The sequence below is a fragment of the Arvicola amphibius genome, chromosome 10 (assembly GCF_903992535.2).
Source record: "Arvicola amphibius chromosome 10, mArvAmp1.2, whole genome shotgun sequence".
Lineage (NCBI taxonomy): Eukaryota > Metazoa > Chordata > Mammalia > Rodentia > Cricetidae > Arvicola > Arvicola amphibius.
In genome coordinates, this window is record NC_052056.1 from 28643053 (window position 1) to 28931410 (window position 288358).

Below are 288358 nucleotides of genomic sequence, written 5' to 3' on the forward strand. Positions count from 1 at the left end.
TTTCACTGCATTTTATTATCTGATACCAAATTTGTATGTTGATTAAACCGTGGAGACTTCCCTTGAAAAGAGACATCTGTATGTAAGTGTGGAATTAGTTTGAGCAGTTCCACTCAAGAATGCTTAGAATTATTTACTAAGAGAATTAGATCTTCGGAAAGCACCACACACACACACACACACACACACACACACACACACACACACAGTGGGGCGAGAAAAGGGAATCTGAAATCATGCAAGTAACCAAGAAAGTGTTTTGTAGATACACTCATTCCTTCCACATAACTGCTAAGTAATTACTGTTTTATTTATATTTTACTTACATTTTATTTTTAAATATATATACATTTTAGGTGAAGAGAAAACAGGATACAAAGGCCAACAATGATTTAGAAAATATAATCTCTGGTTCACAAAGAAAATAAAGAAACATACAAACAGGCACCTGAGAAGCAAAGCAGACGCTCATCTCTTAAGGCTTAACCAAGAACATCACAGACAAATAGACTTGGTGGCAAATGGAAATGCATCCGTAATGGTCCTGTATTTATTATCAAGATTTATTATATTTTAACTATGTGTATGTGAATGGTTAGGTATAAGATTATGTGCATGATTGGTTCCCAGAGATTAGAGATATTGCATCTATCTGTAGCTGGAGTTAAGGTGTAAACCACATAATGTAGGTGCTGGAAATTGGACTCAAGTCTTCTGCAGGGCATTGCACAATCTTAATCTCTGAGCCATCTCTCCAGTCACTTTTATAATGGTCAAATAGGAGCAGTTTCAGTGAAGAAAACTATACTCTCAAACTATATACCAGTTATGAAACTGCTTTAGGTGGATATGGAGAAATTGTTTTCATTTTATAAGCTTTATTAAATAAAAATAATATAGGTATTTTCAATTTAATTCAAAAAGAGTTGAGAGAGTCATCTTCACGATGTTTCCATTTCTCTGTGCTCATATGTAAATTTTCTGTTTCCCATGGTGTATGTTTTAAAGTTGCAGGTTTATATACACCATGAAAATAGGTTTACTTTTTTTTTATTTGTGGGAATATCTAGGGAAAATTATTGGATGTCTTCATGAGCTTACAAAGGTATAGATAGATTTGTACCTAAAATCATTTAGATTCAAAAATTTTAGAGATAGATTTTTATACTGAAAGGGAAGATGAAGATTTCTTTCACTCTATTTGACCCCAAAAATTAAAAGTAGAGACTGTAAAAATGTTGATCATATTGATACTTAATGTATCTATATGAAAAGTATTAATGGCCCAGCTTGAGATTGTAAATAGCTGAGCTACTCTGAATTTCTTCTTTTACACTCTGTTTCAATATAATTTAAAACTTGAGTGATAAGCCACGTGGGGTGGGCTGAGGTATGTGTATATATATATATATATATATATATATATATATATATATATATATGAATGGTTTGGGTTACTGTTCTTCATTCTGCTTCAAAATTATATTTACAGGAAATTAATACAGCTATCATCTCACATATATTATGTCTTCTATGTATTCTGCATTAATACCATACATAATACTATGTATACTATGAACTATCTAGCATATATTACAGGCATAAATTCTTTCTTCCTTTGCAACATTGGTGACTAACATCATATGTAACACACCAAAGAGCAAGGAGAATAACAGGCAATGCTTCCAGTATTCAATGATCTAATTTTCTTCCACAATGGTCCACATTTTCACCAGGCCATGAAATTTCTTTTTCTAGGTCAATTTACTATGAGTCAATTTGCTATGAGAGTCAATTTAGCATGGACTTTTTATATTTTGTGTCCTGAAAATCTATAATTGTGTATTTTAAATGCTTAAACGTTTCACATACATTCAACATTTAAAAGGGGAAACGTAATTTTTTTTTTTAACCTATGTCACCTCTCAGGAAATCTGTGCAACAACACAAAAGGAAGGCTACATAATAGTCCTCGTGATTTGTTTTTAATATTTTTTACAATTAAATTTGTAATCAATTTTCTGTGTTCCCAGAAGAAACAAAAGCATAAACATTACAATCCCTATAACTTCTGATTCTTTCTGTGGAAATAGTTATGAACCACAGGTCAGTGTGGCTTCTCCTGTGATGGCTGTGTTAAGAGAACTATAATGTCCTTGTTACACCTGAGAGGAGAGAGCACTTGCATGTCATTATGAGACAATATACACGAACAGGGTCATTTATCCATCACAGGGGGAAATGAAGAACTTTGTTATAAAAAGACCTTAAAGTAGCTGAATGATTTACTTTTTAAGAATTGATTTCTACTTATGGTTTCTAAAATATTGTATTAAAATTTGGAGTAGTTTTGCCATGAAAAGAAAGAAAGCTTCACTATAAAAAGAGAAACTTCTAAGTAGTTTTCATATTTAAGATTTTTTGTATCTAGGAGCACATGGATAGATGTCACCTTTTAATTTGTGAAATTACGTCATTGTTTGATGACTCGTAAGAGGTCAGCTAAATTGTAAGTTGTTGCCACATTGATGATATATGTAGATAATAATAGCCTTACAAGCAAAATAACATATATATTTGAAGATATTTAATTGCATTATAGAGTTGTGGTGTGTTTCAAAAAACTATTCATGGTATTACAAATCTGTAACATTTTAGAAGAATTTCTCTAAAGTAGTGAAACAATCTCTGAACATTTGATAAATTTTAATTTTAAAAACATTTTATGTGTATAGTTATTTGCTCTGTATGCTTCTCTGTCCACTGTGTGTGTCTTTTAGCCACAGAGGCCAGAAATGTGTCACAGTTGTTAGCTGTTATGCATCATGTGGGTGCCGGAAATGGAATTCAGTTCCTCTGGAAGAGTAGTAAGTGCTCTCAACTGCTATGCCATCTCTGCAGCCCATGATTGATACTTTTAAAAGATAGTTGATTAATGGTTTCCATGAATACACTACTTTGAAAATAGATCGTATCTCTGTATGGACTTGAAAATAACATTATTTGCCAAATTTCCATTGCTTATGATTTTGGATATTTCTTATCTTAAAACTTAGTGAGTAGCGAAGATGTTGGTGCTAATGTGTTTCTTTGAATCATGAATCAAACTTTTAACATTTTCTTAAAACTAATTAAATTGGGCAAATTTATTCTATACTTTACAAAAAGTGATATTTTCCGGTTGTTTTAGGAAATGTATCTTTTAAATTCCTTAAAATAATATTATACCCTAAGTACCCTGAGACCCAGTGTCTTCCATATCACAGAATGGTGGAATTCTCCATGAAGTATCTGGCAAAATAATGCCAATGTTCAATGCTTCCCAGACTGATACAGAAAATATTCTGTGAAAATTTGTTTGTGTTCAGTAAGTGTTGTTTAACATCTGGTTTCTGCAGTTCTCAGTTTCCAGTATCACATATTAAACACCAGTGCTATAGGGACACCTACAATATAACACCTGTGTTGTACGTATACCTACCATATTATCACCCATGCTATAGGTATATCTGCCATATTAAATACCAATGCTATAGCTATAACTACCATATTAACACCCATGCTATAGGTATATCTGCCATATTAAACACCAATACTATAGCTATAACTACCATATTAACATCAGTGATATAGGTATACCTACCATATTAACACCCATGCTATAGGCATATCTGCCATATTAAATGCCAATACTATAGCTCTAACATCAGTGATTAAGGTATACCTACCATATTACCACCAATGCTGTAGCTATTACTACCATATTAGTGTCCATGCTATAGGTATATCTACAATATTAACACCAATGCTATAGCTATAACTACCATATTAAACACCTGTGCTATACCTTTTTCAGGAGAGAGCTCTTGCTCTTATGCTTTCCAACAAGAGTCAAAACATGAACTGTTTCTTATTATCAGTCACCAGTTCTGAATATTCCTGCTTACTTCTGGTGTTTCCTTGAATATAACAATTTTAATGGTTTTTCTTTCCCCCTCAGCTTATTGTAGCCTTAAAAATGATCAAAGTCCATGTCTTTGGACGTTTAAGGGAACAGAAGTTCACAGGGTAACATAGCCCGAAGCAGAGTGCAAACTGGAGCTCAAGAACCTTGACCTCGATAGCAAACCCTCTTTTTTGACATTCCCATTTATTATAGTCTTCCTGACACCAAACTGAAGCAAGGTTTGTGACGTTAGTACTTTACCTTTTGAAGCGCATAACGGTTTTAGTGATAGCACTATCCATGGGCTTGCTGACTTCCCTAAGAGCTAAAACTCATGATACGCAACTCCCTTCGACAACAATAAAATGATTCTCACATCCCTTTTCTTTCAGAACCTACCTGCAGTTTATTATGGACACCTTAGTCCTGAGCATCTGCGGAAAATGTTGTGCTGACATATAAATGGGTAATTAGCTGAAAGGCAAGGGTTGGCTAATGAAAGGCTGCGGAAAGGAAATAGTCTTGAGAAAGAGTGAAGGACATCCATATCGATTTCGTCTCTCATCTTTGCCTCTGTCCTTTTGGTTGCAAACTCCCGTTGTGTGGGATCTCAAACATTGCAGACCTACATACATTGTGACTGATCCAACACTGCCGAACTCCTCCATCATCTGCTAATTTGGTCCAATTAAAAACTAATCATCAGGTAAAAAACCTACGAATTAAGCTCACTTAACAAAAACTTGTGATTAATTAGTCTTGTTAACTCAAAGCTGGTCCTGTAAAGGCCGAACGCAGAGGTATTTGTTTGTACAAAAGTGGTTCTTCCTCACCCCTTTATTTTCTCATCCTGGAAGTAAATACATTTCCTCCTCTTTCTCTTTTTGTGGATATTGGTGGTATTTCAAAAGAAGTTTGTTAAGATTTCCTGTTATTTTCAATTGGAAAAACTCGTCTTCACAGTTAGACTTACAAAGCAGGGACACATTGTGTGACCCCACTTACATGTTTGCCTCTTCATCTTATCCTTATAACAGGAAGATGAACATTACTATTTTCTCGGGTTTGCAATTGAGAAGACTTGTGAAATAAACATTTATGTAAACCACCAGAAAGTGTCATGCAAGAAGTAACAGCTAATGGGATTTGAACCCTTAGTACTTACACAGTCGCTCACGGAGCAGTGCGGAGAAGTAGGTGTGGGATATGTAAAAAAAAATAAAGAAAGAAAAATAACAACAAAGTTATTTTCTTTCACTTACAAGTCCTCCACAAGACTCTTCCACGAGTTCTTGAAGGCAGGTAGGTGTTCGGCGCCCTATACTTAGCCTCTCCCACGCCCTCTGCAAGCTCTCCCTTTGAGACTGAGAGCCTTAGAGATTGCTACTGCAGCTGGTGAGTGGGCAGGTGCAGCCACCATCTGCTCAAGGAGTCCGAATGCGCAGAAGAACTTCGCACCCAGGACCAAGCTTAGGCACTACGGATTCCAGAACCTGTGGTGTGTGTGGGGTGTGTGTGTGTGTGTGTGTGTGTGTGTGTGTGTGTGTGTGTGTGTGTGTGTGTTGGGGCGAGGGGGGGGGGTAAGACAGCTAACCCCGCCCCCTCGCGGTGGCGATTGGCTGAACCCTTCTCCAAAGTTCAGCACCTATTTCGGGATAAAGCTGTCTTCCCAGCAAGTTAGCACGTGGACACTTCTAAGAAGGTGAGACCAGCCCCGAGTGCGTGAAAGGGGGCTTCAGAGCTTCCTGCCCGAAGGGTCCTTGAGAAGCCTGTTTGTTTTTCCCGGCGCTTGTCTCCACCCACCCCTCGCTGTCATTGGCCAAAACTGGTGGGTGGGTGTGTTTCCATTGGCCAGGGGGCGGGGCCTATCCCTGGCCAGGGTAGGGGCGGGGCCTCCGCCGAGCTGAGCTTGCCCTTGTGTCTGGTGCTTGCTAGAGCTGCTGCCGCCGCTGCCGCCGCCGCCGCCGCCGCCGCCGCCGCCGCCACTGCTGCTGCTGCAGCCGGAGCATCCGGGAGCCGCCGCCGCTGCTGCCAACGCTACCAAGCGCTGATACTACTGCTACCGCCTCTTCTAACAGGACTCTGACACCGGAGCGCGAGCGGCGGTGCTGCGAGCTTGCTGCCCCTGTCCCCCACCCCTCCCTCCCGTGACCTACCCACTCCTTGCAGCCCTCGCCTGCACCTTCCTCGACACCCAGGCGTCTCTGCATCACCTGCTTGGGCAGCCTCCGGGCGGGCTCTGGGACTTGCCGCGAGCTCCGAGAGCAAAGCAAGCTCCAAACCGGTGCCCAGCAGATCGGGTGTCGGGGCTGCACCACCAGCAAGAGAAGAAGAAACTATTTAGCCCACCGAAACCCTATTCTGCGGGTGCTCCGCCACTGCCGCTTCTGCTGCCGGCAACCAGCTTCCACGCGGGTTCGAACACCGCAGCGGCGGGATCGTGGGTCCGGCGGGAGCCGGGAGGACGACTACAGCTGAGCCTTTGCACTGTGTGCTTCGCTCAAGCAGCATCTCCTTGCCCCCTCGATCCTTCCCCAGCCCCTTAGAAAAGGGATCATGATTTGGAAACGCAGCGCGGTTCTCCGCTTCTACAGTGTCTGCGGACTCCTGTTACAAGGTAATCCCCGCCCCGCTGTAGGGAGCATCACTTCACGCCCATTCCCCATCCTCCCCATTCCACCCCGTATTTCTACTCTCCCCTGGCAATCCCCCAGTGCCCGGCGGTTTCCACTCCCTCCCCCTCCGCCCCGGTGCTGCAGGGGGCAGTGGCAGTTTGCACCAGCCGGTTGGTTCTCCAGCGCTGGCTCAGCCCAGCTCTGGCAGCAGGCAGCTCCTAACGCGGCACCTTTCGCCTTTTCATTCACCTGAGCTGCCTTCTTTCCACCCCACTCGATCCCCGCCAGCATCCGCCTCCCACTCCGGGTGGCTGGCAACTTGTGCCTGTCTCAACATTCCATTCTCCCACCCACCCTCACCAGCCACCTCCCACATCACGCTCTTAAGCTACCCTCTCCACCTCTTGTCATCTCTTTAACCTCCTCCCCTTTTAGGGTCGCCTTCCTCCTTTCCCCTTTTACCACCAGCATCTCATCCATGTGTCTAAAAAGTGTGTGAGAGCCTGGGAGCGAGCTACCGCGACGGCAAGAACAGCAGCAGCGGCAGCACCGTGTGCATTGCAATAACATCCTCCGGGGTGGGGGGTGGGGGGTTGTGAGACGTGTCATTCACCTAGGAAGAGAAGGGAGACTCTGTCTGGGCTAGAGAGAGGAGAGCGAGCGAAGAAAGGAGAGAGACACACAGAGAGAGACAGACAGAGAAAGAGAGAGAGAGAGAGAGAGAGAATGTATGAATGAAACAAGAATTTAAAAGAGGAGCAAAGGGACAGTTTAAAAGACATAAATCCACTTTATCAAAACATCGACTTTTTATTATACAGTCTGTGTGGTTTGCATTTTTTTAAGCCAAGAAATGTATGCTCCCTAGCAGTTACTTCACCGCTTTGGATTTTCGCTCAGAATTTCTACCTGTCTATATCCTCTGTCTGCCGCTTCTTTGCGTAATTAATATCATCCTTTCACGTGGAATGTAAAAACCCTGCGACTGCAGTGGAGGGAAACCATACAAAACAGTTATTATGCAAATAACTGGTCTGGATGCTTGGCGGCTAGAGAACGCGGGTTCATTTCGCCCCGGGTCCTATTCTTTTGGACGGCGGAGGGGTGTGATGTATGAAGGGAAGACGATGATAATTTTGAAATAAATGGCAATGCACGAGTTAGAGTGTATGGGAGAAGGCACTTTGGGGTGGTGGAGGAGGCAGAGGAGGCGTGCATGTGCAGGAACTGAAAGGCGGAAGATTGTTGCTTTAAGAGTAGTACAGGATGCGGCTTGAATGAGAGATATGGGAAGGATGGATGTGAGACTGTGGTCGATAGAATTCTTTTAAAGCTGGGTGACTCTTTCCTTGATAAATCTTTGTCCACTCTCAGCCTTTCTGGTATCCATTGGATATTTGTGAGAATTTGATCAATTTTTCCCCCTCTGGGTAAAAGGAATGTGAAAGTAAGGCACACATAGACACGCGGGTGTTCAAAACCCAAGCGGGCTTTTTCTTTTTGCATGATTTAAATGAGGTCAATGAACCATCTTTCAGCAAGTTCTTGGAGTGCAGCCTCTTTTCTGCGGTCTTCTGGGGGTACAGATTGGGACAGTATTTCATTTGTGCATATTTTCGGATGTGGATGAAGTGGATGCGGAATATTGCTAAGTAAATTAACTAACCATGTACAGATGTTTCCTGGAATATATGATGGGAATTTTATGTATTTTACAGGGGCTATAAATTTAAAATGTCATGTGCTAGAGTCCCCAAGAAAGCAGATAGTGATTTCTCCCCGCTCACACCTCCTGGTCCAATTTCCCAACGCTCACACCCCCACCATCTTGCAAGTAACCCAGGTGGCTGATGCGTTACTTGGATTTCTAATCTTGCCGAGAAAACATCCTCCTAGAGTCCCTAGTTCACCTCTCAGCAACTTGGATCTCTCAGCTGTTTTCTCCCTCCTCCCTCCTTCTGTGCGTGCCTGTGCGTGTGTGTCAGTCTGTCTCTGTGTCTGTGTGCACGCGCGCGCGCGCGCGCGCGCGCGCATCGCGCGGCACGCCAGCACCGGCATGCACCAGTTTGGGGAAGAGAGACCTGGGGAAAATCAGTTAATTTGGTGATTGTGATGGAAATCCGGCGCGGCTGAATGTGTTTTCTCTGCTAGTCTCAGTGCGGTGTCACTGACTGGTCATTGCACACGCGGCTGGGCTGGTGGGAAGAGATTATTTATTATAGAGCATGTGGGCCATGCACTACACTTGGGGGTCGCCTCCTCGCTTCTTCAACATTTCCCTGTGAATTGTCTATTCAGTGCACTGAAAATAACTGCCTGCTTGTGCTTAAGCTCTCTCTCTCTCTCTCTCTCTCTCTCTCTCTCTCTCTCTCTCACACACACACACACACACACACACACACACACACACAGAGCAAGCGAGAGAGAGAGAGAGAGAGAGAGAGAGAGAGGAGAGAGAGAGAGAGAGAGATGAGAGAGAGAGGAGAGAGGAGAGAGAGAGAGAGAGAGAGAGAGAGAGAAAGCGCTCCTGAGGGAGGATATACTCTTTCTTAACCTAGAAAGGAGAGATTCCATCACAGGCATGGTTCTTTTTTATTGAGTATGTAAACCAATGACTAAGACACAGCTGCCTTTCCCAACAGACTAGGGGAGACAGGGCGGGGAAGGGGTATGAGGAAGGCAGGGAAAATGCACTATTGCAGCTAGCAGCAGCACCAGCCTCAGGTCCAAGTAAATAAATAAATAAATAAGCATCCTCTACAGCAGCCAGAGAATGAGCACCAGTTCCATGCTTTCTGTGTACTTATGAACATCTCAGTCAATATTAAAGAGAATTGAAAAGAGGAGAAAGGGAGAGAGAGCACGAGCACCCTTGAATTCTCTTCTCTTGTTTATGGCTGCCTTGCATTTATCAAACACTGGCTCCTACAGACATACCATACTTTGGTGATGCTGTCAGTTCTTCCTCAAACAAATTGCTCACGCCTGCCTTTTCTTCCTCTTGGCTATAAACATTGCTTTCAAGCTCTGATTTATGTCTCTCCCACCAGCCTACTGTTTGATTAGGTCTTGGTTAGATTGGAGGATGGCAAGCTTTACTTCCTGAACACAGATTAAACGCTTCACGGGTCTTTCTATGTACAGGGGAGAAATGGTGTGTGGGCATCTAGTGAACTGCTGATTTTGGCTAGGGGCAGTCTGCCCTGTCTGCTAGTAGTTATGATTAGGCAAATGCTACCGTTGGTCAGTAGTTTCTAATTTGCTAGCTTTGGTAGTGGAGGCACTTATTGCCAATCGATTTATATATCCCTTAAATATAATCCCTTTTTATGTAATACATATCACATAAGAAAAAAAACTCTTTTTAAAGTATCTTCTCTGTGTTTCAGTGCTTTATCTTTCTTTAAACATTAATTAAACAACATTTTATATTGTCATTACCTTTTTTTTTTTTTTTTACAATTTTTGGAAACTTAAGTTTTCATTTCTCAATACAAGGAAGAATAAGCCCCTGGTCAGAACCAAACCAGTGTTAAAATTAAGCCAGGGTAGTTTCAGGGGTTAAAGTTCTTAAGTCTCTAAGTCTCTGTAATATCATTTAAACATTTGTAGCCAATGTGTCCTTACAAAACAAATAGATAGGAAATAAATATATTCTACCAAATATTTGGTTCCGACCAAAATATAACTTGAAAATTGCAAAAGTAAAAAGAGAAAGAGAGATTCAGCTTTAAGATAAAAGCCATGCTTTCTTATTATCCCATATCAAGGAAAGAGAAAAAATGAAGAGGATGGGAAACACAATATGTTATAGAATGAGAAGCACACAGGCTGAATATTTGCAATTAAGACCTCATTTGACCACAAAGTAGAAGCTGTTCAGTTCATTTCTTCTTAAAACCACATTGCTTCCCATGCCTGGGGGGATATTTCTGAGATGGATTAATTCCTGTTCACATAAAAAAAAAATGCCTAGAACTAAAAAAAGAAAGAAAGCAAAATGTAACAGAGAATAGATATGTGCAGAGACATCTGATTTTCCTGAATATTTTCTTTTTACCAGTGCTTTAATACTTTCTGCTATAAGATTAATTATTTATAATTATTAATCAATTATTCTAATTAACAGTTTGCTGTAGTTACCAATAGATGCCTTCAGATTAGTGCTCAGGTGAATATACACAGTTCCTTGCCGTTTTGTACATGAACTTCACCAGACATTTTATAGAAAATGCATTGTATGTTTAGTACATCCATCACACTAATGCTTCTCAAATCTCTTATTCTTTTACGTGACCTCAAATAACTTAAGTCCTTTCAAGATCATTTCTTCTGGTCAGTGATGTTGGAGCAGAGTGCATTCACTGCTCCCTTTGTTGATAACAGACATTTTGAAAGCAGTCTGTGTAGGTGTGGGCCCACATCTGACAGCTTCAAGAAGCTTATTCCCAAATAAGCTGTAATTAAGAAAAAAAAAAATTCTCACTGCAAAAGATTCTGAGGTTTTTTTTTTTTTTTTTTTTTTTTTTTTTTTTTTTTTTTTTTTTTTTTTTCGGGAGGGGGCTGTTTTTTGTCTCAAGATACTAAAGAACCCACCGTGGAAGGAGACAATCAACTTTGAAAAGTTGTCCTCATGCACGTGCCTGCATGCAGATACACAGGTGACACACAGGCATACATTAAAATTTAAAACGCCTCCAAAGTTCCATTTCTTTAAAAAAATTTATGTTGATCGTCTACATATCTATTTTTCATTATTATTGTTACATGTGTATATCCATAGAAATATATCAATACAGCTGGCCGAGTCAAAAAAAAAAAAAAAAGATACTGAAGATTGTTTCGTTGTCTTTTTCCTGTTTCTTCAACTTGAGAATGCAAATGTGTAACATAGCTAAGCAGCAATCAATATGACTGGCCACCCTGCCTTCCACCAGCAGGTTTAAAAGTATATATATATATATATATAACCAAAACTGTTTGTCCTTCATTGAAACAGTGAACTTGCATCATTTTTCTTAAAGAAAAAAATTACTTAAATCACTTAAGGGATAAAATGTAAGTGAGGAATTGTTGGATGACATCCTAACTGTGTATTTAAAAGTATCCTAGAATAAGCAATGCTTGGCATTACTTTCCCCTTTATAGGGAGTTGGTTGGATAAACTCTGATTGCAAAAAGCTGGATCTCCTATTTGAAGAACCTGGAGATAAAGAAATAGGATCACATGTATTGCTAATGTAATGTTGTGTTTTGCTTTAATTCTGATCTGTGTCCCAAAATATTTACTGAGAAAGCTCTCATGTCAATGCTTTCCATTCCATTAAACATCTTGACGACGGCAATGCTTCTATACTGGTGACCGAGGTGGTTGAAGAAACAGGGGAAAACAATCATTAGCCTAAGCAGCAAAATTTCCAAGCCGAAGTAGAAGACTTTTGCCAGATTGGTAGCTGCCTTTCTAACTCGCTCTGTTCGTGGCTCTAGCAACCAGTGGTAAAAATAAATATAATCTCCCTGAGGGTAAATACAATTTACACATCTGTGCCGTTTCCATCCTTAGTTTAGTAAAACTATAACAAATCAAATGACATTGAACAATGTGTGTTTCCCAGTCTTAACCTCACAATACAGCAGTGCTCATACTTTGCTATATATATGAGAAAATTTTGATATTCTCATAGGCCTATATTTGTTTCTCAGTTGTATCTCAAAAAAAAACTTAAATGTGTGGATAGATAACATGTTTGTACCTTTCTGTGCATTCAGTCTGACCAATCATTCTCAACTCCTTCCCTACCCATTTTTCGTTTTCATGGTTAGAGAATCCCAAATAATTTATGTCAGACTAGATCAAAAACTCATTCTATGAGGGGAAAAAGAAAGAAAGAAAGAAAGGCATAGCTTAAATGTACTGGTTTAACCTAAAATAGTTAAAAGGACAAGTACATTGGCAACATTTTCTTTGAAAATGTCAAGAATTTTAGAGTGTAGTTCTTGAAGAAGCAAAAAAAGGCATGTTCCCTAAATTCCTCAAGTAAAGGGGTAGTGTGAAGTAACCTGGAGTTGGAGGCACTGAAGCCCCCTGCTGTGTGATGATGCAAATGACATCTCAGGCTTTACATGTTCAGCAGCAGCAGGCAAACACAGGAAAGCAGTTATGGGGCAGCAGAAAGAAATGGGAAGTATTTTTCTGACTTATGGTCGTCAGAAACAATGCTTTAACCTGTTAAAATCTGAAATAATCCAAAGAGCACCATGCCATCTCAAGGCAAAGCATCAGAAAAAAAAAAAAAAAAAAAAAAAAAAAAAAACAGATTTTGTTCAGAGATTCCTAAATCACTCCTTGTAGGATTATGTACATTTTCATTAACTACTGGTGAACATTTGATTTTCTTGTAAACCATCAGGCTTGTGGGTTAATTTAATGACAATGAATAGCAGAGAATGCTTCATGTGCTAGGCCTGCTCACTGGTGTTTGGAGAACTGCTCTTAGTAAGGGATTGTTCACTAGTGTTCCTTACACTACAGAAAATAGATTTCCTTTTCCGTTTGTTTGTTGTTTTATTTTTGACTACAGGAATTAAATTTTAGTCTCTGTTCAGATAAATTGCTGACAATAAGTGGCATGCATTTTTATGAATCCATATCTTAAAATGTTGATTTTCTAACACAGGAATAGTCATCAGATGAGTCCATAAAAATAGTAAGATCTAAGTGTTTAATGTTATTTTCAGCATGCCATGAAAGCCCACTGGATAACAGCCACGAATAAAATTTTGATTGGATATCTTTTGCAAAAGAACAAAACACTTGATATATTGTGCATGTTGATTTTTATCTAAGAATTAAGCCCACAAGCTTCTCAAGATGTGTCTGGTGGGTTTCCTTAAAAAGAAAAATTGCTGTCCTCTTAGAAAAGGTATTCTGCTTAAAAATTATGCAAGCAAATATTCTCCTTAATTAGGCATGAGTTAAATAATGCCAAAATAAGTGAAATAATTATTGAGCAGGGAAATGTGTCTTGGTCATTTAGTCGTGTATACTCATGCATGTTCACACTTAAAATATATCATTACTTTTAAGACTAAAGGCCAACCTTGTTAGGTTTTTAAATAATGAAAATCTGTGGTAATAATGTGATAGATGAGGAAAAAATGAGTTTGTTTACTTTTTAGTCTCCCCCCCCCCCCGCCTTTCAGTGAATATGTTTTCTTCAGCAATAAAAAGAATGGATTCTTCTACTAGAAACAACCAAGATTAAAAAAAAATGGAAAATATCAATAGGGTTGAGAATTTATTCTGGATCTTTGTGCATTTGAGAGCAAATCTTCAAAACCTGCAGCTGTCTGAATAGGTGGAAGATGAAGTTATCAGGCCTTCCTTAGACAGAGTTAGATATTCATTATTCAGTGTAGACTTTAGAGGTTTGAAGTAAATATTAGGATGGTCGTTATTCAACATTGGGATAACTCAGAGTCAGTCAATAGATTTCACTTAAATATTTAAATTATCTGCCACCCATTTCAATGTTGCTAAGGAAGACCATATTTAGTTATAGGAAAGGATTAAAATAAATTTTTTTTTTTTTACTTCTAGGAACATAAAATCCTCAAGCTAAGTGTGATCAAGCAGTACCAATAAGTTCATGTTATAAGGAAATAAAAGGCCTAAGAGGTTGAATTGGGTCCCTAATAAAGTTATGAGTGTTATGATGATTATTCTATAGAACAGAGGTACTGCTTCTCCTTGGGAGCAGAATGGAGAAGCACTATTCCTGACAAAGATGTGAAGTCTGTGAAGTATGTAGGGCTTTATTGATTCTGTGTACTTTATAAAGCCAATTTATTTTTTGCAATGAAATATTTTTACCTTCTGGGATAAAATTATTTACACTTAAAAGTACAGGTGCCTTGATGGTGCTTATTTAAACATCAAAGCTTGGAATATTTAATGTGTAAATGATACTCGTACTTTCTTTATAATTTCATCTATTATTTTAGCTTGCCACTTATCCCCCCTCTTGTAGGAAATGACCATGATACCTCCACTTTATGCTCATTTTTATACTTCGTATGCCCTCTGGTTTTCAATCTGTACAAATAAGTTTAGGTTGAAATGAATAACTATGAATTACAAATTAGAATATATATATATTAAATAAATATATTTTATTAAAAGGTAAATAAAAGTGTGCACAAAATTTAACTGCCACTCTTTTGCTACTCTTTTCTATTTTATTTGTTGAAGTTTGAATAATAACTTGGCTTGCTTTTTCCTCTCCAGGAACATAATAGTCTCTTTTCATGACCATGCTACTGACCTGGAACAATACACATTAAAATAAACTAATGAAGGAGTGTGACTAGTTAAGGAAGAGGACTTTTGTAAAATGACAGTTTCTGAAGATGTGCAAGTCATGGAATTTCACAACCACTAAAGGACAGTCCTTAATGTTTTGTAGTAATTACTGTGTTTTTTGAGAGTTCCACCTCTTTCATCTAGTAATAAAAATGGCAAAAAAAGAGGAGGAAAGGAATGTGAGTCAGCCAGCCAAAAACACACAGCAATGCCTGGCAAAGCTGACTGAATTAGCATATGCTAGGCTGAGTATTTCCCTCTGTTGTTATATAATCCCTTTCTAATAGGAAATCAGTTCTCATACTTAACCCTTTTGGAAAGATGAGAATTCTCTCATTGTTATATTTTTGGCTTTGCTTAGTTTATTTTCTCGCAAATTTATTTTCTCGTAAATCATCTATTGAAGGGCTTTTATATCAAGCCCTTTTTCTCATCCAGTCTCCTGTATACAAATGTTCCATTTTGTGTTCAACTTCGGAATTCAAGGAGCAACTTTTCTATAGCCTTCTCTGAGAGGATCTAATTAGCATTTGAGTCTCCCTTTACTCATGTGCAGCTTTCTTTAGAAAATACATTAGTTCTGTGAGGTGTCCCTGAGGATTCATAATACTCTGGTTTGTTACATGTACTGTGATATTCAGTGTGCCTTAATTATGCACATGTCCTCATTTCAAAGCCTTTTCAGGGATCATATGGGATAGAACAGGGGTCTAGCTGTAAGTTCACTGTGTCTTATTAATGTGTAGGAGGTATTCAAAGAGGGTGTTTCTGGAGGCAATTATATATCTATGGCACCAATATAGCAATGAGTTACTCACTTCTGCGTTTACTCGTGCCTCTGCCAAGGCAGAATTAGATTTGCCATTGTGATACATAATGTAGTATCTGTTATTTCTAAATAGTTCTTTGCTCTAGGAATGAAATAAAGTAAGTTGAAAAGTGTACCCTTTACTCTGAATAAGAGACAGTTTTTTTGACTCATTCTACTGACAAGAAGATCGTCTCTGTGTCAATAACCTGCTCCCTACCTAGACACATTTTGCTGTAGTGGGGTCGTCCTTATGTTTTGCTGGTTTTCATGTGAGGCTATAGATTTTTAGATAGCATTAGTTGCTTGCAATATTTATGGACTGTAAAGTGTCAGTGAAAAACTAAAATTGAGACATGTTCTGGTTTTAATTTGTATGCAAGAGGAAGATTGTGAGCATTTACTGGGAAAGAGACAGTTTTAAAATGTTTTTAAAAATATTTTTAAAGTGACTTTCAAGATGAAACATTATGATTGGCTTGTTTAGTTCATGGTATCATTCATAAACATAGATTGCTAGGAGTACATGATATTCGAAGTGCTTTTGTATTAATTGTGTTCTTCCTATTCTTTATTTAAATTGTGTACTTTCACCTACACACATTGCCAATATCTACATAAGCCATAAGAAATATTGGTTTAATATGAAAATTAAATTTTTTTAAATTTTATGTTTCGACATCCAAAACCTTTTATTAACTATTTAATTGATAGTTTGTTTCATGGTTTTATACTGTATATTTTAATCCATTTACAGCTCCAACACTACTGGCAGTGCCTAGTACCTATAGATCTCTCTGATATGTTTGTTTTAATAGACAAAGAAATGCCATTTGACCTTTATTGATTATTATGAACATTTATGTCTTTCTAGTGCTTGAAGGAACTAAGTCTTATATTTTGTCCAGTCTATGATCTATATAACAATTTCATGTGTTTGGATTAGAGCATTTTGATGGTTATGTACTTAGGTCATCCCAAGAGTACAAGGTACACAACATAGTCTTCTTTTTAAGCTAAGTGCATCTTAGTTGGTCTGTATCTTTTAAAAATAATTTCACTCCATGAATGAATTAGTTGTCTTCCAATACAGTTAATAATGACCCAATTAATTGGAGCCAGGCATTTATGTATTTATGCTACATCTACCAACATGCTAAATAGTCTCCTAAACAGAATAAATATTTGCTGTAAATTTTTTATTTATATATAATATATATATAAGACAATCAAAAGAGATGCTAAGAACAGTAAAAAATTCTAAGCACTGATATACTTGATAAAACTGCAGATTCATATTGCTTTCAGGGGCGGCAGTCAGCTCAAATTTGCACTGAGAACAATTCTCTCAAGCTCTGAGTCTTTCTGATTTCTTCGGGGTAAACACATCTTTCTTAAGCTTTCTACAGAATTCAATTCCAGTTCCTAAAGTATTCATGATGATGAGTTTGTCTAAACACTAGCACTTCTCTTTATCCTTGTACTTCTAATAGCTGTCATTCCAGATGAACGTATCAACAAGAAGGAATTAAAAACTGACCTTGATCCAAGAGATTACGAATATGCTGACCTGCTTTTGTTATTGCCAAGCGACAGAGAGGCATTCTCTGGTTAGTCCCTAAAGTAGGAGAGATTTAGGATACTTCTCTGCTAGCTAGCAGAGCTGCTTTTCAGAATTGTGCAAAATATTGCTGTTATTTTTAAATGCTTAGTCATGCTTCTTCAGTTGAACACCCATGTTAGTTATGATGCATCTGGTTTGTTTCTCTTTTAAATTTGAAAAGCAGAGGAAGGTAGGATTGGAATATTAACTGCCTTTGGAAGAGAATTTTAAGTATAGTCACTGAGACCCCAAGACTGAGAGAAAAAGGCTCTAGGGTTTGCAGTGACTTCATTTCAATGTAAAATGTCCTAAGAACGCTTTTCCTAAAAGTCCCATTGATATGCAGCTTTTAAAAAGACATTTTCTTCTTTTGCATTTATGAATTCAGTTTCCCTGTTGTATTTTAGAGTCATGACTGTTTTATGACTCACTGTTTGAAAATAAGCTATTAACGAAGCTAACTTATTATTTACTCGGGGCCAGATGCTAAAACCATTCCACCACACTCTTGGAGAAATATACATTGGAAATGAACACTCACCATAGAGTCAAGTTGCTCACTTTATTAATGGTTTTAGTAGAATTGATATTAATGATTATATTTTCCCAGTGATTTTACTGATACTTTAGCCTCACTTTTATTAAAATGAACCACAAAGCAAGAAACCTCCATTTCTGCTTGGTGAGTGCTGATTCACCTTCCGGACACCCAGGAAAAAAGATTAAGTGGTTTTGGAAGCAAATTTTGTTTGGATAAATATTTTAATATATCACTGATTTATGTTTGTTATATTAATAGCATTCTAATAGATGTATAGTAAGATAGGACCATTTAATAGTTTAAACGTAACCACATAGTATCAGGACTATCACCTTTTTCAGACATTTTCATCATAATTGCTATAGCTCAGCTAATTTAAAGATGTAAGGCATTTTTTTTCTTGATAATTTAAAGACTAAAACATTTTAGGATAATGTGGTTGTGTAGACAATATCCATGATATTCAGATGACATTACTGTAGTATTGTTCTTAAAGAGAGATGTTGACAAAGTAAAACTCATACCAGATAATTTCTTATCTACGGGATTATGTTAAATTTTTATTCTACTACGGCTATATTCTAAATAGCCAACATTTTATTAATACTCAACCAAATTTGGTTATCTATAGATAGAACCTGGATAAGACAGAACACGTTGTCCTGAAGTATATGCTAGCACAAATGCACTTTTAGTAATAACAATGTTTAATCAGCATGGACAGAGCAAAGAGACTAATCTCTTCCAGTTTAGAAATGCCTTAATATCACATCAGACCTCCTCACCCAGTGGTCCTGCAACAGGGACCCAAGGTGCCCAAGGACTGAGGCCGTGATGTATAGGACTCATACTTGGGAACTGGGTTTGGTATGCCAAATGAAAAAAGATTTTTTTTTTTTTTTAGAAGAATGATAGTGGTACTGACACAGCTCAGCTGAGTCCATGCTGCTCTTGCAGAGGACATCTGTGTCCCACCACCCACTTGCCATATCACAGCCTTCATGTTCCGGTGGACTCCACATCCGCTTGTGGTTTCTGTGGATATCAAGTGTGCACATGGTACACATGCACTCGTCCACACAAATACTTGTGCACAGTTTTTTAAGTTAAGACCTCTTTGATCTCGTAATGATTTTTATGATTAGAAATGAACTAATTCCAATTTGTAATTTTGGGTTTAGAATTATTTTCTAGAGACTCGATGTTGGTGTAAAAATTAAAAACTTTTACTAACCTTTGCTTTTCTTTAGCATAATTTATCCATCAACTGTTTAAATCCTGGCCATATGGTTGAACAAGGTTGAAACACTCTGTCCTTATGGAACCTTTAGCTACAGGAAGACACATAATAAAATATCAAAGGATGTAACATGTTCTTTTCTTGAGAATTAAAAATAAATCCTCTTCCTATTGCGGCATCTTTTCAACAGTAACCTGACATGAACATATCAACCCGATGGTGACATCACAGATTTAACAACAATGCACTGGGCTTTTAACATTTCTTTATTTGAGGTTGGATTAAAGGGCTCTCATTTCTTCTAGCCCTTTATCCTGAAAACATTCTCACTATGATGCCAGTTTCCTTTCTGTCTTTTATTATTATTAACACAACTTCAAAGCAGCTGACAAGTGAACAAGAAATATTCAAGTGTGCTCCATTCTAACGGATTTGTACAAAAAGATGATTCATTTAATTTCATAAAAAACGCAGCAGGCCAGAACACTATTTGACCAGGTCAAAGGAGAAAAGTCTAGGGGGAAGGAGACTGAGAGGAGGATATGTGGAACAAGCAACAATATTTACTTTTTCAGAGCTGGAGTTCTGCTTGAGAAACTCTGACTTTACCAGCGACAGTCCTTTCAAGAGCTGCATTGCCTAGGGGAAACATTTTTAAAGTGCCCTATCTAGAAACAATGTTCCTTGTGCTGTCATAAATGTCAGATAATATATATGTCTGTGTGTATGCATATATATACACATATACATGTGTACATATATATGGGAGTGTGTGTGTGTGTGTGTGTGTGTGTGTGTGTATTCCTAAGCCTTGCTCATATAATGAATTCTTGAAACCTACTTTCCAGCATAGTCTGCTCTGAATTTAACTGAACTCTCAGCCACCTGGAGAACAAAGCTAAGAAAGACATGAGCATGCTCTTTAATAACTTCAAAAATGAAATTTCACTATAATTTAAAATATAGGGAAGAAAAAATATATAACCACAGGGGCAGCCCATAAATATTCTTTATATTTTATTATTTCTTTCAACACCAAATCTCAATAACTAGAATAGAGGAGTAACTTCATAGTTCTAATACAGTATTGTTATTTCTCAGTATTATTATTTTTACTGACTAGTGCGAAACTTAGAACAGACAATATACATGTAATAGATAAAGTCACACTGTTCTATTTTTCGTGCTCTATACTTGAGAAGTTGTAATGGTAGTGGCCTAGTGTATATTTAGGGACTTATTTATTTGGATTACATACAACAGTAAAATGCACAGTTAGAAAAACTTCGGCTTACCCATTATCTTTAATTTTACTTTCTTTTTTATTTCATAAGAAACTTTTAAATTAAAGCAATTTAAGTAAATGCTTGTTGTAGGTGATAATTTTCTGGAGTGTAGTTTCATAGCAAATGATTTATTTTGAATGTGTGCTCAGTTTTGCAGAGTAAGTGAGAGGGCATACTTGGAAACTTTCACAGAGGGAATTAGGTGGAGCTTTTCTGTCATCTTCATGACTTCCTGGCTGCCTTGGTCTATTCTTGGTTTGTTCAAAGCTTTCACCAGTAAGTTAAGACATACTTCGGTCTTCTCTTGATATTATAATCTTTACTAATTGACAAGTGCAAACTGCTTTTATATTTTTGTTTTCAGATGCATTTTGCAACATCAGGCCATTATTCTTAAACAGGAAGATTTATCGCACTTCTTTCATGTCTTCTAATATTTAAGATATAATTTTCACATCATCCAGATTTGTTTTTATTTCTTTTTTAAATTCTTATATTAGCCTTGTATTTGTCCAAACCCTTAGAATTATTCGAATTGGAATTTAAGATGCTGATATTTTATAATCTTAGAGTTTTTTATTTTAAAGTGTTAACAGCACATAAACTCTTTCTCCCTTCCTCTTTCTCCCACTATCTCTATATGTACATGTGTGTACACACATTTATACATATATACACATATATGTTGACATACAAATGCAAATGTGTATATACACATGCATATAACACTCACACACATATATATTCATATATGCAGAGAGATTGAGGGAGAGAGAGTTTATACCATTTATACACACACAGACACATATACACACACACTGGAATCTTTGTTGTCTATTTTCTTTTATGAATCATACCTATTTCAGATATCATGGCATTTCAAGAATTCAAATAAAGCTCAGTATAGTTTTTCCATTGAAATGTATCATGTTCTTCATAAGAAACTTTAAATACAAATTACAAAATACCAATGATTTGGTAATTTCATTAACGAAGAATTTATCATCGAATGTACTCAACAGTGAGACTCTGCTTGTTGGATAATGATGTTGTTGAGATCTCCCTGTATACTTCCATACAGGATCATTTCAATAATATATGACTATTTTAACTTTTTTCTGTTATAATTGTTCTAATTGTCTTTAAGAACACAAAACCATTGAGAATTACCTTAACAAAATAGTGAACATCAAGAAGAAGACTCTTGGTATTCCTGCTATCTTCTAAAGCTTTAATTGGTGAAACACAGAATCATTATGAATATTTCAAGTATACTCCATTTTATGGTATAAAAAAGTAATTTGTGAGATGAGCATCTTCTAGTATAACAACATTAAGGGACTATCTAGTAGACTTCTTGGCCTATGTCTGCTTCGTATTTCTAAATGAAATGAGATCTTAATATTTGAAGAATCTAAATTGTGAAAAACATTAGAAATGGAATGATTTATTCAAAAGCACCATCTTTTTCTAAAATATGAAAGTTGACATAGATAGTGTGAGGTATTACCTAGCAAAAGTTGCTGAAAGCATCAGTAAGCTAAATAATGTATTTTCAATAGAAAGTCAGAATTATGTTAGATAATGACTTTATTAAATTACTTTGTAGTTTTATAATTACAACAGCTAAATATTAAATCTTAAAATGGAAACTTTAAAGACAATGCTTATAAATTTTTCAGCTCAAAATAGTAATGAAATAAAGAGATCTGAGAGAGGTCTGTGAGAGTTAGAAGTGGGGGAAAGGAAAGGGTTAATGAAAATTTTATGTTATCATCCCCAGAAAGAAAAGAAATAATTTGAAAAGTAAATGTACAAATATATTTAATATCAGAATTTTGACTCATATTTTGGAAAATGACATTTTAAAAAAGGGATACCATTGTTTAAAGACAATTGTATAAGACATCATCCAACACTATAAATACTAGATTTACTTTGTAAATAAGATTAATGCAAAGGGAAGGGCATAAAAAGTACCTTATTTATAAATTTATAAAATTGGTGAAACTTTTCCAAGGGAATATATTGAAATTTACTTTTTTTCTTATAAGGAAGTGTTTTTTATTCATTTGCTTTCTTAAGTATTATAAAGCTTATAAATTATCTGATGCTTAATTACAAATGGAAGGTAAAATTAGATGTGGAAAAAGCTTGTACATTTCTCCTTGGCCCAAGGCTATAGCATACCATGGCAAATATCAGGAAACATGTAAACATTACAGAGAATACTTGGATACTTGGAAAGAGGAAGGGAGTCCATGAGAGTGGGAAGGAGATAAGTCATGACCATGAGCATGTGTTGAATATGATGAACATATATCATATACATGCATGAAAATGTTGAAATGAAATGTATAGTATGTAATGACTTTATACAGTTTTTAAGTGCTTGGTGCAGATTTTCTTATCATTTCTTATTATTAATTGGAGACCTTCCATTAGAATAAGAAGAGATATGTCACATAGTTATTTTTATGATGGTTAATCTTTGGCAACATGGTGTAACCACTGAGTACACATGATCAATGGTGGCAAGCAGATGGCCCTGGCATGTCAATTTCATTTTCCCAAGGTTTCTACAGAAAGTTCTGTAAAGGCTTCTTTTCATCTTTCTTTGTTTCATCAATGATAAAAGATTTATGTCTCATGGAACTAAAGGTGTTTTCTCTTTAAAAGGGAGACTAAAAAACAACAAAAGCCAAACCAACAATAAGTAGGGAATTCTGAATTTCTTTGAGATCAGAAACAGCGAAGCTGGCAATCCAGCTAGAGAAAAAAACTGATGGTAATTAAGAGGATAAAAGCAAGAGTATCATAGGACAGACATAGATATTTTGTATTTTTTATGTATACTTTATTAGTATGATACAAAACAGTCTCCTAGGAAGATCTGATCAATATTTATATCCCAAATCGACAAATCAGTGTCTGATGGACTCATTGTTCCCTGACACTGTAGCTCTGATGTTAATGATGAGAAAGATTTCATTAGAACTCAGTACACATTTCAGGTTCACTTTCATTTCCTATATTTGGTGCCCACTGGTAGCAGAAGATCACTGCTAACACAAAGCCTTATGACCGTCAACATGTCAGTGTAAGTGAACTTTACCTTGCACAACTAAAATGAAGCCATGCATAACTCTCACCGAAAACATCTTACCACAGAATTTACATACACTCTATGTGCCATGTTCACCAACGTGGACACCTTCTAATTGCATTTTCACTAATTGCTTTTGATTAGGTCGTGATCCAAATGGTCTCCAAAGGTTCATGGTAAGCAGGCCCTAGTTTTCTTTCCAAGGGAATCTCTAAAGCGACTTCACACTTTACAAGTGGTCAACTCCTCAATAAGTATAAACGTTAAGATGGGTAACTAGATGACCTACAGAAAGAGAGCTGTTCTTAAAAGCTGAGAAGTGGTTTCATTTCACTGAGTTGTTTCAGTAAGGTAGAGACAACAAAACAAGGAACACTTTACAAATACATTTACTTCCCCTTGTCACTTGCCAGGCATTTAAAGGGAACACTATCAGGTAGCAATTAAGAAATTCTTAAATTTGATAAGAACATGACATTTGGGGAAGAAACATTTCTTTTTTTTCTTTTTTTTCTGTTTTTGGTTTTTCGAGACAGGGTTTCTCTGCAGCTTTTTTAGAGCCTGTCCTGGAACTAGCTCTTGTAGACCAGGCTGGCCTCGAACTCACAGAGATTCGCCTGCCTCTGCCTCCCGAGTGCTGGGATTAAAGGCGTGCGCCGCCACCCCCGCCCGGCTGAAGAAACATTTCTTATCCAAAAATGTACGTAAAAGATTGTTGAAAGACAAGGCATTCAAGGAAAAAAAAAAGGATGAAGAAAAGAAAAAAAAAGAGAAGTTTTCTTTAATCATTTAATTCTGTGTAGTGTAAATGTGAGATGTGTAACAAATAATAAGAAATGGGGTGGGTTCCTACTGGAGAGGTGGCTCAGTGGTTAATAGCATTAACTGCTTTTCCAGTGGACTCAGGTTTTATTCTCAGTGCCACATGGTGTCTTACAGTCATCTCAAACTCCAGTTCCAAGGGATATGACATTTTCTTCTGCACGCACATGGAACACAGACATACATGTAGGCAAAACACCGATATGCATAAAATTATATAAAACAGAAATGAGAAGGGTATCTTTACTAATGTAGACATGAAGGAATGTGCTTCTTAAAATAGCCTTCTTCTTGTTATTGCATTGGAATCATTATCAAAAATTACAGATATACATTTGTTTCTCTTGATTACTTTGCAAATTGCCTGCTTTTACTTGAATTGTTATTAATCACCGTAAGTTCAGAGATTACCAATTGTATCTTCAAGTTTAAGAACATTGTCTGCAACAGTTTTTTTTCTTGAAAGCTTTGGTGGCTGAGTTGATTTTGCATATAGTGACTAGAAATCCACTTAATTGTATTTCAAAGACCCCAGCTTGCATTGCTTACTGTTGGTTCCACTATCAGACACTCTGTAGTGCCTGATATTTCATCAGATGGTTTTGGTCTTTTAGAATATTTGTCCTAGTAATCACTGTGTATGAATTAGAGTACAAATCATTTTACAAAAGGAAAAACCAGAGCTAAGAAGTTTATTTACTGAAATATCAGAACCCTTTTTCTTTTTTAGTTTGGTTTAGTATTGCATACGTGTGTGTGTGTGTGTGTGTGTGTGTGTGTGTGTGTACTCACAGATGCGTGCTTTGTAATAGAAATGAGACTGGAATAATGGAATTGCAACTGTATTAAGTGGGGAAAAATAAACCAAGACTCATAACAGGTTATGTGGGGAAGTCTATAAAAGAAATATGTTTTTACACAATCAGATGAAAGTTTAAAATGAACTCTTCAGCATATTGGATTTAAATGTGATCTCATTTCAACTCTATTTAAATCTTATTTGAGAGGCTTCACAGTATAAATGGAAAGTACATGTTCAAGGCATCAAGAATGAACGTGCCGATTATGACTTTGCCCGTGGCAGTCTCCATCACTAGGATGCTCTCTAGGGGTCAGCTGCTCCAAGGGTGTTAGGCTTGGATCCTCTCCAAACATCCTTTTCATCTAGAAGACTGATTCCATTTGAACATCTAAATCGAAATAAGTGGAAGTGCTTGGCAAAGGTTAGGGTGTGATAATGTCTTTGACATTAAGTGAAAAGTTTTAATTAGACAAAGGTGTTATGAGTTTATGACATATATAACATTTATTAGATTCTGATAACAAATATTTCTGTTTTAAAATACTTCATAGATATAAAACAAAATGAGTATTTGAAAATCTTATTAGTATGTAGGCATAGAAATTAATAAATATTGTATCCAATTCCTTGAATATAGCTTGTGTGTGAACATATATACTTTTTTCACATTTCTAAACTTTTTAGCCTATTCTTTGTAAGAAATGTAATACAGGCATATTGTTGAAAAATACTCATCTGGTAAAATATTTTTCTAAGAAACATCTAGGTAATTAGAAAATATAAGATGGCTCAGAGGTTAAGAGCACTGACTGCTCTCCCAGAGGTCCTGAGTTCAATTCCCAGCAACTACATGGTGGCACACAGTCATCTATAATGAGATCTAGTGCATGCAGGCATACATGGAGGGAATGTTGTGTACATAATAAATAAATAAATCTTAAAAAAAGAAAGAAAATATCAGATTTAAGATTTGGAAAGGGGCCGGGTGGTGGTGACATGTGCACTTAATCCCAACATGCAGGAGTCAGAGACAGGCGGATTTCTGTGAGTTCGAGAACACGAGACCAACCTGGTCTACAAAAGCTAGTTCCAGGACAGGCACCAAAGCCACAGAGAAACCCTGTCTCAAAAAAAAGTTTGGAAAAGGAAACTGGGTTATGCCAAAAAGAGACTTCAGTAGGGCAAGATTGAGTTACAACATACTCCATAAATGAATTTTAATTTATTAATACTCAAATCAAAAAATTCTTAAATTGTTCCAAGAGCACTTTAGATTATTATTAAAAATATTACTAAACTAGATTACTAAACATCTTAATGGAATGTGGTAAGATGTTTCTTGTTTCTAAATGAGGGGTTTGTGCTCTATTCAACAATTTAATACTTTATCCTCTTCAAGGTAAAATAATTTTAAAGTTATTTAGCTCCTTATGAAACTGCACAGTTTGTAACAAATCCAGAATTTCACTTAAACCAAGTGTATTATTTTCTTAAAAAGCCAATTTTAAGTATATAGTAAATAGAGGTTCTATTGGTTAATTTAGGAAGTATTTTATAATAACCCTAATCATAATTGTACAAAAAGTAAAACTCTGTTCATTGTGGAGCGAGGCGAGTATAGAGTGTTTGTGGGTGATGGAGGTCAGTCCTCAACTAAATTCACTGACAACCCCAGATGCCAGCCTGAGCTGCCAACACAGTGGCTTTCCACTCTGCCAGAAAGTCAGCTGCAGCTGCAGGGAACGCTCTTCCCTCCCTCCCTTTCCCTACCTCTCTGCTAAGCCTGTGGATTTTACAATTGCCACAGCGAGGACAGAGCTGGGAAGTGTAATTCTGGGTGATGATCACCTCCCTTACACTATCAGTGGGTTTCAGATCAACTGATTAGTCACAACAAAATATCAGCAGATAAGAGTGTATGTGCCCTTGTTAAATAATCTACTTAGTTGTTTCTGGGAGTAACATGGTGAAATTTTCTTTCAGGTTCACTTTCTATCTTCCTCATTAGGGGAGTTTCTGGTAAAATAGTGGTAATAGTAAATTATACAATGCCTCTGGTTCACATAGTACTGTTTTCTGTATTTGTAGAAAACCAGGGAGTGTGGGTACAGAGGTCACTGCTAGAATGTTGTCTTAGGGCCTAGCAGGCCTGGCCCTTGCTGATAGTTGTCTGTGTAGTATTGAGCCAGTGGTTTTCACTTTCTGATGTAAAGATATTTTACCTGATAAATCAAAACTATAGTATCTACCTCATGGGGTGTGTAGTTATCAAGGTAAATGATGGACCTTCAATAAATCATAGAAAATATAAAAAGAACTTTTAAAAAATAACAGATCCAAAATTTTGTGATAAATCCTCAGATATTTGGCTGCAGGTTATTCGCTGATGTTTTACACTTCATTTTTGACAGAATATTCTAGGAGTGAAAAGGAAAACTAGCCTGGTGAGAAAGATTTGACTACCCTAGAAATAAACACAGATACATCTTACAGGATATTAACACTATCCTCTTTCATTTCACAGTTTGTTTGGGGTGAAAGAAAGAAGTGCCACCACAGGATGAAGGGGAGGAAACCTAATTCAATATATTACTGTTTAAAAAATATTTAAATGAATACTGGCTGAAAAAGCGTAATCACTTGTATTTTGAGCACCCTACAGTGTCTCTACATTTCAGTCTAGAAAGCTTTGTCTTTCTTTTCTTTCTTCTTCCCCGACCCCCATTTTTTTTTTGCCTCCAGTATTATATTTTCTTCGCTGAAAGTCAGCCATAAGCTACTCCATCCATACTATTTCTTCGTTGAACATGTCAAGCTTATTTCTGGAATCATCTGACTTTGGTACAGATGAGTTTCAGAAATGATTAGATCAATCATCAACATGATAGTGAACAATAGTGCACAAGGACGAGATGCTGATAATGATTAAGAAACACCTGCAGGCCCATAGAGCTGGCATCATCAAAGCAGCCCTGCATTGGCAGCATCAAGGGCAATTATATCTTAGTGAAAAACACTATGTAAGCAGTGTGGAAATTTTTGCTTATGCTTCTTTACATTTTTGTTTGAAGTAAGGTATACACACACACACATCACTGTGTCATGTAAATAATATAGTTGATTTCTCACATGGCCAACATAGGATATACAGCTGATAAGCTTTCCAGATCTTAGAGATACCAAAATTGGTGGTGGTGGGCCGATATAGTGTGTGGATTTGTTTGTCCTTCTGATGTCACATGAGGTCAACTTTTCAGAGAAATAGTAGTACATTAGAGGATTTTTCATAGGGTGAAGGTCGTAGGATAGATACCTTGGCCAGGTTTTTATAAACAAACGAAATTTTTTGTGTTTCCAGACATATACACAAATTCACGTTTTTTATATTTTGAGTTTTAAAAAGATAAAAAAGAGTTTTATGTATGAATACAGCTTCTTTTTTATCTGTACCCACATGTTTGTATCAATGTAAACTAATTAATTGTTGACCACAAAAGTGAAACACATTCTGTCAAACATTTAAATTAATTTTCATTTTTGATTTTTATTATTCAATAATTTAAATGTTTTTAAAAACTGAATGAATGTTACAAAAAGAAAAATAAATGGATTTAGATACAAAAAAAGGTTTAAGAATTGAGATTATATATTTTAATTCTATGTTTGCTCTAGACCAATGATATTTTAATTTTTGTTATTTATAAGAATTAATCAGAATTTGATCTAGGCTTTAAGAATATCATTTTGAAATATAAAATTTGTTTAAGAGAAATACAAATTTCCTTTACTCTCTTATAATGACTAATTTGACTAATTTAGTACTTTACATATGTCAAATATGAAAATATAAAATAGCAGTTACTGAAATATTGATAATAATTTCAAAGCCTACACTGTTGAAATGCCCTGTAACTTATTTAATGAGGTTTTTTGAATCTTATTTCTTCTCAAATTAGATGGTGATATTCTCCTGTTTGAACATTAACACCTTGGAATTTTCTTTATATATATATATATATATATATATATATATATATATATATATATATATATAGTTTTGCCTTTAATTAAGGACAGCTTAAATTAGAAGTGAGTTGTCACTTATCAATTTCTTAAATTTTCAATTAATTATTAAATATTGTATCTTTTAATCTGGAGTGATAATTCCCAAAATAAAAACAAGAACCACAGCAATGAAAGTCATTTGTTTCTTCTATTTCAGGTTCTCTATAAGGGTCTCTCTCTCTCTCTCTCTCTCTCTCTCTCTCTCTCTCTCTCTCTCTCTCTCTTCAAAAAAGCCATGTATTTTTTAAAAATGAATGCTTTATTGTTCTTCTTAATTTAATTTTACTATTATATTTGAATTTTATAAATAGCAGTTTTATAAAAAAAATTAGTGAAAAATCAAATGATGTAACAGGATACTGATAAAGCAATTCCGGTACATTCCTGCTAAAGCTTTTATTTTTCCTGTGCAAAGTTCTTAGAGGTGTCACCAATCATTGTCTACCTCCCTGTCCTTTCTGCCTCGAGCCAGACAAGGAATTAGGAAATGTAGAGGAATGTTCTACATACACTGGCCTTCAGTGAATATTATTGGCGACTAGAAACCTGCTCGGATGTAAAGGCATTTAATCCATATTATTTTGGCTTTTAGCTTGCCAACTGAGACATGACAGCCAGAAGAGTATTCTGTCAAACGTTAGCCTTTGCATTGCATTATAATTTTTATTTTTCATTCTTGCACAACATGAGTGGGGTTTGGAATATCATAAATGATTTTTAGCTGTGTAAAGATGGACTTAGGAAAAGGACATTGCTTATTCAAACATCCAGAGAATTCATTATGGTTACCTGAAAATTATGGCTTCGGAAACTCTAGTTGATAGATAAAATACCTAATATTTTAAACAATTTTGACTGTCTATTTGCTTAATTATTTTTCTAGTTGTGGCTTATCCAAACCTGCTATCAATGTAACAATGATTTTGTATGTTTGTGTTTATTTTTGAAGAATATTTAAAGGGCATTAAAATACAAAATTCCCCCTCCCCTAAGGAGCATACTGAATTCATCCTTCCAGGAGCTGGAGGCAGTGAGTTCCTCTGCTACAGAAAAAGCAGTATCTCCTTAGCCTAGACTCTACTCTTTTCCACAAAAGACACTAATGTTATACCCTAAGAAGTCAGTATTCTCAAACATGTTAAAACAAACAAAAGCTGGTCAATGGTTGTACATGCCTTAAATTCCAGCACTTTGGTGGCAGATCTCTGCGAATTCAGGGTCAGCATGGTCTACAGAGTGAGTTCAAGGTCAGCAAAGGCTATAACCCCCCCCCCCAAAAGAGAACAAACAAACAGAAATCTTCATGTTTATTTCCAGATTTCCCATCTATGTTAGGAGCATAAACAATGCTTGAGTCAGTTTTTGACATGAGGACATCATATATCCTCTGTACTAAGGAAATGATTTTTGACATGTATAATAAATTCTATAAACAGCTAGAAAAGTCTTAACATTTTAACATTATTTTTCTATAAAGTTGTATGCTTTATTTCATGGAAAAGCTAAAAATATCTTCTCCGCATTTCAGCAATATATTATCTGGAACCTGCTATGCCCCACAAACTTCTGCAAAAATTTCAGAGCTCTGAGACATCACATATGTCTCTCACATAGTTGTTATACATGCACGTTCTCATTGTTTCTCTCACTTAGTTTTGCAATTAATGTTAAAAACACAGGATCAAAAGAGAAAAGTATGTTTATACATACTCACAGTGTGCATTTGTCCTTCATAAGGCATAAACAAGAGCGGAGAGGCCAGTACTAACTCGTCAGCATACTCATATAATACTGACCGTGTTATAATGTCTTATCTTTAAATCCTTTTTGAATATCTTTGAAATAAAGTAGATATCCATAAGCATAACATACACAGAAGCTGAATTTATTATCTATCTTAGCTATTTGCCATCTTTTCCCCTAGTGTTTCTAGATCTCTGAGATGTGTGTGGCATCCAACCTACCCAAATGTTCAAGATGAGGAAATACTTAAATTGCTTCCCTCAACTGTCTCAGATACCTTGGAATGAGCTTAGCCCACAGCTTCTACATGCTTCTTTCTTGACCACACTTGTGCCTTCACCTTGTCTGCTCCCTGCAGTGTTTCATCTTTTAGTGGTTCTATTTCCCTTCGAGGGTCTTTCCCCATTTTCTTTCAATTCCCCGTTTTTCTAGAATTTTATTCTTAAAAATAAAAGACCAGCTTGTTTTTGCTAAGCTCAATATAGGGCCAGCTTTTCAAACACCGATTAAAGCACAATGTATTTAGGTTTCTATAAAGGGCATTGTCATTGCTCCCTCAATGCCAGGCCCTGGTAGCTAAGTAAACCCATTCACAGAGAATCTACTTACAATGAAACTGCAGGACTTCCAAATCCACATATGACCTTGTGTTTGTACATATGCCAGACGCGTAGGAAAGAAAATAAGGTAATGTTGAAAATAAGCCATGGTTGATTCACAAAGCTTCATAATAAAGAATTCTTTATGAGAAAATGTAATTGTGAGAAAATGTAATTGTGAGAAAATGTAATTGTGAATCAATTTCCTTTTAAACACCAGAAGAAATAAACATAACAGACCCAGAAGAAATATTTGTATCTGTTTCCTACAAGTGTTCTCACCCTCAGCTGGGGAAGGGTGGTTCCAAATATGGTCAACTTGTGAGTTCTTATACGTGTGTGTATTCACATATCATTCTATCAGCTTAATATATCACCAGTAATATTATTTTATTACCTGATGAACTTTGCCACACACATTGAAATTACCTCAGTGTTCTGGCCACCAGGTATTTTAGTTCTTAATTAAAATTAAGAAATATGAATCAAAATGTTGATCAGAACAATTTTAAGAATTTCATTGATATTATTTCAAATATAACCAGATAGAATGTTTCATATACATTATTAAATAACAGCAAAAAATTAAACTATAACCAGGTATATTTAGGTACATTAATATTTAGATACTAAAAAGTTTTTAGAATACGGCTATGAGAAAGAGTACGAAAAGAAATAATTTGTTCTTTTCAGAGAGATTTGAATCACTCTAGAGATTAATTTTTAATCATGGCTCATTAATAATAATTAAGATGAGTAGAGAAAAATGCACATCCATCAATGTTTGCTTCTTTGATACTTAGTGATTATACATACTCCATTTAAGGTATTTTATATATTCTACAGATTTCTAGATGTATAGGAAATGAGCCATAATGTCACTAAAAGCAAAGTGTTTCATGCTATTTTTCACTCTAATGAAAGCAGTTATTTTAGTAGCATTGCTGACCTGATAATTGCTAGTGAGTCAAAATGGCTGTACTTCAGTTAATGCATCAGTAAGTGAAGTACCTTCAATGCAATTAAAAGCTTCTAATCTAACCAAAGAAATGGTCTTATCCATATTGACCACTTTAAATTCAGACTATGATTTCATATTTTTAAAGTGGTCCCTGGCTTAGCTGACCCCATTAGTGGGATACAGCTTTCCTTTGACAGAGCTAGCGTTTGCTGAGTAAGCATTTCTTTAAAAAGAAAGAAAGAAAGAAAGAAAGAAAGAAAGAAAGAAAGAAAGAAAGAAAGAAAGAAAGAAAGAAAGAAAGAAAGAAAGGAAGGAGGGAAGGAAGGAAGGAAGGAAGGAAGGAAGGGGAAGGGAGGAAGGAAGGGAGGGAGGGAGGGAGGGAGGGAGGGAGGAAGGAAGGAAGGAAAAGAAAACCGTCAGCGTGAACTTCATCAGACATCACTGCCTAATTTCAAAAAAGTCATCAGAGTTCATGAAAATCAAGATGATTAACTGTGAAGATTAAGAAATCACTAAAGGGAAGTGAGGAATGATAAATAATTGGTAGGGTGAAATAGTCACTGCATTTGAAAGAAACTTGATCATAACTTTTATGCAACAAGATATTTATTAGAAATTTATCAGATGTGTGACCTGACTTGATAAGGGATTAGATTTTTTTTCAGTTCTTTTCTTGTCATTAATTCTGTCATGGACAGTTTCATGTGTCTGACTGACAGAACTTAATGTGTATGCACCATATGTTCTTGTGTGCAATAGCAGTCTATCTAGGCTGTCCTCCACTTCTGCTGAAGGAAATCAAATTTTCAAATGAGCTAAAAAGAAGAATATTGATGGTGTTTCATTGGATGCACTTAAAGAGAAAAAGAAACCTTGTTATCTTTAAAATCTGAGAGTAGACACTGGAGATTGGATTTTTAAAAGATCTTACCCATGTTTAGAATACGAGAAAATGAAAAAAAAATAGCTGATGTAAAGTTTGAATAGTATCACAAGCTATGTTTTAAAATATAACCAGGTATATTTTTATATGAATATTCCCATGATAGTTTGAAAATTTGAACCATAACTAAGATATTTAATTATATCCATATTTAAATAATATAAGGATTTTAATTTAAAACTCTGAGTTAAAGCTGATAGGGACAAAGCAGACCATGTCACTAAACTTTTGTTCTTGGGTTTCATGTTGTTTTTATTATGAGCAGAGGAAGCGCTGAGGTTTGGGCTACAGCATACAAGTGGTGTCACCAGACTGAGTCACCTGGTGCCTTTCTTAACATGGCACTTCCCCTTCACATTCATAGAAAGTCAGAAAAGACTTAATGAGGAATTCTGCCAACCAAGTGTGCTCTCTGCTATGCCCTCATTCCCTCATTGTCTGCAAAGTTAATTTCCAATTCCCTATTAAAGACTTTTCCTCTCATACCCCGAATTCCTATCCTGTAGAACTCTTGAGTATACTACTAATTTGAACGTGTTGTCCACCCCATGGTAGACTTTATATAGGATAGTTTTCCCTAGAAACAATACAAAACTTTTTATTTATCTTCTATAATAATATATAAACTACAGAAATTTGTTAGCTCTGTCATTGCTGGTGTGAAAAGAGTATAATTAGTTAATCTCAAAACACCATAGATTTTAACAACCATTGTATTAACTCTGATTATTAATGTGTATTTACTAAAAGCTTTGGCGTATATAGAACTTCCTAAGCTGTCAGCAACTGTATTTGTTTATGCCTACCCCAGCTGTCTCCCAGACTCCCTAGACCATGCAGTGCCTTCCCATCTAATGTATCACAACTGTTCTGGGCTGCATCTGGTTTCCTAATTGGTGGAACTGATAAGGATAAATGAGCTCCGGTTCTCCCCCTGCAGGGTTGTGGGGGCTGTCACACATATACTGAACACAGCCCACACTTCGGGTTGAAAGAGGAGAATGACCACTAGGGAAGCTGGTAATTTGGAACTGCAGCCACAGACTTGGAAAAACAAAACACCAAAAGTAAAATGAGAATACTTGGGTTGCTTTAGTGACACTCTCCAACATCCCCACCCACTTCTGATCACCTTCCAGACAGAGCCAGGTTGGTGTAGACTTTGTGCTTTAATTTCATCCTGTTTTGGAGTGTCTGGGAGGAACAGAGGCACCATTTCCTTTCCTTAAAGACACTGCACTGCGTCCCAGGTATTGAATCTTTTTTGGTACACATCAGCCTCTGTAGTGTGTCTTTTACATATGACTTCTGTTCTCTGTTCCTTCACAACGCATCTTTAGTGATCTTGGGCTTGGGTGGAGTAGCACTAATGCTTCCCTGTTTTATTTCTGGAACATCCGCTTAGTAGCATGCTTTTCTGCTCACTCATTGATGATGATGAGATTTGCTATGTCTCATTCATTGCCCTATGTATGGCTTGAATCACATTCCATTTCTGCATTAAATATTTAGGAAATATCTTTTGTTGCCAACAAATTTAATGATCATGAAATATAGCTCTCTTTGTACTTTGCATACGTGTACCAATTACATACTATTATAATAATGTTTTCCTATTGTTTCTTTGATTTAAAACTCTCATTCAACATCTACTTTTCTTAAGCATTTCTTTTATTAATTTATCAACTCATTTCTGATCTTCAGGTTCTGATTACTTGATATTTTTGTGTGCTTTGGGTAGCTTGTATATAGTGCCTTCAGCTAACAGCACTTTCCTGTATTTAATCTAGTAAAATCCCGAAATACTACATCAATGACCTCCCATTTTGCTAAATTATTATGTACTTTAGGGAATACAAGACATCTGAAGCATGTTAAATAGTGTCCTTGCTTTTGAAGTACAAATGGAAAGGCAGGAGAGTAGCTCACTTGAGAAGTTTGTAGCTGATCTCAAGTTCCAGGTTTGCATAAAGAATATGTTATGAATTCAATTTGTCCACATGAAAATTAGTAGGTGTATTTTTCTCTTAGGGGTTTAAAATTCAATCATAGCTATGGTGAGGAGCAGATTTGTCCAAATCTTTTGTGATGAATAATTTGATACAAGATTGTCAACTTATTCAATGAAATAATCATCTTAATATTTTATTTTCCTTCTTGTCATTAGGGATTTTTTCCTAATAGTTGACCTTAAACCTTCAATATTTTAGATTACCCCCTATTTTTCTAGTTGGCATTTAATTATATATAGCTATTTAAATATATAAACTATTAATTGTAGTAATGAAAATTAATGTAATCTGCAAACAATTGAATGGCTGCTTTTGTGTTTATATTGGAGAAACCCTCCATTGGTATAAATGATTACATCACTGTAATTTTACTGTGCATTTCAATAAACTATGCATTTTATTTTATGATTTTAATGTTCATATTTTACAAAATATGCTTGCTTAGATTCCGTACAGTATAAAGATATGGTTTTCTTAGTTGCCAATTTGCAAATTTTAGTCTAAATTAAACCCTTAGGAACTTAACTCATCTGCCTACTAAGCTGTATATAATCTATAAATCCAATAGCTTTGTGTGTGCATCTTGGTTTCACAACTTTAAAGGTGTAAAAGTGAATTTAACAAAATTTGAAGTTTGTGGTGCTAATGACTAAAGTAAATGACTTTGTCACAAAATGACAAATTATGATTATTCTCTTCCTCAACACCTAAAATTACTCTATCTAAATATTATTAAGGAAAATATAAATAAAATAACTATAAAAGACAAAAGAATACTTGGTTATTTAAAATAGAAAAAATAAATGCAGAAAAATATACCAGTGTTATAGATTACTATGAAGACAACTGATGAATGCTTAACTGCCCTATTTAACTCGCTGAGTATTGTATATGCTGACAATATTCTACTGTAAGAGGCATTTAATATTTAATCACCTCATTACATTTAATTAAACATGAGAGTATGGATTTCAAGAATATATTTCTGCCCTCTAAAAATAACATTATATATAAATGAATTCCTTTATATTTTTTAAAAGACAAAATACTTTTACAATGTACTGAAAAATATTTCCAATTTTCCAAATGTTTATATTTACCAAAATATATTACTGAAGTAACATATGAATTGCTTTTATTTAATCAAGGCAACTTTATAGAACTTTGCTTTGCAGACAGTGTTTGATGCCATTCAAAGTAAGTAGAAAACCTGACACAATTCTATATTGTAGTATTTCAATGTTAAAGCATAAAGTATTGATATTAAAACTATTTTCTGTATTAAAAATCAATTATAATTTTAACTGATTTATTTTTAAAGTACTACTTAAATATATATGCCTTTGTTTTGTACATCCATGTAAAGTAACTCCACTGATTGATTTCTTTATTAAAATTATCTATTCCACTAGATGGATACTTGTCATAATTTTTTAAAACATATAAAATGAAAATGACTATCAGGGGATCTTACTTTATAGGAATCAAGAATATTTATAATTTACACTTAGTCTCATTTTCCTTGAGTAGTTTTAAATCTATTATGTATGTTAAAATAGAAAAACAAATGCCAGAAATAATTCATGCATCAGTTCAAACTAGCCTTTCTGACCCTCAGTCCCCCTCTCCTAGATATCAAATTGCAAATATGAGGGAAAACACATCTATGTAGTGTCATTCAGGATGAAATGAGTCATTTCACTATTTGATTTTTGTATCTGAAAATGATGAAAAATGACACATGTATGAATTTAATGAGTTTAAGCGATCTTAATTAGGTTTACCAAACCCACACTGAATTTTCCTAGTTTCAATCTTCGGATAAAATAAAACTATTTTATCCAAAGAGTGACTCCCATTTCCCCCTCAGTGAGCTTCATTTCCTCCCGTTATCCCCATTTCCCTGAAGAGCAAGGTTGGGATGCTGCACCCCATCTTTGATGGCTAGTCCTCTAGGACCGGACAAGCCCTTTGGAACCAGGTGGTGGAAGCTATGCCTCCCTTTTCCAGGGTTGGACTTCATGAGTCTCTTCCTTAAAGGAACATCAGCAAAAGCATAGTTGGTACCGAGACAGCACTGACTATTTGAATGGATTTTTAGTGGTAAAGTTTTAATACCAAAGGGATGAACACATCAAGTTGTTGGTGGTGTTTTTTGTTTTTTTTCCCCCCCCTCAGGAAATTTCTGATTCATCCAGGACATTTTAGTTCAGAAAATTCCCCTATCTCCTTCTTCCACTGGGTCTGTTTTGACGACAGGCACACACACACACACACACACACACAAACACACAGGGAGAGAGAGAGACAGAGACAGAGGAGACAAACATACAAACAGAGTAAGGCACACAGATACAGAGACAGAAAGAGAATAGCTGACTGACTTGAAGAGATTCTAAAGAGAAAATAGTATTACCGAGAGACAGAGAGAGAGAGAGACAGAGAGAGAGACAGAGAGAGAGAGAGAGACAGAGAGAGAGAGAGACAGAGAGAGAGAGAGAGAGAGAGAGAGAGAGAGAGAGAGAGAGAGAGAGAGAGAGAGAGAGAAAGAGAGAGAGAGAGAAAGTACGGTTCTGTTCTGTGGGCAACTACAGTGACTTTTTGGGACCTAGAGTGACACCTGTAGCGTTTTGATGCTCAGTTCTGTATTGGCTAGCAGACAGAGCTCAGCTGTTTGTAGTGATACTTGGGTACTGGGTTTTCAGGAAGGAAAAGGAAATTGCAAGAATGAAGAGAGAGCACAATGTGGAAGTGTAAGCTGTAGAAGCAGCTTATATGAAGCAACTACACACTCGTGGTGTGACTCTGAAGGGTCAGTGTAAAGGGCAGGACTAACAATACCACTGAATGGTCAGTGGAACCCCACTTGGGGAGTGTGCACCAAGAGTCATAATGTTACAGATTTTCCACAGAAAATACCATAATCTCACAATTCGAACATTAAAATCTGAAGGCCGTTAATGGAAGCACACTGGGTGATATGAGTCATTTTTCCCCCTAAGAAAAAAATGTAAAAGGAGCTTGAATTCTTTATTTAGCTCATTCCATGCTTGTTATCCTTAGGGACCAGAACAAAGAATGCCCTGTGACCCTTATTTCCTGTCATTATCTCTAAATGCATCTTCACCTGACACTAAATATTAATGTTGCAGTAGGGATTTTAACACGAAAGCAATAAAATTAAGGTTAAATTTCCCTTTCTTCTGATCAAATCATATTTCATTAATGATACACCCACCAAATAGTGCCTATTCTTTGAAATTGTTATACTTGTTCAAACGCTTGCAAATTAGCATAAACCTTGGACCTGCTGAACACCGTTTCAGCTGTAGGAGATTCCAGAAAATGTGAATAGGATGTTTCAGTTGTTAGGTAATTTTCCAGATGCCTTTTTGTGCTCAGATAATTCAAATGGCTTCCTTTCAACACTCCAGGCTTGTCATGTACACTGTATTCGAGTGTGTAACGTTTCAGAAGAAATTTGGCACAGATATTCCCTTTCCACTTCTAACTCTCTAAGTTTGATGAGTGCCTGCCAAGAGCAGTAAAAATACATCCTAATAAATATATTTTTATGAGATTTCAAGGTCCCCATATTTTAAGTGTCAATATTCTATGTGTTATGATAGTCATTTAACTAGCTCTGGTTTTAACTGACATTTTAACAAATACATTTATGACTACATTTGTAGCAAATCTCAATATTTACAAATGATTGAGACAGACATGATTCATATGTGATTATTTATTAAGAGACACATTTAATAGTTTAATTTTATTCAAAATTTCAGTATCCTTCCAATTGAAGGATATTTAAAATTTAGAGTAGATTACTTGTTTTTGTCAATGCTTTCTCCTTGGGTACACACTTGAGGTCACATAATTATATTTAATATTAAATTATATTTTGTTCCTTAATGCTACCACAATGGCAAGTGCACAAAGGAATATTTACTAATTTGTGTTAAGATCAAATTCATTATTTGGGGTATATGTAAATCGATTTTCATCAGTTTGGAACACATAGGAGTCAGTGTGTTTATCTGTAAATAGCCATTTCCTCCTAACAAGGTGACAAGTAATCTTGAGATGAGGAGATAGCTCACCCATTTCAGTACTTGCTCACAAGACTGAAGGTATGTATTTGGTGCCAAGAACACATGCAAAAAGACCAATGTGATAATGCTTGTGCAATTATACTCCCAGCATTGGATAGGTGTAGATAGGCAGGTCCTGAAAGCCTGGTGACTAGGCACATCAATAATCTCGAGACTAATGACAGGCCCTATCAGATGGAAAGTTAAACCACTTATGAAGATGATACCTCAAGCTGGTTTCTGGCCTACATATGCACGTGTGTAGGGTCACTAAAACATTCAAGAGCATGCACATTCATGCACAGAGATGCAGAAAATAAAATCTGTCCAATGAGGAAAATTAACAATTATAAACCAGCTTTTATCTTGGTTGTTAAGGTAGTATGGTGCCTGGGCTAGTCACATGCTAAAAGAGGGTGAATTGTTTGCATGTTTTCATGCTAGTGTGTTTTCAGATCTGATCTTTGTGAAGAATTGTAGAGGTATTTGTTAGGTGGAAACAGAGAGGATGCATACTTTACCTCAATTTATCAGGTAGAAGTCATATAACTCTTGACGAGTTTCAATTTCTGGGTTTAGTCTACTTTTGAAATGTGCTAGTGAATTTTGCAAAATTGAGATTCATGTAAGATAAGCATGGCTGTAATACTGTGGTTACAGGAAATCTCTGTGTTAGTTTAATTTAGATTCACTGATTTATTGACAGAAAAGTTTGTTCAATCTTTCCAAGCCTTTATGAAAGAAGTCATGGTGTTGACCTCTGGAAACTGCTGGAGATGAAAACCCTGCCTCACACGTTTCCTCTGACAGAGGTTAGCAATATTCTGAGGATTTCCAGAACTCTACAGAGTTTTTCATCTCTCCTCTACTTCTTACTCCACACATTGTTTTTAATTATGTGTGCAAGTCTGCTTCTACGGTAGCCACTGTCTTAGATTATTTCAATCTGGTCCCGAATAGCAGTAGTTAAAAACTGAGAACAAATGACTGGTTTATAACCCTAATTCATTTTCTGATGAGATTTTTGATATTCCCTATTTATCCCTAGACTGACACAGGGATAATTTTCTCAGTGTCTATTGTCTCTCAGGAGAAGAACTGAGTAACTTGATAAAATGCCATGACAGAAGAGACTTCAGACTATTGTCTCAATTCATTATTACCCTGTGGGAGGATAATGGCTGCGTAAGAACTTTCAGAGCAAGGGAAGCGTGATCCTTTCAGATTTCCGCTTTGCTTCTTGATATGACTTACTTCATGAGCACAGGTTTTCAGACAATATATTTGTCACATGAAGTTTATGACTAAAATGTTTTTAAAAGGTTTTTGTAAAGAGTAAAACATGTTCACATACAATGTATAAAGAAAATGTAGAATTCATTTCCTTAGTAGAGTGGCAACATGATTTCTTTCTGAGATTGACTTAAATTGGTTCAATAACACACAAATTTAGGCTAAGCATGTAAATAATGAGATCCACAAATACTGTGCCTATTTTTCATTATCTTATACATTATCTTATGTATACCTCAGTCTCATAAAAGTATTTTAGTGTTATTTATACTGGATTATCAACCACTCTGGAGCTTCTTTAAATTGATTAGGAAAAGAGTATTTTTAGTATTATTAAAATATATTTCTTTTTTTATTTTTAAAATTTATTTATTACCATAAAATTAGCAAAATATGCCTATATTAATTCCTAGAGCCAGTGTTTTTCATATTAAAAAAGAGTATCTCAAGTCTGTGATCTTTCTACATGCAGTTCCATATCTAAGAAAGATTTATTGACTAAATTATGAGTTTTCTATATTCAAAGAATTATTTCACAGAACTGTTATGATCGATGCTTTTTATTACATAATAGTAGTCATGCTCAATCACTAATGTGAACAGAAACTTGCATATCTTTTGGTTGTGCTAAATAATCTACAACTATCACACATATGTTTTCAGTTCAGTAACATGAAAATAATTCCTGTGTCCTTTATATACTTTTTCTAACTGGGGGACAAACAGAAACACCTAAGAACTTTCTTAAAGCAGACAAGATTAACATTTCTCATATTTTCATCTAATTATTTATATTTCCTTAAGATTTTTTATCTTAAAACTAGGTAACTTACTCAGTTTCTTTATTGATAAGTTTGTGCTGAGTGTTTTCCATTATTAATTAAGACAATACATCTGTGGTTTTTTTTCACATCTATAAACTTGATTGTTTATCTTATACACAAGACTTTCATTTCCTTTGGTCTAGTAATTGTAGACTATGGAATATTTGTTTAATATTGCTGTCTTATTAATTGGGATAACAGACAAAATCTGTACCATGAGAAATACTTTAGCAAATCCTTTGGATCAACCTCACTCAATAAGTTTGAAGAAAGCTATGATGCTCAAAGTCTCCTTAAAATAACATTACATTAATGGAGAAGGAAAGAAAAGAGAAAACAATTAACATCAAGAAAATACATACAAAATACATGTCTTAAAAAGTATTACTGTGTATCAACCCTAGCACCTCCCACAGACAATGAGAGCAGTTTTCATAAACATCTTTGGATCACAGCATGATTCTGCCTCATAACTATGCAGGAGAATCTTGCTCTGAAATCAAAGACACAACATTTACAAACTCCCTTTATCTTCGCAGAATTTAGAAGATGCTATATGCAGGGTGTTTGCTCAATAAAACTTCAAATTGCTTGACTGTCTCCTGGGAAAGATTTTGACATCTTGTAAGGAAATTCCTACTGATGTGCCCATGTTGAGAATTTTCACAATTAAAGGGTGTCATCTCTTCCACATCCTGAGATTCAAATGATTTTCCCTCTAGTTTATGTTTTATTTGATTACAAGTTACTGTTTGTTATTTTGTGGAATGTATTAAAAATGTAGAGAATACTTATCTTTTACAAATATTTTATTTTATTGCAAACTTTTTTCGTAAATAATATTTTGATCATATTCTTTCCATTCCTTAAAATATGCCCTGTATAAACTTCTACCTCTTCCTCATGAATATTAGAGAAGCAATTGATCATTCTATGTAACAGAAAAAGATGAGGTGAAATAATTTTAAGCATATAAAAATATTTGCTACTTACATGTGTGCTTTAGATATTTTCCTTGTTATCTGTCATTTTAGGGGTTATTTGGAAATTATGAAGTTGTATACATACCAGTACCACTTTTTCTGGTTTCAGTACCTGCCAAATTAACTGCGCTGTAACAGTATCAAATACTTTTGCGATTCCACATCAATATCGATGTGAAAAAATACCCCCACGACTTATGCCTCTCTATGATAATAAAATGAGTAATTCTTGGTTTATTTTCATTGGCTATTGATAATCCCTGAATCTGAGTAGTGGCTGGAGAAAGTAGGCCTCCCAGCATGAGAAAGCTGCTGTTGACAATTAAGGGATGTCTATTCGGAAACTCATTTCCTTGGTTGTCAGTCTGATGAACCTCATGTTATTTGACAGTGAAATTAATTTTTTCCCATGTAAAATTGAAAGCAAACATTTTACTTGATTTGTTGGGCTCGTTGCTTTTGTTAGTGGGCCCTGTCTTCTTTTCTTTGTTCATGATCTGAGAAGTTGACATGTAGAATTCACAACAAAAATGAAATCTCACCAAGTCATGTTTTTGTGTTTTTCTCCATGGATGCTCATTTCTCCTGGACCTGAGAGAGCTTTTCTTCCCTTTATTCAGTGAGGCTCAAATGACTAAATGGAGAGGACTTTTGAGAATTAGTGCCTTAGAATAATTTTCCAAGAGACGTTTTCCCAGTTTAGTGGTCTTGTAAATTTAAAGACAGTTTTGCATATGTATTTTAAAATGATACTTCAAGTTTATTACAAAAAAAATAAAAAGCTTCTTCTACCACTTGTAGTGCACTGTATATCCTGGGTCCAGTGATTCCCATCCAGTTTTAAAACTTTCAGAGTTCCTTTTTAATGCCTGGCATACAGAACTGGACAGCAGACATTTAATGGTAAATGAAAGATTCAGAAGAACATATCGTATAACTCTATAAGTATTGAACAAACGCAATGTGAAATGTTAGTGTTGTTTCTAACTGAGCAAGAGTGTGGATCCGACTCGCCTGCAGCACTGTAAACATTTACAGCAGTGTTGACTATTGGGACTAGTGCTAACAATCATTTAGCAACCCTTTGCCTGTCTCGGGCTAGGTAAGAGCCGTGTACAAAGTTTGGCTTAGAGGTTTCCAGGAACAGACACAGGGCAGGGCATGCTTTCCTCTGTGATAGGGGGCATGCAGCCAGGGGCTCAGATTTGCTGTTCAAAGCTTGGCACTGATAAGCAGCCACCTGGCTGACTGCTAGTTATGTATTTTACTACTCAGTAGTGAACACACACAAAGACATTCTGTCTCCAGATATTTTCCTAGCTGTTTTCACCTAATATTGTGAACATACAAAGCTGAGAGTTCTAAGTGCATCAGGGGGAAGACAGGATGTTTCCTTTCTCAGAGCTAGAACACTTCCTAAGCATGACGGCATTAGCAGTATTATTCTGGGAACACTCACTGAAAGAACACCATGCTTGAAGGTATCTATCTGTGGAGCTAATTTGAACTTAAATTGGTCCCTTCCTAATTGGAAACAGCTTTAGATACTTTTAAGCATGAAGCATCATTAGCTTTATGTGGTGGAGTACAATCAATTCTTGCTATGTTCAAGAAAGTTTCTGGACCACTGAATTGAATATTGGATGACACAGACCTAGTTTCCTGTATATCAAAAGTGACAACATTTATTTTGTGACTCAATCAATATGTAATCTTGACTTATGTGTATGTCTATTTGAGATACATTATTTATTATCTCTTGCTGATTTAGTAACAGTGAACTCATTTCCAACATCAGGAAAACTTAAGCTTGAACAGACCTTGTTAGATACACTGTATTCTTTCTGAGGCACATTACAACTTTCCATTCTTGAAGACAGTGTGTAGGATGTTGACATGATTCTTAGGGAAATACTTTAAGAACCAAATACTCTGCATAATATATCAAACCTGAGCAAGCAGAGGAAACTTGTTTGTAGTCTGGGTGCCACACAGGAGAATACAGAACACTGTTGGATTCGATGAAAGCAAGTAAAGTATGCTTCTGGCAACTAATTTTGTTCTAGCACACTGTATATGACCAAAAATTGAACATAAAATCACTGTGCATAATAGTTTTTCACCTACTAATAAACTTGAGGAAACAGGGTGTCTAGAAATAATGAGACTGGAACTCATATGGTAAATAAACATGATTTTGAAATGGGTTTGAATAAATGTTGACTCTATGAGGTTTCTCTTCATACTTTTTTAGTTTGAAAAATGTATGGACCAATCTGTTGTAAGAATCTTATTGCATGTAGGAATTTTCTGAAACAGATTTTGAAGAACTGACAGAAAATTCAATTTTTACTATTTATTATGGTTGAAATGTTTCCTGGGTTTGACTGCGCTCGACTGCTCCAGCAGTTTGGCCAGTTGCTTCTATTTGTTGTATTTTACAGCTAAAGATCAGAAGTTCTTTCATTTACTTACGTATGAAAATGTTCAGTAAGGCAGAGGTTTCCAATATACTGCATAAAAAGGGAAATACCTTCTTCATTTGGATTTTCAATGCTATTTTCACACGGTTTCATATATTTTTAATGCAAATAAAGGCAAAAAGATTGTTTCAAATTTAAAACTTTAAACTTCATGTCACAATTACATATTATTTTGACTCACGGTTCTTCCTGTCACTATGCCAAGACAAATGTCCTTTTGTTTGCACTCTGTCTTCTACTTTCTTCCAATGTCTTTCTGATTCAAAAGTCACTATCTAGATTGACCTTTGGATTTCTGTGAATTGTAATTGGCTGTTTACGGCTGTTCGTCTCATATCTTTCTTTCTCTCCTACTTAAGTAGTTAAATTGTTATATTATTATATTACAGTTGGCATGTTTTCTAGACCCTATAAACCTGTCTTCTATAGACCTATAATTTTAAATTTTAAGATTTTTGTGTCATCTAGTTTGATCTTATATATCACAGCTTAGTATGTATATATCTTATACATCCTAGCCTTAGTATCTAGTATCTTATATAGCACCTCTCTCTGTTCAGTCTATCTCCAATTCTGTCTCTCTGTGTGTCTCTCTCTTTCTTGGTTTAACAGCACATCAAATACATGTACTTACACTTCCTACAACTTCATTTTAGGATAGCAACAATTAAGCCACATTTGGTTGAGGATGACGTGTTCTCTCCTTGTTCACTCAGAAATATTTGCTTGTGGAATTAATGTCTCTTTTCTTGTCTCTGCTCACAGTCCCTTCTATGAATAAGTGCTGTTGATACTCAAAGCTTGTCAAGGAAAGAGGTAATCTATAAACTTAATGCATTAATATTCCTGCAGCCTCTGAACTGTTTATTTGAGATAATCTGTTTATGATGGAGCACCTGAATATCCTCAATCCCAACTTATGCTTAGATTTGAAAGCCAAATGACTTCAAATGCTTGTCTATCAGCTGAAGGATGACCCAAGTGGTTGAAAATTCCTGGGTCTTTGATGTTAATTCTACCCAAATATTTCAGTCACTTTTATAATTAATTTTTTAAAGAAGCTCTTACATTTTCACTTCATTCTGCACTATCCCAGTTGGTTATGCTCCAAGGCCCTTGAATTCTTTATACAGAATATGCATGTTGTTCAATACGTCATGTTAAAAAATAACTTGTCTAAGCATGTTCTGTTGTCTTGATGATTGTTTGTCAATAATTGATCAATAATATATGTTCTGCCAGTGTGTACTGCCACCTTTCTTCTGCCTCTGCCATGTGTGTGGTTCCTGTTCTTTCCCAGGGATGCTTCCCTGTCTGTGTGCTGTCTTGCTGTTAGGCCCTGTGGTTCTAGGGTTGTATCTCCTGCTGTGCACTAGTATTTGCATGTCTGCTAGTGAGTGACAGGAGAGAAGAATTCCCTACACTCTTAATCGTGTTAGAGTCAGTGTTACAAAGATCAGAATTAGAGTCAGTTTCACTTCCTGTCTATCACACTCTGGAGCAAACACATTGCAGAGGAAGACAGAGACATCCATAGGTGTCCTGGGTTTGCCAGGTCCCAGATCTGTTTTACAAAGAGAGACCTTGTGTTCCCGAGTCTCACATTTAAGCAAACCACCTCCTGCCTGTGTGTGTGTGTGTGTGTGTGTGTGTGTGTTTCTTTTACAAGTTAGGATTTCTAATAACTGAGCAGTGAACATGTCATAGTTGGAAAATGTCTGTAGAGTAATTCAGCAGAATGTTTCAAAATGCTTTTTATCTAGTTTTCTGTAGAAGACTGGTATCCTCAGTAAAACAGCCTTCTGCCCTCTTCCTCAAGATGGAGGAACAATGAGGCTAGAGTCTAAAAAACAATACTCTTAAGTTCTCAGGAAAAGAATCTTTTTCTAGTCTCAAATTTCTTCTGCTCTCAGGTACTAAGTTTGAGATCACATGATGTCTAAAATATAAAGGAACCCCAATTTTGTTACTGAAGAGAAACAAATACTGCAATGTTATGCCCAGTCCATTGGGACCCCGAAAGACCACCAGGGAGATCAACTCACTGAAATGCAAAAGCAAGGTTTATTGTGTGCACAATACAAGCCAGCAGGGACCTTGTCAAAGCAACTGGCACAGCATCAGAAAGAGGAGATACCCCACCTTCTAGAGGGCATTATTTAAAGGCAAAAATGAGAAAAGTTACATTAGCAGGTTTGGGATGATGGGTTCAATCCTGATTGGCTCGTGTCTAAGGACTGTTCAGAAATTTTATTTTTGAACCTCGTCTGCTGCTGGTCAAGTTTTCTTATCAGCTGACCTTTGGGTGGGGACATTCTGTGGTTATCTGTACTTCCAGATGGATACTTTTGCACCTAGCCATTTATGAGGGTGGGAATGTTTTATTGGAAGTAGCTTACACAAGATGAAAGATGGAGACAGAGGACAAAATGGAGAAACTTTGGTTCTTCAGCATCATGCTGCAATGATATTTAGAGTTTGCAAAGATGAGGGATTTTTTTTTTCTCAGATATTCAACATTTGAGGACTAGACATTGCATGGAGAAAAAACACTAGTATTATATCTTAATGCATTAATATGTTAGATGACTAGAAGACAAAATTCACCATACTTCTTGAAAGATACGGATCAGACAAAAATGAAATCTACTTTTGGAAGCAGTCTTTTGTTGCAATCTGTTAGGCACATTTTATTGTTACCAGTCTGTTTAGAATGCGACTTCCTAAGGGGGGAAATGCGAGTTTTCTGCAGTGTTGTACACATTTCTTGCAGGGAATTTGTAATAACAAAGGACTCCCAAGGAATCTTTGATGTATTTTTATTTAAAAAATATCTTCATTTCTTCCTGTTGAACATTGGAAGAAAATATATAACTAAAACCAAATTTGAAGCACTTGCCTTGGAAAGGAAGTGAGAATGTAGGTATTTAAGATTTTAAGTACCTTATGGCCTTGAAATAGATTCTTTAATTTACCTGTGCATGTATGTTGTCTCTTCTGTAATAACCTAATTTATAATAAATATTCAGGGTACATAAACTGTAATTATAGCTTCTAAGTTTTACATGTTAAGATATAAAACTATTACTCTTTAGACATATTAATGAGAATTTCATGTAAAGGACTTTTTGGACTATCAGGATATATTTTTAAGATGTAATTGAATTCTTAGTTGATGATGTTTCATAAATTTTTCTCTGAAATCCCAGTATCAATTATTGACTGGTAATAATTAAGAATTAGAAATCTCACATTTTTAGCTGTTCATTGTTTTCTATTTAATTATCTTTTTGAAATCATCTAAACTATTAAAACTTCAGGATTGAGAAGGAGAAAGTAAGAAAAGATTTCTAGACAGCTAATATATAAAATAAGAACTTTGTGCAGGGATTGTAATAAGTTGGTAGAACACTAGCTTACCATATTTGAAACCCCGAATTCAATTTTTGGTACCACAAAAGAGTAACAATAATAAATGAAGGCAAATTATCTTACTAATGCTTAACACACTTTGGGGGATTCTTTTTGACAGTTTCTTATGTTCTTGTCAAAGCAAACCCAAAACTTTTTGCTCATCCAATACTGGAAGAGAGTTTTTCTTAATTTTAATTTATTGTTGATTGCTTTTTGTGCAAAGATAGTTAATCATTTAGAAACTTTGCATGTAAAATAAAATTACCATGTTTCTCCCAAGTGCTTTGTTTTACTGAAATTGTGGAGGAGAATGAGTAGGCAATTCCAGTGTAAGTTCTTGGTGCTGGGGTAGACACAAAGAACAAATGTTCTGAGACAGGGGCATAACTAGCATACCTTAGGGCATGTGAATGGTGTTTCTGAAGTTCAGAATAAGCTGATACTTTGAAACAGTCGTTCTTTAGGCAGAGAGCGGTTGAACATATGAGCAAACTGCTTGAAATCCCTCAATCAAGAAAGGAAATATGAGTAGCCAGTTGAAATGCTCAGGGTTTGATATAACTCATGAAGCTCATTTCAGTCATTGTTAATGTATTCTGATCTTATCTCAAAGGATAATAATGCCACCCACAGATGCTAAGTGATGGTGAGACATCAATGGTCACGTTTGCCTTTCAAATCCCCTATCTGGCAACAATGTGGAGGATTACACATAGGTAGTATATTAAAAAGTTGTCATGTTCTTGTTAAAATACCCTGAAAAAGAAAGTTCCCACAGGAAGGGATTATTTTGTCTAACAGTACTAGGGTGTAGTGTGTTTTGGTAGAGAAGTCATAGAAACAAGGGCTTGAGAGCTGGTCCCTTTGCTTCAGCTGTCAGGAAGCACAAAAATATGAATGTTGCTATTCAACTTACTTGGTCCAAGTATTCAGTCCAGGATTCCAGGACACAGAATATACTGTCTTAACTTTTAAATGGTTCCTCTCTTTTCAGGTAAGCTAATCTACATGACTACCCACGGGCTTCCTGGAGCCTCATCATTTAGACTATTCCAGATCCTGTTAGGTTGATTGTCAACGATAAGAATCACTGGTGTTAGGATTTATGTACAAAAAAACACAGTGCTTTTGGTGTATCGGTTTATCTTATTTACCATAGGCATGTGATGACTGAGTACTGCAAAATCTGTTAGTCAAGTAACATAAGAAACAACATTCTATGCTGGTGATGAATTTCAGATCTCTCCAACATGTCTGGACTGATATGCATAATGAACTGACAATCAGACTTATCAGAAAAAGTGATGAGTGGCATTCCAGGATTCTGGAAGAGACATGGCTATGTTAATTAAGGGTCACATAGAAAACATTTTAGGGTTCTTATATTTATGATTTAGGTGACCACTACTCTACCCATTTTTACAGTTATAGAAAGGCACAAATAATATGTGAAGTGAAATGATGGGTGCCTCTGTATTGCCATTAAAATATATCCTCAAATGAGAACAATGGGAAACTGGCTATAGTTTCTTTCATGGCATATCACTTGCAGAATTGAAATTGTATGGTACATTTATCTCATATAATTCATAGGACATTTATGGCCATTTGACTTCACTACATATATACTAATAAGAAGAAAAGCCTCCAATATGTTTTATTTAATTACAAACAGTTTCAGTGAGATTTAATCCATGAGTCATGCAACTACTCCATTTAAAATATATAATTCAGAGGAGGGAGGAAATTATGTAATTACATTTTAATTAAATTTAGAAATATGAAAAATACATCATCCAGCAGTTCTGACTGTGCTCGCAGAGATATACAATATTACCATAATCACTTTTGGATCATTTCATCACATCCAAAAGAAACTTCACCACCATTGCTAACCATTCTGATTTCTCTCTCTTTTTTCCAAGCTCTCTTCCTCTCACAAATCATAGTACTAAGCTACTCCCTTATCTATTTTCTACTTTTTGTGTCTTTATATTTATCTATATCATATAAATATACACACACATATATAAATAAATATATAGCTTTTGTATATAGCTATAATGCTATATCTACTTGGTGAATATCTAGTTCCACAGCTTCAATAACTACAGTAATCTTTAGCACTCATTATTTTCCCTGTATTCTTTTTTGAGCTCATCATAGATTCCATATGTGAATGAGCTGTGAGATTAGTTGTTCACTGTCTAGTACTCTTCAACAAATACAAATTTCTCAAGGTTAACCCATGTCAACATCCCTTCCAATATACATATAAGGACTTTATTTTAAAGACTAAAATTGTCTACCATGCATGCATACTGTATGAGTTGCTTTACTCATCCATGCTATACATCTGTATTAGATATTTATACTATAGAACTTCTGCTTACCATTCATCTGTTCATCAAGACAGAGGTTGGTATCATATGTTGATTGTATAAACACATTAAGCAATTTTACTGAAAATTGGAGAAGACTATAATAACTGGTGAACCTTGTTGATACAGGACATACAAATAGACAGTAGATGTGTATAAACATGTCCAATATTATAGCTCATCAGGATAAGTCAAATCAATACGACATTGTTAGAAAGGCTATATAAAGCTATTATAGAAAAAGAAAAGAATAAAAAAATTCCATCAGAGATGTGAACAAAAGGGAATCCCGGTACATTGTCAGAAACTTGAATCAAGAAAACCACTGTGGAAGAAAATGGTTCGGTTCCATGAAATATTGAACATAGAGCTGCCTCTTGATCCTTCTCCCACACAAATGGAATCAATAATTCACCAGACACTCTAATTCCATATTGTTGTTCCTGCTATAATGGGACACAGACAATTTGAACTATAGATAGAAAAGTAAAGAAAAGTCAGGAAGAAATCAATAAGGATAGCATTTGAGCATTTATGCTGATGAACTAACTGCCTGATGATGACTATGCAAATACCATATCCAGACAGGGAATGAGAGATTTTATTTTTTTTAACTAGAAATAACTAATAAGAATAAAATTTAATTAAAATTTGATTTTAAAAAATGTGTGGTTTTTTTTTTTTGCTACTTTTGGCTGTGTCTTTAAACTGGTTTTGTGTTCACTAACCTGAATTTCATTACTCCTTGGTTGTGTAGACTTCAGTTATTTTCATGTCTTTCTAATGGCATTGTAAGCCTTATTTTTCAATTACCAACTCTGAATGATTTAGCAACAAAAAATTTTAATTCCTCAACTTAAAATGGGATTCAATTATGATTTTACCATTAAACTTCTTATGGGATTTTAACTGAGTAGGAGTCTAATATTAATTCTAATTGTAGTTCTATTAATAAAAATGAAAGAATATGTTCTCCGACTAGAACGTACAGATGTATAGCCAGGAGAAGTAATTGCAAACGGTTAGAGGCAACGAAATGCTTTTAAGACATTATTGAAACACAGACATAAACAATGTGGCTTAGCTGGATAGCTGTGCAATCGAAGCATACAGCTGATCAACTGTGCAAGCTGCTCTCAGGAATACACTGGCCGAAAAAAAAAAAGAAAGAAAGAAAAAGTAAAAATCTTAAATTGGAGTTTGAGTGTAGGACAGTTATGAAGAGACAGGTCTTTGAGAAGGAGGCTGAAGATTAGAATCCAAGAGCATATTTTGTGTGTGCCCAGTGGGGGAAACACTTTGGAAACTACATTGAATGTTTGAGCCACACAACCTTAGATCACATTCACTGTCAGATTTTTTTCTGAAAACCTGAAGGAAAACATCAAAAGAGCTCTTTTTCTCCTAGTGGCAGATGAGAAAAGAAACAAATAGAACATTGGGAATGTTTTACATAAAATTGCAATTAAACCTTTGATTTATTATAGTATAAAAATGAAATTGTTGTTAACTTAATATTATAGGATACACTTCCTGGTTTTTAATTATGGTTATATCTTATAAATACATATGGCTAGGGAGAGAAAGACATGCATGTCTTTGTTGCACTGGTCAATTTATATCTGTGGTAATAACTACTGAATGGCAAGCTTATAGATAGACATTGGAAATGCCTTCTCTTTTTCACTGCTGCATTTGAAGGCCAGTATGATGGATTTTTAGAGAGCCTATTACATGAACATGACTTAGAAGCTAAAATAAAAAATCAATTATACCACTTTTTAATTAACCTTTTTTAATTCATATGACATAGTGAACGCCAACATTTCTACACTGTATAAATTATATTTGAACAATTGTTGATCATTACATTTTATTCATATTTGAAAAAGCTTAATCAAATTGAGTATTATCATTTATTTATGTTGAAGGGAGCAGGGGCCTCTTGTTCGGGCCGCCTGGTTAGCTTACACCTGAAATAATCACACAAAAACTATATTCATTTAAACACTGCCTGGCCCATTAGTTTTAGCTTCTTATTGGCTAACTCTCGCATCTTGATTCAACCCATATCTAATAATCTGTGTTCACCATGAGGTCATGGCTTACCGGGAAAGCTTCAGCATGTCTGACCTGGCAGCTCCATGGCGGCTCTCTGTCTGTCCTTCTTCCCAGCATTCAATTCTGTCTACTCAGCCTACCTAAGTGCTGCCCTATCAAAAGGCCAAGGCAGTCTCTTTATCCAACCAATGAAAGCAACAGAAGAACCTCCTACACCATATTTATGCACATATTTACACATAATTACAATCATTATATTTCTTTAAAAAGTTATCATAATATTAAATTATATGGATTTCTCTATATACATATATGATATAAAGAAATATGAAAAATCAACCAAAATCCATTTCCTTATCAACAAACTTCAAAACTATATGCAAACATGATGTTGTTTTGCATCTCTACAAAATAAATATGACATAGTCTATTTAATTTAAGTATTCACAGTTTAATTCACTTAACAGTAATGTTTCTTGATAAAGGGATAGATAGGAACTATTTCAGAATTGTAAACCTGAGTTATTCCTGGAATTGTATAATTCTTCTACTCTGTTTTATTTTGTATAAATTATGTTTTGAAAACAAATGTTTGAGACTGTTTTCCCTTTAAAGAAGAGCTCTAATGCTTAACATTTCAAAGACAAACCTTCATCTAGCAATACATAGATATAAAGAAATCACTCCAAATATATTTTTCCTAGAGTAGAACTAGTCATAGGATGTAGTTTTAATTTATTGGTGCAGAAGTTGGCATTGTGAATTCATTCTGAGATGGATATGCAGAGGTCAAGAAGCTCAAGAGAACTAAGTAGTGTGTAAAAAGATCCAAAACAAACAAACAAACAAGCAAAAACCGCAGTCAGTTTACAGGGCTCTTTACTCAGACACTGGATCACAGGTTACATTTCTGTGTTGAGTCAGGCAGTACTCAGGCCTCCCTAGGGTTCCTAGTACAAAATTGGGGCCTCCTACAGATCCCTAATGCATTTGTCATTCATTCAGGAGCTATTGATGGATGACACTAATATGAGCAGAGTGATGGGAAGGTTTGTGTGCAGAAAACACTTTAGAAGAGTACTTGGAATTACCCACCACTCCAGTCAGGCTTTGGCAGTAGAGGTGAACTGCCCAAGGAATGAAAACATGCAACAGTGACAAATTCAGAGTAGCATTTGATATTCCTGAGCATTAATTATTCCTACATGAATGACCAGAATCTGGCAAGACTCATAGCTTCTGACATTAGTTTCTTCAGTCACTAAAAGACTATCATTGGAACACTTAGTTATGATTACTCATGGTTCCAACCAATGACTTTTGATATTTTTCAAATTATATAGTGTGATAGGGGATTCCTCAACTGCCTACTTGCTATTTGTATGTAGGTTCTTTTGCTATGACTCATGTACTCTATTTATATATATATATATATATATATATATATATATATATATATATATATATATGTGTGTGTGTGTGTGTGTGTGTGTGTGTGTGTGTGTAACATATACACATACATATTATATAGAAAAATAAAAGGCACTTTTTAATTTTTCCTTTATTTCCTAAACTTAGATGTGAAGAGGAACATGTCAGCTTTATTCCTCATTACATATAATATCATTTACTGGTGACATATTCAGTTTTCAGTGCAATACTAGACTATTTTGCATTGTACATTTAACTTTCCTTCCTTTCTCTTATCAGGGTATGTCTTGTTAAATTGAAATCTGGGACTCTGTGTTCTTGGGATCTTGTTACATAACAATATTTTAGGCTTCACTGAAAAATTTTAAGGTCTATTTTCATTGTATGAGTTAAAAGAATAAAGAATTGGGGGTAAGAAAGAGACAGATGTGAACATCAGAAGAAAAAAGAAAGGACAAGTCAGACAAAATAAGTAATAGATGTTTTGAGAAGGGAGAGGAATTTAAGATGTTAAAACTTACATATCATACATTATATTCCTTTTGGGGTATCTACCTTCAGTGTCAAAACTAACAAGAAAAGTAGGTCTGTGGCTACCATTTCCCAGTTGTAGATTCAGAATGGGGATGAGTTTAAATGCAGGTCAGAACCTCTTTTTGAGGGGGAGGTTATATAAAAATGGTTTCAAAAAAGGGGGAAAAGAAGCATGATCAGATTGGAAGGATAAAATAAAAAGGACATGTGTGTGGAGAGGGTGTGTAAATATTGTCATCAAGAGCACCATACATATTGTGTCAGTGGCTGTTATGATTGTTTCTTGTGCATCTGCAATTAGAGATGGGTCAATAGGCAGACTCACATGAGCACATTAGGACAGGATTTGTTCTCAGTTTGGGGATCAATGTAGATACTGACATTGAACACACTTAGAGAAACATTTGTGTACCAGCTCTATCACCAGGAATAGGAAATAATAATTTTCTGTGAAGGATAGAGCATGTGGGTAGATAAACAGTAAAACATACAAGACAGAGATTGTTGGGGCATCAGCCCTAAATAGTATGTCTTCACTAAAGCCCTCCACTCAGGGCTCAGTGAACCCTGCAGAAGAGAAGCAGACAGATTATAAGAGCCACTGTAAATAATGACATCAATGAAATGATGTCTTCTTGACACAAGAGGACTGATGCCAATATGAACTCCCAGAAACTGTCATGGAGACACTGCCTGCATAGGTTCAAGCCAGACTGGGAGTGGGGGGCATGGTTACAGATTTTCACACCTAAGCAAAAAACTACCTTCAATAGATACTTGTTTGCAAAGGAAAACATAAGTCTCTCATTGGATATATTAACCACACTTAATGGTAGATCTCATGTCTAGCAGTAGAAGTCCAAGAGAAAATGAATCCAATAGTAATTTTGTTGACTTTTGTCACCTATTGCCTTGTTTGACAGTTGTTGTCTTACTGGTCATCTGCTTGTACATTATAGTTTCCAACTTGATATGTGATGTGTATGCATAAAATGTGAAAGAATACAAAAATACTTCTATTAAAAATGTTCCATATTTGTAAAATGAAAGTAATATTATAGCTTGCAAATTTATTTAGAATTATTTTTTATTATTAGAAAATATAAATCATCTTATACTGACCTTAATAAATTTGATTAATAAAATCACGGTATAAAACTATCAGTTAGATAGAACAAATTATCTGTGTTGCTTAAGGACAAAATGTACCATTACATAAATAATGAATCATACACATTTATTTTGGTTTTGGTTTTTTTTTTTTTTTTAAACAAGAGCAAAACATTTAGAGGTATACCAAAGACCATGATTACTAGTAAGTCAAATGCCCATTAATACCAAAGACCAGGATTACGAGTAAGTCAAAATGCCCATTAAATAGTTTCGTGCCATTAAAACAACATTTTCTTGCTCGGTGATTGATTTACAAAAGTATGTTTAAATATAGTTGTCGGTAACTGGTTTTAAAACTCATTCTGAGAATTCCTGTAGTCTTCAATGGAAAGAGAAGGTACATAGTATTACATAGATAAAACATTTATAGTCTCCCTATGGCCAAGAGAAAATGAATACACCAAGTTCAAGAAAACAAAATAAAAGTAACCTGGTTATAATAATTTATATTATCTTTATATATGAGTCAGAGTTCTCTTCTGTAATGACATACAGTTGTTAAAATTTATATATTTCTGATCATCATATAGCGCATAGAACTCACCTCCACATTCTTATTTTGATAAATACTAGAACAAATGGAATCAAATGCTTAAGATATTATAGGGTTATCGATACAAGAAGTTGTTTCAGTTTTAGAGACATGGGTTATCATCTTTGTAAGTAGTCTCATCACTTCTCAACTCTCTTGTAGATATTTCAGCATCATAAAGTTAACAAACACTGTATTATCCCATGTATGCTTTATTTACTTTTCTTTTATGTTTTCTTTTGGAGACTGGCATCTAACTCAGAATATGGCAGATGGTCTTGCACTACTAATCCTTCTATCTTCACTTTTGAAGTACTTGAATTGCAGGCATCTTATACGAAAACAGACTATGACTTTGCCATCGACTTTAAAAGTTGCAATTACTTTTTATCTTTTGAAATATATGCATCGCTCATTTTATTGTGAAGTTGTGAAGTGACAAGGTTTCCACGCACCCATCGACGCCATTGCAGTGGTTCTCTGTCCCATCAAACAGTATCAAATTTGAGAAATCTAATGCATACTTTCTCTCATGTGCATTAGGACTCTGCATACAGTTTCCACCAGAATGTCTGAAGTGGCAGAAGCTACAGCTATCTTCAAATTCAGGGGGACCTTTCAAGTTTGCTCTCAGGGCTGTCAATGGATTGTCTTCTCACGAGATATAGTTCCTTTTGTTTTGATTTTTTTTTCTTTTGCCCCTGTAATGTCACTTTCTCCGCAGTAACAGTTCCTTAAAGCTTTGCTTAGTGTAAAGTATCAGGGGAAGAAAAGAAAAGAAAAAAGAAGAAAAAAGAGATAGAGGAATAGGATCTAACGTTTTGTATAATTTAAATATGTTCATTATAATATATAACTAAAAAAAACCTCAAAATAGAAATTATTCTGTGTTTTAAAAATTGGTTTAGGCAGTGACACATTGTGATTGTGTGAAGCATAATCAGTGTCAGATATCTCTGTTTCCATAAAGGAGGAGGTCTTTTAGCCTGGATGGTGACAGTAAGAAATGTACAACATTGACTGCCAATTATCAGCCTGAAATCCTATTTTATTTCATGTTTAATCCTTACTCAAGAGACACAATCATTTTGAATGTAAGTGGTAGAGAAACCTTCCAATGTGCTGGCTAGTTTCTTGGGACTTTAAAAGTCTATCACAGTGTTAACGGCTTTATCAGGCATGCATCTTGCCATGGACAGGGAATGCTATGAAAAAAAGCAGAGAAAGGAAATTATTATCACAATTACTTATTTATTTTTGTCATAAAATCACCATTGATACTTCCTCAGTACAAATAGCCTTCATGATTTATTACTCCACTCATGTTACAATTTGCATCAATCGGATTTACATACATTTGTATATTTTTATTTATTTATTTTTATTTATTTATTTTATTTTTTTTGGTTTTTCGAGACAGGGTTTCTCTGCAGCTTTCTTAGAGCCTGTCCTGGAACTAGCTCTTGTAGACCAGGCTGGCCTCGAACTCACAGAGATCCGCTTGCCTCTGCCTCCCGAGTGCTGGGATTAAAGGCGTGCGCCACCACCGCCCGGCTGTATATTTTTATTTATATATACACACAGGTGTTTGCAAAATTATGCTTTGTTTTGAATGACTTTTGCACAAACATTTTTATAAAGTACAAAATGTGTTCAGTTGTTCAAGAATAAAAGGATGGTTTTCACATTGACAGCTGACAGGATGATTTGAGAGTTTTAGGAGAAAGAACTTACATAAGATTCATTTATCCAACTGAGATAAGCATCACAAACAAAAGTACAAAGACAGTGTTCAGTTGATTCAAGGAAGTGAGTCATCAAAGGGCCTCCAACAGGGAACGAGAAAAAGCATCTATTGATTAAAGATCAAAGTACTAAAGAATGATTAAGGTTTCCAAATGGATAAAATAGATAGTTCCAGGCTGAGAGTGGGAAGAGTAAGGCTGCCTTTAGTATGTTTCTGAAATTCAAAATTATCTCACTTTAGAAATTATGACTTTTGTAATATAAAAATATCTAAATACTACTGAAAAAATATTGCAAGTGACGTTTTGAAGAGTTACTACATACAAACTTGTAGAAGAACTGGGAATGCATCCAGAATGACAGGAAGATTGTGACATGATCTATGTGGTTAACTTCACATATTTCAGCCTCAAGTGAATGCCTATAAATACAAACATTAAGAAAAATTTACATGTAGAAGCAAATTCCATAAGGTACAATAGAGGAAGGGTTGGAATAAATAGACATGAAGGTAGGTAAGAAATAAAACTGATAGAAAGACTTTAATGAGATACCTTCAAGAACAGTCTAGAGCCTGGATTTAGATTCAAGATATCAAATAGTGGTTGAATCATTCCAAGGAATAAATTACTTGTGACAAACCTGATGCTAAATATAAAGAGAACCTTAGGAGAATCAGATGATTAAAAATTTCTAAATTGAATTTTGAAAGATAATTTCAGAAAATAAATGGAAAAAGTAGGCACTACAGGCTTAATTTGAAAATACACATAATGGATTGTTGAAATCTGATGAAGAGTGCAGAGCATACGAATATAAAGAAGGAATTTCTAGTGAGTAGTCTGATTGTTGGGCAATATATTACTCTCGCCATCAATGAAAGAAAAGAGAATGCCATCTAGGGACAGTATAAGATGATTTTATACTCAAAATTTGAATATCTTTTCGAGGTTACCATATATGGTTAAAATATGTTAGACAATATTTCTTTTTTTTGTTTTTCAGTTCTATTTATTTATTCTTTTTTTTAATTTCTGCCTCCTCCCCACCTCCCATTTACCCCCCCCCTCCCCACTTCACTTCCCCTCCCTCTCCTGTCCAGAGAGCAGTAAGGGTTCCCTGCCCTGTGGCAAGTCCAAGTTCCTCCCCCCTCCATCCAGGTCCAGGAAGGTGAGCATCCAAACAGGCCAGGCCCCCTCAAAGCCAGTATGCATAGTAGGATCCAAATCCAGTGTCATTGTCCTTGGCTTCTCAGCAGCCCTCATTGTCTGCCATGTTCAGGGAGTCCGGTTTTATCTCATGCGTTTTTAGTCCCAGTCCAGCTGGGCTTGGTAAGCTTCGAATAGATCAACCCCACCATCTCAGTGGATGGGAGCACTCCTCGCAGTCCAAACTTCCTTGCTCATGTTTTCCCTCCTTCTGCTCCTCAATTGGACCTTGGGAGCTCAGTCCGGTGCACCATTGTGTGGCTCTGTCTCTATCTCCATCCATCACCAGATGAAGGTTCGCTCACGGTCCTGACTTTCTTTCTCATGTTCTCCCTCCTTCTGCTCCTTGTCAGGACCTTGGGAGCTCAGTCCGGTGCTCCAATGTGGGGCTCTGTCTCTATCTCCATCCATCGCCAGATGAAGGTTCTATGGTGATATGCAAGATAGTCATCAGTATGGCTATAGGATCTGGCCTTTTCTGACTCCTTCTCCTCATCTGCCCACGGAACTAGCTGGGGGCATCTCCCTGGATACCTGGGAACCCCTCTAGAATCAAGTCTCTTAATAATCCTAAGATGGCTCCCTTAATTAGGATATATGCTTCCCTGCTCCCATATCCACCCTTCCTATATCCCAAGCATCCCATTCACCCAAGCTCTCCCTATTCTCCCCTTCATGCTTTTCTCTCCCCATCTCCCCTTGCCCCCAACCCACCCCACCCCCAAGTTCCCAATTTTTGCCCGGCAAACTTGTCTACTTCCAATATCCAGGAGGATAGCTATATGTTTTTCTTTGGTTTCACCTTCTTATTGTCTTCTCAAGGATCACGAATTATAGGCTCGATGTCCTTTATTTATGGCTAAAAACCGATTATGAGTGGGTACATCCCATGTTCATCTTTTTGGTGTTAGACAATATTTCTAACTTGAACTACATGAGGCTGGAGTTGTGTTCTGATGAAGCAGTATATTTTAATTTTTTTCTCTTTTATCCTTGTGCTCAAAAGGGTGTTTCCCAAGTTAAATTCTCATTTGAGTTATAAGAAAAACTTTTATCCGGATGTAATTTTGCTAAATGTTGATTTTTAAACTCCAGGATTCAGTTCTATATTTTTCTTGCTTCATTTTTACAACATCCTGCCAAACAAGTTTTCATATAGCTTTTCTCGCCTTGTCTTGATTCTAAAACTTATTACTACCACCATAACATTTTTTCAAAAAGTTATGAATATAATAAAGTTCCTTATAAAATAAACTCATTAATTCTCAGGCTTTCCCCTGTGAAATGAAAAAAGATCATTGAGACTTGTGTTACAGGAAGCTAAATTTAAGTTCAGGGTAAAACAGACAGCTATAATTAGCATATGCAATAAATATCACTTAAGATCAAGAATCATAATCTTATGAAAGATTCTTTGCTTTTTAGAAAGCATTTTATTTCATTACCATCTTCCTTCATTTATAAAGGCATAGGCATTTCTAGAAGTACAGAATCAAGTTGGCTTTGAAACCCATTTCTTTTAATTTTTTTAAAAAAATGTTTGAAATTATAAAATTATATCATTTATTCCTTCCCCCTTCCCTTTCCTCCTACTACGATGCCCCACATACTCCCCTTGTCCTCTTTAAAATGCATGGCCTCTCTTTTCATTAATTTTTGTCATAGAAATATATTAATATAGCCTGCTCCTTCTACATAAATTTACTTGTATGTACATGGTTTCAGGAATGATTATTTAGCATTAGATAAAAAATTCATATATTCTTCCCTTGGAAAACTATTTCTCTCACTCTCAGCATTTATTAGTTTCTTGTAGTTCTTTGTTTAATATTGTGGCCTGTGAGTTTTCTCTTCTCTAGTTTGCAGTGTCTAATTTTGGCATCCACTGGAATTTTCCCATTTATTCTGATAATGCTCTCTAAGAGCCATATACTGTCTAATATAAAACCCAACAGAAGACATGAGAAGAAGGTCTTCTTTTGTCAAGTTTGTCCAAAAGACTTCCAAAAACATTACAGTTGCCTCCAAGAGGTGAAAGTTAGGTCATTTTCGCCGGAAACATCTTGTACTTCACACACAGGCCAAGGTGCCCCTAAGCTTGAACTGAAATGAAAGTCTCAGCTGTAAGGTCTAGCTTTCATGGTACCAAAGTTTCCAAAGGAGAGAAGCAACCAAAAGTCCTACCAGTTATAACACCCATGAAACACACATAACTTGGTGATAATCAACAGCCCCTGTACTGAACTTAAGACTCTTTCAACTAGAGAAAATCATTCCTAGCCAACTACCCAGGGCTAGTGAAGTCCTGGATCTTGAAACAGAAGTTACAACTACCACTTTACCAAACTGGCATAATCTGTAAGTACATTCTAAGCATTTGTGCTTATGCCCACAGATAAGTAGATTGCTCTTCCTTCGTCAATGAAATACTTTACTAGAACAACAACATAAGGTATGGTCAATGTCCCAGAACTCTTGATTATAGAACAATGACTATCTGTTTTTAATATTCCCCAATAATTTTTTTCAAGCATTATAAAAAATAATCTTTTTATTTTTCTTTTTTTTTAATTAAAAATTTCCACTTCCTCTCCACCTCCCATTTACCTCCCCCTCCCCCCTCCACTCTCCCTCCCTCTCCTGTCTGAAGAGCACTAAGGGTTCCCTGCCCTGCGGGAAGTTCACAGTCCTCCCCCCTCCATCCAGGTCTAGGAGGGTGAGCATCCAAACAGGCTAGGCCCCTCCAAAGCCAGTATATGCAGTAGCATTAAAACCCAGTGCCATTGTCCTTGGCTTCTCAGCAGCCCTCATTCTTCACCATGTTCTGGGAGTCTGGTTTTATCTCATGCTTTTTCAGTCCCAGTCCAGCTGGCCTTGGTGAGCTCCCATTAGATCAGCCCCACCATCTCAGTGGGTGGGTGCACTCCTCGTGGTCCTGACTTCCTTGCTTATGTTCTCCTTCCTTCTGTTCCTCCTTTGGAGCTTGGGAGCTCAGTCCGGTGCTCCAATGTGGGGCTCTGTCTCTATCTCCATCCATCGCCAGATGAAGGTTCTATGGTGATATGCAAGATATTCATCAGTATGGCTATAGGATCAGTCCATTTCAGGCTCCCTCTCCTCAGAGGCCCAAGGACCTAGTTGGTGATGTACTCACTCATAACTGTTCTCCAGCCATAAATAAAGGACATCGAGCCTACAATTCGTGATCCTAGAGAAGCTAAATAAGGTGAACCCAAAGAAAAACATATAGTCCCATTAAAAAAAAAAAAAAAACAATCAGCCTGACATCCATCCTGCGGTGCTCCACTAGCTAGGACCTCAAGATGAGGCTCTGCCAAGGAGTAACAGCACCAGTGAGAAGATGTTAAGGACTAAAACTTAAAAAATTTCTGATTCATGGACTTCTCCCCAATAATTTTTTTAGTTGGATGATAGCAGATACACTAAGGACTTAAAAGACTTACTGTCTAAACCCACTTTTGCTGTTGTTTTTTTTACTGCAATTAACATGTTTAGTGTGTAACATCCGTACATGGCTGAGAGTCACAAAGGAAAAATACCTTAGAGACTGACATTTTGTGTCAAACTTACAACTCAGTTTTTGCATGCATCTGAGTGAAGATTAATGCAGAAAAGTAGCCACTCAAAATGAAGAAAATTTTTCTATTGGCTGTTATGTGGAAGCAAGTCATAAACCTATGGGTAATGTTAAATTTTGGTGTTACTAGTAGGTCTTTCTTTGAAACAGTACTTCCCATGGTATCATACATTTTTGTAGGTTCCCATATATGTTATGGGACTAGTGTAGTCCACAGATTACATTTGCTTTCATGGTTATTTTTTAAGTTTTGTATTTTAATTTTAATTAAGATGTGTTAATTGGTTCAATGAACAACTCATATATATCAATTATTTAATGTGATGAAGTCAATTTTCTCTCATTTCTCAATCTGGAGAGATATGGATAAACCTTCTCTGCAGTCATTTGGGACACTAGGCTATCTCCTACTTTTTCAATGTTCTTGTGTCTTTAGGAGTCACATTGCCCATGCTTCTCAATAGTAGACCATTGGAAAAGTTTGGAGGATAGTTTGCCTTGCTCATATGTTTACATAGCATGCCACTAGCCAAGATGTGTTACAGGAGTCCACTATGGTAACAGATGCTAGACAATTAGTTTCTGGTTAAAATGTAGTTATGGAGAAGAACGAAAATAAAATTTAGCATTTCCCACAAATGCTTTTGTTTGGATTTTTGGACTTTCAGAAACATTCTGATTGAAAAATGCGTCTTAGGAATGCCCTCAATATTGCACAATGCAGGACAGTTAGCTGGTCACACTAACATCCTCAACTACCAATGCCACAGTTAAGAGTGAACTGTCGGAGGAGGACCCACTTGTTTGTCCCGGCTGCCCAGCTTGCTTAGCCCTGAAATAACCACACAGAGACTGTATTAATTAAATCACTACTTGGCCCATTAGCTCTAGTTTCTTATTGGCTAATTCTCACATCTTAATTTAACCTATTTCTATTAATCTGTGTATTGCCATGTGTCAGTGGCTCACCTGGTAAAATTTCCAGCGTCTGTCTCTGGTGTATCCATGTTATCTCATTCAATCTGCTATCTTCCTCATGGAATTCAGTTCTGTCTTCCCTGCCTACCTATGTTATGCCCTATCAGGCCAAGGCAGTTTCTTTAACCAATACAAGCAACACATAGAAAGAAGGAACTCCTACAAACAGTGAACTGCTTTGTAAATATATATTTGCTGTTTTATTAGGGAAATAAGTCTAAAAGCCCTAAGACAAAATGTTATCCAGGCCTTACAATTTAAACTTGAAACTAATCCTTAAAAATGGGAAATATTAGAAACCAATGTTATAAAACTTGACAAGGATTGGTGTTTAAGGGTGAGTCATGATAATAATAAATCATCACTACGGGTAAAACCTTATAAAGTAAGGAGAATATTTCATTTATAGTTTTAGAACTTTAAGTAGGGAAATATTAAATACCTTGTCCAAAATCACATTGTGACAGAAAGTAGGCAAGGATTTTTAAAGGCACAAATGTTAGGTTTTTTGTTTATGTCACTGGTCTTATGAGATAGGTTGTACATGAATAGTATGTATACATGAAAATGTGTGTACAAGCAAATACATGGTTAACATGTGTCTTTATGTAATTATATAGTTACGCAACAATAATAGTTAAGGGCATCTAGGTGTAATTGTCTTGTAAACAAAGACATAACATATTTGACAAAACATTGTTCTCTGAAAGATAACTTCTGTATCATTTGTAATAGTTGCCCAGAGTGAGTTTAATTGCTTTGCTATTTGTACAGTCCTTACATTGCACAGCGATTTGCATGAGATTCACCCTGAATCCTTACTGGAAATGTAAAAGGAAGAAAGCAGCTATTCCCACACATTGCCAAATTTAGTAGATGATTGCTTCTCGTGGATACTGAAAAGCAAGAACAGGCAGATGTAGGTGATTTGTAGGAATCACATCGGAATTCATAAAGAAAAATAGAGTTTCTGAAAGTATAAACATTATAGATTAATTATGACATTAGAAATTACTCAGATTTTTTTCTTTCCATATTTAAGCATTAAGTATGACATTAGAAATAAACCCAGATTTCTCCTTTCCATAGTTAAGCATATGTTATATGTTTTTTTTTAATCTTTGAGATCACATATTATTACATCTTTGCTCTCCTCTTCTGCTTCCACATCCTCCCATATTCCCCTCCTTTATCTCTTTTAAATTTATGGCCTATTTATTTAGCTGTTATTATGTGTACATATGTATATACATATTGATTCCTAAGTATAACCTACTTAGTCTGTATAATGATAGTCATATTTGTATCTCTAGGGCTTACCATTTGGTATTAGATAGCCAGTTGGTGTGTTCTTCCCTGGAGAAGGCACTCCCATTCTGAACACTCTTCCATTTTGGGGAGTCATTGTTCAGAGTTGAAGTCTCCTGGGATTTTCATCATCCTCTTTAGCATATCTTCTGGTCTTGTCATTGTGATAGTGTAGCAGAAAACACCTTACTCAGCATAGATCTTCTTATGAGGGCTCATGTATTTTCACAAGTACCCTTTTCATGATGTGTCCATCCATGCCATTAAACCACTGGAGGGGAGAGAAAATTAACATTAGAACAAGATGTCCTTAGGACCAAAAGCTTTTAAGTGTCACAGAACAAAATACGGAGAGGGTAAGTTGGTATGCTTCAGGAGACCACGTGGACAGTACCACACTAATGGTATCACCCTAATGCTGTTCACAACATAACTTCTAATATGCGTATTTCAAAATTCTCCATATTTTGTTTTAGACAAATGTTACAATCAGCATTGTCTTTATCAAATACTTTATATTTAATTCTTTAGTGTGTGTTCCTGGCATGAGCACTAGCACATGTATGCCACTGCTCTCATGTGGCGATAAGTCTGGGTATTATTCCCACATCTGACCTTGTCTGAGGCAAAGTCTCTAGGTCACTCCTTTGTATGCCAGGCTATGTGGCTCATGAGTTTCTGGGGATTCTCCTGACTCTGCCTCCTATAAAAGATCAGTGGTATAACAGATAAGTATGACTACATCTAAATTTGAATGGATTTAAACTCAGGTCTTAACACTTACATAGTAAGGGTTATACCATGACAGCATTCTGTGGGTCTTATAGTGCACGGATATACAAATTTATATGTGATATTTGTATGTGATATATGCTTGTGATCTCAAGTTCTAGGAACAAGAAAGGATGCTCTAGGTATATTAAATAGTAGCAAGGAGGTTGATATGCTTGGGGTTTACTCTTATTTTCATTGTAATATTTATTCAAGATGAGAAGGAACAAACTTGCTCCCTCTGAGAAGTGTCTTAGGACTTTAATTTAGTACTTCTCTCAAAACATGCTTTCAGGAATCTCTAGATGATTGGAAGAAATGATCTATAACTTCATTAGGCAAACTTCTAAATCAAATTCTAATTTCTGCCACGTGTTGCTGAAGTTATCCTAGTGGGTTTTTTTTTGTGTGTCTCTGTGTGTGTGTGTACTCAGGATACCTTAAGTTACTAAGTTACACAATATGGTAGAGACAATTTCTGGAGAAAAAAAGAAATAAAAAATAAAAATGTATCCTCGAGTTGATTTTTTAAAATTATTTGTGTGGTATTTATGAATATACATGTAAATATCACTTGTGTATATACTTGTGTTGGGGGACTATAAGGTGATGTCAGGTTTACAATAATACCTGACTCCCTTTATTTTACCCACGACCAATAGTATTCTGAATTCATGTCCTCATACTTATCAACTGAACCATTTTCCTGGACAAGCACTTAATGCTATCTTAATCAGAACACTCACAAAGTGCTCAGGCTGATATATATCACCTAACATTCATATTTTTAATCTCTTCCATAAAATTAGCATTTTATTCTCTGTAAAATAAAAATAGCCCTTTCACATGCTTAAATGTTTCTTTTAAAGAATAATTACTAATCTAAGCAAAATGAATTCATTTGCTGAAGACTATTTTGGGCTTAGAACTATGACATGAAAGAGAATTGCTGAATCCGTAGCGATTAATATAGATCCAGGTAAGATTCTAAGAAAGAAGAGCTACTGAAGGTTTTATGTAGTTTGTTTCTGCTGCTGTGATTTCTGTTGTTTTCTTTGTTTTGTTCTTGTTTCAGCTAGGATCTCCTGTCAATCACCCTTTCTTATTACTTCAGTGGGATTGGGTTCCTGGCTAATATGTCTTCTGTCTTATCAAGCATGCTTTTTATTTCTGATTTCTCAAGCAGTTTTTCTTTTTCTTCTCTTCCAGAAACATGGCTTTAGAGATTGCTCCAATTTTATGTTTTCTTGTGCCTGCTCCATCAGTTTCCCCAGTAGGTTTATTACTACTTGTGTAGACTGAATTCCTACTCATGAGTAGAAAAGAAAAGAATGTCAATCTCTTTCTTTTTTCTTTTATTGGAAGTTAAGAAAATCAAACTCTATTCTTTCCAGCTGAAAATATAAAGTTATGTTACATTAATTTTTAAATCTTGCAACACTCAAAGTGCAGTATAGACTGATTGATGCTTCAACTTAGATTAAGTCACTTTTTAACTAAAATAATGCATATATTAAATTCTGTTTTTTTATTTGCTTATTTTAATCATCTCTCCTTAAAATTAGTATTTTGAAAGTAGTTTAAAGTAAAATAGCTTAATTCTCTCTGTTATACTGAGTAATTTTTATACTTACGAATGCTTGCATTAATATTTTTGACAGATTGTGGTATACAACAACACCAGTACAGAGCTTGCTACACTAGTCACAATACAAACAAGCTATAGTTCCAGATATTCTCATGAAAACACTAAGTATTTCTGAATTATATTTTATGTGTAGTAAATACAAAGGTAGCTAATATATACTCAGTTTTACATGCTACATTATTCTAATATTAAAGAACTTTACTTTATAGAATTTGAGTACTATGTTGGCAAGGAGTAAAGAAAATTTGCATTGCATGAGCCACAGATATCTCATTGTGTGTATATATTGAAGGATACATCTAAACAATATTGAAAACTCCTCTTATTGTTGCATACAATACCTAAACATTGGCCTATGAGATCTCTCATTCTGTTTTCTTATGCTTCTTAGTATGAGACATATTTCCTGAACAAAAGATGCTCAAAGGAATTATCTGTCCCAATTAGGACTCAAAATTCAAATATGTTTAGTTTGGAAATCATCTCTTTAAGCATTTTCTTTTGTCATATGTTCAATATGCTACATAAACATAAAAATTTCTTATTGAGTATTAAATGATATCATATTATATGAAGATATGCATGTATTGTACTTTCTGATCAAAATAAATTCTTTTATTTACCTATATTTATATAATTCTTTATGGACAGAATTATAAATTTATTTTGATATGCTGAATTCATTTTGATTTGTAGTCAAGCATAGGAAAGAATAGTGTGTTCAAGTAGTTTTTCTTTTTTTCTTTATTGATTTACTTATACGGAGCATTAATACTAGAAGTAAATTAACTTCACCATTCCATTAAAAAGTTAAATCCCTTAATTAGAACATCTCTGTGTGAAAGTACTTAGGAACAGGTATTATAATAAATATTTATTTGATAGAGGAAACATTGATCACCTATAATACATAATAATTTTATTAAAATTAATCTACATATTGTAAGATATATCATCCTTAGTTTCCAGGAACTATGAAATCAAGTGATTATCCTAACATTTCAGTATAGTCTAGTGGAAATTGTAAGATATATCATCCTTAGTTTCCAGGAACTATGAAATCAAGTGATTATCCTAACATATCAGTATAGTCTAGAGGAAACTTTCATATTTCTGTTTTAGTTCATTAAGTACCAATCTTGTTAAGTATCATTCAACTTAAAATAGTTGTATTTAATCCAGTTTGTTAAAAACTAAAGAAAGCTAACTTACTCTTAGCTATGAGACCAAATAAAAGTAATTACACCATTTAATCTCCCCCGTTAGGTTAGTCTTTTCAAAGTACAGAGATGCGGTGACCTGTAAAACCACGAAGCAATTTGTGTCCAAATGAAATAAGGCTTTTTCACATTCCGCTTGAGTCGGTTAAAATTATTTTTAGTTTATGCTATTTGTTATCTTACTTCCAACTGTGTTCCTAAGGTCCCAGGGAGGTTCTTTGAAGACATCTTGAAGCAGTTATAATAAAGAAATGTGTTACATGAAATGTGAATTTGTTGAATGAAATGAGTGTTTATTGATAAACAGGAAAGAATAATGACTAGATTGGCATTTAAGAACCCAAAGTGTCAGGATAATGTAGTTTATCTTATGAAGACAGCTATAGTCTATTAAATGTAGATAATATTTCCTAAACTTTAGTTTAGTTTAGGAAAAAGGCCAAGTGACTTTCGGTTCTGGAAAAATAGGATTTATCTGAACTAAACCATCTTAAAATAAACTGACCACACAACCTTCTCTATTAGGCTATGTATAGCATTGCTATACATACTAATTCTCCAGCTTGAATAATACACTTCTGTAAACATAGCAGGACTCCTTCCCTAATTGTGTTTGTTCCACGCCTAGGAGCTGCATCTCTTATCAAATGAATTTACTGATTCTAAGCACTTTAACTGCATCATGTTTATAAAAGAAAAACTACATTGTTTCAAGAAATTAGGAACAGCAATGCTTTTATATCGTTGACTTAAACTCTCACTGTGTGAAAATAATAGGACCACAAAAGTAAAGTGACCTGGCTCCAAGATATAAAGTTTTGCTGGCTCCAGTTCTCACCTAGCTTCAGCTACCCTTTCTGACAGTCCTCTATAGCAGTGCTGAAGGGATTTGTATCAGGCAGTGAGAGAAGGAGCATGAAATAAACTGCAGGGGACTTTCATGTCATGCTAGTCTCAGGTCTGTGAGGGTATTCATTTGATAACAATAGCTTTGCTGTTATTTCTCATCAAGTATTTTATTTTAAGTAAAATTTCTTTGTGAATTTTGCAGTAAGTACAGTTTAAATATTTTCCACTACTGTCCTTCATATAAAGGGAACATCACATGTTCTTGTATTTAGATAGACAAATTATTCATAAAATATTTTATAGGCAGTTGCTGAATTGGAGAATTAGACTATATTGTTTAAACATTATGTATTTTTGAATATATATAAATAATAGAACAATTTTTCTACCTCCTTCAGAGCCATTTCAATTGACCTGAAAAGAGCATGTTTTCCCGTATTTTATTTGATAGTTTATCAAATATTGAAATAAATTTTCCTGGTAGGTTTTTATTTTATCCGAATGGTGGTAATTTTCATTTAAGAAAGTACTATCAAACTCCCATGACTCATAATAGTAATTTGAACTGTAAGACAAATAAAAAACAACATGCCTGGGTGATGCATGCCTTCTGTGTACCCAAAAAGGCAATGTACCAAAAGTTGCAATAGTTCTTGAAAGCATCATTAATTGAATAAAGAAGTCGCCTGAAGGGATAGGAACAATAAGTTTCTGAATGTCATAGCTAGCAACTCATTTAAAAACAACTGTTTTTTTATATCAGGTTGAAATCATTATGGGAATAGAACTATAGTAATCTGCTTTGTTATAAAATGGAGATATTTGATGCTATTTTAATTAAATCTGGATACTCTAAAAATTCTTGTAAGCAACTGACTACTCTTTATAATAACTTTTATTTTTTATTAATTACTCCTTTCAAACCTACTCATTTGCCTCTCACAGCTCTCCCTCAAATTCAAAGCTTCCTTATTCCCTAATTGTTACTGAATGCATATATATATATATATATATATGTATGTATGTGTGTGTGTGTGTGTGTGTGTGTGTGTGTGTGTATGATTTCAGTCTGTAAAATGTTTTGTGTATATTTTTTTTCTGAGCTGCCTTTTTGGTGCTGAACGGACAATTGGTGTGATCTTCCCTGGGGTGGACAACCTGTCCTACTCTCTGCTTTCCTAAGTGGCTTTTAGTTCTTTACATGGAGTTGAGGCTTTGTTGGCAACTTTTTTCTGTACTACTGTTAGTCAGGGATATTAATGAGAGCCTAAAAATACTGAGATACTAGCAATTTTGCAGGATGACTTTCAGTTGGTGCATACTCTTCTGCCTGCTGTCTTAATATTTATTCGCCTGGCACTTCCACTGTGCTAATATCAGTCCCCTTTCCAGGAGGAAGTAGGCAGAGTAGCAGAAATGTCATCAGAGTCATTTTCATCTTGTAAATACATAACTGCTTCCTTAATAAGTCATCCTTTATAATGACTTATGTTCTTTAGTAGTGTGTATTGTGTTGTATTTCAGTATTTTAAAGTATAAAAGTGGGCAAAGTATTCTTTCCAGCAATCAATTTTTTATTGGAAAATCAAAATATCAGAGTAGTAGTCTAACATTTTGAAAGAAATTATCTTAAACAACAGATTGCATGAAGATCTTTACATAAAATTTTTTACTTAATCTTTTAATGGAACTTCAGATATATTATAACATACCAGCATAGTAAGCATGAAAAATGTACCCATGGTTTGTTAGTATGTTAGCAGCAGAAAAGTGCAGAATGTCTGATGATATTTCGTCCAAATCACATTTGACTTTAACATGAATCTCACTCATGGAATTATTTCTCTTAAGTTTCATGTTACAAAATTGTCCTATTTATATATGAGCACACAGAGTGCATTTCTCCCTTTCAAAGCATTTTGCTATTACACTTTTAAACTAAGACAGCAAAGGGGACCAATTTAGAAAAATACACTAGCTTTTATAGTTGTGAGTTAGTTCTTTAAAAAAAAAAAAACTCAACAGGATGGTATCAATCAGATATTCTCATTTTGATATTACAGAGTAATATATAAAAATACTACAATCATACAAAATTTGGGCATATGTCAAATCTGTACAAATGACAGAGTATAAAGGCAAGATTTAATGTTCAACTTGTTGATATCTTTGTTTTTTCCAGGAATCACATACTAATAATTTTTCAAAAAATACTGCCCTGATCAGGGAGACATTCTTATTTATCAGTTTCAGTAGTTTTTTGGAAAAGTGTATGACACAAAATCAATCATTTAAAAAATCTATTAAAATATGCATTAAAAACTTTATATGATTTACATAATTAAAATAATGAAGATCAATAATTTCAAATGTAAATATATCTTATATTAAAATCTCAGAAGAGTATATATCCAGATTTTGAAGGGCATACCTATCAGATCAAAACAAATATTTATTGATATGAAAAAGTAACCAATGATATTCAGCATCCAACATACATTGTTACATTTGGTTTGGGAAGAGGTCAGAATTCCAACTACCTGTGAATGGATCTCAGTTTTTCTAAAACCAGCATAAAACTGCAGGAAATAAGGTAAAATGATCCTATCATTAATTTCCATTCTGCTGCTATCATACATTTGCCACATCAGCTTTTTAAAAAGTCGAAAATCATTCCAAAATCGATAGAAAATATTTGCTTATTATTTGGGTATTCAGACTTATTCATATAAAGTTTTACTGAGCTGTCTCAAAATGGGTGTGTTACAATCCCTGTATAGAATTGTATGTTTTCAGCATTACTTAAAGATTTTATTTTATTTTTTTATTTTTTATTTTTTATTTTTTTTTTTTTTTTTGGTTTTTCGAGACAGGGTTTCTCTGTAGCTTTGGAGCCTGTCCTGGAACTAGCTCTTGTAGACCAGGCTGGCCTCGAACTCACAGAGATCCACCTGCCTCTGCCTCCCGAGTGCTGGGATTAAAGGCGTGCGCCACCGCCGCCCGGCTACTTAAAGATTTTAGACCATAATGTCAGTATTTATCAACCCCAGTAGTTAAATAGAATTACGCATAAAATGCACTTCCCATCTTAGCTACTATTATTTAAGAAGTATTTCAAATAAAATGGTGAATATCTCTTTAGTTCTCTTAGTTCAAAGTGGATCTGTCATTGAAAACAGTCATTTTATTGTTAGTGTAGAATCTACTTCTTAACGAATCTTGTGCCATTTATTTATTTAGCTATTTATGCCCAACACTTCACAACTCCAAATAAAAACTTAACTGTAGAGCCACAATGGCTGTTCTATGCTCTGGTGGTGCTATTTTCTTATATGGGATAAGAGTCTGGTTCTTAGATATCTTCCTGATACAAACAGAATCCACATTTTCTTAGCCTCACTTTGGTTTACTTTTCTAAATTCCAGAGAACTAGGGGTGTGTGGTGAGTATGTTCATCTTGAAAGGTGTATAACTGAGAAGTGCCAGAGGCTATTAAGGTGGCGATTGCTTACATCAAAACAACGGCCAGTGAGCTCCTTACCACTGTAACTGGGAAGTGTTTCACCGCTCCAGTTTGGTTTAGGAAATTCGTTTTTAGTATTCTTGTTGTCTTCATTTCCAGCCACTTTAGAACTGTTCTCAGTCTTCCAATCTCACTTAGAACAGTCAACTGTCCTTTGAAAAGCTACTGTGACTCTCACAGTGAATATACTCTTGGGAAATGACTACTCAAGCTAATTCTTATAAAAATATTTCAATGAGACCGTCATTACTTCTATTCTTTTAGGTTTTTCTTTGCACCAAACAATGGATAACACTGATATATGGATGTCATTTCTTTGCTTCTCAAAATTGATTTCTTACTTACAAACACCTAAGATATTTCAAAAAAATATATTTCAAGTTGTGAATCTCTGATTTACAATTTTCTTCCATTTGCTGCTACTGTAGTCTTCAGCAAATGACAACATTATTTATAGTACTTCTCTGTTCTTAATCTCTCTCTCTCTCTCTCTCTCTCTCTCTTTCTCTCTCTCTCTCTCTCTCTCTCTCTCTGTGTGTGTGTGTCTTGCATGCATGCTTGCTCTCTCTCATTCCGTTTGTGTCTCTTTTTCTCTCATCTCTCAGTCTCTCTTCCCTTTCCTCTGTGTTGTTTTTGGATGTATAGTGCTTAAGCCGGTGTGACAGATTCAAAATCCATAGAAGAATTCAGCTGTCTTCTTCCACCAATCTGCTGTATTGCCTTAAGACACTTTTTCACAGTGAAGTAGAAACTTGCAGTTGTTTCTTTTAGGCAGGCTACCCAGCCCACTCTTATTCTCTGCCTCTGTTCACCCCCAAAGGTTTGGATTTTAATGTTAGCCATGTCTAGCATTTTATGTGAATGCTGAAAACTCTTGATTCGGTCCTCATGCCTGCAGAACATGTGCTACTGTCCACTGAGACATCACAGTACCTCCTGGATTTAATATATTGAACATCAAGACTCATGTTCCTACCCTGCTTCCCAACTTTAATATAATTGCTTCTCTTGTCTCAGTTCTTAGACCACACTTATGCTATTCATGTCTTTCTCATGTCTTGATCACTCAATCATTCATACATTAATTTTTTAAAGATTTATTTATTTATTATGTATGCAGCATTCTGCCTGCATATATGCCCACACATCAGATCCCATTACAGATGGTTGTGAGCCTCCATATGGTTGCTGGAAATTGAACTCAGGTCTTCTGGAGGAGCAGGGAGTGCTCTTAACCACTGAGCCATCTCTCCAGCCCTCATACATTAATTTTTTTTGCTACGTCTCCCATACTTAATGTAAGAAAAATTCTTTCCTATAGGAAATATCTATTTCTTGGTTTCCATTTGGCCATCCATCTCTCCTATCCCAGAAGCTAAATTGTGAAAATATTTGCAGAATATTTAGAAAAAGTGGCAAGCAATGTAAACCAGAATATCTCTGTGAATAACTTGTACTTTAGACTGACTTTTCATCTTTATCATTGTTAAAACTAGACTTCATTTCCTATTGTGAATCAGAATCATATTCATTTACTTTATCTATTTAGCCTACCATCTGCTCCCTCAATAGGTATAGCATTCTTAGTCATTCTACTTATCAGCGCAAATAAAACCATTTGAATGAGTCCCTTTGATTTTCCATTATATTCATTCCTATTAGCTGTTCATACATATCTAATTATGTTCTTCCTTCCAGTCTCAGGAAGAGAACTCCATTTATAGCTGATTATATCCTTCTCATTCAGATCTGTTGTCTTGGCTTATGAACTCTTTGACATCCTCATTATTTAAATTACTTTTTCTGTGACTCTTTCTGTCATTCCCTAAGAAATGCCCATCTTAAAATCTAAGTATCTTTTATTTCTGTCTTCCTATGGTCCCTATTGGATATCCACCAGTAGGTGAGAGGTAAGGAAAGCTGGAACTAACACGCCAATCTTGGAGGCATTAGAACAGGTAAATAAAGGAATAGAATGTGAATCTCATTGATCAAATGAAGGCTTTCATAAGAGTAAAAAATGCTGTGTTTCATAAAATTCAACCATCTTGCAGATGTTCCCCCACTATCTTGTCTGCACATGTCCCTACACATGCTCCCACAATGTCTGTGTCTGCACATGTTCCTAGACATGGTTTCACACTGTGTCTGCACATGTTCCTACAACGTTCCGACACTGTCTGTGTCTGCACATGTTCCCACATGTGCTCCCACACTGTCTGTGTCTCCATATGTGCCTACACATGTTCCCATGCTGTCTGTATCTGCACATGTTCCTACACATGTTCCCATGCTGTCTGTGTCTGCACATGTTCCTACACATGTTCCCATGCTGTCTGCGTCTGAACATGTTCCTATACATGTTCCCACACTACCTGTGTCTGTACATGTTCCTATAAAAGTTCCCACACTATCTGTGTCTGCCCATGTTCCTACACCTGGCTCACATTGTCTGTGTCTGCACATGTTCCTACACATGTTCTCACACTGTCTGTGTTTGCATATTTCCTACAGATGTTCCCATACTGTCTGTGTCTGTACATGTTCTTACACATGTTCCCACACTGTCTGTGTCTGCACATGTTCCTAACACCCACACCTGTCTTTTCCCCCTTCAAACTGTGAAACTTGACCTCTATATACCAATTCAAATGCCATTTTCTACTTTAAGTTTTGTCTTCAGGTAGCTAAGCACTTTTCTATATTTATGTAAAATCTTTACATGACTAACAATGAGAATATTTTCTTTTTATTATCCTACACTAGCCTTTACAGAAAAGATTCTGCCTGCTTTGTATGCTCTGTATTTATGTTTTCTTGTACATACTGGAGCCTATGTCATTGTATATAATCAACATTCATTTTCTCATCTTTCTACCACTTCTAATTTTTCTAATGATAAAAATATATATTATCTATATGTCAAATATATGTCAAAGTTTGTCAAGACAGTTTTTTAAATAAATAAGTTTTATGTTTGAAATGAAAATAATTTTCCTGGAAGATTCATTATCCTAAGATCCTGTTTTATATTTAGAGTTGCATACATTGCAAATATAGTCAGGAAATAACCTCTCAAAAATAACCATCTTGACAGACAGATGAAGGGAATGCAAGAGCCAATACTGTAGTTTTTCCAAAGAAGCAACCCATTTTGTTCAATTATCTTAGTGAGGCACATATGTAGAGCCACTTACAATCAAAGAAGAAAATATACAAATGTTATGGGCTTTATTTTAAAGCAAAAAAAATTGAAAAATCTACTGTCATAATTGGTTTGAATTTTAGCATCCTTATTTTATCCATTTTTTTTGCTTTGATATCATTTTAGTAATTTATACATTGCAATGGAATACTTTCGTGTTCCTTCTTTATTGAATTTAATTGCACTTGAGAATAGTGTGGGGATTTCTTTTCTCAAATTGGTGATGTGGATTACCATTCTTTGACTCAAGATTCAGTTTTTTCACACAATTTCAGTTTATTTCCTTCTTGAACATCCTTACCTGACACAATTTGGCACATTATGGAATCCATTAAATTGTTACACTTAGGTATCAAGAGATATTCTTTTCTTCAATGACTCAAGACACTACATGAACTTTGTAAGGATAATTATGAGAAAATAGTAGCTATTTTTATTAATAAGTGTTACCTTTGTTTTGTTTCTATGATTCTGTGAGTAATAGTATTCTCACCATATATTTTTTCATACTCATTCAAGTAATTCATAATAATTGAAAATTAATTAGGAAATTTTTACCCTATTTAATTGAAAATGGGTATGATTTTATTTTGTTTTTACTCATGCTAAATGACAAACTATGTATATTTTAGATGGCATCTTTATTTTTAGACAATGAAATCATACAGTGTTGTCAAAAATGTGAATCTGACTCGTCATAAGGATGTTTATTCTTCCTATAATAATAATTAAACAGTGGTTTTATTCCCTAAACTCACATTTCTTTTCACATTTCCATGATTGGAATTTTAGTCCCAAAGAGCTCACTAAATAACATTTTGAAGAATTTCTGGTCATAATAGTAAAATCTTATAGGTGTGTGTGTGTATGTGTGTGTGTGTGTGTGTATGTGTGTCTGTGTGTGTGTATGCATATATATGCATACACATATACATGCACACACACATATATATGTATATATATATGAGAGGACACAATATCCCATCTGTAGTATGAAAAATATTTATCACTGAAATCTTTCTAATACCAGTCAAATTATCCTTTTTATGGTAGGGCTATAAGAGTGATACTATATAGAGCAGATGAGATTATAGGTGATAAATCACTTGGAAAGTGGTCTTGTACAAGCACCAGATGGAGTTCTGGGAATCCAAACAAAGAGAGGAAGAAGGGAATATAGTAGCAAAGGAGGTCAAGATCATTATGGAGAAATCTACAGAGACAGCTGAATTTAGCTCGTGTAAAATCATGAACCCTAGGCTGACAGCTGTGGAGACTATGGAACCTAACTAGGCCCTCTGTATGTGAGAGACAGTGGGGAAACTTGGCCAAACTGAGCGGCAGCTGGCGGTAGGATCAGGAACTCTCCCTGGTGCATGAGCTAGCTAGCTGGAGCCCATTCTCTATCATGGGAATCCGTGCTCATCTGTAATGCAGTGGGGGACAGGGGGAAGGGTCTAGGTCCTGTCCTTACTTAATGAGCCAGACATGGTGACTCCCCGTGTGATCTCTTATCCCATGGGAGGAGTGGGTGAGGGGGTGGGCTGGGCTGGGATGCAAGCCACAGGGAGCGAAGAAGAGTTGGGAGGGAGAACTGTGGTTGGAATGTAAAATGAAAAAGAAAAAAAAATTAAAGAGAGAGAAAAAAAGTAGTCCTGTGCAGTAGAGAGACAAGAGGGTCAAAAGGTGTGAAACAAATAGCTAGTTGAGATTTTATGGAAACGTTTTGAGGACAATTAGGATTTTCAAACACGTGTTGCTTGCCGCAGGGCAAATTGAGAGAATATAAGTGCAAACAGTCTGGATCAAGGGAGAACTGCATTATGTGATATGGAATAAGGTGTCGTTTTAATGAACTGCACATCTGTATTCTCTTGGTTTTAACCAGAGGCATTGCTGCTTACATATGTGTCCTGTTGTATGTGCTCTCATTCTCTATGTATCTAGTCATTGTAGTTATATACGCTTCTTGTCAGTTTTCCACAATTATGCTTTTCTGGAAAAAGAAACATTCATTGCTTTAAGCAATGTAAAATTATAGGCTGACTAATCAACTATTTACATCATATCACGTTATGAAAAGTGGAAAGCATGCTTAGCATTCTACCTATAGAAGTTATCTATTTCTGTAATGTAATGTAGAAGGGGGCGTATCCCACCTTTAGAAATCATACAGAAGGCAAGTAGTACAGTAAGCAATTCAAGGAAAGGATGCTTTATGGTTTTCATGTTGTATTTTTCCAGTGCTCATTTTGATTTGTTTAGCAATCTCTTTTTTGTGTCTCTCATTCAGTGGTACAGAAACACTATTGATAACTCCAGGATAAGACAAATGTTTGCACAAAAAACCTGGGGAAAAAGTGGCATGAAAATTTCAACTGGAGGCCTATATGTCAAAATCATTGTTCAGATTTTTTAGATAATTGTTTTAGATAAAAATAATTTAAAAATATTATAAACACTTGGTTGACGTGTAAAGAGGGGAAACATGACTTCAGTATGTCAGAGCCATTTATTTTATTTTTTTTTCTCATGGTTTATTTTTTTTTATATTTAAAAATTTCCATCTCCTTCCCTCCTCCTCCCCCCTCCCTCCCCTCCTCCTCCCCCTTCCCTCCCCTCCTTCTCCCCCCTTCTCTCCCCTCCCCTCCACCCATACCTCCCCTCCCTCCCTCTCAAGGCCAAGGAGCCATCAGGGTTCCCCACTCTATGCTAAGACCAAAGTCCTCCCAACTCCCCCCAGGTCCAGGAAGGTGATCGACCAAGCTGAGAAGGCTCCCACAGAGCCCGTCTATGCAGAGGAATCAGAGCCCAGAGCCATTGTCCTTTGGTTCTCAGTCAGCCCCCGCTGTTGGCCACATTCAGAGAGACGGGTTTGGTCACATGATCCATCAGTCCCATTCCAACTGGAGTTGGTGATCTCTCATTAGTTCTGTCCCACTGTCTCCATGAGTGAACGCAAATGTGAAGATTGTAACAGATCTAACAAATTGGCTTAATCAAGGTTGTTACAAAAAGGACACTAGATTTTCTCACTGTGTTCAGTGATTAATGGATTTTTTCATTATAAGTTTAAGAGTATTTGAAATTAAGACAAATAAGGTGAGAATAACTCTACTTCCAATGTAGAACTTGTTAAGGTGTTTCTGGTTTAAATCAAATAAAAAACAGTATGGGAGCTGCACTGATGCTTGATACTGCTTTATTGTCAATGGATAGCTGGCTAGAGACGAAGGTTCAATGTACTATGTGAATGGCTTTTAGCAAGGTATGTTCCTGTTCCTGGTCTTCTGATTCACATTTTCCAATTTAGAGAGTGGGCACATAGATTTGCCACATGAATGCAAGTGTATTGAAGCTGGGACGATGCTAACTACATCTCTATGGAGTTGCTCCATGTTCACTCTTAAAAGCACAAACCCTAGGCCTAGATTAGAGAGCACCAACTATACGTTACTGTTGCCTTTTCTATTTCTGTTCTTACTTGCTTTGTACAAAAATGGTTTTTTCATTCCTATTCAAGTGCTGCAGGAGGTGCAAGGATCCTTTTTCACCCCTTCGAATGATCTCTATAGTGTCCTAGAGGGCGGGAGTCTCCTTCTATGTCTCTCTTAGAGAGCATCATCCGGCCAGGCTGCATGGTAGGTCTTTTTCCCTACTGAGAAAGCTTTAAAAATGTTTTGCTTTTATCATATTGCATCATATGCCCTAGGACAGCACCTTGCCTCAGAACTTTGCAGTTTAACATCTTAAAACACAAATCCCCCACAGTCTCAGCATATATAGAAGTGATTCAATTGTGGCCTCTCCTATTTCTTGCTGTTTTTTTCTGCTTTGTTTTCAATTCCTTTAATAAGTCAATATTTCCACTTTCCATTCACTCAGGATTCTTAATTTTGAAGATGTATACTGGTTTACTCATTCCTGATAGCCTCTAAAGTTGTAAGCAAAGAGATGTTGTTTTATTAGATGTAAAAGAAGTGACAGATAAAGTTTCCTGAGTAGGAAAAGCTAAAAAGAAAAGGAAAAAGAATAAAACAAACAAAAAAAACCCCTACAGGATGCTAAATAAAAAGTACCGAAGTTAGTAAATCTTGATCAGATCTTCACAAATAGGGCTTTAAGTGTCAGGTTTTTATTTCTTTTATTATTAATTTATTCTGTTCTCATTTACTGTATACCTACTGCAGTTTCCCCTTTCTCCTCTCCTGCCTGTTCCTCTCTTGCCACCTCCCCTTCTACTGCTCCTCAATTTCCTTAAAAAAAAAAAAAAAGAGCAGGCCTCCCAGGGATATCAATCTGACAACAACAGCATAACAAGTTACAATAAGACTAGAACAAACCCTCAAATTAAGGCTGAACAAGAAAGCAAGAAAAGGATTCCAGTAGCAGGCAAAAGACTCAGAGACACCCCCACTCCCAATGTTAGGAGATTCACAGGAACATCAAGCTACACAGCCATAGCATGTAGGCAGGGAACATACATCAGCTCCATACAGCCTAAGTGACTGTCACTTTTTCAGTCTCTGTGAGATCCTGTGAACACTGTTTAGTTGATTCTGTGGGCTGTGTTCTCCTGGTGTCATCAGCCCTTCTGTCTCCACAATCACTTTTTTCTGTGGAGTTCCCCCAAGGTCCATTTAATGTTTCATTGTGGGTTTCTTCATCTGCTACCATCAGTTGCTGGAAGAAGCTTCTCTGATGACATTTGTGCTTGGTTCCGGTCTAGGAGTATAGCAGCATATCATTAGGAATCATTTTACTGATATTTCAAGATGATATGTATTATTTTCTATTAGGTCCTATGTGCCTGCCTTGTTGATGGAATGACATACCTAAGTGATGAGTAGAATTGCTTTGGGTGTATGTACAGTCCTGAAATCAAATTGATAGTGATCTTCCCTAACAAGAGACTGATTGAGGCACTTAATCACCATATGTGAGCTTACTTTAGTGGTAGCAAATAAGATGACAGCCTGACATACAATAATCATTTAGCAAATCTCCAAATTTGAATTCAGTGAGATGTCTGCACAAAGAAATAGTTTTATAAATTCTCTGGAGTTGATTATATACAGCGATTAAAAGACATGATGTGTCATCAAAGGATTTTCTATTTTCCAATGAAAATTTGACAATGTTTCTCCACTTAGATCTTTATAAAACTCTAGTGAAGTGAGTGGAGATGTTTACATCAACGGTGTCCTTTGAACATTCTTTCTAAACTATTCCAATGTATTTAATATGTTTCCACTCTTTTCCTCAAAACAAGTAAGGAAATACACACAGTGCCAGCAAAGGAAAAACTAAACACCAACTGAATATAGGGGTAGGAATAACTGGTCTTCAATTCTGCATTGTGATTATGGTAACTGGTGATAGTAACAAAATCAGAGGTCTATGACTTAATAATAAGTATGCATATTTATATTTAAATTTTTTCAGAGAAAAATCATATATTTTAGCAGATTCAGCACTTAACTAACTGTTGAGACATCAGACCTCTATCTAGAAGGTAAAGTATATAAGTCAGAATCAATGTACAGGGAGAAAATGCTACACGAACATTTTATTTTACAATGTAAAAAATCGTATTACACAAGCTTGGCATGATGTTAAAATTCATTGTACAAAATCAGATTTAAATATAGTATCTTGTTTTAATCTAGTTTTGCTTTTGTCAAATAGACAGTCATCTTTTGTCATGTAATTAAATATCAGTTTGGACCCTCAGGCCTCTGAGACAAATTGGTTGTATTTTCATATGTTAAACACCGACTTAATTCAGTTCAATCTTTTAATTCTTCTTCTTTAATTACTTAGTAGCTAAAACTAATAACTGGTTTTGTTTCTTTAAACTTATTACATAGTCTTGCCAAAGCAAATTGCTATATCTGATTTCATGTGAATGCCAAGTTGCTTAGCAACTTAAACCTGCCTTACATTTCATCCCTTTGCTTTTCCTCAAATCTCAAAATCTTTATCAGGATCTAATTTAGGTCCATATCTATATTTATCCAGATTATTTTTATTCACACAATAAAGACTTTGTTCTCCTTTGAGTTTTCAATTTTATGTTTGTATGTGGCAAGTGGTGAGGAGAGAGAGAGAAAGACACAGGAAGGGGAGACAATTTTTCAAAATGGAAAACAAAGAGAATGAAGGAAGGCATTTATCATATCCTTTGTCTATATTGTTGACGTTTAAGTCTTACTTCTTTCCCACTGTACGTGATTTACTCTGTCTTGGTTCATCTTTCAGGTATCAGTGCTCTAGTTTGTAACCTCAAAGAAAGAGGATTTAGTCATCTATACTAGCTCCTGCACAACTTCATGCATAATTGGTATTCGGGCTCAGAAGACTTTTAAAACAGATCCTATTCAGAGCCCTGTGTGACTTTATCCCCAGAGAGAAATTATCCCTTTGGGAGGTTTGTCATCTTTGGCAGGAAGAAAATGGTGTTACTATTTTGTACTTTCAAGTCGTGGCAGACAGGCAGTGACTTTTCAGCCAGGTCCATAAACTAATTGTAAAAGTGATGGAAAATGTCAGTGTTTAAAGGGAAAAAAGTCTTAGAATAACTGACAGTTGTCACTTTGCTTATTTTCTGCTCTTTGCCGCAGTAGGCACCAATCTATAAAGGAGAATTTGAAGGAAGGAAAAGATGTATTTCACAAGGTATAATATTGAAAGGAAGTTAGCTTTAAATATTGGTGTATACCCTTCACCACATAATTATTCCACATTACCCTATCAGTCACTCTTCTTCATCATGGACCAAAAATATTATTTTAGAGAATATTTTATATCCACTCTTATATATGCACACTCAGAAGTGTGCGACTCACAAATCGGGGAAACAATTGGTGACAGGAGAGAACTCACAGATTAATTTCCTGCTTTCTTTTTTGAGTGTGTGCTTCAACTGAGCTATTATCTGCCTCAAGAATAAAAGTAATTTTCAAACAAACCTGAATTATTGCATTCAAAAATACTTATTGGTTTTTTACATATATAATATAAAGTACAGAATATAATATATATTGTAAAATATATTAATTTGGCTCAAAAACTCAATGAAAATGGTTTGTATAGTGTAAACAAAATTAACTCCAGGTTCTAATTATTGAACTTTGACTTTTGAGATGTTTTCTATATTTTTCAAACCTTTCGTTCATTTTAATATTCTGTAATATGTGACTAAATGTCTATTTGAAAGGATTTCATTTTTCTGCATACCTATCATTTGTGAAATTTCAAAAAATGGTCTCTTAGCTCACATAGTTTAGAGGGAATGACATATGAAAATATGTTCTCTATATATTACACTAGAGTTCTAATATATAGTCAAAAGCCTTTCATATTGATAGCTTAATAAGCCATCTATTACCTCTTTTTACACTAACTATTGTTTCATATGTATACTTATATGTGTATATATTCCTAAAAATATAACTACAAAGCAATTAGTTCATATAATGTTATTTGTATGCATGCTTTCAGTGAGGACCATTTGGTATTGAGTAACCAATGGAGTGCTCCTCCTTGGGAAGGATAGTCACTTATTATTAGCAAATTCCATGATTATAAGTTTGTGCAGTAGCCATCTCCCATTGCAAAAATAAGTTCTCTTCCACAACCAAGACCAATTACAGCAATAAATTATGGGTATATTATTGGACATATAACATTTGATAAAACAATAATAGTAATCCTCCTACTATAGCCATTGTTTTCCTCAGGTTAGATCTTTATCTTGGTTTACAGTACCAAAGTTGAATGCACTCTCATGCTCCATTTTATAGATCCAGTTAGAGAGCAGTTGACTGTACCTATAATAATTGTGGCACTATATCAGGAACAAGCCAATTATTCTGGCATTTTTGCTGCCTACAAATTAGAACTCATAAACAAGCAGACATATTTGTGACGATAGTCCCTTCAACAGCTTGTATAACCTTTTCTAGCACTAAAACACTTCGCTTAAACTCAGCTTGGTTTTTCCATGTGCATAGTAAATTAGCATGTGTGTTACCTTCAAAAACAGAAAGTCAACCATCAGTCTATGGCATCCAACCAACACTAGTGGCAATAGTTTTTTATGCTTTGTGGGACCTCAAAGACACTGGGCCAATTGGTTTATTTTTTTTTTGGTTTATTAATTAAAAATAATAATACATAATGTACTTTAATGAAGGTGCCATGTGTGGTTATAAAGACAGCACTTTAAAAGCCATTAAATAATTGAATGAATGAAGATTCCAGTGTTAGGGTGAGTTTGCCATCCTATATATTGTTAGTCAGGGATGTCTTTTATACCATCACAAAGGGCTCAGCTTAAGGTCAAAGGAAAATAGTATCATGTTCTGCAGTCCCAACAAGGTTTAGGCTGACACAGTGTCCTTTTTCTTTCCTTTGCCTACGTTTTGCTACTGTAAGAACAGTCTCCTATCTGAACTTCAGCATACTTTCTTAAAGGGAAGAAACATAGTTTCTATGTACAAAACATAGTTGGGGGAGGAATTATGGAGAAGATTTTTATCTTTCTGTCTGAATTACTCCCTAATCTATTTAATTTACCTCTTGTTGAGCTGTTGTTCATGTTTTATGTCTTTCAGGACTCTCTAGCACATCGTTTGAATTTTGTCAGTATTTTCCCTAGAATCTCCTAATGGATAGAATCTTGCAACATTTTTTCTAAGTGATCCATAAAGACTATTTTCTGTGAGCTGCCCTTCTATTATCGTTTTCTAAATGTTTCAAATTTGTTTATTGATAATTAACTCCATCCAGGGGTTGTTTTCTACCCTATAGTTTGTTGGTCAGACATGTCCCTGAGGCAAATTCAGGAACAGTGTAGTTTCCTTACCCCAAACCATTATTATCCTAGTCAAGTTTACTTTTATCCTTTTACAAATAATATTTGTTTATTACATATATTATATGTTTAAACTACTTAGAAATATTACTAAACTATTAATACTAGGAGAATATAAGTTGCTCTAATTCCATCTATAAATGAGAAGAATATTTTCTTTCTAACTTTTTGTCATCTTATATACCTCAGCTTCTACACCATTTTGTGTAATGATATCTTAAAAAAGCAAACACATAACAGTTCATAATTTTGCTCTTTTTATCCCAACTGTGCATGACCAGAGCATGGTCAAGTTTCTGTCTTTTTCAATAACTTGATCTATCTTATTCTCTTGTTGATTGATAGCGCTCTTAGTCTCTTTTTGATTGACGATTCTGTTCATCTGTCTCATTCAGCAACATATATTTTACCTTTAACCCAAGATGGACAGATTCAAAGGTTTCTGTATTCCATAGAGATGAGGTTGGTGGTGTTTCTCCTAGTGAAAATTCAGCTGAATACAAGCATTTACCCAGAGATAAATGTAATTAATATCCAAAGGAATTCTATTGGGATATGAGAGTTAAATGTAACCCCTAAGGGAGTTAGGGATTCCTCTTTGATCTTGATCTATTAGGACACTGGTGAACCTTGGTCTTGGCAAATGATTTTGAGTTAGTTGGAAGGATCACCATTACAAAGGGATACATTCCAGAAGAAATTACAAGAGTTAGCAGGTCCATTTTCTAAAATTGTGACCTCTCCCTGGTGAGGATATTTTCAATCTAGATATTTTTCTTTTATATAGTTTCTGCCAAATCTTTTCTGAGCTATGATATTACATATTATTTTACCTTTTAGGAAAGGCTTACCAATCTTACAGGGATGGTTCCAAGAAAGGCAGTTGCCAAGAAAATCAGTGAAATTCTTGGGAAGATTCTTGGAATCAATGTTAAAAATATCCCATTTTTAAAAATTAACAAGTTTTAGTATCTCTATTTTGTGAAAGAAAAACCAGCCACTGAATGAATTGGCATGAAAAATCTGATATGTTTCTAAACCTCCTCAAAAGTGAAGCCATACAAAGAATATCTTTTAGTTCATTATAGTTGTTAGTGCACACAGAACCTGGAACTTTCTCAAATGACACCTTGACTCTATGCTATGCATGAAATTTAGTTCTAAAAATGCCACATAAGCTGGACGGTGGTGGCACACGCCTTTAATCCCAGCACTCCGGAGGCAGAGGCAGGCAGATCTCTGAGTTCGAGGCCAGCCCGGTCTACAAGAGCTAGTTCCAGGACAGGCTCTAGAAACTACAGGGAAACCCTGTCTCGAAAAACCAAAAAATAAAAAAATAAAAAAATAAAAATAAATAAAAATGCCACATAGCCACATCTTTCTCATTGTTAACCTGGATTTCTGGTGGATGATTCTTAAGCTGTTTATTATTTTTGTATCTTTTATTTATGTATTTTCATACCTGACTTCAATTAAATTAATTTTACACTAGCAGAAATATCATAGCTGGATATATTATTTACATGGGATGAATATTGTTTGTCTTGGAATTCATAGGAACATATGATTGAAGACATAACCTAGCAATTGTTTTTTGTTTGTTTGTTTGTTTTCTGAGTAGTGTTTCTCTGTGTAGCTTTGGAAGCTGTCCTGCAACTCACTCTGTAGACCAGATTGACCTCTACCTCACAGATATCCACCTGCCTTTGCTTCCCAAGTGCTGGGATTAAAGGAGTGTGCCACCACTGCCTGGTATATAACCTAGCAATTTTGTAATAGATATTTGTTATATTATTGAACAAATTCAAAAACAGGAGTCAAAATTCCCTACTTACAAATAGGACCAGATTTTCTCTAGCTTGTTTAAACAAGCTATGTATGTGATATTCTGCAATGTAGGCTGTGGACAATCAGTTCTGCTGTGTAAATAAGTATCACGTTCCTATTTTATTTATCTTTCCCACATCAAAATTCAAATGAGATTATAATTTACATCGGAGTGATCCTGGTGAATGAATAAGGTAGTATATATGTATATTATATAAATAAAAGCATACATATGTAGAGAATTTACAAAGACCTTATTGTTTTTATGAATACACATACGAATAAGATAAGTGATAAAATTAATTACATGTTTCAGAACTAGTTTACTAAGGGAATATGTGAATAAATATCTAGGTCTCATCAGATGCAAGAGATACATTTTTAGTTTCATGTAAGGTGAATCTTTTCTCTTTAAAATCATATACTGAGATAATGTTCATATAATTTAAATAAAGTGCATGTGTCAATAATCTCATGTGTAATTTTTGTATTGAACTATTCAGAAGCGTTTCTAAATAATCATTTAAGAAAAATATGATATTGTCTCTTTTCAAGTTGACTGTCCCTAACAATTGAAGGGTCAAAGAAAGAAGAAGCCAGGACAGGTGGTTATGTTAATTAAAAACGTATTAACTATGTGCTAATCACAAGTGGTAGTTTATGTATGCTTTAGTAAACTAACAAGCAATTTTCCAGAAATCTCATTCCTGAGAGGCCCAATTATTTTTAAAGAAATTTAATGATTGCCACTTAACTCTCTGTCATGATGAATTAAAAATGCTCTGCTATAGATTTGTTTAAATTACCATAGGATCTTGTGCTATATTATTCCAAAATATACACAAAGATTCACTGAACCAAAGCTTCACTTATCCACAGCTGTCAAATGCTCACATCTATTATGAAGTTATTTTATGTTTGAAGAGATGGGGTCATTAGTTCATTGTGACCCTAGGCATGGAATCAAATAAGCAGCAAAAAAACCCATGGGGTCAATTATAGGCATTGATCTTTTCTGTTGGTGTGTCTTTTCAAGTGTAAACAGTCTACACACAATTATAATTATGTTTTACTGTTTAATTAGTAAAAGAATACAAACTTGCTTTATATATAAGCTAATAAATCAGATCTATGCACACATTTGTGAAAGCTACAATTTGAATGTAATATCTTAAAATTCCTCATGTACTCAGCAATTAGAAATAATTAAATATTACAGAAATTATGAAATTAATCCATAACTTTTGCTATTATACTTTAGCTATGCTAATTCTCTTGAGTAAGGTACTATTCTAAAATATTTTGAAAGGATAAGAATTTAAAAACATTATTGTAAATTATGGTTAGGATGTTTATTTCTTTATGATGTCTGAACTTCACTAATAGATAACAATTTCCCCAAGACGTAAAATGCATTAATTATAGTTATGTAAAATAGTTTTGTATAGCTTAGAAAAAAAGACAAGGGTTCTACAAAGTTTGTTTTTTATAATATAGTATATATTAAATTAATTTTTTGAGGATTTTTAATGAACATCAGGATAAGCTACAATTAAAATCAGTCAACATGTTGCCATGCTCCATATTTTGTGTCTTTGTATGTCATGGTCTTCCTCCAATGAAGTCCGTTTAATTTATATTATATATATTACATATATATAATATTAATATATATTATATATTATATTTTTCTTAAGCTCCGGCTCTCATTCTTTGTCAACAGAGGCACTGATTGAATTTGCTCTGTTGTAATTAAAGTGTGTTTTTTGAGCCCTTCTTCACACTTTTGGTCTTGAAAACTACCGATTTTAGTATATAGTTCAGGCAAACAACGCAATTCCTAGAAAGAGATGCTTTAAGGGTCCTGTGTGATGGAACAGAAACTGAAATTTAATCCTAATGATGGAGTTGGTAATTGTGGCCCTAAGTCCTAAATCTGTGAAGTATTCTAAAGGTTCATTCATGAATGTGCTAATGGATAAGTGAAATTTTGGTTCAGTGAATCTTTGTGTGTATTTTGGACTAATATAGCACAAGATCCTATGGTTATTTAAACAAATCTATAGCAGAGCATTTTTAATTCCTCATGAGAGAGAGTTAAGTGGCAATCATTAAATTTCTTTAAAAATAATTGGGCTAATGATCATCTCAAAATTTCTATAGGCATTGAAATTTTACTCCCAAATGGATGCTGTTTTAAGGAACAGAAATGTAAAATAAACTTTAATGGAAAATAATTTTAAAAACAAACAATACAACTTACTGAAAATTAACACTACTTTAGAAATCGCAACAGTGTTTCATCAAATTACATATTCATGTTTCATAGATGTTTTTCACAGATACCTGTTGTTCTGACTCAGCAGAAAACTAAGACTTAGGAATGTGCCAGAGAATACAAAATATTTTTTGTAATAATTTATTATAATTACTACATCCCATCATTATAAACTAACTTAGATATAGTCAGTAATCATCATTTTCAAATTGTCAAAAATATGACATATGATTCTGACCAATAGCTCAGAATTAACATGCTGAGTTGTAAAGAACACACAGAGAAGCAGTTTTTAATTCATTAATGAGGGAATACACGATGCTGTGGTATTAAAATTTGGTTCATGTAGTTGTTAAAGTTGAACGTGATTTAAATGTTGAATCATAGTTGATGGAAAAAGGGGTTAAAATAATGCAGACATATATGGGCAATCTAAGAAATCTAGCATATAGTTTCAAATATGTCTTTTTTGTAATATGTACACTTGGATTACAGATTCTCTGAACATTCTCAGAATTTAGCATGACAAATTTGAGTCCCTTAAATGATGAGTTGGGAGTTTATGGAAACAAATAGATTTTTATTTCTATTTCCCTGTGAGGACATAACAGTATGAAGCATAGTGTATGAGTCTCATAAGTATTTTGTGGTAGATTTTCATGAGTGGAAATATGTGTGATAAGCTTCATAGGTATGAAATTCAAGAATTATGAAATTCAGTAAGACTAAATTTCTTATAGCTTTAATTTCATGGTAAAACATTTGTTCTATAGGAGTGAAATAAGGTAATCATCACTGAAATAAAGAAATATTATTATAGAATAATATAAGAGTATAGGGAAAATAAAGCTTTAAAAATCAAATCAGTTTAACTGATGCTACAGTTAAGATTTGTGCTGAAGGATAAGTTAAGTAAGCCCTCTGCCAGTGAGTTACATCACAATCCTGTAAGGACTTGAATTGAGACAACTGTTGTAGTATGGGTCAGAAAATCACAAATGTTCTTCAGAAAATGTAGGGTGTATAATTGTGTGAACTTCCATGTGGAATGGGGAAGCATCAGCCATTGAGGCACTGCATAAGATTCCATAGCAAGATAATGAGTTGTATTTGAGGTAGCCCAGCTGGCCAGAAACATGGCCCAAAGTGTGATGTATAAAACAAATAGAAATTACAGATTCAGCAATGATTACTTTGGGTTGGATTTAAAACTAGCATTAAGGGAAGTTTTCAGAGACAAAAGACAAGAAAAGTGACTGTGAATTTAACATGCCGAAGTACAGAGCTCTGAAGGATATTTAAAGGAAAAATGGAGGAAACTGCCTGGTCTTAGTGAAAATAAGGGAATGGAATAAAATCAATCTTGAAGGAAAGGGAAATGCCCAACTTTTGAGTGTGCAGTAAATCATTTTAATTATGCCAATGGGTGCAAACTTATTCAGCTTGCTATTAAAATATCTCATCACAGACCTTAGAAGTAAGACTTTGTATAAAGCTGCACCCATATGTCAGTGTCCCAGAGTCTGTAGGGGAAAGAGTAAAGCACTGAGTATGAATCATTCTTTCAATAATCATGTGAGAGGTGATAATAGTGATCAAATGGACACAGGCTGCGTGTTTGATGCTTTGCTGTGTTTGCTTCCTTGTTATTTGAGTGTGTTCTTTGAGATTCTATATAGAGACTATATTCAGATCAGAGGAAACAGCTTTTAAAAATACATATTAACACCTTGCGATGTGGTGTTCAGTTGTTCCCCAACACTAATGATATGGTGAAAGTCAGCTAGATAATTAATTTCCAATCCAACTTTTTCGGTAGCACAATTTTCAGTGATTTATTATGAGTTTTTCTCCTTCGGTATTCATGCAATTCAAAAAATGCAATTAGAGAGTGTGATTCTATAGCATAATTTTGCTTTTCCACCTTAACGTCTTAAGCTAGTATCATCTTCTGTTTCAAAAATCTTATCACAAAGTGAGAAAAATATCATCAATTTCCAATGTGTATAATAAACATGCATTGGACCATACTAACTGTGCTACTTTTAAATCTACCTTTAACAATAGAGTGGGACATCATATGTTATCATAATCAGAAACCACACTATTCAAATTATGGAGATTTGATAGCAACATATGCTCTTTATCAAGCTCACCAGAGCTTGCATTAAATAAAGATGGGGTATTGAACTCAATTGTTTTAAAAGCAGTTTCTAAGGTTAAATAATTCATATAGAAGACATACAGAGCTTCCAGAATATAATATGTCCTTCAAAATTTTTGTTCTTTTATTGTTCTTTCACATTACAGCAAAACACCTAAATCCTAAACTTCAATTGATTGTTTATTTTTAATAAATGATTAGTTTAAATATAAATATTGTTGAAAGAGTCTTGGGGACTGCAAATTTCTAATAGGAGATGTTAAAACATATGTTTCAAAGCTTTTTAAAATCTTTTAAATTAATTTTTTTATTAAAAATTTCCATCTCCTCCCCTCCTCCCACTTCCCTATTTTGAAGATTTCGACTCAAATCTCTATCTCACACATAGACCACGGGTTGAGTACATCTAATCCACATGCAAGGAAAGTACCATAAAGTAAATAAACAGGAATCCATCAATGCAGTGCTGAAAATGCAGACTACATAATGCTGCCACGTACATACATGCACACATGCATGCATATATATCAGGAGTGCTGAAACTGGAAAAAAAATGATTTCAAAATTAATTTAAATTAAAAGTATCTAATGTATGAGTTTTAACATGAATTAGTAAAATGAATGAGCAATCATATCCAGAGTGATTTTTTTTAGTTTTCTGTCTTTTTAAATACTACAAACAAGTGGCAAAGAAGGTAGTATGAGATTTTCCACAATTGTGGAAATACAGAAATGAAAAAGAATTAAAGGATTGGTCCAGAAGTCAAGTCATAGGTCAGAACATTATAAAAATATGTGATTTTAGCCGAGACACTTCTAGAATTTAATTATCTAGCTAATCACAGTTTTTCAATGTAACTAAGCAAAATGGTACCAGAATGTATACATACATTCATACACTTCAACTTAATAATGAGGTATTTAAATTTGGGGACTATGCATAATTGTTCTATTTGAGTCTTCTTTCAAACTCTTCTAAAAATTACAACAATCACATATAATGGCTGTCTGATGAGAAATGAGGAGGGGTTTTGAATTCTCCAGGCTAATTATTTGCAGGTGCACACGTGCAAGGTGTCAAAGGTGTGATTCTTTCTCATGTCTGTTTAGTTATGGTGTAGGGAGCGTACAAGGATTGACAGAAATTTACTCCAGGCATGCTGAAAAGCTTGCCAGGCTGTTCACATTATGCTTAAAGCAACAATCATTTCCAAGGCTTATATGGAGTCTTGCCAGACTTCTGGAATTCAAAATGGCTTGAGGACTGCTTTCATCTGTCACTTGAGATGCCCTGACATTCAGAAACTTTGTACAAGACCTTCTGTGTATCAAATTAAGGTCATTATGTGGCTCTAAATATGGTTTGAAAAATTGTCATAACACATGTTAATCTCTGCCACCCATTTTTTAACATGGCTAGAGGCATTAATTCAACATGCTTATTGAGATTCTTCAATGATATGTGTCAGAGATTTTCCCCCATATAATTGTAGCTCGCAATTATATTAAATGTTTGTCTCAGGGTATATGTATCTAGGTAACGTGGCTGAAATAAAACATTACTATTATTCTATTCATATTTCAAAATATGAATTTTTTTAGGGAAAACTCTTTTTTTAATCAGGGTCAAAACAAATTATAAAGTATATGTAGTGAAGAGTAAGTCTCTAAACCTCATGTTGTGGAAGGAACATGTAATTTGGTTCCTAGTCCCTTAGGAAGACTAGTCACAGTAGTATCACTACCATGAGATGATTAAAGTATGCATAAATATATAACTTTCCACTGATTAGTTCTGAACCTCCCCAGAACTCATGTAGATGTCTGTGTCCTCCATATCATTCCAGATGTCGCCTTCTCTTTCTCTTTAAGACAAACTTTAATAAATTTTGGTGATGATTTTTCTTATAATACTAGGTATTTGCTTCTGTTTGATCTCATCTTTTTTTTAAGATAAGACTTTTTTTTATTAAAAATTTCAGCCTCCTCCCCACCTCCTCCCCACCTCCTACTTCCCTCCCTCTTTCCCCACTCCCCTCCCCATCCCTCTCCAGTCCGAAGAGCAGAGCAGTAAGGGTTCCCTGCCCTGTGGGAAGTTCACAGTCCCCCTCAATCCATCCAGGTCTAGGATGGTAAGCATCCAAACAGGTTAGGCCACTCCAAAGCCAGTACATGCAGTAGGATCAAAACTCAGTGCCATTGTCCTTGGCTTCTAAGCAGCCCTCATTGTCTGCCATGTTCAGGGAGTCCGGTTTTATCCCATGCATTTTCAGTCCCAGTCCAGCTGGCCTTGGTGAGCTCCAATTAGATCAGCCCCACCATCTCAGTGGGTGGGTGCACCCCTCACGGTCCTGACTTCCTTGCTCATGTTCTCCCTCCTTCTGCTCCTCATTTGGACCTTGGGAGCTCAGTCTGGTGCTCCAATGTGGGTCTCTGTGTCTATCTCCATCCATTGCCAGATGAAGGTTCTATGGTGATATGCAAGATAGTCATCAGTATGGCTATGGGATTGGGCCATTTCAGGCTCCCTCTCCTCAGCTGCCCAAGGAACTAGCTGGGGATATCTCCCTGAACACCTGGGAACCCCTCTAGAGTCAAGTCTCTTGCCAACCCTAAAATGGCTCCCTTAATTAAGATATATGCTTCCCTGCTCCCATATTCGTCCTTCCTTTATCCCAACCATCCCATACCCCCAAGCTCTCCCCATCCTCCCATTCACACTTTTCTCTCCCAATCTCCCCTTAGCCCCATCCCACCCACCCCAAAGTTCCCAATTTTTGCCCAGCAATCTTGTCTCCTTCCTATATCCAGGAGGATAACTATATGTTTTTCTTTGGGTTCACCTTCTTATTTAGCTTCTCTAGGATCACGAATTATAGGCTCAATGTCCTTTATTTATGACTAGAAACCAATTATGAGTTAGTACATCCCATGTTCATCTTTCTGGGTTTGGGTTTTCTCACTCAGGATAGTGTTTTCTATTTCCATCCATTTGCATGCAAAATTCAAGATGTCATTGTTTTTTACTGCTGAGTAGTACTCTAATGTGTATATATTCCACACTTTCTTCATCCATTCTTCCATTGAAGGTCATCTAGGTTGTTTCCAGGTTCTGGCTATTACAAATAATGCTGCTATAAACATAGTTGAACAAATGCTTTTGTAATTTGGTAGGGCATCTCTTGGATATATTCCCAAGAGTGGTATTGCTGGTTCCTGGGGTAGGTTGATCCCAAATTTCCTGAGAAACCACCACCCTGCTCTCCAAAGTTGTTGCACAAGTTTGCATTCCCACCAGCAAGGGATGAGTGTACCCCTTACGCCATAACCTCTCCAGCAAAGGCTATCATTGGTGTTTTTGGTTTTAGCCATTCTGGCAGGCGTAAGATGGTATCTCAAAGTTGTTTTGATTTGCATTTCCCTGATCGCTAAAGAGGTTGAGCATGACCTTAAGTGTCTTTTGGCCATTTGAACTTCTTCTGTTGATAATTCTCTGTTCAGTTCAGTGCCCCATTTTTAATTGGGTTAATTAACATTTTAAACTCTAGTTTCTTGAGTTCTTTATATATTTTGGAGATCAGACCTTTTGTCTGTCAGGACAAGAAGATGGTTTGGGATGGGAGAAGCAAGGACATTGTATTATTTCGTGAGATAGCTGGAGTGTAAACTTGAAATATTACAGTTGAAGTGGTTTTTATTTGTTTGTTTGCTTGTTTCTCTAAAAACATCATTTACTTTTCATGACAAAATAAAATTGAACTTGGGAGCCTATGTTTTGTAGAAATCTGAATGTAATTGGAATAGATAAATTGAATCTGGATCTTCAGTTTATCTGTGTTCCATGTATATGATGTTAAACACAAGTTAAAGAACTATGATAGCTCAAATATCACCAAATCATATACCATATCATCTAAAAATAGATGCATACAACCAGATTCCCATTTTATAGCTTATTATTATTATTCAGTAAGATTGAAAAGATTTATCCCATTCAGATTATGATGAGCTTAAACATGAACTGAAATCTCCTTTAATATGGAAGGGGCAAAGGTATGTGTCCAACTCCCAAGAATTCCTCAAGGTTCACCAATGACTGGCTTAAATCTAAATCCTTATTCTATTTCAAAATAACAATCTATTGTAGATTCTATACAGGGTTTCTGTAAATGTTTGCTGGAGAAAATTAAATAGTACAATTCTAAGTCAATGGGGGAAGATTGTTGATTTTAGCTATTCAGATTCATATTCTGCCAAAATATCCTACATTTCTGGTATTCAGTGGCTCACCTACCTGGAGTTCTTATTTTGTAGAAAGTTGTTTTAACTCAATGTTACTTTATTGCAATTGGAAATCAATTCATAACTCAAAACAACAGAAAAGTTCTTTTTTATGTAAAGCATTTTTGCCCTTGAAGTAAACAAATATGGATTTTTTTCAATCGTTCTCTTGAATTTCTAATTCACATAACTTGTAATTTAAATGCCATTCTACTTTTAACCATGTATTTCAATTAGTTTAAATTTGCAAAATGTTTATGTTAAGTACATACAGCAATGTCTTTTATATTACTGAAACCATATAATTACATTTTTCCGGCATGAAAAATGAATTAGTGCTGTATTATAAGTGGTGACAATTTTTCTTGTTTGTTCTAATTTCACTAAATAGCTAGAGTAAGTGTCCTTGGCACCACTTAGAATAGCTCATTTGGCTCTGAATAATAAAAGGAAAAAAGAAACTTTTCTTAGTGTGAAAGGACTGGCACCTTGGGAAGGAAAAAAAATTCCTGATTTACAATCCTGCAGATAAACTCTAGTGTGTAGGGTTTCCCAGTGAGATAGCACAAAGAGTTAACCATGTCTAATGTACAATAAATACTTTTCAATCTTTCGAAAAATGATTTACTGCATATAAAGCCTTCTACAATTTTAGAGCTAAAGCCAAAATTCTATGCTATTCCATGAAGATGTTTAACTTTATCGTAAGAAAATAAAAGTACAATGGCAACAAATGATGAATAGGCATGTAGTATCATTTCACCAAATGAGTCCAAATGATTTCTGTTTTGTTCCCTGAAATGCATATCTCTGTTTGAATGTTTGGGAAAATCACATTGATGAATTGGAAATCGCTTTTAGGAAGTTGAAAAAAGAAAAATTAACTGGAAGTATTAAAATGTTTAGTTAGAAGAAAACTATCGAAGAACAAACCCCAGTCTTCAAACCTTGGAATGCTATTATAAAAAAACACAAGTGATTTAATAAGAGATAGGATGATTTTGGGGAAACGAATATCAGCTTAATTTACAAGATAACAATATATGGAAATTAGACCTATCTGTCAAATGAAAGGGCAGTTTCATAAATGGAAGTTACTAGTGTGAAAAGAAAACTCAGGGTAGTTTGAGATCATTTAATTGTTTGAAAAAGAAATGATTCAAATATTGGCTTAAAGTCTATGAACTTAAACGTCCTTCCTTTACACTGAAGTTCTCTGACTATGTAAAACTTTTTATAAATATGCCTTTACCATCTGGAATGGCTGCCACCCTCATGTTGAGTCGGTACAGCCAATCAAATTCTGAGGTCTCTGTTCAGATGGAAATGTTTTTAGTTAATTGAATTTCTTATTTTAACAGAACAGATTCCTGTAGTTCTTATGATTGCAGTGAACCTTCTGTGATATTTCTTCTGTTAAAAAAGCTAAGTAATTTCAAAATGCTTTGTCTGGTTACCATGCTTACTATTGACAGTAAAAGGTCATTTTACATTTATTTGTTATTGGCATTAGCAAGACCCACATGTATGTAAGAAACATAGAGTAAACATTCTTTAATTAGAAACAATGGCTGAGTGGGTAGTGCAGAATCCAAGCACTGGGAGATTGAGCTAGAAGGGCCAGAAATTCAGGATTATTTTCATTTATATAGGAATAAGGTCAGCCAAGGCTACATGAATTTTGACTTTACGAAAATGTTGGGAACTATTCCCTTAAGGTTGCAGAAGTTATCAAACTGATGATCAGGAAAATTGGTTTGGGTAGATAATGGAAAGCTGGCATTTAAAATTGGCAAGATCATCATCTATTATTTGAATGGGCAAAGACACAAGAAGCCTTCTAATTATTAGGAATGGTTTCAGAAAATGGAAGAGGGAAACAGAAGGCCTATAGTACATTGTGACTTCAATAAACTGAGAAATAATTCTAAAGAGATGTCTGGAGGTTGGAGGATATGGTTTTAAAGCTTAGACATTTTGTACTTAATCCCACCAGCAGCAAGGGATAAGCAAGGGCATTGGGAAGGCGAGCCAGAGTATTATCGTTAAGTAGGTTAATCTTATGAATTATGTAATAGGGAATAAAAGTGTGGCAATCCTGGACTTAGTATAACCAGTTACGAAGTTATTAGAATTGGCTGGTGGCATGTGAGAAAGAGAAATGTGATCTTTTGTTCCGAAATCATGTTTCGAAATCCTGGAAGGTTATTGGTTAAAGCCAGCCAGAGGAACTACCATGACTATTGGCAACCAAATATACAGATATGGATTTTGACTGAGGAAGGATGTATAAGAACTCATGATGAGAAATGACACTTGCTTAAAACCACAAAAAACATGTTCTTTGTGATGCTTCATGTGCTTGAGTAAATAGCCTCAAGTCTCTTCAGATGGTGAGAAAGAAATATTTATTAAGTATCTGAGAGGCTTCACTGCTGTGAACAATGATTACAAATACCTCAGCACACAGTGGAAGGGGCCCATAAAAATAATGTTTAATGTACTTAATACCAAGTTCTGAATGGATTTTCATTTTGTCCCTAATGCATTGAAAGTGTTTTAAACTACTGAGTTTGATGGAGCCTTTCACTCTACCTCGGCCATGACTCCATAGGACAATCACGCTGTTCATTTTCTCTCACTGCATTTCTACTTGGAATAATGAACTTGAAAGTTGTAGAGCGACTCGAGATTCCTCTTAATGAAAAAGGACTGTATGCTCTTCAGACTGAGAGTTCAATTGACTGTTTCCAGAACTATAAAAACTAATGTGACAATATGCTGTAGGGCTTAATCACTGCACATGGATCAAGGACACAGAACTACTCATGTGGCATGCTTTTTATTCCAATAAAGCCCTCGCAAACTTTCTTTTCTAAGTCCTGAGAAATCTGTTTTCAGACATATCAAGTTAATAAAATCAAATTGCATGCAGGCCTTACTTTTTCCCCATCATCTTCCACATTATTAGAAAGTGGGTTTCATCAAGTAGGATTTATTAAAAGCTTGCAAGCACTAAGTGCTTTCATTTGAAATTCAACTGAGGATTCTCTTACATATTTTATATGCATATTTTGCCAGTATGTCCATTATTGAGCTTTTATAACAGATTTTAAGAATCTGATGTATGTCCTGAATTATTTGCTTCATGGCATTCTCTGTCCATCCACTGTGACAGAATGCTATCACTTCTTGCACTGCAGATATGTGTTTGAATCCTATTCATAGGTTTATGTTTCTCTGTAAGAGACATATGTAAATGAATGTTAATTTACACAAGGCTGCTATATGTTATTTATGCTTAGCAATGTGATTTCTAGAGTCCCCCATTCTTTGACTGCTCTTGTCATTCTCTGAGTGCCTATTACCTGGGCACTGTTTCCTCTTCCCATGTAGTTATTGTGTATTATCTGGAGCTCTATGCAACACATATATGATAATGTGAGAATATCACTCTGTAGTTTTATTGTATACTTTGTTAATATTAAACAATTTTGCCAGTTTTGGTAGTAAAAGACCAGATGGGGCCCTTTACTTCCTTGTGAATATAAGCATAACCCTGTCAATCTGAACTTAAAAATTAAGCATCTAAGGTAATTTTAGAAAATTAGTTATTCCCCAAGTGATAGCTCCAGAGTGTATATCTAACATTCTCTTCCCTAAATAGCTTCTGAAGCCTTCACCTTTTCAAGATAATATTTTTAAGTAGGATAATCTGTTAATCAAATGTAGTACTGATTCATTAAAAAGAAAGGGACACATTATGAGAGTTTCTGAGCTAGTGTGGAATTTCTTTTAAGCGTCCTTCTTCATGTTTGGAGGAAGGAGACTTCATAGTCTTATAGTCAATATTCTACTATATAGAATTAATGAACCATTTTTTCTTTATTATATTATTATTATTATTATTATTATTATTAATTACTACTACTACTACTACTACTACTACTACAGATTTTCACCTCCTCCCCTCCTCCCATTTCCTTCCCCTTCCTCCATTCCCCTTCCTCCTACTTCTCCAGTCCAAAGAGCAGTCAGGGTTCCCTGCCCTGTGGGAAATCCAAGGTCCTTCCCCCCTCCATCCCAGTCTAGGAAGTCGAACCTAATCAAACAGATTAGGTTCCCACACAGCCAGTAGTACATTAGAAGGTACCTTGGATTCTTGTCTTTAAATAAAGAGCATAGTTTGAATTAGATTATATATGATGCATGTTATTGTTTCTGTTGCTGTTAATAAAACTTCATAAACCGAGGCAATGTACAGAAGAAACAACTGGCCCCAGGTTCCAGATGATTAGTATTATATTTACAAAGACAGCATGGCAGAAGGTAGCATCTTTTCTAAACAACAGCACAAGAAAGACAACAAACTAGAAATATAATGGTCATTAAGCTCTCAAAGTCTACATCTAGAGTTATACTTCCTCCAGCAGGGTCACACTCCTTCATCCTTCCCAGCCAGCAACACCAACTGGGGATCAAGCGTTCAAATATGTGAGTGTATGCGGGGGCAGTTTACTCAAATCACCACATCTGCTATTTTCATTTATAATTGCTAAGAGTAATACTCAAGGTGAATATTTTATTTAATTTGAATATTAAGTTACATACTTTGATCGTTTTTCACAGATACAGAAAGATAAAAGAATTAAAGGTGTGGCTTTAAGATACAGGTATAACTAGTAATAATATTCATATTCAATCCTGCCACTTAGGAGAACTTGCTTGACACAAAGAAACAGTGTATGTTTTCACCTAAGGGCTACACAGTAGTGTTGTGAGAATGAAGTGAGATAACATTTGTGGTATGTCCTGTTGTAAAAGAGAATATGAGAGATATGCTTAATGATTGGTTAATCTAAATATTTTCCAATTTTGTTAACTGAAATTGTAAAATCACAAAATTTTAGTTATCAACATTGCTTTGAGTTCCTTAGACTTCAATGTTTAGACTTCATAGCATCGTTTTTTATATATATATATATATATATATATATACACATATATATATACACACACATATATATGTATATATATCAAACATAACATGACTAATATACTTTATATCCTTTATAACTATAAAACATATTATTCAATGTGTTGTAAAAGCTGAGTTTCCAATCAATGTGATTTTTGCATAATTTGTAGATTTCTGTGTTTTTAAGTAAAGTAAGTAAGTACAATGCTTAGGTGTTTAGTTTTAAATACTAGCTTCTAACTATCACCCATAAAAAATTTAAAGCCAATATGACAAGGTGATAGATATTTGGAGAGTTTCATAATAAATGGGTCCAGGGTAATTTTTAGACATCAGGTTTTAGTAACATGTATGTAGTTATAATTTGCAACTGTGGTTGAAAATCTCTGGTACTGTCAATTTCTGAAATTCTTTATTGGGAAATGATATAAATGAACAGAATATATTGACAGATTTCATTTCATAAACAGATAAAATTCAAACACTGTCAACAACTTATATGAGTACACTAATTATGAGTAAACTCATTAACTTGTCAACTCTAAGAAAATATTTGGTAAAATCCAAATACTAAATTTGCAATGGAAAAAAAATATTACGCTGCAGCAGAGAAAGTCATTTGAGGATAATCATTAGTAGGAAAGTCATAACTTCCTGAAAGACTTGGCTGTTTTGCACTTGGTTGTCATGGTGATATACGTACAGCCTTCACATTTAAACACACATTTACACCATATTCAGTCTTATGCAAATTAAAATTACTGGCCATATTAAAACACTATACCAATGTAAAGTTTGGCTAGAATTGCTATTTTAATATAGAAACAGATTTCTAAGATTGAATAGCATTTTGTCATTTGCACTTACGCTGTTATCAGCATGTGGTACATTGACTATAATTGTTCTTATTTCAGTGTCCAAGACTGAGAAAATATGTTTGCTTGCTTACAAATAAACATGTACAAGAATCTGCTACAGTTCGTTAAAAATACCAAGGGGGCAGGGTACAGTTGTCCTACAGCAATTATTCTCACTACGACCTTCTATAGTGTAAGAAGTGATAGACCTCAGCCTGTGTAGGACCCTTGTCCAGATCCTAATATGTTGAAAATAAATAGGTATCATGAAAAATTTTTTCATTGCAGAAACTTCATCATTTGTGTGTCTTCCAAAAGCTTGATTTTTCTTCCAATTTTTCTTTTTCTTTTTTAGTTTATAGTATAATTTCTTCATCCCCTCTTCCCTTTCTTCCTTCCAAATCCTCCCATGTACTCCTCATTGCTCTCTTACATATTCATGGCCTGTATTTTCATTAAAGTTTTTTATGTGCAAATATGTTTATATATATATGTTTGAATATATATGTATGTTTGCATATATATATGTTTGCGTATATATATATATATATATATATATTCCTAAATACTACCTACTTAACCTGGGAAACATTACTTGCATATACATTTTCCAGCGATGACCATTTGTTATTAGATACATAACAGCATTCTATTAAGACATTTTATCCCATTCTAAGTATATTTTAGTTGCTCCTACTTCTTTCTGTAGGGTTGAGGCCTCATAGTCATGCCCACAAGGTCATTGGTATGCTTTTATTGTTGTCAATGTTCAGGTCATCTTTATGCAATTATATTGGTGAGATGTTTACTAGAAGACACAATCTCACAGAGAACTCTCTAATACCCTGGCTCTTACAATCTCTCTACCCCAACTTCAGAAATGTTTCTAGTTAACTTGAGAGCTAAAATCCAATGAAAATATTTCAAAAGATGCTCAATTGTGCCTCAAGGACATGTGCTCAGTTATGTTGATAGCAGCCTTGTTTGACATAGCCAGAACCTGGAAACAACCTAAATGCCCCTCGACCGAAGAATGGATAAGGGAAATGTGGTACATTTACACAATGGAGTAGTACACAGCAGAAAAAATAATGATGTCTTGAATTTTGCAGGAAAGTGGATGGAGCTAGAAAACACTATTTTGAGTGAGGTAACCCAAACACAGAAAGACAATTATCACATGTACTCACTCATAGGTGGTTTTAAAATATAAAGCAAAGAAAACTAGCCTACAAACCACAATCCCAGAGAACCTAGAGAACAATGAAGATACTAAGAGGGACTTACATAGATCTAATCTACATAGGAAATAGAAAGTAGAAAAAGAAAAGATCTCCTGAGTAAATTGAGAGCATGGGGACCTTGGGGGAAGGTTGAAGTGAGGAGGGGAGAGGCAAGGAAGGGAGCAGAGAAAAATGTAGAGCTCAATAAAAATCAATAAAAAAGGAAAAAATTTATACTAGGTTTCATTCTTTTATAGCCTCTCATGTTCTGAGCATGCAGACTTTTTAATGCGAGAAATAGCAAGAACTACTAGAAAAAATTTTAGAAATATTTCATATATAGCAATAATTAGATTTTGATTGTACAAGTATTTTAAAATTGAGTCAGATGAAAATGAATACTATCATGAATTCATAGGTATTATTTAAGCATAATAATTATTTTTAAATTGCCCTAAATTGATTAGATATTAATGGACTGTTTACACTCCAATTGAACCATCATTGGCAGATACACAGTAGAGAAATTGAACATTTCTACTTGGAAAAGAAATATGTAAAAATTAAATATTAAAAGGATATTTAAAAATTCCTTGTTGAGCTTATTTAAATTCTCACTATATTTTCAGCTATAAACTATAATTGAATATAGCATTGTACTATCAAATTATGCTTTTGAATTTTCTTATAAGATCAATATGTTAAGTAGCAAGCACCTTAAAAAAATTATTTACCTTCTACAGTAAACTAATATGGCAATGAGTCAAGGAAAAAAATATATATTTTGATAACACTCATTAAACTTTTGATGGAAATTAAATCACATTGAATCTCCTTATCTAATAACTTAGATTATTTTAGATGGTTTGATTTTAAATTAAATTTGCCAAAGTCAGGATATGAGTTTTCCTGGATTTTATCTTTAACTGTCCTAAGATAAGCTTTAAAAAAAAAAAACCTTACGTAATATCATCAGCAACAGAGATTTTACAAACACTGAGCTGATAGCATTGCTAAAGCCCATGGAATTTCGATCTATGAACTGACATAAGTCTCACTGACTGTGAAGCCTGTATACTTTGAGATCCAATATTTGGATCCTAGAATAAGAGACACTATAAATGTGAATCGTGAAGGAGAATGGCAGCAAAAGGTCTAATACTGCCACTGCCTTGCACTGGGCTCCCTTATTTTAGTCCTCTTTAAAAAGAAACTAATGAGGTGCCTTCAGGATAAAGGGAATTGTATTTGAAGTGGACTATTTATTAATATTTTGAATTGGAGTAGAGCTATTTTTTTCCAACTAGTCAATTATCTGAAATTGAGAACTGAGTTCCACCTTGACAAGCAGAATGTCTTAAAATAAATACTGGGGGTGTATTAAAACTCATTAGAAAATGCATGGAAAAAAATTTCCCGTTTCACTTGACAGCTCACTCTAACGCATTAGCAGCTTCCTCCTGGGTGTTAGAATTAATTCTGCCACAAATATATTTAGTTCCTTTCAGGTCCCCTCCGCAGTAGGTTTCCACACTTCGTTCTTCAAGACATTGCTTCCTTTCTTCATCTCGTGCTGTGCCGAAAAATGACAAGATATTGAAGGAAAACCGATTACTTTGGGTAATACACATAATCTCTGCAATTGTTTTGTGTACAGTTACTTCTTTATGTCAAGGAATTCTCAGGGCCTTGCTTGCCTTCATAACCCTTTCTCTAGGAAACACATTTATATCAAGTATAAAGCATTGTTTCCAATGTCACATGCAGTTGGTCTAATAGTGCTATTGTCACTAATTCTTGAAAAGGTGATTTTTAGCAATACGAACTAGGAAATAGAAATATTCTTCAAACAATAATGTTGGGAGAGAACATTTTAAAGAGAGTGAATTACATGATTTACGCACAGACCTCCTTTCTCATCTTGTATTTTTGCCCCAAACTGATCAAATGATGTGCTTTTCCCTTGTGGCCATCTATTATTTTCAAGATAGGATTTTTTTGATTTATGCTTGGTGAAGAAAAATGGAATCTTGTGTATACAAAAGAATAAAACAGGCTTTTTGATATCTTGCCCTGAACTATGATTTGTAGTTGCCAGATAGAGCTATATATTTTCATAGGTTGAAAGTCTAGTCACCATTTTTCTTAATCTGTTCCCTTTCATTCTTAGTTTATTTATAAGGTGGAAGGGCAGTTAGTCTGGAAGAACAGATTGCTGTCTCAGAAAATTTAGAGAAATGATAATTTGTAGGGAGTATTTCAAACTAATGGTGATGGCATATTTGATTGCTCATTGCTCAGGGTATAGATCATTGGAAGGGCTACTTCCTTCTCTGTTAGATGATTGAGGAAGGGATGATGGCTGCTCTCTTAGAAAGGTGAACTGCCTTTTCAAATTAAAATTGTCCTCTAAGAATATAACAGTGTGCACCTTTCCTATTCAATGTGGGACTTCAGGCTCCCCATGCTAGCAAGTGACAGTTTTGTTTAAAGAACACTCATCTTTCCACAACACAACATTACAATATCTCTGCGACACTGCAGAAGGGCTACTTGTAGATGATGGATTTTGTCCATCATCTGCACACACACATGGAGCTACAATGTGGGACTATATCACTCAATTCCTTATTTAAAGGCAAGTAAATTTGTAATTATTTGTTTAATTTCCTCATGGACTGATAAATCGATCTACTCTTTTATTTTACTATAGAAACAAATAGGATAATGATGGCTACTGTTTGGAATGACCTTCTCTTCTAATTTTGCTTGAGCTAGTTGTATTGACTTTAGGTGTTTTCAGTCTAGTTTGCATAAGTCTAGTGAATGGAATCACGCTGTCTTCCTATTAGAGTTCCTAAAATAATCAGTGTGGAGTTAAATTGTTTCTCTTCAAAACGTGGTAGGATGGTTTGTTATTTTCAATTTATAGCTACTTTAATTAGTTCTTGTGGTGATCAATGTTTGACCATTATTAATTTCTTAATCTTTGAAATCATTGTTCTTTCTGGTTTTGAGAATTCTCATTTATTCATTAAATAGACTGAATAAATATCTCAAATGTACCTTCCTGCTCTGAACTTCTTTGGTTCATTATTTTGATTATAAACCATATCAAGCTCATAATTAGCATTTGCTTTCTTTGTTTACTGAAAAAAGACTTCAACATAGATCTCAAGTTTTAATTTACATAGAATGTTGAATGCTTCAAAACTGATCTTGAAATCTTTTTATTGAGCTCTACATTTTTCTCTGCCTCCTTCCTTGTCTCTACCCTTCCCATCAACCCTCCCAATTCTCCCAATTTACTCAGGAAATCTTGTGTTTTTCTACTTCCCATGTAGATTAGATCCATGTATGTCTCTCTTAGGGTCCTCATTGTTGTCTAGGGTCTTTAGAATTGTAATTTGTATGCTGGTTTTCTCTATGTTTAAAAACCACTTATGCGTGAGTACATATGATAATTGTCTTTCTAAGTCTGGGTTACCTCACTCAATATGATATTTTCTAGCTCCATCCATTTGCCCACAAATTTCAAGATGTCATTATTTTTCTGCTATGTAGTACTCTATTGTGCAAATAAATGACATTTTCCTTATCCATTGTTTGGTTGAGAAACTATATTATTAAAAACACTGCTTGGTCAATAACTCTAGTGTATTCCTAGAAAGCTTTTTCATATTAAATTAACTCATATTTATTATTTTATATTTTATCACGAGGCTTGCCTACTGGCAAGATTCTAGCTGGCAGCTCATGTCTTTCTCCTCTTGTGGCTCCACAGTATTTCACTGACTCTGCCTTCTTTCTCCCAGCATTTAGTTTAGTTTTCCCCATATACCTCTATTCTGCTAACCCACTGGACAGAACAGCTTCTCTATTTATTTACCAATAAAAGCAACACATATACAGAAGGACAACCTCACCATGTGAAATTAAAAAATGGGAAAGTTTGTACTGGGGATGTCATTCAATGAGTAGTAAGACTTGCTTGGCAAGCATCAGGACCTGAGTTCAAATCCCAAATACTCTCATGTTTTTGTAGTCTGTGTAGTTGGGTCAGTAGGAAAAACAGTAATTATTGGGCTTTTCTGGCTGCCAGCCTATCCCATTACAAGGAAATAATGTATGATAGAACCAGACATTGAATGCTTTAGGCTGCTCAAGCATGAGCCTAATAGCCAAATACCCCATAGCAGATATATACACACACATCTTCCAAACGTACACACATCAACTTAGAAAGAACACATTTGAGAAAGTTTAATCAGCACACTCCTTTGGTAAGACAGTTTTGGAAGTAAGCTCTGAATAAGTGGTTTAACCTTCTTTACAGGAAGTTTGAAGTAGAAAAATTCATTAATGGGTTCCCCAGACACTGATGATAAAAGCACCAAATTAGACTGTATATTCACATGTCATCTATATAAGTACGTACTATATATATATATATATATATATATATATATATATATATATATATATATTTAAATATATGAAGTATCTTCACTTTCTCTTGATGATGGTTCATATCAAGTGTTTACAGATATGCCCATTTATTAGAAATGGTAGGTGGAGCAATCCTCATGGATGATTCATTAGGAACAGAGGAATCGATATTTAAGGAGATTTCTGTAAAAGAATAAGTTTTATCATAGACTGGACTGACTCTGTGTGCAAAGCATTGAATGGGATTTTGACTTGATAGCAGCTGCACCCATGGCTTCAGTCACATATACTACATACAGTGTCCCCTCACCACATTCAGAAAGCCGTGGTGCACAAAGTCAAATACCCAGCCTATCAACAGAACGCTCTTGGGACTTGTCTGTCATCTTAGTGAAGTCACACATTTGACCTTCTCAGTGCTTTCCTACCTAACATCACTTTATTGCCCCAGTGACCACACTGCTTTTCCTCCCTTTTTCCTTTTGTGGTATCACATATGTACCCCAGAAATTCAAATCTCACTGTGCCCCAATTCACAGATTTTATTATATGTTTTTATTAAAAGATTTTTACTCTATCATGTTAATTAATTGTTTCCTTGAAATAAGACTAAGTAAAATATATTTAACTCAAAAAATAAGGACACCTATACTGGAAACCATAACAGTACAGAGCAAAAAATTCTGGTATGCTATGAGAATAACAACTTCAAAAATTTGTAATAATCACAATGAGTTTCAACATAAGAGGGTCATTTTACTAAATTCAAATTATTACACACCTCACAGTCACAACCACATCTAATTTTTACTTAATAGCCTCTGCCCATCTGCTCCATTCACACGGTTGGACAAGCAAACATTATACTGGTAAGTCATTTCTTAAAAAGTGGTAATCAACAAAGCAGATGACTAGATCCAAGATTCATGAGATGAATTTACAGGTAATAGTGTAAGTGAAAGAGAGAATCTAAATTTAAATTTGTTAAATAATAATAATGTATACATATAAATGTGTGTGTAAATATGCTAAATACTCAAAAATATGTTTTATATAAATTATTTGTGTGCACATAGCAAAAAAAAGTGGTAAATATAAAAAGCTTAATGACAACAAATTAATACATCATTTTAAAATAAAATGCAGTATTTTCTTGAAATGTAATGTATGCTTAATAGGTATCATAAGATTCTGTACATTCATTTATTTAAATACTTAAAGTGACTGAATATTTCTTACTACCAAAACATGAGCCCACATTTGTATTATTATTCTTCACTAAAAAAGCCTATAATTTGCATTTTTCTGGTCAGTAGATTATTCTGCCAAATTGTGTGATGATCAGACCTTTCAGATGAATTTCACATAAAGTTCAATATAATAACCTAAATTTTCATCTCAATCAAGTTTAAGTTGAATTGCAAACACTAGTTTGTTTATTTTAAAACTACGGTATATTATTAAGGTAAATCATCTTGGAAAGCATGCTATAAATTTCCATACTCCAGTTTTATCCTTAACCATAAAGAGGATTTTGTGTAATTAACAATTTATCCTTTGGGTTGTTTTATTTATCTTGAAATAGATGCTAGCTAATAAACTCAGGCTGACCTTTAATTTACAATCCTCCTCTCTCTGCATCCCTAGTGCTTGGGATTACTGACACACATCCCCAACATCCCCGTGCCTTATTAGCTGTTCAGTTTTATGACATCTTTTTCTGGTTTCTTCTTGTTTTTTTTTCTGAATCCCCAAAAATGTTCATTATTATGGAACAAATTAATCTAAGTCCTCAATGTTCCTTATCAGCCAACCAACATATTAAGATTATGCATTAATCATTTGGTTTCTGTTGATATATGTAGGCTTAATTTTTGGGTTTGAAATACTCAATTTTTAAATTAAAGCAATACCTTATTTTTAAATTTCATCCCCTAGGATTTGAATGATGGCCCAGAGATTAAAAGCACACGTTTCTTTTTCCAAGGATTCATTTCTAAGCACTAAGATTGCTAGCTCATAACCAAATATAACTCCAGTTGGAAGACTTCTATTGACTTTCTTCTGGCTTCTGGGGCACTTACACTTATGTGCAATTATCCATCAACATAAATGCACATAATTTAAATCTAATATTTTTTAAATTTATTCTATAAATGAATTAGTTTCCTTGAATTAGAAACTGCTAATGTCTGAGTTTTCATGATATTAGGAGCTTAATAAAAGTTTCACTATCATTAAGAAAGCATCATTTTCTTAGTTTCTTAACCTGTTATAATAAAATGCTCTCAGAAAAGTGGCTTAGGAATGAGGAGCAGAAGGAGAGAGATCATGAGAAAGAAAGTCAGAACCATGAGGGATGCGTTCACCCACTGAGACGGCAGGACAGAACTAACGGGAGACCACCAAGTCCAGTTGGAATGGGAGTGATGGAACATGAGACCAAATCGGACTCTCTGAAAGTGGCTGATGGTGGAGGCTGACCGAGAAGCCAAGGACAATGGCGATGGGCTTGGTCTCTACGACAAGGACGGGCTCTGTGTGAGCCTTGTCAGTTTGGTTGCTCACCTTTCCTGGACCTGGAGGGAGTTGGGAGGACCTTGGACTGAACATAATGTAGGGAACCCTGATGGCTCTTTGGCCTGGAGAGGGAGGGAGTGGGGGTATGGGTGGAGGGAAGGGGAGGGAAGGGGGAGGAGGAGAGGAGGAGATGGCAATTTTTAATAAAAAATAAATAAATTGAAAAAAAGTGGCTTAGGAAAACATGTTATTTTGAATAAAAGTTCCAGATAATGTCTATCAGTGCACAGAAATCACAGCACGAGGAGGTTGAGGTTGTTATATTACAACTCACTAAGTAATAATACAGAGAAATGACAAGAAAATTTACACACGTTACAACACAATAGCTACCTAACCAAGACGTGATGAATGAAAACATCAATAGGCATGCTAATGCAGAAGTGGGCAATCTCATAAGGTCCCAGCTTTGACAAAATACTACATGCCATTATTGACTGCACACATAGAGAGAATGTGCTTCTGCCAGGGACAAACCCCCTAATTGGTTCTCCAATACAAATTGGCTAGACAACCCTGAAATTGCATAGTAACAAGCCACAATGGACTCAAAAGATTGTATTTATTATTTATGCATGTGAATGTAACAACAATAATAATAAAGAGGGCATCAATTTGAGAGGGAGTGGAGTGAGGCATGGACGAGGTTAGAAGGCTGACAGGGAAGTGTAGGTAGTGACCTAGTATGTTTTCATTTAGAAATTCACTTAACTTAAACATTTCTGTAGAGAAATAGATTTGCTATTTGAAGTCGGAGCAGGGGAGGAAGAAAGGAAGGAGAAGGGAGAGTAGAAAGAAAGGGGGAGAGAGAGAGAGAGAGGAGAGAGAGAAAGAGATTGGGAGAGTCAGAGAGAGAGAGAGAGAGAGAGAGAGAGACCTACACAGCAATCAACAGTAGTATGTTCATACTCAGCTCTCTCTCTTCACTTACACGGGTGAAGATGATTGCAGTACTGACACTGAACCAGCCACAATGGACAGGTGTTTCCACATGTATGAACACAAATGACACAATCTTCTCTAGGCACGCTCAGAGGCTTGTCCACCATACGATGCTAGATTTTTGTTAAGTTGACAAGTTGAGGGCACTAACCACAATGGTGACTGATATTCACGTAATGTAAGCTGAGGAGCAGTATTTGACTGTCTGCACATCTGAGATCTTCTAGGTGAAATCCGTCCGAACTATATACTTTTGTGGGGCTATTTTTTATTTTAAATTTTTTATTAATTTTTCATACCAACCATAATTTCCCTTCCCTCCTCCACTTCCCACTCCCCCACCTCCTCCCACCCCCGTCCACTCCTCAGAAAGGGTAAAATCTCCCATGGAGAGTCACCAAATTCTGGCACATCAAGTTGAGGCAGGTCCAAGCATCTCCCCCCTGCATGGAGGCTGAGCAAGGCATCCCACAACAGGGAATGGGCTCCAAATAGCCAGTTCATGCACCAGGGATGGAACCTGGGCCCACTTCTAGGGACCTCTCAGATATACCAAGCCACACCACTGTCTCACATGCAGAAGGCCTAGTTTGGTGCCATGCAGGCTCCCCAGAGTCCATGAGCTCCCACCAGTTCAGGTCAGCTGTGTGTGGGTTTCCCCATCATGGTCTTGATTCTCCCTCCTCGACCCCTCCTCTTGAGAGGAGATTTTTTATGGCTATTAATTATAATATGCATTAGTTTCTTAATAGTATGTTGGAGAGGGTCCTCTGTGAACAAGAGGCAGAGTTGGTAAGAAAAAACATACAGACTTCTTTTCTCCGGGGTAAAAGCTTCTTATTTTTACTATTCTTTTGTCCTCGCTCTATTCTATGCCCTTTCTGTTCTGTTCTACTCTGATATTTCCTTCTTCTTTCCTGATGGCTTCATTCTAATTTCTTTATTTTTTCTCTTATGGCTTGAACACCCCAGCAAAATCTTTCAGGCAACATAAAATTAAAATATGATTACATTCTAGTTTTTAAGCAAATGATTACAAGCAAAAAGGCAAGACATTTCCCATCTCCCTTACTTGATTAAATATTTTACATATTATACCTGAAAAACAAATATTCCCCAAGAACCCATATACAGCTAAACAGCTACTTTTAGGTGTCTCACAGATCAGAAGCGTTTTACTCAGTACCCTTTACATAGGTAGTAGTTTTTAACAGTTGCCCGAAATACAAGTTAGTAAGTTCAGTTTTTATATTTAGAGTCATGTCTAATTATCCTAATTAACCGTCCTATTTTTTGTTTTCTATTTACATGAAATAAATTGTTTAAAATATTGTTTTAGCGTCAATGAACGTAGATACCTATCAACACATTTCCAAACATCAAAAAGAACTTGAACTAACTCCAGGGACTTGATTGCTCTTTTGAATCATCAACCTAAAACGACAGTCTATACAACTCCTCAAGTAAAACTCATAAGTCCTAGCTGCATGACCCTTTCTTGTTCCTACTTTCCACCCTCTGTAGCCCTTGCTTTATCAGGGGCATGGCCAACACGATATCCTACCTTTACTTATATTAATTTTCCCACTAAACTAACCTCTATCATAATCCCTTACTACATTTGTTAAAAACCTTTAATTATCAAAATTCTATTTAAACTAACACTATTACTGTATACAATCATTAGTTCAATTGAGCAGGACAATTTAAGAGGAAATCATCTTCATAATAATCCACAAGGAAAATTCCCAGTAGTAAGGGTTATTTCTATGAGATAGTCACACTATATTTAATACACTAGGGATCTCCCCACACCTATTAACACCAGGCCACAGACACACACACACACACACACACACACACACACACACACACACACAGCAGGCAAACATGTAAAGGCATAACAGCAGCAAAAGATATAAAAGATAATCTGGAGCCAAAGTCCTCAGAGCCTTGCCTATCCTAGATTCAACCATTAGTGTTTTGTAGACTGGTGGTCCAAACTCCTGAAATTCAAGTGCCCTCTGCTGCTCCTCTGGCAGTATATTTATAATTTTGATAGGAAGTTTTATTTTGTGTTTGTGTATTTACCGAATGAAATCACAACTTTAGCTTACTTTAACATGCATGCAAATCGAGGGAGTTATGTATGACATCTGACTGTAGGTTGCTTAAGGTAGTTACTCTTACTTCGACAGTGGCATAGTTGAGTGGCCAATCACAGAAGTGGTTTCTCTGATTGCTTTTCTTCAGCATGCCTGTCAATGAACTTTCGTCCTCACTTTCCCTCTCCTTCAGGTATTTCTACCAATTAATTCATCTCCATGTGGGAAACATTTCGAGGCAAACGCTGCACACAATTAATTTGGACTGCCTTTGATTTGAAGTTGAATAAAATATTTTCAAGTTTTTTTCTTAATATATTTAATTATTGTAATATTTAATGAGGCAGAAACTAAATAAAATCTGTGGGGGCTATCTTGGGCTACATAGCTGAATGACATTCACTCTATCATTTACTGCATCATCTCACTAATTCTTTTTAAATTGTAATTTCTTTCTTCCTTTCTTCCTTCTTTCTTAGGTGTAAGCAAGCTTGTTTGTAAGCTTGGCTCACCTCAGCTTACAAACAAGCATTAAATAATCATTGAAGTCCAGAGAAATAAAGCGCTTTCCATAGTTTCTTAATCAATATTTTGGGTTTTATGTAATAATAATTTTCCTAGCTGGTTACTGAGCATGACTTCAGCTATAATATTTTCCTTTCAACTGAACAATGGAGGCATATAACAGATTATCATTTGCACAGTTTCACTCCGTGAGCAAAAGTCTGATTGCTCTCAGACTCATTTCCCTGGGTCTGTGTCACGTCTTTCAGGCATCTCTTGTCTCCACTATGAAGGGTAAGGACATTCATACCACTGAAGTCGAAAAAAGACAAAACAAAACCAACCAAACAAAAACCAAAAGGTAGCACCACAGAAAGGCTGTGATATTGACACTCAAACCTGGGATTTGTGTGTACACCATCTATCTTACTTTTAGGGCTTAAATTGTGCTTAAGATCTGTAGATGAAGATTTAAGCTTGCAAAGGAAAAGTTGGATCTAGAGTACCAAAGAAATGAAACCCAATGCCAGTGGCAGAGTGATGCTCAATTCTAGGTTTTCAGGTACAGAATGATTTTATTCAAATTCAATTTCTCCTGAAATCCCTCCTGTCATAGACATTCAACCATGTGTCCAAGGCCCCCGAACAAAATACCTTAATTAATAGAATTATCTTTAATATATTGTGAATAGCAATAATACAAGGTAGATAGGGTAGATGTTTCAGTAAGGAAGATTTTGGTACACACACACACACACACACACACACACACACACACACACACACTCACAAGCATGCATATACATTAGTTAAAAGGCTGTTTTCCTCAGAGACCTGGTATCTAACAGACCATTTTTTGAAAGACTTTTCTATGGTAATGAATTAGTCACTTTAATGTAAGCTGGAGTCAAGTCAGGGATGTGCAGTAGTAGAGACTTTGTCTCATCAATCTCGTGAACCATTTAGGCCTCATCCGAAGTGCAGCTTTAAGTCTCTTTCTCAATGTGTATTCTATTTTTGTATTATGCCAATCAAATCTACTCTCAAAGGAGAGCTGAGTGAATGGTTCAATTATGGCCGTTGATGCCTTTCTCCTCTATTTCAGAAACACTGCCTCTAAATTACTGTGGGCAAAACTTGGATATTCCCTGTGGGACAGAATAATGGGGTGGGGGGGAAGGTTGATACTGTACATGTAGAGTTCACTCTTTAAGTTTTAATATCCTTCCCCTGGCTATACTTATGGGGTTGTATTATTCTCTTGCAACATGGCTACAGTTTTAGGATATTGCATGTTCTTTATTTTCCATTTAAAAGTTATCTATGCCCCCAAATAAATACTTTTGGCTAAAAATACATGGATATATATATATATATATATATATATATATATATATATATTTTTTTTTTTTTCAAATACTGCAAGAGAATCATTTTAAATGTTGGTTTTGCACACAGGAGTCAGTTCGCTGTATTCATCAGAAACTAAACATGGCGGGATTTCTCTGTTAGCTGTTTTGAGCTTTCTCACTAACATCAACTATTTTCTCTGTTGATAATTTTTAGAAAAAAAGCTGGAAAATTGCCTTTGAATTAAAATATATGTTTTTTCCAGCTGTTCTTTTTTTATTACTATTTTGTTATTTTTAACAGTCTTATTTAATATACTGATTCCAGTTTCCTCTCCCTCCAGTCCTTCTGCTCCCCCCACCTTCTACCCACCCCACATACCGTCCACTCCTCAGAAAGAGTGAGGCCTCCTATGGAGTCCACAATGTCTACCACATCATTTGAGGCAGGATCAAAACCTTCTCCCCATACTAGGCTGAGCAAGGTATGCCTCCATTAGGAATGGACTCCAATGAGCTATTTCATGCATTGATAAATACTGATTCTACTGATAGTGGCCTCACAAACTGTCCAAGTCCCACAACTGTCACCTGCATTCAGAGAGCCTAGTTTGGTCTTATGCAAGTTCCCTAGCTGTCAATCCAAAATCAGTGAGTTCCCACTTGCTCGGGTCAACTGTTTCTGTGTGTGTCTCCATCATGATCTTGGCCGCCCCTTTGCTTGTTCCTCTCAGCAACTGGTTTCTAGGACCACAGCTAAGAATCTAAACAATAGTGGAGAAGGTATCTAAACTGCCCTTTCCCCTTATTAATCAGATTGATGACTACCTTAATTGCCATAATAGAACCTTTATCTAGTAACTGATGGAAAGAAAGGAGGAGATTTCAACTGTTCTTGCCTTTTATAATTTTCTTGGTATTGTTCTTTTTTTAATTTTTTTTGTTCCATATTGTGTATGTATACACGTCTGTTGTGCATTACTATATACAATGTCCAATGTGTGCAGATCTACATAATACACATGCCCCTGTGTATGTATGTGGAGACCTAAATTTAATTAATATTCGGGATCTTCCTCAAAGTCTGTTTATCTTACCTCTTGGTGCATGGTCTCTTGCTCAACCCAGAGCTGGCATTTCTGCTAGTATGGCTGGCAGGCATCACCAAAAAACTACTTACCAGACCCTTACACACTAGGGTTACATCTTACTCACTATATACACATAGAGTTTTAAATTCATTTCTGAGGATCAGAACTTCTGTCCTTATGCTTGATGAGAAGTGCTTTACCCCTTCAGTGGTCTCCTCATCCCCACCTTGGATTTTTTATCTACAAGTAAGTGATATAACAGAAATAATACAGATAACATATAAATACACTCATATAAATAGACATAATACTTCTGACAAATTAATATTGTGTAGCCTGTGAGCAACTATATATGTAAATAACAAACACATATGCCATTTTTATAAATGATCATACCTTGCATAGCTATAATGATAGTTACTTTATTTTACTGGCAGTAAGTTGGTTCATCATGGGAAACTGGTAAGATTACCTTAACTAGAATATTGCTATTGCATTGTTTCTGGTATATCTGTTATCATAACTTTGATTTTAGTTAGCTATTTTAGGCCAATATTAATGATTTCAACTTATTAGATGCTAGTATATAATTAAATGACATTTTATTTTTTAATAGGAAATTTCTTCTAGTGTATTCTATGTTATATAAATTTTGGTTACATTATAAATACTAACGTTTAATCATATAAATTATATATAAATATATTTTCATTATATAGACTACTGATTTTAACTATCGATACTTTTTATTTTATCATTTAAGCAGTACTCTTTAAACTCAAAATCTGGTTAATGTGTGAACAAAAAGCATTTATTTTCTGCATATGCCAAAATGCTTGAATTTGAACTGTGAACAAACAAGAGAAATTCTAAATGAAATTCTACTTTATTTGCCTTTTAAGGCTTCCAAGATATGCATCAGAGTGAATAAATTTCATGGAGTTAGTCTATCCTGTTTCTCAAGTTTCTATAGACATTTGCTTAAAGCATTACATAACAAAATTATTTTCATTTTCGTTGGGATGGAGTACCCAGGAGAATACAGTCCAACAAATCAACCAAGGTTGACTCATTATCAGTTGCCAGAGACTGAAATGGCAGTCAAGGACCTTTATGGGTTTGAACAATGTATTCTGTGTTTATGTTTTGGCTGATGAATTGGAGTTTTCGTTGGTTTCTAACAGTGGGAATGGGTGTATCTTGATTCTTTTCTCCTATTGGATTGCCTTGGCTAGCCTAGACATGAGGGCTTTTGCCTTGTTTTATTGTATCTTGTTTTGTCTTGTTTGGTCGTTGTTAAGGGGAGGCCTGCTCTTTTCTGAAGAAAAAAGAGAGGGGCAGTGACTGTAGGGAAGGGAGCAGGTTGAATGGGGTTGGGAGAAATAGAGGGAGGGTAAATTGTGATTGGAATACATTGTGAAAGAATCTATTTTTAAGGAAAATAAAATAAATAATATTTTATATACTCTGTTCTGAAGAAAAGATGTGAGGTTCTATTTAAAGAATATCAGTTCTCAAAAAAACCATAAAACCCAAACTTCTACACAATGATCATTCTTCCATTCCCCCCATAAATAAAACAAAATTGAATAAAAGGAAAAGAGTTGGTTTAGTTAAATGGTCCAACAGCAGATAAAAGCACCAGCACTCTTCACTAAACTTGATGACCAGACTTTGATACATAGTATTCTCATTATTGAAGGAGTTAAGTTCTGTGAATGATCCCCTGACCACACCTTCCCCACAAACATACATAGACACCAACACACACATACACATAAAAACAGTGACATTCTCAGACACATACACAGACACCAACACACAGACACGCATTTCAACACAGGCACAAACACACATATACACACATAAAACAGTGACATTCACACACGGAGACACTCACACCTATACACGCATTTAAACACAGGCACAAATACACGCATACACACAAAAATAGTGACAGTCACAGACACCAACACATACATAGACACAGAAATTTATAAATAAATGTTACAAAAGAAAAGATTTCGTGATACTTTCTGTAGTTGAGAATAGATACTAAGTTCTTAAAGATTCACAAGGTTGACTTAGAAAGGACCTAAAATTTAATTCATATATAGTTTTGAATAGATTTTAAAACCACAGCATTATAAAAATATTCTTAAAATCGATCAGGTTAAGGATTATATCAGATGCCTGTGCAGAGTGGTGGTACAACTAACTTATGATAACATTGTGATCATTTAATCATTGCATAGCTTTTGTTTTAAATGTACAGGGAAGGCACCTCACTCTGATTTTGAAGTATGGTGCTCAGGCAGATTATGATGTGTTTGTCACTACATTTTGACAAGTTTCGGTTATATCTGCGGTAATGTTTCAGCTGTGTTCTGGTGCATGCAGCAATGCTTATGGAGGAGAGGACAGCCTTGGAAAGGATTCCTTGAAAACGAGCCTCTGTTTTCTCTTTAGTATCTCTCACTTAGAACTAGGGATGATGGGCTGAACAGTAAATCCTTGGGAATCTCCCTACGTCACCTTCTCCAGCACTGCGATTATTAGCATAACCAGTGCTCATAGCTCTTCTTATGGGCTCTGCTGATCAAACTCAGGTCCTTTCATGTAGCAAAAACTTGGTTGACAGAAAAATCCCTTTACCTTGACAGTACATATTTAAAAAGAAAGAGCAAGCAATTAATGTCAAAACAAAAAAAAATGTGAATGCTTTTTGAGTATAGATAATTTCAAAGTTAGCAAAAAAATGAAAGCCACAGAATTCACACTTCTCTCTTTTAGGTATTGTGCACATATCACTAGAAATGCTGTTAGTTTGCAGTCCTTTCTCTTGGCAATGACAAATTTAATTAGTAAACATCACTCTTCTATAAAAGCTTTTTCTGCTTATATGTTTTATAATCACCATGGTCTGAGCATACAGATTTACATTTCTTCTTTATGATACCAAATTACATAAATCTCTGTAGGTATAACTTTGCTATTATAAGAATAATACAGTATTATCTTTAAAATATGTCACAATTCAAAAGAAGTTAATTATTACCTATATTTGATAACATTAACTTTTATTTTATTTTCCAAATGGTTTTATTTATTATAAAATTAAAATACTAGTTTTAAATACAATGATATTAAGTGTGAAACCCTAATGCAACAGTTGTAGAAAGCCTTCCTGAAAACTGAATGATTTATAACACCAAATTGATATGTCTTTGAACGATTAATCTATTTTTTGTCCTCTAGTTGTCTAACAGCTTCCACTTATTAAATATTCCCTGATGAGAAATTACAGCTTTTACCATCCACGATCCTATTTTAAAAACTCTACTTTTCAGATATTAGGAGATATCTAAGTGAAAAATACTCCCAGTGAATGGCTGTTCAATTAGGGTGTAAAACCTTTTTAAGTGCCATTTCAAAAAGTCACACTATGTACTTGATAGAACTTAGAGGAGGTTATGTGCCAAAGAATTACTCATAATGATTTAATTCCTTCATTTTATAGATTACAGCTTCCGGTCTTCTATTGATGCACAATGGATTTATGTGTCTAACTCCCATTAACATTAATAGGAGCTTTCTGCATTAAACCAAAATATAGTATTTGAAAGGTCTGTTTTCATATTTTTTTCTCTAGAGCTATATAAAAATTCAAATTTAGATACACTTTTCAAAATTTCTATGTTAAAGATATTTGAATTATTTATAACATATTCAGATGGTTTGTTTTTAATTTAAAATTTTGTAAGAATTAATGTCCTACAATCAAACACACACACACACACACACACACACACACACATAGAACCAACAACTCTTGTCTGACATAATTTCTTTAAGAAGTAACATAGCAATCACTCTTATTGGCCTAGCACTGAAAATCCTTCAATGAATATCTATTTCTCTGAGAACAACAAAAATTTTATCATCAATACTTATGCAACAGCAGCCAAAGTCCAGGAAAAGTCACTTACAGAGGAGCATTCCAGGATGGTTATCTTAATAAAGGGAAAGTTCAATTTCTTATTTTAATACGTTTGATGTATTTTAATTACATCACTATAATAGCATTCATATATATTCAGTAAAATTCCTCATGCTTATTTTTCACTTGCAGATTCTTTTTACAGTTATAGCGCCTCTCAATTTGAGTAGTAGATTTTTCTCTACAAGGAATAATTGATCTTTTGTTAAAATTCATAAAATTAACATCATGTTTCAAACTTTTAGTCTATATTTTCTCCCAACCCGAATAATAGAGTACAAATATGTGGCCTATTACGTTTGTACACATAGTAATAAAACCTGCTGTGCTGCAGTTTCAAATGAACCATCTTGGGATGTATTTAAAAATCCCTCTGCTGTATATCCACATTTTCAGTGCTATCTAGAGATATGTGGCCAGATTGCACAGTAGTTCTGTTGAATCACCTCTGTTTGTTTCTCGTTTTCTCCAGTGCCGTTTGTTGCCTGTTTCTTCACTAAGCCCTACCCAGACTCTCCACTTATGGTTCTTTCCCTTTTTCTTAATCTTCTTTCAGTGTGGACAAAGGTCAACTCCACCAAACCTTCAAGTATTCATATATTTTAATTAACATTTAAACTTTTCAGTGTGATTTACCTCAACTCTGATTTTGAAAAATAACTCAATTATCACCTCATTTATCTTGTACCTTGTCTCATTTTATTCTGGAATTTACCATGTGAAAATATAATTAATTAATCTTTTCATTCATACTCTTTATTGGATCACTTTTGTTTGTTTGTTTGTTTGTCTTTTGATTTTAGAGGCAGTGTTACTTTGTATAACCCTGGCTGTCCTGACTCACTTTGTAGGCCAGGCTGGCTTTGAGCTCACAAAATTTGACCTGCCTCAGCCTCCCAAGTGCTGGAATTAAAGGCATGTGCTACCACCTCCCTGCCCTCTTTTACAATTTAGTGTCGGTTTTCTTCACCGATAAATATATAATATAATATAAAGCAGTATATAAATGTTATTTATTGCACACATAACTTATGATCAATTTTTGTTGAATATGCAATCTATTACACTTGGATTTTAACCTCAGTTTTAATTATGTGCTGTGTCTATGCATGTGTATTTATCTGTGTGTGTGTTGTATGTGTGTTCTGTGTGTGTAGATTTTTTTACATGCAGCACACATGGATGTTAGAAGAGGATGTTGGATCCTCTAGAACGTCAGTTTTAGACAGTCGTGAAACTCAAGTACTCTGCAAGAGCAGTTCACGTTCTTAAAGTCTTTGCCATCTCTCCAGCTTCATATCTGAAATTTGAGGGTCCATTTATAACTCAAAAATGAGGCGATAGACAAGAAACTATTGCCTAACCCTTTGGTGTAAATCAGGAAGGTTTCTCATTAATAAATGTCTATCAGAGACCAAAGATCTTGAGAGAGCACTGAAAGTAAAACTTGTAGACTAAATATTTGCTCTCATCTCTGTTACTATCTAAACATGGAGAAAGCAAATTGTGTGTAGTATTGAAATTTTTTCACAACAAATCATAAGAAAAATAGAATAAGAATTTATAAATTTCTCTCCATTTCTGCGAAACTGTTTTTTTGAGAGAGGAAAAAAAAAAACCTTTAAAAAATAAGCAATATTTACAAAAGATTAAGAAAAATCTCCTGACAGTGTATTGCAATTTAGCAGAGCTCAGTAAGCAATCTGATGCTGTACAGATTTACAAGGTTCTTCACTCCAAGGGTCCCCATAAAAGCAGAATCTGTAATGAAGAAACAATGAACAAATAAACGAGAGGGAACTGGCCCAGCCAATACTTGAGGCTATAAATAGGGAACTCATGCTGCTAAGGCAGATATATTTTGAAACTGAGGGTGTGAAATATTTTACCCAAAGTTTAATTCAGTTATCAACCCCTTACACTTCGATTACATCATGAGGAAGCATAAAATCCTTTAAATAAATAAAAGTTTAGTAATACCTGGGAATATGGCTGCAGACATTTCTTTCTGGGAATATGCTAATATCTACAACATACCAGGGATTAAAGACTATTCAAACAATGAGAAAGTAAAAGTTTACTTCAGAAATGTTGTCAAAGTATTTAAATAGTGTGTTAGGTGTAACACAATTAGTGACATTATTTTGTTATCTCTGCAATTTGAAATAATTAGAAGAATCTATAAAATTTATGAGTGAGGGGCTAGACCCAACTTCTGGTTTTGTAACTATCTAATGTCTGAACAGTATACTCCATGTGTATATAAACATATGCAAAAGGATATTATGCCCCACTGTGCATTACAGCCACTCAGTGTACACCGCATTCACTGTAATCTATATTCATAAATTATCCTATGCAGACTGAAAATTAGTCAGTCTAATTGTCTAACTCTAAACTTTATGCAAAAGATAATAGTTTTGTAGTTGAAAATGGAGAAAAGTCATAATTTATTGATTATTAAAGCTAACTGCTTTGGAAAATAATTGTTTTAAAATGAGTCATTAATTGATTTTTACACATACTTGATAGACGCCTGGTGGTCTTCAGAAGGTTTAAAAAAAAAACCCTCCCTGGCTTGAAACATTTTGACTTCTGAAGAGATGAAAATAATCATTCATATATATATAAAGAAACTTAAACAAATAACCATAGTTGAGATTCTGCATTTTGGTCTTTTCCTATATTACCAATATATGAAATGAAATATTATTTGAAAATAATGGTGTCTGTGCCAGGCAAACATTCAAAGGCGATTAATAGGCAATATTTTATAGTTTGCTTATTTGGTCATCTTTGATGTGTGGTACTTTAATGCACTACTTTTTTTTTTTTAACTTACGGTTCTTCAACTTCTGGTATTTTCAGTTCTATGGTTCAGTTTGATGGAATATAACTTCAGTCCGTGTATTATCTTTCTTAAGACACTATGATTCATCTTCCCTCTGTAAGAAACTAAATGTAGATTTAAGGTAAAGGTACGTGTCTCGGGATATATAGCAATTCTCAAAACAACTACATATTTTCTATTTTGAAGGTGTTTTTGTGTTTTTCATTCCAATTTCTAAATATATACACATTTTATAAGTACCCACTACACAAAGATAATTATGCATGTTTTATAAGGTTATGCATCATTTTTAAGGAATTTTGTTTTGGCTACACATGTAAAGTATACTTGAAGTCAAGAATTTTAACTATTTTTTAACCCTAGGAAGTAATTATTTCTTGGGGGTATAGTAAGCTAATTTTCTCAAAATGATGTCCAAGCATAATTAAATTTTATTGTATATTTAAAAACCTTTTTACATCAACTGTACCTTTCCACATACTTCATTAATAACATCACAGAGACATACTTAAATGTAATTTAATATAAAAAGGTTAAAACCTGAGTTTAATTATAATGATTTTAATTACAATGATTACAATGGAGGGTAGAATGTAATGTTCAATTGTGACACAACAGAAAATATGGAATATAATGCCTTTAAAAAAAAACAAGCCAGGTGTTCTGGCTCACATCTGTAAACCTGGAACACTTAAGTGTAAGGCCTGCCAAGAAAACACAGTGAGTTCCAGGCTAGTCTATACTGTATAGTAAGTCTTGTATCAAAGAAATAATTAAAATGAAAACTTTTAAATTGGTTCCTATCACAGAGTTTTTAAACCATCGAAGTATGAAAATATCATACTAAAATGACATAACTTCTATGAGAAATTTCACAAAATGTCCTATATGTCCTACTGAGACAACTCAAAACAACGACCATATAAAAACAGTGGTAAACCACTTAAGACTGGCTCTGCATCTGTGCCCTGGGATACCCTTCAGAAGAATGGACAGATCCAAAAGCTCCTTGGGGGGAGGTTGTTTATTGCATGTTGCTCAATGCTCAGTGATTAATAACTTAGGATTGTTTGGCACATTCCTCTGTTATAAAGCTATTCCTTGTATATGAAAAGAATTTATTGGAAAGGGCAGAAAGCACAAGCATTCATTAATTTCCAAGAAGTGGGTTTCTTTTCCTTGGCTTGGCCATTTCGTGATACTGGAGTCCAGATAGTCACTGAATTCTCACTTTCTCTTTAACTGCCACACCACTCACAATGAGGCAGAGGCGGTTTTGCATATTCTCTTACAAAAAGCTTTATGCATCAACCAATAAAGGCAGCACATATAGAGAAGTACATGCCACATCATTTACATTACATATGTAGTACCGTCTAATATCATGAGTGAACACTACGATGAATGTTCATACAATCAGCTTTTTTATAAATTCAGGGGATAAAAATGAATGCTCAGTTGAGTTTCGGTCTTGTTGTTGTTTTACCCAGGAACCACTGGCTCAGTAAATTATATAAGTACATGAGTAGCTAAAGACAGGTAGGACAAAGAAAGCAACACGAAGCTGTCCTGCTCTAGAAAGCACCATCTGTCCACATGCTGTTATATGATATATTCTACACCACTCACACAAACTTCACCAAGAAAATAATGAAATTTAACTCGCAACTTCTTGCCCCATTATGAATTTCAAATGAAGACACAGGTATATTATATCTGACAAAGAAATTATCCATAAATATAGTTCAAATCTCCACTACCAGTTATCGTTGTCAGATAAACCTATTTAACTACAGATAAAGACTCAGTAGAGATGTTCTAAGCACTTTTAGCTCCTTGTGCCAATAGTTTTCTTTCAGTGATTCCAATTTTACGAGTTGTCTTGCAGAAAGGCATAAAAAATAGAAAATCCATACTGAGTAGTCAACAACTAGCACATCCATCGTGTAGCTGGATACCTTAGAAAACAAATTTTATTGAACTACATGGCATTAAAACAAATGGGGTCTTTTTCCTTCTGCTGCAGCAAGAAGGTTGTGACTGTGATTTAGTATCACACACTATCCTTTCAGAGTTATGAAGGAAGCAAGGATGCTCAACTGTTAATTAACAGTGCTTGCAGAATGCATACAAAGTGCATTTCCACATAGTTATATAGAAATTCAGGGTAAAGATGCTTTCACAGTCTTAGATCATCAGGGCAAGTCTTTACAGGAATCAATGAAACAAAGGGCATTCATATGCAGATTCTTTATCTGTTGAAAGCCCAAAAACTCTTTTTCAGTTTTACATTCCTAACTTTCAGCCACAAGAGCCTAGTAAATAGATGTTCTCTAAAAAGATCCCATTATTTCTTTCTCTCTTAAAGTGAGCCTTTTGCAATCTATTAGAGGAAGATATAGTCATTTTCCCCCTGGGCATGTTCAAGTATATGCTGGTCATCACCTAATGCTATTTGCAACCATATGTTTTCCTTTACTGTCAAAAGGATTTCTCTCATTTCATTCTTGCCATAGGGCTTTAAAAATAAACTTCCTGAAGTCTGCACTTCTAAAGTGTCTAACATAACACAGAAATGCTAACAATCACAGTTACAACCATCTCTACAAAAGGCAATGTTCTAAGGGATCTGAATCTTAGCAAAACACACTTTCATTTAATTAGTACATTGTACTATATATATATTGAGAATATATAATAATTACAAATGAGCTGTTTAAATTTGATTTTAAGGTATAATTTAATTTTTACTATCTACGAGAAAAAAATCATCTCCGTGATAATCCATCTTTTCTAAGTGTATCTATTTCTATTAAATAGAAATTTATATTAAAACATTATTAATTCAGCAATTGAATCAAGTAAGGTGCTTTAATGTGCACTACATGACTTCATGGTCAACAATAATTCACAAAATCAAACTAATATATTTTGTGTTTTTTTTGTCTAATCACAGATACGACTCAGATTTACATTAAACTTTGTACACTTGAAGACATTGATGCCTTTACATAGATATAGTAAGCTATTTCCCAATTTACTTAATTGCAAAATTGATTACTAAAAAATTTAAAACCTGTATTACATGTTTTAATATTAATAAAGCTATTAACAAGGGTCATTACTTTATTTGAGGATTTGTGTTGTTTATTTTTTGGTTTTTGTTTGTTTGTTTTTAAGAAAGGGTGTCTTTGTGTAACAGCTCTGATGCTCCTGGAACTCTGTGTGTGTGTGTGTGTGTGTGTGTGTGTGAGAGAGAGAGAGAGAGAGAGAGAGAGAGAGAGAGAGAGAGCATGTGTGTGTTAAGTATGTGCATGTGTGTTTGTACAGGTGTGTGAAATTATAAATATGGTTTTAGGTCTGAGAACTGAATGTGAAATCTAATGTGTCAATTAATGTGGGTGAGATACTTTCTTATAGCTTATTGTGCTCTGCAGTTGCTGAGGCCTTTTCTGAGAAGTTATACAAAGATAGAAAACGTGGCTACTTTTAGAAATTCCACTACATGCTTCTTCACTCTGGAGGGTTTACTAGAGAGTTTAGCAGACCACGGATTTATTGTTGGTCAAAATTCCAGCAAAAACAAATCGTTTATATTCAGTTGATCTGCCAGAGTGATTTAAGTGCTAAAAATAAAGCACAATTTTAAGAAAACCTCAGAACAGTTATCCAGGAATAATACACATATTTCTAGGTACAAATACCCCACATTTTTTCATGTAAAAGGGTATCAGCAACAAAGTTCAAATCAGTAAAAATATCACTGACCTTTTAATTCAGTGTCCCCCCACTTTTCTAGCTCAGGGAATAGAATATGTTGCAGTGATACAAGCCATCATGTCTTTCTTCTTCTTTTCTTAATTTAAATTTATTTTTAATTTCATTTTACATTCCATCCACAATTCACCCTCTACCCCTCCTTCCATCCCCTAGCATCTCCCAGCCAACACCCATCCACTTTTCCCAAGGGGTAAGGACTCCCATGAGAAGTCAACAAAGTCTGACACTTTAACTTGGGGCAGGGCCAAGCCCCTCCCCGCTGCATGAAGACTGAGCATGGAATCCCACTATAGGGAATGGGCTCCCAAGGCTTTCTTCTTGGTGTCACCATATGTTGAACAACAACAAAAAAAAAAGCTTCTAATATGTAAATAATTTTCAAATTATATTTGATTAGTTCACTTAAATTCAGTTACGTCAATCTTCATCTTGTCTCTTTGTCCATGTTTTCTAGTACAACATTTAAAATATTCAAGATGATTCCTTTAAACTATCACAAAAGGAAATTTAAAAATATCTTAAAATTAAATTAGCCATTCGAAATCTTACATTTGAAATTCTCTTTTTTATTAAAAGAAAATCATTTGTAACAAAATTTGGGAATATATACTGTGCATGTAGTACAAAGAAATTGATATATTTTATAATGCTAAACAAATGGAGAAAAAAAATTGAATTCAAAGAGTTTGAATTTCTATTTACTTTGTGTTTGACTTATCATATTTATATCATTATAACTTTGGCCCTGCGGATTACATTATGGAAATTTTGCCTTTTGTATCTAAAAGGACAATACTTGTCACCAGACTGCTTTCTTAAACTACAGGACATAATAAATTTTATGCCTAGGGTCTCAGAACAAGAAAAGGATCAGCCTGATACAATTCAGTGCTCCTTAGGTTGATTGATTGGGTCATATTTTATTTTAGGATCGTATTACCTCTATCCATTCACATTTCTGGAAAGGCTGTGTCATTGCATTATAAACTTGAGTTGAACAGCATCACTTGCAGCTATGTGGTCACAGGCACACTTCAAGGATTTTCTAGGACTGATTTGTTTATATACAAAATAAAAATGAATTTTCTACCCATACAGCTCTCTTCAAAAGTCCACAGATTCCAAATGGTTTACAGCTCTGATCACCTGGTAGGGAGAGACTATGTGCTCCCTGTACTGAGACATTTCATCAATGAAAATTTGAAGTACTTGAAAATATTCTTTGTTTATGCCTGGAATAGCATTTATCAAACTTGACACAGTTATTTTTTTTTTTTTTTTTAAATATATAACAGCCGGGCGGTGGTGGCGCACGCCTTTAATCCCAGCACTCGGGAGGCAGAGGCAGGCGGATCTCTGTGAGTTCGAGACCAGCCTGGTCTACAAGAGCTAGTTCCAGGACAGGCTCCAAAGCCACAGAGAAACCCTGTCTCGAAAAACCAATATATATATTTATATATATATATATATATATATATATATATATATATATATAAAACAATTACTTCTTTCAGTTTTCATTTTAGATATCTTACTTTCTAAAGGGAAAACCAGAAGAGTGAATCTACTCTTCCATGAATCACAACCTTACTGTTTGCTTCTGTTTGGGGAAGATTAAAAAAAAAACAAAAAGCCTTACAATGGGATGTAGAGTGCCCATTTAGCTTTGGTGTAGGGGGTCCACCCTGAGCAAGGCTGAGACTCGTAAATGACCTGCTCATCAGAGTTGACAGTGAAATGGGATGGAGAACTCATGAGGTGAGATGACTCAGAGGATGACTGGAACAGCGCTCATACCACTGTTTGCATCACAAATGTTTTCCTTGGTATAAATAGAATTTTTAAAAGGTATTTCTGAAATAAGGCAAAAAGAAGCCAAGTAAATAGCACAACATGATTCCGTTTCTAGTTGATCCTGTGGAAAGCATCAGCCAGCTGATGCAGCACAGCTAGGGAAGGTGAAAGCTCATCAGGAACAGTTGCATATATATCACAGGTTTATAGCACAAGTGATTTGGAGATTATCCTCATTTAAAAAATCATAAAGAGATAAGAGTTAAATTCTTTCTTCAACCTTGTCCAATTGATATAGGATAAATTGAGGTCACAACCAAGTCTTGTGTCAGCTCTCAGGTATTTATCTCATGTTTATATATGCCATAGAACTCTTGAGAATCTTAAGTGGAAGAGAAAAATTATGAAGTCCAGAATGCAAAAAAAAAACCAATAGTGTTCAACAGAATAACATATTTTGTAAACATCTTATTAAACACTATGAGATATGTTTTATGCAGAAGCAATTACACTTCCTGACAAATTTCTCAAGAATTTGATTTTCTTTGTATTCAGTGAGCATGACATATTTTGTAATACTTGGATATAAGACAGTTCTTTATAGGGGAGAGAGTCACCTCACAGCTGGAAAGGCCGTGGTCTTTCTTTAGAACAGTGACTACTGATTGAAAAATGCAAAGCACTTTGCTCTCCATGGCTATTTTTCCTCTTGTTTAATGGCATAAATCAGTGAACTTTTCTAAAACTGCACTTGTTTCCTGAACTACAATATGGAAGTGGCTTCATAGTCTGATGTTTGGATGCTAAAGTTCATAACAATGGTGTTTGGATATATACTCACTAAAGTGAGCATATATCCACAGGTGTGGGATTCCAAGATACAGTAAATTTTCATTAAAATCAAAACAACAGTGCATTTCAAGATCATGGTCAGGCAAAAACAAAAATCTAAAAGCTCTAAAGCCTATGTGATTATGGGGATGCATGTAGCAATAGAACATTTCTCATCTCTTTCTTTAAGATATATATATATATATATATATATATATATATATATATATATATATATCTCATAGAGATAATACATCTATACAAATGCAGTGTCTATGACCCAAGTATTAATGTTTATTTGTCAAAACTGTACACTATAATCATAAATTCTCAACTTCGTAAGGTTCAGAAGGAGCCATTTATCATGGCTCGTAAAAACCCTTCTCAGACAAGAATGGGAATAAGACTATCCTTTATTTTTTTTCTCTGTTTCAGGATATCTCAGACTGAATCAGGAACACAGAATAAATAATTAACACCATTGAATAAAAATGATTTTCCCCTATCTAGTCTTCTCCATCTAAATTTGGGCAAGGGCTATCTTCAAGGTCATGGTTTTGAAACATTATATTCTCCTTTTACTATATATAGTCCTGGAAATTAAAATATCATGTCATTAATTTTAAAAGACATTTTAGATTTATTTATTCTAATATTTTATGTGTATTAGTGCTTTGATTGCATGTATGTATGGGTCCCATGTGAATGCTGGCACCCAGAAAAGTTAGAAGAGTGTTCATGTACCCTGGTTTACCCTGGTACTAGAGATATACACTTAGTTAGCCATCATATGATTGCTGGGGATTGAACCTAGGTTCTTTATAAGAGTAACAGACGCTCTTAACCACGGAACCAATTCTCCATTCTGGGCTCATATTCTTAAAAGTGACGATTCTTAAGGCCTGGGAGATGATTCAGCAGTTGAAGGCTCTTTCTGTCAAGCTTAAGGGCCTGCATTTGATCCCTAAAACCCTGGGGAAGACACAAGCTCCTACAGGTTGTTCTGATTGTCACATGTATGCTGTGATACACATGCACTACACCCTTATCTACAAATAAGTAAGTATAATGAAATATACTGTAAATGGTGACAGAGATTAGCTGAGGAATTATATGTTAAACCCTCTTACCTAGCAACATACACATACAGCATATACATCTGGAGAAACTCTAAGCTAGGAACAAGAAAAGATTCAAAAGTAACTTTTTGTTTTGTTGTTTGAGATCTGCATCCAGGATAATTATGTACCTCAGAAATTTCATTCTTTTCCTTCCTTTATATTCATTTTTTTTGGCATCCTCAATACTCCAAGTAAACTATTAAGGAAAAATATAAAGGCACATAAAAACAAACTTTCCTATGTATATGTGCTTCACTGACAGGCAGTGGCCCAGCATGTGTTCTGTAGAAACAGAACGATGTTTGAATTCAATTTAAGATCCTATGAAAAGAGCTAGCTTGTTAAAAATAAACCTATAATGATCGATCGGGTTTCTGCCTTCCTTAAATACTTTCGCTGTTACGCTAGCTTAGTCATTAGCATGCAATGAAGTCCCCAATTATTATCTGCCCTGCTGTTCTCCACTCTCACCGATTGTCAGTTTTCAGTTTTGAAATGTACTGCATGATGTGAAAGGCGTCATTCTTTCCACCGCTGGTCTGCAGAGCTGCTACGCTTTCTGACTTCCTCGGGCTTTTCTTGTTACAAAGTCAATGCTAATAGCGAGGCTGTACTTTTTGGTTTTCTAAGCATTCACACTGTGAAGGAATTCACTGAGGTCTTTCTTCTGTGTACCAGAGTTTATTTCTTTCTGTTTTCCACTTAGGATTTTGAAAATGCTTATATTAACATTTGCCTTTAGCCAAAAGAAAATTACGATTTGTTTTGTTTCTTGAAAATGGAACTGCTTTTGTCCCCATTGAGACTCGTGACTGGCACTGGGTTTTATTTCCCTTCATTATCCAACTAGCATCTTAAACAATTTATTTAAAAGAAAGCAAAAGAACCTCAGGTTTTGAGCCTATAATTCAAGGCTCCGTGACACAGCAGTCAGCTGCCACACAGGCAACTCAACTGTGGCTGTCCGAAGGTGGAATCTGATGGCATATATGAAACAAGAAAGTGATACATTATGTTCACAACTGTTATGATGATTATGTTATGGACTGAGAAAATGCTGGAGTAAATTAGATACAATATACTATTGAAAATCATTGGAAGTGTCACTTTGGAGTTTAAATTAGAACCCCAAGAACATTTCTAGTACATATGTGATTCCTGTCATCTATTTTAATAGAAAGGCTTCTGTGCATAAGTGGTATCAGTGCAAAAAGAAGGGGGAAGGAACAGGGGTATGTATGTTATGTTTTGCGGGTCATAAGTATATCTGCATTTATATATAAAAAGCTATACACAAACATACACACATTCCATTGCTGGAATTATGTAAAAGTCGTTGTTTCTGGTACATTCTTAATACTTTCTTATTTAGTATGCTCTATGGATGTTTGTATAGGAGTATGCAATTAGTCACACATACACTTATGCAGTACATGCTTGATCACAAAGACCAAAGGTCAATGTCAGGTGTCTTGTTTAGTAGTTCTCTTCTTTCCTATTTTAGTCATGTTCTGTTTAAGAGCCTAGAGCAGACAAGTAGGAGTGAACTGCAAGTACCAGTGCTCCTGGTTTCTAGGTACAGAGAGGATCTGCTGTGTCTGGTTTTTCAATGAATCCCAGAGATCTGAAAGACAGTCCTCATATTAATAGGCACACACACTAGTGACTGAGCTATCTATCCAGTCACAAAAGTCATGACAAATGAACTTGTATTTGCCGTATATCTACCAATACTATGTTACTGTGTGTAAGTTCTTAATGGAAAATGATTAATTCAACCTAATTAATGTTCTTATCACTTTTTATACAATTATTTGTTTTATAAGATCTATTCACAGTCATATTTAGGTCATGTGCCTATAACCTGATTGACTATAATCACTAGGTCATATCATTGATCTACAGACTAAAGTACCATAAATGAAATTCTGTATCATTTGTCCATCATCTTCCAACCCCACCTGTCTCTGGGAACCAAAAATTCTAGTTGGTGTAATAAGTCTGAATACTTTATAGAGTATATATAAGTGACATTGTGCAGTATTTATCTCCACTCCTTTCACTTATTCAAATGATATAAATAGACTAGCTTCAATTTTATCTTCTCAAATAATGAGGTGTTTTTAATACTGATCGGGTTTTAGTGTGCATATCCTCATTGAACTCTGCCTGCTCTACATTTTATTTATATATTCATTATTGGATAATATTTATTTTGTTTATTGTTTGTAAAATATGGGAAGATATTATTATTAGAGGAAGGATGTTACTTTGACACATATTTTTAATACTTTGTTTTCAATTATATATATGCGTCTATTGTGAATGTTTGTGTATAGGTATTTGTATGAGCCTCTTAAATGTTTAAATACATTTAATCCAAAAAAGATTTTTAAACATTCTTTATTCTTCTTTCTTAAGATAATTTTGCTAACTATAGTCAATTATTATGGGTTTTAAAATAAGATAACCAAAGAACACTAGAAAATAGGAAAATACAAAAGCAAACTCTCAAGAATGGGATTTTTCTCTCAGAAATAACTCAGAGGCAAAATATGAAATGTGCCACATATTTTTATCTGTATGGTTTCCACCTAGAAGGCACTGTGCACCCTATATTTCCAAACAGACATAGTTTTCATTCTAAGAGAAATCCATATGCTTCTCTCAAAAAATGAATTCAAATCCATGTTTTTTTCAGGCCTTTTTTGTGTCTTTCTTTATTGGAGGACAGATGACACACTGTGTTCTTGAGAAGTACGTTGTTTTCAAAGGAAAATAGACACTCATTTTCCACAGTTGTGTATCAGATCCTTAAAGATATATTTTATTTAAAATGCATTGAATGTTTACTTTATCATAGCCTATCAAAAATCTAATTTAATTGACATTGTATTTTGTACAAGTTTTGCTATGTAGTAAATAGTCAGCTTCAGTTGAAGTCACTGGGAATGATTTTCCATTTTTTTTGAGATTTATCAAAATTTAAAGTGTTACAAAACAAGAAAGAAATGGTATACCAGTTTAGAGACATATGCTTTACAACATATTCATGCAAAAAATAAGATAAAGTTGGGATTCTAGAAAAGTTTCTTTAGAGAAGAAACAGAAAGGTCAAAGACTTCTGATGACAGGAGAAAACATAATCCTTTTGTAAGATCTAAAAGATGAACCTTATAACTACATATTTCAATTAAGGTAAAGGTTAGGAGGAGCTGCCTCATAGTCTTAAGGGCTTCAGTGATGTGATGCCAGGAGTAACATTTTAGAATATGTGTATGTATATGATGGACATTAAATAGGAAATGTTTTATATTTAGTTGTAAATTCTTCCTTTTACATCTGGAAGAGTTGGGCATAATATGAACAAATATTAGGTTACACACAGACATATTCAAGGTATTCTGGTCATGGATTTCCTAGGTATTGTGGCTCATATGTTGCATGAGTTTTTTGTATAGTTTCCAGAATCATCTAATAGAGGATCAAACAAACATTGATAGTTTCTCTTCCATTTAAAGTTAGAATATTATGGAGCTTTCTTGTAAAGCTTATTTTTTGAAGTAAAGGAATGTGTGAAGAATTGACTTCTTGAACAAATTACTTTGGTACATAAATAATTAATCTTTAGCGTTTGTGAATGATGTATTTGTGTCTTTCTGGGCATGTGTCTCTCTAGCACAACATTTACACATATTTGTGACTCTTTTAGTAATATTCATCATTGTGAATGATAAACTCTTCTGCAGCTGTATGATACCATCTTATTTTCTCATTCTTCACTGTATGAAGAAGCCAAGCACAGACAACCTCTGTTCCCCCTGCATCATGCTCACATTCTTCTTTACAGTTCTGAGCAGTTCTACCATGGCCACGTTACTGTGTTTTTATAAGTACTTCCCTTATTTGATTTAGGCTGCTTGCTTATCCAAATAAGAAATTTCTATTGGCTCCTTGCACATTTCTTCTTCACTAAGATGTGACACATCCCCCTAAACAACTGGGACAGATCTATCCAAGGAATGAATTGCTTGATTATGTTCAGCTAAGATGTTATTTAGGATATTAACTGTAAAAATGTCAAAGCTTTGGAGAAATACTACTGAATAGTAGAAAACATAGGATCTGTGATGAGAAAAAAGGTTATGTAAGTGGTGACTCTAAAGCGTGATAATTTTTACACTAAATAGTTTACCTGAAATCTTTCTGTGTTCTGTATCAGCGTGTAATGTGATGCCATCATCATAAGGAGAATAACAAGAGAATTGATGGTCCTTGTGACTAGGTAATGGATTCTTGTAAATAATTGCAGATGAGTTTTTATTTAATAAAAAAGAAACACATCAGACTGAAAACAAAAAGAGTCATAAGATTCTAGCCAAGGCATATGTAGAATCAAATATAACTAAAAAGGCAGATTTTGAATTATTAATCAAAATGAAGGCATGCTGATTGGACTTTAAATTATCTTTGAGAATGCAGCTAGCCCTGTCTTTCATAGAGTTATGTGTCTATTAAGAAATAAAATTGACAGATAATTATTCTCTCCACTGACGATTTCCTGATTAGAGGTATTTTAATTGGTACTCTCAACTGCATTAAGCTTGTGCTTCTGTAGCATCTTAATCCCAAAGACATCATTAAGAGATGTGTTTAGTAAGCATGGGAGATGAGTAACTCAACTAGGGAAACTTGTCATGATATAGAAGCTGCTTGTGATAACTTTTAAAGGTAATTTATAATATAGAGCTCTTGACGACCTGAAGTGCCAGCCATAAAACTGAATACCTTCTGTGTAATTACACTGAATAATTATTAATGTCAGATTTATTCGGCAACACTTAGACCGGTCTTCTGGGTAATGTGGAAACCGTACTGGTGGAGGTTGTCTACAGTCTAAAGAAACCTATTGACACAGATTCAAAGAATCTGAAATCTAAGTTATCAAAGCACGGTTTTCCATGTTAAAAAAGAAGCAGCAGCAGCAAATTTTTCTCCTCCAGAAATTACAGACCAGTCTCGCTTTTCTGGAAAATTGCCCTGTTTTCCTCTTTTGGATATTTTGCAACAGTAGCACAATGAAGTAATTTGAACATTTTAGAACTTGATACAATGCCTCATTCCTCACATCCAAGTCATTTAAATTCTTTCCTCAGCGCCTGTTTTCTCCCAGATCGTGTCCAAGTTTAGCAGTTGAGACCCAAAGTTCAGTGATCAACTGAACTTTTGATTCACATAAATGACTTTCAATAAATTTAATTAAATTTATATTAGTGTATTAGACCTGGTCATAAAGATTTACATTTCTGTTATTAGAAAATATTTTAAGTCTCAGGATGGAAATAATTTTTACCTTTAACTGGAGCATGTTTTGCCTAAATTAGAGTCCAGTTATTTACTTTTAGGCTTCCAGACTCTCAGTACAGAAAACAAGGTTTGGATTTGAATTTTTAATTATCCGAAGAAAACACAAAACGAGGACATTGTGATTTGTTCTTGCCCACACTTCTTTTCTGCCTTTAACATGTTTATCTGCATATATTGAAAAGTGGTTCCCTTTTCAGAGATGACATGTAGATGTGCCAAAAGTTTGAAATTTTCCACCCTTCCAAAACCCTCCTTGTTGAGCCTAGAACCATCTAGGCTTGAACATCTGCGCTGTGGTTGTTTATCAGTGTCTAGGAAATGGCAAAATATTTTGTTCAATGATATTTCAGTTCTATCCTAGTTTACCTCAAAAGTTTGCAATATGTATGTTTAAGCTTTTCTTGTTTGGAGCTTAATAAATTAGCCCTCTCCAACCATGTAAATAAAACTCTCTTAGCTTCATTTTGTATTATGGTGGTCACTAAAAATTGGAAACACACACACACACACACACACACAGAGAGAGAGAGGGGGGGGTATTTACCTTGGATAAAGTATCAGTTTTCATTTATTCAATTTCCGAAATGCTGGCATATTTATTTGAGTTAGTAATTCAAAAAGAAAACTTAGAATGGAAACATTTTTACTTTTACTTTTTATTCCTCCAATCTCATGGATATTTGTGAATGGTCACCATGAGTACTCTTATTATAAATGTACAGTTTTCAATTAACCAAGTTAATTATGAAAGTATATTTAACATTCATTATTTTGTTATGCTGTATGAATATTTTCTGATTATTCCAACTGAGCAATGAAACTGACCATGAACATTTACAGACTTAAAATCATATGTGAACATGACTACAATCTTATGTTATTTTATGTTTGTTGTTGCTATGTTTATGGATTTTCAAGATAGCATTTTATGCTAACATTATATAATAGTGCTGAGGGTGTTGTATGTTTAAGATAAAAACAAAATAAAACAAAAGATTAACTGATGTGTACTTTTGATTTTCCTAACATCTTTTTTCAGCTATGGTCAGTTCTACACATGCCAACATAAGAATACCTCTTCTATCTGACTAAAGGGATGCCTTACTCATGCAACAGTATCTGTTAAAGTTGTCTGGGGCATCACTAGCAGCCTGAGCTGCTTGTTGAAATGCACTGTGCAGAGAATAAAGTAGACTTACTTACTCTGCAGCCCTATTGCAAAGGAATGCTCTTCTCACTGAAGTTAGAACACCAGTCTCTATGTGCCTCATGGATGATAGCATCAATATTGGGGGACACAAAGTCATAATGACTAGTTGAAACTCTGCTAATATGTCAATTCATCACAGATATTTAAGGTTACATCACAGCAGATATATGCCTGGAAGGTCTTCACTGGCAACTAAATTATCTGGTTCTATGTAATTTGTAAAGAAACTCTATATTTCTTAGCCTACACTAATCATCATTGGGGACTATATAATAAATATAAAGATAAAGGATAAGTTTTATCATATATTAGCACAAAAATAAAAAATAAGATCACAGCTGAAATTCACATGCATGGAGTATCATGAAAATACATTTCAAATATTAAAAAACTGTGTATTATTATGAATATAAAAATATCCTCTATAATTTAAAAAAATTGAAAGTAAAATATAATGATATATTCTTTTAAATATGATGTTGAATATGCCTTTATTGACTTAATAGACTATTTTCAACTGTGCTGAATTTCTATATTTTAAAATTTAGAGAGGCTTAAATTAAGACTCCCTGATAATAGTATATCTTAGCATGAGGCTATATTTGTTACTTTAATGTATAAAAATTCAAATTTTGTATCCCCATATTTTACTACCTTGTAACCAGTATTACAATTTGGAAGATGTTTCCTCAGGGAAGATCATTGTAGGTTTTGATTAAGCCAATAAGTCTTATCTAATGAGTATGAAGAAAATATTTAAATATCAGTTGAGAGAATTGTGTCTTATTCCTAGGACATGGTGATAACTGAGTAAGTTGCAATGTATGTGGAAATATTTTCCAAATCTGAACTCTTATTAGTTATATTAAGAATGTATTATTCAAAATAAATGTATAATGTCACAGTTATATCCAGTTGTTATTAGAAGTCACTATTCTTTGCTCTTAGTGATTTGTACCTTGATAAGTAGCACCCCAAAGTGTGTAAAAAATGCCCTCTTTCCATCATTTTCCGTAATTTTGCAATTAATAAAAATTGGAAGTACACATATCCATACCCAATGTTACTTATTTGCCTGAGTGGAAGGAGGCTGTGTATTTATACAGTGTATGTGAACAAGTATATGTAATTGTCTGCATGTCCAGAGGCTAGAAGAAGATAAAGACATGATTAATGGTTCATTCAACTTATATGAAGATAAATTATGATCAAATGGGAAGTTATTTCAATTATAAATTTATTTGCTAACAGTATAGGTATTATTCTCATGACTGTTTAAAAAGAGATCATGTTAACATCCTATTGAATTAATTATGGAGAAGGCCCACACGTTTGTCCTTTGCCTTATTTTTATATCATTATCATATTTCTAATAATTTGAATGTTTACTCGGTTTTTGAAAAATTGTTACTCTCATTGTTTCATTTTATAATTAGAATATTTGTACATTTTAAAAATTAAAGAAAATACAGTTTAAACTCTTTAACTGATTTATAATGAAGAAATACTTTGTCTTTTCTGTATTAAGTACAGTGTGGTTAATATGACGGTTACCAATGTAGGTAATAATCAAAGCATCCAAACAGTAAGTTGTTTACCCAATTTTATCTTGCTTGTTACAAGTTCCTTAGTTTTGGCATGCCCATACTAAAGGACAGATGGAATCAGGGCTGGAGAGATACGCCAGAGGTTATGTACCCATACTCTCCTGCTCAGCTGTGGACACATCTGGGCTACTCATCACCTTCTACATTTCCAGTTCCAGGAGTTCTCCTTCACTTTTCTGTCCTGAGAGGGCACTCTGTGCCTATGTTACACATGCAGGCATGCCTAAAATCAACTCCACATGTAACAAATAGAATAGATTTTAAAAGAAGAGACACAGTTTGAAGACTATTTTTTTTAAATTATTCCTTCCTTTAAATGGTTGGCTATCCCCAGGTTTCAGTTATAAAAATTGAAGTTAATCTAACTTTTCTTGTTTTAATAGATAGATCTGGAACAATCTTTCATTTTTCTAAATTCAACTGTAACCTCTTGGTTATTTGTAACAATTTCCTATTTATTTCTACCATTACTGTTGGAGATGGAAGTTTCTGTCACTCCTGGCCCTTCAGCTGTTTAGTACCAAAGAAACATATAGAGGCTTATATTAATTATAAACTGCTTGGCCTATTATCTCAGGCTTATTAGTAATAGCTCTTACAACTTAAATTAACCCATAATTCTTATCTATATTAAGCCACATGACTGGTAAGTTTTCTCAGTGAGGCATTCTCATCTTGCTTCCTCTATCTCTGATTTGTGACTACATCTCTGCCTTTCCTCTTCCCAGAATACTCCTAGTCTGGATTCTCATTGTTGATCTCTCCCTGAAATAGGAATACCTGTAAATCTGTTCTCTGGCATTTCTGTGCCGCATTATTTTATTTGAAGCTGAAACTTCAAATAAAAGCATGATTGTGAAGGAAAACAATGTACACAGAATGTAGTGTTGTGTAGTTTTTGTTCAAGTCTCCAATAACTTACGCATCATAGCCAATAGTTTATATGCAATAGGCTACATTTACATCATGTTTACCTAATGGTAAGTAAATGGAAGCATTTTTAACATGTGTAAGCTATGCCAAGAAAATCTGTAATGTAGGCTAAATATAAATATGCTGTTCAATATATGACAATGACATGCTACATTCAAATTTTGTTGGGTTTATTGGCATTTAATTCTACTATAAGCCAAGGACCATCTGTAGAGTTTTATATATGTAAATTAATGGTCCTTTATGTGAAAGCTACCTTGATATCAATTCATAAAAGGATACAATCTTTGTGTTCAAGATGATGTCTTTAGCCTCTACTGCTACTGAAACCTGGCATCAGGCCACCACATCTCACAAGAGTCCAATTCATATGGGTGAGTGAATAAAAGACTAATAGAAATATTGCTTCATATGTACAGATAATATTGGACAGAGCCTTAGACATCAGGTATCATTTTGGAGTTTTAACCTTCTGACACAGACTATATATATTTTCCAAAATATAGTATGGCCTCACTCTCCTCCTGTACGGGTAATTCTGTTTTGTTCTCCTTAATTCAAAGTCACTCCTCTTCCTCCCAAATGCTGAGATTAAAGGTGTGTGCCACCACCACCTGGCCACTTTTATGGTCATTTTTATGGAGCAAGAGAGTATTAGTATCTTTCTTTTCTAGTGTTTCTTTTCTTTTCTTTGTTTTTTTTATTTTTTCTGAAGAGGGTAAGTGAGGAGAGAGAACATGATTGTGGGAGAGAGGGAGTGAGGGAGGGGAACAGACACTATGGGGGTGCTGCTAGATAAATGACTGAAGGTAAGGCAATCAGCAGTGCTGGGTGGGAGGAGAGGTGCTTCAGGGACAGTGTCTCTGATGAATATGTAAGTGATATCACCATTTGTGCGTGGAATAATGGGTTTCCATTTAAAATGAAATTAAAATATAATGAAGCAAATGTGATGTCTGTCAAGTTCATTAAAATAAAGTCCTAAATTTATTCACACCTCAGTCTATCTGATAAAATGCTGAACTGCAAGAGCGTGAGTGTGCTTGTATTTCCTGTCTCATTTCTGGTAAAGAAACATATGCACATATGTGTGTATATATATATATATATATACACAAATCCACTTAAATTTAGTGTATAAAATTATATAATATTTTTACTCACACAATAAGAGTCAACTTATAGTATTAATGGATTCAAAAAATGACTTAATGTTTATCTTCAGCTACTAATATGGTTAAATCATGTGTATAAATTAAAACTCCTATTTCTGGACAACCATTTTACAAATGTTTATTTTATAGTCACATAAATTTATTTAGCTACATAATTTGAGATGAATAAGCATAACAGAAATGAAATGTGACAGAAATCAATATCTCTATGTTATTTTACAAGATAAATATAAAAGAATAAGAAAGCAAAACTGTACAGGGTGCAGTCTTTCTCATTTTTATATATTTTCATTGGATTTTCTTTAAAATGATAATAGGTCCACAAATGAACATAAAGTATTATTAGTGTGTCAGTAACTCAGTGCTCCCTGGGCTTAATACATATATTTGAAAACTCATATTAAAGACATTTGCTCAAATTTGTTTAATTTGGCTTTCCCAAATAATCAAATATTTTGTCTCTGCTTTTTCCATGGTACTTAGCTTAGCACCGTCTTCCACTCAGCTGGGAAGCATGACGTTAAGGCAAGTAGCATTAATTCAAATGCTAGATTACAAACTATCCCCCAATCATTTAACATCTCAGTCCCACTAGAAACACATGGAATATGGATGAAGGCTTTCAAAGGATCTCCCAGCTTGTTTTCTCCATAATTTCAGAGGGTGAGTGGAATCTCTACATTGAAGTGAGTTAGACTAAGAGTAGTGACTGTATACTATGTGATAATGGTATGTTAACAAATCCATTATTGCTGATAGAAACTGCCTACTCTAAATTCACTTCATATTTACCCTCATGTTCTGTTCTTATCACTAGAGAATTTGGACTGTCTATCTTGTGGACTATTAATTTCACATTGTATTTTTGCATGATGGGGACTGTTTGGAGATAAGAAGGTGTACTGCTTTCTTTGTGTGATCTCAGGTGAATTGGATAATGTTGGCTACGTGTCTGGATTATATCTAGGGATGCAATAGACAGTTTTCTCTCATGGTAAACCTACAATTTCATTGTCATATCTTCATTAGCTGCTCTGTCAAATTGATATCACAGTGGCAAAAAATCTTTTTTTGTTTGTTTGTGTTTTGTTTTTCAAGACAGGGTTTTTCTGTTACTTTGGAGCCTGCCCTGGAACTAGCTCTTGTACAGCCAGGCTGACCTTGAACTCACAGAAATCTGCCTGCCTCTGCCTCCCGAGTGCTGGGATTAAAGATGTACATCACTTCTGCCCGGCAATAAAAATCTGTAAATTTTCTTTTACTTTTTCCTTTCATCCATGTTGTATCTTTTCTTTATTTATAGAATCCCAAAGTTATTATTCTTAAATTTTTATTTTCCATCCAAATTAAGGAATGTACATAAGTGTCATGCTACTATCTGATTTCATTATTAAAACTTCTCATTTTGAAGTGTGTGTGTGTGTGTGTGTGTGTGTGTGTGTAATAAAGGAAAGGGCTGGGGTATATGGGAAAGTTTGGAGGATGGAAAGGAAAGGTAGAAATATTTTACTTATGTAATAATATCAAAAAATTAAAACAATAAACAAAATTCTCCATTTAAATCTTTGATACAAAAAGCTACTGATGACTAATTTTCCTCTTAAATTCTCTCCCTTTATATGATCACTTTATGATGTGTTCCTATTTTAAGTATTTATGTCTATATGTTTACCATTTCATGCTCATTCTGTATATACTTATATACAGAAATCATTTTCGGTAAATTTGCAACCTTAAGAAGACTTATAAGGTATAAGTATAATATGAAAAAAGGTTTCTTATATGTAGACTAATAAAAATTTCTTAGACACAGAATCATTATTTGCCAAGTAGAAAGTTACTTCATATTTAAAATTGTGTGTGCACTCCTACATACTCACAGACACATCCATTATGTGCTCACAGGCATCGCTTTTTGTCTAGACTTCATGCCTCAGCGCACCTCTAGCCTAATATTGATAGGGTGTTTCTCAGGAGTAACACATTTATTCCTCACTTGTGTTATACTTGAAAGGAAACCTGACACTCTTTCTGAATAAATAATCTACTGAATGCTCTTTTTATGGAAAAGAAAAGTTTTTAATCTAGTTTACTCATTAATAAAGTTTTATAATGATGAAACTACAAATATTTGATTAGAAACAAAGGTTATGATGTTATTAATTAATATCTTAGAATACAATGAAATGTTAATGCAGATAGGATCCAGAATGTTACAAAGTCCCTATCAGTCAACTATTATTTGATGTTAATTTTTATCATTTTTTCTTTATTTTATTTTACATACAAACAAGAGTTTCTGCTCTGTCCTCTCCTCCCGTTCTCTTCCCTCACCTTCCTTCAACCCTACTATCCATTCCTTCTCATTCTCCATTCAGCTGGAGTAAGGTCTCCCTTAGGAATCAACAATGCATGACATGTCAAGTTGAGGCAGGACCAAGCTGAATGAGGCATTCCACCATAGGTTCCAAAGAGCCATCTCATGCATCAAAGACAGGTCCTGGTCCTACTGCTAGGAATCTCATAAGAAAGCAAGCTACACAATTATAACCCAAATGCAGCAGGTCTAGGTCTATTCCATGCCAGTTCCCTAGTTGTTCAACAGAGTCCATGAGCTCCGACAAACTCAGGTCAGCTGTTTCTGAACAGAAATCTGTCCAATGAAAGATCAAATATGATACTTCTCTTGTGACATGTTAACCAAATTTCACACCTAATAAAATCCCTGAAAAACAGCTATTAATCACTTATCAAAAGAAATACATAAAATAGGTGCTTAAAATGTACCTTCTGTTAAATATATAGAAAATGATTTTAGACAAACTGATAATCTGTTATCATTGAACCTGGTTTATAAAGATTTCTGAGTGTTTGAGTGACTGGTCGAGGTATGGTGGTCATATCTATAATCCAGCACTCTAAAGACAGCTGCTGAAGAATCCTTAGTATCTCTGAAAGTTCAAAAGTTCCAGGCCATCCTGTTCTACATGGAAGACTTGGTCCCAAGAATGTTTAAATGTTCATTTGTTTCTTTAAACCAATAAAATTTATTTAAGCCCCTGGATTTTATGCCGAGCTAGTTTCTATCATTATGGAAAATGAAGAGTAATAATAATTAAGATTTACCTTGATATTTTTATTATAGCAGGTAGACTAAATAAAATCTAACTATTGTGTTCTTAAAATACTCAGCCTTGAATTTTGTACATTTGTTGTTAAACCAGTATATAATTTTATTAAATATAACATATCAATAATTGCTCATTTTTATTTCCATCTTTAGTTTCAGGTATAAATTGTTTATCCTCATTTTAAAATGGGTATTGTAAGGTTATGTAATAAAGTTTCCACAAATACTTGTTTTTAATTACGTTATTAAAGAAAACTGAAAGATTGAAACATAAGAATTGAATATCATTGATTTGCCATTGTATTGGGAATTTATAGTAGTGTTGAGTCCCAAGTTATTAGTTATTGTGGCTCCATATCTTAAACAAAGTGGTATGCATGCAAATGTTGTATTCTTTGACTTTCAATGATGAAAACAAGTGAATTGTTTGATACTGGTTACAATCTTTGCATATGGCCTAGAAGAATACAATACAATTATATAAAAATTCTAGAATAGTTTTCCTTGTAGCATAATCTCATTTGTGGTTTAAATAGTTCCATAATATTGAAAATATAACAAAATTTCAATTATGATTCCATTTTATATAAGTTACTATCAAATGCCCTTTCTGCTGTGCTCAGGTCAAAGTGGTATTGCTTTCTTTATCATAAAAACAAGTTAACACTACTGTATTAAATTCCAGCTTGTTCATGTGAGACCAGGCAATCCATTTATCTTCATTTTTATTTTGTAGTATACTTTATAAACTAAAAATCAGTTCTCCCATGAGTCTAATACTACCTCAAAATTTGTATTAACCTCTTTTGTCTTACCTGAACTCCCTAATACTATTTCTTTTCAGCCTAGTTCCAATGAATTTTGTATCTTCTTTTGGCCCCACTCTTGTTAACTAGATTTCTTTGTATAAATTTAACTCGTTCACATATACCAGTACAACCTTGGACCCTACTTGTTGCCTTCACTACTAGAAATAAATTAAGCAATAAATTATGAAATGAATTATAAAGGTAATAGTTTTAGTCATTACCATATTGTTTATTTTATACTCTTTAAACTATTTGAATAAAATGAAGGTTTTAGTTGTGTTGCTTTTAATCTAGGTATCCCATGAACTTTCCTTAATCAGCCCCACTGTCCTTTACTGTGCATCACAGCTCCAGATAATCTCCTTCCCCTTCCCTAACTGAATCTTCATAGCATTGGGTGTCATTGATGTTTCGGCAACTGCTCTGTGTAAAAGACTATTTCTTAGCCAAGACTGCAAAGCTCTCACATAACAGGTCAGGTCTACCAGGCTCAAAATCTCTTTAAAGGAGCAATGGTGGATTTACAGTAATGCTCAACTACCAATTCTCATCTTTGAAGCTCAAATTGAATTTTTATTTATTCCATACTGTTTTCCTTCCTGCGACTGATTCTGCTCTGCTTTCATGCTGTTAGATGAAGCCTGCGCTATTCAGTTCTGGTACTGAGTTTAGTGACTATTTTATTTCTCTTTTAAGGTATCTGTTACTGTATGTTATTCCCAGGGTAAAACATCGCTCCCTTATTAAAAAAAAAAATCCTTGTATTACTTTATGGGTTTCTTATAATACTGTTTATTTTCCATGTCAACTATTCTTTTAAAATGGCTGTAGTCCTAATGTGATTTTGTTGCTGCTTTAAATCCCATTTGTTCTGCATGTCTAATTAAGTTCTGCTTGTCTACACAACTGATCAGTCATAGGTTACATGTTAAATAGGGCAAGACACTCATTCAAGTTTGCAATAATTCATATAATTGTGTGTTCTTTTTATTAATGTTTTCCTTCCTGTCTTGCTATTAAACATTAAAATTTTTCAAACTATATCACTTTTGTCTTAAGTATATTACAAAAAAAACCAAAATTTATATTTAAATTTTTTCTGGGTGTGACAGGTTAGGAACTGAATTAAATATTTTAGATTAGTCTTAAATTGTCTACAGAAGATCTTTCTTAAGCATTACAAAATACACTTTGAAAATCTATAGTAAAGAATCAAATTCTACATATATTTTTATTTTGTTATTTTAAATGCTTTTCCTATATTTACCAAGGTACAGAAACACAATATGAACATGCATGTTTTATATCTAAGACTTATCAAACAGAAGGAAATGCAGAAAATTCTTATCAGTCTGCTTTCAAAGATCAACTTTTTAAGTACTAAAATTTCAATATTTAGAAATTGTCCTATAATCAGATCTAGTGCAAATTGTTTTTATTCAAGCAAGGTGATTATAATGCTTTGTCAAACACAATATATTCTAACTGCTGAAAAGGTTCAGAAAATTCTCAGACTTAGGAAAAAAAATCATTCAGTTTAATAGCCATTTAAATGTTCTTTTATGTTGCTAGTTGGTAAATGTATTTGTAAATCTAGTATTTTTCAAAGTGCATACTTTTTGAAAAATGTTAAATGTTGTCAGAATTACACAATTAAACTTGGAAATTTGGTTTTTCTATATCTGAGTTTAGATATAAGAAAGCAGTACTCTATATTGCTTGTTGCTTAGTTTTCTGGTATCTAGAGAAAGAGCAGCTATATAGAACACCAGCGATGTTTGAAATAATCTGTGTTAATTTTGAGATATATAATCACCTGAGTTCAAACTTCTGAATGTGGCTTGAAAATCACAAATGAATTCTTTGAAGGTTGTGAGTCTCAAGGGTCCCTTCAGTTCCTTAAGCTATCTTAGTTTGAAGCCTAATTTTGTGCCACAGCAGAGGACTGATGGAGTCATAGCCTTGATTCTTACTATCATGTTTTTATGCACAAACCAATAAACCATCACATTTGAAATTCTGGGATTTTTTTTAAGTCGTAATATATTTCCTCTGCTTCTTTTTGATATTTGTTATTATATCTGTGTTATTTCAGAAAGCTACTAAAATAAAGCATATAACACAGAGATAGTGTACTGCTTATCTTGCCGTAATATGTGCAATTCAAGAATAATATGATAGAAGAAATTTCTATTTATGATCATGGAGGAGATATACATCTAACCAAGCACTTACATTTTATTAAAAAAAATTATACAGGAAACGGGATTGTGACTGAATAGACAAGGAACACACAGGTAACATGAAGGGAAGATAGGGCACATTGGTAGTAACATGATCATGAAAGAACTTTTAAAGACAACATTCAACAAATTGATCAACAAAGCTGGCCAGTGGCGGAGCTTACCTATAATCCCAGTACGTGGGAGGCAGAGGCAGAGGCAGGCAGATCTCTATGAGTTCAGGGCCACCTTTAAAAGTCTTATTTATTTATCAACTCACTATTTATTTGAGACAGAGTCACCCCACAAAGCCTCAAACTGGCTTTTGATACAATGTGGGTCATTAAGCATCCAAGGCCATGCCACTGAATTATTCAATAATATGAGGACTTTTTTGTTTCTTGGAAAGACCTACCATTCTGTTCATTTCATTTTGCAGCATAATTACTTCAACACCAACACCTTGCAAATAAACCTCTCTTCCTGAATAGCAAATCTATGCCAAAGGTTTTGATTTATTGCACAATTATTTATAGGAAAGAAAGGAGAACCAATGTAAGGAAAGAATTATGAATTGAGTTTATTGTTTGTATGTAGTGAAACGAGCCACATAAGATACCTACTACCAAGAGATTATACATCTCTGGTGTGGGAGTGGAAAGGATACATAACACAAAGAACAAGCTACTGCCAAAATAACACTCAACATTAAAATCAAGAGAAAGAGATGCATTTGAGAACAACAATTTAAAAGAAAATCTAAAATTAAAAAGAAAATCATATTTAATCCTGTAACTGAAAAGCCAGTGTTCATACTTGCACTGTTGATTTTTTTTTTTTTTTTTTTGGTCAGGTTAGCACAAGTAAGAGTTACCTGGAAAGAGGGAAACTAAATTGAGAAATTGCCTTCAGCAGACTCCCATTTAAGGCCATGTTCTTAAATAATGAATGATTGATGTGGGAGAGGCCAGACCACTGGGGGCAGTGCTGTCAATACAGAACAGATCGCTTTATAGGAAAGCAAGCTGAACAATCCAGTAAGCAGCATTGCCCCATGGTGAACACTTCAGGTCCTGCCTCAAGGTTCCTTTCCTGAGTTTCTGCTTGGATCCATTGTTGATGTGAAATAAATCATTCCTTGGTTAGGTACTTTTTGCAAATGAGTTTATCACGCACAGAAAAGCTAAGTGATAAGATAGTAAAGGCATTTACTTCATAAGCTTCATATACTTTAAAGCTGAATTATTTGTTAGCCCAGTTATGCAATATAAATTATTTCAGGTGAGATCAATCTTCCTATATTCTCTCCACTGTCGAGATAACACAGAGAGAAGAAATTGTGTTGTATATTTTTAAATAATTTTCTTTTGTAATTCATTACTACATTACTATATACTTCTTTCAATAATTTCAGACCCTCAAGTGTGATAAACAATATGTGATGGCGTGTGAAAAGAACGAAGTTCAGTCTCAAACATTTGCAGTGTCCTGGTTCTCTACACCAACTAAGCCGCTAAATGATTGAGCTTGATATTCAGAGAAAATGTCAGTAGTATGTTTTTGAAAAGAAATTCTCTCTAGTCCCTCCACAGTTAGAGTTCTGAGCTTAGTGCATCAGGAGGTGTGCGGAAAAGGAGAGAACGATTGTCCATGACCATGGCAATGCACAGCCCCAAATTGGTAGGTCAGTGTATAAAATGTACACATGCTATCTCTCTAGACAAAAAAAAATATGGAAAAATGGGAGTATTTGGTTGTGAATCAGGAAATGTCAAGTTCCCATGAGCATTAATTATCAAGTTCTCTGGTCCTTCTATCCTGACTTAAAGCATTTAGAAATAAAGTCATTGGGGCAGACTGTCTTCAAAAATGAATTCTGAACATGGAAATTACTGGAACAGTAATCAGCCAGGCCAGACAAAGGTCCTGAGTTCTTCCTTCTGAAAATAACCTGGTACAGTATGATGAATTGGCACGTACACTGTGGAACCGTAGCTCTTGTTGTCGATAATTGGCCTAAGTTGTTCAGGGAGCACAAGAGCTCCTGTGAGATAAATTTGTGTTTAAAACTCTGCTCTTCCACCTATTAACTGTGTGCTCCCAGAAAAATACTTTAACCTTTCCAAGACTCTGTTCTCTGATTCATGAGACCAGGATAAAAATTACTGTTGGTTAATATACTGCTTGTTATAGAAAGACACACCAAACTTTCTGTATTACTGTGCATTATGATTAGTTAGAAATGGGTTAGGTATAGATTTTGGATCATATGTAGAAATGTACACATGGAAGATATTCACACCATGAAGTTCAGATATCCATGGTGGAACATACTTCACAAGATCCTTTCCCTATTTTTAAACATTCTGCAAGTCCTTGATGAGTCTTAAATATTATTTCATTTTTATCCACCTAAAATACTTAAGATTTCAAATGAAAGAACAGTCATTGATAAATTAATAGCCAATTTACATCTGATAAATTTCTACTTTCTTCTTTAACTTATTAAATCCTTTTTTTAAAATTTATGTCCTTCTTTCTCGTACTCTAGAAGGTCTGATCTACCTATTCTGGTAAATGACAGTCAATCTGAGAAGGAGAATGCTTTCGGTTAATAAGCAGAGTTTAAAAATGACCCTGGAGAGCAGCAGATGAATTGCTAATTAGAATTATCACTGTTGCCCTGATAATTTTGTTCTAAGGTCTGAATTATGTCAGGACATTAAAAGTAGAAAGTTCATTAATGTTTTTAATGCATATCTATAATTTATGAAGCAAGTGTGAGCTGGGAGAATAGATGTGGATGCAGCACATGCATCTCTTTGTCTATCTTCCAAGTGGGTAATTCTTTCAACTTGGAGAAAGAAATTGCCTAGTCTAGGTTCTTCAGTGAGACAGATCAGGGTCATGACTTGAATATGAACCTAAGTATGCAATCATTGTGTACTCTTGAACATGTTGAATGGCTCCCACCTGATACATTCTTTTCTTTTATATTTGAAAATATAATGTAATTTCATTAATTTCTCCTTTGCTTTCCTCCCTCAAACCTTTCCATAGGTTCCTCCTTGATCTGTTTCAAAACTCATAGTTCATTAATTAACAAACTTTTCATATTAACAAAATTGAGTGTTGTTGAATGCTCATATATATGTGCATCTGCACACACACACACACACACACACACACACACACACACACACACATCCCTGAATACAACTTGCTGTCTTGATAGGGCTAACCCTTTGGTACTGAGTAACTAATATGTGTACTCTTCCCTGTGAAAGATTATTTCTCACTGTCAACAGTGAGTTTATAGTTTATAGTTGTTGGTGTCCTTGTTTATGGCATACTTGTGAAGCATTATGGTATAGCTTCTGACATTAGTGGGAGACATACATCCCCAGCAAACTCCCCGATCTTCTGAATTTACACTCCTTCCGTTTTCTCTTCTGCAGTGTTCCATGATCCTTAGGTTTGGGCAGTGTTTGTAGACACCACTGGACCTGAGCTCTATAACTTCATGATTTTATTGTTTCTGATTTTCTATCATCTTCCTTTGTTTTGTCTTCCTTCTATAATTTTTTGATTCCACAAGTCTAGTGTAATAGTACCTCAAATCTTTAACATGTCAATTGAAATAATGTCAACTTGCAATATAAAGGTCTAGATAGAGTTTCTTCTGCTTGTTATCAACAATGCCTCTTTTCTTCCTGAAAATGTCATTTATATCTATCTGTCTGTCTGTATGTATGTCTATTTATTTGCATGTATATATTTTTGAGTGTGTGTGTGTGTGTGTGTGTGTATGTGTGTGTGTGTGTGTGTGTGTGCCATGTATGTCGATGCATGAGGAGGCCAGAAAAAAGAATTTACTTGACTGGAACTGGAATTACAGGCTTTTGAACTAAACAGTATTGATTGGTTCTGGGAAGTGATCTCAGGTCCTGTGATCAGCTAGCAATCTTAACCAGCTAAGCAGTTCTCCATCTTCACGCTTTAACTTGATTTTAGTTAAAGTCTTTTCTTTCATATAGAAAACAATGTCAGTGATCTCGTCCGGCTAACAGTGATCACAGCAGATAAGAATGTATGTACTGAAAGAGCCGTTATCAGTTGTGAACACAGTGTAAGCCACCGCATCTGAACTGAGGAAATGATAGCGTTGAAGGCAAAGGCAGCAAGCTCGACAAGAAGGATGGGGAATATGGGTTAGGTGGGTTTCCATCAGGATGAATGTTAATTTTTTGTGAAAGAAAATATGTTGTACCATGAAATAATATAACAAAAACCCTTATGACATCATGTCTTTTACCCACAGAAACCAACCAACTAACAAACCCTGACTGCGTAGCACATATATGTTATTGCATAGAGATTTCTATTTTATTTTCTTATGGAAATAGATTTAAAATTCCAGAAACATGATTAAACTTCAAGTTTGATACCAAAGTTATACCGATCTTCATAATCACTAATAATGAATGCATGGATGTAGCATAGATAGGAAAACTTGCAAACACTAAGAAGTGAGTTTGATCCTGGAAATGCATTTTTTGTGCTGTGGTGTGTGTTGGATATGTAGATCCCAGGCGTGAATCCCTGGTGTGGTGGTGTGTGGTGGGTAGATGGAATCTGGGCCTGGAACTCTGATGTGGTAGTGTGTGCTGAATAGGTAGATCCTGGGCCTGGATTTTTGGTGTGGTATTGTGGGCTGGATAGGTGGATTCAGGCCTGATGTGGTGGTGTATGCTGGAGAGCTGGATCCTTTTCCTGGGTCCCTGGGGCTCACCAGCTAGCCAGTCTAAACTACTAAGGGGGCTTCACTGAGACACCTGGTACTCTAGAAAGAGCTGGATGGTTCCTAGAAAAAGACAACCGAGGTTGACTTCTGATCTAAAAAAGACAAACAAATGAAATAATTCTTAATATCACATGAATCTAAGTTGGCGAATGAATTAAAAAAACAATAAAATTGATTTTCATCACAACACTTATGACTTTGCTCTAGGTATTATTGTCTCAAGTCTGTTATAAAATGAACATATTTAGTAGCACAGAGCTAAAGTTACACAGACTTTATACACAAATATCTTTTGCAAATTATGGCAGATATGAGGTCACTTTTGAAATAAGAAATTATTTTTGAAAATAGAAATTATTATTTTGAAAAATAAGAAATTATGGCAGATATGAGGTCACTTTTGAAAATAAGAAGAATGCTTTAAAATATATATAAATGAAAGAAATGCTCAATAAATGTCAGCCTGAGAAGAAAGCCAAATTGCTCCCAAAGTCTCAATATTGCTAACTTAATTAAAACTCAATTAAGATTGTTATTGTGTAACTAATGGCTTGAAAATGGTAATGTCATAAGTCATCAATTATAGATTAGTGTGAAAGAGAAGAGGTACTACAGACTAGAATATCACACAAAGTCTCAGGGTGCCTTTAAAAAATACATTTGTCTGAATTATATTTGTCAGATTAGAGCATGGCATTGTATTTCATTAAAACTGACAAACCTAATATTACTAATGAATTATTTTCCACTAAAAGTAGGTTTATAGACTTCTAATAGAGATTAGGATACATTTATCAATATGTATCCTTTTAATTAATTTCATTACCATGAATTTTAGTAATTTTTCAAGGAGAAAAGTTGAGCATCAAAATCTCAAATAATGGTTTTCCTTATTTTTTCTTCCATATGTGAAGTTAGTGCCTATATTTTATATTCTTAAGAAAATTATTCATTTATTCTGACATGATGCTTGATTTGACATCTACTAATAATTTTAAGATAGCCTTTCATTGTTCAAAATCTGCTATTCTTATTTCAATTTTGTTTCTTTTTTCATCTTCATCAATCTGTGTTTCCTCTTTTTGTTCCTGACCAAGAGTCTCTTTTAAGAATACATGCATCTCTTTCCTAAAAATCCAATCTCCATATTAGAAATTTTGACATTTTAATTTTTATAATACTCCCTTTTGTTTGGTAAATTAAGAATTTTAAAGGATTTTTATTAATCTTTTTAGATCTGAATTTTCCTAATGTTAGATACTCATGAAATTATTATGTTAACTTGAAATGATACATCAGAATATAATGCCTGAAAATTTATTATAAACAAAAGTATATATTCTATATTATTATCTTTATTTGAAATGTTGAAACATTTGATGGCATTTGTTTTCTTGAATGAAAATAACCCCAGGGTGTTCTTGTAGATATATACATTTTGTTTAATAGAGATGATCCACATGTTGCTGTCCATGGTGGTACACATGGGTAGTACTGGATTCAGGAGTTTAAGGCAGGAGGATTAAAAAGTTCAGGGCCTAAATGAACAATGGAATGAGACCTTTTACAAAGCAGATGACCAACCAGCCAACAAACAAAAACAGAAACTCCTAATGTTTAGTTGTTTAAATTCCAGAGCTCACTTGGCACAATCAGAATATTCATTCTTTTATAAAAAAAAACAAACCATTTTATATCAATGGTGTTTTGTTTATTAAATTGCTTTAATTTTTCGATTTCACTATCATTTCTCTGAGAGGTTAAGTCAGTTTGATTGTTTACTTAAGCTTGATGCATTTCGGCTGAGAGGCTTCCTGGGGCAGCAGCATAGCTCTGTAAGATGGATGGTCCCGCGTCTCCGGAAATCTCAGCTGGGAACAGTCACTTGACGAATCTTTATGGTAATAAACAGACAATTCTACTGAAACATACTGTGAAGCAAATTCCAAAGTGATTTTTCTGGGAAGGTGTTTAAAGCCCTTGGAAAAGTCATCCCCTAGAATTCAGAGGTACTTCGAAATGCAAATAGCCCACTTGAGACAAGGGGACACCTGTGGCTCGACTTGATTACCTCCTTAGACCTCAGTCTGAGTAAATGAGAGAAAGGAGGAAGAATAAAAGAGATGTGCTTTTGATGGGCTTGTCCCTTCGGGGGACTAGAGCCAGAGAAAGATGTAGGTGTTTGGTTGGATGCATCGCCTCAGCTCCCTGCCATCCCATTATCCAAGGAGTCTGGGATGCTTGGTTGGAAGCATCATACCAGCACCCCTGGCACCCATTTTGAATGTTTGGTGGAAAGTTCCATTTCCAGCCCCCTCCCCTGGGAGTTGCCTCAGTATAAACACTACCTCCAAGAAAGCCTTCCAAGTGGTGACCCCTCCCCAGGGAGGTTAAAGACCACTCTCACAGGTTATTTAAGCTGCCCCCCCTCGAAGGAACAAGTGGTCTTTCCAGTTCTCCTTCTCCTCGCCATGATTTCCTGGAGGCCACCTGGGCGTGCTGCCATCCATTAAACCTGGGCCTTTTCTAATTCAGTTTGATTTGGTCTGATTTGGATTAGTGCTTCCGAGAAGAGGTTTGTCCGGCGGGAAACACTTTACACTAGGTAGTACCCATTCATAATGCCTTCCTGGTCTTGAGTGATGGCAAATCACTTACCATGTTTTGTAGATGTGGGGAAGTTACAATATGTGTTCTGCTTTCGTAGTTGTCAAAGTGAAATAGAAAAATTAACAGGTAACATATTCGTGGTTTCTTTGGGGAAACCTTCCATTATACCTCCATTGAGCTAGTGCTATTTATGTATTTATTGTTTCATGTGCATCTAACATTGCCTGTACCATGACAATAAGTAAAATGTTTTTTGATAAGTTTGCCTGTCAGTTAAGAATAGTTTTAAAAGAAAGAGGCATGTCTACTCATAGGAATTAGTGTCTGGAAATGATTGAAAACCTGTGTTAATCAATAAATGCTTAACAAACTGATCTTATTACATAAAACTTATCAAAGATCACCAAGATATTTTTCTTCTAAAAGAAAAAAAAGAATAGAAAGAAATATTGATCAAGTCAACTGATACTGATTGATAAGGTTGATGCATTTATTCTTCAAAAGTTTCATTTTAAAAATACTCATGGAATAGAAAAATATCCATAACATCTAAAGGAGAGGGAGTTTCTTGTGGATAGTCTAAAGGTCGTATTCATTTTAATTGATGCATTTCCTCATTTTTATGAGTGATCATAAAATTTATGCTTGAAAATATTTATTTAATTACCTTATTACTTTTACTGGTGCAAAGTGTGTTTAATATCACATATTTGTCTTAATAGTAAAAGGTCAAATATAACAACCTTTGTTAACAACCTACAAATTGATGATTCTCAAGGTGATATGATTGTTTCTTAAGAAATGGTTCTCTTAGCCAGACATTGGTGGAGCATGCCATTAATCCCAGCATTTGGGAGGCAGAAGTAGGCAGATCTCTATGAGTTCGAGATCAGCCTGGTCTACAAAAGCTAGTTCCAGGACAGGTTCCAAAAGCTACAGAGAAACCCTATCTCAAAAAAGACCAAAATAATTACAAACAGAAATTTAAGTTTTTAAAATATCATACATGTATAAATGGATTTAGTAGAAAGACTTTTACCTAAACAAGGGGAAAATACCTTGTAAATTATCTTCAATTTAGCATGGGTACTGATACACATTATTTATTCATATTTATATGTAGAATCATACAAAAATTATATACAAGCACACAAAATATATGAATAGTACACGCACATATGTATACACATATATTAACATATATAGACAAATTCAATCTTTTAATACTGTTTTTAATCTTTTATTTTAGATGTGGTCTCATATAATTCCACAATATTATTTGAAGTTCTATATAATTACTGTATTTAGATATATTTTGCAAAAGGAGTATCAAAGTGAAATTTATACCAAAGTTGAATAGGTAAGGAAGACTATTGAAGACAATTGCCACCAGAAATGGAAGACACATGTAAAATTGAACTCACCTCAGTGGAAACAAAAGGCAGGACCTGAATATTCTTAAAAGTTGTCCTAGATGAGTTATTGGAAGGGATCAGACAGTATTACAGAAGTCAATAAATGGGAAATCTAAGACATATTGATATGTTCTATACCTTTTCAAATATTTTTCCTTAGTCCTTCAGCCATCAGTACTTGTTAAGGAGAGTTCATTGACTTAACTTCCCGCCTTCCTATAGCCTGGAAGGAAAGGGACTAACTTCCTGTATGACTGAATTTCAATGAAAGGCTTGTAGGTCTTTGAGAAATACATTCTACTCTTCTATTATAATGATACGTTCAAATGTGTATAAGTCTCAAAAGAACAATAAAAAGTTGCAATTAAATGTTTTCATTTTTAAAAAAAATTCTGAGAAAAGAGGGTTCAGAGCCTCAAGTCAAAAGAAAGCTAGCATAAACTGAAGCTCTGAAGATTGGTAAGGTTTCTTAGTCAACGACACTATTAAAATTTCCAGCTTCCCTAGAATCATATTGTAGTCAAATCTGGCAGATTATAGAACTCACAATGTTGGGTGGAAGGAAAAACAGAAAATAGATAAATTTAGATGAATGAAAAATGGCTGCTGAATATTTCCTGGAAATTTCTGTATTTAATTTTCAAAGCGTGTAAAGAAGTGGGCATGCCATCCTAGTGGACATGCCAAGGAATTTGGCATGATAGGGAACATGTTCAGGAACGTAGAAGTAGATGAGCTGTTGAACACCTTTGCATAGAAAACTGGCTGTGTGTTCTTGGCAGATTTACTGTGGAACAATGTTTTGTACTTTAAAGTGACAGAAAGAAAACACATTAGATTGACAGGCATGACTTATGATTTTGAAAGCACTTTTCTCTTATTAAACTCCTTAAAAGTATATTGTACTGCAAGACTATAAAAAATTTAGAGGAAATATAAGGTTATAAATTTGAGGCTAGTATAATTAATCATACTTATACTTTTCTGTGTATGAGTGAAGGATACTAAATCATCGTTGGTCAATTAAACATGTGTGGGGCAGGATCTTAAGGACAAAAGAGGTTTTAAAATTTAAAAAAAAAGTTTTATTTTATAAAAGATAACTTTAGGCCTCTAACTTACCACTATCCTTAATAACATTCCGTGAGTTTAGAATAAGAAGTATTTTACACTGTCCAAAATTTAAAGTTCTTTCTTTACAAATAGAAAATTACCCATAGATAAAATTGGCATTTACTTTGTGTTAGGAGAGTTATAGGAGCTGGAGATGGAGTCCTTGGTAAAGGAATTGTCCATAATACATATGGCCTGTTTCTCCAGGGCAGGCAAGAGAGCAGAGATAGATGGGAGAGGAGGAGAAAGGGAAAGGGGAGGAGAGAGGGAAAGGGGAGAGGAGAGAGAGAGAATTATACATTATGTATGACATCTTTCTATTTATATTCACTGACTTTCTAGATAAATGGAGAGGAAGGTGATGTGTTTAAATAAGGCTATAAACACAGTGGATGATGGCAGAAGCTATCATTTAAGTAAACAGAAATAATCAACATTTACTATGGCTTTTGTGGGCACTAATTTTCTATAACTGTACTTTGTTAAGATTTTAATATTATATGAAATGTTCTTCTTGAGATTATAAAAGGCAAAATAAATGTTTTTCCTTTAACACTAGGCCTCACTATGTAGACCAAGGTAGCTTTGAAATCACAAGGATTCATTCACATTTGTCTCTACAGTGCTGGGAATGAAGCTATGCACTACCATAAGTGGCGATACTTTAATTCTGTAAATCAAAGTTGTATAATTATTGGATTAAATTGATCCAATATATCTTTATTAAATATCCTTAGGTTTGATACAGGTCTACTGTGGTTTCATCTTCAAATTAATCTTTGTAGATAGTTTAGACTCATTACCCACACACCATTCTGGGCTTCAAGTTTGATGCAGATCACAGATTCTCCTAGGAAGTTTCTATATGTTTCAAAAAAATTACTCAGCACTAATTCATTGTGATTATGATTCCTGATCTTTTAAATTTCTTCAAAATGTGATTAGATGTTATCTATTGATATTTGTACTATCTAATAGAATGTGGCTAACTTAATATGAGTATTTAAATTTAAATTTAATTAGCTGCAATTGGAAAAAACAAAAATTTCCCAACTCACTCTAATTTCATTTCTAGACATATGGTATTCTGTGTGGTTTTTTATTCCACTGGTATACACAAGTATGGTATTTTCTATCATTACAGGAACTTCAGAAGCAAATCACTCATTTTTATTGAATAATACAATTGATTTTAATATAAAACATTGCCTCCATCCTTCACAGGGCCATTGAATATTAAAGTTGAAAGTAAAATTCACACTTCTTTTTAGAAGAATAAGTAACATTTCCCTCCCTTGGATTCTGCAGCTCAAGGACCATAGGTCAGCTAAAGTGTTCAGTGTCTTATCTCTGTGCTGCAACATGATTTGCAAAAGATTTCAGCAAACTTCATTTGTAAAGATAAGATACTTAGGAGCTCCTGGATCTAATTCCAGGATTTAAAAGTGATGCATCTAAATTTCTCTATGTAGTGTTAATATTTAATGATGATGTTCCCTAAAATATCTATATCATTTAGGGTGTCTCACAAGCTTAGCACAATAGTTAATAAGGTATGTAAGCAAAGTGGATTTAATTCAGGTCTTAATGGTCTTAGAATATTCTTAGAAACCTCATGACTAGCCAGAAGCAGATGGCATTGTTTAAATACATCACTTGCAGTTTACAAATGTATAGCACTTTATCCCTCTTCCAGTTTTCTTGTACGTTAATTTGGAATTAGATTCCAAAACAATTTAAGATCTGAAGAACAATTAAATGAACACTTTAAGGATAAGACAAATACTTTGTCATGGAGGGACAGCAGAAGAAAATGTACTGCTACTAAAAAAATGACAACAAAGCCTTAAATATCACTTTATAGTATACATTTTTGTATTGGTAAAAGAAAGAAAATTTTATTCTTTTATATAATCTCTGCCAAAATTGTGGATTTAATACCATAATTTTTGATACTGAATTGAAAATGAATGTATCATTAGATATGTACTACTCATTTACATGTTACTATATCCCTGTTACTTTCTCAGGGGTGTATTTTTCTCATGGGCACAATAACATATATGTACGCTCAAGTGATGAGGAGTGCAGTTGTGAAGCTTTTGCCTGAATTATCAATAAGACATTATATGAAGGCATTTCCCATAGAAGAATAAGTCAGCGAAACTCAGATATACCAGAGGACACAGGACACTGCATGGAACCTTATGGGTAGTCCACTACCATGTGGCGGTATGCAGATTAATAGAAATGGGTTAATTTAATATATAAGCGCTAACTAGCAATAAGTGATTGGCCAAACAGTGTTTTAATTACTATAGTTTTGTCGAATTGTTTTGGATCTGGTGTGAGCAGCTGGGAATGCATTCTAGCACCCAGCTGTAACTAGTTACAAGGGAAATGCCTCAAATAAGCAGTGGTTATTGTTCAATAGTATGTCACATCATCGATGTCTCTCAGTACTTTACTATCTTGTTATCAGTAACAATATTAAATAAAAAGAAAAGAGAGCAGTTGATATAGCAGATTAAGTTAGCCGTCATGAAGTATTCTCTAAATGTAATCCATTTATTCTCTACTTTAAGGCTGTGTGTGTTTAGTAGAGACCAAACTTATTAAGAAAATCAAATTTCAGTTGAGAATAATGTTTTGCAGTATGGTCTTAGAAGCATATACATCTTTATTCATGATTTTATCTCTATAAAAAAGAAAGAAGTCAGGGAAAATTCTCAAAATAAGTGAAAAATCACACCAATGTATTATTCCAATACGCAATTTTAGCAAATAAAATTAGCATTGTAAAAAATGTTATTTACATATTATCTAATTATTTATTGCCAACTTCACCACCTTTTAAAAATTGCATTAGTGTTTTATTCTTGAAGTGGCTTGCATGACATTGAGAATAATGTGTCATATAAACTTTGGATAAAGCACAAATAAGCATGCTTAAATATAGTTAAATTATTAGTTTCTCTAGATTTACTATCTTCTTATCTCTGATAAAAAATAAACTTATTTTCACTATTATGAGTTACTTGGTTCCTGAAAAATTTGTGTGACTAGATCTAATGGAGGCTTCAAAAATTTTTAACAGAATGTACAATCTCTAATTAAGGTCAATTCGTAAGTAAAATGTAAATGTATTCAATCTAATATTGATGAAGGTAGATACAACATAATGATTTATTATGCAGTATCTCTACAAAGTTCTCAAGTTAAGGAGATTAAGTGCTGCTGTATAAATAATTGGTCATATGGAGTATGTGGATAAAATAATTTATTTCAGCTTTAATAACTTAAGGTGTTATAGATTAATTATGAGCTCACAAAGGCAATTGTTTTCATAAGCAGACTTTTTATCTTATATTCTCATTTACTTTAAATAGCCTGTGGAAAGTGTTAGCCATTTTTATAGATGATTAGCCAATTTATGGAAACCCTAATATATCACCTTAATAATGTGCAATATTAATTTATTGTGATTTTAGCAAGAAATTGTAGAACTTTAATTAGATAAGTTTATATTTTAAAACTATAAACAGTAATAATAAGTCAGTGAGTGATTCAAGGAGTCAAAATTGGTGTTATGTCTTGGAAAAAATTTTTTCTTTTTGGAATGTGTAAACATATGAATATGTTTTGTGAGTCCAGATTCAAGGTTTTGGCTTCTTACCCCATTAAATAATAAACCTGTCATACACTGCCTAGGAACATTAGAAGTTTATTTCATTTATAAGGCAGTTTTATACTTTCAGATACCTAAACTAAACTTAAAATACCCCGAGAGAACAAACAAATATTCTGTAGAACAAAGAAATAAGGTGTGCACCCTTCTCATTGATAACCATCTTGCAATAGTATACTACTATTTCAATATAAAAATACATGGAAATTAAAACCCTTTCTCACTGCGCTGAGTAGATGCAATCTACCTGACACACTCCAGAGTCACTTGAGATGAGGGAACCTAGGTAGATAAATGCCTTTATCATATGGACCTCTGCTGATCTCTGTGGAGGATGTTTTTTTCTTGTTGATTGATGTTGTTATGACCTGGCCTCCTGTGAACAGTACAAAGCCTGCGTGCCCACTACATTATTTGAGTCCAAGAGCCCTTGCTAAGGGTGACTAGAGATGAAGAAAGGACAGATATGTAAACTCTTACACTGAAGAAGGTTATTATCAATATATCTATCCCACCCCCACCCCCCGCCCATCTCCCATCCAATCCTTCCAACAGGTAAGGGCTCCTGTAGGGAGTCAACAAAGCCTGACACATTAAGGTGGGACAGTATCAAGCACTTCACCAATGCCTTAAGCTGAACATGGCATCTCATCACGGGGAATGGGATCCAACAAGCTAATGCTTGATAACTTCTTCCATTAAAGCCTTATTTCTCCATCTCATGAATCCCTCTCTAATTTCCCAATTCTACCATCACTCATTCCCACATGCATAAACATCCTTTCAAAACACAAAACTATTTCACAAAACTTTCGACTGTAAACCTATGTAAACAAAAATCATCAATAACAAAAAAGTGTCTATTAGGCATCAGTAGGTATTGAATTTTGATTGCAAAACCCCTAGTTCTATTTGAAGGCAAGTGATATGTACGGGAATGTTAACTAATTCTGTAATTTGTGTTGTCATATAGTAAACAGTAACTCCCTCAGTGACACGCATTAACTAGGATAAAAATCTCATTTGGAATGAATAGCTACCATTTATCCACTGTGTGGTTTAGTGTGAAAATAGAACAAGTATGGCTGTTTGTATATTTGATTAAGAGGATTTTAGACAGAGGGAAAGAGCACTTTGACAGCGAGGAATGCTTTGGACCTTACAGACTATTCTCGGGAATTGTGTCTTATGTTAAGTATAAGGAGTATCGGTGCATAATTAGGAACAGTTTATTTTAAAGGAAAAGGAAATAAGAAAGCTTGGAATGATACACAGCAGCAGGGAGCAAAAAGCATCCTCTGTTTTAGGAGTCTGCTTGTGTGTTCCCAGCTACCTAGACTACCAAAATAACCACACAGAAACTATATTATTTGCTATACTCTTTGGCCAATAGCTTAATTGTATTTCTGGCTAACTCTTTTATCTTAACTAACCCATCTCCACTAACCTGTGTATAGCTACATGGCTGTGGCTTACTGGCAAAGTTTTGGCATGTCTGTCTCTGGCGGCAGCTCCATGACTTCTCCTGACTCCACCTTCTTTCTCTTAGTATTCAGTATAGCTTTCCCTGCCTAGTTTTACTCTGCCCTATCAACAGTCCAAGGCAGTTTCTTTACTCATTAACCAATTAAAGCAACACATATTCAGAAGACCCTCCCACACCAGTACTCCAAAAATCATTTTTTTTCATAATAATTCAATGGTGTTTAAATACTGAATAGTGTGTTTGTTTCTGTATGTGTGTGTGTGGGCGGGCCTGTGGGTGTACAGAATCAATCTTGCCTCCATGTGGTATTAGAGAGAAGTGAGAGTTTTCTATACATTAATTTAATATACACAATGTCAGCAAAGCTTGAACATATAAGATTATATGTGTAAAATTAAGATACTGTAAGGGTATTCTTGTCTCTCTATTATACAGAGATATTTGGAGATAGAAAACTCTACACTTGAAACAATGATTATAAAAGCAATGACGTCTCTCATTCTCTCTCTTTGTCTCTCTCTTTTCTCTCCCTCTGTTGCTCTCTCTTTGTCTTCCTGTGTGTGGTTGGTTGTTTGAGTATTTTTATTCTTTCTGTCCCTGTATGGCCAAGTCTTTCCAGCCAATTAGACTCAGTAAAGTAACTTTCTGCATTTATGCCATTCAGATTTAAACTTCTGTCCTTGTAGAAACTATGTAAGTGCTATACTAGAAAAACCAATTTCAGAAACATACCAAATATTATCATTAGAAATATATATATATATATATATATATATATATATATATATATATATACCTTAATTCTTCAATTTACAGTCATTTTATCTTCTAAGTAGAGCTTGAAAAAATTCCAGAAAAAACAAAAACATATTACTTGTATGTACAATTACCACAATTACCTTTAATAAAATTATCTAATTTTAATTTTATTTATTACATTGGTGTGTGTGTGTGTGTGTGTGTGTGTGTGTGTGTGTTTTACTGGCACATTCATACTACAGATGTATGTGAATTTGTAGGAGCCAAGTCCCTTCCTCCACACTGGATTCCAGAGATTGAATTGAAGTTGTAAGGCCTTGGAGGAAGCACTCGCATCCACCAGCCATTTCAGTATCCCCAAGCAACCCATTTATGCATTCTAAAGACTAATTAATACGAGGGAATAATTTCACTTTTTAGTTGCTGACCAAATGCTGAACTAACTCTATTTCAAGTAACTATAAAGACCAAAATATTTATTCCAACATGCCACCTTTTGACATTTTATTAATTGTGAGATTCTCTTCACATGGTAGCAATGTTAATATGCTGGCATGCTGCCACATTTTGTGCGTATTATAAATATTTTGTATGCTGTACTTTGCATATTTTGAAAATATGCAAATAAGACAGTTCCCACTCTTAAATAAGAACAATTAAAAAATAAATATTTCCTTTCTCCCTAAACAGAACTGTGGTTCTGTTATTGTATCTGAACCTAGTAGCATGAATAATTAATCAAATCTACCCAGGATATCTTTGGATTTGTTTTGATTCTGCTTTCCTGAGGGTATGGTCCAGCATTAAAACATCCCTTAAATCAGTGAAGCAAGTTTCTTTCAATGAAGCAAGTTTCTTTTAGTCTATATGCTCAAAGGAATGGCATTTGCGATTATTTTGTATCAGAAACTGAAAAGGTTTAGGGTTTTTTTAGCTAAACATTTACAAATAAGCTTTTACAGAGATTTCATTTTTTCACACTTAAAGTTCTTAATTTGATTGTTGTCATGATGTAGGAGGGTCATCTATCTATGTGTTACTTTCAGTGGTTAATAAAGAAACTGCCTTGGATTTTTGATAGGGCAGAATTTAGATAGGTGGAGTAGACAGAACAGGATGCTGGGAGAAAGAAAGCAGGGTCAGTCAGACGCCATGATTTCCCCTCTCTGAGATGAATGCTGGTTAAACTCATGCTGGTAAGCCACAGTCAAGTGGCGATACAGATTTTTAGAAATGGGTTAAAAGAATATGTAAGAGTTAGCCTATAAGAGGCTACAGATAACAGGCCAGGCAGTGTTTAAATGAATACAGTTTGTATGTTGTTATTTTAGGGTATATGCTAGCTAGCCAAGTGGGCATCAGGAAGTGGCTCACTGCTTCTCATTTACAACATTGTCAAAACATTATTTTTCCACACCCAATGTAGTTTGTTCATAAGAATGTATTTGGTGGAAAAATAAAGCATAAATACTCAAAATATTTGTAGATTTAATAGGATAAAAGTTGTTCACTCATTATTCAGGTGGTTCTTAGAATTTAGTTAAACAATTCTCTCATTTAAATATATGTAAACATTGTTTCACCTATTCAAGGTTTTAGTATGACCAATAATAATTAGGCTATATCAGAATATATTCTACTTTATACACATAATGCATTAAATTGCAGAATTTCCCTTCAAACCATCACAAAGGACATAGATGCACCTACAGTCACACACAGCAATTTTCTCATGTGAATCAAGAGAACATGATCCTTAGAGTTCTTTTTGAAATATCAGATGCTACACTACACAAATACATCAAATTAAGGATTGTAAAGAGTTAGGCTTGAATGCTAAATTTTCTTATGTTTTTTTTCTTTATATTATATAGTGTTAATTTGTCTAAAATTGCATTATACAATTACAACCTACTACTTTATTTGAACATATAGTTTTTTTCTCAACTAAAACAATTAATAACATTATGTTTCCTTTATAAATTCAAATATATTTTTGCTGCATACATATATTACTAATAAAAGTTGAAAGTTTAGCATGTAGTAGAATAAAAGGCAAACTTTAAAATGAAAAAAAGTCACAGTACAATAGCAATGAAGATATAACTTTGAGCTACATTAGTTTTGTAAGGTTAACCTGTGAAGAACTGCCTTTATTTTCATGTGGTTTGCAAATTAAACATAAATGGAAAGAGATGTAAGAATTCAGTACATCCTCAGAAGTGAGAGATTAGTTCCTAGGGGGTTTTCCTGAGGATAACTCACCTTGTGATATAGAAGAATCCTTATCAGTGATAGGAGGAGCGTGGACAGTACAAGGCATGGTGGAGAGAGATTTGAAAAGAAGACACAGTGAGAAGAAGCTATAAGGAACAGGTGACAAGTTCAGGCCCATATTGGAGTTCAAAGTTATTGGGCAGCAAGGACTATTAGCAGATGGTCACAGCCACATAATTACTAATAATAACACACCATTAGCCAAAGGGGAGAGCTAAGATTTAAGAACTACACAACTGTCAGGCTCAGTAAGAACAAGGCGGAAGGCATCAGAAAGCTCAACTTTCAATGCCTCACATTTGGTGGCCCATGCACTAAAAATACAAACATACATAAGCAACAATAAAGTGCAATTATCCTGATCCAGGTAAACTGACAGTCATTCATTTTCTTTGGGATGGAGCAAATAGAAAATAAATAGGGGGTAATTTAATAATATTACCGTATATATAAACTCTTTTTTTTTCTTTTATCAAACACTACCTCTTTTCTGTGAGAAGATACTAATGACAGGTTAGAAATCCTTTTTTTGTAAAAGCATGTTTAGTAGGTCATAAGTAAACCTAGGTGACAGTGGTAATAGCAGGACCTGCAGAGCATGAGGAGAATGCTTTAAAGAAGCAGCATATCCCAGAATAGTATTTAAACATCGCTGCATTCTCAAGCACCTTCTTAACAATGTTCTGGTAAATCCTCTCATCACTAGTAACACGCCTGGAAACGCTCCCAGTGCCTTAGCACCATTATCTCACTTAATTCCACATTGATCCAGCAGCAGCATTATTGTCTGCAGTTTGAAGATCAGGTTTCGGTGTCTTAAGAGGTTAAGTGACTTGCTCACACACAACCAGTGAGAGGAAAGTCATTTAACAGGAAAAATGTGGACTTAAAGCCAACCGGTTACACTGGGTCTTATGACTTATAAAATCCTGACTGCCTTCTCAGCTGCATGTCAGAGTATAACAGCTTGTCTTGAACCTGGCAGGATTCTCAGTCTTGTTTTTAATTAGCTAATTATAGACTTTAGTTATCTAAATTAGCCGTTCTCACTCCTTAGGGGTGTGGAGCCCAGGGACTTGTCTAGACTGTGCTCTTGAGAAAAGCAGGTCCCTGATGAAACCAACTTACAATGAAGTTTTAAGGCATCATCCTCACAGCCCTTATACCTCAACCACAGTTCATGGCAGCAAAGGTGTGTGTACACTAGAAACAAATGAATGCATAGTTAGTGGTGTTGGCATCGTCACAATCCTACATCTGGTTTCAGATTCTTGGAAGCTCTGCAATTCTTGTAAAAGCAAATCATTTTATTTAGGACTTTGAAACATCGTTGTTGACAAGTACTGAGCAACTATGTTGTGTAATAAACTACCAATTTCTGGTTCAGAATGGTAGAGTACCCAAATTCTATGACCTATGTGTATGACTCGATGAGTAAACATGTTTGCTATGCAAGGGTTTGTACCCATGTTTGTCACCCCCAAACACATATAACAGCCACAGTTTGTTAACACACAACTGCAAGCTCAATGCTCCTATGCAATACAAGATGAGAATTCTAGGCGTAGGTATTTCCGGGAGTTCTGGAACTAACTAATTTGGTATATATAGCAGCAGAACAAGAGACTGTTCCTTACAAGATGGACGTTGAAGACCATTAGCCATGGTTGGCCTGTGAGCTCTATATGCAACCTGTGGTACACATGAACTACACTCCCATATAAATCTGCTCACATACATACACATATGTTCAAAATTACAAAAAATGTTATTTCAGTTTTGTTAGTCACTTCTTCCATAACAGGGAAAAGTACATAAAAATCTGATTAAACCTCTATTTTTCTATGCTATATCAGGATAATACCAGTTCACTCTAGATAGATTATCATTATTGGGAATTAATTATTTAACACATGTTAATTGCTTTGTAGGGGTAAAGCATATAAGAAGTATTAAAAAATCTTTGTTCTGTCATTCAATTAGGGGGCACAACAAATAGAATCATTTCATTGATGCTAACAATGACAAAGATGTTTTCTTCAAATCAGTGACAAACTTTCACCAAAGTATCTTAATTGTTCTTTACATTAAACCTTATTATATATCTTATTTCAAAAATCACTATTTTTACCCAAATATTTCAATTAAGTCCTTAATAGACTCCCAAATCCTTAGTAGCCCAGAATCCTCTTTATAAATATAGTTGTAAGGAAATTTATTAAAACGATGAAGAATTTGGCATAGACCCACATTATATGGAAATTTTATGAAAGTGTACACAGCTAGTGTACATTTCCTGGCACATTGTTACATTTTTACAACCCAGGGCACCTTTGTTTTCTAATCCTGTTGCAACCTCATCCTCTGTTTCATGTTAGGGTTACTTGCTGTCATTAAGCCATTAGCCTTTTACAACACTCTGATGACTAAATGCTATGTTACTGCTCATGATAGCTTGCACAAGCATGTTGATAAGTCATCTTTTATTCCCGCCCATGAGCTTCCCTACTTGGAAGACTGGGATGGCCATGGTTGTAACACAAGTCAAGTTCCTCAAGCTAATCCTAAGACACAATGCATAATACTCTACTTTTCATTAGGTTTTTGGCTAAAGAATATTAGATAGTAACATTATTATACCTAGTGACAAAGGAGGAGTTTTTGGCAAGCATTGATCATCACTTCATATTAAGAATAAACATCATCATATCTTTAAGACTATAGCATTAGTTACACAGAGACAGACCTGCCATGAGACAGTTGAATTTTTTTATGAACTCCTAATTTGAATATGTAACACTTGAATGGTCTAACTCACTGTACCAATAGTTTAAGATGAGTTGTGTGAAAATATGAATGAACAGTAGAATATACCCCAAAATATTTGGTTCTGGCACAATCTCTCTCACTGCTATAAATGTGCATGAGTAAGCATGCAGTAAACCATTGCTTGCAGTATGTGCATAATTACCATGGATTTTTTTTATTATTTTACTGAAACAGTTTAAATGCTTATATTCTTACAGATATTTTGACAAAAATGAAGTATGTATTCCAAATGATACAGATTAAGTATAATTACTTCAATTTTAAGTAATGATCTACTTTTCACCACTGAAAAATGAAGAATCAGAAGCTATGTACCTTTTAGCTATCTCTTCCTGGAAAAGGAATAGGGCATGGCAGAGTCAATCTGCTAATTTAAGCCACACTAACCAGCAAAGAGGTACTGTACTGTCTCTCAGCATCACTGTAGATTGGGACAGTAACTTCAGTGAAAGGGTTGTCTGCCCATGATTTACTAAGGTGCAAAAGCAGTTTGTGTTTTGAATGTCCTGAAAGTATTTTTCCAACTTGCATCAGTAGGACCTTTGACAGTAACTTGAAAAGCATATTTGAAAATGCTCTCAGAAAACAGAAAATTAAACATATATTTTATTTATATCTGGTTCAAGGCATATGCCTAATGATAAAACCTGTCAAGAGCTGATAAATAATAAGGAAACATTTTAGTTGTTCTCTTTGCTATTATACAATATCTTTGTGACAATATACTTAATGACTTTACTTTCTAAAGACAAACAGGTATTGAATAAGTTTCTAATTGCTTAGCATCTAACAAATATCTTTTGTATAGAAAGAAATCAAACTCTAAACTATGAATCATTTCAAGAAGGAACAAAAACATTTTTACTAACCCCATGATCTAAAAGTGGCATTTTCTGTATAGCTGTTCTGATGCAGCATTTCCCTAGCTTGTAACCTGTCTTCCCTCTACTGATATCATCCTAAATTTTACCTCTAATAGTGTAGCTCTTGGTTGTGATCACATATTAGTAAGAAATGGGAATTTCATTACTCTGGTCAAAATCTAAGAAAACAGCATAACTACAATTCTAATGGTACTTCGGTTTGTTTTATAACCTGGTTTGTTCAACATGAGGCTGTCCCCATCATCTCTCTCTGTGGTTGTTCAAATGACTGATATGCTAGGGAAGAAGTTTAAACATCTCTTTTTTTTTTTTTTGGTTTCTTATTTGTTTCTGCCTATTTCCTTATTCCTTTTAAGTTTCTCTTGCATTCTCTGTACTGAAAGAATACCTATCCTTCAAAAGAGCAATTCAATTAGCTCTTTCTAGCCTATCTCCTAGATTTTTTCTTAAAGAAGTTTAATCGTGTAGTTCATGTTAACTTTGGACTGCCTCTCTTACTGCATTCGCCTCCAGATTTCATTCTTTACCTTGAGCACATTGTTTAGGACTGATCTAAACCTAAAATTACTCCTGAACAAATGATGTTGACAGTCAAGATTTAGGGATATTTTCATCAACTGATTCAAGACTTTGTATTTTAAGTCAATTGGAAAATTATTTTTAAACATTGAATTGCAAATAAAGTTTGAAGATAAAGACAAGGGCGATGGCTGAATGGTTAAAGCTATTGTCTTGCAAATATAAGGACAAAAATTGGGATACCTAGCTCCCAGGTAAATTGTTGTTAAGTGTAAAGCTGCCAGTAAACCCAGAGTGGGGAAGGAAGAGACAGGAGGTTCCTGGAGGAAGCCAGCTAGCTCAATTTGATAAGCTGTCAAGTTCTGACTTTAAATGAGAAACTATACCATAATATTTGTTCTAGAGATATCGAAGAAACTGAATGTCAACATCTGTTCTCAACACAGATACTCATGAGATCAAACATATAAAAACGCATATACACAAACATATGAACATGCGCACGTGTAACACATGCCCACAAAAAGTTATATGGCAGATTCAAATAAAAATGCTTGGAAACATTAAAACAGGAATTAACTTCATACCGCGAAAGGCAAGCAAATATGAAACATCAAATGACATTTATCAGTGCATGGACAATGCAGGCAGGATGGACTGTTAGTGTGATTTGCTAAGTATACAAGAATTTGTAAGAAATCACTGTCCACCTTTAAATTCAGAATGCTGAAAGATTTGTAAATGTTATTAAAAGTTGAGTTCATTTCAACAAATGATTATACCACTATCTATGAGCAAAAAATATTATTAATCACTTCAAATTCCATTTTACTCCTATGTATGATATCTAAAGTTTACTTAGCAGCGTTTTATCAAATTTTTATAGCATTCCACCCAGAGGTTCAATAATCTATACATAATTTATTAAACTTGTGTCTCCCTGCCAGTTTGTAGCATACTCAGTATTTTTCAAGTAAAGGTTTTCAATTCTTTGTGTTGTGTCTCCCACTATCCTTGTGTAGAACTTCTTACCAACTTTTATTATGTGCAGGTTCATGTGGTGAAGAATACTGAGTTTGTTTCATAAACTTGTTTTCAAGATTAAGAAGAAATTTTTAAATAATAAAAGAGTAAAGCAAATTAGCACACATAACTCCAAAAGCCTACAATACTCATTTTGTATTAATTTGATCTATCACCCTTTAAATTGCCAGACAAGGAGTCACTCCTTATATACAACAATGGAAACAATATCAAGGTAATGTAATGATGTAATTTAAATTAATTTGTGACCAATTCATTTATTTTATAGTAATCATCATGACTCTATCTTTTTTCCTCTATTCTTTCTCTATTCCTTCCTCCTTCCCTCCCGCCCTAATCTGTTCTCCAAAGACCTTGCAGTAATATTATAAATCTAGTTTGCAGTGACATTTATAGTGCTCTTTAAATTACGGTGCTACCCACTTTGTGCAGAAATCTGGACAAATATTAGAGAAAAGAAAACTGTTTTGGGAAGATATCAAACATTCAGTATAGAAGTGCAGAAAAAATTTCTAGTTTGAATTCCAGCTTTGTTATTTGTTGTGGGATATTTTAGTTAATATTCTTAACCCTAGTGACTTAGTTACATCACCTGGTAAATGAGATTACTGTTAATATATCTTTAAATATATCTTAGTTAAAAGGTAGAAACTTTCTAACCTGTGTCTGCCATGTACTATGTTAAGATTGGATTTATCATACATGGGTTCATATTCCTAAATTACCACATAAGATTTGTTCCTCACTTCCTCTAATATTTTCAGTAACTGTATTATAGTGTCTGAATGCTTTATGTTCAGGTAAATGCAAGCACATTTTATAGTTCTGGATGATAATTCACCCAAGGATCACCGTGTTTCTATGACTTTAGTAAGGTGTTTATTTTTGACAAAGACAAAGAAAGCAAATAGAAAGTCCTAACCCATGAATATTACTTGTAATTAATATTTTATATCTATCATGATAATTAAAAATTTAAAGTTATTTCAAGATTAACTAATGTTAAATAATCCTCATAAAAGTTATTGTTGATCCATAGATATAAAAGTTACTGTTTCATCAGAGTGATTCATTGAAGGAATTTCACTGACTTTTAGGAAAAAATACCTAAATAAAACTGAGACATGTAGTATTGCAGAAGTTCAAATATTCCTTTTGAAGAGGATGTAAGGTTTTACAAATAGCCTGTGTGGGTTTTGTTCAGCCTGAGACATACATGAATTACAAACACTGGATTCAATGCATTATTTTACGAAGGATGGAAAAACAAGTATACTTTCTGACACTATAATTTATATTCAAAAAGTTTGATTTGTGAGTTGATATTTCTTCTATATCTTCCTGAAATAAAATAAAAGGAAGGCTTTGGGGAAAAAGGATTAGAGTTTGAATAATACAGTGTATGGAGAAGAAGGAAAACATGCACAAGAACCATATGAAGTGCTGTGTGTGAGTGTAGTAATGTATAGCGTTAGGGGTGAGAAGATAGGTTATACTGTGATAAATATGTGCAACAGTGGAAGCAAGAACCAGGGCATTTTTAATGGAAGATTCTAGAGTGCCATCTTTGTAGCAAAACTCCTATGACAAACAAAAGCTATCCAGGAATACATCCGGCAAACTGCAACCTTCTAAACATTATTAACAATACACAACAATTTTGAATATTTGAATATCATGTAAATAGTCACTTAGTTTAATGACATTTGTTTGTTTGTTTTTCAAGACAGGGTTTCTCTGTAGCTTTTTGAATCCTAAAGCCTGTCCTAGAACCAACACTTGTAGACCAGGCTGGCCTTGAACTCACAGAAATCTGCCTGCCTCTGCCTCCCTAGTGCTGGGATTAAAGGTGTGCACCACCAGCCCCCGGCATAGTTTAATGACTTCATTTGTGTCTGTTGATATTCTCCTCTTTTACAGGTTTGCTTTTCTTTCTCACTCTGAAGCTCAGGCTGAACTCTCACTCCTGGACCCCTGCTTCACTCCCAAAGGATTCAGATTACAGATCTGCAAAATAATTTCTTATCCCACAACTTTTGAAATATTCACAGCTTTCAAATACAATCTAACTAATCATTTGCTAAATGAGAAGGCAGTATAGATCATTTGAATAAAGCATATATGTAGCTTCAGTATCTGTAGTTCTAAAAATGTATTGAGGGTATTAAATAACAAGGATTTCATTTACTGAGTTATGTAGTAAGTATGCAAATAATTGAAAATTTAAAATGGCATATTATTATCCTTTCAGGTAATCATGAAATATAGATACTGCTATTGAATTAATGAGCAATGAATTTAGAAATACATAATTGCATAACATGGCTCTTGCTTGAGCATTGATCTAGAAGTTATCAACCTGTATAGTAGATGTATGACTTACAACCTTGTAACTAATACAAGAACCCCACTATATTTAGCATATCCATTTAAAGTTTATCATCACCATTAAGTAGACACGTCTAATGTTCTAAAGTATACAGCAAGCTGATCCCTAAGAAAATTCTATATCAAGCTCAAAAGGTGGCAGAGACTCCTGCATTACTAACTGGTAACCAACAATTTCCATTCAACTTTAGGAAGGAAAGTAGCTCCCTACATATCCCTACATATCCATTGGAGAAAATGCTGAAGAAACAGAAATCTAAGTGCCCAATTAAAAACTTCCAACCTTCAGAAATACACTATGCATAATATAGATGTGCATATTATTCTCCAGTTAGCAAATATGCATCTTAATTTTTGCTAAGTGGTTAATGTTTCAAAAACATAATTTTATCTTAGATTATCAGAATATACAAATTAAGAAAATATTAATACTCAAAATTAAAAGTCATTTTATCGACCTATAGCTCTTGTCTTAGGGTCCTTGTTTGATAACATAATATTTAATATTATCTTTTAAAAATAATGCACATGAGTGTCAAATGTGGCTTAATGGATGTGCTTACTTTTTATATCCAACCTTATTAAAATTACCTACAACTTGTGTTTTTTTCATTGTTCTTTTCTCATATATTACATCCTGACTGCAGTTTCCCCAACCTCTTCCTTCAGTCCCGCTTTTTCCATCCCTTAGATCCTCTCCTCCTTCTGAAGAGGAAGGCATACTAGGTATCTCAACCAAAAATGGCCTATCAAGTTGCAGGCACATCCTCCCCTCCCCGACTCCTCATAAAGAAAAGATTTCTATTAATGGGACTGGGACACCAGTGTAGTCAAAAACCATCGAGCTACAATTTGCCCTGCAAGCAAGATGTGCTGGGATAATGATGGAGCAGAACTTGTGGGAGTAGCCAACTAATGACTGCTCCAGCTTGAGACCCATGCCATGAGAGGAAGCCCATGCCTGATATTACCTGGAGGGGAGAAACCTGAGTCTGGATATCCCAGAGATTTAGAATAGACCTGAAGAAGGACGCTTAAAGGAAATCCCACACTAGCTCAGAACTGAGAATAATAGAGGGTTATTTATTTAGGGGTAGACTCACAAGTCACAATCCTCTGCTGGAACAGAGAACAGCCACCAAACCCACAGCCAGAAAAGAGGCCAGACAAGTGCTTAAATTGGCATAAATAGCATAAGAGGCCACGCCCAAGTGGGCGGGTAACTTAATGGCTACCGGTGGTAGGAATTCCTACAGCATAGACCCAAACATGACCTGCACACATGCAACAAAAGTCAATGAAATGATTTATAATGATACTCTGCATCTTTCTATTTTTCATGATAGCTACAGTATGTTAAAATCGAAACCACCTGTTGGATCAGCTTTATCAAAGAACCCCAATTCTCTCAACCACACACTATTTTTCTCCTTTACTTTCAGCGTCTTAACAATGGATATTGGTCAGTTGAATTTTCTGATAAGTGCAAAGCAGCTAGCATGGTCTTTTCTGGTACGCCAGCATGTGTATCCGAGTGAAGGTTAAGGTTAACTTAATTTCTCACTTCAGCTGAAAATCAATTCTTCTACCCTTTTGTCATAATCCTATCAACTACACAGAGAAGCTGCTCTATTCCTGAGTTATATTTGAATTGGCCCAGGGAATTAAATTTTGGCTTTCAGAAACTGAAAGGTTTTATAGGATGACAGGACCTTTTTGTCTGTATTTACCACAATAAGTAGTGACCCTGGAGCACTAAAGGGGTTTCCATAAGGGGCCTCTCCAAAGAATAAAGGACATTTGAGGGAGGAACGGGTGGAATATATGGGCTGCCTGACTGCAGACAGATGGCACACAAATCCACTGCAAAAGCTCAAAGAAAAGGAAACAACTGCACAAAAAAACCAAAAAACATTTAAAAATGTAGGTGTAAGCAATAAAATAATCATTTAAATTCACATAGTAGTTTTCATGAGTAGGCAGTGATTTTTCTACTTGAAAATCAAACATTCTTCTTATTAAGTTATAAATCCATAGGGGTCTGACAAGAGAAATTGCCCTTCTTAATACCCGATTTCAAGTTACAAATTGGTTTGTTTGCTAAAATTCATTCTACTGTAGCACATCCATCTGATTGCAAAAATCTTTAGAGAAGCTAATGCAGGCATGCCCACCAAATTATATGAAAAGGCAGTGTGTTTCTTTGTGTACTGAGCTTCACATTTTGACTGTGTTTCTGACTTCCATGAGCAGAATAATGGTGTATTGGGGTACAGAAATTTACCAAAAAGCAGCTAAGTGTATTAGAGTCTATACTCAGCTCCCACTTTTTCACAATATTGATGATGGTTTGTGGAGTGCTAAAGAGACTTTTCAGTTACTGGGAAATTCCTAAAATCGATAGATTAGGATTCCCGCCCTCATGCATTGCTCTGACCATGATCTCACTTGTCTGTGCACTATATGACAGAGTCCACATGGCACACATGCATTTTTATTTGCCTACCCTGTTTCCACTTGCAATACCTGGACATGTTTTATTCTAGAGTTATCGCTTTTCCTATGTCTAATCTTATAACTCATGAAAAGTTAAGGAGTTTTATTTAGTTAATAGCCCTTCATTATGTCAATGAAAATGCAAGACAAAACAGTTGCTATTGAGAAGTATTATACTTACGTTGATAGACATGATAACTTATCTCAATGATTGAGAAAGACAAAGTCAACTTGAGTTTCATGTTTTAAATTCTACTCCATCATGGCTCACTTAACATTTTTTTCTTGGGTTGTGATCTTCTGGTATTTTTGAGACACAGCTTTGTAGGTTACCAAGCTCTTTCATATTTGAAATAGATGAGAATTTGAGGATGAAGGAAGACTTCAATTTAGCTCATAATTTTTGGGGAAGAAGTCTACAGAGCACGACTGAGGGTTTACAAGAATCCCTGTTTGCTAAACACGTTAAGACTAAACTAAACATGTGCATCATTCTGATTTAGTGTGGTATTTCAACTTCTTAGTTAGCCACCAGGATTGCTCTAGGAGCTATCGTCTTATTAGCTAACTGATAGAGCCTTTCATGAAAGTCACAGTGACAAATGTTTCTAACATAGGAGCCACATTAACATAACATTATGAAGAAAGACCTACATAAGTTTAGAAGAACTATCTAGATAAAACCCACTGCATTCACCCTGAAACTTGTTCGAACTATATACAACTATACAACAGCTCATATATATACAAACTATAATGACTTCACTTTCAATGCTCCCAAGTCTTCAATACTTTCCAGCATAAACCAAAACTTTAACGTCTTATGTGACATTTAGTCAAACAGTCTCTTGTTTATTATTTCTGATAAAGTTAGAGATAATTGACTCATTTAAAGTATTCAGTTTGGTTGGGCTGTAAAAATAAAATACACTAAAAATATGAAGTGTTAAAATGTTGATCTCCTAAAGATTTGAGTAGTGTTTTAAAAGGCTTTGAAAGAAAGGTAAAGGTTGTGAAGAATTGGTGAATGGGTAGAATTCTGTAGATATGAAAGAAAATCATAGAGCTATTGCTTTCTATTCCATAATAGTGACAATATTATATATTTGAAAATTGCTCATTTTCAACTTGGTTTAAGCAAAGAATAACCATTCTATTGTCCGTGATCCCAAAGAAGCTAGGTAACATTTCAAAATAGCTATAGCTATGAAGAACAATTCTGAAGGATCTATCCCTAAGAAAAAAATATATAAGGTAATAAATATATTAATTACTCTAACTCTATAGTTAAATAGTATATACATATATCAAAATATGTCTATATAAAATACTATTTTCATTAAATATAAAATAAAATTAGTAAGTACCCAATTGTTATTGTGTCTAAGATTACACAAATCTAATAAAATAAATTTCATTAAATTGACATTCATGTAATAATTAGTCTTCTCATGTAAGACTAAGACTCTGAGGACCTGTATAATTAACTAAGGAATTTAATAATTTAAGAACTTCATATCTTAGGGGACATGGAAGAAATAAATATTACTTCTGTTTCTGAATTTCAATAGAAAATGATTGAATAATATGTTCCATATCTTTGACAAGCACCCTAAATTATTACACAGTTGTCTGTTTCTGAAGACTAAGAAAAAGTGAGCTTGTAAAACAGCAGCGGGATAGATGTGCATCTTGATAAGACCATTTGTTAACTATTAGGTTTGTTAAATATAATATAGATGAAACATCCCATCTGTTCTAAACATGGTGTGCTATGTTTTCTAACATTTATCACTTTAATTGAGCCAGAAAACATTTTGTCACAGAACTTATTTTTCAAAAATAAATTTCTGAATATCCAACTTTTGAATAATCACTTTCTCATATTTTTGGTTGTGAGCCTAGCCTTTAATGACTGATCCATCCTTCCAGCCCTGAGTGAACACTTTCTGCGACAAAGTTATTGAATAGTTTTATTTATTTAAAAAAAATAAGATGGTAAATTTGGTGTGTGTGTGTGTGTGTGTGTGTGTGTGTGTGTGTGTTTATATAAGCGGTGTCAGGAAGCTTATGCCTAGTTGTTGCTCTGCATCCCATATTAAGAAACAAGAGGCTTGTTCCTCTGTTTCAGGGTCACCCTACTATTCCATTACATTCTAGATATTTTTCTTTACAGAGCTAACTGCAAAAATGACACCAAAACCAAAAAACTAGTTAAACTGGAGAGAACCTGCTACCATAACTTTGCTAATTACTGTAAAAAAAACTCATAAACCCTTCAGAAGGTGGATATTGCATTCCTTTTTATTCTGAAAGTACAGACAAAGGAAAGTAACTGAATTGGTTATTGGCACACGTCAAGAACAGAATTAAAAATATTGAGTAACAGTTAACCCTGAGCTTATTATATAAATTAAGCATGTTTCATCTGCTATGTGATTCACATTTACTAGACAAGATATCCCAAATACATTCTTCTATATGAAGCATCCTTATAGTCTAGCCTATGAGTACAGGTCAAATTTAGTGTCACAGGTGATAGATTGCTAAATTATAGTTAAAGAAATGCTACCAAAATATCATATGTATTAATGACAGAGCTATGACATTGATAGGCATTTAGAAATATAATACATAATTGGAAGTTTGGGTAGATGAAAGTTTGATAGATAAATATTGGCCGAATAGCTGGTATATATTGAGATGATAGGTAAATGATATAAAGGTAGGTTTCTAGACAGATGGTACTTAGACTATGTTATAGTTAACTTGACAAATTAACAGTTTATATATAGACATATATGATTGGTATGTAGATGGATGATAGAGACAGAAAATAGATATATGGTAGATGATAACATTCTTATCTAATAACCTATATATATATTTGCTGTGAAAATGCTGTGAAAACATTCATGCCAATGTCAATGTTTAATATAGAGGCCTATAACTGTATCATTTTACTTTAAGACAATATTAAAGTGAAATGAATGACAGTACTCATAGGGTAATTTTATACTTAGATTTTTTTGGTTTTTTCGAGACAGGGTTTCTCTGTGGCTTTGGAGCCTGTCCAGGAACTAGCTCTTGTAGACCAGGCTGGTCTCAAACTCACAGAGATCCACCTGCCTCTGCCTCCCGAGTGCTGGGAGTAAAGGCGTGCGCCACCATCGCCCGGCTATACTTAGATTTTTAAAATTTCTTTACTTCTCTCTATGTAATGCTTTTCATATGTATTCCTGAGTCAGAATTTGAAGGCCCACAAATTTTAAATAGTAAAACTGAAAAGGAAAATGGAGATACAAACAAAAGTAATACAATATTTTGATATCCCTTGGCAGCATAATTTTCAAACAGTTTAAGGAAGTGTTGTTACAGACAGTATCAAGTTGCAATTGTACACGAATTTCCTCTTGGTGAAAAAGGATAACAGAGACATTAAGACAGGACAAATAAGTCTTTAATCTGCAAGAGTAGCGTAGGTTCTAGCTAATATTCATAATCAAGTGTCAGGCATCTGTATCTAAGACACAATTCATTAGGGGAAAGCTTGTGTTTCTTTGAATTGTGGTATTTAAAATCTCCATTTTCAGCTAAAGAATGTTTTAGGGACACGTCTCCTGAGACTTTTCCAGAATGCAATCAGGCATGTCTTGAATTGTAGAGGCAAATCCCTACAAATGCTTTATTTCTTTTAGTGTGAGAACATGTCACCAATAAACAGATATATTAAGAAGTATTCATATGAGGAATTTGTGTTTCACATGTTTAAATATGATAATTTATTATTTCTGCGAATTGGTTAATTCATTCACTATAGCATATTACTTTGTATTTTTAAACTTTATCTGAGTTTCAATTGTAGGATCATATGCTACCTTCTTTAACAGATTATTTACATATAAGTAACCAAATTATCCTTCAAAGATAAAACTTATTCATACAGATACATATATGTACACGCATTAATACATAAGAGCAATCCAAATCTGAGCAAACACTTATAATGGACTATTGCAAATATCCTAAATCCTGAATTTGTCAACAGATACAATAAAAACACCCCAAAAGAAAGGACCTCTGTTTTATTTTTTATTAAAGATATGCAATTGAAAATGTACAGATAGGTTTCAATTAACAAGTTAATTGCTAGAATATTAAATCTGAGTTAATGAGTTATAGTGCACTTCTACGTATGGAAAATATGGAAACAATAGATGTTGAATTAGTCTTCCCTCTTTATAAGATATTATCCATTCTATAGAGCAGAGGGTGCTAAATCCAGCTTCAATTTAGCAGGACATTGTGACTAGAGGCATGGGAAATAGATCCTTACAAGTTTTGGAGCAGCCTGCTCTACCATGGACCAGGTAGGTAGATACAAGAAAACATTGTTTAAAATATAAACAAGCAAACAGACACATAAACTTTATAAAATACTAATAATATTCACAATTTTATGTAGCATTACTTAAATTAATGAGTGTGGAATTAAAGAATTTAAGAATGGGCTTAAAAAGTAGATCCTAAGTTATTTTAGAAATTACTCTTAATGTTATTCTGCTTTAGGCTTCACTTAATAAAATTGCAAGAGAGAAATAAATTCTTTTTCATACTTGCAATGTGTGCTTAGGGGTATACAGTTTTAATATGCATTTTTTCATAGTGACATATTTCTAATAGTAAAAATGAAAAACTTCTAAATATTTAAAGATCCACTGGTTTTAATATGTCTTAAGGCATGAATAAATGTGATGAATTTCTGATAAAAAATATCCTTGATTTTATCTAAAGAAAATATAGGAATTGGTCTATATAATGAAAGAGATAGTACTTAACTCTTATACAAATTGAATACTAGCCAGTAATTATTTTTTTGTATGATACATATTCAGTGCATATATTTAGATATCTTAGGGGTATTTTGACATGTTAGATACAGTTCCGGGGATACACTTTAAAATAAATAGTAGGAGAGGGTGGCTGATGGTGGAAGCTGACCGAGGAGCCAAGGACAATGGCGATGGGCTTGGTCTCTACGACATGGACGGGCTCTGTGTGAGCCTTGTCAGTTCGGTTGCTCACCTTCCTGGACCTGGGGGGAGTTGGGAGGACCTTGGACTCAACATAGTGTAGAGAACCCTGATGGCTGTTTGGCCTCAAGAGGGAGGGAGTGGGAGTGTGGGGGGAGGGGAGGGGAGGGATGGGGGAGGAGGAGGGGAGGAGATGGCAATTTTTAATAAAAAATAAATAAACTGGAAAAAAAATTAAAATAAATAGTAGTCGGTTTGATAGAGTTCATCTTGTCTAGTGTTGTTTTGTAAATTTACTTTAATCTTTTTCATTCAAATTCTTTATAATGTAGATTCAATTGACCCAAGGTATAATTATTTAAGTCAAGGAAGTTTTATAAAGAAATCTAAGATCAGAGTATCATTTATGAAACAGAAAATAAAATTTTCATTATATGGTCTTAGATGTTCACTCTTTCATAGTGAGTCTGTCTTTGTCTTTAAAAAACTATGTAGGGAGCCGGGCGGTGGTGGCGCACTCCTTTAATCCCAGCACTCGGGAGGCAGAGGCAGGCAGATCTCTGTGAGTTCGAGGCCAGCCTGGTCTACAAGAGCTAGTTCCAGGACAGGCTCTAAAAAAACTGCAGGAAGGTGACATAAATGTTTCTCTGAGAATGAATCTATTTCCTCAACCAAACTCCCAATTAAACCAAAATATTTAGCTCTTTATATAATGCAATTTTATACATTGAAATATGGAGTATAATTAAACTCTAATTTAAAATGAATATAATGCAATTTCTATTGTTTTATGTTTATTTCAGATAAAATAATATCTGAAAAAATCTAGACTATGTGGTAAAATACTAAATTTATTTCCCTTAAGAAAGTAACAATGAGATGATTGCTGGCCATCAGGTCTTAAATTCGTGACTGTGTTAAGCAAGAGATCAATAGTCACAATTTCGATTTAGTATTTGTTTGTAGAAGCTTTGAATTTGTATTTCAAACCCATAATTTCTTACAAATTTTGGAATTTTTACACTTGCTAAGTCAAGCAGTCCTTTCTAGTATTTCTATGCTCATATCCAGATCAAAGTTTAATATCATTTTTCCAATAAAGAACTCTATGCGGAAGGTCTTTGTTGTAACTTCTTAGATTCTTAGATTTTATAGGTAAAACACATTAGTAAGGCAAGATATCTTAAACATTATACATTTACATTGTCTATAAAGTTTTTTCTTTATTATGCTAGCATGTTAAAATAAATGCATGCCTATATATGTATGTATTGAATTATCTAAATATATTACTATTTAATAGTTGGTTTTACTATTTTACTATTTACGATATTGAAAGAGATATATTTTAGACAACTGAGAATCTAATTTTAATATAAGTCAAGATACAGTCATCTGTATGGTCATATTTCATTTTACTCATCTTCTTTTGCCTAAATTATAACCTTTAAATTTGCATTTGTTACATATATGCTGAAACCTTCTCTATCTATCTATCTATCTATCTATCTATCTATCTATCTATCTATCTATCTATCTATCTATCTTTCTCTCTCTCTCTCTCACACACACACACACACACACACACACACATACACAGACACACACACACAAACACACAGAAACCCTCCACATATATAGGCACACACATACATATAAACAGATTCTGGTTCAAAACTTCATGCATGTAGCTCTGATTCTTCTTCTATGTAACTTTGATACCATTTGATAAAATAATCATATTCATAATTTTATATCTTTTATCCTTGGTATGCAAGCTATAGGAAAGCTAAATTCCACTCCAATTCTCTTAGAAATAAAAATAGCCCATGATATAGTGGAAAAGGAAAAAGTACACAAGTGTTTGATAATCTTCAGTAACTGTCAAATTTAGTAAATTTTTTTTTTGCTTAACTTTTGTTTCTTCAGAAATGGACACTGTGTTTACATCAATTTGTATGATGGTGCTTTGAGATCGTATCTTGATTCATTCCTCACAATGAGTTAAATATATAATGTTTAAAGTGATTTTTATGTTTGCAAATATTTGCGCATGCATGTGTACATACACTTACATACAGACACAATAATATATATTGAAAATCTAGCAACTTTCATCATCCTTTCATAAAAAATAATAATGTATATTTTCCTGTGGGAAAATATCTCAATATTCTTAGCTTTCTATTTTTTATAAATTCCATCAAAAGGAATTTTAAAATAAAATTATTAGAAATGCCTAATGATTCCCAAGTGCATTTGAGAAATGTGTATTGAGCAAGATTATGAGTGCTCTATTTATAGTGTAACTTTTGAGGCTGAAATATCTGTCCACTGAAACTTTAGAAAATTCCTTTTATTTTTTTGGCATGGAGAATTCCAAAGTTTTGTTTTTCTTGCTGATAGTGCGATTTTGAAGCAAATTATGAGTCCTTAGTAGAACAAGAAACAGCCAACTACTGTCAAAAATAATAATGTAATAACAACTATCTCAGAATTAAAATGACAGTTTTTTTCAGCTTGCTTCTTTCTCATAATTGGCATCTATCCAAAAGCTCCAAATATGGTTGAAATGATTTACCTGGAAGTACATTTGAAATCAGTTCATCCTGGAGCTTTTAAGAGTAAGCTGTGCTACTGAAAACTGGATGTCTCCTGAGTAAAGCATTGCAATCTTTTCAATGAATATGATGGGAGATTGCTAACATCTGTTTTTAACATTTGTGGAAAATTATTTAAGATCTTTTCTGACGTGCTTAATTTTGAGGCTTTGTGTTTTCAAGCTACCTTATGTTGGCTGAAGCTGGCCCAGGTGAACGTTCAAGAAAAGCTCTTTGGCTCATGCAGTCATCTCTAAACTTATTATGTGATTAAGGTGAAACCCAATCAAGAATATTTATGTTCCTAAATAGAGAGGTAGATTTGAATGTTTGAATGTTATGTTTTTAGGTTTGAAGTATATTTGTGTGTGTGTGTGTGTGTGTGTGTGTGTGTATTATATATATGTGTGTGTGTATGTATGTATACAATCACATACCATATATATATATACTATATATGTATATATAAATATATACACACATATAAAATAAATCATACATAGTGTAATGTAGACAAAGGTTTCTGTCCCATCAGTTCTCACATTACTTTATTCCCAAATAAATGCAGAAGCCTACAATAACTATAAACTGATTTGCCTATTAGCTCAGGCTTATTAACTCTGATAACATATATTAGCCCGTAATACTTGTCTGTGTTAGCCACGTGGCTTGGTACCTTTTTCAGTGAGGCAATCACATCTCTATACATCATGTATAATAGACAATGTATGACATATAATAACAATATAATATCCATGTTATGTAAAAAGTATATGATATATATGAATATCACACACACATATATAAAACACCATGTAATATATGTAAATAAAATGTTAAATAAATTTCTCCCAAGAAGCAAAAGTTGGGAAATTATGTTCATTTAATTTCTGTAGGCAGTCAAAATTTAGTTTTGAACAAAGCAAGAGAATAGTGGATCAGAAAAAAACAGGTGACATGGTTGAGCTATAAACTATTTTTAAAAATATTATATAGTGATAATTTTTCAAAAATTAATTTTTTGATTCAGCTGAACTTCCAAAGGTCATTACTTCCAGCAAACCTTTATTTCATTAAAATATGATTATTAAATGATTTACTCTACTTTCCAGGGAAATGATAGTAATTCAATGTGAATAGTTTTTACAGTGTCATAACTAGTGCACCAGCTATCTTTGGAATAGAGTAGGCTTTGTGGTCTTAACCACTAAACCATCGCTCCAGTTCCCATATCTTCATAAATATTCACTAGCTTTAAATGACTTTTCTCCAAAGTAAACAAGCATCAAACACTTGCTTTATTGTTGGGAGACACAATGTTTGCATACTTTCCCACATAAATGCAAACTTGTTGTTCAGATAAATCATCTCTGCATCTCTTCATAAATTTGTGGACATCATCATTCATACAGATAGTTATCAATCTAATATATTTTAAATCCTACTTTATTATATGTATCTATATTATGGCATACATTTAGAATATATATAGGTTATTTAAAGTTTTTTTTGAGACCTGCTGGTCTAAAATTAACTATTTATGCCAGGGTAATCTAAACTCATGACAATCCTCCTGCTTACACTTGAAGTGTTGGGATTATATGTTGTTTGGGGGCACCTGGGAGGGGGAAGCACAGTCTTCATTACTGTGGACACTGGTAATTCACCAGAACACCAGTCAGTAACTCTCTTTGGATGCTTATGCAAGCAACTCTTATTAAACTCTGCAATTTTCACACATGCATAGAAAGAGCTGGACCAAGAGGAAGAGAGCAAGAGGGAAGAGGGAGAGAGGAAAGGCAGGGAACCTCTGAAATAGGAGTACATACATGAAGTGGTGAATTTATAAATAAAAGGACAATTTTGTAAATATGCAGCAATGCTCTATGTCTGAAATGATTTAAAACACAAAGCTGGACATTTTCCTCAATCATTGGGCATATGCATTATATAAAACATCACGGAATAACCTTGTGTTTCAATGTAGCCCCATCAACAGAAACTGCAAATAAATACAACGTGTTCAGTTATTTCACATTCCTACATCTTTATAATTTGACTGAATTAACATACCAAAACAGTAAATAATTCAGAAAATTAATAGTAAATGTCTGTTTTAAACTAGCAATATTTACCCTTTACAATCTTATGCAGTTTGTAGAAATCTAAAAATAATCAGAGTTAAGTGTATTAACACAATAAAATAGTTTCATGTTGTTGTCACATTAAGTTTTTATTTTTGTGCTGCAGTTGCAGAGCATTGCGTACTGTCAAAAAGAATTAGGTTACCTGGGGATGAATATTCTCTAATGATGAGATTGCCAGATTGCAGTCCTTGGTGAGACCCAGTTCCTATTCTTGGAACCCATGGATAATACTCAGCTTAAACTTCTGCCTGACTCTTTAACTGTGATTACTTTTTGTTTATTCGTTATGAAAACAGAGTCTCCTCCAATTTAAGATATACATTTAATCACTTGCCAAAAAATTAATAATGGATCAATATCAGAGACACAAAAAGAATAAGATGTACTGAAACATCTGAAGAAGGTGTTACTCGATAATGATTCTAGTACAATGTGTTGCTTTTCCTTTGGGGTAATAGCAATTGAAACGATGGATCCTTGAAAGCTAAACATACTTTCTACTACTGATATATATATATACATATATATATATACATGTATATATATATATCAGTAATATATGTAATATATGTAATATATGTATATATATTCCAATCAAAATCACTGCATTCTTGTCAGTTTGGTTGCTCACCTTCCTGGACTTGGGAGCTGGGAGGACCTTGGACTTAACATAGTGAAGGGAACCCTGATGGCTCTTTGTCTTGGAGAGGGGTGGAGTGGGGGTATGGGTGGAAGGGAGGGGAGGGAAGGGGGAGGAGGAGGGAAGGAGATGGAAATCTTTAATAAAAAAAATGAGGAAAAAAAATCACTGCATTCTAAAATTTACTCAGCAGTGGTTTCTCTCAGCTGGTGAGCTTGGTGAAGTTCCTAATGGCGTCAGTGGATAAGGTGGTATTTACAATTCATGTATGAGAAGACAGAGAAAGCAGAGTGGTCCCAGGAAAACTCATGATGGGAGAGACTGATGTGTGCACTGTGCAAGGAAAGCATATTCATAGATGAAGTAAAGTAACACAAAATTCTGGACTTATTTTGTGAAATAATGTACATGGATTGCAAATTAAATAATTTTATTCTTTATGGGCAAATAAAATCTTGTGATTTTATATATATATATATATATATATGTATATATATATGTGATATATATATATACATATATATATATACACATACCAAGTTTCCTCTTTCATCATTTGACAGACATCTAGGTTATTATATAATATGGACACTGTTCCCACAGCTCCATTAACCATGGTTGTGTCAGCATCTCTCTAATACGCTACCTTAGATTCTTTGGAATCTTCAAAGTAAATATTTGTATGTTCTGTTATTGAACAGAAATGTGTTGAACTTTTTCCAAACAAAATAAAAAGGAAAAGGAAATTATATAAAGTACAGTTACATTTTATTTAAGGGAATTCTGTTGAATCATAAGAACACGAGATATTTGTGCCCTGCAGTAATACAGAAAATTCAATTTTTAAAGCTGTAGTTATGCGATGATTTTGTTCCCATTCTCTTTTATTGCCTATCATGGCTGATTCTCTTGAACATAACATCCTTGCCTACAAAGTTTAGTTTTGTTGCTGTTAGCCATCATTTTGTTTACATGCAGATATAGATCATTGAGTCCTTAGGGTACAAACTTCTTTTGACAACCCGGCTATAGTTAGTAAAGCTCTGAAAATAGGAGAAATACAAACATTTAAGGGACTCAAGAGGTTACTGTTCACTAACCTTGTTGCCAGAGAAAACATTTATGATCTGCCTAGTTTTGTTGTTGTTGTTTTGTTTGTTTGTTTGTTTGTTTGCAGCTGGAATATACTTGAGAAGCTCTGTAAAATACGTTTCTTTTCAGAGCACTCCACGTTACTACACAGTATGTTTCAGCATCAGAAAGTTCATCTTTAAGTTTAGCTGGCATCTGATTTTTTGGGGTTTTTTTTTTTTTTTTTTGCATTTTGATGAGACACAAAAAACTAATCATTCTTACCCATAGTACAGACTTTCAAATATTTGGTATCGTCTATTGTGATCTCTAAGAGTGTGACAAGTAAATGAGCAGGTAAACTGTTAGGTTTGTGTTTGTGTTTCTTGCTTATTTCTATACTCAGAGTTTCTAGCTAGTGAGACCCAGAAAACTGAGGCTTTTTATTCCCTTGGGTCATGGTTTACTGTTTTTCACTTGCAACCTTCTCTCACCTGCCAACTCATTTCTCCAAAAAATGTTTTCAATGTGTCCTAGTAAAGATGTGGGATGACCCAATTGAGAATGAAAAAGAGTCTACAGCTACTACAGAGGTGCTTCACCTTTCCCATTGGTCTATGTTTAATATCACAACTTCAATAGAAATTCATATACTCCTATAAGATGTTTCACTATGAAAAATTATGATTTTTGAAGGGTAACTACCAAATCTTGAAATGATTTCTAAATGTCAGTGGGTTATTAAAAAGGTATGGGAAAATTGCTATGGGCACTGCAGAAATGCTATGCTGCTATCAAAATATTTAATATACAGTTGTTGGAACAAACAATTTATAGCCATCTATACAGGCACAAAATAAATGAAAATAAGGATTTCATCTATATTTGCTACCAAGGTGCAAACAATCCTGCTGGGTGTGTAGATTATGAAATATTTTATAGTCATCTTTAGAAAATAATGGGGCTTTGACACTTGTACTGTGGATGAAATGAATGGAAGACAAATATGAAGATATTTGCCAGAAGCTGAAATAAAAAGAGAAGGAGAAGTGGGCATCATTTCTCTTTCAATTGAGGAAACAATGGTTCTGGAAATGAATGGTGGCGATGACTACTTAACAAACTGATTTCTAGAAGTTACTTTAAGTACCTGATGGTTGATTTCATTTGTCAGTTACTACCTAAAATCACCTTGTAGAGTTAAAGAGCCGCTTTCTTTGCACTCTTGGAATTATCTTGGTTAAGTTAATGGAGTCATGAAAACCTGCCCACTTTCTGATCCATGAATGAATACATATTTCATGCCCTTGGTACATTGACTTCCAGTCTGTGGTGAGCTGTACCTAGAACTGTGAACCAAAGTAAACCCATTCTTCCTTCAGTTGCCTTTGTCTGGGTTTCCTTAAAGTACACATTCCAAATATTTTAAGTTGAAATGTTTTTGTTGAGTATATTTCCCCATGGTTTATTTTTAAAGAGAGATGGTCATTTATTTGCTACCGTGAATTAATACACTAGAAAATGTCATGAGGAAATAAGCTAAATCTGATCCTTTGCAAGTATATATTCCATATGTCAAGTCCTCCAAGAGTTCCAAATGCAAGAGTTGCTCTGAGTCATGTCTTACTGTGATGAGCTATGGAGCATTACAGTGAGAAAGATAAATCAATAACAGTTAAAGCTGCAGGCCAATGCAGGACAGCATCTTACTACTTAATGGGTTTAGAAATGATGCCATGAGCAGCTCCAGAATGACTTGTCTGCACTTCCTCACCAAACCACAGGCTATTCTTGTCCTTTGTCATACTCCATGTTCCCCTATGGAATCAGCAGCTTGTTCATATAACCTACAGCATTTTTACCTAGCTTTCTTAGATATTTTCTTTCTCGTGCTACGCAGACATTGCACTTATCTTCAGACTGAATGTACTAAAGCAAAATTAGGTCAATTCCATTAGGGATAATTTAAAAAGTGATATCTTTGAAACATTTTCATTCAATGAGACTCTCTTAGATGAATGTCAGAAAGCTCACATTTTTTTCTATCAGCGCTGTGCAGTTTGCTGTGGGGTTTTATAATTTTGTGAAACTGACGACTTGATTGCTTTAGGGAAATTCAGATGCAGATTTTACCTTGAAGAGTCAAAAGCATTGCTAAATGATGGATCAAGCGTAATGGGATTAAGGATTTTTTCCATCCTTTTTATATTAATTACCCATCCATAAAGAGAGAAACTAATCACTCTGCCCCTGACTAACGCTCTGTAGGCTTTTCATATCTGTTGGATGAAACTATTACAAAAGATAATGTCGGAAAAATTATTTTCTACTTTAGATATGCATATAAAACTAGAATTGGCAGGTTTTAAATTTCTGAGACTAAGTGAAGTCAAGAAATACCACTCAGTGTAGGGAAGCAAAACTTAACAGCTATCTTTGATGTTAAAAATAAATGTGATATGTGTGTTAATGAGCTAGCTGCCCATTAACCCAGCTACGTAATGACAAAACTGTTGCAAATTGAACCTTGGCTGAGGATACCACACCAGTGCACAGATAATGAAAAGGACTCATGTTTTACCTTTGGCAGAACTATGTGCATTTAGATCTTCTTAAGAAATAAGAACTACCTTAACCGTCGCTCTACCAAGAGTTTATCCATTGTTAATATATTCTATTTAACAAGCCATTTTATTTTCCAGTTATTCTTATTTCAAAGAAATATACCACTACTAAGGAATAAATTATTCAAATAATAGCTACTGATCTAGAAGAAATTGTGTTCCACACGTATGAAGGAGTAAACAAAGAATCCTCACTAACATATAGAAACAGTTAACTAATTTTAAATCTAATTTTAATAATATGAGAATGCTAAACCTCAAATACACACATTATATGAACAAAGAGATATAAATAGGCATACATAATAGATTTTTCTATATATACAAATGAATAATTAAGTTTAAAAAATGAAATACATATTTTATGAAAAATTAGGACTATTTACCTAGAATGCACTATTAAATGTAATCTGTAAAATACATTTAAATTTCCTTGAGTTTCCATAATTAGAACAATTTTTAAAATGTTAATAAATTGATTTACTTCTTGAATATTTACAGCCCCACAAATAATTATGACGAATCTACTGTACATAAAGATTATAATAATTTATTTCACCATATAAGAATTCTACAGAGCTGGCTAAAAGATGGCCCAGCAATTAAATCAATGACTGCTCATCACAGAACCTGGGTTTGGTTAGCAGCATCAACATGGTGATTCACTATCATTCATAATTCTACTTCCAGGGAATCCACACGCACTAGTCATATACTAGCGCATATACATACTTGCAGGAAAATGTATACACATGACATAAATAAATATGACTAAAGACTAATTATAATGCTTTAAATAATTCTATATACATACAGCTACAGGTATGTATTAGTCAACATAGCTAAGACAATAAGTTACATAAAGCATTATGTAGTATTAATATATGATTTGTAATACATATTTTCTTATAAAGTAAGTAATATACAAAGACCACTATGTATTTCACATGTAATTATATATTAATACTCCTAAGAGATTATATGTGGTCTTAAGACAGGGACATTGATTGTCTTTGGTTGCAAGCCTATAAAGAGGGCACATTCATAAATTAAAGTATTTTCTTCTTAATCTTACTCATTTAATGAGTTTTTTAACCAGTCATTCTTTAAATAATGCCTTGAAAGTGCTAGTTCCAGGAAATGGGCTTTTTCAGTTCCTCATTAAGGTTTGATTTGATGACTAATGTCTAACGCAATTTTGCAAGGAATCATAATTACTTTATCTGGCAGGAGAATTCGTTTTTTAATATGATGGCATAATACTTTATATTCATCATAGGAAATGGTATATAACAACAAAAATAAATTTATTAAAGTTTATTGTACATATGAAACGCATTTATAATATACTATGCTCAAAAATGAATAACAAACATTAACACTACAATATTGGTTGCAGTTTTGGCCACATCATCCTTTGGTGATTCATTTTATTCAATCTCTTCCTCCTGTTTATATTTATATTTGCATATATACATAAAAGTGTGTATGTATGTATGTATAACAGATTTATTTTAACACTATAATCTCATTAATGTGTAATGTTAAGTTGCCATTTTGCTTCCCATTATACAAAGGAATATTAAAGTAGGAAAGGATTTCAACTAAATGGAATTTTCTGTAAGATCCTTAGACCCATCCAGTCAAGTAGAATCATCAAAAAATCTGAATTGCCATACTTCACAAAATTTACTTGGTCAATAAATTTTAAAAATAAAAAAGACTTAAACTGGGTATTGGTGGTTCTTGCCTTTAATCCCAGCACACAGGAGGCAGAGGCAGACAAATCTCTGTGAGTTCAAGGCCAACCTGGTCTACAGAGCAAGTTCCATGACAGCTAGAAATATTACAAGGAGAAAAACTGTTTCAAAAAACCAAAAAGGAAAAAAATAAATAAAAAAGAATCACAGATTAGAAGAGAATAACATAATGGACAATTTATCATTTCACACTGCCTTATAACCAGAAATATAAAACAACTTTGGTTATTGTATCATTATTATAAAAAATCTAATGTCTAAAACAGGATATTGAATAAAAGAAACTATCTAAAATATCTTTTTATCTTTCTTTCAAACCAATAATTACTTTTAAATAAACTACTTCTTATAACTAGTCTTTTATTGCTATTTAATGTTTTATGGTTAAACTATATAATCCATCCCTACCACTCTGCTGCCTAGTTATTAGCCATTCAGGTTTTTATTAGAACAATCAGATGCCTTAGGTAAGCCAGGCAACACATATTTACATAATTAGATAAATGCAGCATAAATAAATACATCTTTGACTAAATAACATAAACAAATGCATTATACCTTTACATAGCTAAAGTAATATTCTGCAACATAAAAAATGTAATACACCATTACATATTTAAAGTAATATTCCACGATAGAGATTTACTCAGTCACACTCTCGGGAGTTCCATAGAAATACTAAATTGAGAGCTATAATATATACACAGAGGTCCTGATGTAGACCAAGTTTGACTCTATGAAAGCTGCTTCAGATCTCTGTGAATTCATATGAGGCTTTCTCGGTTGATTTAGAGGGCCTTGCTCTTCTTGTGATCTCCATCCCTACTAGCTCTTATGGTCTTTCTGAATGTTCTTCCATAGGATGACCTGATCACCAATGGGAGGGATTTGATGAAGGCTTCCCATTTAGAGCTATGTATTGCAAGGACTTGCTACATAATATCTGGGAGTGGGTTGACGGAGGAAGGTCATCTATCTATGTGTTCCTTTCCTTGGTTAATAAAGAAACTGCCTTGGCCCTTTAATAGGACAGAAAATTAGGTAGGTGGAGTAGACAGAACAGAATTGTGGGAGAAAGAAAGCAGAGTCAGGCAGACGCTTCATGCAGACGCCATAGCTCTCCTCTCCAAGATGATCATAGGCTAAGATCCTTCCCGATAAGACACCACCTCGTGGTGCTACGCAGATTACTAAATATGGGTTAAAGCAAGATGTGAGAATTAGCCAATAAGAGGCTGAAATTAATGGCAGTATTTAAAAGAATACAGTTTCCACGTAATTATTTTGGGTGTAAATCTAGCAGAGTGGTGGGATGCAGCCCACCGTTCCTTCTACAGTGTGTAGCTACATCTGTTCTTGTCTGCGGCTTGAGAGAACTTCTTTAATGAAGACTGAATAAGGGCTGAACCTTTTGACTTTAGCAGAATATCATTAGGAGAATTATTTTATCACTACATTTTTTTTAGACCATTAGTGTTTGGTTTTTACCTTTGGTGTCAGGGCTACATATTTCTGAATCTTGGTCTCCCAAGTGCTGTCAAGCCATAAGTTTGCAGAGAGGTTTTGTGGTTGGAAATAAAGGACAGACACAAAAACAAAGAGAATGTCTATCCTAAAGTCAATGTTTTTCTAACTTTTGATTACCTTCAGGGCTGGGAAATGACAAAGATATTATTTTTTTCCCATTTGTACTTTGTACAAATTATAAACTTGGGTACAATAAATGATAATAAATTGAACATGGCATGCATACTCCCCTACCTAAGGAAAATACTGTCATACTATTAGTTAAATAGTTTTCAAAGATTATTTGAGATATGGGATAAATAGTATAATGTGAAACAATACCTGCATTAAAGATAAAGCAACTAAAATAATTTTTCACAATGACAAGAGAGTAAGAAGAACTTTGAAAGGAAACATAAAATCAAATTGGGTAGGACATAAAGTTCTGTGCTGAAAGAAGAAAGAAGATTTTATTTTTGTGTAGATGCTGAATGTATTGTTCAAGATAATAATGGAGCCTAATTTGTAGATAACTATTCACATTATAGAAGGAGGGAAACAGTGTCATAAAATATAATAAAGTGGCTGAATATCACCAAAGTGCATAATATTTACATGGGGAAATATATCTCCTTTCTGAAAATTAATACCTGAAAATTAAATAACTCCTAGTTTATTTCTTGGGATATTTGGGAAAGACAAATTCATCAAGAAAAGCCCTTTCCATAACAAAAAATGCTGTTTTTACTTAGGGCTTGGCTTTGCAGAAGCAGTTAAGGCTGAAGTTCTCTAAGCAGAGTGTCTGACAGGCTGAACATATTGACTTGAAACAACCTTGAAAGGAACTAATGTAGTAAGCATGCTACAAAAGAAAACCAACCCTAGATCCAAGATAGATGAAAGAAAATATGGCATATTTTGATATTCCAGAAAGAATATAATAAGGCATTCTGCTGAGTCCTAAAATGGGAAAAAACAGGAATAGTCTCTAGGGAATATTCTGTCTATGTCTATCTCTGTCTCTCTGTTTGCCTCTATTTCTCTTAAACTTGAATAAATATAAAGTTTACTGCTTACAGAATTAGAATGACTGATGCTCTTTGAAAGAATCATGTACATATTGATACAAAATGGAATATTTATTTTCAAATTGGCTTCAAACTACTCTTTCTGATTCTTATGAAAAAGAAAGAAAACAGTATTTTATTCTTTGGAAAGAAAGCAATATTTCTCAAAATTAGATGTATTTTATTTTATAATTTAATCCATTAAACAACTAAGATATAGCAAAAATATCCTTATCATGTTACAAACATGAACTATAATTATAGATACATGCCATCAAAAGGTAAATCTACACAATCATAAAAAATATATAAATGAGCTAATAGAATTCATACACAATTATAGATACTCATTATAATTCATATCAATATAATGTTGGTATTTTCATGACAAATAAAGAGAAAATGCATTAGTCTTTTCTCCTGTGTGACAGAACACAAATTTTCTCTACAATGGAGTCTCTGAGGATTTGGCAAGAGCAATTGAAGAGCTGCAAATGCACTTAAGCATCTTTAAAATAAAAGTCTCTAATAAATGGGAGTTGTTTTGCTTCTTCAGCTTCTCTTAAGGAGAGCAGCTCATGAGGAGAGATAAAAGAAGGCTGAGTGGATGTTTAATAATTATTCGTTGAATTGAATTGAGTAAGTAATTGATATTTCTTCAGCCACAAAATATATCTTAGAGCATTTAGAAGGAGATACTAAAGCAATTTAGTGTAGAAGGAGCTCTGGGCGCCAATCTGTAGAAGGAGTGGCAGGGCTGCATCCTGCCACCCGGCTAGCTTTACCCAAAATAATTACACAGAAACTGTATTCTTTTAAAACACTACCTGGCCCATTAGTTTCAGCCTCTTATTGGCTAATTCTCATATCTTGCTTTAACCCATATTTAGTAATCTACATAGCACCACAAGAGGTGGCTTACCAGGAGAGATCTTAACCTGCGTCCATCATGGAGAGGAGAGGCATGGTGACTCACTATGGCGACTGCCTGAAAAATCTCGTCTCCCCAACTCTGCTTCCTTTCTCCCACAATTCTGTTCTCTCTACTCCGCCTACCTAATTTTCTCTCTCTTAAAGGGCCAAGGCAGTTTCTTTATTAATAATGAAAGTAACACATAGACACTCCTCCATCAATTTAGCTTGATATGAGCAGTATGTACTAAGTAAATTGTAGGTAGAAGATCCTACCAATTAAGAAAGAGCGATTGGCATGAATCTGAAATAACACATTTTGGTGAATACTGCTGAGGACAGTGGAGAAGGTTAAAACTGTAGAATTATTTGAACTAGCACAAAAAGAAACAGCCTATATGATACAAAGCCTTGCCATTTTCAAGTTCTTGTAATGATTTACAGATATACATTCTTTCCAAAAAATTGTGTATTTTTTATAATGCATACTCTACATGGTAGAATGGCTAAGAAACATGATTCTGTAAAGCATGACTTAAATGTGTGGTTAGATTGTCTATTGATCCAAAGCCTAGGATGCATCTTTGGAAGGCTGACAATACCTGTTTCCTGTGCAGAGAAGGTGCCTTTGTGAAGCCCTACTGGTTTAGACAATTAAACAGTCTCCAACATCACAGTGGTCCTTGAGAAACAAAGTTGCTTCTGGCTAACAAAACTGACTATACTAAAAAAAATACAAATAAGAAGCTTTACCAAATTCAGTAGTTTTATGTAAAGATTTAAAATGAACAGGTAATTTTGCTTTGAGCATACTGATACTCATGTTTCAATATTTTAACATGTGTTGAATAAGTGAGTCAAAGCACTGTTGTGTTATCATTTACTAAATTATTACTTCATGAACTTTTTGTATTTTTTAATAAAATAAGCAATGTTCTCTTTGAAAACACAGTTACCCTTTAGGTCCTGCATTAAAATCTCTATATGATTATTCCTAAATATTATTTAGACTTAAATATCAGTATTTTGGAACATACATGTCAAGTTAAAGAAGCTGATCTTCATAGATCTCAAATGTCAGAGTACACAAAACCAGACTAAAATGTTTTTTCCTTTTTTCTTTTTGCCTTTTTTCTTTTTTGTTATTATTTTTTTCAAGACAGGGTTTCTCTTTAGCTTTGAAGCCTGTCCTGGAACTAGCTCTTTTAGACCAGACTGGCCTTGAACTCACAGTGATCCACCTGCCTCTGCTTCCCAAGTGCTGGGATTAAAGGCATGTGCCACCACCACCTGGCACCTACAGCTGTCTTGATTGAGAATATGAGCAAACAGGTCAAGACCATGATGGGTACAAACACTGAAACAGTTTACCTGAGATAACTAGTGCTCACCAATTCCAGCCAGACTAGGAAGGAACAAACATAGGACCAAACTAGTCCTTCTGAATGTGGTTGACAGTTACATGGCTGAGGCAGACTGAGGGGCCACTGACAGTGGCACCAGGGATTATCCCTACTGCATGAACTGGCTTTTTGGAAACCTATTCTCTGTGTATGATACCTTGATCAGCCTACATGTAGTAGGTAGAGCCTTAGACCTTCCCCCAAACAATGTGTCTTACCTTCTCTGAGGATTTGATGGGGGTAGGGAGGGAAGATATGTGGAGGGAATGAGAGGAGGGGGTGGGGAAACTTGGAGAGGTACCTATAATTAATAAATATAGTTTGTTTTCTTTTTAAAAATAAAAATATAAAAAAATAAACAAACTGAGAAACAAGCAGCAATACCAACAACACAACAAGAATTGTAAAAAATTAAAAAACACACACACACACACACACAAAACCTATAAAAACACAAATTCAGAAATTATACAAACAACAGCAAGATAAAAAAAATCCCTAAACAAACATTACTTCAAAAGTATTATTGTTTGTTTTGTATTTCTCATCTACCAGTGGGCATGGGTTCTATCCTTAACTATGTTTAATACATCTGGTAAGATTCTATTGGATAAAACTAATTTTTCCTTTAGAAGTAAATGTCAGTTGGAAATAGATTAGATAGATAGGCTAGGGATGGGAGCCTCTGTCCTCATCCTTTCATCCCTTGGACCCTGCATGTTTTGAACTCGTAGAGGCCTTCCATATGCTTCCACAGTCTCTGTGAATTCATATTTGCAACAGTTCAATTGTGTCTAGAAGGGTACCTTGGTCCGTTGGTCAAAAGGTTTTTGGTCTATAAGATTGTTGGTTACTTTGACATGTGGGTCAATGGCATCCATCCCTTCTGGCTCTTACAAGATTTTGGCCTCTTCTTCCTTATTACTACTCTCTGAGCAGAGATGGGAGGGGATTTTGAAGACATCCTATTTAGGACAAAGTGAGTGTCATGCATATCAAATTTTAATTGGGAGTAGATTTTTATATTGTTTTTTATTTATAAACATACAACTAAATTCATGAATGTTTCAGTTGATAATCAGTGATTAACTAGCTTCAAAGATGTATCAAAACATGTCAATGTTTAGAATTTTGATGCTAGAAATATCAACAATATATCAAATATTTTATAACATTAATTGAAATTTGTCAAATTATTGGGTATAGATTAGTTTCTGTGACAGAAACCCATGAAAGACAGATAACTCTAAACTATTCTCAACATGAATTTTTAAACTGTCATATTTTTACAGGTTATTTGTGATATGTTTTTATATAAATGGATTTTATTTACATAAACCTTTTTTAAATATCAGACATGCCTTTTGAAAATGCTTATCTAAGTGACCAGAAAAATGATAAATTTTGTCAAATAAAACCTTATTTTCTAGTTGTATCGTTTGTAGCTCCATATAGATACTTTATGTTATTAAATTGAAAAAATAAAATTACACAAAAAATTACTTATAAAAATATTTCATATATTTTCTACCTATGAAATATGTTTATCATATATTCAGCAGTTACTTGAATAATTTTGTAGATTTTTATAATAATATGATGTATCCTCTCATTTACTAATTAAAAACTAAAAATACCTGTTCATGTCATTTTTGAACTTAATTAGAACAAGAATACTCTTGCAAGATTATATATGGATATGCTTATTTCGCAACATGAAAATCCCTTGATACCTTTTATTCAAAAATCTTTAAAATGAAGAAGAGATGACAAATTTCTTAAGATTTTTTCTAGTAATAAAGTCATCTATTAAAATTACAATATTCAAACTAATAATAATTTATAAATTAATAGTAAGTGACACCATTTAAAATGGCATTTGTGCTTTTATATTTTCTGATTTTCAATGGAGATTTTTATGTGAATTTCTTTATTATAGTATAGTTATATCCTTTTCCCCTTCCCTCTCACCTCTCCAGGTCCTATCAAGAAAAATTCCTCCAAGGTCTTTCAAATCAATAACATTTTTTCTTTTTAAAGTATTATTATTGCTATTGCTAATATTTTAATTGTTTTATGGATTTGTGAGTGTGTGCTCACTTACACGTATATATTCCTAAGTATATAAATACAACTGCTCATAAATAATGATACTTGTATGTGAACATTCTCAGGGCTGACCACATGGTATTGCATACCCTACTGATGTACTTTTCCCTAGGGAAGATTGGTTTTTCTTCATCAAAAAATTTTTTTAGCTACCTGTAGTTCTTTGTCTGGGATTGATTCCTCTTGAGTTTTTCTGCTTCCTTGATAGTATGTGTATTTGTGTCCTTGTTCATGTCAAGTTTAGGCAGCCGTGTTGATGAGACTTCCTAGGTGTAACTTTTGATGTATAGTAAGAGACACGCTCACAGAAAGAGCCCTACTTCTCTAGCTCTTATAGTTCTATGTCCTTTTCCCCAAATGATCCATGAGATTCAGAAGCAGGACTTGCATTTGAGATTCAACTCCTAGTTAGGACTATGCTGGACTACATTTTGATAGGTTATTATTTTTTTGTAATGGTCTCTGCTGCTATGGGAAGTTTGTTTGATTTGGGGTGAAGATTATACTTCTCTGTGTGTATTAGGGGAAATCTTTAGAATATAATAAGGAATGATGTCAACTTAGTAAACTTAAGTTGTGGTTTCTCCAACAAGATATGTGGCTAGGTTTGTAGTAACGGAAAGGTTTTCCTCTTTTTGAGTAGGTCTTAAGTCCAGAGAGCTGCTGGTTACTACAAGGCATGTGCACCACTGCTGTACCCTTGGGGCTATAGTGCCATACTTGTAATTCTTGTTGTTTCATAGGAATCACGGCAGAGCAGAGCAGTTGGTCACTTCCTTGAAAGGGAGATGTCTAATCTAAGAATTTACAAAGGATTTGTTTTCAGTATCCTACATTTTAGGTTGAAATTTTAATTTTTATGGTGATGAATAGAAAGGGAATTAAATGACTCATTTTTGTATCTTATGAAGAAAACCTAAAGTGAAGCAGACGTCCAAATAATTGCTCAAGGTACTGAATTCAAATCACCGAACATACATATATGTGTGTGAACATATATGTGTGCGTCTATACATATATACATATATATACATATATAGATATATATGTATATATATGTATAGACGCACACATATATGTGTATATATACAGAGAGAGAGGAGAGTGAGAGAGAGTGGGAGAGTTCCTGTGTTAGAATGCTGTTGAATTCATAGCACAGCAAGGCTATGGAAGTCAAAGTACAGCCTTCAGTGTTTGGCATCTCCTTTCAATTGGTCTGTGATAGGGTTTTTGTTGCTGTATAGGTCAGACTGTCATCTATGAGCTTCCCAAGATTCTCCTGTCTCTGGCTACGCATTGCCATAGCATCCTTTGGAGTGCATGCTACAATGTCCATCTTTAACGGTTTAAGAGCTTTGGACTCCAGATCTCTCATTTTCCTGACAGGCTTTTTACACAATGAAACAGTTGCAGTTCATCATAGCTCATTGTCATAGAGAATTTTATTATCATGCCAATTAAAGGAAGACATTAAATTATACACATACACTCACTTTCAAAAAATAATCAATGTAGAAAACATAACAGTCATTACTTAACTACCCTGTAGCACCTTACGGTCTTACCAGCCTGATATGCTATAGAAAAACAAACTCAGGAGACAGAGGGTAAATTCTGCTCCATTTGAAGCATAAAGGACATACTAACTCACAATCCAAGCTATAAGAATCCAGACATGCTTTCAGAGGGCCCACTGGTTCAGAGGTTCTTACAAAGCTGCAACAGAACATATCTTCTGCCATCACCTAGGCTCCACTTCAAAGTTTACTCACTAGCAGATGGCCACCCTCAGGACCTTCTGTAGCCAGAAATAGCATTAGTTCTTTCCCATCTGAGAGCTACCTGGGTAGCTAGAAAGATCAGGCAACTGATTTCCCTCAGAACAACAAGGAAGAAGCACGCACAAAGTACTTTGCAACCAAATCTCAGAAGTGATAGCAAATTACTTTGATGTAGTCTTTTCTTTTCTTCAAACAAGCCCTAAGTTCAGAACACAAGAAAATAGGAAAGACTGCAAAAAAGATGCAAGACCTAAAGAAGCAAAGAACACTCGGGTTGGTTTTAAAGAAAGCTACCTACCTCCATCTCTCAATGGGATGCGTTTCTTCTTTCTCAAAGCTAGACATTATTTTTTTGTTTTGGACTCTGTCAGTGTACCACATAATATTTTTAATGTTAGTCCCTTCACTAGGTCTAATTTGCCATGTTATGGAACACTGTAAAAACATCTCTTTAATATGAGACTAAGTAGCTCACACTCATTTGTAAAATGGAGCCTCTCGGACTTAGGAGTGGAAACGCAATTCTTCCATTGGCGAAGTTTTATTTTAGCTGTACTTAAAATGAATTGACAAAATTAATAAGTAAAATTTACCCATGACATTATAATATTCCCCACACTCCAAAAATTAATACCTGTAGAGGTTTAAATGGAAGATGATAATTTTGAGCAGGATGATTTTAGAGATGGCAAGAAACATGAAGTGATAGCTTCTGTTGAGTCAATTAATATATGTCAAATCTGAATCACTGGGTTTACCAGGGGAATGCATTCTAAGTGATGCTGTCTTCCACATTGACTTCTAATGATTATCATTTCTTAACATCATCTATAAGTTTTAATTTCCCTTGATGAACTAGGATTTATTGTTCTCATAAAGTTTACTTAACAAATATAATGAGATTTGAAACAGCACCAATTAATTAATCAACTACATAGAAAATCACCGTTTTTTGCCTTCATCTTTAAAGCAAATGAAAATATAGCTATTCAAAAATGCATAGTGTATAGAATTTGTTAATGAAAAAGATCTTTAAAATTATGAAATGTGCATATTAGTGTATTTTGATATATGTATAGATGAATCATATTCAATTGCAAAATATTTCATAAATAGCCTCAGAGCAAATAATACTAGAGTGTTAGCTGTCTTTTTAAAAGTATTATCCATTAATGCTACTTCCTTTAATAATTGCTTATTATTTACTTTAAACACAAACTAAAACAAGTCCTACTTGTTGCCGTTTTATTTTTTAAATTTTTGCTCAACAATATTAAGTAGCTCATTGTCATATTTAATATATATTATGCATAAACATCTTAAGTATATTAAAAATAGCAGCAAACTTTAGATTTTTAAACTAAAAAAATTCTGTAAATATTTTGCTAATATTAACATTTTATCTTTAGTACAAAGATTGGGCCATACTAAAATTTGGAAATAATATTTCTATTAGTCTCAAATATTAAAACTGAAATATAAATAAATTATGTAATCATTGCAAAATTCAGAATGGGAAATATGAGGTGTGAAAACTTAATTTATTTGAAGTGGATTGTGTCTTGACTATAGTTATAGTTCTTTGATCATTAGCACAGTGGTTGAAGGGCTTTGTTATTTTGCACAACACACTCATGTATGTGTAGAAACAGTAAGTGAAAGAGGAAATTAGTGCGTGCCATAGTGACCAACTGAGGTGGAAGACATCACTAGATTAAAGAAGTTTAACAGCATTGTTGTTCTAATTTGTTCAAATTCCAGTCATCAAGAATCAATATTTTTAAATTTCTGGACATGTTTATTTTGAACTATTTCAAAGCCCCTTTGGTTTCTAGAATGCTGAGATTTGAAAAGTTACATGATTCTTAAGGGAGAGCTGCATTTGATGATAAAGTGAAAGGCCACTGGCATTTTCCATGTAAAGTTATATATCTACTAAAACTTATAATAATAATCCAGCCAAATCTAGAAAAAAACATGTGTGGATTATTATTGTCTACACGGCAAGGCAAAGCTTAGAAACCCAATAGTAACTTCAATAGTAACTTAGAAACTTCAATAGTACCAAAGTACAAAACAGTGCTAAAATCGTGTAATTAAGAGCATGCAATTTAATTTTCAGGACCTGAAGTGGTTCTTTGCTGGGAAATGCTAATGCTTCTTCCTCAACATTTAAATAAAAAACATCTTTTCTTATTCAATTATTTGGTAATCATAACACTTACTCTTTTTGGCTCAGTACTGGATTTCTGTATCTACTATTGATATTCAAGTAAAAATGCATTAGGCCGGAACTTAAATTTTTGTTTGTCTTTGATTTCTTCATTTGTATCGTGAGTATTCATAAATGATTCACTAGCCATCATGAAAGAAGAATGTTGCCTGCCTGATACGTGCTAAGCCCCAAAAATATGCCTTGTTTGTTTCTAAGGAGATGCTTAGGATCATTAAAGGATGGAAATACAATCATTAAAATGTGAAAATACACATAGAAAGCTTATAAACAAATGTGTGTAATCACAATGGAAAAAGGGAAGATTTCTGTAAAATAGAAAACTTAGATTGTTGAAGGGAAGGAGAATTAAAAGTTTCTCACATAACTAAGACCAGACAGACTTGGAGCTGATAAAACATGTAAGGATGAAATTTTACTGACTCCAGGTCAATGCTGGGTAGCAGAGATGAGGCAGGGACATTTCCCTAAATCATCAAAAAAGCACATATCATCTAAATATGTAAAACAACAGAAAACAATGTATATAGCCTTTTATAATTAAAGAAGCATTTGAAGAGATTAGTCTGGAAGAATCATGGGTAAAGGAAGAGCAGCAAACACTTTCAAGATGTGTGGTCATTCAACCCACACATATCTTGCTTAGGTCATGGCAGAAATGAGATTCCAAAAATCATTTTAGAAGTCATAAAACTGTGTGGTTCAGTTTTCAAGTATCTCCTGTTATGGCAAAACAAGCCTTAAGATACAGGATACTACTGTTATTAATCAGGCACTTTCTGAACCTTCCTAATGCTGGGAACTTTTAATACAGTTCCTCATATTGTGGTGACTCCCAAATAAAATTATTTTGGTGCTACTTCTTAACTATAATTTTGCAACTGTTATCAATCATGATTCTAATCCCTGATATGAAGATTATCTGGTATGCAACCTCTGTTTAAAGGTCATTCGATCCCGAAGGATTATGAGCCACAAGTTGAAAGACATGGATGAAGTTAATGTGTGAATTTGCTTTTAAAATAACTCAAAAAAGAGTGAAATTCAGGATATGATCATTGTTTTTCTTTCAAAGGTCCATTTTTGTGCTGAAGGTACTTGATTTTAAGTAGCAGATCTACCCATGAAATTATCAAAGCTTCTTGTGGTTAAATAATTCTCTTAACTCATATTTGTGTGTATATTTGTGTGTGTGTTTAAAAATTGCTTCTCCTATCATGATGAGATTTGCTTATATAACATCTTCATGCACAGTTGTTCAATAACTGTTCAATGAGTGCCAAAATGCCAGCATTTCTCATTATCTCAACCGTCTACTCCTTCACCTACTTTTATTTCTTTCTTTCCATACTCTTTCTAATCTGGTAAAATTAGTTTTTTTCCTTACTGTATTGTATTTTTAACTGTTTTATATTATCTTTATGGATCAAATATCTGACCAAGTTAAACCTAGTTCTCAATGTATACCACTCATTGGTAAATAAATGAAATTTTAGTTCTCCAACAACATAAAACAATCTCATAACATGTAATGTATTTTAAAAATGTAGGCACTAATTGATTATAATGTACTAAATGCTGTTTGGAGTTCCCAAAGAGGTCAGGATGTCTTGGTTTAACCCTTGAGACTTAAAACACAGTTGGAATGATTGACAACAATCAAATAGTTACCTAAAATGAGAATTGCTGCTTTGGGAGTATAATCATTTTATGAGTTTTCTGATGGCCTCATGTTCATGTAGAATGATTAGAGAAGACATGAATAAAGTATCATCATAAAATATATATGGAAGATAACTTGACAAAAGGACAGAAGGGTTGTAGATCTGGAAGCATATTATATATTTAAATATAATTGGGAAGAGTGAGCACCTTGTTTGGTTTGGACCTCAGAATATTTAGCAGAAAAACTCAGGATAAAGCTCAAGGGAGGAGATAGAATATGTAGAGCTTTGCTAAATAATGAGATAATACATATTGGGAAAGTGATGAGAAATGATATGTAGGAGACGATTGTAATGAGAATACGTTTAGAAGAGTACATGTTGTTCAGAGAGGAGACTAAGATATGTCCAATAAACTAAATAAATTTGATGGAGTAATGACTGCTTTCCAGAGCAGTAATAGTAGTAGAAACAATTGGTATAAGAATACAGAAAATTATTCAATGATTGAGACATGGTAAAGGTCTGTGTGTGATAATATTATTCATAAATGAAAATTGCAGGTATAGAAAAATATGAGATTAGCTGCATTCACACATGAAAAATAAAGATGCTTAGAGAGTAATGAGGCCATTATGTTACATGTTTTGAGACTCGTCTGGTCCTTTTATTCTAGTTGGGGCAGCTGATGGCAGAGCATCATGCAGAGCATAGGTAGTAGAAAACAAAGGCAGAAAGAGGACCATATGTTGGGTACCATAGTCCATACCATAATAGCTTCTTCACTCTAGGGCCCCCTAAACATTCCATCTGCTATAGATTCATAGCAGCTGCTGAAACTAACACTTTTGGTCATAAACTTTTAAAATGTGGACCTTGAGGAGCCAGAATCAAAGAGTAAACCAAACACACACATGAAAACAATAAGTATCAGAACAAAAACGTTGGGAGATGAATTGGATACAAGGTCATTAGAAACTTTAACCAAAATGTGTACCTGCTATAGGAACTGAGGCTAGGTCCCATTAGAGTCAATATGTGTGCTGGGAGGTAAGCATGGTTTTCATAGCAGTCTTTTCATAAACCCCAAATACTCTATAACCCTATTATACCAAGAGAGGAAAATTATATTTTATTCTAATACCTTTGAACTATGTCTGCAACGGAAACCCCAAACTCAATAAAAATATTGTGTTGATTGGTACATGCTGTAGGCCTCCATTTTGTACAAGTACTGATAATTCCTGTGGCAGAATCTAAACCATGAGAAACTGGAAATAAGAATTGACGTCTGCATTTGGTATCACTGGTGCCCAATTGTTAGCTGCACGTGTAGAAATAGTCTTGTTCCCTCTGTGTCAGGAGGAAACATGAAGTTCTAAGAAACCATCACTGGTGTGGGAAAATAGGGAGTTCCAGGAAGAGCTGAGTTGCTACATTAGTTGAGTCATTCAGGTTAAAGCTACTGATATCAGCTTTTTCAAGATTCTTGCTTCTCTTCGTCAAAATTATGTTCATACATTTCTGAGATTTTGTATTTCACACGTGAGGCCTTGAAAAGAAAGCAGGAGTTATCTGAATCTCAGGAGTAAAACTTGGTTCTGGGAAAGCTGTTAAGTGCTCCATGTTAGCCCTGGTTGTGCTGTGAGAGTACAACATTGCCAGGGGCCTTAACTTTCATAACAATAACATTATCCTTCCATAATCTTGGAGACAAAAGACTAGTCTGAAATTTGACATTATACAGATAGACAGTGTTCATGAAGTATCATGAGCAAGGAAATTTGTTTCTCTATTCTTTAATAATTTGTACATTTTGAATTTCCATCCTGAAGTGTTTAATTATTTCATAATGAAAATGTGTAATAGATACAAACATAAAAATCATTAAAGACACGTACACATAGAATGTAACTGATTCAAAGAGTACCAATGTAATGATATAAGACATTTAGCTATAAAAATTCAGACCAAGGGGTTCGGGAAATGACTCAGTCAAAAAAGTGCTTATTTAAGGCCAATCACCAAGGCCTACATAAAAGGATAGGACTGGTGTGATATGCTTGTAATACCAGAACTGGGGAGTGTTTAGCAGGGAAATTGCAGTGTCTTTCTAGCAAATCTGCTCAACTCATCTTTGAGCTGCAGATCCAAGGCAGAAATGTGGTCTCCAAAATGAAGAATCGACGGTTCATGATGAAGAACCATGGATAAGCTGTGGTCTCTCAGGACACATGAATATATACAAATATACAGAAAAGAAATAGGCTCAGATTCATATTAATGAAATCTATTATGCTACACATATGACTGAACAACTTATATATCCAACTAAAACTCAGAGATTCATAAAATTCTTTTAATAACTATTTGTGAAAATAATATGCATTTAAATTATATATGAAATAAAGTTATTTCCTGTATAACAACAAACTCTTCAGTGCCCAGTAGAACTCAATAGAGAATGAAGTACAAACTTGGTACGATGAAACAATTGCAATTTAAATGTGATTACTCCAATAATTGAAAGAAATCTCTAAGTTTTGTTTCTGAAATTAATAGAGCACTATCAAAAGAAGTCAACTGCTTACTCTTTCTCCAAGAATGAAAATTCCACCTGAGGTTAACAATTATGCAGAGCAAACATTGCTGTGCTAGCTTAGAGTGTCATCAGCAGGTGATTGACTTACAGGCTGTGATTTACAATTTCTGAATGTTCACATTGGAAAATATGTTGAAGACTTTTAATTGCCAATTCTTCCAACCCTCCACCTGCCTTATGACAGCTTGCCTTCAATTTAAACATGTTGTCATTGAACACGACTCAAAATGAGTGCCAAAAATATGAAATGGATGCTTGCATTGACCGTTATGGGCAAACAACACAGACAACCTTTTATTCCATGTTCATGAAAATAAAAATAAATTATAGTTTTCAGTTAGCCTGCTCAATATATTCAGTTTTTGAAGAACTGACTACTGGCTAATTGGCTCTATTCCATCAATTTGTCATGCATTATATCTCAAAATATAATTTAGAATCAATCTCACTGTTACCAAAGAGAAGCCTATAATGTTAGAACTTATCCAAAAGATACTTTAATAATCTTTGGCACAGCTAAAGGTATATAGATTACAGGTTATTTTTTTCTGTTTATTTATGCTAGAAATGAAAGTGAAGCTTAGCCTTGGGTCTTATTCCATAGTACTTAAAGGTTTTCCTTGATGATGCCCCTTAGAAGCGGCAGAGGAGCATGGTATGGCAACAGACACTATTATTAGAAAACTTCAGTGCTTAAAATTGATCATCTGGGGAAAAGATTTCTTAAAAATCTCTATATCTTTTTAAATATACTGCCTAACACTGCTAAAAATGGCCATCTTAGTTTTATCACAGAGCTTCAAAAGAATCAGATGACTCTGTCTTCTGATATAAAGGGTAGGACGTGAGCAGGGACCATCTTGACATTATTATTTTCTATTCTTCATTTCTTGTTGATGAATAAAGGACATAAATAAAGCCATAAGTGTACAAAGAAAACCTATACAGTAAATTATTATTTTAAAAACTGTAATTAAAAGGGATTTTTTAAATAGAGACAAATATTTTCTTTTAGATCAGCATTATATAATTAAAATTACAGTAGTGCTTATTGACTTTCATTAATGTGAGTGTGCTTTTGCTTTATTTTGTGTTTCTGTCTTTAGAAATAAAGATATAGAATGTATTGATTGTCTCTTTTATACGTGGGACACTTTACTTGCTGATTTCTGAGAAAAACAAAACAAAGCTAAAAGCTATAGATCTGAATTTCCTTTTTCTGGTTTTTTGAGACAGAGGTTCTCTGTTTTGCATTGGTACCTGTACTGGAATTAGCTCTTGTAGACGAGACAGGCCTTGAACTCACAGAGACCCTCCTGCCTCTGCATCCTGAGTGTTGGGATTAAAGAAGTGTGTCACCACCGCCAAGCTACAGATCTAAATTTTGTACCTAGACAGAGATAGATAATTGGAAAAGTAAAATTATCCAAAGTGGTAATTACAGTTTTGATATAATTTGATATACAGAATTGACATAGGTACCTACACAGCTTCAGAATTGAAGCAATTATCAAGACACTGCTGTTTTTTCTATTCAAAAACATTTGTTTATCACATGCATTGTGCTACTTTGACAAGACAGTTAAAAGCATAAACAGGGTTTGGAGAGAGGGATCAGTGATTAAGAACATTTGTTGCTCTTCAGGAGACCTTAAGTTAGGTTCCCAGCACTCACAACCACCTGTACCTCTTGATCATGGGATCTCACATGTGCTTCTGGCCTTTGTTGATACATGCAAACACATGATACACTTATACATATTCAGGCACACACATACACAAACACACACACAACAAAAACTAAGTTAGTGTATATATACTATAACAAAAGTTCTTGAGTCTCCACTTACATACCAACGAGTAAATACTCAAAGAAAGTGTTTTCTAGGATCATTCACATGATTCATCTTCTGGGATAATATTCCAGGCATATTTGAGCTCTATTAGTTTGTGTTTCTAGTTCATTTACACACAAATTTGACCAGTTACTTATAACTTCTTGATTTTAAGGATCAATATGTACTTTGTAAATTATACAGGTCAGCATAAGTGAATGCTCTACCGGTGGTTTTATGTTTTCTAGAAATCATGCCTGTTTATGTCCAAACATCCTCTTGCTTTATATTTCATGACTTATGTAGTCTTTCTTAGTAGTACACATAATATCATTACAAATTTAAAAAGTTGTATTCTTCCTCTAAGAGTGTACTTTTTATGCTGATATACCCACTGAAGCCCACTGAAACATGTATCAGATTAATCAACTTGACATTTTTTATCTTCGGGTTACAATGCATTGTTGCTCACAAAGCTCTTCCCCTGAGATCATATAAATGCTTACTTTTATGGTTATTTTCCGATATCCATTGAGTTTCTTCAAAGTAGCTAATGACATATTTTATTTAATTCTGATTAGCGTTTATGCTCATTTCTTTTGCATTAGAATAGTGCCCTAAACAGAGTAGTTTCTATTCTGAATATATTGAAAAACATTCTCTTGATTCATAGAAATTTTTATTTCATAATTATCTCTCTCTGCTAGTATTTAGTAATGTCTTGGTATCCTAAAATACACAAGCACTTCTAAACTAACATCTGGTATCATGTTATTGGCAAGAGCTTCGAATTAATTTTTAGTGTAGTAGTTGTAGCTTATAAGATATTTTTTAAGTAAATTCTCTAAGGAAATTGCTATTTTTACATTTACATATATGGAGATATGCCTATTTGTACCAGTTGACAGTGTAATTTAATTTTCTTAAGTGCTTATCTTGTGTGAGCAGTATGGTTTTCACTTTTGTTGAAAATTTTTTTGTGAAACTTTAACTCTAGGTAACAGCTTACAACGTTAATGAGTGAGCTTTCCTAGATCTGATTTCCTGTTTTCATTAGCAATTTGTGTGCTATCCAAATGAAATTTGGGAATTATTTTCCCTGTCACTCTTAAAACAATGCTATGAAGAACAAAATTATAAATGTTAGCTTAGGTATATAACATAAATATAAGTAGCTGTCTTATGAGTGCTCATGTAGATTGTGTAATCTTCTCTACAATAATTTCAAAACAAAATATTATGAAGAACAACAAATATGCCTTAATGGTAATAAATGTAAGACATTCCGTGTTATAACAGAACAATTCTTTATAATGGATCAGTAAAGATGAGTGTTGGAAAAGCTAAAGGAGCGATATCTATAAACAGGCTTCCTGCAGTAAAATAAAAGCATATGCCAACTAAATAAATTAAAGGTGACACTTCACATTTGGAAAATTATCTCAACTTGCTTCAAAGCAGCAGTGGAGAATAAGGAAAGCAAAACATTTAATGTGGAATATTCTTTAATTACCTTATTTCTTAATGTTTAACATGAAAGCATACAAAATCATGTGTTTGTTCTGTATGTGTGAGACAAACTGAGAGACAGAAAAGGTGGGGGATCCAGGTAGGGAGCTGGAAAAACTGGGAACTTAAAACCACAACACAAAATGATTTTCATTTATATTTCTGCTTCTATTGGACATATAAGATTTAAAATTTACAAAGTAGATACAATTCTTCACCTTTATGTCATTCTTAGAATATAGAAATAGCCATATAATGGAAAATCTTTCTTTGAATGCACAATATTTGAATCCACTTATTTGTAACACATGCAATGAGGGAAGTAAATAATATCTCAGTAATATAACTACAAATATTTAAAATTTTGATAAAATGTTAAGACGTATTTCCAACATCAGCCCCACTGTAACTTAGAGTCTAGTAATTATCTGGCATGTCAGTTTTTTTATGTGTAAATATGTTTATTAGCATTTGTATATGCACATGTATGTGTGCAGGTCTTGTACATTAAAACTGTATTCTTGAAGAAGTCCTCACTAATTCTGAAATAATCAGTTAAAGAGTACAAAAATGACCTTCAGCTTTTCACAAGTGTTCTTATGATCTCTGGTCTATCAAATGAATGGGATCTTATGTAGACAAATTTATATGATTCTTGTATAGAGAATCTTGTATACAGAGTTAAAGAATTGAAAGTAGCTGTATTCTCAGTCAACAATTTGTTAGAATGCAAATATGTACATTCCAATTTTTACATAAAATATTATTGGCAACATAGACTCTTTAAAAATTTAAAATCATATAATGTCTAAAATATATCTAAAATTCTGGAAAATGAGTACACTTTAGAATCTTTAACTAAAGAATATCTGGTTTCTTGCAATTTATTTTGGTTTTCATCTAAGTATTTCTATATTATATTATAACTAACAATTTTTATTTAATTATGCATGCATGAACTATATTAAGAGGTGAAACTAAATAAGATTTTATTTTATCAGTATTGCTTTGATCATCCACATATGTATTTATATTTTATTTTATATTTATTTTTGAATGAATCTAAGGTCTTAGGTATGCTAGGTAAGTGTTCTGCTATTATGCTACATCCTAAATAATACACAATGCATGAAATATTATAATTCAAATATATTACATTTTAAATACTACCAGCATTGTTTTGTTAATTTTGTACTACTGAGGGCTCTAAAAAAAAAGAAGACAAAGTATTTAAACATATGTGCCTATGGAGGCCATTCTCATTGAAATCTTCATATAGTATGAAAAAAGTAGAAGAAAGAGGAGGAGAAGAAAGGAAGGAAGGAAAGAAGGAAGGAAGGAAGGAAGGAAGGAAGGAAGGAAGGAAGGAAGGAAGGAAAGAAAGAAATGTCAAGAAGAATAGTCCTCAAAAATATTTATCACTGTTTATAAAAACCAATAGAAATTATTTTCAAAAGTTACGTAATGATTCTTGTCATTCCTTCTCCCTCCAGCTATATTTGACCAAAATTAATTAAATGTCTGTTTCTAATTCTTTGTTACTGAATACTTACATACTAATATAGTCAAGATATAGACAAAAATAATTTCTAAAAACTGATTCTGAGAATATTTATACAAACATTCCAAAAGTTTCTACCATACCAACTTCCTACAACAAATATCTGGTGCTTAGAATTCATAATTTTTATTACCTCTACCCAAGTAAAACAGGTTGCAAAATGGTTATATTTATTAATGAATCTGAATAATCTTAAAAGAATATTAGTCTCATCCTTAATATGAGGTTGTCAATAAAGTAACCCATAATGCCCATTTAAAATGGGCTTTAATACTTTTATTTAATTACTGACATAATGGATAATGAGTGAGAGAATTATCTTAATAAAATTAAAATGTCTATAAGAGTTTTAATAATATCATTGAAATTCAGCAATCAATTTTAAGTAATTAAAAGGAATAGCTCCAATAGATAGAATTGGTGAAAGGTTTTTATTTCATCATAAATCCTGGGATGTTTAATAATTTATATGCAAATCCAAGTACACTGTTATTATACATTGTGGTAGATGCCCTATTGCACTTGGACAGTTGATATAGCATTAGAGTATTCAGAACATTTATCAATATTTAGGTTGTTGTATAAAATAAAATAAGATTTTCTGGAAATATAAAAGGTGTAAAGTTTTGATGTGGAAATATGTTAAAAGCAAACAGAAAAATTAATGAATAAAACTGAAAAATATTTGTTTATGACAATTTTATCAATTAAGACTGCTATTATATATATATAAGCATGCATTGAAAACTGTATTATTTAATTATTAATAAATATTTTTATTCATTTTACATATTGACCACAGATTTCATTTCCTCCTCTCCTTGTTCTTTCTCCCAACCAACCACTCTTCCTCTGTCTCCATTTATATAACATGAGGGCCTCCTTGTTGAGGTTTCTGTCCTACCCAGTTCCCATAGCCCATAAATCCCAAAGAAAATCACACAGAGAATCTACATTAGATATAAACTGATTGGCCCATTAGCTTAGGCTTCTTATTAACTCTTATAACTTATATTAACCCATTATCCTTATCTATGTTAGCCACATGGCTCGTTACCTTTTTCAGCAGGGCAAGTCACATCCTGCTTCTTCGGTGTCTGGACAGGACTGTGAGAAGAGCTTTCTTCTTCCCAGAATACACCTGTTCTTCTTGTCCAGCCTATACTTCCTGCCTGGCTACTGGCCAATAGCGCTTATTTAAAACATAATTGACAAAATACAGAATTGTCCCACACTACATTCAGAAAGGGACAGGCCTCCCATGGGAGTCAACAAAGCATAGCAAGTCAAGTCGAGACAAAACCAAGTACATCTCCCTTCTGCAATGCTGGGCTAGTCAACCCACTATGAGGAATAGGTTACCAGAAGCAGCTCAACCCCCAGGGAAAGGTCCTGATCCCAGTGCTAGGTGCCCCACAAACAGACAAAGCTAACAACCATTATGCACATGTAAAGGGCCTGGATAGTTACCATGCATTCTTCCTATATGGCCACAGTTCCTGAGCTCCCATGAGTTCAATTCATCTTTCTCTGTGGGTTCTCCCATCATGACCTTGACCACCCTCCCTTGCTAGTACAGTCCTTCCAACCTGTCTTCAACAGGACTCCAGGAGCTAAACCCAGTGCTTGTCTGTGGATCTCTGTATCTGTTTCCCTCCATTACTGCAAAAATTAACTAATTACACGTTAAAAAACAGCAATGTTAGCATCAGTAACACAAAACTTATAGAGAAAAGAAAAAAGTGTAAGTAAAATTAATACAAGTTTTTAATATTATATACTCAGAACCATTTTGGGTTTTAAGTAAAACAAATTCTGTTTCAGTTCTGTTGATTGTTTGAGGTTCAGAACTCTTTTTTGGTTAATATATGATATTACTTACTGTTTATTAAATAATCTCCCTTTCCTAAACTGTCAATACAGAATTTAAGCCCCAAAGTCGAAATAACTTCATCAAATCATACAATCAAACCATAGTGGAATAACTTAGGTTATAAATAAGCTATTTAGCTGTTTTTATTTAAATCATGTTCCTAATTGGTAAAAGTTCATTAAATTCATTTTTTTTTTCATTTTTTTTCTCTTAAAAATTGAAGTTCAATTAATTTATCTCCTTTGATAGTAAATAAAGAACATCATTTTGTCTGCTTTCTTTTAATAGATTTGATATTAAGTAAATGAAACATTGAAATACTAAGAAAGGCCTTTTCTAAGGCAACTCAGTGAATTTGCAGTTGGAATTGACTCACTCAATTTCTTGGCCTCTTCTAGGGAAATAACATATGAGTATACTTTAATAATACCCAAATATTTTACAATTCATACTCTTAAGCATATCCAATTAAATTCTTGCATTGAGCATAATTTTATGCAACCACAGAAGCCCCCTCTCCCAATCGGAATAATATTTACCATTCTTTTTATAGGGCTCATTTTTTAGATCAATATTTTTTGGTCGTTCTAATTCTCTTAACATACTGAAAAATACACAGGCTGTCTCTGGCTGCTTTTCATCCTTAATCTTAATTTTTGTTTTTACGGCTATTTTTGCTTTGCCCTTTTAGTAACTGCCTTATCCATATAGAAGAGCTTTAGTCTGCCCAAATAAAATATTTTAATATGTTCAAACATGTTTGATCCATCAGAATTATTTTCTCTTTCTGTTTTATTTCAACCAACTGCCACAGAACAAACATTTTTTTCTAAGAAAAATTTTCCAATTTAAGTTAGAGTTCTTTCTCTAGGCATCAAGTTTTTGGATTTCAGTTGTAAATTATAATCATGCATGTGTTATTGAAATCCTATTATCTGCCAGTTTAATGGAAAAGTTAAATAATACTAGTTATAAATGCATTTCTAAAGACAAATAGAATTCATTTAAGGTGAGCCTTAAGGGATGCCTCTAGAGTTAAGTGTATGGAATGTTTGTCCAGAGGACCCAAGTTTGATTCCCAGCACTCATACAGGGTGACTCACAGTTGCCTGTAACTCTAATCCCAGAAGATGCCAGTCTTTCTTCTGGACCTCACGAGGGTCAGTACTAATGTGCACAAACTCATGAATGAGCATCTGCACACATCTAAACAAGCTTCCACACCACCACACATACATAAAATAAATAACCTTACTAATTTAGGTAATGACATTTAAAACATATTTTTTATTTCAAAGTAAGATATGTAATTTCATAATTTGAAAATCTATGCTTATTTAATTTGGTAATCACTTGCTGATATTTTAAGCTTAATTTGACAGATTAATAAATTATATTTCTTGAAATGGCTAGCTTACAATGAAAGAATTATTTAAAGTATAATTACATTTCTCTTTTTATATAATTTAAGTTCTCAAAAAAATGATGAATGACCCAATTCTTCCATCAGACTGTAGTAGCTTATAAGAGCTACTGTTTTTGTTTGTACATTTGTTTGTTTTCATTTTCTCATCCTTTGTAATATCTAAGAAATAAATCACTTCGTATTATACTACGTTTTATGCTAATGATTCCAATTCCATTCAAAGGCATCAAATATTTTAATACCACAGAAATGACATGCCTTGATTTTACTTACAAGGTGACCTGGGGGGGGAAGAAAAATAGTCAGAGGTGAGAATTTTTCTCATTTTCAAATAACTATATGTATATAATTGGCTTGTGCTGACTATAATGACAACCAGGCACGGAAGACTATGAATCTACTCAGTGAAGAAGGCAGTGAAAATGTTGATGTGAAGAATGACAGGGGTAGAGAGGAAGCATTTATGCGGAGACAGGCAGCTTGTATAAATATGGCTAATATTAAATACAGGTGATTATAGCATTTGAAATTAAAATTAAAAATAATCTCTGATTCACTTATTTTAAAATTGCAAAATCCTCTCAGCTGCAGATTTCACCAGGTGCTGGTACAGTTGAGACAACAAGCAGATCCAATGATTTAAAAATAACATCCACGGTGTCACCTGATGTCACTCCAGATAAGAAATGATGTTCCCAATCAGAGAGCACACTCCGGTATTCATCCTTACATCCTCAACCGTGCTACATATTTATATCATGAATTTTAAAATCATCTTTTGGATCTTGAACATATTAAATAGATTAAGCTTTCCAAAGGTTGTAAGCACAGAGAAGAAATGGAACTGTTTTCGTTCTAGAGACCTATGCCTGTACACAGATTCACTCAAATGCTTTTAAAGAAATAAGATACTATGGGGTTTTCCTTCTTTTCAAAATACTACAAACAGGGCCAACGATTCTTGTAGCACTTATAACTTTTTAATTTTATTTGAAAGGAGATTCTTCTCTCATACAATCCATCCCAACTACAATTTTCCCTCCCTCCACACCTGTCAGCTCCTTTCTCAACCAGATCCACCCCATCCTCTTTCCTTTAAAATAGAGCAGGCTTTATTTATGATATACAGTTTCAGGATTCTCAAGTACACAACCTCATAAATGAATCTGTCAGGGCACTCAGGCAAGGAGGATGCTAAGTGTTTGTGAGCATTTACCTCCACAATAAAAAAATTATGAAGAAGATATTCTCATCTATCCTTGTATTAAGTAACTAACATTCTTAAAGATTCAACTTATTTTACAAGATCTAAATGAATCTTTAATTATCTATAAGACCAACCCTTTTTCCATTTGTTAACTTAAATATATATCTATGGAGATTTTTTTCAAACACAGCTTGGAGTGAATCTATAGAGAAATTTTTAAATGTGATGCTTTTTTCCTTCCTTTACCTCAACCACATTTGACAATAATGAAAGCAGAAAAGACTCTCAGAATCACACACACATTGACAAGTATTACTCTACTTACAAAATGAAGTCCCCAAAATATCTATACATAAAACCTACTTTCTTGAAACAAATTTCTCCAGACTGTTTTAGCTCCCAACTAATCTAAAAGTGAGCAAGAAACTCATTAGATTAATCCATTGGAAAATAGTTCATCAATGTTTCTAGAATTTCAATAGTTTCCATGTATCCACTCTCAGAAGTTCATGAAATATGGATATAAATAGAAATAGAAATAAAAGAATATATGGGGAAATGCTGCAAGACAGACTGGAGACTTTGGGTCATCAGATGAGAAGAGGTACACACTGTTTTGTGGTTGGTTGATATGGACATGATACTAAGTTGACTTTATGTGCCTAGGAGTGCTACCTCGGCAAGTCGATCAAATTCTACTATAATTTTCCAGCAAATAGCATGAAATTAGTTTAAGGTTTTCATTCTTTAATTATCGTGATACAATTAACTGATTACTGATATATAGAGCAGCACATTTATGAAAGCAGGTTCTCGATGAGTCAGACTCTGTCTGGAAAGTGGAATCTCCTCTGGTTGAATTTTTAGCATATAGTCTGCTTTCCCTCTGTTCAGCCCCCAACCAAAGCATATTTCTCCTTGCTTAGCAAACAGGTTGCCTAAATAAATGATGTTACTTGTTATATTTGTATCTATTTCTATATCTTTGTTATCTGTATCCATCACTGTATTTGTCAGTCTATCTATCCATTTATCTGTATATATATATATATATATATATATATATATGTATTCTGTCTACATCTATTGATAATCTATAAACTATAAAAACTAAACTGTATTAATCTGCTTAATCTTATCACATTTCATTATTAATATTCTTCTACTTTTGTGCTGATAGACCAAAATTAATGGCTTACACACATATACACACACATACACACACACACACACACACACACACACACACACACACACACACACACACACATATATGAAAGGAGGTAGAAAAAGGTAATGCATCACTAAACAAATAGAGAAATAATGAGAACACAGCTTAATTTATACTGCATTAAGAAATGGAGAGGCTTTTATGATGCATACTACAGTAACTGAGCTATTTTTGTGTTCTTAATTATCATACTTTATTTAAGGCATAGAAGCCTTTCAGAAAATCTTTGAATTTTGTGTCTCTTCTAAGGACTTAGAAGAAACCATAGGTCTTTAGAAGGAAAAATGTTCTTTGTGAGAAAAATTTTCTGTAGTGAGTAGTAACAGAAATGGGATTGACATGTGTCTTATGACCACACAGATTTCTGAAAGCCCTGTTTCCTAAACTCATATAGTGCTTCTGATGGATGTCTGAATTTTAAGGATAACAACACAACTTAAACAGGTGCATCTGGACACATGGGACTTCCTAAATTGTTTTAATGGGAAAGCATTTCCTAAAACTCTAATGAATGTATCTGTGAATCATTTTAGATCCAAAGCTTGCCAATGTTTTTAAAGCAATCCATAGAAACTTTAAATAATCACATAGAGCTTGGGAACAATCTAGGTACAGATTGCTTTGAGAGGGTGTAGTATCATTTTCACTCTGAGCTCCGAGACTAGAGGGAAAATGTCTCAGAAAGAAAAATCCACAGAAAGCTATTAAATGCCAATGCACTGCCACTAATTTAAAGTAAATATTTAATTATATTTGTCACCATTAACCTCTTGATGACAAAGTTACATTAAACTACAAATATGCCTCTCCAGATGATTTACTGAATTTGTGCTATACAAATCTTGTCATCTAAATTGCTTATTTTTTTTAATTCTTTAAAGCATTATGCAACACAAAGATAATTTTACTAAAAGTGTTCTATACATTAACTGATTCATTCTATATAAGTAATCCATACATTCTATATAGGAGAGAATGTATAGTAAAAATTAATAAAAATCATTACAATAATGATTTTCCCAAACCACAGTGTTATGTGTACTACTTGTTCCTTATAATTCTGCTTTCTTCTGTGAAAATATTAATAATACAATTGAGAGTATATGGTTTTAATAATATATTGAATAATAGCACCATGAATTAGTGAGCTGAGTTTAATATGAGAATTATATAAAATGTAAGGGACGGTTTCGACATGTAAGTGTACTTCCAACACTAATAGAAAGTGGGTCACTTGGCTGTTTGGGTCTCTCAATTTTAGATTCATAATATTAACATAAATTGTAAAATGTTACAGCACTGTAGAAGTCCGACTTTATGGGTGCTTATTTGAACAAATACATAAAATTAGCATAGGGAATTTCATCAGCAGAGTGAAGAAATTAAATTTAGAATAGAAATGTGCTAGAATACACATGACAATATAAAATTATATAAACCAGAATCAAAGGAAGCAAGCTTTTCACTTTTAAGCAATAACTATACAAATATTAAACAGTTAATCTATGCATACATTATATAGTAACTACGTACTACAACTTTAATCTAGGAAGACTTTGATTTGTAATTATTAATGTATCTTTACCTTAATTTACATGTTACATCTGTGGGAACTGCCTTGTGAATAGAAACAAGTTGTCTTTTCCTATTAGTATCAAAATCATTAGTAATAACATGATGTGTTGCAGGTGTTTAAAACATTTAAATAAATATCCAAACATTCTGGGAAATCTTCTGAGGCTGTTTAGTAATCTGTGTCCTTACAAATTTAATATTTTCAATTATTTCCACTGTTTGCAGGAATATATTTCTTGTATTTAAAGATTATGATAAGCATATCTGGAAATTAAATAAATAAGTAAAGCAAAATGACTTAAAATATTCTTCTATTATAGTTGCTTATTTTCAAATCAATGACAAATTAATACTTCAACATTTACAAGAATTTTTTTTAAATTGTAGTAATTTGTTTTCTGCAGTCTTGTACATTGTAGATTAACTATTAAGATTTTGTTAAAATTCAAATTACAAATATGTTCCTAACAAAATACTTTTGGAAGGCTGGGATTGTAAGTCTACTTTCCATTATAAACTGATGTCCTAGTTCAATCTCCAATTTTTCAAAAAATAATCAATTAACCAAAAGATATTTGGGGGAAGATAATATGTAACTTCTAAATTTGGTCCTTTAAAACCAAAGAAACATTGCTCATGTGTAATACTGTTATTGTTTATGAAATCACACAATAGATTATCCATTGCTGAAAGTATTACATGGGCTAATTTGTTGCAAATAGTCCTCGAAAGTGAGTCAAATTGTAGACCCAGACACATCTACTATGATAGGGAAGATCACCTCTAATGGCATAATTATTGAAAGATTATAAAGAAGTTTGAACAAGAGAGCTAGTGACAGCAATCCAGCACCTGTAATGCATCCAGCATTCTGGTTTCCAGGGTAGAACAAGAGCCTGTTTTCAAATTCTTGATTAATGTAGGCCTACCCTGGAAATAATCAAGGACTATGTACTGAAATCACAGTAAGGAATAAGGCAAAATCATTTGGACAAGTCCAAAATATGTAGTGTTTTCATATATCTTCTCAGTTATCAATAACATAAAATTGTAAGTATTTTTTTTTCTGTGTGAAGGAAACTGCATCTACCTTATCTCATAGTTAGAATTATTCAGAGAGAATATTCTTTACAATCTAAAAAGAATTGCTTTTTAAAGTATTGTTGATAGTTTTGCGTGAAATGTGAGACTACTTTATGTAGACCTTGAATACTAAAACAAACATCATAGGAAATATTCAGTGACTATTTTAAATATTTAGTAAAAATATTATATGAGAATGGCAATAAGTAAATAGTATTGCTGTACATTCCCATTGAAAGCAGAAAATGGATTTATTTAAAGGAGAGGCTTTTTCTCAGTGAAAGATTTTGTATTGCTTTTTATTTTTATTACTTACATTTCAGTAAAATCTTGAGGGAGTTGAAAATGCAAGGCACTATTGAATGCAATGCCCTAGGAAACAGGCTCCAAAAATACACTGACCTTGCCACAACCTCACACCTTCACTTCTAAACAGTTCAGCTAAACAGAAATGCCCTTTCTATGGCAAGAGGTACTAATAGTAATTTTACGTAACTGTCACTTGAAAGGTAGCCATCAACTCTGCCTAAGTATACATTATATTTATATAAAAACCCTGGTATCATCATTCGACATATATTTCAAAGGGAGCTGAGACGGTGAATAAGCCCTAAAAAGCTGCTGCATTTTTCTTGTTAGGCTACTGTGAAAGAAAATTGTAGTCATTAGTCAAAAACTGTGAATAAGATTGGTTATATGCCGCGTAGTGACCTTGGTACTGATTTTTAAAGAAATATTCTTATAACCTGCGTGAAACCAAAACAGTTACTGTTTTCCAACCTCACCTCTATAAAGAAACTACTTTCCCTTTGAGAACATTACCTATTTGACAGTTAAAGAAAGAGCCTATTGGCCAAAACCATTTTAGTAGATACGAGTATAATGGAGGGAGAGAAACGATATTATGGTAATGTAACTATTCCAACTTGAGGCACTCGGATCTTTTGCATTTATCTTAAGCTCTATGGAGTAGTGAACGATCAGCCCTGCATTGGAAATAGCCTAAATAGTTTCTAATGTGAAAACCTATATTAGAACGTGAGAAACTGAACACGGCAATAAAATTGTTTCATTACACCATTCAGTTAATAGCTGTTTATTTTAATGCAGGCACTTGTTTTTCAAATTCTTAAACAATTTGTAAATATCTGAAGGATTTCTAAGGAAACACTAGTATTTGTAAAAGATGAGCCCCAGGCAATCTCTAGGTAGTTTTAGTATTTGGGATTTCAACTGAGAAAAGTGTCAATTAGCTCCAATTTTGAGGATGACATTCATGACGTGGCTTTTAATGTAACATAAAATATTGAGGGAATTTGAGCACATGAATCCTCAGGATATAGAGAAAGTCAGTCCAACATAAGCAGCATTCTGTGCCACTATCCAAGGGAGACAAACACTGCCAACACCAACATATTTAAATAGAAAATTAAATCTCAATTCTTACATTTGGCTTTATAGAGTCAATTATACAGTTCAAAATCCTTGGAAAGCTCTTGACGTCTGACTAATTGAACACTTAAGGCTTTTGTTTGTAAGTTTGTTTTGTGTGTGTACCTGATTGCATGTATGTGTGCATACATGTGTGTGTGTGTGTGTGTGCGTGTGCGTGCACGTGAAAGATTGTGTGTGATAGTTATTACTTGCCTGTTATACTAAAGAACATAATAGTTTAAAAATTATTTTATAAAAAATTCATACATGAAAGTAACGTATGTTTGGGTCAAACTTCCCCATATTTCATATCCCTCAATTCCTCCTTTTTCTCTCCATACAGTTCTTTCACATTTCAAAGCTTGTATCTCTCTCCACCACTCCTTACTGCTCACTTTCCTCCTTTCTCTCTCCAAGTCCACTCAGCGCTGTCCCTGTGAACGTTAGTGTGGGGTCATATTCTAGCATATTTAGCCTATCAAGTGTCCATTTTTAAAACAAAACCAAGTACTTTTATCTTCCTTAACCAATAACTGAAAATTACCAATGTCTCCTCTGATGGGGTGGGAGGAAGACACCATGATGCCCCTTCCCTTCTATGCTGGAATTTCAACTGCCTTGATTTTAAAAAAAATTGTGGTTTCTCTCACATTCTTTATGAGATGAAGTATGTTAATATCTGGCCATAACCACAGTATCTTCTTTAGTGATAACTATATCCTTCCTCAGGTCCTTACATTTTTTCTTCATTCCCATTTCATGATGTCCCTCAGCCATAGGGCAAATGGTGAGATATAGATGTCCCATCTAGAGTGACTATATTGTCTTATTCTCTGAATGTTGGACAACTGCATGTCTCTGTATTAAATGCCATCTACAGCAAAAAAAGAAAGAAAAAGAAAAAGAAAAAAATCCTTCAATGACAGTTGAGGAATAGACTAATCAATGATAATAAAGATAACAAATTAGGAGGCAGTTAATTACTATGACCATTTGTCTAATCATAATACTAGTTTTTACTCTATGGCCTATGACCTTGCTTGTCATAGGTATTTTTTCTTTTTGTTTGTTTGTTTGTTATTGTTGTTCCATTGTGGTGCCATCAATTTAAAAAGTACATGTTTCTTTGAAGAATGATGTTTTCATTCAAACAGAAAGTGGATGGTTTCTATGTTGACATTTGTTTCACTGTGACAGTGGCGGGTATCTCTGTTCAGAGCAGTTGTCATTGCTGTTTCCAGGGTTAACAGTTGGGCAAAACTGTTGATGAATTTTCTTCTTTTCCATAGTAACACGCAGGGGAGACTTTACTTCCATGAAAACTATTCAGTAGTTTAGGCCCCATATGTGGGGCAATGTAAATTACTGCTCTGAGTCCGTCAATCAATTTCTTAAAGAAAAAGCTGTGACATTCTTAGGACAAATGACAAGAATAATGAAAGGGCCTAAGAAACATTTAAGAATTCAGGCCAGGGGTACTGATGAGTTCAAATTTAGGAGAAACTTGCTTGTTTTAAAATGGTGATCCCATTGTCCAACAACTCAAAGTTGACAATTATTGCTAAGATTTTGGATCAATGTGCAAAATTACTAAAAGAGATCCCATAATAGACAAAGTTCTCTAATACTTTCAGCATTGGAAATTAGACTGGCATTGTTTGATGGCTAAAGCTGGGATAAAGCTCCTTCCTGGGGAATAACATGAATTAAAGATTGTTATACAGAATTTGATGAGAACACCTCTACAGTTTGTTCCATTTTGATGTTCTTTCAAATAAGACATTCATTTGTTTGTGATAAAAATAACTTGCCTTATAAGTTTCAATCTTCTAAGATTAAAGTCCAGATTCATTGTACAAAATTGTTTGTCAGTTAAGTCCCAGCTGGTTGAGGCTCAACGATTCCATGTGCTTATCTGTGTACATAACACTGTAAGACTCTGTTGAAATGGCAGATATGGGGAAGAAAATGAGTCTTCTCAGCATGCTCTGTGTGAACATTTAAAATAGAATTGAAATTGAATTCAGGAGACTTTATGTTTCCCATAATTATCAGGAATGCCCATAAAATGTAAAATCAAACCACAAAAAACCAATTAGCACTTTGACAAATTTTCGTTATCCACTACATATTATTTTTGCCTACAGTAAAATAAGCAAAAGGCTATTAACAGAACAAATTTAGATGACTTAATATATGTAAGGAACCTCTGAAAATCAAAATTAGAAGGTTAAGGAAGTTGGATGATAGTATTTGTAAAATACAGCCAAATAAAAGAAATGAGATTTTTTTTAAAAAAAAGAAGTACTTGGTGGGAGTTTTGACAACCATTAGTTAGGACATCCAAATTCTGTGGAGACTGTCAAAATGATGTAAATATTTCAAGAAAGGCATAAATTCCTTTCTAACCTGAATTATTGAACCTATTATGGAAGAGGATTGGATTTATTGAGCATTACATACATTTTGAAATCTAAAATTCTACTGCTATCTAAAAATAATGCTATCTAAATCATAGAAAATCTATTAAGATAATCCTTGTGTTGAGGATTGTTTAATTGTGAAAGCATATTTAGAAACCCAAGCTATTTATTGACTGAGTGTATAAGACATGATTGTTGTTTGGTTTGTTATTTTAATTAAATTAATTAAATAAACTTGATTTGAAGGCCAATACATTTATATATTATATTTTTTCTTCAGCAGTCTTTAGTAACTTACTGCTTGTACTGTTTTTTCCCCTCTTTGGAACACATTCTCATCATGGAGGGATGTCATGTACAGCCTATATATAATGGGGAGGACCTTGGTCGTGCCTCAAAGCAATGTGCTAGACTTTGGTGACTTCTCATGGGAAGCCTTACCCTCTCTGATGAATGGATGGGGGTACAGTGTTAGGGTAGTTTAGTGGAGTGGGACAAGGGAGGGAGTGGGAGCATGTATGGGGGAAGAGTTGCTTGTTTGTCCCGACCACCCAGAACCAAACTAACCACAAATAAACTATATTAATTAAATCACTGATTGACCCATTAGCTCTTGCTTCTTATTGGCTAACTCTAAAATCTTAATTTAACCCATGTCCATTAATCTGTGCATTAGCACAAGGTCATAGCCTACCAGCAAAGTTTCAGCACACCTATCTCCAGTGGCAGCTCCACGGCATCTTTCTGACTCTGCCTTCTTCCTCCCATCATTCAGTTCTGTCTTCCCCACCTTTCTAAGTTGGGCCCTGCTATAGGTACAAAGCAGTTTCTTTATTCATTAATCAATAAAAGCAACACATAGAAGAACCTCCCACAACAAGAGCTGGGATTGGAATTTAAAATGAGAAAACATAGTTGTTATTGTTTTTTTTTTTTTAATTTAAGAAAAATAAAAAAAAAAAAAGGAAATATCATGTCAGGTGTCTGATGGCAGAAACTTACTGTCCTGTTTTTAGTTCCTGGGATCTCTATTTCTAGAGCTATGGAGACTGTAGGAGCCCACTTCCCACTGTTACTCCAAGTGTTATTGGTAGTGACGGGTATTCTATAAAAAATCACTTTCTTCTTTGCCTGTGACACTGGATTCAAACATGAGTGCCCCTGCCACAGTCTCTTTGGAGAGTACTATATTTTCAAATATTTTCCCGTGATATACTTTTTTCTTTTCTTTTTTTTTTCACTCTGGGACACATCTTTCTCCCAGTGTCACTATCCTTTCTCTTGCCTTGAATCTTTTTGACCAACATATATTTCACTAATCAATTCCATTCATTATGGGTTTGTTAAATGTAGGAAATGGAATAATAATGATTTTAAAAATCCCTCTTTATACTTCCTTACATAACTTATATGTAAATTGTGGGTAATATATACCTCATTTGACAACAGTGAAATTAAAATTATTATAAGATACAGCAAAATTATTATATATTGTTAGTATTTAATATTTTTGTCTGGTTCATTAAAGAATTGTCTGTTACATTTTTCTGTACTATCTTTGATGTTCATATTAGTATGTATATATAAACAACTATTCTTCATATAATGATTGCAATCATCATTCATCAACCATTCAAATGGGTATAATTAGGACCGTCAATGACTGTCATAAATTCTCTTAAAAGATCAGTGTACTCTGTCCTGGTCTATTAGTATAAAGGTACAAGATCTCTGTCTAGCCGATAAATATATTTTTATTAATCTGGAATTCAGAAAATTCAATAACTGAAAAAGCAATCAAATTTTAAATTTCTTTATTCTAGAATCCAGACAATATATGAAGTATCAATTAGACACAGATAAAGTTTGGAGAACAGCTCTATATGGTAGAAAAGGAATCACAAAAAAGAGTACCTGTTTTTTACTAATTACTGTAGAATTTACAGGGTAGATACTCTACCTAAAAGATATTGTAAATAAGATTTAAGGTCAGTTCTACAGGTAAATACATTACTACTGTAGCTTATAAATGATGTATTCTTCCTTGCCAGAAGTTAATTCATAAGCTAGTCTGTGATATGACACATACGAGAAAGGCAGTCTGGTCCTAGGATATAGTGACATTTCCATTACTTATTCAAGACCAGAATTTTACTTCTACATAATTGGTTGATTAGACATTAACAGTGATTACACAAGGAAAGTTTGGTGACAAAACCTTCATGATGTCACATGTGCTGTTCAAAATGATATATACAATTCAAATAAAACAATGTCTTTGTTCAATGAATAAACATTCACCTAAAAAAGCTATAGAATATGCCTTACTTCAAGGCTTATATGGTGAAGATCGTAGGCAAAGTTTATGATGCTAAGTCTTAAACAAAGCTTTCATATTTGTTTTAAATAAGATAGCTCAATTATTTGGATGAACGCATGTTTCACATTATCAATCTTAAAAGAATGAGAACACAAAACATAATCCATAGTTAAACCTAAATGACACTGTCTATGATTATGCATGGTTCTTATTCACTCCATTAGTGCAAGTAATCGAGTATTTGAGTTTCTAAGAGCAGGTTTATCTTATTGTTCCATTATAGGAAATAAAAGTGACCTACGTGAGGATATTAGATTAGTGATTTTATTTAGTATTCATCTTATGTTTAGGAAGTGTGAAATTGTTAACCAACTCAAATTATCTTTATCCACTTATGTAACAAATAGATTTCTCTTTAAAAAGACAAAGCAGGCGAGGAGAGAATGTAGCATCTCCAACAAATGCTTCCAGAGCCTCCTCCAATGATGTTCCTTATTCTTACACCTCATTAACAGCTGAATTAACTATTAAATATTGAACATAAAGGGGGTTTGGAGAAATTAAGCATTCTACATATTTGCAGATATTATGTGACAGTTATTTGTTTCTTTTAAACATAGGTACACTGCTGTACTTGGAAATTGTCCATTATAATGGATATGAAATGTAACATCTATAGCTTGGTTTTCAAATCTTGATCCACAATAATATGTGTAATCTGTGTGTTTATTTAAAAATTATATAATGGTTTACTATTATTAGCATAATATTTGATTATTTTAAACTTTTTTGCTATTATGTGTTAGAATTCCAGTTATCACCAACTGTGATCATAAAATGTTTTCATCCTATTTAACAAATCACAAAGTGAAGACCTTAATTTTTCCTTTGTTTACACTCCTAACTTGGGTTCTCAGCCAGAATGGCCTCTATGATGCTCTTGCTTCTAGCCTCTTGTGTAGCCCTTATTACTCATATGTGACACTATGTCACTTTATTCTGTTTTTAGTGCTAATCTTATGGTTAATTATATTGTCTGCGTTTATATTGTTTTAACTTCTACAGCAGTGGAAATTATCTTGTCCTGGAGAATTCTTCTTTAGAACATGGTTGAGTGCTGACTATACATCTCCAAAAAAAATGAAATCCGTATTTTCTCCTGGGAGACCAATGTGTGTGTGTGTGTGTGTGTGTGTGTGTGTGTGTGAGAGAGAGAGAGAGAGAGAGAGAGAGAGAGAGAGAGAGAGAGAGAGAGAGAGAGAAAGAGAGATACAGACAGAGACAAAGACAGAGACAGAGAGAAAGACAGAGAGAGACAGAGACAGAGAGAGACAGAGAATGTGTGTGTTTATGTAATCAGTATCATTATTATCATGAATTAGTTATACCTAATAATATTCTTTCTTCATTATACTATTTTCAAATACGTATAGTGTTTTATATCATAATCACCTATAAATCTCTTTATCGTCCCCTCCCATAAAATCTTGCTGATTTTATTCCTCTTCCTAACTTGCCCCTAATTTACATTTACATATTTCTTTACTGAGCCAATGCATTTCTGAGTTCTTTTTTAATGCTTTTACAGAAAACAGATTATTGTTTTTCATGATACATACCAATCTAACTTTCCACTCCCTTTTATTCTCCCATTCCCTCCACAAACCCCTCCACACCATCAATATTTTCTCTTCATAGAGGGTAAGGCACATTGCTTTGGGGAAGGTCCAAGGCCCTCCCTGCTATATCTAGGCTGAGCAAGATATCATCCAGATAGAACAGGTTCTCAAAAAGCCAGGGCAAGCAGTAGGGATAAATCCCAGTTCCACTGCCAGTGGCTCCTCAGTCTGATCCAGCCATGCAACTGTCAACCACATTCAGAGGGAATCCAGTCCAGCTGGTGTTGGTGAGCTCCCATTAACTCAGACTGTTTTAATGGGTGTACAATCATGGTCTTGAACTCTTTGTTTATATTCTCATTCCTCCCACTTTTAACTGGATTTTGAGAGTTCAGTCCAGTGCTCTCTGATGCGGGTCTCTGCCTCTGTTTCCATCAGTTGATGGATGATGATTCTATGGTGATATTTAAGATACTCTACAGACTGGCTACAGGGCAAGGCCAGTTTGGTCCCCCTCTTCTCTATTGCCTTGTCCTGTAGTCAGACTGATGAATATCTCTGAGTTCACAGGCATATAGCAGCAGAGGCTACACTGTCATGGAAAGTCTCTCCTTCCTCTCTAGATCTTGGGAACTGCTATTAAATCTTCATGGGTTGGTAGAGACTTACAAGTCACCTCGTGCCTCCTTGGCAAGATGTTAATGTATGCAATCTCTACATATAGATTCTTGTATAAGTTGTGTGCAGCCAGTCACAGCTGCTGTGTGCTCATAAGAGCAAAGAACAGCCATAGCCTGAGCAATCCACAACACACCTCCATGTCCTCTATCTTTAAAATTATTCCTCCCTTCTTTTCCCAGATGTACCAGGAGCCTCAGAAATGGTACACTCAAGAATCACTTTTTCAAAAGTTTACCCATTTATGAGCCTCTGAAGTTATCACTGCTCACTTCGGCAACAACAGTAACAGCAAAAGCTTCTACTACCAAAATATCAATCTACTAGTTTATTTTATTTAAAAACATAAGTTAAACATCAGTGTAGAGACACACGCATGGTAGACGGGTAACTCTATCAAAAGCTAACTTCTTAGCCATTTTAATCCTAGTGTTACAACTATGTGTGAAGTCATTTTTTTCTTTATTTTTTAGCCTTCATGTCAACTTTTCTATTTTCCCTCTAAGTCAGTGCCACAGCTCTAATACTTTTTTATAGCATGAAAAAGCATATAGGAAATAGTCTAGAAAGAAACTGTAGTCTCAGACCACTGAAGTATAGCAACTTCTACTGGTTCATCTCCCAGAGGCTAGAAAAGTGAAGTTTGGGGTTCCCTGGGGATAACCTGTCTTTCCTCTGAATTCTTTGAATGTAAGAAAGAACCCAAAGGGGAAGTCAGCTTGCCGTATCCAAAGCTCAAATGACAGGGAACAAATGCCTGATGGTGACATTGGTTTTAATACAGTTACTAAGTAAAATGTTTTATAATGCCATGTACATACAATATTAAATACTTTTCTCAGGTAGTAAGGTAGATTTATACTGCTGTTGGGTTATTTTTCCAATAACTTTATCCAGAAAACAAAATTTTTCTATAACCTTAAAACTATGAAATATTGAAATGTCATTTACTTCGTGGTATAAATAATCATTTCAAACTACATATTACAAGGAAGAATATGTGAGATTATGGGTCTATCTATGCATAGCATGAAGGACTAGGCATTTTTAAAATTAACTATTTATTCTTTTTTTCTCCCCTCTTTTTTTATAGGTGAGTAATTGAAGGTAAAAAGCAGAAATGATGGATAATGAATATTATGAAGTAATAAATGCTTCTATATTAATGTCCTGTGGGTAAGTGAAGGAAAAATAAAAGAACACTCTAAAGTTTGGAGATGAATCTTGAAGTTGCAAAGATACAAATAAACCTGTAACATTCTATCACTATAACTCTGTCAGATATTATAATGTAATGTTTTAGACACAAAAGCACTAAGAAGTTTTTCCTATCTGTTAATGTTAGTAATTGTCTCATTTAGAATTTTTAAGTAAGCAAATAAGGCTGTTTCATACTGTAAGGCATAGATTTAATTTTATATATTAAGAATTTAGTGGCAGCACTAATGTCAATAGATATTAGTTTAGATAGGCTTATGAAAAATACACATGGAGATATGATTTTAGTTATTTTAACAACTTTATTAGTATTAAGTTTAAGTTCTTATCAATGTTATTGCATTAAATATGTAATATTTAGTATTAGTAATTAGAATTTAGATTAAAAATAGAAGAATCCGAATTTTAAAGAAACTTGGGACTAGCTAGATACTGTGTTCATCAGGATTTCTTTTGCTATGATGAACACCATGACAAAAGAAACTTGGGGGAGAAAGTGTTTGTTTTGCTTACACTGAACTTCTTGGTCTATTTTGAAGGCATTCTGTGCAGGAATTTAAACAGGGAAGGAACCCAGAGGCAGGGCCTGATGCAGAGGTCATTGAGAGATGCAGATTACCAGCTTTCTCCTCATGATTTGCTGAGACTGCTTTCTTTTTTTTATTAAATTATATAATTTTACAAATTTTCACCTCCCATTTCTCTTCCCCTCCCCCACCCCTCTCCCCCTTCCTCTCCAGTCCAAGGAGCAGTCAGGGTTCCTTGCCAAGATTGTTTTCTTATAGAACCCAGGACCACTGTAGTTGGCCCCACCCACAATGTACTGACCCATCCCACGTCAATAACAAGTTAAGATAATGTCCTACGGGCTGTTCTGCAGCTAGATTTAGACCTTAACTGAGGTTCCCTCCTCCCGGACAGCTGCAGCTTGTTTCAAGTTGATATTAATCTAGTCAGCACAGATAACAAATGAAGATATTTAGGTGCTGCTTAAGATTACATATACAGAAATGTACATTATTAAACATCGCTTCAATAATAAATTAAATGAGCCGGGCGGTGGTGGCGCACGCCTTTAATCCCAGCACTCGGGAGGCAGAGGCAGGCGGATCTCTGAGTTCAAGGCCAGCCTGGTCTACAAGAGCTAGTTCCAGGACAGGCTCTAGAAACTACAGGGAAACCCTGTCTCGAAAAACCAAAAAATAAATAAATAAATAAATTAATTAATTAATTAAATGATAAATAATGAATTGAATAAATAAAATAATGAATTTTGTAGTGTACAGAAATTGGTTTTCCTGCATTGCCATAAGGTGCCACTTTGTGAGAAAGTTTTCTTGTCGTTCTCTTTATTTTTCTTGTTCATTATTCATAAAGTTATTTATATTAAATGAGATGAGGCACTGCCCTGTATATGTCACCAAAATTTAATGTAAAATCATTATTTGCATCCTAGATGAAGCCTTAAGCATGTTACACTTTTATGTTGATATTCATAGAATTTCATTGATGGATTGTCTCAGTTTAGATTTATTATATCAGCTATTCTTGGTTGGATAAATTATTTTTTAAATACCTTACAATTTCTTCATATTATGTCTTTGATCTAGACCTATGTATTTAGTTTAGTAGACAGAAAATGTTTTAAAGATCATAGTCACTATTTTAACAAACTTGAAATTAATTTTTAAATTAATTTTGAAATTCTAGTCATAAAATATTAAATTATGTTAACAATAAGATATGCAATTCTATCAGATTAGTTTAATGGCTACTATATTGAACACAATATGGGTTCTTGGAGACAAATATTAAAGGAAAGATAAATTTTAAAGCAAAGACAAATTTTAAAGGAAAGTCTCTTCAATGTTAACTATGGCAATGGCAATGGAACACAATCATCAGTGTTGTGATCATTCAGAAATGCATTTATTTTTTCAATCACTAGAAAACAGTTAAGACAGGGAAGAGTTGGTCTGAGTGATAGAAATGATTATAATTTTGTAATCATTATCTCAGAGTTATCTGAGATAACTCCTATTCATAGGCATTTCTGACTCAAATATTGGAACTATATGAAGTAGCATAAATTTTTAGTACACAGAAGAGCACACCATGTGTTAAAAATCAATCTTTGTTTATTATTTGAGATTGAGATCCAGGGCAATCGTATGTTTAATTTTATAACCAATAAATTTTACCTGCTCTTGACATTGGCAGAGGAGCTGCAATAAACTTTTATTAAGCACCATAAACCAAGAGAATGACCTCTGGAAAAGGTGTGTGAAGTCCAGCAACTGAAAATCTGAGAGTCCTGCCACGTCCATTAGGCAAGAGGCTGACTCTGCATTGGCCTTAAAGTGAAAGCACCAGAAAGCCATGACTTCAGAGCATGTTCTTGCTTGTTGAAGGGAAATAGTTTAAGGACTAGAATTTTGCAGTGAACATGTGATTTTAAAAGAAAAATTTGAGGCTACCTGGTAGAATGATGAAAACTTAGGTTATCAGTATTTTATTGCTATGTAAAAATGTGAATGGATTATAAGATTAATTTATAATATCAGTGGCTAAATTAATGCTTTTCATTGGTTATAGTGAGCAGAAAAAAAAGAACAGGTTTAAATTATCATTTGATCAAAATTTAAAAGAGAAAAATAGTTTAGGTTATTATATCCTCATGATTTTATAGCTATAATTAAAACAGAAATTTCTTATTTGAAACATAACTGTGGCATATGTAGATATAGATACATATAATTTGAAATTTAATGTATTATCTTTAAGTTGATAGTTTTACAAAGAAAATCATATAGAGCTCATTTTATCCATAGCTAATACATAGCAAATTTTCTCAAAAATATTTACAATACAAAATAATAAAATAAATAAAAAAAACCCACAGTGTCTTCTCTGAAGATTTTTGCCGCAGAAATATTGTGAAGGGTGTTTTAACAGGTCTAAATATAGTGTCTCTGTTCCAAATTAACAACCTGGATCAGAGCACATCATGGCTGAAATGATTAAAGAAACAGAAAAATTATTTTAAAATAAGAAATTACAAGTATATATAATATATAATTATACTTTTAAAGTATTCTTATGAAGGAGTATTATCTGTGAAACTAAAACAAAAGTTCTTTTTTGACCTAAAAGTGTGTTGATAAAAGTACTTTAGAGAAATAAAAATTGAGGTCATTTATTCAATCATTCATTCATTCATTCATTTATCTTTCTTATCTTTGGGAAAACTAAGAATATTAAAATTATGTTGTTGATTGTTATCTTCCTTATGTAAATACCTGTGAGATACCTCTGTAAGTGTTATAACAACATATAAGCAAACACGTATCAGATTTGTCTTCCTGCATCTGGGTTAATTCACTGGTGATGAATTTTTCTCCAGCTCCATCTATTTGTCTGTGAATTTCAGGATATTGTTTTTGACAGCTGAGTAATATTCCATTGTGTAGATGTACTACTTATTGTTTATCCATTTTCTGTTGATGGACAAACTAGTTTTTCTTCAATTTCTGGTTATTTTGAATAGAGAAGCAATGAATATGGTTGAGGACATGTCTCTTGGTAGAACGAAGTGTCCTTTGGGCATATTCACAATGTAGGATAGCTCAATATTGAGGTAACTCTACTTCCAGTGCCTGAGCAACTGACCCAAAGTTCATAGTACCTGTACAGATTTGCACCCTCACCAACAATAGATGATCATTCCCCTCACTTCACAACCTCACATGCAAACTGTAGCTGGTATTTATATTATTAATCTTGGTCATTCTGGCTGGAGTAATGTGAAATCTCAAAGAACTTTTGATTTCTATTTCTGTGATGAGTTGTGTGTGTGTGTGTGTGTGTGTGTGTGTGTGTGTGTGTGTGTGATTCAATTTCATGATTCTAACCCTCAAACACAATCTTGATGAAAATAAATCTGGGTATATATGATTTTGAGGAATAAGAAGAACATGAGAAGAGTTGGAGGGAGAAAGAGAGGAGGACTATTGTAAATATAGCAACAACATATGAAATTCTCAAATAAGGAATTAGAAATAACACAGAACAATGGATTTGTTCTATTCAGCACAGAACCATAGAATTTAGTTTAAATTTGTTAATGAGTATGAAAGTTTAATTATGGATGAACAAAAGTTGCTGTTTCCTATATGAGGAGCCAGAAAATTGTTAAAGGTTAGAACCACACAAGTTGTGAGTTCAAGATGGAACTGTAAGCATTCAGAAAGCAGAGACTTACAATTTCAAATTTCAAGGTGATAAGTAATTAGAGTGAATTTGAATTCTTAAATAGAAAATCAGTAGATTATCCAAACACTTTCTTGATTGTTTTATTCTAATATAAATATTATACTATATACCCACCTTTTAATGTCATCATTTTATAATTTTCAGAATTAAAAATTTCAAAAGTATTAAAATGTTTTAAATGTACTTTCTAAGGTTATAGATGCTTTTTTCTTTATTTTAGCATATCACGATTACTGTAAAAATAGCAGATAATGTATATCTTTTTAACTTGTACCTTGTTTCAGTAAATTGTCTTGAATTCTCATCAAGAAAGAAAAAGTGATTTAAGTGATACAACTTTTCACTTAGGTTTGTGCCCAAGTGGTTAAAGGGTCATTTCCAAAGAACTATCGTTCACACTGTCCAATGACACTAATTACAAAAATCATTAATTACTAGTTTGAAAGTAATACTACTTTACATGTCTGAAATATTTTATGTTCTTCACTACAATTTTGCATGTATTATCTCATTTGGTTCTAAAGAGATCTTGATTATTAAATTTTCCAGATGGAATGGGGATTTCAGAGTATTCAGCCAGAACAAATATACCCTCAACCAATGTGAACATACAATTGATAGGATATTGCTTACAATTATGGAAGAAAAAATTGACTCCTCCATTTCTATTGGAATTACAACCATAGGTGTCAGCATGATTTTTTTCCTGATTTTTTACTATCAGAATAAAAACAGAACAAGTAATTTACATTATAATATATTCAATAATTTATTATAATATTGTTATTTAAACACTTAATGATTGAATATGTACATAAAGTGCTATTATTGATTACTTAAATCTAAATCTTATAGTGCATTTAATCTTTAAACATCTTACTAAAAGATTATTGTAACAACTGAATATTTTTCAAGTTTATAACATAAATTGTAAAACATTTTTTCTACTCAAAAATTGAAGCCAAAATTTTTGTTCAGACTAAGAAAAATATTTTCAAACCTACACACTGATAAACTTAAATATGTCTAAATCTTATTCTATTCATAAAAAGGCTAGTTAATGGTTAAGCATGTTTAAGGATTCTTCAATCTCTAGTGTATACAATGGTGTGTATTAAAACAACAACAAAAACAAACAAACAAAAAACAACTCAACGTTCAGGGCTTATCCTTGACTAAGGATAATATCTCTTTTAGGCCATTTTGAATAAAGCAAGGTAAAAATTAGCTTAAAATATTACTAAGAAAAAAAGATGTTTAAGAAATCATTAACTAAACTTCCTCTAGCTCAACCTCTTTAAACTGAGTCTGTAAGTCTTTTATTATATATCATTGGCACTATCACGTTAAAAATATTACATAATATTTATATCAATTGTTTCAGACTTTTTATCAGCTTCCCATACACACAAGAAGGAAATGTGATGTGAAAACAGTATCCACAGAAACAGTCTCCTTAAGTTGTTTGTGCAATTTAGCTATTATTTCTCATTAACCATTCTTTACTGTTTTCTAAGCTGTGATTTAGAGTGGTAGCCTAAGTACAGATCTGCAGATACAATTCAACACTTTGCCACTGGAACTTGCTATCTGTAAGTACTGCTTTATAGGCCTCTGGGGATGTTGGGCATTTTTTAGGTCATTGATTCAATCATATCCATTTGTTGAATAAGTCCTTTATGTCGACCCTTACCAAAAACCTGCAACCAAAACATTAATTTGCTGTAATCTAGTACACTACAGAAAACTATTGTGGATCTTTGTTCATTCTTTCTAAAGTGTAGCCAAGAGTTAGAATTTGATAGAAGGCAACAAATCATGATGAATTTGATTTTTCCCCCAACAAAGAAAATTCACTGGCTAAGTCCCTATTATTTTATCTTTTTTACAAAAGACAAAAATGATACCTGGAATAAAGTAGTACTTTCAAGTCATATAATAGCTTTCCACATGATTATTTCCAATCAGGACTCTTGCCAGGAAACCAGACAAACCGCTAAGGAGCTGGGGAACTCTTGACAACAAAATTGAGGTTGCCATGTGAACCTTCAAAGAAAAGAAAATCCTAGTGTGCCTTTGATACACCAGGGTCAGTGCTTTGTGGAAGGCAAGAAAATGCAACAACACTGAAATACTTGTGTAGAAAGAGCTCCAGCTAGCAGACACCTCATTTTAACTGATCCTTGCCAACTTTTTGCAACTCATAAGAGCACCCATAGGGTGTGTCTTATTGGAACTGACAACTTAATACACCAAGTGAAGGTATTTACTACCCTCCCACTTATTATCAGTCATGGTATCATAAAAATTCCTTACATATTAAGATTACTATATACAAATCCATAGCTAACGCATAAATCACTACAATGTAGAAGAGTGTGGTTAGCTTTGACCACATAGTGTTCAGGTTCCAACATGTCCAAAGAGGAGTGTTATCAGCTGTAATGATGATGAACGGTAGCAATATATCCAAAGTTACACCTATCCAGTAAGTGGACACAAGGGAACTAAAATCCTAACTCTCCCTTCTCATGTCTAGGCTTTCCTCATATGTCATATTGTATACCTAGATGCTTAATAACACAAGAAGATTCGGTGTTTGATTATGGATAGGGGTTTAGAAACATATTTAAAACTCTTCATGTGTGATAACTATGATACTGATACAGTGAATAAAATCAATGAAAAGTGCATTGGTACATTGCAGCTTCTCAGGAACATTTAATTTAGTTGAAATAGTCTCCAGAGAGATGAAAACAAATTCTTTGAAATGACTGTCAATAATCAATAAATAAGATATATAACAGTTACTCAGAATGTTAATACAAGCAGGATGTTTTAGTTTGCTCAAAACAGTTTGTGAAGGAAATAGAGTTTGGAATCTTAACACAGTGACTTTTAGGCCCAATAAATAAATAAACAGATAGATAGATAGATAGATAGATAGATAGAGAGATAGAGAGATAGATAAAGAGATAGATAATTTCTGACTAAGTTACTTTCATTCAAAGTAATTTTCAGAGTTCGAAAATTTCTTTGCTGTTTATTTTATTGTTGATTTAAGGTATCTAGCATACTGCAAGAGCTTTACTTTGGACTTAATATATATTTAAGTATACGTAATTTAAATGTATTTAACAAATTTCTCTGATATCCTTAGCCCTACTTTTCAATAAGTACTCAAAAGGATAATTGGAAATTATTAATGCATTGAGTAGACAATCTCTATTAGTATATTCAGAGTTATTAACTCCAATACTCATTTAGATTACTTACAAATGAAACAGGACAGTTAACTTTGTAAAAAAGAATCTCTGTGAAAGATTCTCATTAAATTTTAATGAATTCTATAAAATTCCATTGGCAGTCACATGAAATAACAAATATGTAATAAATTTGCTATATTTGAATGGCTGAAATTCAATAGTATTTTAGTTAATATAATATTTATTATTTCTTATTATAAAATAAATATGACTCATATCAGATTATATGGCATATTTTCCCCATGACACCCACCACTTTTTATTCATTTATAAATGCATAAAATATATTTGAACAAAGTTTTCCAGTGTTTTGCAAAATATTTTATATAATAAATATTAATCACCAACTGCAGTAAAAATAACACTTAATAGTCAATGGAGTGAGGAAATTAGTATTTTTAAACCTGTTTAAACATCGCAAAATGTAAACATATGTAAATGTCACATTACACCTAAACAATTTGAAAAGTATTTTTATTTTGCACATTACTTTGAGTTCTTAAAAACTGGTCAGTTGCAAAAGATTGTAAATGAAATGTACATGTTTTATCAGAAATCTATGCAATTATACAATTTTATTAGGTATGTTTTAACTAAGTGCATTAATTTATTTAAGGTTTTATTTGATAAACAAGTAAGAAAAGCTTTACTACTTTTTTGAGTAGAAAACATTATTTTACTTGTCTGTTTAAATATAGAATAAATGTACCAATGTTTTAAAAAGACATTTCAAAATAAGTATTAAAAGAGTGTATTACTTTTTAGAGAATAAAGTAAAAGTATGTGAAGTGAATAAATGGACACTATTTTTACTAAAGGGTCTCATGTGACCTTGTCAAGTTTCACCAACACTTGAAACAAACAAACAAACAAACAAATAAAACAGTGTTTCTGGTATTTTAAGGTAATTTATTCTATCAATTAAAGGATTTACTCAAAGTAAACTAGTAGCACCTATAAGTTGACTACTCAGTATTTGTTCTTAATCTAAGTATTTATAAGTAAATAAATATTAACTCATATGTAATTGACAAAACTAAAGTAATATTAAGAAAAATGATATATATATATAGAAAAATATAACCCTACGTAATATTAAATTCAAAATTTAAAACAATCAAATGGATTTTTTTTAGTTTAGTTACTATATTATAAATAACATGCAACTTTTCCTGTGGTATTTTGAAGTAATTCTCATTATTTACACAGAAAATGTTAGCAGCCTGGGAGACAGCCCGGATGTCCTCAAGAGGCTCTTTCATTATGTTCTCTAAAGAGGTCTGGGGATAGCCTGGTCAAAATGAAAGGTTTTCTCTCCCTCGCTTGACCACTTGTTATCTATCTTTTCACAGTCCTATTGACAACCCAGCATCAGAGGATTTGCAGTGTTAAATCTTATGCACTACTCATCACAATCCAGCTTCTTAACTACCTCAGATTGGGGAATAGTCATCAAGTGTAGCTCATAAGGAAAAGAGTCAGCAAGCATTGTTCTGATCCTGCATCAACACATCTCATAGTTTTTTGACTCTTAAGTTTTATGACCCTTCTTACAAAACTACCCATGAATGCAGTAAATCATTGTATTTTGGATCTGTCATTAAATGACACTGACTATTTTGAGATGTAAGCAGGAAATAATCAAATTTCTGAGATCACATGATGTCATCCCAAAATGATATTCCTGGGTATATTATTTCAAAGTTGTTAATCCCAGCAATCAGAAGCAGATAGCTTTCTATGAATTTGAGGCCAACTTAGTTTATACAATGATCTAAGCCAGCATGAAACTACATGGTCAGATCCTGTCATGAAACAAGCAATAAAAAAAGCAAAAATGTTAAACAAAATAACTAAATACACAAGCAAAAAACAACAACCAAAATCCAAACAAGATAAATATTCTGAAACGAAAGTCATTCTGTATTTGAAACTTTGCTGCCATTCAAGCTACTTGGCTTTGCATATTTCTAGGAGAACATTAGTGTTCACTTAGCACAGTTACCTGGATACAATGTTCCCTATCGATACATATACAATAGGTGCATGATTGCAGGAGAAATGTATGCATACGTGTGCATACATGAGACTTTCTCAGAAATCAAAGTTATTGTGTGATTACCATCAGTCTTTGGCAAGATGAATGTAAATTTTCTGTTCCCTGAGAGTCATACTCCTGGAACATTTTTGTAGCTTGGTTTCTTGATGACCGAAAATTTCTTCCTCTTCTTACCCTCACATCTGTATGTCTCCAATTTGTTTTCAGCATTCTTGATTCCCATAAACTGGCAGCAAGGGTCTATTTGTAGTTTCCTCACTTTTCGTATCTTTTATTGCTTTTTGCTCTCTCTTATGCCTTTCATCTGTACTGAGTTGATGTATTGAGGGCATTTTAAAGTTTCCATGACTTCTATGCAAAACTTTCCTTTTGTTCCCAATGCTTGTTTCCTTTTTGGCTTTGTCTCACATTCACAACTGAATTATTATTATTATTATTATTATTATTATTATTATTATTATTATTAAAAATTTCTGCCTCCTCCCCGCCTCCCGTTTCCCTCCCCTTTCCCCCACTCCTCTCCTCCTCCCTCTCCAGTCCGAAGAGCAGTCAGGGTTCCCTGCCCTGTGGTAAGTCCAAGGTCCTCCCCCCTCCATCCAGGTCTAGGAAGGTGTGCATCCAACCAGGCTAGGCTCCCACAAAGCCAGTACAGGCAGTAGGATCAAAACCCAGTGCCATTGTCCTTGTCTTCTCAGCAGCCCTCATTGTCCGCCATGTTCAGAGAGTCCAGTTTTATCCCATGCTTTTTCCGTCCCAGTCCAGCTGGCCTTGGTGAGCTCCCATAAGATCAGCCCCACCGTCTCAGTGGGTGGGTGCACCCCTTGCGGTCCTGATGGGGAGAGTTTGGGAGAGTGGGATGGTTGGGATAAAGGAAGGGTGGATATGGGAGCAGGGAAACATATATTAATTAAGGGAGCCATTTTAGGGTTCGCAAGAGACTTGACTCTACAGGGATTCCCAGGTGTCCAGGGAGATGACCCCAGCTAGTTCCTTGGACAGCTGAGGAGAGGGAACCTGAAATGGCTCGATTCTGTAGCCATAATGATGAATATCTTGCATATCACTATACAACCTTCATTTGGCGATGGATGGAGATAGAGACAGAGACCCACACTGGAGCACCGGACTGAGCACCCAAGGTCCAAATGAGGAGCAGAAGGAGGGAGAACATAAACAACTGAATTTACACACTGTGTAGTCCAAAGTTTCCAGAACTAGAAACTTAGAGTGAAGAAACTGAACAAGTTAGTATTCTGTTCAGAAAGCAGACAATTAGGATAATACAAATGGGCAATATGATAAGAAAATCACTGAGCTCTTAAAACTTCTACTACCAGATATTATTGAATAATAACTAGGCATCCTATAATTTGATTCTGACATTTTTGTTGGGATACTCAGTAACAGTGCTAAACCTCTAGAAATGCCCCCTTTCAGATGAAACTAGAATTTCCTAGGCTATGTCTATGGCAGACTGAACTGGATTTCAGAAGTCTTTTCCTGTGTTCAATAATACCATTGAATCTCTGTGTTATGCTGTCCATTATTGTGTGTGTGTGTGTGTGTGTGTGTGTGTAATGAATTTGATGGAAGTTAGAGTTATCAGAAAATGATAATGTCAAACAAGACAACGCCTCCATCAAAACTGCATTTTTTTGATTGATGATTGACTTGAAGGGACCTAGCCATGATGGGCTGCATCAACCCTGGGCAAATGGTCCTGGTGAATATAAAGAAGCAAACTGAGCAAGTCACAGAAGCAAACCTATAAGTAATATTCATTCATCTGTTTCAGTTCTGCCTCCAGGTTCTCTGTTATCGTCCTACCCTGATTGCCATGGTGATGGATGGTATCCTGAGAGCTCGAAGTTGAAATAAACCATTTCTTTACTAAGTATTTTTTGGCCTTGGCGTTTTATCACAGAAATAGAAAGAAAATTTTGATATAAAAATACACTTCATTTACTTTTGTTCATATTTATTTATTGAAGCTATTACAAAGGATATATAATAAACATCAAATAGAAAGAGATTAAAAAAAAGAGTGCAGAGTCATAGGCCAGTTCTGAGTTCCTCTGGTGTTCACCTAATAAATTATTTCTGCATGTTGTCTTTGAGTTTTTACATAATCTTCATTGAGTTAGACATGGTAAATTGTCATTCCTCACTCAATCAGATGAACTTTCAGCCTGTCTGTCTACCCTCCTTGGAGTTGGAGAACTGTTTAGCTCCCTAACTACCTTGCCATGGTCTGTTATTTATGGTGACTCACTCCCACTATGAAGGTATCTAAAGTTCACTAGACACCTGTTATCTAATTAGAACATAAAAATATCTGTCACTTTCAAGATGTATGCTTTTTCTCCAGGAGCTATGTGCCAAGAAGGAAAAGCAGTGAAAAAAAAGACAATTCAGAATATTGAGATCTCTTTATAAATATGAAAAGGTTTTGATAAAACAAGTCAATCAGTGACACACAATCTTAGTAGCAATTGAGTTTTTGATCATTTCCTTACTAAGAAGAGGAAGGAATGGGAAATATACAAAGCACAAACATGGGGAGTATGCAGAGTTGTTAGACCTGAGTTCTGAATTTTTTTTTTGATGGCTATAACTAGCTGAGAAGTGACCTGCCTCTCTTTCTCCTCCTTTCTTCCTATTTACCACCAGTGCTTCCCATTGACCAGTTTCACCATGAGTCACAGACAATAGCTGACATAATTCATTCAGTCAGTCTTCCAGACTTAAAGCAATTTTTTTAAGTATAAAGGCATCTTTGTAATGATCATGGGATTATTTTAGACATTAGAGGGACTACTATCACAACTAATTATCACAGTATTTTTTTATTGGGTATAACGGAAACTATGCACTATCAACACCAGAAAATATAATTTATTTCCCCATAGCTAGTAGATAACATTATCTTGGAATTTATTGCTTAAATGGGAATGTGGCAGTCATTTTGCTTCCTCACTTTCTTCACCCCTCATATATGGTAGCATGACATTTAAAATACAGTCTAGTGTTGAACTCCCCAAGCTCATATCAAACGCCATTGTTATTATCCCAATAGATAATTTTGTACTCTTAGGAGGATGTTTCATTCATGGAAAGGTTAGGCACAGCGTGCCTCAGCAAGACCTAGTCAAGCTTTCAGCTCCACTGACACTGTTGACCACTTTTCTGCCTAAGTGGATGACTGGCAGCTGTGGGGGAAAGTTCCGAAGTTCTTGGTTCAACCCCTTCACAGCTAGATGGTTCCTCTTAGTCCATCTTGAAAAAAACCGTTTCTATGAAAGACTGACTACAGAGGTGTCTGTCTCACAGAAATCTTTTCAGAACCAAACAAAACAAAGTTCTTGGGAAAGACCTGGCATATATGAAACAGTGTAGATACCATTCCACAGCCCAAATCACACTGAAAATTTGGGTTCCTCTGAACTACTAGGACTCAAGTAGGAAGAATTTTAATTTTGCTGACAGTAAAGATAATTTCTTATGTTGTCTATTATTTAACTCACTCCTATTTCACGGCTACCATGCATTTTTCTTTAATTAATTGATTAAGATAGGGCCTCACATAGTAGTAAGGGGGCCACTTGTTCATTCCCATCTGATAAACCCCAAAATAATCACATAGAAACTGTATTAATTATTACTGCTTGGCCCATTAGCTCTGGCTTTTATTGGCTAACCCTTACATATACATTTAACCCATTTCTAATAATCTGTGTTTTGCCATGTGGCTGTGGCTTACCAGCTAAAATTCTGGTAACTGTGTCCAGTGGGGCTCCATGGCTTCTCTGACTCTGCCCTTCCTTTTCCCAGCATTCAGTTTAGTTTTCCCTGCCTAGCTCTGGTCCCCTATAGCTGTGCTATAGTCACAAAGCAGTTCCTTTATTAACCAATGGTAATCACAGAATACAGAGGGAAATCCTACATCATCAGACTACCATTCATGATGACCTGGAAGCTCAGTGTAATGCAGAATGGCCTCAGACTTATGACATTATTTTTGTCTTAACCTTCTGGGCTCTGATATTATAGGAATGAGAACCATAGTGTCATATTTGTATCCTGTTAATCTTACTTCCCTATACAGAGAAATATTATTCATGCTATTTGCATTTTCCATATATATAATAACATTCTAGAAAATATCTATCTTTTTTCAGTGTAGTAGATAGGTTGAAAATATTTGTCAAATTGCTTTATTTTTCTGAAAGACACCAGGTTAGTGTATGAATACACCTAGACTGTTCTGAGAATTGATATCCATTATCATAAAGATATATAAACATAATACATATGTCAATGTGTTTCCCTGGCCATTTGGATTCAATTCCATTTCCTGGCTCAGGTTCTTGGCTCAGCGTCCATGATCCTCTGAGTCCCCATGCTGAGCCCTTCAATCCCTGCAGCTCCTATTTATCAGCTCTCTCTTCTCCTATGGGCCTCTGCTTCACAGCTTCTTGCCCGTTCCTATTTTCATCTGAATTTCTCTCATGTTTTTGTGCCATTGCTCTGCCACCCCCCTACAAAGGAAGTGTCATTTTCATCTCTCTGGAAGATAAAGTAAAGCTTTCTGATCAGCAGTGTCTGTAGGATTGAAAGTTTGCATTTATGCTTGATATAAAGCTTTTATGAGGAATATAAATCTGCCAGAGGTAATGCACCTGTGGAAACCACAAGTTCTTCTTGAAGAAATGCTGCAAGTCTGTGGCCAAAGCCAAATCTAAGCATATAAAAATGAATTTTTAGATATTGACTTTTCCAAAGTCTTATGAAATACTACTGCTTCCTAAAAGGAAGCTGTGGATACTTCCTTCTTCTGTATTCTCAATTATTTTTATCTTCAATTTTCCTTGTTATTTACAAAGTCCTTAGTGCTCAGAGAGTATATGTTTGATTAACATTGAAGTCTGTAGGTTATTAAGTATCATTATAAATATAGTAATAGCTTCATGATATATTTAGCACTCACCCCTACTTTGTAACCGGTTTGGTCCTCTATTGCTTTTCCGATATTGAACTGATGTAAGTGGCATTTTACCACGTTGTAAAAACCAGTTCTGTTTATTTTCTGTGGTTTGGTTTTGATTTTCCCTCTGCCACTTACCTTCTTGGGCAAATTAAAAAGGATACATTTGTGTCAGTATTTATAAAATATCATCTGAAAATACTTTCTATTTGGCCCACATTCATGGAAGGCTTACCATATATCAGAGACGTTTCTAACCATCTCACATACATTAAGTAATTTTATTTCTCCAGCTTATGTAAGTACTAAATACAACCATTCCTATTTTATTAATTAGAAAATTAAGGAATTTCCCAAAGCTCATGTGGCCAGTCAATGGCAAAGCTGAGTTTTAATCACAAGAACTGTTCCAATTCAATTTCTTAAAAGTTCTTAAAATTTTGCAACATTGAATGTAATTTTAATTATCACTCCAAAATCCATGTAGAGAACTAAGACACTGGTAATACTATCGGGAATTAAAATATAATATGCTTGTGTACCTATACATCCTGAAATAATGATAAAAAAGAAAAGAAATAGACATTATTTTCTTTTCTAAGAGGTCTTATTCTTTACTAACAATTAATTCTGTTAGTTTTGTAAGGAGTTGAGGTTTATGGCTAGTTAATGAAGATGTTATTTTGAGCAGTTTGCGTTTGGTCAAAAGATCAAGTTGACATATAGGTGTTCAGTGACTGGCCAGCATCAGCATTCAGAGCATCTTGGCCATTGCTTGATGATGGGCTTCTTAGAGGATGTGGGAATGAGCATGAGAAACTTCTTCATTTTTCTATCTATTTTGTCTTCTTGAGACTTTTATTTCCTTCTAAATCCTTAAATGTTATTGTTTCATGGGAAAAAATAACAGAATGAATTGACAGGGGAAATAGGGCTTACTATTATATAACAAATGAAATATTTATTGTCAGATTTAGAGTTCATAGTCTTACAATTACTACTCTCTTTTTCCTTAAAAATTGGAAGACATTACCCATTGCAAAATAATTTTATTTCATAGAAGTACTTATAAGTGTACACAGATAAGTTACAAGTAGCAATGAAGGGCAAATGCAGAAATTTCCATTTTTCTGGAGGCATGGGTTCAAAAAGCCCTGAGAGTTTTTGTCAGATATAGGAGGCCACACATCCTATGTATCCCTTGTCATGTGTGGGACATACCATTAATAACATGAAAGGGCTAGAAAATACCTTATGCTTGGAGTTCATTGAACAGGAAGTAGAAAACTCTTAACAGAACCCTCACCAAAAACTAGCAGAGAAAACATACTATAAATGAATTTTGCTGATTAATAATGCCCTCGTAAGGTTCAGGACATTTCTGGATTTTGTAGTTTTTGCTGCTACTGCTGCTGCTGCTGTCCAAAGAAGTTTTGTGTTGACCCTTTTCCTATTTTTCAGAGCCTTTCATTTTCATGTCAGACTGGTTACCAATATCAGGCCTGTTCTTGCATTCCCTATTCCAAGCATGCCTTACTGCTTCATAGAGATAGGCAATATTCTCATAAAACAGTCAAAAAAATTAAAAGTAGCCTGCCCGTTTCTAGCACAAAGCCAGGAGAGTTAAGTACAATGTCATTAGATTTGCCCTTGTAGAAAGAATAAGCATACCCTACACAGAAGGATTCCCAAGGGCTCAAAAATAGTGCCTTTGGCTTTTATTTTTCTTCTCCATAGTAAAACACTGTTTCACCTAACACCATAAAATTTTAGCTTCATCGGCTTCAAAGTTCCCTTTGCCCACTCTGTTCTAAGGGTTTATGGCTTGTGCAAGTTGGAACAACAATTAAAAGGAGAATGAAAGATGGCAGTTTGTGCGTGCCAACGAGAGGTTTTCTCCAGACTTTATTATTTTTCATTTTTCTTTCATCTTAGAAACAGGGAGAAACACAGAACCCTGTTCCAAGGAGAAAGCAGTGAAGTGTGGAAAGGCCTGGTCCTGTCAGAGTGATAGAGTGAAGTGGCAGAAGAGATAATGGGAACTTTCTTCCCTGTGAGGACCTGAATAAAGAAGCCATTGCTAGTCATTCATCAGCATTGATTGCCCTGTTGCTGTAGATAGGAACTTCGAGCTTTACAAAGAGAGAATGAACAAGCACAATAATCGACTTTAGAGAATCCTTAGCTTCTGCTTACTGCAAAAGCATAGCATAAACATGTGGTGACCAAAACAGCTAAGTCACAAAGAAAATGCCACCAAACACAAGTGCCATGTGGGATGGCGATGGGGAGAGGTATGCCTTTCTGTTTCTAATTGTGTGAGTTACAGTAGCTGGGGCATTCGATCAGTAAATCTAGCTTTGTAATTCATGAGTAATTCAGAATATTTTATTTAATTTCCAATAATTTGTGCTGATCAGAGAAAATAAGAATTATGTTATTCTCAGTAACGGTTTAGTGACAAATATCTTCACAGGGATACAATTTACTGAGCACAGGTGAGCCTGCATACTATAATTTATTTGCTGTTAAGAGGTATTCTAAAGATGTAAATGATGTCTTCAGAAGATTCCAGCTTTATTTTCTCTTGAACATTTACAAATTTTGAATGTCAGAAAACTTGTATATATTTTCTTTACATTGAGTTATATGGGCTCTTGCATGTTTGCTTTGAACAGTTTATACAAGCAAGATGAAGTACAGAACTGAAACAATTATCCAAATCACTCACACCAAAGTACAACAGTGGCCCCAATCATTTAGATACAGAATTTCAAATCAAAGTGTTTTTTGACTTAAATGATCTGGACAATTGTCTCAGTGCTCCAATAGATTTCCAATCGGATTATGGATTTAACACAAGATGGATAAAATAATAGCTTGAAATTGTGTTTTGAGAACTTGGCTCCTTCTTAACTCATGGTCCCATGGCTACCTACTGCAGACACAATTAGAAAGGTTAGTCATCTTTCAAAGAAAGTGACTTCTTAAAGCAACTTGAATGTTATTCAGACCAGAAGAGTAGAAAATTCTTTCTTGTTTCATTTGCTCTTTCAAAAGTCTTTTTGCCTCCACGTATTTTAAATATTCTCTCTCTTAAGTGACACATGAGTTTTTGGTCAGTGCAATATGACAAAGAATGTGATTTTCCCAATAAATATGCAAATTACTTGATTTTAAATAATTTTGCATAAATATAATATTTCAACTATATATTTTTACTCTTAAATTTTATTTTATGCTGTAAATAGAAACCAGAATACTAAGGCAAGAATTGTTATATTGAGTACTGACCCAGGTAAAAATTCCAAAACTGCTTTCAATTGTTTTGATATTATCTTTGTCATTTGAAATTTTTAGGAAAGCTTCAGTTTTGGCTGATGAATACATTAATACATGTGGAAAATCTTTTTCTTAGAAAATTAAAATAAAGAGACAATCAAATTTTGATATGCTGATCACTTTGGCAATCAAGTAGTCGTGGCTGCTGTTATATCATGTCTAAATGCTTCTATCACATGGACTCTCAAGTTCCGTGGGTGGATGTGCCAATGGTTCCCTGTTGTAGCACCATTAATAGAAACCCAGAGACTGAAGTTAAGGTTCAACTTTAAGGCCAGAAAAAAAAAGCAGCCAGCCTCTGGCTCTTACCTCTACCCCAGTCTGAAATGGTGATTCTGTCTCCAGTAATCTCAGAATGAGATTGTGTGTGAGAGTTGTTCCTCCCATGTTATATTTTGCTCTAGTCCTGGGATTAAAAGCATGAACCATTACTCTCCTGTTTCTATGGCAAAGTATTGTGGCTACTGGGATTAAAGTTGTGTGTCACCACTGTCTGGTCTGGAAGGCTGATCAGTGCATCTGTTTTACTCTCTGAACTTCAGGCAAGCTTTATTTATTAAAATACAAATGAAATGCCAATACACTTTATGATTTCCAGGATTTGTCTTAACACATGTGCATACCGTATTTTCAAATAAAATAGAAATATTACAGCATATCTTGAAGTCATGTCCAATTTCTAGTACTGTTTTCTTTATTCTTCCCTCATCAAAGCAGCCCACTGGACACAGTGATGTGTTTGATCTTAAATCTACTAGAAGATCTGATTATTTTTGTAAAGCAAGCTATCATATAGTTTCTCAGAAATTGTCGGTAAGGAACTCTTGGCTGAGCTCATGGATCCATGATTGTGGAAACTGAATCCATGAGGAAATCTCTAACCAGTGAGTCCGCATTCCATTCTCAGATCTCTGACAACAGAATCATTACTTGGGCTGTCGAGCAAATAATGCTGAAAAACTTGTTTTGATATAGTTTTTTCTCTCATTTTTATGAAGAAATATGTGTATTATTTCTGTGTTTATGCATTCTATTATTCACAATTTCTTTGCTTCATTTCAGTGATGTTTCTGATCACTGTTTTTCTAAACTCCATTTCTGAATCAACTGATTCCACTCCTGAGAGCCACTCATTATTCATGAGCCATTTTCTATCTAGCATGAGTAAACCTCATACAAGAGCTATATATCTTGCAATAGACTATATTTTATATGATATAGTTCTATGTGATATAAAATTATTTGATATAATATGATAAAATTATATGATGCAAACATTTTATATGATATAGTTAATTCAGTGCTAATATATGCAGTACAGTAAAGTTTAAAGTAAACTTAAAAGCAAAAAAATATTTGCAAAGCAATAAGATGCCGTTTACATTCAGAGAAGATTGATGTTTAAAGTATTTATTAAATTAACTTACAGAGGAGTACACAAATTTGTTTCACAATTCAAATAAACCTTAAATAAAATAAAGTGGAGCAAAAAGATATGTCAGCGATATAACAATCTGTTTTATTATAAGGTCGTAAAATAGGTTTTTGAATTTATCAACATTTTTGTCATTACTTAATGGCAAGATATGATATTTTGAAGACAAAATTCAAATTGCTTATGAGAAATCACTTAATTACATCAAACCTGACAAAAGCATAACAAATTATTAAAGAAAGTTCACAATCACAGATGTCTGTTTTCATCTTCTTCGTGTAGCTCCATGGCTTTCTAAAAATGATGTACAAACCATGTCCATAAATGCACAAATAAAGCTCATGAATTTATCTGGCTTTAGAGCCAGGATATTAAACTATATCAGAGTTCAGTTAAATCAAAGCGCATGTATTCAAACCAAGCCAAATTGCTCCTGACTGAAATGACACATTAAATACCCAATATACTTTCAGATTTTTAATATCATTCGTGTTAGATATTATAATGTTCTATCAATAGCTGAGAAAGCATTGAGTTTCTTTCAGTGTTGGCATCCAGCAGTCTAGACTCTTAATGACAGATCTTTTCTGACATCTGTCAAATTATTGATTAAATATTCTAAGGAGAATAGACATCAAATTGACATAAATTGCTTGTTGAATAGCATTAAATTTTGTTTACTCCATGAGGCTGAATTTATCTTATTCTTGAAATTTTTATAATAGAGCCATGATTAGTGATAAAATGTTTTGTGATGATTTTATAATATACAAAGTATTTTTTAAAGAAGCTGTATAATTGTAAATCAGTATTTTTAAGGTAGAAGCAGGAACACTAAATGTTCAAGGGTAGCCTCAACTACATAGTTAGTTCAGGGCAAACCTGGGGTATGTGAGATGTTCATTTTAATAAATACAACAAAACTATGAATTAAATAATATTGTGTACCTACAATGGTGTGTAAATTGAAGCATAGGAACAACTTCCAGATATTACAACTTTAAATTGTTGGATTAGAAAAGAAATATCCTGATGATCAAGAAATTTTCCAGATACAGTTTGTCTTCTAACAGCTATTGCAAATGTCTGTGGCATTCTCCGTTATCTTTATTTAAATAAACAAAAACAAAAAGGCATCACAGAATTTTTTTGTATCTTAAAATAAAAATGTCTACATGTATTAAATAGTGAAAAATGTCTTGCGTAAACATGTTACCGTCAAATATTATTGCTCAGAAGTGTATGGTGGTGCGCCTTATGTTAGAGGGCTAGGAATAGAGGAAGGAAGGTCTCTGGAACTCATTTTCTGGTCAGTCTAACGTACTTTATTATCGATATGCAGGCCAGGGAGAAACCATATCTTTAAAAACACAACAATATGGCTCCCAAAGAACAACAGTCAAGGTTTTCTTTATGTGTGTGTACATATTTGTAAGCATATGTATATTCATATGTGTACACACAGGACATATATACACATGCACATACAGAGACAAAATTGTTACTGGTTATTCAACTGTATATTTAGCAGTTCATTATGAATCTGCATACAAATATAGACATAGTAGTCTCAAATTATTATTAAGGCAGAATTCCATTGTATCAGACCACACAACGGATGTTTCATATGAATTATTTTCTTGTTGTTTTACATTATTTTTCATATAATGGTAGCAGTTATTTTAGTCTTGAAGAAATAAGCCTTGAAGTTTCCCTGCCTAACTGGTAACACTTCCATTTTTATACCCAATTGAAATTCCTCAAATGATGGGCTCATGTTAAAAAGACCTACCACAGGCTTCCCTAACAACCATACTTCAGAACTCTATTCTACTCTGTAATAATAATTATGTTTGAGAATCCTTGATCTTCTCAAATTAATTTACACGTTTTTTAGGGGAGAATCCAATGGATTGAATAAAATATCTCTTTTTCGATATGTATTACTTTCTCTGATAAAGCTAAAGAGGAAGGTGATATTCTGAATATTTAAATACATTCCAATGCATATTTTCTCAATCCATATCTCTAATCCCTTTGAAGTATCATACTCTTAACTTTTTTATTCATTATCACTTTCATCTCAAGCTTACCTTGGGGGAAATATGGAAGGAGATGGGCTTATGAGGTTCTTCATGTTCACCGATATTAAACACATATTAAAACACTCACCCATAGAAATGCTCATACCCTGGTCCATACTTTAACCACAGCTGGAAGAATAGGATGAGATTTTACTCCATCTTAAAATGTCTCCAAAGACTTTCCTACTTACACTGCAGATGTTTCTTTTGAGCTCCAACGCCAGATCTAAAGCTCACCTGTAAGTAATACTCATTGTTATAAACAGCCCAAACATTGTGAATTGAGGGAAATCACATTGGTGATAGTTGTCCCCATCTGAACTCATTCCTTCTATAATTTCCTACATTCTAAATGTCTTCAGTCGTATAACAAATTAAATGCTACTGCTTAATAGAGTGAATGTAGATCAATGAATTGAAAATCTTGTACTTATTAAGACATCAAACATTAAGTAAACTCCCACTTCTATGAACATAAATCTGCACTGACCTAACTTTCAGACCCAAGTTTGCTGTTAATCTTCAGATTCTTCCATTTTTGGAATTCCTTTTTAGACTTCTTTTATTTGGCAGCTCATATAAGAACTAACCATTGTTCACAATTAATTTCTCAACAAACAGCTTTTTGCTATATACAATGGCTTCATTCCTGAAATTGTATAAGTCTGAGTTAGCCTACATAAGCTATTTCCAGTATCTAATTTGAATTGACTGAACCCTGACTTTGCTAAGAATGCTCTGGAATGTTTGTGGTATGAGATTCCTCATCAGTGCAAATTGATCAAAGCTACATATATAACAGATTTAGAAAAACATTAAAAACAGGGAAAATACTGCCTGGCACATAAAAAAATTAGTGGATCTCATTTTTAGAAAAAATTTTAACCTTGGTTAATCTACATTACCTTTAAATTAGTATATGATTGTTACAAAATATACTTTCAAATTGCTGAAATAATTTGAAAATACTTGATTAAAATTGTTTATTTTGTCTTATCAGAGCTGTTTACTCTTTTTTGGTACTATAAAGACATATTAGTTTTCCTTATAAATGATATTTATGAACTGTTTCTATTGAAGCGCTTCAGAATTTAATGCCTTAGAAGATTCCAAATTATAGTGTATTATGTAGAACACTTTGAAACTTTAAATGGAGAAAATAATTCTTATTCATAGCTTCCAGTTTCACCAAACTCCTTTCCAAGTATCATATAATAAATATATGTTTTCCTGGCCTCTTTTCTTTGCCCTCCAGTATTAAGTCTGAAGAGTTGTTATTATTCATTCACAGGTTCGGAGGTAGCTGTTTCTACATTAATAGAGCCAAAATTGTCAACTTTTCAAACAGTAACTTATTTTCTATGCCCTAAGGTTTGAAAGAAAATAGTCTCATAATGGAAAATAGTAAGCAGACTTTCTGAATGCATAAATGTTTCGATTCTTTATCAGACTGTGCTGTGCTACCTGACTATAGGTGGTGAGCTGCTCCTCTAACAATAGGGAATGGCCTATGTGGATGAATATCCATGACTAATCACATTTTCTTTTTCCAAGTGAGTTTCTGCAGTCTCAGAAGTAAATTTTTCAAACATGCAGATTCTACTCTCACCTGTAATTGCTTAAAACTTTAATGTGTGGATGTGAAACTATTTAATGAAGAGCCTGGTCTACAAGAGCTAGCTCGAGGACAGGCTCTAGAAACTACAGGGAAACCCTGTCTCGAAAAACCAAAAAAAAAAAAAAAATTTATGACTTCACTAATCTAAATATTGAACACCATTTCTGATCAATAATTTTTTTAGATAATAGTTTCATTCTTTGTGAGAGTTCTAACAGAAAAGTTAATTTAAAAATTAGGCTTCATATTTGTAATTATTGAATATTACTCTAATACAATTCACATACAAGCAGTATCAGAGTAAATGTTTTTTAGTTTTATGTTGCAAGGAGGCCTCTTGTTGGTTCCTGGTTGTTTAGCCCCAAATAATCACACAGAAACTGTATTATTAAAATCACTTGGCTGACTAGCTCTAGCTTCTTATTGACTATCGTTGACATATTAATTTAACCCATCTCCATTAATCTGTGCATCACCACATGGTCGTGACCTACCAGCAAAGTTTCAGCACATCTGTCTCTGGTGGCAGCTCCATGACTTCTCTCTGACTCCTCCTCCTTTCTCCCTGCATTCCATTTAGTTTTCCCCACCTTCCTAAGTTCTGCACTATCAACAGGCCAAGGCAGTTTCTTTATTCCCCGATGGTATTCATAGTACACAGAGAGAAATTCCACAGTTCTATAATTATTCCCTTGATGGGTCAGTCATTCAGGGACAAGGAGAACTTTGAAAACCTTCTCGGTAAACACTCAAATCAAGTAGCCAAGACTCTTGGGTTTTAATGGTCTCTACAAATGTCTCAAAAACACATGGATAAAATTTTAAATTAGAATATAGGAGCAAGCATCAGGTATCCAATATTGAATTGTAACTAATGATCTGTTTCCATGGCGTTCATTCCCTTGGGTAATCTGCAATTCTACAGCTCTACCAGTACATCACTGCTGAGTTCTTTTTGAAGGAGAAATAGAGGAGGAAACCAATAATGGATCAATGACTTGACATTGCTGCTCAACCTAAGGCAGGAACATTCGTTTGAAATGGAATTAGTAACTTATTATTAGTAGCCAGCAACAGGGCTGTAATCATGTGGAGGAACTGTGTAATTTATTTCCTCACCAAGTAATGAATATGGGATTGAACAATGAGACCCAGTCAAAACCCAAATAAGAAAAACACAGCCATAGATATGCAAGATTTTACTTTCCAAAAATATTTGATATGTTACATATGTATTTCTTAATGCTAAAAAAACATTCTTTGTCCCTTGAAAGCTTATCAATAAATTAATTGTAAACAATAATAAATTGATCTGTATGAAAGAATCTTATGACTACTTATTGTATCTGAGGATAACACCCATGAATACTGTTCAGTGAAATATGGGAGCTTTCCTAGTAGCTCTTGGAAGGAGTCCAGGGCTTGCCACAGCAGGAATTGAGCTTCCTTGTTTATCGCCAACTGCTCACAGTTGTAGAAAAAGCAAAGTAGAATCTTGCTTAGGTTTGAATATCCTTGTTTCTCTACCATGGAGTCTTCTTTAGAATCTCCTTCAGTTCTTCACATCTATGAAATCCTAGTTACTGAGTTGTCCCAGAGAAGGCATGCATATAGGGTTAGTACAGTTAAATGTACACCTATACTCTATTATGCAATATGTTTGGCTTATTTTCCTACTGTATTCCCTCCAAACCCTTGCCTCAACCAATTATGAGTTGCATGAAAGCAGACAAATGAAGGCCCTGAGCATTCTGCTTTAGTTTCTGCTTTCATATGTGTTTCAATCATGTTGATTTGAATGCCTTGTTGTCTTTTGTCCTTCCTGACCTCTAGCCTTTACACTCTTTCCACCTCCACATCTATAAGCTTCCGTGAACGTTGAAGGGACAATTTTAATGGAGATATTCCATTTGTGACTGAGTGGTCCAAAATTTCTCAGTCTCTGCATCTCTGCATAATATCTGACTGTGGCTCTCTACATTTGTTCCCATCTACGGCAGTAGGAAGCTTCTGTGATGAGGGTTCTGAACTGTTTCCCTGGCCTGAGCAGCCCATGCTCACTATTACCCAATATGCATATATACATGCCTTCAACTCCTTCCACATGGACTTATAAACATCACTAATGAGAAGCATGAAAAAGTGTCTTATCTAAGCACTGAGCCATTCTATTTTCTCTTGCTCCAAATATAAATTTTATGAAAAGATTGAAATCACAACCAAGTTCTTTCAATGCCCAGGGGAAAAAAAGAAGTAATGAAGTTGATCATTGCTATGTCTGACCTATGTATTCCAGCTCTCGTTTATGTTTTTCAATTTTCCATTTTAAGCTGGGAAGGTTAATTGCCTTTACCCTTGTGTGTTTCTTGTTACACAATCACCCTGATTGAAACACCATATGAAGCTTTAGAACCTAGCAGTGTCAGGTTAGAAGTCACCATGTCTAGAGGGATGAATGATTAGCAGTCTTAGAAAATAGCTCTCTGAATGGAAAATAATTTGAAATGAGTTCATGTTCAGATTTGAATATTCTCATTGTAAAACAGTGTGTACACAGTTCACTTTTATGATAATATTATATTTAGCTTTACATTTTAATTTAAAATATTTATTTCTAGAGATCAACATGAGATTTTATGTACTGGTCAGTGACAAATTTTATGAAACAATGTGTCATCGAAATGATTTAGTAAATTTTCAAACATAAAAGTATGCCTTAATAATTTGTAGGAAACATCAAATTAAAAGTTTCATAGTGAGATTCAGTCATCAGTTTTGAAAGTGAGACTCACTTCAGGATTCTCAGATCTGCTTTATTTATGTCACATAAAAAGATTTTAGGATTACAATAATGTACCTGTTTTTCTCTAAGTCACAGGTGTAAAACCTCGAACCTCCTTCTAGCATCAGACTGAGGTGTCAAAACTGTGACAGTCCTTCATTTTTACTATGTCATCCTTAGACTCTGAGGCTTGATACATTTGCAATTAAAAGTGAATTAATGAATAAAATCTCAACAATCTGCACACAATTATCAGAGTTCTTTTTCACTAAAGATTAAAATTAAAAAAAATAATAAATTTAAAAGACAATGGAATATGGGTCATTCTACTGATAATCCTGTAGCCCAGTATGTTTTAATGGTACTAAAAATAGGAGATGTGCAGTAGCTAATTAAAGAATCCCCTTTATATATGTATTATATATTTCTTTTCTCTTCATACTTGTTATATCTCTGTATAAACCTTTTCACTATATCTGATAACTCTAGTTTATCATACATTCAAAAACTGTTTCTAAGTCATCTGCTCTCAAAACTACCATGAGAAAGACTAGCCATGAAGTCCACGTTTTACAGGTATAAGAAAAATGTTTCTGTGAAAGATCCAAGTAGCAAGACAGAAGCTATGGATTCAGACCCAGGCATGATGGATTCAGAGTCTAAGCCTAATGTTCTTACCCATATACCAAACAGCTTCAGCAGCCAGAAAAAAAAAATAGCTTTCTCACTTTAACAGTAAAACTTCTTAAAATGGGGAGAAATATAATATAAAAAAGCAATCAAACATAAAATCATCTTGCTAGTACAGAGCTTATAAAACTTGTGCACATTTTTCTTGGTGAAAAAGAAGTGTGTTATTATATACCATTTTAAATCACATTTACTTCTGAACTGAAAAATATTTAAAATCATGTTATTGTTAAGAAAAAAAGGCAGCTGTTTATATGGTTCTATTCAAGTAACTTTCTATAAAAATGCTTTTTTTCTCAAACTTTAGAAAAAGGTTGAAAGGCTGATATTAAATGGAATAACTCAAATTTATATCAGATTCATAATTATGTGGTGATACAAATGACATTTTGTCTCTTCAGTGCCTTGACAGTGAAAGGAAGAAGCAGAATAAAAGCGCCAACTGTCATCTGAGTACTCCCCACAGCCATATTTACAATCACAGACTTATAGCTGTTTACTAGTTGACAAAAGCATCATTTTGATTAAAACACAGTTTCTCTCAGGATCCTTCATTCATTCTTTCTTTCAAGAAGAAAGCCTGTGGCTGTCGTCCAGACTCTGCAGATAGAACTATGAAACACACACACACAAAACCTCCCATTGTCTTCCTCCTATCAGGAACTCTTAATGCCAATACAGTAAATTGATGATTTGTTAATTATGTAAATATGGTGAATAATTATAAAGTAATTATGCTGAATAATATTATGACTGTAGTGATTTTTAAAAAGAGCCAGGAAAGGTGTGGGATAAACTCCAAAAGTTTCACGGATAAAAATGTTTCAGTTCAAAAATGGCCACATTACACAGGAACACTCGGGACTAGAGATATGTGTTAGAATTGTTTACTGATTTGTTTTGCAGTCATTGAGAGGCTATTCAAGAAAGAAATAATATATTCAAAATGATAAAAATGATAGGTTATAAGATTATAACATATGCTCACATAAGATATATATATATAATTTCATGTTTTAAAGAAAAATATATAAGCCATATAAATATATAAACCTCTGCATTGAAATGTCTTGATTGGACATTCAATTCTCCTTTGATCTGACTTCTACACTCAGATTGACAATTTTTGCATATTTTCCAAATCTTTTCTGTTCCCTGTATGTGTTAGGTGATGTCTTTGATAATGAATTCTTGATTATAATACCTTTTGATTTGCTTTCATGAAATTTGGGGTATATTACAAAAATAAATTAACATAAAATTGACCCTAATTTTATAGTTTGAAAGCTATTTTCTTTTGAATCTTAAGTACAGGACGAACTCAGTTTTGACAAATAACATCTAATGTGAAAAAAAAAAATAGCCCTCGGGTCATTCTGTGTGTACTATAGTATATGTAAGAATGAGAGCTATTATTTGTATTTCTGAATAATTTAATTTTTTTTCTTCATTAGATAGTGAACCTTGAACTAATGTTTTTGTCAGGTAGTCAAAGCAGATCACCATGTTCAAAGCAACAACACAAGACACTTACTTTCAATGAAAGCTAACAAAACAGTATTAACGTTATCTGATGAACTAAAATGCCTTGTAATTTACCTTATCAGGATTCTCCTATAAACAAATTACTAGGATACTAAACATGCACTCAAAAGCACACATAGATAATCACTTTCATCTTGAAGTTCAGTTTTGTTCCTTTCTCGATTCTAGTTGAAACGTCTATTAACAAATGAGTTCACGAGGCTATTTCTACCACTATCTATCTTCAGCACTCTCACATACGAGCTTCCATGCAGTCAGAAGTCATAGTTCCAGTTCTTTTTAAAAGATAGTATTGGATTTGCCATAACACAGTGTAACATCTTCCGTCAATTGTTTATCCAAACACTGTGCCCTCTTTTTGAATTCAGAAGTTTTAACTGTTGACCAGGGGACTTCTCATTTTGAAGCAGTAGACACTTTTCTTCTTGTTACCTTTTGTCTCTTTATAGTAGTTCTCCTAATGACGTAATGTATGTGGTTGTTTTCCCCCTTAGTTCTCATCCTTTTTGGACTGCACTAAAACTAACAATACTGTGATAGCTAACTGTGGAGTAAGTAACACAAATATATATAAAAGCTAAGAGGCCACACTGCAGTGTTCCTTTAGATTGCTTACTGTGCTGGAAAAGATTAGACTCTTCTTTAATAGAGGCATGCAAAGTGTGTCCTCTTGGGAGAAAAAACAAAATTCACAGAAGCTTGTGAGTGGAGAGTCTTTATGAATTGTCCAAGTGTGAATTGCTGGCCAAACTACTTCAGATCTTTAGAATAAAGAGTGGCTTTCCTGGTCTAAATAAAATAACAAAGAATTGTCCACAATGTTTCCTTTACCATTGCACTTTATGGTTTTTGTACTACTGTCTCTGTTCTTTGTCTATTTGTTTCAGCTGACAATGTTTTTAATAATTCTCTTGTACCTATTCTCTTGAGGTATTCAAAATACTAAATCATGCATGTAACAGCATTAGTATAATGTTTTACGTGATAATTTTTAGACATGTTATTTGATAAGTTTTAGGTTCCTCAATCCCATATTTGAAATGTTTTTTAACAATTATACTTTTAAATTAAACATTATTCTTTTTGTATCTATTTTCCCACTGGGAGTCCTTAAAGAAAATAGTTCTGATTTATTGTCTACTTATGTTTACTTCTTACTTTCATCTCCTTAGATTAACACCTTCCAATTAAGTTTTAATATATTCATTTTTTTAAAAAAATTTTGGATCTATTTGCTATGGATTGTCTCTTGTCAAGCTTTATTTCAGTTACTAAATTCTTCAGCTTCTTGGTATCTAATTGGTAATTCTTAATATGTTCTTCCCCAGAAATAGTTTCTCTTCAAGCATTGTTCTTCTATCCTGGTGAACATCTCTAACTTAGCAACTTCAAAGTTCACATCAGGATATTTTATTTTTCTGTTTTATTAAGAACATTCTCTGAGGAGTCGTCCCTTCACTGTGGGTAACCTTTTCCTCTTACTTCATTAGCTCGCTCGGCTCGTGCTGTCACACTGTATAAATCTGTCAGGTTATTGTCATAGACTTTCTTCCTACAGCAAAGAGCCTTTATAGGTTTCCCAGAGATTATGAAAGTTTCTAAAACCTGTTTAGGAATCTACCTCAGCTTTGTCTTACATGGCCTCCAGGAGTGTACAACTTGCTGGAACCTCATGGTGTTCTGAGTTAGATGAGACGGAATGTTTTTGGATTGGAAAACATGAGTTATTATCAGTACTTTGTCCTTACAAGTGAAGTAGCACTTGAGAAATGTTGCCTTTTAAATCTGCATTTGAATGTTAGGAAAAGTTGTGACAAAAGAAGTTTAATGCTATATCAAACCACCTGTTTGTTCTTGTTCTTAGCCAATTGATAAATAGAATGTGCTGTGTCTACCGAATACTTCGAGTTGGATTAGACAGAAACAGTTATTTGGGAATTCACTGATCATGCAAACATGGGATACATGGGATAGTGTTCAGTTCTCAACAAGATTCATTTAGATGAGGATTATCCCCCACTTGATCTGCATGACTATTCTTGTTGGCCAGTGCTAATTCTCTCTATGCACTTGGTGGTCCCCAAGCTGCTGTATAGCATACTCTACCACCTTCCTAAGTCAGGATGATAGGTGCAGTATTTTGTTTAAGATCCATTTTTTTTCTGGCCATATGCTGCACAGCTCTTTAGTTCTTCTGGTGGAAGATGGATGTCTGAGTTCTTTCCGTGGCATTGTGCTCTGAAGAGAGAAAGGGTTATGGCACACAAGTGTGCTTCTTTTCCAAATAGCTTCAATCTATCTGGACTTTCTATTGCCAGAATCCTTTCGGCTAGCTTATAGCTTGGTCATAAAATGAACTGACCTGTGTGCTGCTCTTGAATTGGCATGTTTATGTCTGGGGCGGGAAGAAAGTGCAGAGCCCAAGCACATCATTTTTATGGTATCATCTACATTAAGAAACGTTTTACCCTAGGTCATCTGACAATATAACAACAGAAATCATAAATGTCAATTAACTGTTTATGTCAACATTATGCATGCTAGGGTCATCTAAGGAGGAATCTTAACTGAAAAAATACCTCCATAGGATTGGCCTGTAGGTACATCTGTGGAGTCCTGTTGATCAGCGATTGATGTAAGAGGGCCCAGTTCCTCGTGGGCAGTGCCACACATGGGCATGTGGTCTTGGGTTTTATAAGAAAGCAGGCTGGGTAAATCCTGGGGAACAAGCCAGGAAGCAGAAGCACTCTGTTGTGTAATATTTTGATTTAATTCTGAAAATAAAACTTGTTTGCAGTTAGAGGGCAGAGCTAGCCATGAGCTGACCAAAATTAGTCATAGAAGTTTGGAGGACTGTGCAGATAGCAGTAAAGCCCGGACTGAGAGTGGAGGAAGGAACCAAAGAAGTAGGAGGTGCCTAATGGCTTCTCCCCTGTTTTCCTGGTTATTCAGGTTGTTCTCAGGGTCCTGCCTCACCTAGCATGCATAATGTTGACATAAAAAGTAGCCAGAACACATCCCCTTGACAGGAGAACCAAGGCTCAGTAAGACTCCTTAAAATACTTATTTTTTACAGTAAGTACATGTATATTTACATGCATTTGAATTTAAGTTGTATAGATACATATATACAGACATACAATATTAAAAATACCTTGCAATTGGCTGGAGAGATGGCTCAGCGGTTAAGAGCACTGACTGCTTTTCCAGAGGACCCGGGTTCAATTCCCAGCACCCACATGGCAGCTCACAACTGTCTGAAAATGCAGTTCCACGAGATCTGACACTTTCACACCAATGAACATAAAGTTAAATAAATCATTAGAAAATTAAAAAAAAAAATACCTTGCATTTAAGCATAAAGTTAAGAGAGAGAAAAGAATAAAGTGACGAATAAATGCCAAAAATGATGAAAAAGATGCCTGCCAGTTTCAATATTTGGTGCAATTATACACTTTTACTTAAAATACATTCAAGTTTGCCAAAACTAATTTATAAAGGAGAATATCTACTACACTTTAAGAAAATGCTATTGTCAGTTTTCTATTATTCCCAATGAAAATCATAATACTAGGAAACTTGTAAAAGTGGAAAGAAGAAAAAAAAATGAAAATCAATCTAATAAGTGTACTGCAGGGGTTCAGGGTGGTCCAAAGGAGTTTTTAATAAATTTCATTTGCAAGAATTAGAACACAAAGAGTTGGAAAAGCCACAGTATTTAATTCTTACACAAACTCATGGTACTAAATACCAGACTTACTGGGACAGCTTCAAATTAAATAGTTAGGTGGTTATCCTTTGAGGATAAGGATAAGGAAAGGCCTATTAGGCATTGATAACACCTGTTTCCGCGGTTTGCACTGTAAAGATTTTATCATTGAAGACACAGAGAGAATGATTGAAGAGCATGCATCCTAGACTGATCTCAACATGTAACAATTCTCCTGTCTCACGCTAAGCATGCAACACCATACCTAGCTTGAATTTCAAAATTTCACATAAACATTCTCTGCATTAATACTCGTATAAAAATCTGAGACGGCAGGACAGAACTAATGGGAGACCACCAAGTCCACTTGGAATGGGACTGATGGAACATGCGACCAAATCGGACTCTCTGAAAGTGGCTGATGGTGGAGGCTGACCGAGGAGCCAAGGACAATGGCGATGGGCTTGGTCTCTACGACATGGACGGGCTCCGTGTGAGCCTTGTCAGTTTGGTTGCTCACCTTCCTGGACCTGGGGGGAGTTGGGAGGACCTTGGACTCAACATAGTGTAGAGAACCCTGATGGCTGTTTGGCCTCAAGAGGGAGGGAGTGGGGGTGTGGGTGGAGGGGAGGGGAGGGAAGGGGGCGGAGGAGGGGAAGAGATGGCAATTTTTAATAAAAAAAAAATAAACTGGAAAAAATAGTACAAGAATTATAGGAAAAAGAAGCAAAGGGCAAATACATACTTTAAGTATTAGAGATATAATTGTTACAATGAAAATATAGTAAATTTTAGCAATGTAATATGTGGAACTAGACACAAAACTAAGTCTCTGGGAGAGAATTAGTTTCTCAATGAGCAGAACAAAACTTCACAATTGAAGAATATAGTGAGAAAAAAAGCAGCAAAGAAGTTATATGTTGAAATAAATAATCAAACATGAGTTCTAAAGTAAGATTTAAAATCCTAAATGGAGAATGTGAAATATGCAACATAATAATAGTTTGTTAAAAATGGTAACTGTAATGGACAGTTTTACTGATAAATTACTGCCTAAAAAAAGGAAGAAATAAAAAGAAGCAAACAAACAAAACCCCAGGATGTCCAGGAACGGTAGAATGACTGAAGATTATGCATGGCACACCTCACATGTCTGATAGCTTCCTCTCCTTATGTAAAAAGTCATGAATAATCAGGTCAGGCGCATGCAAAGAAAATTACCAGACTATGACGCTAAGGGAAGGCCTATTAGGCACAGCTGTACACCTGTGTGCTTTTTCCACATTCTAAAATAGTTTGTCACCCTGCCTGTAAATCCCCATGCCGAGGGCTGGGAGTGAAGAAAAACACATTCCAACAAGCCCTACGCTTGTTTAATTTTATGTATTTGGAAAATTTTTCACAAGAATATCTAGAATTCATGTTATTAATTTGTTTATACTATCTTTTCATTGAAATAGTTAATCTTCATGCAATTTACTTATTAATTTTTCTATAGTAATTTATTAATTTTATAATAATTTTAAAGCAAACATTGCTATTCATCCATTAATGTTATATTTTCATGTATAAGTTTGTCTGTTAATACAATCATAATCAGTCTCATCCAATTCTGCAATTATAAGAATGCTGCATGAATTATGCTCTTTTACTGTCCATTTTGAAAGTAGTAAGAGCTATAAATTCATTGAATGAAAGAAGTTCAAAACTGTTATGGCATGCTGTGTTATTGTACTTTTAAGTACTTCAGAAAGTATAATATTTGTTTAAATGAATATGCAAGCATTTGATTGAGTGAGGCACATTACCTGTGCCTTTTCCTGGAATTCTCTCTTGCAAATGTTGTGACTCTTCTGAGACCTCTCAATGAGGAAAGTTTATAATGATGTAAAAATGCATGCATGTCAAAGCTATTTAAATAGGTCTACAACGTATACTAGACAGTTACAATAAGGACTGTTAGTTTAAAACAAAATACAATGAGAGTCAAAGGACGATTAGAGAACAATCAAATATAACCAGAAAGAGGTCATCATACTTGTCATGAGAGCTTCGACTTTGTAGAAGGACCTACAATTTAAGACAGCATTTATAAATATCAAAAATTCAGTGTAGGAATGGTGCTCTTGGGAGGCAGAAGCAGGTGGTTCTCTGTGTTTTCAAGTGAAGACAGACAGGTCTATATAGCAAGTTTGTAGACAGCCAGAACTACACAATAGAGAGACCCTTTCTCAAACAAAAACAAAAACAAAAAGCACAAACAAATGAAGAAACAAAACTAAAAGTGTCAGTAAAACTTAATGAAAGAAACTTTATAATTTAGTAAACTTTGAGAAACTGGGACATAGTAACAGCAAATTAAGCACAGAATTTATAAAATTGTACTCCACAGAAAATGATAATCTACTATACATATTGGTATGAGATAAAAGTTTCTAAAATAAACTCTGAAAATAGAATATATAATTTAAAATTAGCACATTTTCCAAATATATTATTTAAGAACATTCCAGTTGATAATACAGTTGTCCATTGAATAGATAAGTATAATAGACCTAAGGCATATCCTGTTATTGCAATATAAACATTTATATTTAGCATTGAATAACTATTTAGCCTGGCAGTGGTGGCACACGTCTTTAATTCCAGCACTGGGGAGGCAGAGGCGGGTAGATCTCTGTGAGCTCGAGGCAAGCCTGGTCTACAGAGTAAATTCCAGGACAGGCTCCAAAGCAACACAGAAACCCTGTCTAGAAAACAACAACAACAAAAATAACTATTTATTTAAAATTGTTATTTTTTATAAAAATTCCTGTAAAGCTGGTAACATGTTAATTCTATCTTCAAATCTATCAATTTTCTGCTAATATCTAAATCACTTGTTACTAATTAGCCTAGTCCTGAGATCTTATTATTTTGATTTCAAATTACTTTTTTCTCTATTATAGTAGGTTCCAAGGTAGAGATGTGATATATAATATCTGTGAAATTATAATTAAAGTTAATAATAGACATAATCTATGATTTCAAGACTTATTGTTTGTTCTGATCAAATAGTTTGGAAAGATGCAAAATATATTCCTTAAAAGCCTCATTGTACAATATATAACTGTAATTCAACTGTTAAAATTCACTATTTATTACTTGCATATTTTCATTGTAGAAACAGAATGCAATTAGGTAAACTCAGATTTAATATAACCTTGCTTATGTGGAAAAGGTGACAAAATACTAAAGAAAAAATATAGTGGAATGTAATTAAATCAACAAGGTGTTAATTAAATCTTTGCTGCAAATAATTATTGCATTATTTCCCATCTAACACTCAGAGAAATTCAAAATTGCAAATTACTTATACAATATGATTTTTTTCTACTCTGTCCTTTACAAAGCATTGGATAATGATAATTTCACAAAACAATACCGTTTTTACCTGAATAGAAAATGCAAACTAGATCTGATTCATGATCGAATAGTTACATCTATTTTTTTTCACTGTTTTAGATGGCTGCATTATATATTCTACATTGCTCAAGTTTTATCTTCATCTAGAAGTGGATTTTTCACTTTCTTAACAATACTAATAATATTTCAAGTTCCCATGCGGGTTTTTTTCATTTCCTTCTCAATGATACTGTTCTAAACCATAGACAAATTCCTCAAAGCCCTTAGTTATATAATGGAATACAGCTCACTTGGTAAATTGCTAACCTAGCAAATCTGAGACTCTGACTGGTTCACCCAGAATTCATGTTTCATTTCCAAAGCTCCATAAACCAGTCAGGGTGATGGCTTGCCTGTAATCCAGCATTCATGACTGTTTCATAAAATATCCAAAAAATAATCAATAACAGAAATGTAATACAAATTGACTATTAAAATATGCATGAGCCTCATTTTTTTGTTATTTACCATCATTAAATATTGGGAACTGAAGCACTATTAATATAATAAACTCACAGAAAGAAAATGGGGTTCAACCTCAATATCCGAAAAGTAAAACAGCCAGCCACTGGCTGTTACCTCTACCTCAGTCCGAAAATGGTGATCCTGCCTCCAGGAATCTCAGAATGAGATTATGTGAGTAGTCTCCTCCCATTTTATAATCATCTCTAGGGCTGGGATTAAAGGCTTGCACCACTAGGATTAAAAGTATGTCCTGCTCAGTTACTATGGGAACTAATGTGGCTACTGGGATTAAGGTGTGTGTTACAACTGCCTGGTCTGTAAGGCTGACCAGTGAGGCTGTTTTACTCTCTGATCTTCAACCAAGCTTTATTTATTAAAATAAAAATTAAATGCCACTACAGGGACCTTCAGAACTAAATATTTCACTCTTAACAAATCTATATTATGGCTGCTTGAAGGATTGAAAGGATTTCTTTTAGACTCCCAACTAAGTTAGATTTATACAATACAAAAATTACATCGTTAATAAGTACTAGCCTTTAAATCTAGGGCCAATTACGTAGTAGTAGTTGTAGTGGTGGTAGTAGTGGTAGTCGTCATGGGTCCTGGACCAAACAAACAAACCATAAATACTGTTTTATTTTCTCTGAAATGGTTTTACTTTCTACCTTGGAAAAGGCCTTGTGAGAATGAGACACAGTAAGAATGGGAAGCTTATTGGGAAGCGTAGGCAGGGGTACAAGTAGCAGCATAAATGTCTTCTGTACAAGACAGTAACCACTGTTATTTCCAGCTTATAAAATATCATTTTATTCCTGTGTTTTTCATGGCTGGGTTGCGTTAGCTTGTTTTGTTTCATGGTAGTGTTGTATTAAGCGCCTCGCAAAGAAACTGTGTGCCAAGAGAAGAAGCGCTATTAAACTTGGTAAAAAAAAAAAAAAAATTGTAATTATTTTGGATAAATTGATTAATATTTTAGAATTAGGGACGTGTATTTTTCATGCTTGGCATATAAGTTGCATCTGCAGAATTTGTAATATATTCAATTACATGCATATTTCAAGTAATTGCATGGTGAGAATGGGAAGTGAGCCAGCCGTACCTGATCTGTATGCACACATGCAAAATTCAAAGATAGGATTCTAATGCAAATGTGACTGTGGCAGTTTAGGTGTAGATTTCTTTGAAGATACCATAATTAGAGTCAGTTTTCTTTCCTCTGGTATTCTGCTTTACGTTTTGTGCTTTTCTGTTACAGCTAATTACTCAGAGATGGATTAAATTGACAACCTTGACCATTACTGTTTACTATTTTATTCTAGAACTTACATTCAGTAATATGCCAGCACATCAGGTGTTAAGTGCAGACCAAATTTTGTTTGTTTGTGTTTTAAATTTTATTTAATTATGACATTTTTCTCTCCTTTTCTCCCTCTGCTTCAAGCCCTCTTTTTTTTTTTTTTTAAATCAATTGCTATTGCAGGCATATATGCTTTTGTATATATCCCCAAATATAAACTGTTGAGTCCATATATTGTAGGATATGCTATTTCCAGAGATTTCTGTTTGTGTGCAAACAGTTCATTTTCAAGGATGAAAGTGGCACATTTGATTGTGTAAGCAGTGGTCACATCCCATTTTCCATTTGGTAAGCGTCTGCTAATACAGAGATCATGTGCATGGCTTCCTTTTTTACACTTTTGAGCACTTACTTCACACTGAAACCACTTTTCATTTTTACCAACAAAACAAAAATTGCTCTAAAAGTTTATGCTTATATATACCCATTACTTAAGAGTGTTACATCCATTCACAATATAGCATGCTGTCTCTATGTTACTAAGTATGGAGGGAGAAGCACAAAGAGTTCATTTCGTTTTAATTACACCGAATCTCTATGGAATTTCTTTTTTAAATGAGGTTAGTGACAGGAATGTCAATGGGTTAATGAAAGGGAAAACTACTACACATTTTGTTTCAAATTTACTTTAGGTTTTAAATACCATGTGGCACTTTAGTCTAAAACTGGATGCTGTGCTAACAATAAACTGTTAAGATAAGAAATGCCAATTATCTCTTTAATTTGTTAATGTAGACAGCCAGTCAAGCCCCAACATGAACCTCCCTTATTCTGTATGATCTCAGTTAACTCTGGACATAGTGTAAATTGATTTGTTGACTGCCAACTTCCACACCCCTTGTTCCTGTACAATTCACTCACAAAGAAGCTATAATTTCACTACAATACACAGCTTGTTTTCTTTCTTTCTCAAATTGTTGTCTGAGGTTTAAAGAATTATACACAAAATAAAAGTGGCCTATGAGTGGCAATGGCACCTAGAACATAAAAACAATTTCTTACAAACAATTTCCCACTCCCACCTTCACATCCAAATACTTCAACTTCTAAATAGCCCCTTAGTGCTAATGGCGTTTAAACTAATTTGCTTATGTTAACCCATTAAATCCTATCAGCGTGGCAATAAAATCATCTACCTCTTAAGATGATGGAATTAGAGAAGTGAGGTAAATTGACCACAATATATACCTAGAAAGTAGTAATCCCAGGAGAGACTTTTACAAACCATTGTGAAGTGACTAGCTAAATCTCAGCATGAAATGTCATATAGACTGTCACTGTTTGTAAGTACTATAAATAATACCCAAAGCAGATCAAATATATTAAACATTTTTAAATCATGAATTTCCTAGAAGGTAGAATGAAATTAGTCAATCACCATAAGCAGTATCAAATAAAATATTGTCCTGGAAAAAAAATTCAGAGTTTTCAGTCACTAGTATGAACTTGTGATATTTTAGTCACAGCTAAAAACCTCAGGAATAATATAAAGAACAGCTAAATTTTAATTTGGATATAGTATAAATCACTTGTAAAGCATAATGGTGTAACAAACTTAGTAAGTATAAAGCACAAAGAAACAACCTCACTATATCAAAACCATAATTATAATAAAATGGACACAGCAAACATTGAAGTTGTGTTTATTATAGATTTCTCCAAAGTACATATATAAGTTTCTGTACAACATGTTATTTTTGTCAGATATTTGGGTCAATTTCAAAGCATTCTGGACTTTAAGCTTCCCTACACACACCTCACCTCTACCAAGGAGGTATGCACATGTAGAAATAATTATTGAGACTTGTCGAATGGGCTATGTTCAAACACAAATAAAAGTTTGATTGGATTTTGTTGAAAAAAGATTGCTAATAATATACAGTCTTTGTTGAAATATATATACAAAAAAGAAATTTCAGGCTAGCTATTTTAAAATCATCATCAGAACTATATGTAACTAAGAGTGTACCAATAGTGTTTTGATTTTTTTAAAATTAGCCCAGAATAAAAATTCCTACATTTATGAAAGTTGAGAAGATTTTTTTCAATTATATCCACCAGAAAACCTAGTGTATTGTTGTAATATTTCCTTGGTGCTCTATTATAATTTTCATGCATCATTTACTCATTTTTAATCTATTCCCATCTCCATCGCTTTCCTGTATCTATAGAAACAAAGAAAACTTACTTTAAAAAAGACTTAGAGAGCAATGAAATTTGATATTACTTTACATGAAAACTAAATACTATGTGGTATGTACAATAGCCATTTATAAACTCCATTACTTAGACATGAATTAAAATGTGTAGGAAAAAGAATATGAATAGGGCAGAAGCACGTATTATCTATTTATAATTTCCAGGACTTACTGCCTTTGTGTTACTCTTTTAGATCAGACGGCATCACATCAATATGTCAGTTGCATGAATAATTCTGGTTTTAAAGGAAAGTGGAATTCTTCTGCTGTTTTCTGTTTTGTGAGGTCAATGTATGCAGTTTTTAACCTTTTGTATACTGAGATGCTCAATTATGTGAAGATATGAGGGACATTTACATAATGTGATACAGATCAAGGTACCTCAATACGAGTCTGTGTGCTCTTTTATGGGGCTTTCTCTATTACAGGACAGTGCTATAGCTCTACTTATAATTTATTTACTTTGTGTTTGGGGGATGGTAATGTAGGAGGTGCAGGAGTACAGACCCAAAGCAGTCACCTCACTGTTTTCTGTCTGGTTGATGCTACTGGTTATTATTGTTCCAGAAATCAACGAGACCTATAGTGTGTGGCTTAGCATATATTCATTGCGTTGCTCCCTTTCCTATTGACCATTTCTATGATTAAGACAGAAGCCAAAGTAAAAAAGTTTTTTGAATTCTCTAGCAAATCAGACAAAAACTACAAAAAAGATACTTTCCAAGGACAATGGCAATGAACATGAACTCTACAGCATGGACGGGCTCACTGTGAGCCTTGTCAGTTTGATTTCTCACCTTCTTGGACTTAGGGGGAGCTGGGAGGACCTTGGACTTAACATAGTGAAGGGAACCCTGATGGCTCTTTGTCTTTGGAGGTATGGGTGGAAGGGAGGGGAGGGAAGGGGGAGGAGGAGGGGAGGAGATGGAAATCTTTAATAAAAAAAATGAGAAAAAAAGATACTTTCCAAACATGAAGAATATCCTCATAAATAGCTAAGATAGATATTGAAAATGGTTTATTTTAAATTTTCTTTAAAAGATTTATTTATTGCTCTTTTAAAGAAATGTATTTTGCCTGCATATTTTCTGTGTACCATGTACATGCAAGTGCCTGTAGACGCCAGAAATGAGTTTTGTATTTGCTGGCTCTGGACTTACACACAGTTGATATCTATCATTGAGGTGCTGCAAACAAAACCAGGATTTCCTGCAAGAACAAGTGTTCTTAGTAAAGAGCCAGTGTCTCATATTTTCACATACAGGAATATTGTACTGGTATTTTAGTATTGTCTTGAAAAATATGGACAGTGGATAAAATGGATTTTCAAATAAAAAGATAGAAGTTCGTGACTGTATCATTTTGAGTTTGTGTCTAGCTACTTCCCACCATGTGACTATTAAAACAGAGTTTGCTTTGATTTAACTATTTTCTGTTGTGTGAGTGTAATACAGTCTGTATCAAACATGGTGCCTTCAAAATTCTGTGGAAAAATTCCAAGTCGCAGGTATACTGCACAATAGCCTGGGGTACTGACCTGTTATGGAACATTTCCAGTATGCTGGTACTTTATTGAAAATGGCCTCCCAAATAGTGCAATTTGAATAACATTTCTGCTTAAACTTCAGGGGGAAAAAATGAAGGTTATATACAGTCCTTTCATATCTAAATTTTACAAGTATGTCTTTCATGAAATGGGGGTTTTAAAATATCATCCGTCCTTTCCATTTAAGTGTTTACTTAAATGTTTCTCTATGAAGTCAGGTGTGATGCTATCTTCTGAGTGAACAGTGCATTTTATTATGTGTTGCTGTGCACACAGCTGAGTTACTCAGCTAGAAACTGTATAGTACAAAATGAATGGAGCCATTTACTCTATGTTCTGATCAGTCTTTATCCTAGACGTTCAAGTGTCATTACATTCTGTTTAAATTAAATATTATGTTTTCTCTAGTCACATTATTTAGATTACAGCTATACCAGAAATTACTTAACTCACTTTCCTATATTTGAGACTGTTCTATTTTCCAGATTTTTAGACTAGCCTCAAAAATGCCCAACATGTTCCTACTTTTGCAAACTTGTTCATAAATTTATTTTCTCTCTATATGTACCAGCAATTAATTAAAATGAAGGCCATGCCTTTGAAAGAGAGCAAAGAAGGATATGGATGGGTTTGGAAGGACAAAAAGAACAGAGAAGCGATGAAATTATATAACATCTTAAACTAGAAGGTATAATTTACAAAAGACTTTACAGTCATCAGATTTTAATGTGCTTTCTAAGAAAACAATAAAATTATTCAAAATGTGTATTATGTAATCTTGTTTACTTTAAATGCTAATGTCCATGTTGGATAATTTTATTGTTTATATAGTTTATTTTCAAATTTTCATATATATACTTGCTCATTAACCATCTAAAATGAGTTATAGACCTACCTTCCTAAGCTTGAAATGGGTAGTTCAACTTTGTTTGCACTATGGCCATGATATAATGGAAGATATGTGTAGAGAGGTAGGCATCCTTTCCGATGCTTTCCTCAATACCATTTTACTACAGTTTTAAATGTCTATCTGGGAAAGCATGTGTTAATTTCTAAGATGATAATTGACATTTTCCTTTAATATATAAATAATAATTCTCTATAGCTACTGGATTTAAGATTATATTGAGATTGTGGTTCCTTCCCATTCCATCACCACACAGGCACCAGCAATCGATCTCAGGGTCTTTTGTTCCTTAGGAAAGTGTTCTTCCATACAATATGTTTGTAAAACCTTTGAAATCTAAAAGAAAAGAAAAGAAAAGAAAAGAAAAGAAAAGAAAAGAAAAGAAAAGATTTCCTTGAGTAGTCCAAGTTAGCCTTAAACTCATCTTCAGGCCCTGAACTCTTTTGAAGCTGATAGAACACATATGTGCTACCAAAACCTGTCTGTCATAACTTTTTCATTCAAAACTATACAGTTTTATGTTAGAATTAATCATTAAAATCTGTCAAGCTAACTTGAATAATGAGTCAGGTGGAACTTGGAGGTTTATAAATTGAAGTAAAAAAGGAAAGGGTCACCTACCTCCTTAGTAGCTGTGAGCAATTCAATAATCAAGCCTACTCTTGTCTCTTATTCATTGATTTCTGGAAAGACCCTCTCTCTCTCTCTCTCTCTCTCTCTCTCTCTCTCTCTCTCTCTCTCTCTCTCTCTCTCTCTCTCTCTCTCTCTCTCTCCCTCTCTCTCTCTCTCTCTCTCTGTGTGTGTGTGTGTGTGTTTAAAGAACGTTTCTCCAGGCAGCAACTTTGCATTGCCCAGAGGCTTCTGTTGCATGACATTTTAGAACTCAGATCTGGAAGTGTACAATGAAGCTCCATACACTGCCAATTAGGGAGATGTTATTTCTACACAACGGTACATTTTATTTTTCTCTCTCCCTTGCTCTGCAGTAGTGTAAGTGTTAAAGCCTGAGAGGTTTCGAAAGCTTCAGCGAATGTGTTAAGACTGTTAATGAAGCTTCAGAATCTAAGGACAAAATTAGCTCTCACACCCACACTGCGCAAAGTACACCAACTGTCTGATAGAATTGCATCATGACTTTTACCTGGGGACACGGGTATTATATTCAGCTGAATTGATGAAATTGCGAAGACAGATGTGCCCAAAGGACATTTTAAGAAGCTTGTACCTACATAAATTGCTTGTGAAAAATCTACAACATTTGAATAAGAAACCAATGTAAATGTTTTCTGGCTGCAAACTACAGGTCATAGGATATGTATTATCAAAAATATTCTTTAAGAGGAGACAACATTTGACTTGCTCTTGGTATTAAATGAACAAAAGAATATCATCTCCAATGAATGCCCCTTTCATTTTATTCATAAATGCTTAGGACAGTAGAGCTTGATGTAGAATTTCTATTCTTTGTTTTCTTTTTATTTTTAATTGCAGTTCCCTCTTCTCCTTGTCCTCCTGATCCTCCCATCTTCTTGCCACTCCCTGCCCCTATCCACTCCTCAGAGAGGTTGAGACTTCTTATTAGGAGTCATCAAAGTCTGTTAAAGACCTTCCCCCGTATCTAGACTGAGACAAGTATCTCTCAGTAGAGAATGGGCTCCAAAAACGCAGTTCATGAACTAGTGATAAATACTGGTTCCACTGCTAGTGGCCCCACAAGCTGCCCAACCTGTACAACTGTCAACCACATTCAGAGGACATAGTTCAGTCTTGTGTAGGTTCCCAGCTGTCGGTCCCACTAGTTCGGGTCAACTGTTTCTGCGGGTATCTCCATCATGGTCTTGTCCCCTTTACTCATAATATCACTCTTCCTTCTCTATGGCTGGACTTGCAGAGTTCGGCCGAGTGCTTAGATGTGGATCTCTGCATCTGCTTCCATCAGATACTGGATAAAGGTTCTCTGATGACAATTGAGGCAGTCATTAATCTGAATAGAGGGGAAGGGCATTTTAGGTACCCTTTTCACTACTGCTTAGTTTCTTAGCTGGGGTCATCCTTGTGGGTTCCCTGGAATTTCCCTAGTAGCAGGGTTCTCACTAACCCCATAGTGGCTTCCTCTGTCAAACTATCTCTTTTCCTTGCTCTCCTTTTCTATCCTACTTTGTTTTTTTTAAATCATTAAATTTGGGGGTCTTGGTAACGTCACTGACATGCAGAATGCTGTACAAATTTCAGTAACGTGGATGATTATCCCATAACACATAGAATAAGAGACTAAAGGTGGCTCTTTCAACCAACACCTCCCAATGCAACACAGTAGACCACTTCATATCACCAGACAACAGTAGCTAAGTGATATATCATAATAATTGTCACTGACAAACGTTAACGATTGATTTTTAGGATATTCCTAGCATCATCAAATGTCATTTTTCAGGGTGAAATTTTAATATTTTACTGAAATCTCCAAGTTAAAAGTTCTTGATAATTTTGCAAAGTGAAGATGGATATGTAAGTTTGTTTGTTAGTTTTTAATAAAACATATGCCCAAAATACAGGTCTTTGTGTTGAAGCAGTAAAATGAAGGAAGTGGCAGTGGTGGCTTACTGTTCTAACTTCATGCCTTTCCTGCCTTGGAGAGATATTAGATAGTCTTTCATTTGTTCGTGAAATTTCAGACACCAATTGTTAATTTCAGAGAACATCATTTTAGCTCCTTAGAGAGTTCCAGAAGCTAAGCCTCTAACTACACTAACTGTGTAAAACATAAGCCATTTAAAATTTTAACTTGATGACTTTGAAAATGTAAAAAAATTATCTGACACAACTACTAGGGACACTACTTCTAGCATTTGCTTGCTGACACTACAAGATATAAAGCATCTTGTTGGAAATACTTAAAACAATCCTATCCACCAGAGGTCTTGGGTATACAAAGACAAGGCACAGGATTCTAATAAATGGCATTTTGATGGATCACTGATTTATCTTTGTTTATTACAGTATAATAATTTAAGTTAATGACCCTGGGAAACTTCAAATTTATCATAACCCAAACCCGTGTTTTCGACGGAGTGTATTACCTTCTCATTTCTTTCTCAGTTCATATATATAACTCTTATTATGAGGCTTTATTTTACATACTCTGTCTTCTAAATTATACTTCAAGTCCTTGAAACACAGGATATTTTATTCATGACACTTCATGGCTATTTAAAACATAGTACCTTGTCCAAGACAGGTGACAAATGATTAATTAAAATAAAAGGAATAGTGGTTTAAAAGTTAAACAATTTATTATAGATACTGAAAGGTGATGTTACCATGGAATTTGAGAGTTTACAAGGCATTTCAACTGTGTTATTTTTTAAAAAAATTCTAAATAGGTACATCCCCTAATTTCTATATTAGGTTTTTAAAGTACTCTCGCATGTTTTTGGGAGACATGTATTAATTGTATAAGATGCATTGTAAAATGACATTTCCAGGACTAGAGAGATAGCATAGAAATGAACACACGACTCTTGTAGAGGACCTTAGTGTGGTTTACTGGCACCCAAGCTGGCTAGCTCAAAATCATGTGCCTCTTCAGGTTTTAGACATCAACATCTCTGACTTCTATTGGCAGATGCTCTAGTATGTACAAACTCACACACAAACACATAAATAAAAGTATATAAATATGCCAAGACAAAATTTCTGTTAGAAAATAGCACCCACCTGATGTGGGATTCCCCTCTGTATGCTGTTAATACCATTGGTTAATAAAGAAACCGACTTTGCCTGTTAGAGTAGAAGAGAGGTAGGCAGGGAAACTAATTAGAAGGAAGGCAGAGTAGAGAGAAGCCATGTAGCCCCAATGGAGACAGACACTGGGAACATTACTCAGTAACCCACAACCTCATGGTGAAATATAGATTACTAAAAATAGGTTAAATTAATATGGAAGAGTTAGCCAATAAGAAGCTAAAGCTAATGGGCCAAGCAGTGATTTAAATAATATGGTTTCTGTGTGATTATTTTGGTGCTGAGCAGTCAGGAAACAAACAAGTAGCCTTCCTACTACACCCAACTAACCAATTCTTAGGGCAACATTTTTTTGAGGGAACTTCTATGTGATTTTCCAACCCTGTCACACTTTCTTAACCTCCCTCGGACTGCACTTGGAAATCAACATTTCTGATTTTTTAATTGAAAGCAAAGATTTTCACATACTCTTCCATTTAGTTTATATAAAACCTTAATAACCATGAGTGGAACAATAATAAAAACAATTTTTAAATCTCAAATTTCAGATTTAATAAATAGATCTTGATAAATACCTAATACTGAAGGATTAAGTAAATAAATTGGTGAAATTCAACAGTATGATTTCTTTCAAATAATTTCCCAGTATCCTTTGACATAGATTCAATTTTTCCTGTTGAATAGTGTTACCCTTTTCAATAGTATTAATGTTTTTCAGGTAAATTTTGATTTTTTATGGTATTAATCCTGTCAACTAGCTGTTATTAGTCTGTAAAGACTGTATCATTTCTAAAAGTGCCTTATTCTTGGTTCTGTTATTAAACCATTTTCTTAAGGATATAATATGAAGAAAAAAAACTGAGTCCCAATATTCAATAAATGGATGCGTCACAATAACCATATAAGCCTTGCAGAATACAATCAATAGTATTAGCAAAAAAAGTTACAAAAATTTTTCATGGTAATGTTGTCTGCCATTATATAACTTTCGAGTGTATTGATTTATTAATTACCTTCTATGAGGTCTTGTAAATTGTTTTAGTTTTCATAAACCTTATTGTCCAGCAGGTGTCGTGGTTGCAAAGTCGCGACTAATGGTGCTGGTTAAACACTAAAAAATATGCTTTGCTTGGCAAGTTAAAAGCAATTAAATCAATTCCATACTTAAAGCAGGAAGTCCAGAACTCAGGAGCTGGGAGCACAAACTGGTAGCTGCACAAGTTGCCACTCAGCAGGGAATGCAGCAATGGGGGGCTTTGGGAAATTTTCAAGTCACTGCACGCAGTTAGCTCTGTTGTGGCAGTGATAAAAAAAAAAAAAAAAAAAAAAAAAAAAAAAAAAAAAAAAACGCTTAGGTAAAAGCAAGCCAGGCGGTTCCGGGTGGGAGACTTTCTTGGCTGTGAACCAGTTAGGCCTTTAAGCTGCTCCGTCCGGTAGGTGTTGAGTCCAGATCCACTATGAGTGCCAGACGAAGAAGGATGATTAAAGAAATACCACACCTTCTCAAAATTGAGTATAATAGAGTATATAGACTCATAGATTACAGTCCTCTACTTGAACAGAGAACAGCAAGCAAATCCCACAGCCGCAAGAGAGGCCAGACAGGCGCTTATAAAGTATAAGACATCAGCATATAAAGTATAAGAGGCTACGCCCAAGTGGGTGGGTAACTTAAAGTCTACTACAGCACAAGTAAGCCAATCTAGCAAACACAAAGTACCTATATAACTCGCTTCTTTTCCTTTTGACATGTGAGTACATTTTCGGAATAAGCTATTAGGATCTAGAGTAACTATTAGTAATACTATGGAAGCCTCTTGCTGATCAGAACTAGCATGTTACAAGCATCTTTAGCTACACAATGTCCACGGTGTGACCATACATCACCCACTCACTGATTTTGAAATGGATAGCCCAGAGTATGTTATGTCTTAGTAATGAAAAGAGTGTTGAATTATTCACAGGCTACTCAATATTTTTTCTCTGATGGCTAATTATATTGCAGATGCTCAAATTATAGGTTTTTATATCTAGTCACTTCATATTTAACCAGAAATATGTATTTTAATAAAAATGCATTCCCTTAATATATGGTTGCATTTGTTTTAGTCTTATGTTGTCTTGTCTGGCTATCATGATTTGCAACCTGTTTATTTTTGAAGTGAAAATGGAGGGGGTTGATCTGGGGAGAAAGAAAGAAGGGGGTCTAGGAGGAGAAACTGTGGTTGGGATGTAATTTATGTAAGGAGAAGCTATTTAAAATACCCATTTGACTTGAAAATTTTAGTTTTTAACAACTGAGTACTATTCTCTTATTTAAATGTACCACATTTTCATTGTCTAATCATAATCTTACGGATGACTATGCTTCTTCTAGTTTATGGCCATTATGAATTGAACATTAACGAACATAGATGAGCACGCGTCTCTTGCAGCTTGCACAAATCCATCATAGGTTCAAACACAAAGGATCCCAACACTGAAAAATGGAAGTGCACATAGGCCCAATCCTAAACAAAAGTTACTTGTAATTGACATCAGCTGGCAAAGTGAAATTCTTTCATCCCCAATGACTTGAAACTGGTTAAGTCACTGGTTCTAGCTACCACACTACAGGGCAGGCCCATAACCAGGGGTAGTTGACTAACACAAAATCTACTCCATGGTGTATTTCATTTTATTTTGTTTTGTCTTTTTTGACCTATTGAATATTTTTGTTAGTTTTGATTTTTGTGTGTTTTTTATAGTTTTGTTATGAGAAACACACACACAAAAAAAAAAGAGAGAAAGAGAAAGAAAAAGAGAGAGAGCACGCGTGAGAGAGAAAGAACAAAAAGTTGTGTAGGAATAAAGTAGGTTGGATTTCAGAGAAATTGAGAAATGGAGAAAACATGATAAAATATGCTATATAAAAGGACATAGATTAATAACATATAGACATGTAAAAGCCACAAACCTATTGGCACACATCAGTTCATGAGTGGTAAGCACAAGAATATTTCTCTATAATCACTGGTCAGAAACAAGTTATTTTCATGTATGTCTAAGAAAGAAAGTGCATTCTGCATAGGCCTCATTTTGATCAAATATTGAAGAACAGTAAATTGCATAGGTCAAAATTAGCATTTCAAATTTTATTGCCATAGATAAGTGTAACTGTTTCCCCTAAATAATTTGAAAACATTGTGATGTAGAATAGTTTTCATTAAGTTTTGATATATAATTAGGATCATTGAGAGTAAAATTATTTCTCCATCAATGATACCAATTCCTGCTTCACACTGCAGATAGACTGTTCTGAAGTAGGCTGTTCAAATGAATAGCATTGAAACTGTGATATTAAATATGGGCCTTAGAAACCGCAACTGTTCAAAAGTATCTTTGATGAAATCTAAATAGATTGCAGGGGTCAAAAGAAATACTGATTGACTATGTATATGTTATACACCAAATACTTACAGTTTCATTTTATATACAGTATAATTTCACATTCTAAACACACAGTTTAATTTACTCACAAATGCTGATAGCTACATAGATGTGTAGTCCAGGTTGAGCCTCAACAACTTATGCCTTCATGCATTGTATCTCCTCTCAAAGATCTAAGTAATTAATCTTTTATCCCTGTAGACACATTGGGCTATTCTTGAATTTCAGATAACAGTAATGACTTTTTATGTCATCCCACTTTCACTGGTGATATTTAATCACAGATCATATGGGAATTTTAAGTATGTGACATGAAGAATTTAGAGATTCTGACAGAGACTGATGTAGTTAGGTATGAAAAACATCTGTAAGCTTTGTGTTCTCAAAATTTAAGAACTTAAATAATTTCAGAAAATGTAGACATTAAGAAACTACTGAGTGAATATCAAAGTGGATTCATACTGACGAAGGAAGAGAATGATTTATCCAAACAAACAGCATAAAAATTCCTGGTTCTGGATTCATTGTCCTGCAAGGAATGCACTAGAACATACATCTTCATAAGCATCTCTACATGTCCTATCCTAATCTACAAAATAATTGTCATCAATATGTGGGAAAAATCAATGCTTGCTCCTTGTTGAGAGAGTGCTTTGTAATCTAATAGCAAACCCTTCATTTTTGCAAGGTCATGTGGTTGCTTTATTCTGTTGTCATATAAGAAATGATAGCTAATTCATTATCATGAATTTTGCATGCATCTTTGTAATATGAAAATAAAACACTTTGAGAAAAACATTAATTTTAGAATTATTTTGCAAAAATATATTAAATTTTCTTTTATCATTAGTAGTTAATCTTATCAATGTATTAATCAAAATAGTGACATTAAAATATTTAAAATTAAAATATAAAGGATAAACATTTATATGAAAATTTTAATGTTATATACTCATGTCTTTTTTTCTATTCTTCTTTTTTTAATTTTTAATTTTATTTCTTGAGACAGGGTTTCTCTGTGTAGCTTTGGAGTCTGTCCTGGAACTCATTGTGTAGACCAGACTGGCCTTAAATTTACAGAGATCCGCCTGTTTCTGCCTCCTGAGGTCTAGGATTAAAGGCGTGTGCCACCACTGCCTCTCTTTTTGATTTAATAATTTATTTTAAGATTGATTTATTTATTTAGGTAGTTATTATATACAGTTTTCTGCCTGCATGCATGCCTGCAGGACAGAAAAGGGCACCAGATCTTATTACAGATGGTGGTGAGCCATCATATAGTTGCTGAGAATCGAACTCAGGACCTTTGGAAGAGCTGGCAGTTCTTTTAAGCTCTAAGCCATCTCTCCAGCCAAAACTTACGTCTTAATTTTACAATTTCAGAAGGTTAACTTCTCATAGATGACTGGGAATTAATGACTGGTATCAATATGAATTCTGAGAGTATTTTGAATGGGACAAGAGACAATGGTTTTACTCCTGAACTTGCCTACCCAATGCAGTTCAATGTGATCATTAATTCATTCATGGAATATACTGAGCAATTGTTACACTTTATACTATGTTCCCTAAGTGAGCAGCTTTAATTCATAGATTAATTTTATCCATAATTTGCTACTGAACTAATTTTAATAAAATTATTTCCAAAGCCTTTACCAAGAGAAAGCAGAGCACTGTTTGCAATCAATCTGCAGCAAGAGTGGCAAATCACAGCAGGTCAGATATAAAGTCCCTGTGCTCAAAGCATGAACCAATATCATGAAGTAAATTTAATTTCTCATTTTGTTGCAATGAGTTGGTTGTAATGATTATTTTTCAAAATCTTCTAGGCTCAAGTTATATCTACCATAATTTATAGACAAGTATTGCAAGGATTCTTTATCTAGTTGTTACTAAGTGTTAGATTCAGCCTGTGTTTGAAAATCATGACTCTTTATAAATGTACTTCCATGATGATATGAAATGAATCTTTATGTGTTTAATAAAAGGTAAGTTATTTCATTTATTAAGAAAGTTAACTTTGTCACTTGACTTATGCCACTTATCTTATAGCATCAGATGGTATGGAAGTGGAGGCATGAGTTCTTTACATTCCAAATCCAAGTTAATGCCTGTAAGCATATGGAACTTACTGAACCTCTGTAAGTTCCCAATTTTTCTTATGTAAAATGACATGAAAGAAAAAAATATCCTTATCATACAATTGCAGAAACACTTCAACAAATCTAAAACATCATTAGTACAGAAGCGAAAGTAGCATACTTTTTGGTTGTTACTACTCCTTCTGGGTTTTTTCTTCAGTGTACAACACAGAAAAGCATTTTAATACTGAGCAGAAATCTTACTTTACATACACCTGATAAAAAAGTCTGTCAAAAATCAATGAAAATTGACAATCTCTACAAGAACTATATTTTCCTCTAGACTTTCTAGTATTTGTCCCTATGTCAAGTCAGGTGATCAGAATGGTCCCTTCTGAGACAGACCCCTTCAGATACCTCCACGAAATGATGATATGACATCATGCCTTCACTTTTTATTAAAGGTCAGTGGAAGAAAATGTTCAAGTGAATAAAGTCTCTTCTCTCTCTTTTTTAAGCTTCCATTCAAGATACTGTCCATTTTAGTGTTTAATGTCCCTTAGACCAATACTTGCCATAAATTCTCCTTAGAGTTAGTTTTGAAGTTTTTACTACATCTGTTCTTTTTTTTAAAAAGTAACTCATCTTTTAGGTGAGCAGAAAGGGCTACAATAATAAATAGAAGGTTCCTTTCAACTTGTAGAGTTCTAGGTAGCTCTTAGCTGATTTTCAATCTCTACCACTTAAAGAACAAGACTGATGGATCATCCTGCCTTTTATCTTTCAAACTAAAGATGGGTCCTGGGTTTTTTTGTTTGTTTGTTTTGTTGGTTTTAAGCATTTGTATTTTAAAAGATAGCTGGGGTGGAGATAGTTTTATTGCTAACAAAATTTCTGAAAAAGGATTTTTTTGGAAGCCAGAGGATTCCATAATTTCTGTTAGCTCACACTTGAAAATCAAAGGCAGGGAAGTAGCAGACCTTTGACAGTTATCTGGGCTACACAATATTTTAGAAGACACTGTGACAAATGAGGCTTATATTTAGCTAGATGTAAGAATTCCAGTATCTAATGTTGGGAAGAGGGGAAGGAATGGTAACTGGGATAGTATGTAAAATGAGAGAATATTGTTTTCTAAAAAATAAATTTAAAAATCATATTACAAATAAATACTTAGAACCAAATAACATGAACACTCATGGACACAGTGTCCAGTAGATCTAAAAACATTATTCTAAAAGTTAGCTATAACTTGATTTTAAATATGCTACTTTACTTTTTAAAATAATTCACTTAACCTTGAAATAGCCAACATTTATATTACTGATAAATAGTCCTGTTTCAAAGTTAAAATTTAATATCAGATTTGGCCTCTACTTCTAAAAAATTACAAATAATTCTCATTCTCCTGCTACAATAGCAACAAATAAATGCATGATAACCTGTGGTTGTGGTTCCCAAAAAGTATTTTAAAGTTTAAATGATTTCTGTGATGCCATCATAAATCTCCCCACAGTGAGAAGCTATCCATGTTAAAAATAGGAAAGTTTTACAATGTGCGAATGGCATAGGGCTTGAAATAATAGTCTACTTCAAGGGTGGCTATTGTGATGTATTTTTCACTAAAGCACAGCAGAATTCTGGAGTTCTGCTGTTTGAACCTGTATGTGGAACAACATCTTGATCTACTCAACATTCATGTTTGTTTCCATCATTCATGCTTCATGAGCGAGAACGGTGCCTTCAGCTGTCAGAGTGATGGTCTTGCCTGGTCATTCTGTTGTCATATTCTTCCTGTTTATTTTATTGTTGTTGTTGTTTTGTTGTTGTTGTTGTTCTTGTTGTTGTTGTTGTTCTTGTTGTTAAAATATGAATAGTTTGTTGAAGTAGTTGATAAAGTTTTTCGTAAATCATGGTAGCTTATAACATAACAATAACAGTAGTTTCTGGAAAAGTCAAATTAAGACATCTTAGTTGATTAAGTACAATTATCATTATGTAATTAAAGTCATCTTGTGGGTATTCATTGAATTCTGTGGTAAATATAGATTAGCATTGAAGCTTAAAATCCCACGACTTTCCAATTCAGGGTCATCATTAAGCTGGACTCTAAAGAGTCTACCCTTAGATTTTTATTTTAACTTTCTGAAAAAGGGGATTAAATGTGAACATAATTAAAAATGACTGTCTCCTACATTCTCTTTCTGTTAAATTAACCAAAGGAATGCATTTCTGAAGACTTCATTCTCTACTTGCTAGATTCATGGTGATGTTCAGGTTAACACAAAACATTTGAAAGCTTTCCGAAGTTTAAATTGTATTAATACTATGAAAATCTAAGAGCGGGCTTGCATTAACATAATTATCAAAGATTTAAATAAAGCAGAACCTTGACAGGAACTTCAAACATCATGAGAAAGAAATCAATTTATAGCAACAGCTATTTTAGAAGAGATAAAAATGAATTATAAGAGTACACACTGGCTCTAAAACCTCAGGACATTATTAATAAATATTGTCTCTATCCTAAGGTATCCAGAGCTATGAAGCTAGTGTTAAATAGTATGTATTAAGAATTAATTTTGTTTTCAACCAGGATTCCTACAGGAGGAAGATTTATGAAATTGTTCTGACTGTGTTTTCCCCCTTATGATATTTGATCCCAGAGGCACATTTTAACTAAATTTGACAGCAGGAAAGAGAGTCCAAAGCTAAACAGCATCACGCAAGTTTTTGAAACAGGTGACAGCTAATGGCCTAAACAGCTCACATTAATAATCAAATGCTGGCTACCCTGTGGATCACAAACGTGTGCTAATGAGGAAAGCCTTGCTTTCTCTCTAGGCAAGCAGCTCTCCAGGAAGCTTCTATGGTTTCTAAAATCTAATGAAAATACAAGAAGGGAAGGCAATGGCAACTGCCAATCACCGTGATGATGTGCATAAAACTTATGAGAAATATCATTATTTGTGTTAATTGTGCTTCGTTTATGTTACTCATTTAAAACAATTTTTAAAAGACCTTTTAAGTATTGCAAATTTTGAAATACTCTGATTAACTGCCATAAATATTATTGTAGTTATTATTTTCCTCCATCTCAGATAATTTTTAAATTTTTCAATAGTTGTCATTTGTTATCTGTGTGTTCAGGGGGGGGGTGCCAGTGCATATGACACATCTGCATGTGTGCAGGTCAGAGGACACCTTGTGTGGGCATGGATTCTCTCCTTCCATTCACTGGATCACGTGATGGAATGAGGCTATAAAGCTTTTCAACAGGTAAGGTAACTTGCTCACCCTAAATTATGATTTCCCTGTTATTTTTTTCTCTGTTTTGCCTTTTTGTTTCTTTGCTTTTATCAGATAAGGTCTCTCTACATTGTTCTGGCTCTCCTGAAACTCACTATATAGTCCTGGCCTTGAACTCTCATAGATCTACCCGTCACTGTCTCCTGAGTGCTGGGATTGAATGCACATTCCCACCAGCTGGTCTCTGCTCTCAGAAGAGAAAGAAGACATATTTTCTGTGGATACCAAGTCTTTAGTTCACTTCTTTTGGCCAAATGTATTTCTTACGAATTATAGGCTCGATGTCCTTTATTTATGGCTAGAACCCAATTATGAGTGAGTACATCCCATGTTCATCTTTTTGGGCCTGGGTTACCTCACTCAGGATGGTGTTTTCTATTTCCCTCCATTTGCATGCAAAATTCAAAAGATCTTCACCAACCCCACAACAGACAAAGGTCTGATCTCCAAAATATATAAGGAACTCAAGAGACTAGACTTTAAAATGCTAATGAACCCAATTAAAAAATGGGGCACTGAACTGAACAGAGAATTCTCAACAGAAGAAGTTCGAATGGCCAAAAGACACTTAAGGTCATGCTCAACCTCCTTAGCAATCAGGGAAATGCAAATCAAAACAACGTTAAGATACCATCTTACACCTGTCAGAATGGCTAAGATCAAAAACACCAATGATAGCCTTTGCTGGAGAGGATGTGGAGTAAGGGGTACACTCATCCATTGCTGGTGGGAATGCAAACTTGTGCAACCGCTTTGGAAAGCAGTGTGGAGGTTTCTCAGGAAATTTGGGACCCACCTACCCCAGGACCCAGCAATCCCACTCTTGGGAATTTACCCAAGAGATGCCCAATCATATTACAAAAGCATCTGTTCAAATGTATTTCTTTGATGAAGATAGTCCTCAGTTTTATGTTATTTGTAGTGAAAGGGTTGGCGTTTCCAACACGGTTTGCATAGGCAGCAGAGTATGCTACAAGTAAAATGGTGCTCACCTCACAATCTAAATTTATGTCTCCATGGTTCAATTTAAAAATATGGTCTCACATTTAAATGCATTGTACCTGTTGGGCATGAGGCCAAAAGCTTTTAAGGCCAGCATTGGGGGCAGAGGCAGTAAGCGCCCTCAAAGTTTAAGACAAACATGATTTACATAGTGGGTTCTAGATCAGCAAGGGGAACATTGTGAGACAGTGTCTCACAAGCAAACAACATTAGCAAAATCTGATGGAACTGATTCTTTTTGAATTATAGGCATTGATGGACTTCCTTGGTACCTAATAGTTTCACTCTCTCTTTTTTATTTTAAGACTGTAGAAGATATTAGCTGTAATTTTCTTGTAACTAGTAGAAAGCTTTAGGTTACTTCAATTTTCTATTCATTTCTATAAAACATAATTATTCCTGATTCTCAATTATTAACAAGTGATGCCTTTTACTAGCCTAAATTGTTATTTTATAGCTACATTAAAAGATACAGCCATTCTTATGCTGGAGAGATGGCTCAGCAGAGGGTAGATGTTTGGTTCTCACAACCATCTATAACCCTAAAATTAGTACTATTTATGTGTATTTTTTAAAGTCTCTTCCTTTATTGGTGACTCTTAATAAATGATTTTACAGTTTTCTCAGTAAACATTTCTCCTTATTGTTTCTTTATAGTTAGTGGCATCTATCTTTAAATTTAAACTACAATGTAAAGGGCATTGGGTCTAGGAAAGAAATGCACAGAACAAAACTCCACTGAAGCCAAAACAAGAGATATAAAAGTATTACTGCATTCATTTTTACTGTTAATAACAGCAGACTTGCAAACAAATGCTCTTTCTCATAACACCATGCAACAGGGCTATTCTAGAGAAGACTGTAACAAAGGAGCAGAGAGCACTAATATGAATTCTCAAGCAATGCTGTGGCTTATAACTCTAAAATCAAGTACTGTCAAGTTCAAGGTCTCTTAAATCCTCATGTGTTAACTCCTGCCTTTTCTCTCTTCTGGTGCCTACAAGTGTTTCTTGGTTTGCACATGATTCACCTTTACTTCTATTCTCTGCCTCACATATTCTGTTACTATCGTTTTCCTGAATTTCTCTGTTTCGATAGATTCGTCTCTTAACTTTTAGAATCATCTCCTGGGAGATAGGCCTCTGGGAATTACCCTGTAAATGTCTTGATTAGTTTAACTGAGGCAGGATACTTACCAATGGGGTGGCACCATTCCCTGACATGAGACCCCTGACTGTATAAAAAGGAAAAATAAAAAGATCCAAGTTCAAACACACACAAAAAAATAATAAGCAAGATACCAGTCGATAAATGCCTACCATACTCTAGTACGACCTCAACTCTTTGTACCTTGCCTGTCCTGACACTGTTTACAAATAAGGTCATATACTATGTCAATAAGTTAAAATTTCTGGCCATGGGAAACCAGAGCTGAACTATAAGCAAAATAATAATTATTATTAATATTATTGAAAAAGCAACAAAGGGAAGTAAAAACCATCAGGCTTAAACATAAGCAGTAGAAGGATGACTAAGGATCTAGCACTTAGCTGTATTTTAGCTCACCATTATAGGATATTTGTCAAGAGAGCCACTACCCAGAACAGATAATGTTTGCTATTATAATATGAAAGTTGAATATATTTCTTCATTATAAATATTGCTAATGTACACAATTTACAAAATGCTAGATGAAATAAATTCTGACTTATTGCATAAATTATTATGCAGTATACCTATTACTTAATCTTTTAGAGTATTAACTATTCTTTTTCCTCTTTCCTGAAGAAAGTTATATATTTTTTTTTGCAATCTTGAAAATTGTAATGCAAAATATATGTGTAAATAAGGATATACTTAACTTACCAAGTCTCTAAATATAAGCCACATTAACCCATTGCTGAATGGAGAAAATGGCATGAATGGAAAAGGTGTCCTTAGGGCATGGGGAAGATACATACCTATCTATTGTAATCAGAGACAATAGCAATAACCAACAAAAAAGGGCAATGCAGATTATTGCCTTTTACATTTTTAAAAATCTTAAATCAATGGAGCTTTTTTCAAATATGCTATGATTATTAACCTTGTCACCATATCCTGCCAGCATCAGCACTGTACTCTTTCTCTTCTTTCCTATTCTGACTGATCTTTCACAACTTCATTTTCTTCATTTCGAAGTCTTCTTTATATGTTCTATGTCTGTGCATTTAAAAAAACATAAAAAGTCTTTTCATTGCTAACCTAAATGTCTATGAACTTTAAAAATATTTTAACTTGGCATAAATTTTCTTAGAATATGTCATTCCTAGAAGTATATGCTTTGCTGTGATTGAATTATAAAACATCACCAATCTTAGGTAAGGAGAGGTAATGAAGTCAATGCTAATATGTGGTTGAGATGAGGGCTTGGCTGAGCTTGTCTTTTGTTAACAAAAACCCCAATGTTTTATGTTCAGTATGGTTTCCTTCAGTTTTAGTAAACACACTAGATTCTACATTATAGGCGTTTTTGGTGAAATATTTCTTAAGTCACTTCTAGCCTTCAGTGGACAAATGAATCCATAGATAATTACTGTGATTTGTAAAGTATCTTGGGTTTTATGTATAATAAAATACATGTCCTTATTTTCTGAATCATTTAATGTTTTATGTACACCAAAATATACTGGTTTATATTCATGTATATGAACAGTGAGATGAGAGATATTATAGTGACATAGATAACTGCTACCACATACAAGCTCCAAATCCCAGTTCTCACAAAAAACAGAGGTGCTTTTGTGGACTCCTAACATTGGGAGTAAGGGTATCTCTGACTCTTTTGCCTGCTCTTACAACTTTATTCCTCCTCTCTGGTTGCCTTGTACACCCTCAACATTAATGCTTTTGTCTTGGCTTGTCTCTTGGTTTACACTGTTTACTGTACTTTATGATAAAAGTACTTTATGATAAAAGAATATGTTTCATAAAGAAAAAAACTAAAGAGATGGAATTATAACAAAATCAGGTTAATACAATCACTATCAAAGAAGAGTAAAACAAATATTTACATGGGATAAAATAGAGCAAAAAGAAAAGTACCAGGGTGCTGCGAGCATCTTTTGTCCCCTTAAGTGTAAGGATGTATACTCCACTAATGTACTCTGCTGGAGACTATGGCTGGTGATTTGATGCTGTGGGAGCATTTTGAAGCATCATGAAATGCATAGGAAAAACCTGATATTTATTAGTTAAACCAGGCACCCTGTGAGGATCCATAGGTCCATTACAAGTGAAGAGGGGATGCACTGATGTCATGAGCTAGCAGGTCAACTTCCCTCTACCTCTACTTCCATTGTTGTTGCCTCATTGTTGTTTGTTATTTAATTTTTGCCTTTTTATTTATAAAAGCAAAACAAACAAGCAAAAAACATAAAAAACATTCTTGGCCAATCAATAATCAAATCTTCATCAAGTATTTGTATGGTTTCTAGACTTCTACAGATTACTAAGGATAACAATTGAAAACTCATACAAAAATGTGTTGCTGAGCTTAGAACTAAGAAACTCTCTGAAGACCTGGAAGATCTTTATTATAA